The sequence below is a fragment of the Salvelinus fontinalis genome, chromosome 1 (genome assembly GCF_029448725.1).
Source record: "Salvelinus fontinalis isolate EN_2023a chromosome 1, ASM2944872v1, whole genome shotgun sequence".
Classification (NCBI taxonomy): domain Eukaryota; kingdom Metazoa; phylum Chordata; class Actinopteri; order Salmoniformes; family Salmonidae; genus Salvelinus; species Salvelinus fontinalis.
The window spans coordinates 26,879,775-27,168,132 of NC_074665.1; the positions used below are offsets into that span (position 1 = coordinate 26,879,775).

The window sequence follows — 288,358 nt, forward strand, 5'->3', positions numbered from 1 at the left end:
GTAGAATTGCAGTAAATTTGCTTGAAAACTGCTACATTTTCTCTCCAATGCCATGGGCCTTTAAAATGTTTCTTCCCAGGGCCCGAGACTTGGTTCGTCAGGCCATGCACTGCCAAAGTCATAGCAAAACTCCTTGTATGCCATTTTGTTGTGTTCTGATTACGTGGGGTTCCCTGATTAATTTTCTATCACAAAAGGAGTCCCCGGACCCAAAAAGTTTGGGAACCCTTGTTCTACTCAGCTTGCAATATTGTGCCATTATTCATTTCACATGTACATACTTTTGGATTAAAAAGTCCACTGCTAAATTGTAGTTAGCCTCAAGCGCCCTCGCTAATGATCCAACAAGCTGAATATGAAACTAAACACTTCTTATTCAACCACTGTGTGCATTTAGGAGCGAGTGTGTTATTCTAACAGGAGTGTTTGTGGAGAGGCTCTCAACCCCACACAGGGCAAGGTTGTTTTTAGTTGTTGGATGTGTGCGAGGGGGATGGGTAGGGTGAAGGATAGGATAGGTGCACTGGTTGTCTCCGAAATGGCTGGAAAGTAGGGCAGTTGCTACGGCAATTTCAAGGGGAAACTCTCAAAGTAGGCCCTTGAGTTGCTGGTGTGATCCCTCCCACACATTCACACACTCATATATTCTGTCAGGAAAGCAGTGAGATTTGGAGCTGGGAGCTTTACGTGTTTTCATTCCAGCGTGATGTTGCGGTCGATGTTCATGATGCCTGAAGTCTCACAGTTCTTCACACGTTTTCATTTCATTTGGAGCACGTTTGTGCTCTGCTGGGCCGTTCCCCCCTCTGTCAGGTTACCTAGCCATCATTTGATTTTATTAGTATTTGTTTGCTCACCATACACCCTCATCTATGAGATGAGTGTCACTGCATGTTGATGAGAGGTCTGTTTGGGTAACATCCCTCCACACACAAACGTACCGGCACACCATAGGAGACTGCTGAGGAAGGCTCATAATCATGGTGGGAATGGAGTAAATGGAATGATATGAAGACATATGTAAAGCATGTGTTTGATACCATCTCATTAATAATTAATTCCATCAATTCAATTTAGCCAGTCCCCCCCCAATTAAGGTGCCACCAGCCACCTGTGCTTCACACACACATATACACAGGCACATACAAACAAATTGTGTGCATGAGAGGAATGGCACTCCTTACTGGAACATATTCCAACAACAGAATCCAGTGTTGGAAAGAGTCAAGACAGTTTTATTGGACTGGATGGCTGACTGAACATGCGACTGCACGTGTGTATTTTTTGAGTGCGGGTTTTATATAAATAACTGTTAGATATTCTAGTAAAGTCATGGCATGAAATCAGCATGACATCAGACCAGCAACCCTTTGGTTCCTAATGTGGGCACACCAACTTCAGTTTGAGGAGGCCTTACCCACTACGAAGTAGTCTTAGTATGTTTAGGACAGGTACAGCTACACAATTATTCTGGTGAGTTTTTTCCATTTGCCAGGAAACATCCTAATCCCTTTTTTAATCTATGATAATCTAGATAAACCACATCCCAACCATATAAAGGAAATACAAAAACAATCAGGTTTTTGCTAAGCAATGATTTTGAAGATTGGTATTCAAGGTGTCCCACAAAGCCATTATCTAGTCCAACCATTACCTAATTCAAAGTTACCAAAACCTCTCTCTGTCATTCATATAGTAGCATCCTTTTGTATACATATCCAATTATATAACTGCAGACACATTGAAAAATCTGTTCTCTGTCATCTGTCGTGTTTTCCCCTGTTTTAAGTATACCTTGCTAATGCTTGACCTGTGTGTGCTTTGTTAGCTACAAAGCCACCCCCAGAGCCCTGGGAGCACTGATCAAAATGAAACGCTGTCATCCACAAATTCCCTCAGGCAAACAGACATAATTACTGGAATTAGCTAGCTATTTTGTCATTAGCCTCTGCATTCAATGAGCCTATTAAAAAGAAATCGAAAAGATAGACAGTGACGGATGTCTACGGCGGATTTGAAGACACAAGCATTCCCCCCCACCCACCCCTTAGCCACATATTCAATGCTATGTTTAATACCATAATGTAGTCATTCTCGGGGCTGTGGCTCTGCGGATTGTTCTGATTGGTATTGTGTGAATGCTGATGGCTCGACTCTGTTTAGTCACTGCATACAAATGCACTTTGTTAGCGTTCTGATGAAAATGGCAGCTTGCCTTTTAATGCTGTATATTCCCTAGCCGTAATCACAGGGTGGGTATTCAAATAAATGATGCCAAAACAATGAGACCCAATCAGGATTTACTAAGCTGGTGAAAGGCCAGGGACACGTTAATGAGAGCTGTGAAGACACAAGGCCTCTTGGAAATACACGTATGACACATTAGGCAGGCTTTCTGGCTGGCTGCACTTTTTGTCTAAATGGGAAAAGGAGCGACATGATATTAACGTGTAATTTAGTGTAGATTTGTGTTTGCACAAATGCAGCCCCCAGTCTTTCAACATTTAGGCTAATAAAGAGACGCAGAACTGTCTTCCTGTACGCATTATGCGAACACACAATTCAAATCAGGATTTCCCCCCGATTCTGCATATTCTTTCATATGATAACTTATACACCTTTTTTTGCCATTCTTAAGGATTACTTTGTCCTTGAACATGTCGGGATATACGTCTGTCATTTTTCTTCCACTCATGTTGCTGCAATGCTTCATTGTGTAGATGTATTTGACTGCAGCTGCCGTACCCAATTGTAGAAACAATTGAAAAGCACAGGATGTCATGTTGTGCTTCACTCAGGTCCGCATGGTTTAAGGGTCTGAAGCACAATCTCACGCACCATCTCGTTTCCACAGAACAAAAAGCTGCAACAGAGAGAAATGGTGAGCCAGTGGAACACGAATGGACGAATGTTTATCACAGATGACGGTCCTATACTGCCCTCTAGGGTTTTACAGAGCATACATCTTTCAGAGAGCTGCTTTTTTTAATCAAAATTATACCTTGTTATATATTAGGAGGCTACAGTCCATGTTAGCTGGTGTACAATAAATGCATTACAAACAGCGTGTTATTTAATGTGTTCGTCTCGTCGTAGGTTTAGGCTCCAAACCAAATTAACACAAACGTTGGTAAAGAGGCGCATAGGCAGTAAATCCTATCGCAGTGCTAGTTTTGATAGGGCTGAGTCTGAAGCCTCAGGAGCCCGTTTTTGGCACTAGGGTCATACGGCTACCATTGACAGTACGCCCTCGTTTGTCCGGAGGCGCAGACTGCTGCCACACAAGTGGGACTGGCAGGGCAGACGGATTTACAAGTTCCCATCCTCCCCTCGCAGCAGCTCAATCTTGTGGGCGCCAAACTTGGGAAGCATGGGGTTGATGTGGTTGTTGGAGAGGAACTTCACCTGAGTCACTTCGCCAATGTAAGTCATGGATGTAGAGCTCGTAGGTTTTACCAGGACTCAGGAGGCCACTTTAGGAAAGAACAGAAAATGTTAATTCCTTTAGTCCGTTTAGTTTAGGGCAGGATCGGTCAGTTGTCCTGTAAACTGATCTGTGATTCATGTTCAGCCTTCAGAGGTTCAACTGATTTTATGGGCTATGATGTGACACTTCCAAGTAGAACAATGCAACATTTTTAAATGTGTGTGACATTACATGATCTCAACTCATCTATAAACTAGTTTATATCAGAAGTGTACCTGATACTGGCGTGTGTTGCCATGCTCTCCATACAGCGCTATGTTCATTATCCCCGGCAGGGATCTGCTGCCATCGATGGATACATTTGCTTTGTAGCGATACAGTGGAATATGAATACATGGGGGAAAAACAAAAACTTAGTACTGTATATAGTAAATCATTGTTCATGCATTATTTGAGCCACTGAAGCACGTGCTAAATAGTGTAAATAACCATGCCTATTTAATAGAGGTGTGAGAAGGCTTTTTCACAGAGTAAAGCGGAGGGATATCTGATGCCCAAGTAAAGCCAGGGAAAGGCCACTGGCTTTACTTGGGCACAGCGTCTCCAGTGTTCAGGTAGAACTTAATCTTGGATTGGCCACTGGGGACGGGGAATTTGTCGGCATAGTGACCCATAGTGGGACATGCATATTGTCTGCACATGGTAAACACCTCTCATAAAAATAAATACAAATTACAGAATCAGGTGAAAACATTGTTAGACAGTGGATTTGTTAGCGCCGAGGGAACCGAATATAGAATATGACCATATATGGCAAGGTATAGAAACAAGAATGTGTAGATTTTTGTACTGGGAGACATTCAATTGAGGCATTTTAGTTTGAAAGTAAAGATTAAAGCTTAGTATTTATACACAATTGCCATTTTTGGCCATTCACGAAAATGCAAAAGGACAGGCTATAAAAGTATTGGTTAGCTCGTTTTGCACGTTTGATAATGCATTATGAGTCAGTCCACTACAGTTAATATTCTGCCCAAGGTGAAATGTTAAGGGATCTTGCATGTTATGACCCATCGCTTTCCGCCTCTTTACGCCAAAGCAATATGTGAGTACTCATCGTTTCTCACCCATGGCTTTGAGTACCAGAAATAGGGGGAACACACGCAAAGCTCCTCCCAACTTTTAATGCGTCTTAGATCGCCACCCTATAAATATGTAGTTCAGGATGACACCAGTTTATAGTTGTGGGAACAGCAGGGTTTGGCTGTCAACAGGGCAAAGGAACAACACCCGAGGGCTTTTGCGACGTGAACAACGAGGTGTAGGTCAGCATCTCTTGGGACATACTCATACAGTGCCTTCAGAAAGTATTCAGACTCCTTGACTTTTTCCACATTGTTACTTTACAGCCTTATTCGAAAATTGATTAAATTGTCCTCCCCCCATCAATCTGCACACAATACCCCATAATGACAAAGCAAAAACAGGTTTAGAAATGTTTGCACATTTATTAAAACAAAAACCGAAATATCACATTTAAGACCCTATTAAGACCCTTTACTCAGTACTTTGTTGAAACACCTTTGGCAGCGATTACAGCCTCAAGTCTTTTTGGGTATGATGCTTCAAGCTTGGCACACCTGTATTTGGAGAGTTTCTCCCATTCTTCTCTGCAGATCCCTGCAAGCTCTGTCAGGTTGGATGGGGAGCGTCGCTGCACAACTATTTTCAGGTCTCTCCAGAGATGTTCGATCGGGTTCAAGTCCGGGCTCTGGCTGGGCCACTCAAGGAAATTCAGAGACTGGTCCCGAAGCCAATCCCGCGTTGTCTTGGCTGTGTGCTTAGGGTCATTGTCCTGTTGGAAGGTGAACCTTACCCCAGTCTGAGGTCCTGAGCGCTCTGGAGCAGGTTTTTATCAAGGATCTCTGTACATCTTTCCCTCAATCCGGACTGTTCTCCCAGTCCCCGCCTCTGAAAAACATCCCCACAGCATGATGCTGCCACCACGCTTCATTGTAGGGTTGGTGCCAGGTTTCCTCCAGACGTGACGCTTGGCATTCAGGGCAAAGAGTTCAATCTTGGTTTCATCAGACCATAGAATCTTGTTTCTCATAGTCTGTGAGCCCATGAGGGCTGTCATGTGCCTTTTACTGAGGAGTGACTTCCATCTGGGCACTCTACCATAAAAGCCTGATTGGTGAAGTGCTGCAGAGATGGTTGTCCTTCTGAAAGGTTCTCCATCTCCACAGAGGAACTCTGGAGCTCTGTCAGAGTGACCATCAGGTTCTTGGTCACCTCCCTGACCAAGGTCCTTCTCCCCGATTGCTCAGTTTGGCCAGGCGGCCAGCTCTAGGAAGAGTCTTGGTGGTTCCAAACTTCTTCCATTTAAGGATGATGGAGACCACTGCGTTCTTGGGGACCTTCAATGCAGCAGATCTGTGCCTGGACACAATCCTGTCTCGAAGCTCTACGGACAATTCCTTCGACCTCATGGCTTGGTTTTTGCTCTGACATGCTCTGTCAACTGTGGGACCTTATATAGACCGGTGTGTGCCTTTCCAAATCATGTCCAATCAATTGAATTTTCCAAAGTAGGACTCCAATCAAGTTGTAGAAACATCAAGGATGATAGATGGAAACAGGATGCACCTGAGCTCAATTTTGAGTCTCATAGCAAAGGGTCTGAATACTTATGTAAATAAGGTATTTATGTTTTTTATTTTTAATACTTTTGTAAAAATGTCTAAAAACCTGTTTTCGCAATGTCTTTCTGGGGTATTGCGTAGCTTAATGAAAACAAAAATGTTTTTATCCATTTTAAAATTAGGCTGTAACGTAACAAAATGTGGAAAAAGTCAAGAGATCTGAATACTTTCCGAATGTATGAGGTCATGCACCATGCTCCCGGGGCTGTTTGATTGGGATGCGACCCAAAGCAGGGATAAACTGCCATTAACGTGGACAGCTGCATTCCCTCCCATAGAAATCATGGGGGACGCCCGTCTGCTACAGTCTTCGCTGAACCCAATCCCGGCAAATCAACTTCTAAAACCATAGAAACAGTTCACAGCCATATCAATGTCATGTACAACAGGTGCGTGCGTGCCCCCCCAGGACAGTCTTCGCAGCCAGCGATGCGCCTCCCCATCCCATGTGATAGCCTAGAGTAGTTTGTTAATGGAGGACAGCCACCCAGCCTTGGCCCCCTAACAACTCGCAACCCCAGTAAGTTGGGGAAAACTTTCAAACCCAAATAAAGAAAACACTTACGGAGTCAAAACCCGTATCCCGTAAAGCCTTCAGGGTTTACGAGTCTGTCATTGTAGTACTTGTAGGATCAGAGATGGTTGCAGGCAACAACATTGCGCGTGTCTGGCACAATAACAAAGGGGGCAAAGCAGAGAGAGGGATGGGTGAAGGTCATGGGCTATGTTGTAGTCTCCCAGCATAGGGCAAGCACCAGGCGCTTCAAAAGCTGTGGCGCCATCTTCCACTCTTCTCTACAATCAAATTGGCAGATTCAGCTGTGCTGGCCCCCAAGGCAGCAGCACATAACTGAAGGGGCCTGCCACCATTTTAGAAAATATTTGTCCAGACCGGTCCAATTGAAAAAGACTGGTGTTCTTTATGGTTTTACCATTCGTACCACTCCAATATTCCAGGGGATACATTTTCAGATGGCCAGACAAGAAAATGTGTGAGTCATTGTGACATGGAGTGCCTATGATGCTAGTTCTGACCTTACACTACATAGAAAGTTACATTACGTCAACTTGTAACGGCTGGTTAATAGATTGGGGTCTCTTTTCACTGACTGGCTTTGGCCATTCATACATCGATCAAGTGACACCATTCATTCCTATGTGAAGACTCAATAGCGCATTCAAGCCAAATGAAGTCTTAAGATAGTGTCTCATTGAGGAATAACATGTGCATTTTGAGCTAATCCATGAAGTGATGTTGCTGGCTAACTCAGTGCTGCCACCTCCCATTGAGTAGCTCAAGTTGAAGGCCAACGGGTACTGCAGGTTGCCATTAGCAACTCAATTATCCTTATAACTTATTCTGTGTGCAATTTTGAAGTCATCAGTTCAAGGACATACATCTGGTTTATTAGAAGCAATTACTTGTATAATTTTGTTTATTTAAAAAAAGAAAGATTGCCATTTTTCTATTCGCTGTAATGGGGGGATCCTGTTTTCCGCTAACAATGCCTGCAGTACTGCAGTTGGCATTCAACTTCTGTAGCCTCCATGAGAGGTGGCAGTCGTTCTCCCCTGGCTCTATTCAATCCGTATCGCAGAAGTTCAGCATTAGTGTTATTGAAATTTAAAGGCAATGTTCCGGCGTTAGCGGAGACTGCAATCACGTTGCCGCTGCTGCATGTCAGCTCAAATCGGAATATATCACGCAATCGGGAGTTATTTTCCCTTTCGGTTGATCCTCATCTATCTTCACCTTTTAAGCATTTTTCCCCAATTCTACAGGTTTCAAGACACAGTACAAATATGCATCCGTTCTCCCCTTCCCAAAGGCAGTCAATGTCCACAATGGTAGAGACAATGTTCTTGTCACAGTCAGGCATGTGCTCTCCTCCATTAGGGTAGAAGTCAACGTGGCCAACAGCGTGAGATATGCCCTTGCCTGAAATAAAAAGGATGATGTAGTCTTACGCTGTATTCTGCTCATATGAACAGAAATATTTTGTGTAAGCCACGAATGTAAGCCAGGGTATTCGTCACACTCAAAAAGTGTACTTTATTTTGATATTTAAAAACAGCCATTGTGTCCCATAGCAACATAAGGGATGAAGGGCAGCGTGTCAGTGTGAATGACATCTACAAATGTGGCATCGGACTGGTCCAGGCGCACCGTGGCAATGAGGCCCTGGAAGCAGGGCTGTGCTGGGTCCAGCCCTGAGAGAGGAGGACACACACACACAACCTCTAACTCAGAATTTCAGTCAATCACTTTACATCTAGACGTTTTCAACAAGGGTTATATGGCTCAGAATAGGAGTTGGGGGCTTGGGACCTGGGTTTCAACGCATTACGTAGATCCATGACGATGTATACATGTGCTTAGCTAAGATCTGACCTGTGATGCGTCCTAGCATGCTGATCCTGCGGCCCACCTCGCCAGCAGCGTGTGCCCCCAGACTGTCCGATAACGTGGACCATGTAAGCCTTCCTGGGACAGAAAATGTTAAGGCGAGCGTTGGAGAGATAATGGTGTCTTTCAACCTAGAACGCTCTGTTTGCTGTGACAGTTGTGCGTCCATGCTGCCGCAACAGAAATAGATATGTTTTTAGGTTTAAACATTCTTGAGCTGTGAAACAACATATGGCATGTGCACGTGTAGACAGTCGGGGTTAATTCCAATATGATTTCAAATTTAATTAACTTATGAAGTGGAGACAATCTTAAAGTTATAGAATTGGACTACATTAGAATGGTGAAAAATGTCACTTCGGAATTGAAATTCATTATTTTTCCATTTTCCATTTTCCATAATGCAAAGAAATATAAAGGATATAATGCAATTATAGAACATTTACTGCAGGATTTGAACGCCTAAAGTGGATTGACGCAGCCTTGTGTCAATCTAATTAAAATAATTACTTCTCCATCAGAATACACTAGTTTAAGCTAGACATATCCGTTTTGTATGGGCTGTGTCTCATTCCACCGTATCCGCCCATGTCAGCCTTCCACAGCTGCAGTGGAAAGTGGGTTAGCTACAGCGCTGTTTGTCAGACCAGGAGACATCCCGAAAATCGGTCTCTCGTGAAAACGTCTGTGGCATCCCGAAAGGTTTTACCTAAAAACTAATATGACAACCATAGAAACATGACTCACGATGGTGTTCTCAGTTTTGTCACGGTACTCGTCTGAAGTTAACCCGGTACCAAAAAATGTATATAAGTGATTTTGTGCCCCCCACCCTTAAAGGGGTCAAATACATGTCCATTTTTTAAAAATAATTCCTAAGCCTTCTTATTTCTCCTAGATATAGGACAGAGACTTCAAAACATTATGACTTCCTTTGATTGTCTTTTGCCGTTTATGAACGTGTTACTCAATGCCTTTCAATGGGCTATAGCAGCAAAGGCAAATTCTATATTTTATCAAATTGTAAATACACTGCTCAAAAAAATAAAGGGAACACTTAAACAACACAATGTAACTCCAAGTCAATCACACTTCTGTGAAATCAAACTGTCCACTTAAGAAGCAACACTGATTGACAATAAATTTCACATGCTGTTGTGCAAATGGAATAGACAAAAGGTGGAAATTAAAGGCAATTAGCAAGACACCCTCAATAAAGGAGTGATTCTGCAGGTGGTGACCACAGACCACTTCTCAGTTCCTATGCTTCTTGGCTGATGTTTTGGTCACTTTTGAATGCTGGTGGTGCTCTCACTCTAGTGGTAGCATGAGACGGAGTCTACAACCCACACAAGTGGCTCAGGTAGTGCAGCTCATCCAGGATGGCACATCAATGCGAGCTGTGGCAAGAAGGTTTGCTGTGTCTGTCAGCGTAGTGTCCAGACCATGGAGGCGCTGCCAGGAGACAGGCCAGTACATCAGCAGACGTGGAGGAGGCCGTAGGAGGGCAACAACCCACCAGCAGGACCGCTACCTCCGCCTTTGAGCAGGAGGAGCACTGCCAGAGCCTTGCAAAATGACCTCCAGCAGGCCACAAATGTGCATCAGTGTATATTAAAAGAGCAAACAGATTCAGCACAAATGTCTGTCGTTAATAGTACTGGTTACTTATTCATTTCTTACAGAGAGTACGGTAAATACTAATGCTTTTTTTGACAAGGGTGACATATATATCTGATACAATATATATCTACACAAGTGAATTTAAACAGCTAAAATATCCACAGTATATCTTAAAACATATCCATATGTTAGCTTAGTAGAATTTAAATTGAATAAAATGTACAGGGAAAAGGAATTGTGGAATTCACACCAACCCTGTGTATACAGTACCTATGGTCTAGACCAGGGGTGTCAAAGTCAAATGGACGGAGGGCCAAATAAAAAATTTAGCTACAAGCCGAGGGCCGGACTGTTCGAATGTTCATTGAAAAATTTTTAAATGACGCATATAGTCTAGTGAACCTAATTGAACCTACTGAAAACCTAACAAATATATTCCAATATGATCAGATAAATAAAGCAATATTTTCTTATGGCTCTGTCAGTAATCTTTAATTTTCAACAGACACAAAAGACAAATTTCCTTTATATAAAAATCCCCATAACATGAACATTAAATGAAAGAAAACGGTATTCAAGGCACCATCAGTAGCCTATATTTTCTATTTTAGCAAAAGTGGGCTAAATTTACTTCAAAGAAAAAAACAATAATAGCAATTTTCTATCATCCACTCAACTGAAATATTTTTAAAATATAATTGGATTGAAATACAATAAAATAAAGTGCAAAAATCTATTAATCAAAAACAACACTTTGTTTAAGGAGAAGTAACATGCAGTGAAAACAAATATTAAACTTTAACTTTTAAACTTGAACTGAGTAAAAACTCTAAATATGTGATTGCACAGTAATGTTCACTTGTTTGAGGTTGAGGGTGATACTTGGTGGTGTCCCATCTTTTCCACAAGTTCATCAATGTTCGGGGTAAGGCTCTGAGCTGAGGAAATCCTCAGAATTGAGTGGAGGTGTTCAGCAGTAAGTCGACTTCTGTGTGATGTTTTGTTCAGGTTCATCAAAGAAAACAGTTGTTCACACAGGTATGTGCTGCCAAACATAGACAACGTTTGAGCAGCCTGGATGCGCAGCTGGGGCATTGTGTCGGGGAGGAAACGGGCGAACTCCGCAGCACCCACTGCCGCATATTTTGCCCTCAGTGCATCATTGCATTGGAGGTCAATCAACTCCATTTGGAGGTTTGGTGGTGAGCTTTCCACGTCAACAGCAAATGGGTTACCGAGCAGTTCCAACCTGCTTTTTTGTGCTTCAAAGTCAGCAAATCGGCGTCGAAAGTCAGCGGCAAGCATACCTATTTTATCAGCCAACTGTGCGCTCGGGAACGCACTGGTAGAGAGCTTCTCTTTCATGGTCTGGCAGCTGGGAAAGTGGCTCAAATTTTCTTTCCGCATCTGCGTCTCCCACAGAGTCAGTTTGGTTTTAAATGCCTTCACTGTACTGTACATATCAGAGATGACATGATCCCGACCCTGCAGCTGCAAGTTCATTGCATTCAGATGACTCGTAATGTCACACAGAAAAGCCATTTCACACAGAAACATTTCGTCTCGGAGTTGTGTTGTGTCTTTCCCTTTGCTGTCCAAGAACAGACAAATCTCCTCACGAAGCTCGAAACATCTTTGAAGCACCTTTCCCTGGCTTAGCCATCGCACCTCTGTGTGATAAGGCAAATCACCATGCTCCGTTTCTAACTCCGTCAGAAATGCCTTGAACTGGCGGTGATTCAAACCTTTGGCTCTGATAAAGTTAACTGTGCGCGTGATGATGCTCATTACATGCTCCATTTTCAAGGCTTTACCGCACAACGCTTCCTGGTGTATGATACAATGATAAGCTGTCAGCTCACCTGTCGCGTTTTCCTCTTGCATCTTTTCCCGTATCTTCGCCACCAGTCCGCTCCTGTGTCCACACATCGCAGGTGCTCCGTCGGTTGTCAAACCCACAAGTTTTTCCCAAGGCAGCTCCATCTCATTTACACATCTTGACACCTCTTCATACAAATCATGCCCCGTAGTTGTGCCATGCATAGGACGTAAAGCCAAAAACTCCTCTGTCACGCTTAGGCTGGAGTCCACTCCGCGGATGAAAATTGACAACTGGGCAATGTCAGAAATGTCGGTGCTCTCATCCACAGCCAAGGAATATGCAATGAAATCTTTTCCCTTTTTCACAAGCTGCTCTTTTAGATTGATGGACAACTGGTCTACTCTCTCGGCAATGGTGTTTCTGCTCAGACTCACATTTAAAAAGAGTTGCCTTTTTTCTGGGCAAACTTCGTCACAAACTTTAATCATGCAGTTTTTGATGAAATCCCCCTCCGTAAATGGCCGGGCTGATTTAGCGATCTCTTCTGCCAAAATAAAACTGGCCTTGACAGCAGCCTGGCCTTGTGATTTGGCTTTTTTGAACAGAGCCTGTCGAGATTTGAGGCCTCGTTTTAATTCCTCTGCCTTTTGTAGCCTTTGTTCCATGTCCATATTCTTGTTTTTGTCCGCGTGTTTCGTTTCATAATGTCGTCTCAGATTATACTCTTTCAGTACCGCCACACTTTCTCCACACAGAAGACACACAGGTTTTCCAGCTACCTCCGTGAACATATACTCCGACTCCCACCTTGTTTGAAACCCCCGGTTCTCAGTGTCCACCTTCCGTTTTGCCATTTTTGATGGGTATCTGAAAGTTAATTTTACTGTGATGCTGACGACTGCTGTGCCAATAAATATTGAAATGAAGCAGCCTACTGCTCGGTGCGTCACCGTTGCATTGTGGGAAATGTAGTATTGGTGCGTGTAAAAGATCTGCGGGCTGCCGGCTTGCTGCGGTCTGCGGGCCGGTTCTAATAATAAATCAAGATCATCCCAGGGGCCGTAAAAAACCTTCTCGCGGGCCGGATGTGGCCCGCGGGCCTTGACTCTGACATATGTGGTCTAGACAGTACTTACCCAAAAGACGTCAATCATGTGGGCCACCTGGGCGCCAACGACTCAGACGTTATTGGCTGCCTGTGTGCAGAGGGTCAGCCCCCCCTTCTTCCAGTCCACACAGATGCAGTTGACCTCTTCCTCTGTCAGTATCGTCTGAGAACACAAACATGACATCAACCCCACAATGGGCACTGCTGTTCCCGGTGTTAACTATCACTTACTTCCTTGGTGTTATCCAGAGAACCACCCTCTCACCCAAAAATAAAATATCAAACATAGTACACAAGTCCCATTGGGAGGGACTCAACATGTAGTGCACTCAGACTAGAACTGAACACTGCCTACTTTGCACATTTCAATAAGCCAGTTCTCGTCACCCTTGTCAAAAAAAGCATTAGTATTTACCGTACTCTCTGTAAGAAATGAATAAGTAACCAGTACTATTAACGACAGACATTTGTGCTGAATCTGTTTGCTCTTTTAATATACACTGATCTGGGCTACTCTTCTGTGTCTGGGAAACAGGCAGTTGGAGGTGTCAGATGTCACATACTATTGTGTACATACTATAGCATCAGTTCATGTCAAGGCCAAAAGATACATCATCTATATACAGTAGCATTATAACTGATCAGCACAGTACACAACATGAATCATTGTGGAAAAACTGGCATTCACTAACACTTAAAGACTTAAAAAAGCACTAGAAGTTGTTGTTTGTTTCCATCAGTCTCACGAAATCCCACAGTGAAAAAAGCTGAAATTCACGATTTTTCATCCATCTACTTGCGCTGCATTCATATTTAGTCTCACGTTGAAGTGTTTTACCATTGTCTTCTCAGGACAACCAGGGCCGCAAACAGTAAACAAAACAATGACAAACTGCATTCATGTTTTACTGACAAATGTAAATAAAAAAACGGAGAAAAATGTATTTATACGAATCCTGTAAGTACAGAAATTCTTGGCTCAGTGGGAAAATATCCAACTCGTCAGTGACAACTGTGTGGAGTTTGAAGTTTGTGACAGCAACTATGTGAGTTTATTACAGTATTATAGACACTATGTCCTGGGATTTCCTAAGATCTTCTATGTTCAGGGGCGGCAGGGAAGCCTAGTGGTTAGAGCATTGGGCCAGTAACCGAAAGGTTGCTAGATTGAATCCCAGAGCTGACAAGGTAAAAATCTGTCGTTCTGCCCCTGAACAAGGCAGTTAACCCACTGTTCCTAGGCCGTCATTGTAAATAAGAATTTGTTCTTAACTGACTTGCCTACTTAAATAAAGGTCAAATAAAAAATAAATATGTACAAGAACCACTTACCTTCAAACGACTCTGGTATCAGCGGCTGCAGAAGAATTATACGAATCCAACACAACAGCCCAGCAGTCAAAAGGGGTTAACAACGCTTCGATCCCACCGACAGCTTTATTGAACTTTGGTACACCAGAATTACATTCATTTCCAATGAAACGCTGCATTTGCCTTGCAGCATTGCATTGGTAGAGGCAGTTGCAGTGCATTCGGTGTGGTGCATACGTTGGATTTATCGAAGGTATGCGTCAGACTGTATGCGTAGACGGCTTGACAAAAATGCTAGCAGAAGACGAATTATTAACTTTTGTTCCATACATATCCAGATGATGCTGCGTACTATTTTGCGCAAGGATGCTGTCAGTGTGATCGAAGCGTAAGAAGGCCAAAACACACCGGCGTCACTCTAAAAGTTTAATTTATGTTCATAAACAGTATTTCCAGAGCAAATTACAACCATAAAAAGACATCCAATTAAATAGGTCACACCTATTTAAAATGTCAGGCTACCTAATTACCTAGTTGAAATCAGTTGTGTCAATTAAGCCTCCTTCATACCTGGTGCTAACATGTGTCCTGATCTTAACCACATTCTGATCGTGCCAACGTTGTTTGCGGTTGTACCTGTTGTTCTTTTGAACAATCAGATCAGATCTTTGCCAATAAATGGTCTGGTTGTGTAAACGCAGCCATTGTAGCCATTGCATCTACACATGGTAGTAAAATGTGTCTCTTATGCGTCCACTATGTCCACACTGTGACCAAATATTCTGGTCCCTCCCTGGATGCAAATTTTTGACTGATATTCTTTCAAAATAATATGAATTTATTTATTTAAAGACGTATATTTATGCCAAGTCAATGGCGTCACCTGTCAATGATTTTATAGGGTGGGATAATGATGATTTAAACTGTTTCACTGTCCAGATCCATCTACACTTGTAAGATACGGTATATAGCCCCATTTATACCAATGCTAACATGGCTACATTTAACACAGACAGCCTAATTCTGATCGTATTGGTATTTTGACCAATCAGATCTTTTCCTCAGATCTATCCTCAGCCCTTTGTCCTCAGATCTTTTTACACATTCTGATTGCGCCCATATTTTTAGACAGGTGTAGATAATTAAAAGACACATTGCGATCTGATTGTGATCAGATCTTCCAGACCACCTCCTGAGGAAGTCAGGGACTCGTTGTGTCCGGATATCAATCAAGTGTAATCAGATCTGGATGGTCAAACCATTTAAATCATCATTATACTGGCCTCTAAAATCATTGGCATCAGTAATTGTCTTAAAATAAATAAATATTATCTTGAAAGAATATCTGTCAAATAATTTGCTGACAGGGAGGCACCAGCTGATCTGGTCACAATGCAGAAACAGTCGACGGATAAGAGACACATTTTAGTCAAAACAAACCTTAATCAGATAGTGATTGGATCATATTAATCAGATCACAAAATGCACATGTTAGCGCAAGGTGTAAACAACGCTTCTGACTACCTCCAGAAGTGGTCGGGAAGATCTGATCACAATCAGACCACAAGGCGACTTTCAATCGTCTACACCTGTCCAAAGTCTGGGCACAATCAAAATGTGGACAATATCAGAACAAAGTATGCATGTTACAATCAGGTATAAACGGGCTTTAGAAAACAAGAAACAATTCATTGCTGTAGTGTAGCGGTTGAGATTGTGGAAAAGTATGCTAGAAACTTTTCAAGGTTTATAAGTGACTGAATTAATAAGTAAACATACACAAAACACAACTTGCTCAATAAATCACTTTTGAATTACATGTTGAATGAATATGATAAAACTGGAATGTTTACTTCTTCCCAGGCATCTATTTCATGTGTATGTTACAGGTTGTGTCTTCTAGAAATTGGTTAGACCTGGTTCATTCTGACAAGAATATGTTTTTGTCAGTAATGTGTAGCGTTTATAAGTCATACTGTTTGTTATCACCTAACTGATATCACAGCCAGCTCAGACATGTACACTGTGTACGTACAGTATGTGTACACCATATACCATGTTGTACTGTACTGGTGATGGCACTGCTGTTCCTAAGGAGTGTAGGTGTGTATTCATGGGAAGTGGATAGCAGCCGGAAGACCCTAACCTAACCGCAAACTCTCAATGAACCCTAACCTTTAACTGTTACATCACCCAGCTGAATATCCACTTCCTATGTTGTGTTGTTGCACCGATACTGAACAAGAGAGACAGTAAATTGGCTTGTAGGTTTCTTCTTCTTTTTTTACATGTAGATCCATTTTTGTATCATACCAATATACTATGCTTAAAAAGTAAATTATCCAATTGTACATTAAATTAAAACTTTGAATAATTGAACGCTATCAGTACAATTTCAATTACGTGTTTTTCTCATTTCATTTTCTGTCAACTACTGTACATTTCCAAGAGATGGCACTGGAGAGTAAGCAGTGTCAGTTTCTCTTTCGCCTCAATAACTATCCCTTTTATACTGAACAAAAATATAAACGCAACATGCAACAATTTCATATAGTTTACAGTTCATATAAGGAATCAGTCAATTTAAATCAATTTAATTGGCCCTAATCTATGGATTTCACATGACTGGGCAGGTGTGTAGTAATGGGGAGCCAGGCCGACCCACTGGGGAGCCAGGCTCAACCAATCAGAATAATTTTGTCCCCACAAAAGGGCTTTATTACAGACAGAAATACTTCTCTGCACCCCCCTCCCCTGATCCCACAGGTAAAGTAGCCGGATGTGGAGGTCCTGGGCTGTCGTGGTTACATGTGGCCAGCGTTTGTGAGGCCAATTGGATGTAGTGCCAAATTCTCTAAAATGATGTCGGAGGCGGCCTATGGTAGAGAATTAACATTAAATTCTCTGGCAACACCTCTGGTGGACATTCCTGCAGTCAGCATGCCAATTGCACACAAAACTTGAGACATCTGTGACATTGTGTTGTGTGACAAAACTGCACATTCTAGGGGCCTTTTATTGTTCAGGACAAGGTGCACCTTTGAAAATGATCATGCTGTTTAATCAGCTTCTTGATATGCCACACCTGTCAGGTGGATGGATTATCTTGGAGAAGACTAACGGGGATGTAAACAAATTTGTGCACAAAATGTTTGAGAAGTAAGCTTTTAGTGTGTAAGGAACATTTCTGGGATCATTTATTTCAGCTCATTGAACATGGGACCAGCACTTTACATGTTGCATTTATATTTTTGTTAAGTGAATACACTGTGTATACCAAACATTAGGAACACATTCTTAATATTGAGTTGCACACCCTCCCCCCGGTCTAAGGCACTGCATCTCAGTGCAAGAGGCGTCACTACAATCCCTGGTTCAAATCCAGGCTGTATCACATCCGGCCGTGATTTGGAGTCCCATAGGGCGGCGCACAATTGGAACAGCGTTATCCGGTTTTGGCCGGGGTAGGCTGTCATTGTAAATAAGAATTTCTTCTTAACTGACTTGCCTAGTTAAATAAAATGTACATTTAAAAAAGTTAGCTTGATGCCCTTTGCGTGGTGGACCATTCTTGATACACCCAGGAAACTTTTGAGCATGAAAAACCCAGCAGCGGAGCAGTTCTTGACACAAAACGGTGCGCCTGGCATCGACTACCATATCCTGTTCAAAGGCACTTCAATCATTTGTCTTGCCCATTCAACCTCTGAATGGCACACATACACAATCCATGTCTCAATTGACTCAAGGCTTAAAAATCGTTCTTTAACCTGTCTCCACCCCCTTCATCTACACTGATTGACATCAATAAGGGATCATAGCTTTCACCTGGTCAGTCTATGACATAGAAAGAGCAGGTGTTCTGAATGTTTTGCATGCTCAATGTATATCCTAGTAGATATAGGAGATCCACCAATTTTATGTAACCAGGGGTTCGTATGTTTTATGTGAAGTGCAGACAATGTATATTAGCAAGCTTCTTCAATAACTACCAAATTGAGGCTAACAAAACATGAATGACACCGTGCGTATGTCCAAGGAAAATCAAACACTGAAATACAATATACAATTTCAGAATAATTGTTTGGTCATTTACCTATTTATGATATTGCTACCTTGCAATTCTATTATCATCAAAAGGAATATAGCAAACACCTGGCCTATCCAAAGCTCTAGAATTTTCTTTTGCACAGAAATAGTATAGAAATAGAAGAAAACTCGACAACATAATATATGTGAAACAGGGAGGGAGGGGTAATCTTTGCCAGATGATCCTGTCAAAGCATTTAGATGAGATGATCATTGTGGAGTTTCCACCCAGGAGGATAATCCCATGAGAAAACAGTCCTAAGGTGCTCTCTCTCCCCTGGGGCTTCTGGATAAATAATGTGGAATAGGAGGTGTCTGGGATTGGTTTAGTGAAGCACCCCGTGGGTCAAATACAGTATGTGTGTTTATCATTTTGATTATTTCAAGACCAATGTGTGTTTGTGGCTGTGTCGTCTTAGTTTACTTGCTGCATTTGTTTATTTGCTCGATTTGTCTTCGCTTTGGCTATTAGGTTTCCACAAACAAGTGGAGACATAACCAAAATTAAAACACAACAATTAAGAATACAGCAGGAACAAATCAGCCCCAGCTCTAAAGATTTTTTTATAAAATTGCATGCACTCTGACTCGTCAATGTCATTGAATTGTCTTATTCATTTCCACATTTCTACAGTATAACATCTCACCACAAACCTGTCAAAACTAGCCCTACAACACATGTAGGTAACACCGGGAAAAGGAACCAAGGAATATTGTTAGATTCGAGAGATAAACCTTTGATGCACCATTGCACTGTGACACGTGTGTGAGGGGGGGGGGGCAAAGCAAGGCAGCAGAAGGGAAAATACGTGCAAGATGGAGCAGGCTGCAGGGCGGGGGGAAAGAGGACAGAAAAGCCGGCAGGTTCGTCTGCGGGGCTTACCATTGGAATGTTAATCCTGCTAATGTATTACAGTTGGAGAGGAGAACCACAGTCTGGAGGAGGAAGAGGAAGAGGGAGGAATAAGGAGGGAGGAGGAGGAGGAGGGAGGCAGACACAGCAAGGCTCTTATTACTGGAGAACTACACACAGGACCAGGCTGAAGCATCCAGGGGCCGCACCAAACTAACACAGCATGTGGTTTCTGTTGTTTTGTGTGTGTGACTGAGAAAGCAGTTGGTTTAACTGGGGGTATAGTTGGACTAAATCCTTAAAATAGTGTTGAGCGGTACAGTAGGATAAAGTAGCACCCCAAAACCACCCCTTCAAGGCCTCAAGTATATCCCAAGTTTGGCTCGCTGTTTCTGTGGCTTGCTAGTATGTTTGTTCCACAGATTCCCTGCTCCCACAGGGTACAGCTTGTCAGACATAACTCATGTTGTTCCTATTGTGAGTATTCAGATAGAGCCGAGTCTCTCCTATTGAAAAGGAAGGGTTTAATTGGATTAAACACAAACAAGGCATGCTCTACGTCTTGTATACAGTGTCATCCTTCATGAGGTTGGAAGTTGCAGCCGACAAAACATGCAGTCTCTCATGTAGTTGTATAATCAATGTATTGTGATGATTAGTTAAATGACAAAACTATAGCAATTTAAACATTTAAGGGCATGAATTTGGGCAGAACACCATCCCTAGCCATATTATAAAAGGATACACTGAACAAAAATATAAACACAACAAAGTGTTGGTCCCATGTTTCATGAGCTGAAATAACAATCCCAGAAATGTTCCATACGCACAAAAAGCTTTTTTCTCTGAAATTGTGTGCACACATTTGTTTACATCCATGTTAGTGAGCATTTCTCCTTTGCCAAGATAATCCATCCACCTGATAAGTGTGGCACATCAAGAAGCTGAACAGCATGCTCATTACATAGGTGCACCTTGTGCTGAGGACAATAAAAGACCAATCTTAATGTGCAGTTTTGTCACACACCACAGATGTCTCAAGTTTTGAGGGAGTGTGCAGTTGGCATGCTAACTTCAGGAATGTCCACCAGAGCTGTTGCCAGAGAATTGAATGTTAATTTCTCTACCATAAGCCTCCAATGTCGTTTTAGAGAATTTTGAAGTCAGTCCAACCGGCCTCAAAACCGCAAATCATGTTTAACCATTTCAGCCCAGGACCTCCACATCTGACTTCTTCACCTGCAGGATTGTCTGAGACTAGCCTTCCGGACAGCTGATAAAATTGTGGGTTTGCACAACCGAAGAATTTCTGCACAAACTGTCAGAAACTGTGTCAGGGAAGCTCATCTGCGTGCTCTTTGTCCTCACCAGGGTCTTGACCTGACTGCAGTTCGGCGTCATTACCGACTTCAGTGGGCAAATGCTCACCTTCAATGGCCACTGGCACATTGGAGCAGTGTGCTCTTCACAGATGAATCCCGGGTTCAAATGTACTGGGCAGATGCCAGACAGCATGTATGGCATCATGTGGGCAAGCGGGTGGCTGATGTCAACATTGTGGCAGTGGAGTTATGGTGTGGGCAGGCATAAGCTACAGACAATGAAGACAATTGCATTTTAAAGATGGGTCATTTGATGCACAGAGATAACGTGACTAGATCCTGAGGCCCATTGTCGTGCCACTCATCCGCCGTCATCACCTCATGTTTCAGCATGATAATGCACTGCCCCATGTCACAAGGATCTGTACACAATTGCTGGAAGCTGAAAATTTCCCAGATCTTTCATGGCCTGCATACTCACCAGACACGTCACCCATTGAGAATGTTTGGGATGTTCTGGAATGACGTGTATGACAGCGTGTTCCAGTTCACGGGATAACATTCCACAGGCCACAATCAACAGCCTGATCAATAATATGCCATTTAGCATATGCCATTAATCAACTCTATGCGAAGGAGATGTGTCACTCTGCATGAGGCAAATGGTCAGACTGCTTTTCTGATCCAGGCACCTTCCTTTTTTTTAAGTATCTGTGACCAACAGGTGCATATCTGTATTCCCAGTCATGTGAAACCCATACTGATTTCCTTACATGAACTGTAACTCAGTAAAATCGTTGAAATTGTTGCATGATGCTTATATATTTTTGTTCAGTGTGTATATATACATCTTAATTCAAAACCTATTTCCAAAATAAACTCTCCACAATTAACTAACCTAAAACTTATTCAGTGTTGTACAGGTTGAGCAAACAGCTCATAAAGGAGAATCATATTAAATCACCACCGGGAGCTTTCCTCCCATCTTCATCAATTTGTATTGTTAATAAGTTTGAAAAGCCATCTCAGCAGACTTTCATTTCCTTAATCCTCTTTGGGAACATACTGTAAAAAGAACTGCGATTCCTTCCTCATTCTGTTTGTGTTTTTAACACTAATTAGTATGATGGCACTTTCTGCTCAAGTCCAAATTACATTTATGATATTCTCCTTCTTAATTTAGTCACTCTGCCCCATCCCCTTGATTCCCCATATCATAGACAAAGGTGGAATCATGATATGTAATTAAACCATAGTTCCCAATGATGTATGCGATTAACAAATTAGTTAACACAGGGCAACCTGAATGGATCCGTATTTTACATTCTACTAGTCCGAGTATATGAGATGTAAGATTTAATTATTTCTCATTATTGTACTCTAATCACAGAAATGATGTGTGAGTGATGTTAAAAAACAACACCTCTCTATTTCATGAAAAAAATATATATTTTGCAATACTTTTGGATATGTTCCTTAGCGATCTTTGACACAGGCGGTCGGTCATAAGGACTTAAGGACAGATTGGTTACCTAGATCCCTCATTAGAGCTGATCATCATCATAGAATCTGATGATTGATTCTTCATCACTAGAAAATGAAAATATTATTTCATCATCTTTAATATTCTTGCCACTACCACCGTGTTCCGAAAGGTGGCTGGCTGTAGCAGAGAGACTGTAAGGGGTAAAGGGAGATGCGAAGGCTTGTCTTAATGCTAAGCTGTTGTTGACTGTAATTCTAGTGATATTGGTCCCAAGGAAGTTGAAGTGACAGATAAATTATAATCTGCTGATGTTGCTTGACCTTTTGGCGCTGAAATGCATGCCGGAACTAAATTGTTTTCATGATGTGCGGGACCTTCAAACATTTTTTATGAGCCATAGAATACTGTCCGAAAACTAAAACAATTATTCTATTCCTTCCCTCTGTATTCTCAAAGGTAATCGTTAACACTTCTAGAAGTTGTTTGTATTTTTCCAGACAAAGGTTTTGGACCATTTTGAATGCATTCTCCTTGTGCTGGGCAGTGTGAACAAAGTGGAATGGTGGGATGTTTCCCCTCCAGTGGAATATTGATTATATGTGTTATGTGGAGGGGGAAACCAAACACTGTGACTGCTCTACCTCGCTCCACAGACTACTGTGGTCCCATGGACAGGCTCTTTGGACTGCTGGGAGAAGAGACTTCTCTACAGAGTTGTGTTGTTGAAAAAGTAGCATTTAATAAGACCTACGCAATGTTCAAATAATTGTTTCTTTGTCTGCCTTGTTGTTCTAAAATGTGATAACTCAGTTGCTTTATGCCTGCCATTTTGAGAGTGATGTCTCACATTGTAGATGTTAACTAGTATGTAATACACAGAAAGGCAAAAAGAGGCACGTAAAAATGCCATTGTAGTAAAAGGCTGTTCTGTTACGAGCTGGACGGCCCAGACTCAGCTGTCAGTCCGTTTGGTTGTACATGTAAGTCCGTAGGGACACCTACTGAAGGCTTATGTAATGTTGGCACCGGCCTCTGTGGCACAGCCCCAAGAATTCCCCCTGTTACGGGATAGCCTGGAGAGTGCGCTGTGGCTGTCGATTCAAAGAGTGTAGGTCAAACGTATCAGTGACCAGGCAGCAGGAACATCTTTATCTCACCATCTCTCTCCAGTCCCCACGTCCCCCGTTGCATTACGTTGCCATGGATGTTAGACAGCGTTTCCATGGCATTGACGCTTGTTCAAGGGGAACATTGTGTGTAGGACCTGTGTGTTAGTCACTCAGTCTAATGTCATAGAACATAGACGAAGACATGCAGTACCTGTAAGGGAAAAACTGGTGACTTTCTTTCAATGGTACTGACTTTTAGCCCATGGGTTGTTCATAAAAACAGATCATTTTTATTATGGTAATGAGACAAAGCAGGCTACACCAGGAAAAAGCTTGTTTTATAACCACTCTTACATACATTTTTACAGTCATGGACTCCCTTTTTATAACACCACACAAACTTATATATTCAATGGCTTTTTTAGGCTTTTCTTTAAAAAAAATCTGATATTGGTTCTCTGACAGATGTGTAAATTGTTGTTTTGTCTCTGCTCCCGGTTATTTTTACTCTCTGAGGCTACATTCTGCTAGCTCCTCTCTCGTTTCTGATTTGACCTTTGACACCTGACCTTCTGAGGTGAGTGGAATTCATAACAAAGATTAAAATTCCTAAAGGAGGTACTCATAGTACATCAATCTAGGGTCTGCTCTTGAAGAACATGCTTTTCTCATCTCCAAAGTCCTACGTTTCATAGATAGTTTTGTCACATACAAAACAAAACAAAACAAGTCCATTATATACATCCTCTATCCCATATTGCAACCACAGGTCCCTTTCCCGTGATGGTGGCAAGCGTCACAATGATTTCATGTTTGACCACCAGTGCAGTTGGAGCATCCAAGTTTTCTTCATTTCAAATCCACTCTAGTCATGCAGTCCCAAAAAATGATCTCAGATTAAATTTAGAAATCCTTTTTAACAGTTGGTCGGTTCAGCAACAAAGTCTCACCGTATTTGAGAGAGTTCTTTGAAGCGTGGTGGTCCATCAGGGGATTTGTTCCAACTGTTGAAGATTATTCCTGTTGTGTACCATTAGTTAGACAAACAACATTTTCTTAACCAGTCCATGTACACTCTTAGAAAAACATCGAACCTAAAAGGGTTCTTTGGTTCTCCCCATAGTAGAACCATTTGAAGAACCCTTTTTGGTTCCAAGTAGAACCCTATTGGGTCCCATGTAAAACCCTTTCCACAGAGGGTTCTACATGGAACCCAAAAGGGTTCTACCTGGAACAGAAAACGGTTCTCCTATGGGGACAGCCGAAGAACCATTTTGGAACCATTTTTCTAAGAGTGTAATGGTGATGTGTGCAGTTAACTCTGATTTACTGATGGAGCCTGGCAGGGACCAGGAGGAAGATGGGGGTCAGTGGGTCTGAGAGGGGTGGTTGGGGGGTACAGGGCAGGCTGGGTGGGTGTGGGTGTCATTCATACCGGCCGGTCCACTGCGTACTGGCAAGGGCTTAGGTTTGACACGGTGTTTTGCACGGTCGGGTAGGCGAAGTTGGCATGCTGCTTGGCCTTGAGCCGGAGACTGGCCAGGCTGGAGTTGCAGGTGTCTCTGTACATGTAAGGGCTGGCGGTGGTGGCGTAGGGGCAGGTGCTGGCGGTGACTGCGACCGAGTTCAGCGTGGGGCTATTGAGATTGTTGAGGTTGCCCAGGTTGTTGAGGCCCGAGCCGGCCACCCCAGCCACTGCCGAGGGCACCATGGAGGAGGCCATGTTCATGGAGGGGATGGAGCTGGAGGGGGAGAACATGGGCTGGGATGACAGAGGGCTTACATTCATGGAGTTGAAGAAGGGGAAGCTCTTGGCTGACAGTGGGCTGCTGGCCAGACTCTTGGTGGCCCAGTTGTTGTAAGTGTAGCCAGAGTACATGTCGTCATAGGGCTGCATTAATCCATTGAACTGGGCACCAAAGCCGTTTTTACACAGCTCAGCCTGCTGGTTCCTCTCCCTCTTCCTCCACTTGGCACGGCGATTTTTAAACCATACCTGAGAGAGAAGAACAGAGAAGGAGAAAAAGGCAAGATAATATGGGATTTTCTTTTCAACATAATGTGAGGTGCTAAAAATTGGTATGCAATGGCTGAGAATGTATATCTTTCAAAGAGTTTTGGCAAGATTCAGTATGTTGTTGCTCTGTAGACTTTCTGAAAGAAAGAACAATCCAGGCAACTAAGTTTATCATCAAACAGTCATATTAGCCATGGTTTATTAAAACGATCGGTTCACTTATTTGAATTATAAGCTCCCAGTGAAAGAAATGTCAAGCTATAGAGCTGTCTTCACATTTTGTCATTTTAAGGTCCTATTTTTAGAGGGTATCAAATGGATTAACGTTTTCACGGCAAATCTAAAATGAAGATACTTAATTCAGTTCCCGATTGGGGAAGTATTCATTTCTCTCTGAGCGTTCATTTTTGTGCTAGAACTTTCTCTTAATTCTCAAAAACACAAGACTTCAAAACTCCTCATTGTGTGGCAATATACCTATTATAGGAATTCAATACAGAAATGACAGAAATGGACTGTCATGTACAGTTAAAATCTAATTGTATTAATCAAATGCATATTATTCCCATGTAAATTATTCTAATTTAAATGTAAAAAGGCCACTAACACTGCTGGGGCTAACTAATCTCCCTCCCTCCCTTCATCATCTATAACCGCTGTGCCAGGCATACAATATCTCATCCAAACCTCCAATCTGTGGTTCTGCCAGCCAGCAGCCCAGGCATCTGTTGTGATAGTAATAGAATGCTCTGGACTATTAAATGTGTGGGTACAGTGCACATAGCAGTGAGTTTTCCATGGTACCCATTGACAGTAGGGGAAACCCCACTATTGAGGAAGACTTCTTGCCTTTTAACATGACTCTTGGGCTATGTTGTTTAGGTATCATGGAAACATCTGAATGTCAAATGGTTAGTGAATGAGGTGATTGTGGCAAACCTTACCTCACTTTCCTAAAACTGTCAAATGACTGATACAAGACACTCGCTGTGACCTAAAGTACCCACGTCCATTGCTCACGACTCCGTTTCTCTCTGAGCGTTCATTTTGTGCTGGGACCTTCTCTTTATTCTCATATAGACAAGACTTCAAACTCCTCATTAAATTGCATAAATCAAGACGACAGGAGTAGTATTCGGGATATGCAGGGGGGCATCTGCGTCCATGTGGGATTAGCAGGGAACGAGTGAGGCTCAAAAGACCACTGCTAGACATTAGGACCAGGCCGTGTGTGGTCTGTTGTTCTTTCAAAATAACAACCAAGACTGTGTGCTATGTGACCTTTTATCTGGCCAACATGAATTTGATCCATTACTCGTCAGGCAGGCAGTGATTTTATTGTCATCCGTTGGAATGTGAGCCCACCTGCTCCACACTGGGGGACGACCAAACCACTGGGCTTAGGTCATTTTAGGGTCAGGAGCAGAGCACACTTCTGACCTTTGCGTGACACATGAAGCCTAGTTTTAGGTTGTTGTACCTAATCCCTGGCTAGGTACACTCTTTTACATTTGTACCTTCAATTGCCTTTTTACCTTCAGAATTATGTTGAAATAATATGCTTGACTACCACAAACGTTTTGGTGAATGACATAGCTAGAGTAGAAAAGAGCCCATGATTCAAAACAATGACTGTTAGGTAACCCAAGAGGTAAAAGTCAAAATGTTAAATCCTAAAGAAAGTGGGTTTGGATTGCATTCAGACTGATTGGCACCTTTTCCCAATGTTGTATGCAATGGGGAAATAATAACAAAACTCAACCACTGGTTCAGTATTGGCTCAGTAGTGATTGTGTGGGGGACTCACCCTAACCCGTGCCTCTGTGAGGTTGGTCCACACGGCGATCTCCTCCCGTGTGCTCATGTCGGGGTAGCGGTTCCTCTGAAAGGTGGCCTCCAGCTCCTGGAGCTGCTGGCTGGTGAAGTGGGTCCTCTGCCTGCGCTGCTTCTTCTTCAGAGAGCCGTCCTCTGCGTTCGACTCATCTGTTTGGTTCTGGTGGGACTTCTCTGTGTCTGGGAGGCAACAACAGGGATGGAGAGTTACAATCAGTACAAAAAACAAGCCCAATACATTACATTTTCTACTAAGCTAAAATATGGAATTGTTTTAAGATGGCCATACCAAGGATTATTTAGCTATATGATTTTTAATTTTAGGATCCTTTTAGGTGTAAAAAAATATATTAACAAATTATTTAATGAAACATTGAATTTGGCCTTACTGCTATTAGCCCATAGAAACACATTGAATAACAGGTTGATACATGTAGAAAACAGATAGTCAAAAAATATATCAAAAGAAAGTGTCTGACCTATATCTGAGAGATATAAGATCAGGATTTTATTTTTTAAATTATCCATGTCTAAAAAGAAATTGGGGCACTAAACTACTTCCATATATACCTACAGTACAGACAAGTCTTGTGAGGTTTGTGGTCGTCCTAGAGCAAAACATGTATGTGTTCGTGAGAGTCGTGAGAGTCAGAGTCGTATTAGTGTGTAGCCCAAACTGTTCGGACGCTAAAGACAGAAGTTGGCACATAGGCGGTACCAACTTCAGACGAGTCCCGTGGCGCTTGTAGGGGCAGTAGCAAAACGGAAAACACCATCACGTTCGTGAGAGTCTCATCTTTTCATAGAGTGGTCATATTAGTTTTTGTAGGCCAAACCGTTCTTACGCACAGACGTTTTCGAAAGAAGAGCGATTATCGCAATGTCTCATGGTCTGACAAACACCGTGGTGGGGGATTGAGACGCAGCCCATGCAAAACAAAAACAGATACCTCTATCTTAAACAGACTCAGATTCTGATGGGGATTGTTTTATTACACTAATTGTATTTCAGCAGGGGGCATGAACATCGACTGTAGTGGGATAAATGATTAAAGCATGGGAAAAAAGTTGAGAAAGCACGTACGACTTTAACTCAATCTAAATGACAGGCATATTTCAATTCCCATTCAATTGTCAAGTATTTTTGCACAAGAGCAGCAATCATCTCTACAGAGTGAAGTGTCTTTCCATTGAAAAGTGATCACACTTCTCACAGTTTTCTCCAAAGCATATTGGCAATAGTCTGTGACTAATTTAGACCGTCATGTTACCTCTTTTATTTGAAATGAATTAACTTAAAGGACATACTTTCCCATGCTATTTGAAAAAAGTTTTTATTTATATTTTCTTCTAATAATATGCCAAATTGTTAACAGTTTCCACCTCAGACTTTTGCAGTTCTGTTTGCAATATTACAAGATTCATGGACTGCGTTTATGTATCCTCTTTTCAGATTTGTCTAAAATGAATCAATAATTGAAATTGCCCGTGAAACCCGCTTGGCACTAACACCAGAACCAATCAGACATGTTATGTCTGCCCAAGATCCTTTCTCTCTTCATCTGAGTTCCGCAATTGGAGGACCCCACAGAAAGAGTGAAATTAGTTGGCTACCTAATCCCAGGGATCAGGCTTTTGTTACCGGGCAGGTTTCGGACTGTTTGGCAAGGGCTTAGCTCTCTGGGAGCAGTTAGAAATAGTCAGCAGGGTTTAAAAGACTCCACAGGGCCACTGGAAAAACCAATAGGACCAGGCCTTTGCTGTTATCTACTAGTAAACTGACACTGGTTTAGCCATCATTTGGCCAAAAACCATTTCCCTTCCAATGTCACAATACAGAAAAGAGGGCAGACCTTGAAAACCTACTATAAAGCAATCTCAGTGATGAGAGTAAATAAAGTCAATTTATTTTGCTTTTTCTGATTACGGATTACGCTGTTCTTGATCTCCAAGTAGAATATACAGCTTCGTAGAAAAGTGTTACTTTACTCACTGACATAATGCAAATACAATGAATATGAATAGCTGTTTTGTTTTTCACGTGTAATACATTGCCACAGGCATATCAATCAATTGGCTACACTACACACACCTACAGTGCACGGGCTAATATATATTCATGGTGTACAAATGTATAGAAGAAGGCATGTGTCTGGCAAATACTGTATACCTTTGCAGCTTTTTGTAACAGCAACTTATTTGGTCAAACTGCCAGTCAATCAGCCAGCAAACAAACCAACCAACCAAATAATAGTCAGTCCCCACCACCACTTGCACAACTGATGAGATGTCTGAGAGTCAGTTGGAGAAGCAATGTCCTGTATCCACTAACCACTGGAACAACATGTCAGTCGAACACTGACTCAATTTTAAAGCGACCCTAAACATGATGATGAAAACTAATAGAGAGGTTTCGAGCAACAAGATGATAAATGCATGGGTTTAAGGGCTTTACAGTAAATTAGCATTATTGAGGAGCATATATAGAAGCCTCCGTTCCACTCATCACATTTCTTTGAAAGTTGTTTCAGCCTGACAGGCTGAGATATTCTCAGCACTAGAATGTCTGAAGCCCTGTTGGAGGTGGATTTATGAGTGCCAACCACACAGCAGACTTAGTTGTTAGGCAATTCAATCTGAATGTATATGCTTGACCCATTGGACAGGCAGAAAAGCACCAATGTAGCAGCATACTGTGTCTACATATCCAAATGCATGCACACATGCTTTGAAATACATGCATAGATACCCACAAATGCTGATGTATAATATAGCCTCTCTAGGCTGCTCATAATGCACCAAGGACCCTGCAATCTGAAGCATGTTCTAATCACTAGGGGTGTCCTCATTTTGTGAAAGAAATGATACATTCCCAGGTTGTATATTATCAAAAGGGGCTGAATAAAATAAGCCTACTGTAGCCAAACCTCTGTATCCACACAGCATGTGTGCCATTTATTGACATTTCGCTCATTTTGAAACTTCAGAGATGCCATGTGCTATTGCCCATGTGACATTTGTCAGTCAATAAGGCCTAATTCGAAGTATGTATAACATTTCTGGGGTGGCAGGTAGCCTAGTGGTTAGAGCGTTGGGCCAGTAACAGAAGGGTTTCTAGATAGAATCCCTGAGCTGACAAGGTAAAAATCTGTCATTCTGCCCCTGAACAAGGCAGTTAACGCACTGTTCCCCTGTAGGCCATCATTGTAAATAAGACGTTGTTCTTAATCTTAACTGACTTGCCTAAAGGTTAAATAATGAAATTAAGTGGATATAATATTTCAGAGGTGATGCCCAGGTGTCTGTCATCATGGAGATACAGTTTATTTAATAAATATATATACACTGAACAAATAACCATTTAAGTGGACATTGAAAAAAAAAAACGAATTGGTTGACATTTCTAACAATATCCAATAACACACGAATGAACTGCTTGTTTATTTTTCTACATATAATTTCAACTAGCTACAGCTTTTCTAGAATAAACATTCCGTAGTCAGTGAACAAAACAAGTAGGCTACATTGGAAATATTGCCACTTGATATTTTGGCCTCAATGCCTCATTATGTTGATGCCAGGTTATAGTGCGTAATCCATGGTTCACATTTAGGCGTTCTCCTAAATCCCTGCACTCACTCAGGACCGTCCATTTCGGAGTAAGTTTACATTAGTCACACTTTATGGGGTCTGTTGCAGACGCTGGATCCACAGAGATGTCATCTATTAGACCGCACCGGTATCACAAATATTTGCTTTTTCTCTGGCATAATTTGTTATAAAGTGACATGCAGACTGTTGAAATGCAGAGGCAGACATTTAGCTTTCAAGCCTGAGCAATAGTTGCTCAGGATATTCTTGTATGTCTATGACTTTAGGCTTATTTCCGTTCATTATGTGTTTTAGCTTTTAGGTTTTAATTGAGAGTGATTAAAATATCAGTGTGCAAAGAAACGCACAATCCAAAATTCCACAAAGCTGCTCCTCCGCCAACGCGCAAGGGGTTCATGACAGATGTTTACAGTAGCTTCCATTAAAGTCTCGCAGTTAATAACCCTTGCTTTATAAAAGACAAGCGTGAAGAATGAACTTGCAATTTCAGTTCATGAAGGAAAAGGACAAGTATCTAATGTGAATCATATAGGTTTCTATGCGCTGTACAAAATAACACATTTGGATTCGAATAATATTGGCATTCAAGTTAAGAAATTACAAATGTGGCAACAGTAGCCTAAGAAGCAAGCCAATTAATATCATTACATTGATATCCACATATAATTACGCACACTATTGGCTACCATAATAATAGGTATTGCAAGCTATAAACAACTTTAGAAAAGCATCGTGATGTTGTTTTTACGATTATGATTAATCTTATTAATCGTATTATTATTATTATTATTATATTAGGCTATTATTATTAGGCCTATTATTATACAAGTGTTTGATTGGTCGGCCTACATGCATGAACATATAGCCTAAGCCTATTCATCCGCAATTTCAGTCTGAGGACATCGGTCAAACACTCCTTTAATGTATATGCATGGTATACGTGGAAACTAACCGCTGTTGTCTTGGCCTTTGCATCCCTGATCATGTTGTGGGGTCCCGGAGTCCGAGAGCGATAGCGCCGGGCTACGGGCTTCACTGTCCGTCAGAAGGTTAAAATCCATAACCCCGGCCTCCCGGCTCTGCAACAGCAAGGCAATACATTTCAGCATAAATCAATATGGCAACATAATACAAGTATCCTCACCTCAGTGTTGGCCTCCAACCTAATCGGCAATACAAAATAAACAACTAGAAAAATAAACAACTCGAAAGAACAAGAAATGATTACAATAATTATGTTGATAATAATTTTTGTAATAAGCCTGAATTGTAATATAACAAATGCTTGGACAGTTAAAATGTTCTAGGTCTACAGCATGTTTTACATTTCAAGATCAACACAGATTAACTAGGGAATAACTATGAATATCACACTTCCTTTACGTGGTAAAATATTGACAAACTGCTAGTGCTAATCATATAGGCTACAGTATGAGCAGGATTTAGAATATTCTCATATTTTGATAACATTCACGTTGCTGATGGACTTTATTCATGATACAAGACGATCTCTGAAATAGCCTACCTATTCGATTAAGGGTGTGTTCGTAAATTCACTGCCCTCAGAGTGCGCTCTGGGCATTCTTAAATTCAGAGCGATGTCAGATTGTCCGTTCGTAAATTCAGATCGTTTCACTATAGGAGCGTAGAGTTTATCCGAGCGTTCTGGCCTCACAACAGCAGTCAAGCACCCAAGCTAACTGGCTAAAATTGGCTAGCTTGCTAGCTACCTCCAAACACAAATAAGAGAACACCCCACTCTGAGCATTTTACTCGTACTAGCAGAGCTGGTTAGGCTGTTTTAATGTTATCTAGAGCGCTGGTGACTGTAACTGTGCTGCCTGCAACAGTTTAATGGCGTTTTTTTGTCGACGTTTACTGACATGGGTCCGATTCCACGGGTGTTGCCTGTTCGTAAATTGTCAGTTATTCTGCGCTCTCGCACAATCAGATGAGAGTGCTCTGAAATCGGAGTAGATAGCCAGAGTGAATTTACGAACGCACGCTAAATGTCGGCCTATATTGCGTTGTAATGACTACGAATGTGTTCTGTTACTGTTAGTTCTATTTTTGTTCATTTGGAGTTATAGTGGTAAAATATATGACCCGAATAGCATCCTCGCGAGGGAGGCTGATACGCAATGAAGCCTAAAATAACAGGTCGTTTATTTATACAAGCGCAGTTAACACCTTGAAGATATGGGGGACACAATCGCTCCCTCAAAGCTTATTGATATTTATGATGTCGTGTTACGTTTAACGACGGGGGTAGGTTCCAATCCACTTAGCCGCCTCTCAACCCCTTTCCAGGCGTTCTCAAAATGGAGCTAATTGGTCTTTGCCTTGTACAAAAATTATTGTAGTAACACTGCCTCAACCATGTGCCATAAGTGACTGCGTATGTGTGTTTGTGTGTCTGTGTGTGTGTGTGTGTGTGTGTGTGTGTGTGTGTGTGTGTGTATTTGTACTGTGGTTCAGCAAAATGAAGGCAGTTATATACAGTACAATTAAAAACATAAAATTACATTTCACAACAGATTTCACAACACATTAAGTGTGTGCACTCAGGCCACTACTCTACTACCACACATGACAACACAGAGTACATGTGTATCTGTATGTATAGGGCTTATGTCATCTGTGTGTGTGTGTGTCTCATCACAGTTCCCGCTGATACATAAGGTGTATTTTTATCATTTTTTAAAAATCTGATTTGACTGTTTATGTGTGTATGCATGTATTTAAATCAGCCTTCTTCATGCCGGTCTCTGTCACTCTATAAGCCCCTCATTAGCTGTGCACCCTTTGACTCCTCTGGTGTGTCTCTGTGAACTATGATGTGAACGAATCACATGGTGGCCCATAGTGGCATAACATCAAACCTCACTCACTTGAGCTGGATACTCACTGGAGAAACATGCAGTTAAATGTCAAACTTAAAGTGAGCTTCAAGTTCCTTGACGTCCACATCACTAAGGACCTATCATGGTCCAAACACACCAAGACAGTCGTGAAGAGGGCACGACAACGCCTCTTCCCCCTCAGGAGGCTGAAAAGATTTGTCATGGGACCTCAGATCCTCAAAAAGATCTCCAACCTGGAGATCTGGAGCAAAATGCTCCTTAACAGCTTCTACCCCCCAAGCTATAAGACTGCTGAACAATTATTCAAATGGTTACCCAGACTTTTTGCTTTGATCCCCTTATTTTATTCAAATGTATTTTTTATTTTTTGCACTGACTCTCTTGCACAGGCTCGATGTACACTCACTGGGCTATAACCACACACTCACACATACTACACTGACACTCCCAACACACACACACACGGACACACACACAGACACACATACACGGACACAGAGACAAAACACACACGCACATGCATATTGACGCCACACACACACACACACACACACACACACACACACACACACACACACACACACACACACACACACACACACACACACACACACACACACACACACACACACACATTCACATTCCTTCACATACGCTGCTGCTACTCTCTGTTTATTATCTAAGCCTACAGTAGTCATGTTACACCTACCTACATGTACATATTACCACAATTACCTTGACTAACCCCTGCACATTGACTCAATACCGGTACCCCTTGTATATAGCCTTGTTATTGTTATTTTATTTTGTTACTATATTTCCTTTAATTTCCTTTAATAAAATGTTTCCTACCTACTTTTTTCAAACTCTGCACTTTTGGTTAAGGGCTCGTAAGTAAGCATTTCACAGTGCATGTGACAAATAACATTTGATTTGATTTGAACCACATTTCCCAGTCATTTTCATTCAAGTACGGTACTGAGTGGGGGCTCTGATCTGATCAACTAACTTGCTGACCATCAGAATTTGCAGACTAACTTGATGGACAGCTTGTTCTCAGTTTGAATGGTAAACACAATAAATCCTCAAACTGATTAATCACATCAAGCAAATACTAGCTGTATTTCCGTTTCCCTGAATTCTTTCCATTTCTACAGAATATCCCTGACAGCAATCTGCTCCTTTATGCGAGTGTCTGCCCTAGAGGTCTTAGAAGAAGCCCTACACTCAGAAAAACGTGCTATCTAGAACCTAAAAGGGTTCTTCTGCTGTTCCCATAGGAGAACCCTTTGAAGAACCCTTTTTGATTCCACAGAGGACCCTTTCCACAGAGTGTTCTACATGGAACCGAAAAGGGTTCTACGTGAAACCAAAAAGGGTTCTCCCAGGAACCAAAAAGGGTTCTCCTGCGGGGACAGCCGAAGAACCCCTTTGGAACCCTTTTTTCTAAGAGTGTACATGATGAAGCCTCGTGCTGTGTTCTTTATGCACATCTCCATACACGTAAGCCTATCAACATATTTGTATTCCACTTCAAAGAGTTGAAGAACTGCAGGAATAAAACAAGTGTTTATGATATGTCATGTTGGTCGACACTTTAAGATTTGCATTCACCACGACAGAAAAAGCAACAGAAGACAAGAGTCCAACTAAAAATATACACTTATGTTCAAGCATTTTTTAAGTTTCATTGCATCATGTTTTTAGCAGTTATAATTTAGTGTCTCATTATGAAATATAAAACGTTATGCTGTTTGGTACAAGTAGCGAAATGCCAATACATTCTTATGCCAATGTAGTTCTCTCCTCAATGTTTTAGAATCCTTATTGTGTATTACAAATCACAGTACACCTATTGTACCGTCACCCTTAGTTTATGACATGACATAGATCATCCATGACTTATAAATGTAACAATCCGTCAATGCATTTGAAGAGTAAAGACCTTGTAAGCCCATATCCAATCACAACTGCATGGGAGACACAGGGGGCAGTGTTGTGATCATGTGCTTATTGCACTAATACAGGTATATTTTGACATCTGAAAAGAGCCATGCCAAATTGATCCTTCACAAAATATAAAGCATTTTGGAATTATTCTATGGTGTTAGTTTCTTTCGCAAAGGCTTTGTTCTGGCCCATAGGTGAGAAGTGAGATTGCGGATAAGGTCAAATCTCACAGAGAGATTGCTTTACAAAATATACTTATTTTGCGTTGAGGCGATAGTACTAATAAGGTTCTGGTTTTGTGGGTTATAGTTGACTTGCAGGTCAAATGGTATTTCAGTTGATTGTTTCAACACTGATATAACATATTTATCTGAGGTCAATACAAAAGTAACATTGCTTATCATTAAGTACATTTAAGTCATCAAATATAATTACTGCTTCGGATTCTCTATTGTGTAAGCTTGTTAAAAATTCAATGTGAGGTTGTTGAAGTCAAAAATCTGGTATGGGCCATATAGGCTGAAAGACATATCCGTTTGGTCTACAACCAAGACCTAAACTGAGAAAGAACGCATCTAATCTCATTGCAAAGCAACCCACCGAAAAACTCAGAGGCTACTTGCCTGAAAGAGAGCAACAGCTGCTGTCCTTTGTGTATAGGCTACGCCACCAGAGAAGTCCAGTATTTTGGTCAGAAATATGAATATGACACTGTCAGATACATATCCTTTGACAGTGATGTATGGGACCGTGTCATAGCAGTGCTGACAGAGGCTGGGCAGCTTGGCAGAGAGTGCGCGTGACGCACGCCCGCATTTAGTCTAGAACAAGGTATCAGTGCCTCCTTCCGAGGCACGATATGACATATTTTGTATTCCAAATGAAGTCCCTTCGCTAGAATTAGATAAGGCCAACAACCCATCATGGTGATGGGCCTAACAAAGACACATGGATATATATAACTGAAAATAAGCTTTTATGAATTTCAAGAGTATGGGATGTCCCCAGTTCAATAAATAATGGTGTGTTATTTAGTTGCAAGTGTATACATTTTATAAAGGTGCCTTGGTTAATTATACCAATCATTTCCGTTCATATTTGACAACATCTGTCACAATATCAATGAATTACTTCACCTAACGTCTATATAAATATTACAATTTCACCATGGTGGCTCGTTTAATTTATTATAGAAATTTGTATAAATATGTAGGCCTCGAGTTGATGATGACTGATTATTTTGCACTCTATTTCAACTTCATCCATAAGTTACTCGTAATAGAGACAGGCTGTACATAGCCTTGCTCACCCATTGAAATGAGTGATGTCAATCCAGTAGAGTAATATATTACAATTGGAATCCGTACAGCAAATGATGATACTATTCATAGTCAGGTTAGATCATTATTTTGTTGTTGTTCAATGGTCTCCAAATCAAGTACAGTTGTAAAGACATTTGACAATATTTGACATTTATAGGCCTACTATGTTGATAGAGCTGTAACAGATTCTTGATCGTAACCTGCTATGCTGAAATGTTACAGGCAAATTGCTCGTCTGACAAACATAACCCATAGCAATTCACTGAGTGAACTTGAACTTTGTTAGAAGTACTCTGATATGTTCTAAGGGCTTGCGCTCGTGCTCGTGCACCATGCAATGTTCATTTTGGGATCACCACCATTTTTGCATCCAAATTCCATCTCCGTGTTCCTCTGTTTTCTGTCTCAACGATGGCTTTAATACAGCGTAAAACATTGATGTGACCACAGATGGAAGTGTATGTTTACTCATAGTCTTATGAACTGAATGAAGTATACTCGTGTTCAACTGAGCAAATCAACATTAAGTAGGAGTCGATGCGAGATGGGGTGTGTAGTTTGCATAAGTAGAGTGCCTTAAGCAGTACAACACCGGGCTCATTAAAATATATATCTAATAATAAAAAATAATGGAAGCAGAAATCCTCTCATTTTTCAGAAGATTGGTGGGTCCATCTGTTGGTAAGGCAGAGGCTCACTGCTTACATTTCCACGACTTGTGCATGCCTTGGAATTATTCATAAAAACGCGTTGAGAATTAATTCCCTGGATTAAGACTTGATTAAGATGTATGTCACTTTGCTGTCTGAGAATTTATTAAAGGCCTCCTCGAGGAGGCGGCAGATGGAATTTCGGCCCAATGTTTGTAGATGTTAATTTCTCCCCTCCTAACAAACATTTGCATATGACTGGGAGGGTCAAAGCGAAGTTTCTCAACATGCGCATAACAAACTCGGATTTCTCAAACTCCAAGTTAGTCAATGGATAGTAATGCTATCCATGTTAATTCGATGTTATAAAGTCCATATAATAATAATAATAATGATACGTTTTATTATAAGCTACTATTATCATTAATATAAATGTTTTATTACAGATTATTTGCCAATAATTGACAGTTGATTGGGCTGATAGGCCTTTGTGAAAAACGTTATAGCTTTGCCTAGGCATTCATATTCACAATAAAACATTTTCAATTAAGAAACAGAAAGCAATCTGAAAGAGGAGCAAATCAAAATATCAGTTATAGCCTACTATATCTATCGCTCATAGAATCGAATAATAATTATATATATTTTGAATGAAATGTATAGGCCTAATGCAAAATCAGGCCAATTTTTGAAACCATTTTTTAAATACATTTTTATTTCACCTTTATTTAACCAGGTAGGCCAGTTGAGTACAAGTTCTCATTTCCAACTGCGACCTGGCCAAGAGAAAGCAAAGCAGTGCGATCAAGTCAGTTAACAAGTAGTCTACTACGTAGGGACAATTAAACAATTTCAACAATGAATAGGCATATAAGAAACAACTTTTAGGCTAACTGTCACATGGCTGAGGCCCATAGCATGATCACATTTTACAAGTGAAAATTATAAGACCGAGAATAATAGGCTATTTGGAAGGCATGCTTGCACTTGCACCCTAAATTATAGGCCTATCCCTTGTCGCAGTTTAATTCAACAGTATTCCATGCTTTGCCGCTGAATTAACAGAATAGACTACGCCAAAATCTTTCGTTCAAACAGCTCAGTGGTTTTAATTTCCAAACCGGATGATTCCGTAATACAAATATGTTATTTACAATACAGTCAAATGATCTCATCTGATATGCCCTTGATCTTTAACTTCACTTGTGAGGTGGTACATGTCAGACTGAAAACCACAAAATAACATGCAATTCAAAAATTGCACGGCCTAAATAATGCAATCTTGGTGCCATATCACTTGTTAAATAAATTATAATGGTTGGCCATATGACCTTGAGTAAAATCGAATTAATGGAGTGACACTTGTTGCAGATGTGCAAATCAGTTCAACGTTGTAGGCTATTTTTTTCTTATTCCCACTCAACAAATATCTGTATATATATATATTTGTGGTATATATATATATGTATATAGATCTACCATATCTAGGCCAAGATGTTTAAGACACGTTGCTAGCAAAGGCTAAATTAATTTTAATTGTCACGTCAATTTATTCACATTTCTGTATGGCATCTCTCTAAATAATATATTAATTATTGTAAAAATCTATATAGTTAGAATGTAGGCTAAATGTAGGCTAAATAAGTAGGCTAAATAAAGTTGAATTCGTCAGGTATATCCTCTTTGGACATAGGCCTATATGTTTTCCATTTTGTTACGCAGATAGGCAAATAGGCCACACACATGGATAGACCCAACACAGGATTGTTAGCCTATATGAAACAATAGCAGTGCGTTCTTTATAGGCCTGTTTTCTTACTTTAATATAATGTTTCATTTGCTATAAGTTCGTCATAACAAAGGCAATAAACTGAATACGTTTATGTTCAGGGGAGAGTGAGTGCACGCGCGCATGTTTGTACGAAGAGAGTTCCGAGGCCTAGACCGGAGCGGGCAGAGGGTAGAAACTCTGTTTTTCTTTCTTGTGGATCGGGAGCACCTGCCACCTATCAATTTCGGATAGACCCTCAAATATTTTTTGACCTAAGACATATTCTCACAGAGAGCGCTCTCCCCATGTAAGTCAAAACTTAACTATGTGTTTTTACAATGTGGTGATTTAGTGGTTAGACCGTTGGGCCAGTAACCGAAAAGTTGCTGGATCGAATCCCTGAGCTGACAATGTAAAAATATGTCGTTCTACCCCTGAACAAGGCAATTAACCCACTGTTCCCCGATAGGCCGTAATTGTAAATAAGAATACATGAGAATACATTTTTAGCAGAAGCACGTATCAATAATTTACAGTAACACGCACATACATTTTCGAAAGTATTTGTACCAGTCCCTCGTGGGTATCGAAACCCCAACCCTGGCCTGGCATGACCTACCGCCGGAGCCACACCGGAATTTATGCATAGCATTTCGAAAGCACTTATAATTTGGACAAACAATGAGCAAAATGTGTTATATATTCCGATCAATGCTGACATAGGCCTACTAACTCTACCATACAGCATATTTGTTCCAGAAAACTATTTTATTTAGATTTATAAGGATGGAAACTGTGACTTATGTTTTAACTTAATTAAAGCAAAGTAACAATTCACAAGAGGAGCAGATGCACGGTTTAAAAAGTGTATCCCCTAAAATCTACTGAAGACATGAGTCAATGCCAAAATTCCACTCTAATGTTAGATAAATTGTGGTCTACATTTCCAGTTTTATTGTCAAAGTAAACAGCCTAGGCCTAATAGATGTTTGTTTCATTCAGCTAGGACATGCACATTTGGTTATAGTAACATTGAGCACTCTTATCACACAACTTTGCGTTTGTACGTGCTGGACAGATGTGACGTGACAGGTCATCAGCATCTTCATCATCATGAATAATGAGCTGAAGTAAACTGTAAACATGAATCTATTTATTTACCCTGCTCTGCTCAATACGTTTAACCACCTAAATCATGGCAAAGGTGTTAACGAGTAGCCTATTCTTTTAGTCCATCGTATCAGAGTAACTTGCTGGTAAAGTTTGAGTTCGTGAGGTAGCTTGGCTATGTTTAAGACTAGCAACCCACTATGTGATGTAGCTGTAGGCTTCGTTATGGATTTACATGATGGTTCAAACAATGGTGATCTAGTCTAGTCTAATTCGCTTGCCTAATGCACATGCTGACATAACATTCAGTCAGACACAACCATGACGTTTGAAGTTTCCTCGGAGAATGAAACTATCATACGCGCACTTACATGAAATCCTGGTCTGGTCTGGTTAAATTAATCCCCCGAAAAGGCAAGCTTGATGTATAGGTTAATGATTGTCCGAATGAGATGCTGCTGACATGAAGTTCCTCCGGCTGTAAAGTAAAAAAGTGACAGTTTCCTTCTTTCAATGTTGTCAGACATGAAGGCAGTCGAAGAGTGAAAGCCTGAACCCCATACAGCGGGGGAATGACTTTATGCTAAATATCTTGTGCGACAAGTCCACTACAGAAAGGACTGCCCACTTCACTTCACAGCTTTTACTTGTCCCCCACAACCCACACAGTGCACGCTCGTGCGCAAGGAACCCCCACGCACTAAAGCACGCACGCACGCACGCACGCACGCACACACACACACACACACACACACAAACTCTCTCGCGCGCTCTACATCGCTTTATCTTGCAGCCATGCATGTACTCTCACACGAATGCGCCCTCTACCCAACACTTTCCTCTGTAGCCTCGGCTTGCATTGCGTTTCGATTATTCCAGCTGATATCCATCTGAGTCAAAGTAGCCAATTCACACTGGACACAAACGTCAATTCAACGTCTATTCCACGTTGGTTCAACGTAATTTCAGTGTGTCCAGGGTATTTTTTATTTTTTATTTTTTTAATCGTTACAAAAAACGTACTATAATATTTACGTTTTTTGTTTGGATGTGTCATCTTCGGAGCGGCAGGTAGCCTAGTGGTTAGAGCGTAAGGGCAGACACCAAAAGGTTGCTGGGTCGAATCCCCGCTCTGACAAGTCTGTTGTTCTGCCCCTGAACATGGTAGGCAGTCATTGTTAATAAGAACGTGTTCGTAACTGACTTGCGTAGTTAAACAAAAAAAATATATTGATCTAGACTTTTTCCCACATTTTGTGGAATTCTAAAATGGATAAAAATTGATATTTTTTCCTCTACACGAAAACAGGTTTCAGAAATTTTGGCAAATGTATTAAAAATAAGTAACATAAATAGCTTATTTACATAAGTATTCAGACCTTTTCCTATAATACTCGAAATTGAGCTCAGGTGCAACCTGTTTCCATTGATCATCCATGCAATGTTTCTACAACTTGATTGGAGTCCACCTGTGGTAAATTCGATCGATTGGACATGATTTGGAAAGGCACACACCTGTCTATATAAGGTCCCACAGTTGACAGTGCATGTCAGAGCCAAAACCAAGCCATGAGGTCGAAGGAATTGTCCAGAGAGCTCCCAGGCAGGATTGTGTTTAGGCACAGATCTGGGGAAGGGTACCAACAAATGCTACAGCATTGAAGGTCCCCAAGAACACAGAGGCCTCTATCATCCTTAAATGGAAGAAGTTTGGAACCACCAAGACTCTTCCTAGAGCTGGCCACCCCGGCAAACTCAGCAATCGGGGAGAAGGGCATTGGTCAGGGATGTGACCAAGAACTCGATGGTCACTCTGACAGAGCTCCAGAATTCCTCTGTGGAGATGGGAGAACCTTCCAGAAGGACAACCATCTCTGCAGCACTTGAACCCGATCGAACATCCCTGGAGAAACCTGAAAATAGCTGTACCACGATTCCCCAAATACAGGTGTGCCAAACTTGTAGCACCATATTTTAAAGAAGCCTCGAGGCTGTAATCACTGCCAAAGGTACTTAAACAAAGTACGTAGTAAAGGGTCTGAATACTTATGTAAATTTGATCTTTTATTTTTAATAAATGTGCAAACATTTCGAAAAACCTGTTTTTGCTTTGTCATTATGAAGTATTGTCTGTATATTGTGTAGATTCACTTTTAAAATAAGGCTGTAACAAAAAGTGAAGGGGTCTGAATACTTAATGAATGCGCTGTATGTGTATACCATGTAGCCTATAAAGTGACAGTTTTAGGTTTGGCTAATCAAGTATTGAGGGTTGTCAACAGGGCCAGCTTTAGCCTTTTGGGGGCCCTAAGCGACATTTGGTTGTGGCCCATCTCCCCCCTAGCGGACAAAACATTTGAGTGGCCCTCACTCTTGACAGCATAGAGAAATGTACTTTTGAATGCAAATTTTCTGCAATTCTACACATTTTGCCATGACTTACGCCTTGTAAAGGAAATCTGAGGGAGAGTGACTAACAAAATCAATGGGGGCCTCCTGGAGGTTAGGGCCCCTCAGCACGTGCCCTGCGTGACCGGTCAGTATTCGGCCATGATTAACGCAAGTTTGAATAGCTGGCTAGACTAATTTACCAATCTGACATGGCTAATTCAGTCTGTCAGTGACTGACATAACAACAGATCTTGTTGATGCACAACCCAATTTTGAACTTGCACATTGTGTAAATAAACTCAGAAAAAAAAGAAACGTCCTTCTTAAAGGACCCTGTCTTTCAAAGATAATTCGTAAAAATCAAAATAACCTCACAGATCTTCATTGTAAAGGGTTTAAACACTGTTTCCCATTCTTGTGAACCATAAACAATTAATGAACATGCACCTGGGGAATGGTCGTTAAGACACTAACAGTTTACAGATGGTAGGCAATTAAGGTCACAGTTATGAAAACTTAGGACACTAAAGAAGTGTTTCTACTGACTTTAAAAAACACTAAAAGAAAGATGCCCAGGGCCCCTGCTCATCTGCGTGAACGTGCTTTGGTACATCCGAACATCACACCTGCGGGACAGGCACAGGATGGCAACAACAACTGCCCGAGTTACACCAGGAACGCACAATCCCTCCATCAGTGCTCAGACTGTCCACAAGAGGCTGAGAGAGGCTGGACTGAGGGCTTGTAGGCCTGTTGTAAGGCAGGTCCTCACCAGACATCACCGGCAACAACGTCGCCTATGGGCACAAACCAACCGTCGCTGGACCAGACAGGACTGGCAAAAAGTGCTCTTCGCCTACGAGTCACTGTTTTGTTTCACCAGGGGTGATGGTCGGATTCGCGTTATCGTCGAAGGAATGAGCATTACACTGAGGCCTGTACTCTGGAGCGGGATCAATTTGGAGGTGGAGGGTCCGTCGTGGTCTGGGGTGGTGTGTTACAGCATCATCGGACTGAGCTTACTGTCATTGCAATCTCAACGCTGTGCGTTATAGGGAAGACATCCTTCTCCCTCATGTGGTACCCTTCCTGCAGGCTCATTCTGACATGACCCTCAAGCATGACAATGCCACCAGCCATACTGCTCGTTCTGTGTGTGATTTCCTGCAAGACAGGAATGTCAGTGTTCTGCCATGGCCAGCGAAGAGCCCGGATCTCAATCCCATTGAGCATGTCTGGGACCTGTTGGATCGGAAGCTGAGGGCTAGCGCGATTCCCTCCAGAAATGTCCGTGGACTTGCAGGTGCCTTGGTGGAAGAGTGGGGTAACATCTCACAGCAAGATCTGGAAAATCTGGTGCAGTCCATGAGGAGGAGATGCACTGCAGTACTTAATGCAGCTGGTGACCACACCAGATACTGTTACTTTTGATTTTGATCCCCCCTTTGTTCAGGGACATATTATTCCATTTCTGCTAGTCACATGTCTGTGGAACTTGTTCAGTTTATGTCTCAGTTGTTGAATCTTGTTATGATCACACAAATATTTACACTTCTTAAGTTTGCTAAAAATAAACGCAGTTGACAGTGAGAAGATGTTTATTTTTTGTTGAGTTTATATACACTGCTCAAAAAAATAAAGGGAACACTAAAATAACACATCCTAGATCTGAATGAATGAAACATTCTTATTAAATACTTTTTTCTTTACATAGTTGAATGTGCTGACTACAAAATCACACAAAATTATCAATGGAAATCAAATTTATCAACCCATGGAGGTCTGGATTTGGAGTCACACTCAAAATTAAAGTGGAAAACCACACTAAAGGCTGATCCAACTTTGATGTAATGTCCTTAAAACAAGTCAAAATGAGGCTCAGTAGTGTGTGTGGCCTCCACGTGCCTGTATGACCTCCCTACAACGCCTGGGTATGCTCCTGATGAGGTGGCGGATGGTCTCCTGAGGGATCTCCTCCCAGACCTGGACTAAAGCATCCGCCAACTCCTGGACAGTCTGTGGTGCAACGTGGCGTTGGTGGATGGAGCGAGACATGTTGTCCCAGATGTGCTCAATTGGATTCAGGTCTGGGGAACGGGCGGGCCAGTCCATAGCATCAATGCCTTCCTCTTGCAGGAACTGCTGACACACTCCAGCCACATGAGGTCTAGCATTGTCTTGCATTAGAAAGAACCCAGGGCCAACCGCACCAGCATATGGTCTCACAAGGGGTCTGAGGATCTCATCTCGGTACCTAATGGCAGTCAGGCTACCTCTGGCGAGCACATGGAGGGCTGTGCGGCCCCCCAAAGAAATGCCACCCCACACCATGACTGACCCACCGCCAAACCGGTCATGCTGGAGGATGTTGCAGGCAGCAGAACGTTCTCCACGGCGTCTCCAGACTCCCCACCTGTGGACGTCGGGCCCTCATACCACCCTCATGGAGTCTGTTTCTGACCGTTTGAGCAGACACATGCACATTTGTGGCCTGCTGGAGGTCATTTTGCAGGGCTCTGGCAGTGCTCCTCCTAATCCTCCTTGCACAAAGGCGGAGGTAGCGGTCCTGCTGCTGGGTTGTTGCCCTCCTACGGCCTCCTCCACGTCTCCTGATGTACTGGCCTGTCTCCTGGTAGCGCCTCCATGCTCTGGACACTACGCTGACAGACACAGCAAACCTTCTTGCCACAGCTCGCATTGATGTGCCATCCTGGATGAGCTGCACTACCTGAGCCACTTGTGTGGGTTGTAGACTCTGTCTCATGCTACCACTAGAGTGAAAGCACAGCCAGCATTCAAAAGTGACCAAAACATCAGCCAGGAAGCATAGGAACTGAGAAGTGGTCTGTGGTCACCACCTGCATAACCACTCCTTTATTGGCGGGTGTCTTGCTAATTGCCTATAATTTCCACCTTTTGTCTATTCCATTTGCACAACAGCATGTGAAATGTAATGTCAATCAGTGTTGCTTCCTAAGTGGACAGTTTGATTTCACAGAAGTGTGATTGACTTGGAGTTACATTGTGTTGTTTAAGTGTTCCCTTAATTTTTTTGAGCAGTGTATATAAACTGAACAAAATTATAAACGCGACATGTAAAGTGTTGGTCCCATGTTTCATGATCTGAAATATTTCTCTTTGTCAGAGCTGCTAGGAGTACTGGGTGGAGGAGTCAAGCGCAGAGAGCAGGGTTTCAAGAAAGTGGATTTATTTTCCAATTGACAGGGAAAAACGATCATGCCCTAAACACACGGGCGCATCAAAAGACGAGTCCAAAAACTCCGGACTAAACTGTCCCGAGAAAATAATAAAATCCACATCACAATCCAACACCAAATAACAGATAAACAAGCCCGCACAAAAGCCAGCGGGCTACCTGCCCTTAAATAGCCTACCCACCAAACTAAACTCAAAACAGGTGCACCCAATCAGCCCAAACTAACAGAAACAAAAATAAAAGAATCGATGGCAGCTAGTAGGCCGGTGACGACGACCGCCGAGCGCCTCCCGAACAGGAAGAGGCACCATCCTCGGGATTCGTGACACTCTTAAGTTTTGTGCACACATTTGTTAACATCCTTGAGAATGAGCATTTCTCCTTTGCCAAGATAATTCATCCACCTGACAAGTGATGATGGCATGATAATTATACAGGTGCACCTTGTACTGGGGGACAAAAGGCAACACTAAAATGTGCAGTTTTGTCACACAACACTATGCCACAGATGTGTCAAGTTGAGGTTAGCGTGCAATTGCCATGCTGACTGCAGGAATGTCCACCAGAGCTGTTTCCAGATAACTTCATATTAATTTCTCTACCATAAACCGCCTCCAATGTTGTTTTAGAGAATTTGGTAGTACGTCCAACCGGCCTCACAACCGCAGACCAGATGTAACCATGCCAGCTCAGGACCTCCACATCCGTCTTCTTCACCTGCGGGATCGTCTGAGACCAGCCACCCAGACAGCTGATGAAACAGGAGTATTTCTGTGTGTAAGAAAGCCCATTCTGATTGGCTAGGCCTGGCTCCCAAGTGGGTGGGCCTATGCCCTCCCAGGCCAACACATAGCTGCACCCCTGTACCATGATATGAAATCCATAGATTAAGGTTCTAATGAATTTATTTAAATTGACTGATTTCCTTATATGAACTGTAACTCAATATAATCGTTGAAATTGTTGCATGTTGTGTTTATATATTTTTTCAGTAATTATTATTTTTTGGAGGGTTGGGGCCCCTTAGCGACCTGGGGCCCTAAATGACCACTTATGTCACTTATCCCTGGTGCTGGCCCTGGTTGTTAACCTTCACACAGAGGGAGTGTGTATGAGGACGCTGAGTACCAGAGGGAGGGGAGAGAAAATGGACTAAGAGTATTTGGTACCCCTGTGCATTATAGGCCTATCAGAATTAGATGATCACTTTAACAACAACCATGCTCTCCCTGTTGCTAAACAGAATAAAGTTAACATAGGCTAACCCAGATGGGCTTATACATGATGGGGACTGGGGAACAGAAACATCTCGTTGCAGACGACACCCACTTGCGAAACGGCCTCCAACAGGTAGATCGCGAGCTACAGTAACAGTAGTTTGCAGCCCACCTATGAGTAGCTAGCCAAGCAATTCTGAAAGTACATGCATTTATTTAATGTGTTCCATCGCAAACTGTCATAAACATAAAGCTCCCGGCTAATATCCAATCAAAGCCACATTGCATTTATCCCACTCCTGGTTAGCCACTATAGGCAAAAAAGTCAAACGTAACACAATATTTGCCAATTATTGTCAGCAATATTGCCCATCTGTCTGTTTGGTGCACACATTTGTCCATCACTCTGTATGTAGTCAGTTAGTGATGCTAATGATAACCGTCTTGTGGGTACACAGAAAGACTTTCCCCAAAACCTTGTCAATTAAATGTTAACTGCAAAGTAGGCTTACCTGACAAAGATTTCATGATTATTTGTACCAAATGTGTGACTATTGTTTTGCAAACTCTGCCATTACATTTTTACTGGCCCTTACAAAAAACTCCTACTGGAATCCTGCACAAAAAATTCACACAGGAGTTTTGGGGCCACTTTCCTCTAGGACAATTCCTAAAGGAATTCTGCAGATAGTCCACCAATAACATTTCATGTAGGACAATCCACATTCTTACTCAGAAAAAAAGATTCTGCAAACACAACACAGAAAAAAATAACTATGCTACCCTATAACATGTTCATTTGTTGTAGTTTAAGTATGTTTCTCTGACTCCTTACCTGTAAAAAAAAATAATAATAATAATATTAGCAGTACTTAAACTATCTAAACTGTCTTCCAGCCATCCTGTAGGATTTTTATTTGATTTCTGCAGGAATGTACTTGGTCATGCAGGAATTGCCCTATCCTGCAGGAATATCAAAATCCTGCAGGTTTCGGTCCTGCAGGACCAATTTCAGCACAAATCCTGCAGGATTTTGATATTCATCTGGCCACAGTTCTGCAGGTTTCAGTCATGCAGGATTCCTGCAGGAATTGTCATGCTCGTACAGGAATTGCCATATCTTGCAGGGAAATCCTGTAGGAATATCCTGCAGAAATGATCATATTTGTGGAGTATTTTCATAATTTCTGTCAAACTTCTGCAGGTGTCCTGCAGGAGCATCAGGGACATTTTCCTGCAGAAGTTTGTCAATCCTACAGGATTCGTGCACAAAGGTTTGAATTCCTGCAGGATTACTGTATAACTTTTTTGTAAGGAGCAGCAGTAAGCCTAACAGCAAAAACATCGCTAGACCAACACATTCCTCTCTCACTTAATGCACAATTAAAGGGGAATTACACTTAAATATAAATTATTTCATTTTTTTTCCAGAACTCAAAATTGTTCTTTTGATGTGATTTAAGCATGACATGGACTCAGAACATCAATTTCCGTTGTTTCTCTATGAATCATTCTTATATTGAGAGTAAAACACTTAAAAAAACTGAAACCAGCAAAATAAAACAGAGAAAAGCAAATTTTATGGGGCCCCCTGAAAGTTGTTTATTAACTTTTATTTCACTAGGTATATGTACAGAAAACACATCTCTTGTACACCAAGGACCCAGGGAAGAGTTGCAAGGCAGAGGACAAGAGAAGAATGTGTCTATTTGAAATCTAAATTGTAGCTTGCGATATGTTCTTTTTTTTTTTTACCCACAATGCTGAACAATTATTCCTGTGCACTTTACCATTTTTCCAATGACATTCAAAACTATATAGAAGGCCTATGTACCTTTGTACCTATGTACCTATATACCTTTTACATATTGATCATTTTAGGTAAATTTGCCAACATTCACGAATCAATGCATCTCATCATATAGGATTTACCCGCTGCCGAAACCCACTGGGCATAGATTAAATTTCAACGTCTAGTTTTGATTTACATTTGGTTGAGTTGTCAACTAACGTGAAATCAACTTGAAATCAACAAAAAATGTCACTATGTTATTGGATTTAGGTTAAACAAGACCAAATTCCCTTACGTTGATGACTTTTTGCAAAATACAATCAGTTTTCTACGTTGATTCAACGTCATCACATAGATTCTTTGTTGTTGAAATGACGTGGAAACATCGTTGATTCAACCAGTTTTTGCTCAGTGGGAAGCTAATTGATTTGAAGGTCTGTCATCATTTTACTTTCAATTAGTATTTTTTCCAGATGATCAAAAATCCAAATGTGTCTAAAGATTGTAGCAACAAATGCCCTGATAATAGCCTATGCTATCTATCTTATTACAGCACTAATCATAGCCGCGGGAAGTATGGGTGCTGAGGGTGCTGCAGCACCCCCTGAAAAATCTGAATTTAGAAAAATAATCTTCTCACAAAAGTAGTGCACTGGGCCTTTACTAGGCTTGCATTAAGGACATATTTAGCCTTCTGTAGCGCATGCACCCCAAAATAGGTTGCCACTAACTGAAAACTGAAAACTAGCTGTATTTGGCAGAGGTTTGGCGCTCTCTTTCTTATTGGTCTATTAACCAATTTACAGCCTGTTGATGTCACCAGGCAGGCCAAAACTTTTATCCCACCAAAACAGTCTGAAATTTCAGGCAGTCTTTTCAAAAAGCTCATACATTAAAAGGTAATTATCATAATTTTCACAATTTTACAGTATTATTCCAACCACCTAGTGTGGAAATATTTATAAAAGACAGGTATATCACGTTTTTGAATGCACTAGGCCTTTAAACCTGATTTTGTCTAATTTCTTACAACTGCCTGGCAAACTATGTTACTGTATGCAGAACTCCATTAAATGACGCCACAAGCACACCAGTGCCTTGAAATTAAGACTTATAAATGAATTAGATTCAATTGCCTGAGAAATATGACATCAAAGGAATTCTTATAACCAACTCTACAATGGAAAACATCCTAAAGGTTTCAATTGGCAACGGATTCCAAAATCTGGCATCAGTTTTATCAGTCTGTAATAGGGTAACTATGAATAAAAATTACAGTTACTTCACAGATATCTTGAGTAAATATTTTCAGTTTTGATGAAGTCAAATCAAATAAATTAAAAATGTCATCACATAGATTTTCATGTTGTCACAACTTCCGCCAAAGTTGGCGCCTTTCCTTGTTCAGGCGGCGTTCGGCGCTCGTCGTCACCGGCTTTCTAGCTGCCACCGATCCATGTTTCTGTTTTCCATTTGTTATGTCTTGAGTGTACACACCTGGTTCCCATTAAGTTATTATTATTTCCATATTTAACCCTCTGGTTCCCATTATGTGTTGTGCGTGATTGTTCCTGTTATGTGTTAGTCTCGTGTGTTAGGGTTGGTTATCCCTACGTGGATTTGTTTGTACTTTTAATTTTTCTCCCGAGTAAAGTATGTTATTTTTTACTCAGTTCTGTTTCCTGCACTTGACTCCATCCTCACCTATACACCACTAACGCTGACACATGTGCCGAATACAACAGGTGTAGATACTTACTTACAAGCCCTTAACCAACAATGCAGTTCAATAAATAGTTACTTTTTAACTTTAGTAAATATTAACAAAAAAGAACAATAACGAGGCTATATACAAGGGGTACTGGTACTAAGTCAATGTATGTGGGAACAGGTTAGTCGAGGTAATTTGTAGGTAGGGGTAAAGTGACTATACATAGAAAATAAATAGCGCGTAGCAGCAGTGTAAAAACAAAACAGGGGGAGTGTCAATGTAAGTAGTCCATTTGGCCATTTGATTAATTGTTCAGCAGTATTATGGCTTGAGGGTAGAAGCTGTTAAGGAGCCTTTTGTATCTAGACTTGGTGCTCTGGTACCACTTGCTGTGCGGTAGCAGAGAGAACAGTATGACTTTGACAATATTTTGTGCCTTCCTCTGACACCGCCTAGTATATACAGTACCAGTCAAAAGTTTAGAGACATACTCATTCCAGGGTTTTTCTTATTGCTATTTTCACATTCCAGGGTTTGTCTTTATTTTGACTATACTCGGTAAGTCCTGGATGGCAGGAAGGTTGGCCCCAGTGATGTACTGGACTGTACGCACTACCCTCTGTAGCTCGTACGGTTGGATGCCGAGCAGTTGCCATACCAGGTGGTGATGCAACTGATCAGGATGCTTTCGATAGTGCAGCTGTAGAACTTTTTGAGGATCTGGGGACCAATGACAAATCTTTTCAGTTTCCTGAGGGGGAAAAGGTATTGTCGTGCCCTCTTCACGACTGTCTTGGAGTGTTTAGACCATGATAGTTTGGTGATGTGTACACCAAGGAACTTAACTCTCAACTCCCACTACAGCCCGTTGATTTGAATGGGGGCATGATCAGTCCTCCTTTTGACTGTAGTCCACGATCAGTCTTGCTCACGTGGAGGGAGAGTATTGTCCTGGCACCACACTGCCAGGTCTCTGACCTCCTCCCTCTAGGCTGTCTCATCATTGTCGGTGATCAGGCCTACCACTGTTAATGATGGTGTTGGAGTCGTGCTTGACCACGCAGTCGTGGGTGAACAGGGAGTAACAGGAGGGGACTAATCACACACCCCTGAGGGGCCCACGTATTGAGGATCAGCGTGGCAGATGTGTTGTTACCTACCCTTACCACCTAGGGGCGGCCCATCAGGACGTTCAGGATCCAGTTGCAGAGGGAGGTGTTTAGTCCCAGGGTCCTTAGCTTAGTGATGAGCTTTGTGAGCACTATGGTGTTGAATGCTGAGCTGTAGTCAATGAACAGCATTCTCACAGGTGTTCCTTTTGTCCAGGTGGGAAAGGGCAGTGTGGAGTGCGATTGAGATTGTGTTGGGGCGGTATGTGAATTGAGTGGGTCTAGGCTTTCCGGGATGCTGGTGTTGATGTGAGCCATGACCAGGCTTTCAAAGCACTTCATGGCTACTGACATGAGTGCTACAGGGGGGTAGTCATTTAGGCAGGTTAGCTTTGCTTTCTTGGGCATAGGGACTATGGTGGTCTGCTTGAAACATGTAGGTATTACAGACTCGGTCAGGGAGAGATTGAAAATATCAGTGATGACACTTGACAGTTGGTCCGCGCATGCTCTGAGTACACGGCCTTGTGAATGTTAACCTGTTTAAAGGTCTAGCTCACATCGGCTACGGAGAGCGTGGTTCACAGTTGTCCAGAACAGCTGGCGCTCTCATGCATGCTTCAATGTTGCTTGCCTCGAAGCGAGCATAAAAGGCATTTAGCTCATCTGGTAGGCTTGCGTCACAGGGCAGCTCGCAGCTGGGCTTCCCTTCGTAGTCCGTAATAGTTTACATGCTCTGCCACAACGAGCGTCAGAGATGGTGTAGTATGATTCAGTCTTAGTCCTGTATTGACGCTTTGCCTGTTTGATGGTTCGTCGGAGGGCATAGCGTGATTTCTTATAAGCGTTCGGATTAGTGTCCAACTCCTTGACAGTGACAACTCTAGCCTTTAGCTCGGTGCGGATGTTGCCTGTAATGCATGGCGTCTGGTTGTACGTACGGTCACTGTGGGGACAACGTCGTCAATGCACTTATTGATGAAGCCGGTGACTAAGGTGGTATACTCCTCAATGCCATTGGATGAACCCCGTAACATATTCCACTCTGTGTTATCAAAAGAAATCCAGATGTTTCATGTAGTGGAGTAGAAGCCTACTTCTTTCACATCATCGTCTATAATTATGTAATAATGATTGTGCTGTTTGATTAATAAATTAACACATTGTTTCAATGTGCAAACTGTTGAACAATTTTAGTTTTGTAGATTAAATATTATCATCTAGGTTCCAGGTGTTTATTTTTATTATTTTGACAGATGTTCACAACAATTTGTACAAAACATAACCTGTTGGTTGAGCATACCACAAATGTCATGTATGTACAGGTGTATGACTGACATCCATAAAGATATCTGTCTTGTTATTGCCTCAGTGGGGTTGGCGTGTCTATTACGTTTCTTTATTTGCAGATGAAATGTTGTAATTACAAAACCCACAGGTGATCAAACACTTTGCAAATGGGCAAATAAAGGGCTTTGATTGTAAGGAGTCCCCGCTGCATGTTTTAAACACAAAGCAATACAATTGTCATGGAATATATGTTAAATAAATAGCCACTGATATCACACAGAGAGATAAGGGCTTTGATATACTGTACATTCAATTTTGATAAGTTATAGAAAACCCCACACGATCTTTACATGACATGTAGAAACATAAATGCTTTTATTTTCTACAAAAATGAAAGTTTACGCTGCAATATAGGCTACATTTTAAATGAGATATTTCACATGAAGTTTTCCCTCCATATACTTTCAATAGGTCTATCTATTGATTAATCAGCCGTTATGGAAATAACTATTCCATAACTAATAACTATTCCATAATTAATGGTTATAATGCTAAAGAATAGCACAACCATGAATGCATAAGGAAACATTGGCTCCCGAAATAATGTTATTTTTGAATTATGTTTTCATCATACCGGCCCACAAACAGGTCCGGTATTTTGTATGAAACAAAATTAAACGAAAACCTTCATACATGTGTATCAACAGATGAAGCAAGCATGTACTGGAAACATAGGCTACAATGAACAGCTTGTAATGTTGTTAACATCAGGTTGCAGAGATGTGTAGCCTAGTCTGCAGTCAAAGATTTTTAAAACTGACCAGTGCTGCAGTATTTTGCAATGCCATGGATGCTGACCATCATGCTTTCGTTATCACGAACACTCAATCAACCGTGCTGCTTACGTAGTCCTTATGTAGTCCTGCCCATTTTGATTCATTGATTTTAGTTCTGTTGTGACTGGGATTAGCTGAAAAACATTAGTTTATGGATCAAAATAAATTTATGTACCTAATTATGGTAAATGTTTAAAAAAAAACTCCCATATCTTCAAGTGAATCAATATTTTTTTGCTAAAACAATTATATTTAATCGGGATTGATTGGTTTACCGAGCAGTCAAACCCGATTGGCCTAGAGAGCTGTCAAACCATTCCAGTGGCAGTGCAGCATGTTCGGTTGTGAAGACCCAGCTTTTCCACGTAGTGTGTTTACTAAGTACAGGTTGTCGGCCGGTTTATGTGTTTCATTTGTGTATATTAGGAACCATATAGCTACCTTTTGAATTAATAGTTTTTGGTTTGAATGTGTCTCACGTACTGGAATGTCAAAATATAGTAGTTTTCCTATGTCTTGTAATTGATTATTGGTCATCACTGTTGGGCAGTTAGCTTGCTAGCTTATCAATTGAAATTGCACAGGACTCCATCTTGGAACTCCTAACAGGTAGGGTATTTTCGCAGTTCAGTTTGATCCAAAAAGTTGTGTGCAATGTTAGTTTGCTAGCTGATGCTTCAAAAACCCAGTAATGGCTAATTTCACACCGACGCTGTGTGTTGTCAACGATGTAAACTAGGGCATAACTAGCTAGCCGACCTGTCAAATGTATGACTGAGCCTAACTACGTTAGCGTGATAAAGTAGCTAAGTAACTAACGTTAACGTTATCTGTCTCACCAAGAAAGACGAGTTAATGCTAGCTAAATCGTTGGCCATGACAGTTAGCTAGCTATTGAATTCTACAGCAAGCCACTTATGTAGTTAACGTTAGCTGTCTTATGCAGAGAGCTAGCTACTTTAACTAGCTAGCTAGATTGTAACGTCATTGGTGTCAATCCAATTAACGTTACTTTATCTACTTTGCCAACCTGTATGCTTCATCACATGATGGGGTGTTAACTTAATTCACCAGCAGTATTAGGAATATTCTTGGTTGACATTCCGCTGTCTGTTCATGTTGAAAATCAAGTGATAATCCCGACATGCAGGCCTTTATTACTTAGCCAGCTAGTTATGTGGACTATCCTTGCTAATCATCAGATGCCTGTACCTGACTAGCTGAGTAGCTAGCTAGATTGCCATATTGCTGCTAGGTTATCAATTGGGCCATAGATGTGTTAAAGGGATAGGCCACCCAAATTATTAAATGACACATTGGTTTCCTTACCCTGTAATAGTCTTTGAACAAGGTATGATGGCAACTAAGTATGAATTGCCCTGGCATTGTTTCCACATTTTGACGTTAAATTAACACTCACCAAATGCGGGTAGATTTTGGCATTGGCGGGTAAGAATGTCTATTTCACAGGGCTGACCTTTTTTACAAGGAGCACATGTGCGCCTTAATTGAAAAATGTAGGTGCACACAAACAAATTTAGCAACACAATGAAACATTTGAGGTGTTAACCAGAATTGTTAATTTTGTAGGTGCACTGTTGCTCCTAAATAAAAATTCCATGTCGCACAGTAAAACATTTAAGCGCATATGTGAGTAAAATGGTCGCACTGTAGAGCCCTGTTTCACCAGCCACCTTGGCAGGTGGTCAGTCACACAGAGCATTTGGAAAGCCCAAATGTAGAAGTTGGTTGAATTATCCCGAAAGGCTACTAGTGTCGTTCCATGTAATTTCAGCAAGCCATGACACCCACTGTCTCAGATTGCTCTGAAATCTTCTGTACTGAAATGGTTAAGATTGGTGTTCCTGAAACTTTGTTTTGTTGAAATTTAGTTTTATCTCAGAAATTAAGCTAATTGATTGCACTCAAATTGTCCATTTTAAATTATAGGATTTCAGATAATATTCAATAAATATTGTACCCAACATCCGATTTGGAGCAAACGTCTTCCTACTAATGAGTAAGACATGGGGAATCCCCCAAAATTGGCAAAAGCAACCCACGGACCCCCCACAACACATGCCAATCCCACCCTAACGACCAGTATACAGTATCAGTTCTCTTTTAGAAAATGTGTAAGAAGCATTGTTAAAATGCTTAAAAGACAGTGATTGGAATTGTGTTTGGAGAAATAAACATCGACAATAACAAGGTTTCCATGCAACCTTTTTCTGTGAGTAAAGTACATGTTGGATAAAAAAATGTCACAACAGGCCTGATGGAAACAGCACATTTGTTGGTAGACTTTCAACAGAACAAAATACGCTAGACAAATCAAATACATTTTTATTTGTCACATGCGCAAAATACAACAGGTGTAGGTAGACCTTACAGTGAAATGCTTACTTACAAGCTCTTAACCAACAATGCAGTTTAACGAAAATAAAATAGAAATATAACAAATAATTAAGGAGCAACAATAAAATAACAGTATAGCTGTAAGCTATACAAAGCTTAAATTCTTGTTAATCTAATTGCACTGTCCAATTTACAGTAGCTATTACAGGGAAAGAATACTATGCTATTGTTTGAGGAAAGTGCACAATTATGAACTTAAAATGTATTAATAGATCAATTAGGCACATTTGGGCAGTCTTGATACAACATTTTGAACAGAAATGCAATGGTTCATTGGACCAGTCTAAAACTTTACACATACACTGCTGCCATTTAGTGGCCAAAATCTAAATTGTGCCTAAACTGGAATAATAGTGTGGCCTTAATTTTGAATTTCGAAAATGATGAAAAAACAAACTCAAGAAAACACAAAGAAAAATGTGTTATCTTTTACCAGATCTAATGTGTTATATTCTCCTACATTAATTTCACATTTCCACAAACTTCAGTGTTTCCTTTCAAATGGTATCAAGAATATGCATATCCTTGCTTCAGGTCCTGAGCTACAGGCAATTAGATTTGGGTGTCATTTTAGACACAAATTGAAAAAAAGGGTCCGATCCTTATTAAGAAGCCTTTTTGACCTAGACTTAGCACTCCGGTACTGCTTGCTGTGCGGTAGCAGAGAGAACAGTATGACTAGGGTGGTTGGAGTCCTTGGCAAGTTTTTGGGCATTGGCAAGTTTTGGGGCCTTCATCTGACACCGCCTGGTATAGAGGTTCTGGATGGCAGAAAGTTTGGCCCCAGTGATGTACTGGGCCGTACGCACTACCCTCTGCAGTGCCTTGCGGTCAGAGGCTGAGCAGTTGCCATACCGGGCGGCGATGCAACCCGTCAGGATTAGAGGTCGACCTATTATGATTTTTCAATGCCGATACCGATACCGATTATTGGAGGACAAAAAAAGCCGATACCGATTAATCGGCCGATTTATTTAGAGAAAAAAAATATATATATATCATACATACACATTTTTGTAATAATGACAATTGCAACAATACTGAATGAACAATGAACACTTTTATTTTAACTTAATATAATACATAAATACACACACACAGCTCTGAAGTGACAATGATACTGAAGAGTCTGCTTAGGAGACAAATACTCTCAACTGTTTGAATAAAAATAGAATTTAAGTTACCTGTGATGAATGTTGAAAACAAAAACCTTAATTTCTATATGCAGGAAATCCTATTTTAATAATGGGCATGGTAAGAATTGACAACCAAAGTGCGAGTCATAATTCCCATGACACCTAGCAAAATCTGAAAAGCGTTTCCTTCATTTATTGCATAGGATATTTTTAGATTCACTTAAAATAAGGTCTGTGTTTCGTGTAGGCGTACATCACCGTGCCAATTTTATAACTGTGTAGATATCCATAGGACAAGGTAACTCTGATCAATATTGGCTAAATCTAAGCGAAGATAAAAAAATTGTAGAGTGGATTTATGAAAATATGTTGACAAACGTTACCTTATCCTAGTGAGATTTACACGGGTATCAAAACGTCGAGGCGGTTTAAGCCTGCACGAAACACAGACCTTATTTGAAGTAGATCAAGACATTCTCTATGGAAGACATGAACGGTAAAATAACGAAGGAACCCCTTTCAAATTCAGCCGCAAGTTATTACAGGAATTATAACGCGTCGACTATTTCTCTCTAAACCATATACCTTTGACTAATCCGGAAACTATCACCTCGAAAACAAAATGTTTATTCCGTTCCATATTTTGTCTAACGGGTGGCATCCATGAGTCTAAATATTCCTGTTACATTGCACAACCTTCAATGTTGTCATAATTACGTAAAATTCTGGCAAATTAGTTCGCAAAGAGCCAGGCGGCCCAAACTGTTGCATATACCCTGACTCTGCATGCAATGAACGCAAGAGAAATTACACAATTTCACCTGGTTAATATTGCCTGCTAACCTGGATTTCTTTTAGCTAAATATGCAGGTTTAAAAATATATACTTGTGTATTGATTTTAAGAAAGGCATTGATGTTTATGGTTAAGTACACATTGGAGCAATGACAGTCATTGATTGATTGTTTTTTTATAAGATAAGTTTAATGCTAGCTAGCAACTTACCTTAGCTTACTGCATTCGCTAACAGGCAGGCTCCTCGTGGAGTGCAATGTAATCAGGTGTTAGAGCATTGGACTAGTTAACTGTACGGTTGCAAGATTGGATCCCCCGAGCTGACAAGGTTCAAAATATGGCATCTGCCCCGGAACGAGGGGCCGTCGTTGAAAATAAGAATCTGTTATTTTTTTCTTTTTTTAAATCTTTTTTTTTATCCCCTTTTCTCCCCAATATTCGTGGTATCCAATCGCTAGTAATTACTATCTTGTCTCATCGCTACAACTCCCGTACGGGCTCGGGAGAGACGAAGGTCGAAAGCCATGCGTCCTCCGAAGCACAACCCAACCAAGCCGCACTGCTTCTTAACACAGCGCGCCTCCAACCCGGAAGCCAGCTGCACCAATGTGTCAGAGGAAACACCGTGCACCCGACCCCCTCGGTTAGCGTGCACTGCGCCCGGCCCGCCACAGGAGTCGCTGGAGCGCGATGAGACAAGGCGTCGCCCCACGGACCTCCCAGTCGCGGCCGGCTGCGACAGAGCCTGGGCACGAACCCAGAGACTCTGGTGGCGCAGCTAGCACTGCGATGCAGTGCTCTAGACCTCTGCGCCACCCGGGAGGCCCCAAGAATGTGTTCTTAACTGACTTGCCTAGTTAACCTGTTAGGGGTGCAGCCCGACACCGGTACACTTATGACAACATCCAGCTCAAGTGCAGGGCGCGAAATTCAAAAGATATTTTAATTTTTTTTTTAACTTTCACACATTAACAAGTCCAAGACACCAGATGAAAGGTGCACATCTTGTGAATCAAGCCAACATGTCCGATTTTTTAAATGTTTTACAGGGAAGACACAATATGTAAATCTATTAGCTAATCACGTTAGCAAAAGACACCAATATTCTTACTCCATCAGTTTATGACTCCATCAGTAGCTATCACAAATTCGGCCAAATAAAGATAAAAATAGCCACTAACCAAGAAACAACCTCATCAGATGACAGTCTGATAACATATTTATTGTATAGCATATGTTTTTTTCGAAAAAATTGCATATTTCAGGTATAATTCATAGTTTACATTTCAGCTACAATCAGAAATTGCACCGAAAGCAGCCATAATATTTACAGACACCAACGTCAAATACCTAATTTCTCATCATAAAACATTTCTGAAAAATACATAGTGTACAGCAATTGAAAGACAGGCATCTTGTGATTCTAGACAATATTTCCGATTTATTAAATGTTTTACAGCGCAAACAAAATGTAGCGTGAAATTAGCATAGCCACAATAGCCAGAAAAACTTAGGCGCCCACGACCAGTCAACATGCACGACAGATATTAGAAATAGCATCATAAAATGTTTCTTACTTTTGCTGATCTTGTGTGTCCTCTGTCCAGATGAGTCGTTGTTTGGATTCAGAATGGCAAATTTCCCTCTTCACTTAGCATTGGCACTAGCCGAGTGGCACAAATCTCTCCGACGTAAACACAGTCAGAGGACGGAACACGGCAAAACTCCCGAAAAAATTTCAATAATCTGATTAAACTATATTGAAAAAACATACATTACGATGATATGTTCACATGTATCAAAAAAATTCCGAGCCGGGGATAGTTGTCGTCTATTACGGCAGCAAAACAGAAGGCAATGGCACTTTCTTGTTGCGCGTTTCAGAGTACCGGAAGTGGACGGTCACGTCAAAGAAATAGCTTTTATTCCACCCCAGACCAAGATGAACACAACATTTCTTCTCTCACATCCTCTTGAGACCAAGAGGAAGGCGTATGGAGTGTAAGTAGACTCCTAAGTGTCATGACCATATATAGGCATCAAGTTGAACAGAACACATATTTCTGACATTTCACTTCCTGGTCAGGGAAAGTGCTGCCAAATGAATTCTGTTTCACTCAGAGAAATAATTCCAACGGTTTTAGAAACTAGAGAGTGTTTTCTATCCAATATTAATAATAATATCCATATTGTACGAGCAAGAATTGAGTAGGAGGCCGTTTGAAATGGGCACGATTTCACTGGCTACTCAACACTTTCCCTTGCAGCCAGAAGAAGTTTTAAATAAAGATTAAATAAAGGTGTAAAAAAAAAAAAAAATCTGCAATTGGCAACTGTCCATTCCAATTAATCGGTCGACCTCTAGTCAGGATGCTCGCGACGGTGCAGCTGTATAATTCTTTGAGGATCTGGGGGTCATGCCAAATCTTTTCAGTCACCTGGGGGGGAATAGGCGTTGTTGTGCCCTCTTCATGACTGTCTTGGTGTGTTTGGACCATGATAGTTTGTTGGTGATGTGGACACCAAGGAACTTCAAGCTCTCAACCTGCTCCACTACAGCCCCATCGATGAGAATGGGGCGTGCTCGGTCCTCCTTTTTCTGTAGTCCACAATCATCTCCTTTGTCTTGCTCACGTTGAGGGAGAGGTTGTTACCCTGGCACCACACTTCCAGCTCTCTGACCTCACCATAGGCTGTCTCATCGTTGTCAGTGATCAGTTGTGTCGTCGGGAAACATGATGGTGTTGGAGTCGTACTTGGCTATGCAGTCGTGGGTGAACAGGGAGTACAGGAGGAGGCTGGGCATGCACCTGAGGGGCCCCTGTGTTGAGGATCATTACGGTAGATGTTACCTACCCTTACCAACTGGGGGCGGCCCGTCAGGAAGTCCCGTCAGGAAGTCCAGGATCCAGTTGCAGAGGGAGGTGTTTAGCTCCAGGGTCCTTAGCTCAGTAATGAGCTTTGGTGTTGAACGCTGAGCTTACCGTAATTTCCGGACTATAAGCCGCTACTTTTTCCCACGCTTTGAACCTTGCGGCTTATACAATGACGCGGCTAATTTATGGATTTTTCCCGCTTTCACAAGATTCATGCCGCCAAAAAACTGAGCACCGTCACATAATGTGACGTAAATCGAGCGCGCTCAAACTTCCCATAATTCTGATTACGGTAGTCATTTTGTCACCCTCATCATGGCAAAGACACGGAGAAATTGTCACGTTCCTGACCTGTTTTTCCTTTTTCTTGTATTTATTTCGTTGGTCAGGGCGTGAGTTGGGGTGGGTTGTCCATGTGTTATTTTTCTATGTCGGGTTGTTTGTGTTCGGCCGGGTATGATTCTCAATCAGAGGCAGCTGTAAATCGTTGTCCCTGATTGAGAATCATACTTTTTGTATCTCGTGTCTGTATTCGTGCCACACGGGACTGTTTGTCGGGTCGTTTCTCTTTTGTCATTTTGTTTCGTTAGTGTTCCGTTTATTTGGTTAATAAATAATCATGGACACAAACCACTCCGCCTATTGGTCTGATCCTTCTCGCCTTTTCTCCTCGTCCGAGGAGGAGGATTACGCCGACTGTTACAGAAATGCATATGATGCAGCTTTCAATTTGAAGGCGATCGATCTGGCTGTTGGAAAAGGAAATAGAGCTGCTGCACGGGAGCTTGGCCTTAATGAGTCGATGATAAGACGTTGGAAACAGCAGCGTGAGAAACTGACTCAGTACAAAATGACAACGAAAGCCTTCAGAGGAAAGAAAAGCAGATGGGCCGAACTAGAAAATGAGGCTTGGATGACAAGTGGGGAGAAATCCTTCACTAAAACGGGCGGCATGCGAAGAGCAACTTATGGTCAAGTCTGCCAGTGGGTCCTGACAGCGTGGAGCATTGTCAAAAAAAATAAAAAAATCCACTATCATCAACGGGTTTCGAAACGCTAGACTGCTGCGTATTGAAGAGGGCAGCATGAGCTCAGCGGGGAATTTGCCTCCGGATGAAAGTGACGAGAGCGACAATGAAAACGAACCAACATCGGATGAAGCAATTCTGAGGCTATTCAACTCCGACACCAAAGGAGATGACTTCAGCGGTTTCAGTGCACAGGACGAAGATAGTGACCAATGACTTTCTTGGTAGGCTACTGTTTACTGCTATTTTTTAACATTTTTGTTACAAGCCGTGTTTCGTTTAAAGGCCTATTTATTTTTGTTACAAGCCGTGTTTCGTTTAAAAAGACTATGTATTTTTGTTACAAGCCGTGTTTCGTTTAAAGGCCTATTTATTTTTGTTACAAGCCGTGTTTCGTTTAAAAAGCCTATTTATTTTTGTTACAAGCCATTTCCTTTAAAGGCTGTGTAAAGTTAATTTGTTTCAATGTACCGGTAGGCACCTGCGGCTTATAGACATGTGCGGCTTATTTATGTACAAAATACATATATTTTTTTTAATTCAGTGGGTGCGGCTTATATTCAGGTGCGCTTAATAGTCCAGCAATTACGGTTGTCAATGAATAGCATTCTCACGTAGGTGTTCCTTTTGTCCAGGTGGGAAAGGGCAGTGTGGAGTGCAATAAAGATGGGATCATCTGTGGCTCTGTTGGGGTTGTATGCAAATTGGAGTGGGTCTAGGGTTTCTGGGATAAGGGTGTTGTGAGCCTTGACCAGACTTTCAAGCACTAAATGTCTAAGGATGTGATTGCTATGAGTCGGTAGTCATTTAGGCAGGTTACCTTGGTGTTCTTGGGCACAGGGACTATGGTGGTCTGCTTGAAACATGTTGGTATTACAGACTCGGTCAGGGAAAGGTTGTGGAGGTAGCGGTCCTGCTGCTGGGTTGTTGCCCTCCTACGGCCTCCTCCACGTCTCCTGATGTACTGGCCTGTCTCCTGGTAGCGCCTCCATGCTCTGGACACTAAGCTGACAGACACAGCAAACCTTCTTGCCACAGCTCGCATTAATGTGCCATCCTGGATGAGCTGCACTACCTGAGCCACTTGTGTGGGTTGTAGACTCCGTCTCATGCTACCACTAGAGTGAAAGCACCGCCAGCATTCAAAAGTGACCAAAACATCAGCCAGGAAGCATAGGAACTGAGAAGTGGTCTGTGGTCACCACCTGCAGAACCCCTCCTTTATTGGGGGTGTCTTGCTAATTGCCTATAATTTCCACCTTTTGTCTATTCCATTTGCACAACAGCATGTGAAATTTATTGTCAATCAGTGTTGCTTCCTAAGTGGACAGTTGGATTTCACAGAAGTGTGATTGACTTGGAGTTACATTGTGTTGTTTAAGTGTTCCCTTTATTTTTTTGAGCAGTGTATTATCAATTGGGTCCAGCCTGAAGCTCCTTGCTACATTGTACAACATATTATGGGCCCTCAGTTTTCCTTGCCAGTGAGCTCGGGACAGACACAGCTTTAGTCTATTTGCGCATGGGATAAGAAGTAATCAGGTAGGCCTATTTTATTCCACTGGATCAGAGCATTACATTTTTCCTTTTCACGCTAAGTGGTTATCGAAAGGGAAACAGTTGGAAAGATTGACAATAATTCCTCAACGTATTTGAACATTCTCAATGGTTGTAAAAATAGACTTCGTGCTTCAGTTGCACTTCTCCACTCGAATGAAATATCTTTGCCTTCGTCATTAGATCATGAAGATAGCCTCTGACTGATGTGTTTGCTACTTTTCTCTTTTACTTTCCTCGGGTATAGTTTTTCCAAAGTTTTTTCAAAAAATACCTTTCTCATTGTAAGCTAAGTTACTTCAGCCAAATAGTGTTGCTCTTCTGTTATCTGATGAAAACGATTTTCTGACGAATGTTTTGCACTGATGCAGGACTCTCCAACCCTGTTCCTGGAGAGCCCGAATCTATCACACCTGATTCTAATAATTAGCTGTTCATAAGCTGATTCAGGTTAGTTACAACTGGAGTTGGAGCAAAAACCTACAATACAGGATGGTATCTCTCCAAGAGCAGGGCTGGAGAGCCCTGCACTAATGTATTTTGCGTGAAGAAAAATGATAGTTGCACACCCCATATCACACTATTGAAGCAAAAAATGCAGATTATCAATATAAAACGCAGGTGAAATGGTTTAAACTAGGCTTGGGCAGTATACTGTATATACTGTATACTGGGGTATTTGGAAATTGCCACTAGAGGGGTTTTTCATACCGTTGAAACGATTTATTTGAAGTTCTTCAACATATTTTAATATTTGTAGCTACCTTTTTAAGTAAATAGCTTCAGTCAACTTGTGCAATACGTTAGGAGATGAAGCAGATTGTGTTCTTTATTTCACCTATCACATTATTTTACGTTATGAAGCTTACCGTAGTTCCCCAGAACAGTTGAGCTAATCACATGCTTGTTTGTAAAAAGCACAACGGGAGAAAGCGGGAGCAGGTGAGTCCTGCTGTATATTGATGAGGGTCGCGTTTTTATATTGAAAGACAAGCGTTTTTTTGCTTCAATGGAGTGAACAGGGAAGTGTAACTATAGTTTTCCATAACAGAAAATACATTAGTGCAACACATTCGGCAGAAAAGGCTTAATTTTCATCAGATGACAACAGAAGTGCAATGCTATTTGGCTGGCAGCCACACAAGTAAATGCGCTTAATTTTTTGCAAAAACGATGCATGACCATCATATTTCTGTTTATCATAGAAAGAATGTAGCCAAAAATATTTCCTCATGTTTTGCTTAAAGTTAATCTTGCATTTTACCAGAGAAAAGTAGGCTGGCTACACCGAGAAAAGTAGCTACATAGAATGCCTGTTCGAATTCTCATCTGAGTGGAGAAGCGCAATTGAAGCACAAAATTAGTCTGGTGCATTTAACATGTTTACAAAACACAGCAAGATATTTCTTATGCGTTTTATATTTTTTCCTGTGTGAAAAACAAAATTTTGCATTAACGCGACCCCTATGTTTAACTTGCTAGTTAGTGGCTGAAGTAAGTGGCTGAATTAATAAGGTAACAGGGGCGTCATATTGTCAGCTTTTTGCTGTGTTTGTAAATCAAAGCCCTTTAGATAAGTTATTTGTACTGCTGCCACTATCTTGATTTCCTTGCGTTTTTCTTCTCAGTTCTTGGCCCATCTTCTTCTCTGAGCAGAGCAGGCAGGTTCGTTGCCCTAGCGACTCCAGACTCCACACAGACACAGCATGTAGCCACATGCTGCTGCAGAGCCAGTACTGTTCTTCCTTCAGACAAGCATGTGTCAAGACTTTGTTCATTTGTAGAATGTCTCTCTTTCACATTAGCTTATAAATGTCCAAACTCACCAAAAATGACATTTGGTAGCGCTTACCTCTGTATGTATGACTTTATGATCTAAATAGCCTGTAGTTAAAATTGGTTTATTTTTTGTTTGTGCTCGTTAGCATATTTAGCTAGCAACCTGCATTGAAATTCGCTATTACTTGTGCTAATTTCGTTAGGTACTAGACGGCCAATGTTGTTTTTTTATGGCGGTAATACCTTATTTCCCGGTATGAGAGAAGGATGATATGAAAATCTGGTTACTGCCCATCCCCTATTTAAAACACTTTTTTTTTTTTTTCATAGTCTGGGTTTTGAAAATGCATATTTCTGGAAGCTAATGAGACCCCAGGTTGGACTATTCGAGGAGAGTTGGTTTTAATCATTAGGTTGCTATTAGGAAAAATGTAATTGCTTTCATGGAGGACTGGTTTGAATTGTGAGGATGACCACAATTTATTTTCATAATGAGACAAATCTATTAGTTTTCTACCCAATGTTGCAATGGAAGTGTTGTGATCTATTTAATAAACACAAGAGACCAGCTAAATTAATAAGTGCCGGTATAGCAGCAACAGCGGCATCTAATGGTCAAATCCTGGTACTTTCACACTACTTAATGGTAAATATTGCAAGTGACTTCAATGACTAATTTCTCTGAACGGTGAGGTGAAGAACTGACCAGATTCACTAGGAATACATTACGTAGTATGGAGAAGCAGTATTCCAAGCCACAGCTTCATACTACTTGTCAAACATATAGAACTCATACTGTATACTAGTTGTTGGGTGAGATTGGCGTGGGGGGGTCCTTGTGTGACTTGACAATTTTTGTGGGGACTCCTCATGTTTTACTCATTGGTAGTTTGGTCCGAATCGGATGTTGGGTACTATATTTATTGAATATCTGAATCCTATAAATTAAAATGGCTAATTTGGGTTCAAGCAATCAGCTTAATTTCTCAGAGTTAAAATTATATTTCAACAATGTTTCAGGAATGCTAATCCTATCTGTTACGAACTACAGAAATGATTTCAGAACCATCTGAGATGGTGGGTTTTGAAATCCTCTTTTGCTTTTTGAGGTAGAACGACCCACTTAAGTGTGACTTTGTCCTTGTGTTTCTTGGCTAGTTAAATCGTTTTGTTGACATGCTAGGTGGTTTTTCAGTATTAGTTTGAGTTTGTCACAACTTTCTGCTGCTAGCAAGATGCAGAGATTCTCATCTTTGACCGAACAGCCTTAGTGGGGTGGAAACAACCGGATGCATTCAGTTTTCAGTGGAATTCCAAGTCAAACTCGGGCAATCAGCCTATAACGTCACAATTTGACCTAGTTTTTTTTCAGAGTTCCTAGTTGTCTTGAAAGCACCATTTGGCTAGTTGCTTTATGGTTATGCTTGCGCAATTGTTTTCTAGGGCTGGGACGATACCAGTATTGCGATACTCATTAGTATCGTGGCAAGGAAACATAACACTTTAGGAAAACAGCCCTAATGTTGGAAACAAACACGATTATGTTGTCATCCAGAGTCTCACATGTATTTATATTCCAAGCAATAGCACACAATATTTTACAAACAGCAGGTTTTTAAAGGACCAAAGAGTTAGGTCCGCTTCGTGTTTTAATTTTTTCCATGGAAAAATATTGCGGTACTGGTATCGTCACAGCCCTATTGTTTTCCATAAACAATTTACAAGTTGATTATTTAAATATTTTTGTGAGTTAGCCAAATACAGTGCCTTCAGAAAGTATTCATTCCCCTTGACTTTTTCCACATTTTGTTTCAAAGTTGTCAACGATCTACACAATTCTCCAAAGTGCAAGACATTTTTTGAAAATAAAACACTAATCAGGTTTTGATAAGTATTCAACCCCTTCAGTCAATACATGCTAGAATTAAAAAAATTATATATATTTATATATTAGTGCCCATGAATGAGTCTTTGAATGAAGAGATGGAGATTAAACTGTCCAGTTTGCATGTTTGTTGCCGCTTGTTCCAGTCGCTAGCTGCATCAAACTGAAAAGAGGAGTGAGCCAGGGATGTGTGTGCTTTGGGGACCATTAACAGAATGTGACTGGCAGAACGGGTGTTGGATGAGGGCTGCATTAGGTATGTCAGATAGGGGTGATTGAGGCCTAAGAGGGTTTTATAAATAAGCATCAACCAGTGGGTCTTGCGACGGGTATACAGAGATGACCAGTTTACAGAGCAGTATAGAGTGCAGTGATGTGTCCAATAAGAAGCATTGGTGGCAAATCTGATGGCCGAATGGTAAGGACATCTAGCTGCTGGAGAGCACCCTTACTTGCCGATCTATAAATTACGTCTCCGTAATCTAGGATGGTCATCTGAATCAGGGTTAGTTTGGCAGCTTGTGTGAAAGAGGAGCATTTATGATAGAGGAAACCAAGTCTAGGTTTAACCTTAGCCTGCAGATTAGATATGTGCAGAGAGATGGATAGTATACCATCTAGCCATACTCCCAATTACTTGTATGAGGTGACTACTTTAAGCTCTAACCCCTCAGAGGTAGTAATCACACCTGTGGGAAGAGGGGCATTCTTCTTACCAAACCACATAACCTCGACACCTCCAAAACAAAGGTAAAGGGCAGAAAAAGCTTGCTGGACTCAAAGAAGGCTTTGTTGTAGAGCGTTTAACACAAAATCCGGGGAGGGGCCAGCTGAGTATAAGACTGTATCATATGCATATAAATGGATGAGAGAGCTTCCTACTGAGCGTGGGGCCTAGGATCGAGCCTTGGGGTACTCCATTGGTGACTGGCAGTGGCTAAGACAGCAGATATTCTGACTTTATACACTGCACTCTTTGAGAGAGGTAGTTAGCAAACCAGACCAAAGACCCCTCAGAGACACCAATACTCCTTAGCCGGCCCACAAGAATGGGATGGTCTAACATATCAAAAGCTTTGGCCAAGTCTATAAAAATAGCAGCACAACATTGCTTAGAATCAAGGGCAATGGTGACATCATTTAGAACCTTTCAGGTTGCAGTGACACATCTTTGGCAGTGATTACAGCTGAGAAGTCTTTCTGGATAAGTTTCTTAAGAGCTTTGCACACCTGGATTGAACAATATTTGCACATACATTTTTTACAAATTCTTCAACCCCAGTTAAGTTGGTTGTTGATCATCGCTAGTATACCATTTTCAACTCTTGACATAGATTTTCAAGCAGATTTAAGTCAACTGTAATTAGTCCATCAGGGACATTCAATGTGTTATTGGTAATCAACTCCAGTGTATATTTGGCCTTGTGTTTTAGGTGAATTTGTCTCCCAGTGTCTGTTGGAAAACAGACTAAACCAGGTTTTCCTCAAGGTTTTTTGCCTGTGCTTAGCTTTATTCAGTTTATTTTTATCCTGTAACCTTTTACGGGGGCAGCCCGACACCGGTACACTTATGACAACATCCAGCTCAAAGTGCACGGCGCGAAATTCAAAATCTATTTTTTTTTAATATTTAACTTTCACACATTAACAAGTCCAAGACACCAGATGAAAGGTGCACATCTTGTGAATCAAGCCAACATGTCCGATTTTTAAAGTGTTTTACAGGGAAGACAAAATATGTAAATCTATTAGCTAACCACGTTAGCAAAAGACACAACTTTTTCTAACTCCATCAGTTTCTTACTCCATCAGGTGCTATCACAAATTCGACCAAATAAAGATATAAATAGCCACTAACCAAGAAACAAATTCATCAGATGACAGTCTGATAACATATTTATTGTATAGCATATGTTTTGTTAGAAAAATTTGCATATTTCATGTATAAACCATAGTTTACATTTCAGCTACAATCTGAAATTGCACCAAAAGCAGCCATAATATTTACAGACACCAACGTCAAATAGCTAATTACACATTAAAACATTTCTGAAAAATACATAGTCTGCAGCAATTGAAAGACAGGCATCTTGTGATTCCAAACAATATTTCCGATTTATTAAATGTTTTACAGCGCAAACAAAATGTATCGCTATATTAGCGTAGCTACAATAGACAGAAATAATTGGGCGCCCACGGCCAATTCACATGCACGACAGATATATGAAATAACATCATAAAATGGGTCTTACTTTTGCTGATCTTTCATCAGAATGTTGAAGAACGTGTCCTCTGTCCAGATGAGTCGTTGTTTCGATTCAGAATGGCAAATGTCCCTCTGCAATTAGCATTGGCACTAGTGTAGTGGCATAAATTTCTCCAACGTAAACACAGTCAGAGGACGGAACACGGCAAAACTCCCGAATAAAGTTTCAATAATCTGATTAAACTATATTGAAAAAACATACATTACGATGATATGGTCACATGTAGCAAAAAAAATTCGAGCCGGAGACGTTAGCCGTTCGTTACCAAGGCAAAACAGAAGTCCATCCCACTTCCTCCAGAGTACCGGAAGTGGACGGTCAGGACAAAGAAATAGTTTTTTTTCCACCACAGAACAAGATGAGCAGAAAAATTTCTTCTCTGACATCCTCTTTACACCAATAGGAAGGCGTATAGAGTGTCAGCAGACTCCTAAGTGTTAAGACCATGTATAGGCATCAAATTGAAAAGAGCATCGATTTCTGACATTTTACTTCCTGGTCAGGAGAAGTGCTGCAGAATTACTTCTGTTTCACTCAGAGAAGTAATTCCAACTCTTTTAGAAACTAGAAAGTGTTTTCTATCCAAAAAGAATAATAATATTCATTTTGTACGAGCAAGATTTGAGTAGGAGGCCGTTTGAAATGGGCACGATTTCACTGGCAACAACACTTTGCCTTGCAGCCATAAGAAGTTAAAAAACTGCCTAGTCCTTGCCGATGACAAGCATACCCACAACAGCAGCCACCACCAAGCTTGAAAATATAAAGTGGTACTCAGTGATGATGGATTTGCTCCAAACATAAAGTGAATTTCTATGCCACAAATTTTGCTGTTTTACTTTAGTGCCTTATTTGAAGCAGGATGTATGTTTCAGAATATTTGTATTCTGTACAGACTTCCTCCTTTTCACTCTGCCATTTAGGTTAGTATTGTGGAGTAACTACAATGTTGTTGATCAATCCTCAGTTTTCTCACAGCAATTTAACTCTTAACTGTTTTAAAGTCACCAATTTCCTCATGGTGAAATCCCTGAGCGGTTTCCTTCCTCTCCGTCAACTGAGTTGGAAGGGCGCTTGTATCTTTCTAGTGACTAGATGTATTAATAGACCATCCAAAGTGTAATTAGTAACTTCACTATGCTCAGGGATATTCAATGTCTGCTTTTTTTATTTTTACCCAGGTGCCCTTTTTGAGGCATTGGAAAACCTCACTGGTCTTTGTGGTTGAGTCTGTGTTTGAAATTCACTGCTCGACTGAGGGACCTTAAAGGTAGTTGTATGTGTGGGTTACAAATCTGAGGTAGTCATTCAATAATCATGTTAAATGCCATTATTGCACACACTGAGTCCATGCAACTTATTAGGCTTGCGATAACAATTCCATAATACATTTCAGCTTTTCATTTTTAAACATCTCTAAAAACATAATTCCACTTCGACATTATGGGCTATTTTGTGTAGGTCAGTGACACAAAATATCAATTTACATTTTAAAGTCAGGTAGTAACACATCAAAATGTGGAAGAAGTCGGTGTGAATACTTTCTGAAGGCATTGTAGTTCTACAGGTGATGGCCTAAGCCACATATCAATAGCAACTGTACGCTGTATGGTATATTTTACATTTAAATAATCTAGCTAGCTACATTCTTACAACTTCAGGCCCGTATTTGGATTCAAGCAATGGCTCTATGTGTGAAGTCTGAGACCTTGGAGGACCACAGCAAATCTTATGTTCTTCTACTGAGCCACACAATTTGCTATATCCTCACTAAATGTGTTGTGACAGAGAGTTAACACTTTTGAAACAAGTGATAATACACTTCTGTTTGCATTTAAGTCACCCGAGTCTAAGCCTATCAATGCTTGCATTTCAGCACTCCAACCACCCTGTACCATTCATCTCTTATTATTTTGAATCTGCTTATCATGAATTTGAACAGAATTCTGCCTCAGTATGACCTCCTCTCAGTCTCAATAGTCAAATAACATTTCCCTGCAGACACACAATATTATCTTTCTACAGTACCTTTCTCTGGCCTGCTTAACGGTTAATCCAACCATTTTGAGGTACATGGGGAAACTGCTATTCAAATATTACCAATGTCAATCTAATAATGTTCGGCTTGCCCGATTTGTCTGAGGCGGTGTCCAGAGAACAGCTGCTTTATGATGATTTTAGCTGTAGGATAAAATGTTTAAGTTAAGACAATTCCATTGACTATCTGGTCTTTGACTACCAAGCTATTTGACATTCATTACTTTACTTGCTTTAGTAAGAAGTAAGCCTACTGAAAATGTATATACATCTTTTTGTTTGTCTTTTCAGGTATCAGGATGGTGGACAAGAATATATACATTGTCCAAGGGGAGATCTGTACTGTTGTAGGTGCCATCAAGAGGAATTCAAGGTGGAATACCCATGCTCCTTTGGTAAGTTGTTTTGTCTTGGTAAAGACAATTTTTGTAACACAATAGTATCTCCCAATCAAGGCTTAGTTTGATACAAGACAACAGTTTAGTTGAGCTTTTTTAATTGTAGAACTACCTGCTCAAGGAATGAGTGTTTCAGACTTGGTACAAGAGGAAGGAACATTAAAAAGAAGAGATATGCAGAAATAGTTTTCATAGCGCTGCCATGAATGTTTGTTTGTGTAGTGTTAAGGCCTAATCGTCATAAATACTGTAATACCTTAAGTCTACATAGGCAGCTACTCTGAGTAGAAAAAAAAGTCATTGCGTTAAAATTGTAGGCAATGTGTTAATTTGGTCAAATCTACAGCATTTGAATGGAGTAGTTTCACTTTGAGCTTCAATGTCCTCTCATGCTTGAGTTTTTGTTGATGCCAGTACTGTTTGTTTTATTGTTGTACAGGATGAGGAACAAGATCCATTGCTTAACAGTTTCAGCCACCTGAAAGAGATTCTCAACAATATGAAAGGTAATAACCTAATAATGGCAAGTGCAGTACATGGTGCAGTGTATATTTGGCCTTTTTTTCTATAGAACTACAGAATATTAATGGATATCTAAGGTAAGTCCCTATTTCTAAATTGTCATCCCTCAGGCAAATAGATACCTGCAGTATCTATTAGATACCTGCAGTCTCCTTTACTAATTCCTGACTAGCCCTCTTTGCAAATCTTCTCTCTATTATTTCCTCCCCAACAGCATTTCATACTTACATTATTATGCAGATACAGAGGAGATGACAACACATGAAAGTATTTTAAGTTTATAGCAATTGTTCATTATACTAGAACGACTATCATTGTCATTGTCCATGGAAGAAGACCAGCTTAAAATGAAAGCCATATTTTCAATTTTCCCTCCGCCAATACGTTACATGAATAAACCTCAGTCAGTCGGGGACCTTGAGGCTAAACGCATTCAGATTATCACAAAGTGCCTTCTCCTGCCTGAAGAGTAAGAACATATTTAATCAGGTGTGCAGCAGATTTCCACAGAGAAATGGGCTGGCCTTTCAAGTTTGTCAATATTATCTCTACCAATGTCTTACTGCGGGGGACTACTCAGCTTAATCATTTGTAGAAGTCCCATTTGATACGATATCACTGTTTGTTCGTCTTTTATCCAAGTGCCTCATTATGAACAAGACGGCGAAGGTAAATGTTACGCTAAGTTGTGCAAGTGTTCTTCTCTGCTCAAGGAGGGGAAGATGCTCAACACTTCAAGACACCGGTACCTCTGAGTTCTTCTCACAACACGCAATTCAGTAAAAAATGGAATATACTCTGTGTTGGATTTCCTTGAATTTAAGAAGAGCATTCATCCTTTCACATTAGTTATGTTTCCTTGATGGGTTTTGGTTGTGACCATACTTTGTTCTTAATATGTGTTAAGTTCATGTTTTAAGTATCCCTATATTTCTGTTATTACGGGGCGATCACTCAGTCAAGAGTGCGCATGCGCAGGAAGTCGGTTCGTTGTTGGACCTAGCCTGGAGTGTTATGGCTACCTTGTAGTGTGTTCATATAGTATAGTAAACTTTGTTAAACTGGAACCTTGTCGTTGTGTCATTTCAAGTTAACATTGGTAGCAGAGGATGGTTTCTAACTACAACGTGCCACCTCGCTTCGACGAGAAGAGGTCGTACGAAAGTTGGAAAAATGAACTGGGAATCTGAATACGCGTTACTAATCTGGACGCGAAAAAGCAAGCACTTGCGGTGGTATTATCGCTCGAGGGAAGAGCGAGAGATACAGCACTGGAAATATCCGTTGATGATTTGAACAAGGATGACGGTATGGGAACTTTGATCACAGCACTGGATTTCTGTATTTCTCAAAGAAGAGAAAGACCGTGTCTACGAGGCATATTCAAACTTTGACAGTGTTACGAGAGATATTTCGGTTGCAATGGCAGACTACATCATTGATTTCGAACAGAGGTACAATAGCATGCGCAAGTATGACATGGTTCTCCCAGATGCAGTTCTAGCGTTTAACCTGTCTAGGATCAGCGTGGCGCTAGCGGCACACCCCCCCCCCCCCCACTGAAAAACCAGTGCCGCGAAATTCAAAAAAAATATTTTTTTAAAATATTTAACTTTCACACATTAAAGTCCAATACAGCTAATGAAAGACACAGATCTTGTGAATCCAGTCAACATTTCCGATTTTTAAAATGTTTTACAGGGAAGACACAATATGTAAAGATGTACATCTATTACCTAAAAACACATTAGCATAATCCACCATCTTTTATTTGTCCACCAACACCAGTAGCCATCACCAATTCGGCTAAACTAAGATATTTATAGCCCCTAACCAACAAAAAAACTCATTAGATGACAGTCTGATAACATATTTATGGTATGGGATAGGTTTTGTTAGAAAAAAGTGCATATTTCAGGTAGATGGCATAGTTTACAATTGCACCCACCATCACAAATGGACTAGAATAATTACAATGAGCAACGTGTTTACCTAACTACTAATCATCAAACATTTCGTAAAAATACACAGCATACACGAATCGAAAGACACAGATCCTGTGAATACAGACAATATTTCAGATTTTCTAAGTGTCTTACAGCGAAAACACAATAAATCGTTATATTAGCTTAGCACATAGCAATTAGCAGCCCAGCATTGATTCTAGCCAAAGTGAGCGATAAAAGTCAACATCGCCAAAAGATATTAATTTTTTCACTAACCTTCTCAGAATTCTTCCGATGACACTCCTGTAACATCACATTACAACATGCATATACAGTTTGATCGAAAATGTTTATATTTAGCCACCAAAATCATGGTTAGACAATGTGAAATGTAGACAAGCTGGTAAAGAAAAAGTCCTTGCGCCACTTAGACAGTGATCTACTCTTATACATAAATACTCATAAACGTGACTAAAAAATATAGGGTGGACAGGGATTGATAGACAATTTAATTCTTAATACAATTGCGTTATTACATTTTTTAATTTATCCTTACTTTTCAATACAGTTTGCGCCAAGCGAAGCTACGTCAAAAAACATGGCGTCCTAAGCCACTAAAATGTTTCGACAGAAACACGATTTATCATAATAAAAATGTCCTACCTTGAGCTGTTCTTCCATCAGTATCTTGGGCAAAGGATCCTTTCTTGGGAGAAATTGTCTTTTGGTGGAAAGCTGTCCTCTTGCCATGTGGAAATGTCAACTGCGTTCGGGATGAACTGAAAAGCGTGCCCAACTTTTCACATCGTTGCAAAAATAAATGTCCCAAAATCGCACTAAACGGATATAAATTGCTATAAAACGCTTTAAATTAACTACCTTATGATGTTTTTAACTCCTATAACGAGTGAAAAGATGACCGGAGAAATATAACAGGCTAAACTAACGCTTGGAACAGGTGCGCGCCGGTGTCCTCTAGGCTCATGACGCAGCTCCCAAAGAATGACTAGCTTCAGGGTTTTTTCATTTGTAGGGCCTGTGAACGCGCAATCGACCCCGTTGGAATCGTCATCACGTAAAGGCATCCAGGGGAAGACGTAAGAAGTGTCCGTATAGTCATAGCAACGACAGTGCCCTTATAACTGACTTCAGAAGAGTGGCCAACATTTCTCAAATCTGACTCCATGTCAGGGAAATTGCTGTAGAATGGGCTCTGTTCCACTTAGAGACAAAATTTCAACTCCTATAGAAACTATAGACTGTTTTCTATCCAATAATAATAATAATATGCATATTGTACGATCAAGGATTTTGTGGGAAGCCGTTTAAAAAATTAGCCAAATTAGCATAAATAGTCTAAACAGCGCCCCCATCCCCAACAGGTTAAGTTGCTAGACACTGCTTGTCTAGATGGTAGGGAGAAACAGTTGGCTTTGACTGCTTGTACTGTGCTGACTTTTGCATCTATGAAGTCGGCACTAAAAATAATATTTGGTGAGAAGACGTCTGTCGCGCCAATAACAGATGGAATGCTAGTGAGTGACGCAGCATATTACACCGAGCAGCACAGAAAAGGCGCCAACAAGTCACGTTCTCAAGACAACCAGAAGAGGGCGCCATTTCCCGGCACAAATCCACTGGACAAATTTGGAAGGAGATCGAAATGTGCAATTTGTCAAAGCACTTACCATTGGGTTAAAGACTGTCCTCATAAAAATGAACAAGTTAAACTAACAGAGGAAAATGTAAACACAGAGGTAGAGCAGTGTAACATTACACTGTTTTCAAAGGAATCTGATACTGAGATTTTTATAGTTGAATCCTTAGGATCTGCGGTGATTGATACTGCATGCACACGGACAGTGTGTGGTGAAAAATGGCTTGATAGCTATGTCAGTGAACTAAACATGAAGGAAGTACAAAATATGATTGACACACCAAGCAACAGAGCTTTCAAATTTGGAGATGGGAGAATTGTCCATTCTACCAAGAGAGTTAAGATACCAGCAAAAATTGGTCAGACTAAGTGTCACATTGAAACAGAGGTGGTCCCTACAGATATCCCCTTACTATTAAGCAAAGCTTCACTCAAGAAGGCAGGGGCTGTATTAGACATAAAAAATGACAAGGCAGTGATGTTTAAACAACCAGTGACTCTTGAACTTACTACCTCAGGTCACTATTGTGTAAACATTTTGGACAAAGACATGACACAGAGTCCATGCAAAAATGAGATTCTGACTGACACGAAGCACATGGAGATTCTGACAGTCACAGAGAACATGAACACAAAAGACAAACACAAAGTATTGTTAAAGCTTTACAAACAGATTGGACATTCTACAGTTGACAGACTTCAGAAGTTACTCAGGAGTGCAGGGAGTAATAATGATGAGAGTATTTCCATTCTACAGCAGATAGTTAAGAATTGTGAGACATGTCAAAAATACAGCAAACCTAAGCCCAGACCAGCTGTTGGTTTGCCACTGGCTTCCATGTACAATGAAACAGTGGCTGTAGATCTACATGAGTTAGGACCAAGTGTGTGGTACCTTCACATAATCGACCACTTCACACGCTTTAGTGCTGGAACCATTGTGAATACAAAGAAACCCAGTGAAATCGTCAAGCACTTCATTCATTCTTGGATATGTGTGCATGGCCCGCCACAGAAATTGTACAGTGACAATGGAGGAGAATTCAATAATAATGAAATAAGAGAAATGGCAGAGAACTTCAACATGGAAGTAAAGACAACTGCTGCATACAGTCCATGGAGCAATGGACTTCTGGAGAGACACAATCAAACACTCACAGAGATCATGCTGAAAGTGAAGCAAGACAATGGATGTGACTGGAACACAGCCCTAGATTGGGCTTTGATGGCAAAAAACTCAATGCACAATGTTCATGGTTACAGCCCATATCAACTAGTGTTCGGGCAGAACCCTAATCTTCCCTCAGTACTGGTTGACAAGCCACCAGCACTAGAAGGGACCAGTGTGAGTGCATGGGTGGGACAGCACCTTTCAGCACTACATGCAGCGAGAAAAGCATTCACTGAAGCAGAGTGCTCAGAAAGAATTCGCAGGGCTCTGCGGAAACAGCTTCGACCCACCGATGAGAAGTACGAGACTGGAAACAGAGTGTACTACAAACGAGTTGACTGTCAAGAGTGGAAAGGACCGGGAGTAGTCATTGGCCAAGATGGTGTGGTGATATTTGTGAGACACGGAGGCATCTTTGTCAGGGTGCATCACTCAAGATTGCGGAAAGTAAATGATCAACAAGATAGAGGGGCTGTGGCTGAGAATCAGTCTCCTAATGAAAATGACAAAAAGGACACAGTAACAGACACAAACCTACCAGATGTCGCATCCAATGATATGGACACTGAAACTGACACAGGAAATGGAGCAGAGACCTTCAACCATGCCACAGGTAATACTGTTGAGGGTTCAAATGATGAAAACATTTAACAACAGCCACATGTGTTAAGAGAACATGGTTGTTCCAATCTGAAAACTGGACAAACTGTTAAATACATGGACAGAGAAAGTGGTATTCCACACACAGCAACCGTCATTGGACGAGCAGGAAAAGCCAAAGGAAAACACCAGAACTGGTACAACTTGCAGTACTCTGAACCAGCTACACTTTCTGGTACAACAGGGTCAGCTGACCTGTCACTTGTAGATAATCTCAGAATTGAATCAATGGAAAATCGAGAAAAACAGAATGACATTCAAAATGATGATGTACTTGAAACAAAGGACGTGTCATTTGACTCAGCTAAGCTAGATGAGCTCAGTAATTGGAGGAAAATGGAGTGTTTGAGGAAGTCAAAGACATTGGTCAAAAATGTGTCTCAACAAGGTGGGTGTGTACCCTTAAAGAATCCTTAACTGGAATAGTGCCTAAAGCACGTCTAGTGGCTAGAGGTTTTGAGGAGCTGGCTGCTAAAGAACTCCCAAAAGACTCACCGACATGCGCCTCAGAGTCACTCAGATTGCTGATGTCAGTGATCTGCCAGAAAAAATGGAAACTTAATTCCATAGACATCAAATCTGCATTTTTGCAGGGAACAGAGCTGTCAAGGGACATTCACATCCGACCTCCGCCCGAAGCTAAAAGTGAAGGAACACTGTGGAAACTAAAAAAGTGTGTGTATGGACTGGCAGATGCATCACTCTACTGGTACAACAAAGTCAAGGCAACAATGCTGAATACAGGTGGAAAAATGTCACAAGTGGACCCTGCAGTCTTCTATTGGCTTGATCAAGACTGCAATGTGACTGGAGTACTTGCCTGTCATGTTGATGACTTCATCTGGGGTGGCTCACAGACTTTTGCTACAACTGTGATTCCAAACCTCAAAGCTGTTTTCCAGGTCGGCCGTGAAGAGCATGATCATTTTTGTTATGTTGGCATAGAGTTTATTACAGTTGATGGAACAATACTGATGCAACAGGAGAGCTATATCAAGAATCTTCAACCTATCCACATGGATTCTTCAAGAGCTGTACAAAGGAATTCCCCTCTATGTGGAATTGAAGCTGATCAATTGAGGTCGAAGATAGGTCAAATTCTATGGGTTGCTAGACAGAGTAGACCTGATGTGATGTTTGATGTTTGCAACTTGGCATCTAACACAAAACACGCCACTGTACAAACCATTCATGAGGCAAACAAAGTTGTTCGTAAACTGAAATCACAACAAGTGACTTTAAAGTTTCAGCATGTTGGAAAAGATGACTCTTTGAAACTAGTTGTCTTCAGTGATGCTTCACTAGGGAACCTTACAGATGGAGGCACACAAGGTGGACATCTAATCGTGTTAATGGGTGAAGGAGGAAGATTCTCACCTATCTGTTGGCAGTCAAAAAGGATCAGAAGGGTTGTCCGAAGCACACTTGCTGGAGAAACACTTGCTCTTGCGGATGGAATTGACAATGCGATCTTTCTTGCAACTCTGTTCTCAGAGCTTACCACTGGTGAGACAAAACGGCACATTCTACCTGTAGTTTGTGTCACTGACAACTACTCATTAGTTGATGCTGTGAAGTCAACCAAGTCTGTCACAGAGAAAAGACTTTGAGATTAGCAGCATCAAGGAACTTATTCAAGCACAGAGAATCCAGCGGATTCTGTGGTCGACCACAAAGGAACAGCTTGCTGACTGTCTGACTAAAAAAGGAGCATCCAGTCTTGTGCTCCTACAGGCTCTCAGTAATGGAAAGTGGCAGCTTGAGTAATACAAATAAAATCTGTCAAACAACCCATTTGTAATGGGGATCTTGAATAATACTTGGACATTTAATTATGTTGTTGATGTTTTATTTGTCTTTAAAGAAAAGGGGGAGATTGTTAAGTTCATGTTTTAAGTATCCCTATATTTCTGTTATTACGGGGCGATCACTCAGTCAAGAGTGCGCATGCGCAGGAAGTCGGTTCGTTGTTGGACCTAGCCTGGAGTGTTATGGCTACCTTGTAGTGTGTTCATATAGTATAGTAAACTTTGTTAAACTGGAACCTTGTCGTTGTGTCATTTCAAGTTAACAATATGTACTATTACTATCAAATATATTTCCTCCACAGGGCAATTGTCTCCTTGTACTTAGACATAAGAATGTTTTATACTTTTACTCTTAGTCCTCTTTATTCCGATTTGGACATAATGCCGTAACAATCTTCAACTGGAGTCTTATGCCGCAGTTTGTGCCCTGTCCCATGAGTCTCCTCTCTTCCAGCTCAGCCACCATTGTCCAATGTCACGTTCTTTGGGCTGCCTCGCTTGTGCTTTCCCGTAGGTGTTCATCTGAGAGCAACTTTCTTTAGGCATCCTCAGAACGTTTTCGCTCTGTCCGTTCCTGCTCAACTTGATATACTATGCTGGTGGAATAAACCTTGTCCAGAGGTATAGGCCTATGGAGTTTGGCAAACTATCCTTCATGTTGGCAACAAACATTTCATGATGCCATTTTGCTTTGTCGCCAACATGATGCATATGAAAATGTTTAATCTCATACACTTTGCTGAGTAAAGGAGGTTGTTTCACATTACTTGGTTGGTCAGTCTAGTCCACTGCCTATTCCACTACAGTGACATCTGAGGTTTCTTGGCAGAATTAGAGTACATGACCTTAGCCATTTTTTTGGTCAGTCTTTACATTTCACTTTTCTCTTGTCTACTAAGTTATCCTAATGCAAATTCAAGTCTTGGCATCCTGATTCTTAATGGAGCAATGGATTTCTTTTGTATTTTAATTTAAACCCCTGTTTTACCAGGTCAATTGAGTAAGAACATGTTTAGACTTTCAACAGTCTGTTTGTTTACAAATATTTTGAGCGATGGATAAGACACAAAATGTTGTATGAAGTCCCCTGTTCAAGGTGCCCTTCTAGAGGGCCTACATGGTATTGTATCTTCACAGGTGTGTTTGTAATTGAGAGTCTCATGGATAAGGTCAGCAGGTGGCAGCCATGCAAGTCTGTTCATGCGCTGTGAATGGTGTATGCATTGCTTTACTCATCTCTCTTCATTAATTCATAAACTCAGTAAAAAAAGAAGCGTCCCTTTTTCAGTGCCCTGTCTTTCAAAGATAATTCATAAAACCCAATAACTTCACCGATCTTCATTGTAAAGGGTTTTAAACACTGTTTCCCATGCTTGTTCAATGAACCATAAACAATTAATGAACATGCACCTGTGGAATGGTCGTTAAGACACTAACAGCTTAAAGATGGTAGGCAATTAAGGTCACAGTTATGAAAACTTAGGACACTAAAGAAGCTTTTCTACTGACTCTGAAAAACACTAAAAGAATGATGCCCAGGGTCCCTGCTCATCTGCGTGAACGTGCCTTAGGCATGCTGCAAGGAGGCATGAGGACTGCAGATGTGGTCAGGGCAATAAATTGCAATGTCCGTACTGTGAGACGCCTAAGACAGAGCTACAGGGAGATAGGACGGACAGCTGATCGTCCTCGCAGTGGGAGACCACATGTAACAACACCTGCACAGGATCGGTACATCCGAACATCACATCTGCGGGACAAGTACAGGATGGCAACAACAACTGCCCGAGTTACACCAAGAACGCACAATCCCTCCATCAGTGCTCAGACTGTCCGCAATAGGCTGAGAGAGGCTGGACTGAGGGCTTGTAGGCCTGTTGTAAGGCAGGTCCTCACCAGACATCACCGGCAACATCGTCACCTATGGGCACAAACCCACTGTCGCTGGACCAGACAGGACTGACAAAAAGTGCTCTACATTGACGAGTCGCGGTTTTGTCTCACCAGGGGTGATGGTCGGATTCGCGTTTATCGTCGAAGGAATGAGCGTTACACCGAGGCCTGTACTCTGGAGCGGGATTGATTTGGAGGTGGAGGGTCCGCCATGGTCTGGGGCGGTGTGTCACAGCATCATTGGACTGAGCTTGTTATCATTGCAGGCAATCTCAACGCTGTGCGTTACAGGGAAGACATCCTCCTTTCTCATGTGGTACCCTTCCTGCAGGCTCATCCTGACATGACCCTCCAGCAGGACAATGCCACCAGCCACACTGCTCGTTCTGTGCATGATTTCCTGCAAGACAGGAATGTCAGTGTTCTGCCATGGCCAGCGAAGAGCCCGGATCTCAATCCCATTGAGCAAGTCTGGAACCTGTTGGATCGGAGAGTGAGGGCCAGGGCCATTCCCCCCAGAAATGTCCGGGAACTTGCAGATGCCTTAGTGGAAGAGTGGGGTAACATCTCACAGCAAGAACTGGCAAATCTGGTGCAGTCCATGAGGAGGAGATGCACTACAGTACTTAATGCAGCTGGTGGCCACACCAGATACTGACTGTTACTTTTGACCCCCCCATTGTTCAGGGACACATTATTCTATATCTCTTAGTCACATGTCTGTGGAACTTTTTCAGTTTATGTTTTAGTTTTAAAACTTATGTTCATACAAATATTTACACATGTTAAGTTTGCTGAAATAAACGCAGTTGACAGTGTGAGGACGTTTCTTTTTTTGCTGAGTTTAGTTAAAGTCCCATCTTTGGTTATAGTTTTGAAATACTTGACATAGAAAATACTAGTTATCTGGTTATTCTGGCTGTCCTGAGTTCACTTGTCTAGAAGTGATTTAGTTTTCCCTACTCTAATTGACTTTTTAAGGCATGGGATGGCTAGTTGCGTTTAAAGTTATTCAAACATGTAAGTCAGCCAATTGTATCTCTTGTAAACGTTTATGGTATCTCTAGTGCCATATAGGGTTCGCATGCAACAACCCCACTAGAACCCCTGACCTCCATCCCCGTTCCCCCCCGTCCCTCTATCACCGTCTGTAGTGATTGATCATTTGGAGTGGCTCTGTTGTGTGTATTAATGGAGGGGTGCTAGCTGATGGTCGCCGGGTGAGCTAACTCTGCGGTCAAGCCTTTGTGCTGTCATGCTTTTGCAATGGGATTCCTGGCAGCCCCATCCCCAGCCACAGTAGCAGCTAGTGGAGAGATGGAACACATGGACCCTGCAGCCATGGTCTCAGCCCCCTCCAGGCGTAGAGCTTCCTCCAGGGAATGCCACTGCCTCGAGATGGACAGGCACGGCTGCGCCAGGGGCCTGGGAGGAATCTGCCACGCTTTTTCATCCCCCCCAACCTCTCTCAGAACACCAAAGGCCTTGTTAGTAGTCCACAGCATTGGGGAACAAGTGTTATATTATGTTCGTCTGCTTTGATTCTAAAGAGGTAACTGATGTATTCTCTTGGTTGCCAGTTAGTTTACAGAAGAAGTTGCCATTCTGGAATATTAGAAGATGCTTGAATATTATTCTAATGGACTAAATATTTTTTGTTATCCCATGTTGTGACTTCCATTTGAGTTTGAGCAGACTGACTTGATTATACAATTCATTTTTTTTGATACTCATGAGGTTTGATATGAAATTTGCAATGGGCAAACATTAGGGGGGTTAAGCTGTTATTGCCTCCCTTTACCCCCAATCTTGTGCATATTTGGCTCTCTGACATGGCATGTCCATGTCCTGGTGAGCGATGAAAGCCTAAAAAAAGGAGATCACATAACCAGGCCAAAGCCCAACTCTGTATTTGACAGACTGATCAATGTGTTTTTGTTTTGCGGGAACACAAACACAAGCTAAGTCCCCTGCCACCACACCCGCCCAACCAATATTTCTGTACGAATTCTTCCGGGTGGGCTGTAGTGGCCCAGCTGTCTGCTTAATGAAAGCCCAGTAATTCCATTCACACTGTGTATCTTAGCTCCTCTAACAACAAAAGCAACCAGTGAACAAAATGTGGATTAGTACTGAAAGGTTTCTCAGCCACTTTCTCCCCGTTGTTAAAGGTTCTGTTCTCCTAGCGTGATTGACAGGGCCATGTGCCATGGCACAATGCAGCTGGAAGTATATCATCTGCAATTTTAAGTTGGGTAAATATAGCAGGGAGTCTTGTCAAGCAGAGCTATAAATTGTTCTGGGAAAGGAAGTGTTGTCTCTCTTTCTGAAATGTTTTCCCCCTACAACTTCTGGAAGGAGGGGTTCTCTGTATTTCAAACAGAGGACAAAGTTATGGAGCCTGGACCAGTGGTTAAGCATATGCCATGCATATCCCCTCTGCCACCCCACCTTACCACGTCACACTCTTCTCTCTCCCCAGAGGAAGTAGGCCCTGTATCTCCTTGGGAAGGGATGTTTTTGATTGCTAAAAATGCTTAATCTTCCATCACTAAGCTCATTAGACCCATATAATTGAGTGCTTTCTACAGATTTGCAATCTGCATCTACGGCTTTTAGATTTTAACTTCTTGTTTGCAAACAATGAAAGGGTAGACTTTCCCCCTTTTTGTTTAATATATGTCATACAAACATGACTTTTTAAATGTACAGCATGACTTGGAGAGGAATTATTTGTACTTGAGGATCTCAAAGGGTCTATATTTCGCCAACGTCTTTCCAAACTGCCCCTGCTTACTATTCAAAATGTCGTATTCGTTATATACAGTACCAGTCAAAAGTTTGGACACCTACTCGTTCCAGGGTTTTTCTTTATATTTTAAACATTTCTACATTGTAGAATAATAGTGAAGACATCAAAACGATGAAATAACACACATGGAATCATGTAGTAACCAAAAAAGTGATTAACAAATCAAAATATATTTGAAATTTGAGATTCTTCAATGTAGCCACCCTTTGCTTTGATGACAGCTTTGCACACTCTTGGCATTCTCTCAACCAGCTTCATGAGATGGTTACCTGGAATGCATTTCAATTAACAGGTGTGCCTTGTTGAAAGTTCATTTGTATTATTTATTTCCTTATTGCGTTTGAGCCAATCAGTTGTGTTGTGACAAGGTAGGGTTGGCATACAGAAGATAGCCCTATTTTGTAAAAGGGCAAGTCCATATTATGTCAAGAACAGCTCAAATAAGCAAAGAGACATGACATTCCATTACTTTAAGACATGAAGGTCAGCCAATCCGGAAAATTTCAAGAACTTTGAAAGTTTCTTCAAGTGCAGTCGCAAAAACTATTGAGCGCTATGATGAAACTGTCTCTCATGAGGACCACCACAGGAAAGGAAGACCCAGAGTTACCTCTGCTGCAGATGACAAGTTCATTAGAGTTAACTGCACCTCAGATTGCAGCCCAAATAAATGCTTCAGAGTTCAAGTAACAAACATCTCAACATCACAGATGATCTCTGCATGTGTGGTTCCCACCATGAAGCATGGAGGAGATGGTGTGGGGGTGCTTTGCTGGTGATACTCTGTGATTTATTTATAATTCAAGGCACAATTAACCAGCATGGCTACCACAGCATTCTGCAGCGGTATGCCATCCAATCAGGTTTGCGCTTAGTCCCACTATCGTTTGTTTTTCAGGAAAATGACTCAAAACATACCTCCAGGCTGTGTACAGGCTATTTGACCAAGAAGGAGATGGAGTGCTGCATCAGATGACCTGGCCTCCACAATCACCCGACCTCAACCCAATTGAGATGGTTTGGGATGAGTTGATCCGCAGAGTTCCTCTGTCCAATGTCTGTGTTCTTTTGCCCATCTTAATATTTTCTTTTAATCGGCCAGTCTGAGATATGGCTTTTTCTTTGCAACTCTGCCTAGAAGGCCAGCATCCCGGAGTCGCCTCTTCACTGTTGACGTTGAGATGGGTGTTTTGCGGGTACTATTTAATGAAGCTGCCTGTTGAGGACTTGTGAGTCGTCTGTTTCTCAAACTAGACAGTCTAATGTACTTCGCCTCTTGCTCAGTTGTGCACCGGGGCCTCCCATTCTTTCTATTCTGGTTAGATCCAGTTTGCTCTGTTCTGTGACGGGAGTAGTACACAGCGTTGCACAAGATCTTCCGTTTCTTCACAATTTCTCGCATGGAGTAGCCTTCATTTTTCAGAACAACAATAGACTGACGAGTTTCAGAAGAAAGGTCTTTGTTTCTGGCCATTTTGAGCCTGTAATCGAACCCACAAATGCTGATGCTCCAGATACTCAACTAGTCTAAAGAAGGCCAGTTTTCTTGCTTCTTTAATGAGCACAGCAGTTTTCAGCCTTGCTAACATAATTGCAAAAGGGTTTTGCTAATGCTCAATTACCCTTTTAAAATGATCAACTTGGATTAGTTAACACAACGTGCCATTGGAACACAGGAGTGATGGTTGCTGATAATGGGCCTCTGTATGCCTATGTAGATATTCCTTTAAAAAAATCAGCTGTTTCCAGCTACAATAGTCATTTACAACATTAACAATGTCTACGCTGTATTTCTGATCAATTTGTTATTTTAATGGACAAAAACGTGTTTTTCTTTCAAAAACAAGGACTTTTCTAAGTGACCGCAAACTCTTGAACGGTAGTGTATAAAAACACACAAATATTGCAGTTTGTCTACCAAAGGTCATTAGTATTACTGTAACAAAATACAATTTAGTTGGTATTGGCTGTTTTTGGGTATGCCATTTTCTAAGTCTCTTCAGCTGTCATTGTAGATCATATTTACATGTTAAATTTGAATGTTCTATATTCACGCCAAAGCCTGGTTCGAAACCTTGTCTGCCTTATTGCCTCATGGTTTTGTAGTTATGGTTTGCCAGTGCTGTCCACTAGTCATTGAACATCTGGGTAAATAAGTAGACCAGTGATGACAGGGATAACCATGTGGATATGTGTTGGGTAATCCCCTCACTACACTGGAATTACAAACAAGCAACTAATAGCGACAAATCGGCCCTGTGACAAATTTGTTAATGCCTATTACGTTGAGCTGTCCATATCTGCTCATTGAAGCCATAGGCAGTGGATGTTTTACAACATCCAATAATACAAAGCATTGTTTTGATGTGTGAATTTAATCAGAGCTCTCCCCTCACATTTGGCAGGGAAGTGATGTATTCTATAAATGATCTATGTTTAACATCAAACAGAGAAATCTGTCTCAATCCCCTGTTGAATAATTCTGTGGATTTTTATTATCGGTTGTACATTGGTCTGAGAAGTAGGATAGAAGAGAGCAGGGTGAACACAATTCATTCAGATATGTATTTTTTTGGTCTATCTTTTCTACCTTTTGTTATGCACAAGTCAGTCTCAGACTCAGCTTTTTAAATCTTTAAATCTTTTTTTTTTCTTTCTCCCCTTTCCTTTACTGTGAAGGTCAGATTTTTGACAGGTCTGCAGAGAAAGCAGTCAGTCTAAATCCCCTCATTTTTATTCCTACAAATACAGGTTCTGAGATTCCAACACCCACAAGATCTAAAGCCAGAGCGGCCTTTGACTGACAGCTCTTTCTCTTTTTTCCAAACACTAACGAAATTCACAAGCACACCTCTAATTGACTGGAATCACCAGAAAGGCACCAGTGGTTGATATATGGCAGTGAAAGCGTAGAGTGAATGCCGTAGCCATGATTTGATCACTTGCAGACTGACCTTTTCAATAATTACCTCCTTGTCCCCTGAGCAAAGGACAATGCAGAGACAATTTTGGCAGGAGTGGCAAAATTAGGCAAGGGAGCACGTTTGAATCATGTAATTTTTGTCTAAAACACTTCATGTTCATGATGATTTCCTCCCTTTAATGGTAATTGGGAAGTGGATGCTGAAGAAATGACATTTTTGCGACTGAAAAATAATTGTATAAAGTGTCTTAACAAGCTAAAATCAGGGTCTGCTTGTTATTTTCATTTTTTAAATAAAAATGTTGTTCCTAGTTTCTTTATTAAAGGATTGACGTTATTTATGTGTTACTTTATCTATGAAATGCCTACCACCCCATACGTGTACATCATTGTACAGTCTCGTCCATCAATAAGTGGAAACACACACACACTCGTAGTTCAAGGTCAAGTGTGTGTGCCGTCTTGGCCGCACAGCTGTGTTCAGGCAGCTGTGGCCGGGCCTCTGAGGGCCGTAGTCTGTGCACGTGGGAACCGACTGTGCCCTTTAGGCCCCCTGCGCTCCTCTGCCACCTGATATTCGCACATATATCATACCCAATTGAACCGCCAGAATGCAGTCGGCAAATGCCAAGGAAGAGCCATAATTCATACCGCTCAGTCACGTATACAAATATGTTTACTCATGAAGACATTTTACCCTGTGGAATAGCCACTGTGAGAACTTCATTACATGTCCCTGGTGTTTCCCCAGTACGCCGTGGGTTTACCACTGAGATTATGATAAGGGAGGGTTATATTCTCAGTCCCAGTTTTAAAGTCATTTTTATTGCTCATTTCAAAAAGCCAGTAATTACTGAGGATGATTTTGTCAGAGCCATTAATACCTTGGTCATATTCCTGATGCTTGATATAAGGCCTATTTATAACACCAAATCCACTTCTCTTCTTGAGTATAGGTATTTTGAAGACAACCACCATGCCATAATACAATGCGATAAGATTGTGTGCTATTGAAATTCAGGCTGTGAAGTTGCCTGTATATTTGCTTATCCCCATCCCTTTAAAGCATGTGGATTCTCATTCACCACTGTGCTATAACGGGGACTTATAGGTAGGGGGGACTTTTTACTCTTTGACTGTGAATGTCACAGGGAAACATTGTGTGCGCCCAGACCTGAAGGACAGCGAGTGTTTGACCCTGTGAGGAATTTATAACTGCTGTCCCTTAAGGAACAAGACTTATTTTCCATTGCGCCAAAAACCCAAGACCTGGAGGTTTCCGTTAGAGAGATGGTGTCCTGTCCGCTACTTCTCCCAACCTTTCATTTGTTGGGAAAGGTGGAACGCTTAGCACCCTCGTAGTATTAATGCCCCAGTCCGAATGGAGAAAGGGTTAAAACTTTTTTCTAGGAACAGTACTCAAGCTTTCATTATTGGGCGCTTGGGGAAGTTTAACGGTTAACTGTCAAGCCAAAGGAATGGCAAAATGTTGGACAACTTTCACAATATGAAACTTCAGTACAGTACAAAAAGTCATATGGAACATTTTATGTTTGGACACTGTATGCATGCTAACTTTATGACCAGCAGAGCAGTGGGTTTTCGGGATATGGGCCATTGTTGGTGCAGTAAGCCTTTGGTTCGTCGTTGTAAAAGCACTCATCAAATGCGCATGATTAATCGGGGTCCTCTACCAAGACAGGCTGTCACCTAGTGCTGGTTAGTAGCTGTAAATCTGTCCAGTTAACCGGGGACTGACAGGCAGGGCTTAGGCACGGTGAGAAGAGGCGATGCAACTGTTGTCCTGTTTCAGAGCCTCTCAACAATGTGCTGAGTGGATGGAGAGTCCCGGCAGAGGGCCATTAATCATATTGGCCTGGGACTGTGGGGGAAGGTGGCTTGGAGGATCCGGATGTTCTGACAGGAACAGAGGGCAAAACGGGCTCAAAACAGCCCCTGTGAGCCCCAAACGAGAGAGGGGCAGGGGTACACCGTTTGGTTAAGCAAAAGAAGAGGATAGGAGTAGAGCATTGCTTCCTGAAAGTTTGCCTCGGAGCACTTGTCGATGACTTGTCCTGCCAAGTTCTCCGATGGTTCTTCAAAATAAGACACTAGGGATGTGAATAACAAATATTCTAGTCACCGAATAGTCGACATCAATCGATAACTACCAATTTACTGTAGAACCTGTTTGGTGCGACTATTCATATCCTATGTAGGTCATTGAAGGGCAAAGGCAAGGACATGTAGTTTGATGCACAGCTTTTGTTTTGAAAGGTGCAGTGCAGAATATGATAAGCAAACATGGCTGGCTAATTCCTTTTTGTCGTCTGCATTAATGATGGCCTGACGTGCTCCGTCAGGTTAGAAAAACATTTTAAACAAGATATATGATTTTACCCTCTTTGCTGTTTCTAACCACTACAGGCATTATGTTATACGAGGGACAAATAGGATGACATAACAGTCGATGATATTCCGGTAAAGATAGCATTGATACGTTTCGGGGGGGGTATAGGCTACGGACAAAGTCTAAGGAAACCTACAGGGTTTTCTATCCTCCAGGTTTAGCGGTGGCACGCAGAGTCTAGAGTGGATCAGTTGAGTTCATGTCAAGGCCCGCCTAATGTGCGTTGTCAGTTGTGGACCAATGCTGAGGATTTAGTGTTTTCCAGTCTGCTACCTGGATTGTGTTTTAATGTTCTGTTAAGCATAATCTTATGAGGTGGTAATTGGCCCGTTGTGGGGCAGATCTCGAGCAGGACCTCCCCTCTGCCTTTGTTCAGCCTGGAGGTAATAGGCTTTATGTCAATAATGCTTTAAGGACTCCACACTGGGAACTGAGAATATGAATAAAGCAGGGGGTATTAAGCTGGGGTTTGGGACATTTTCAAAACCTGCTTCCTGCGCCCGTCCCCACTGGAGGACTGCTCTAAAAACAACCTGGTGGTGCCACTTTGATGGGGCGAACAATATTTAGCAGATTGACTATGACCCGGTATTGAAAATGGAGGTGCCAAGTATTTGCTTTCAATGTTTATGTGACCGCATCGCTATTTATAGCCTGACACGAGGCTGAAACCGTTTTAGAGGAGGCTCCGAGTTGTGTTTGCGTGGCGGCGGTTTATGTTCTGTGTATTGTTGGCGCCTCACGGGCGGCATTTTTTTCACCTTTTAATTAGTCATTCTGTAGCAGATCACTTTCCAGCGTGATGTGATTTGCATTTCTGTTCTGTGTCTGGAATGTCTTTTTAGTACATCACAGTCCCAGTAGATCTCGGGTGCCTTGGTGAAACATGGGATCAGTGCTCTAGTCTAGTTCACCTACAGTGTTGAGACTGTTTCTGATGTATAGATTCAAATGATATAGGGCTATATAGTACATCTATTCAATCTTCCAGATGAATATTTACCCCCCATGCAAATGCTTTGGATTATATCAGCTAGATCTTTAGCTCATTTGGTTTAGCCTCTAGCTTTCTCCAGCAAAAATAACGTTGGTAGAAGTTGATTATCTCTGTCTGCTTTCTTTTCCTCCAATATAGCCTTAGCTTGATCCACGTCTCTCTACGTTGTGTGCATTGTTAACACGTAGGGAGAACAACAGAAAGGTACCTTGTGGTTATCAGGTCATGCCAAAATGGTTAACCGTCTGAAAAAAACAACATAAGGCTAAAGCATGTTGATGCCAGGGGCTGTAGTTAGGGGCTGGCTGGTCTTTTATCAGGGATTCTGTTATGTGGACATATTTCATAGTCCCTATTAGTGTTTTCCCTCTTCCTTCTGATGGAGTTGGTGTGCTATAGGGCATGCCTGTTTGTAAAACCTTTGTCACAGTCTCAGCATGGACAAATATAGGGGCTCAACCCCGAACACCTTTGACAGACTATAATTTCATGTAGGAAGATATGTTGAGTAGAATGTGTGAAATATTGCATTCAATTGATGATTGGTGGACACCAAAGTTGTATGTTGGAAAGTCAGAAATAAAGCAGTGCACCACTGATTCACTGTCTGTAACATTAGTGGCCAGGATAATCTCCGCAGCAGGGGAGCAAAGCTGGAGAACTCAAACTGCACACCTGACTAGCTGTGGAAGTTGCCCTGCTATTGTGGGGTGGGGGTTGGTGGAATGGGATTATATTTATTTTTGTAAAAAAATAAGGGCCGATATTAGTATTGTGAGGAGGCACTGTCTTGCTTGTGTGGCGCTCACTTCTTAAGCCTTGGGCGTCTCAGTACGAGTACCATACTGCCTTGATGGACTGTGTTAATAAACCTCCCTACAGACCCACACACACCCACCTCACACACACATTCGCACGCGCACACACATGCAGTCTCACAACACACAGCTGCTTGTTATTTCATGCCCCATAAGGGCCCTGTGACCACGAACATTCTAAACACATATCCAATTAGGTAAGCATTGCTGTGTGCATCAACTTCCAACTGTGATTCTCACACACACATTGATACATAGAATTCCCCCCAAAATGTCTACATTTCTTCCCAATCCCTGAATTCTAGTGGAATAATTTAGAAGTACCATTTTCATAAAAACATTTTAGTCTGGGAATACTTGGTTAGTTCCTGTATTGATGCTTTTGGAACACCTAGTACAGTTCCCAGAAGAGACAATTATTTTATGATTCTTTTTGTAATTTTTACCCCCCTTTTTCTCCCCAACTTCATGATTACGATCTTGCCTCATCGCTACAACTCCCCAACGGGCTCGGGAGAGGCGTAGGTCAAGTCATGCGTCCTACGAAATATGACCTGCCAAACCGCGCTTCTTAACACCTGCCCGCTTAATCCGGAAGCCAGCCACACCAATGTGTCGGAGGAAACACTGTTCAACTAGCGACCTGAAGTCACCCTGCAGGCGCCCCTCCCACCACTAGGAGTTGCTAGAGCGCGATGAGCCAAGTAAAGCCCCTTAGACTGCTGCGCCACTCGGGAGGCCCCTGACGACTATTTTTCTGTATCTTGCTGCTGAGTTTTTTTGGCTCAGAACAGGGCAGCACGTCTGGCCCTTAAATGTACATGGAGAGCTAACATGAATAATATGCATGTTAATCTCTCATGGCTCAAAGTGGGGGTGAGATTGACTTCATCACTACTTCTTTTTGTAAGAGGTGTTGACATGCTGAATGCACCGAGGTGTCTGTTTAAACTACTAGCATACAGCTCAGACACCCACGCATACCCCACAAGACATGTCACCAGAGGTCTCTTCGCAATCCCCAAGTCCAGAACAGACTATGGGAGGCGCACAGTACTACATAGAGCCATGGCTACATGGAACTCTTCCACATCAGGTAACTGATGCAAGCAGTAGAATCAGATAAATACACCTTATCGAACAGCGGGGACTGTGAAGAGACCACACACACACACAGGCTCAGATACACGTAAGACAATAACTCTACATACATGTAGACATGGATTTTGTATTGTAGATACAGTACCTTCGTAAGGATTCAGGCCCCTTGACTTGTTCCACATTTTGTTACGTTACAGCCTTATTCTAAAATGGATTTTAAAAATGTCCTCAATCCACACACAATACCCCATAATGACAAAGCAAAAACAGGTTTTTAGAAATTTTTGCTAATTTATTAAAATAAAAAACTGAAGGGTCCTCCTGAGTGGCGGAGCGGTGTAAGACACTGCATCGCAGTGTTTTAGGCATCACTACAGACCTGGGTTCGATCCAAGGCTGTGTCGCAACCGGCCATGACTGAGAGTCCCATAGGGGGGGCGCACAATTGGCCCAGCACTGTTCAGGTTAGGGGAGGATTTGGCTGGGAGAGCTTTACTTGGCTCATTGCATTCTAGTGACTCCTTGTGGTGGGCGGGTGCCTGCAGATGTTTCCTCCGACACGTTGGTGCAGCTGGCTTCCGGGTTAAGCGGGCGGGTGTTAAGAAGAGCGTTTAGGCAGGTCATGTTTCGGAAGACGCATGACTCGACCTTCGCCTCTCCCGAGCCCCCGATTGCTCAGTTTGGCCTTGCGGCAAGCTCTAGGAAGAATCTTGGTGGTTCCAAACTTCTTCCATTTAAGAATAATGGAGGCCACTATGTTCTTGTGGACCTTCAATGCTGCAGAAATGTTTTGGTACCCTTCCCCAAATCTGTTCCTCAACATAATCTTGTCTCAGAGCTCTACAGACAATTACTTGGACCTCATGGCTTGGTTTATGCTCTGACATGCACTGTCAACTGTGGGACCTTATATAGGCAGATGTGTACCTTTCCAAATCATGTCCAGTCAATTGAATTTACCACAGGTGGACTCCAATCAAGTTGTAGAAACATCTCAAGGATGATCAATGGAAACAGGATGTACCTGAGCTCAATTTCGTACTGTAAGCACTGAATACTTACAGTACCAGTGAAAAGTTTGGACACACCTACTCATTTATTTATTTGATCTATTTTACCTTTTTTTAACTAGGCAAGTCAGTTAATATCAAATTCTTATTTACAATGACGGCCTACCCCGGACGATGCTGGGCCAATTGTGCGCCGCCCTCATTCCTGTGTTTATTTCTTAATATTTTCTACGTTGTAGAATAATAGTGAAGACATCAAAACTATGAAATAACACATATGGAATCATGTATTAACCGAAAAAGTGTTAAACAAATCAAAATATATTTTATATTTGAGATTGTTCAAAGTAGCCACCCTTTGCCTTGATGACAGCTTTGCACACTCTTGGCATTCTCTCAAACAGCTTCACCTGGAATGCTTTTCCAACAGTCTTGAAGGAGTTCCCATATATGCTGAGCACTTGCTTGCTGCTTTTCCTTCACATTGCAGTTCAACTCATCCCAAACCATCTCAATTGGGTTGAGGTTGGGGGATTGAGGAGGCCAGGTCATCTGATGCAGCACTCCATCACTCTCCTTCTTGGAAAAAATAGACACAGCCTGGAGGTGTATTTTGGGTCATTGTCCTGTTGATAGTCCCACTAAGTGCAAACCAGATGGAATGGTGTATCGCTGCGGTAGCCATGCTGGTTAAGTGTGTCTTGATTTCCAAATAAATCACAATGTCACCAGCAAAGCACCATCACACCACCTCCTCCATGCTTCATGGTGGGAACCACACATGCAGAGATCATCCGTTCACCTACTCTGCGTCTCACAAAGACGCGGCAGTTGGAACCAAAAATCTCAGATTTGGACTTGTCAGACCAAAGGACAGATTTCCACCGATCTAATGTCCATTACTCGTGTTTCTTGGCCCAAGCAAGTCTTCTTCTTAGTGGTGTCCTTTTAGTGGTGGTTTCTTTGCAGCAATTCGACCATGAAGGCCGGATTCACGCAGTCTCCTCTGAACAGTGGATGTTGAGATGTCTTACTTGAACTCTGTGAGGCATTTATTTGGGCTGCAATCTGAGGTGCAGTTAACTCTATTGAACTTGTCCTCTGTAGCGGAGGTAACTCTGGGTCTTCCTTTCCTATGGTGGTCCTCATTAGAGCCAGTTTCATCATAGCGCTTGATGGTTTTTGTTACTGCACTTGTATAAACTTTTCCGGATTGACTGACCTTCATGTCTTAAAGTAATGGATTGTCGCTTCTCTTTATTTATTTGCGTTGTTCTTGCCATAATATGGACTTGGTCTTTTACCAAATACATCTGTCTTCTGTATACCACCCCTACGTTGTCACAACACATCTATTGGCTTAAATCTATTAAGAAGGAAATAAATTCCACAAATTAACTTTTTACAAGGCACACTTGTTAATTGAAATTAATTCCAGGTGACTACCTCATGAAGCTGGTTGAGAGAATGTGACTATTGTGCAAAGCTGTCAAGGCAAAGGGTGGCTATGTTGATGTCTTCTCTATTATTCCACAATGTAGAACATAGTCAAAATGAAGAATCCCTGGAATGATTAGTGTCAACTTTTGACTGGTACTCTATACTAAGGCATTTGTGAAAATTTGACAGCAATATAGAGTGGGAAAGCGGCTGTGCGTTTTGGACAATTGATAGACACTGCCGTAAATAAAACCTCTGTTTTGTCCAGGACTGGAGTCTACACAGACCATTGCACTATAGCCAATCAGCGCAACAGTAGACCTTTATACAAACAAGCCATTTGACACACAGGCCTCGCATCTTTCACTTTGAACTGGACTGTGTGTTTACAGGCAGTAGCAACAGCGTGACTTTAGATCATTAGAACGCATTTGCCAAAAGCCACGTAAATATACCTGAATGCATTTCTGCTAATATGTAAATACCACGTGAGTCCTCTTACATTCGGGAGCCGTACAGTCCTATTAACCAAACAACCATGAAAAGGTTGGCTCTCTCTCTGTTATGCACATAAACAACAACAAGATCAACAACTAATGCTAGCCAGAGCAAGATGAGCTAAAATCTAATGAAGGAACATTAGATAAACACTCTAACTTTTTCAGCTAGTTTGTTGTTAAAATTGCACTGATAAATGATGGGGAATTGTAGCCGCCTCATCCTTCTGCAGCTTGCCTGCCAATGCATGCTTGTCCCAACCTAGCCAATGCATGCTTGTCCCAACCTAGCACCCAAGCTAACTGGCTAAAGTTGGCTAGCTTGCTAGCTAGCTACCTCCAGACACAAAACTTCACTCTGACAATTTTACTTGCTGTAGCAGAGCTTTTTAGTCTGTTAACATGTCTGTTAACATATACATATATGTATGTATATATTTATTTATATTTGGCCTGGTGAAGCGGTTTAATGCGCTGATTGAGTAGAAGCTTATCATTTATTACATTTTTACTCCGCTGGTCTCGGGAAGAAATTACCAGTCCTCACTGTCCGAGACCGAGTCAAGACCGAGTACCAATGTATCAAAGACCGAGACACTCAATATGTGGTCTCGAGTACCACAACACTGATGAATACAAATACAAACATTTTGACAACGTGTGTGTTTGTGATGGGGAGGTTAAAATCATCACCTTGTTCATTGAACATGCTAAGCAGATACTCGATTACAACTCTCTTTCGTGCATCCATAGTTGTCATCCCCCTTCCTGTTTTGTCACTTGCAAAATACAATACTTTCCTATTGGATGCTCAGAATTTAAAAAAGACAGCCTATTTTGCTGGGTTTTGAGGAGTGTGCGCTGTAAAGGTGACATGGGTCAAGATAGTCTTGTCGTGGGACGACTGGGGGAATGGCTGAGCGGTGGCGGGGAGGGGTGGAACAGGCGGGGGACGATTAAACAACTGCCAGCGTTTCAGGGATCATAAATATTGAATCGAAAAGAGGTGACGTGCGGTGAGCGTTTTTTTAAAAAAACCTGTTGACGCATACTTCTTAAATAGAATGGGGATCAGTGCCTCCGATTACAAAAGCCGTCCTGCAGACGGGAGGGAGCCGGCCGGGCCGAGCGGCCCACACAGCTGACAAGGAGACCCGCTAAGAACCTGGGACAACAAGGAGGTGTTGATTGGTCTGAAAGCAAAATAGACCTGCCGAAATACTGCCAGTCTACCCCTCCCTCTCTCTGGCTCCCTTTTTTATCCACATGGCTCTCCTCTGGCTGACGAATGTGACTGTGACATGGACATAAGGGACGATGTGGTCCTGGTTCTTTCATGTCTTGGACAAAGCCTCACCTTGATGACAGAGGCCCCCCTTCACCGCTCATCCCCTTCATAAATGGCTTTTGAACTGCGGTGAAGTTTGAGACATTTTAAAGTTACCGAAGAGGCGAGTTTTGCTTTGGAAACTGGACTTCCCCGTGGTTGTAAAATGTTTATATCGTTTTGCCTCTTAAAACACTCACGAAGGTGTTGATGCTGTAGTAAAGCGTGAGGTAAATATACCCAGATTTGTCAGTTGTAGTCTAATCCCTGTGTGAGAGGGGTGGGTGGCTCCAGCTCTCTGTAGCCCCTCCTCTTCAGTCAGAGTAGGTCCTCTATGTACAAGGCAGACTTCAGCTATCTCAGCTATGCACATAAGCCAATGTTGGTTTTAAATTGTAAAAATTCCTGCTAAACTGGCGGTAGTGCAGTTGGTTATGAGTGGTGAAATGCCATCCCTGATTAACGACCTGGGAACACTTGCAGAGTAGTATTGTCTTGATTTTTGGGAAGGGGTGTGGGTGAGAAGAGAAAGGGGGGGTTGGTGGTGCTCTGTATCTCAGACAATGAGGTCAGGGGGAACTGAACTTGTGAACCAGTGGGGAGCACTGTTACTGTTGAGTCAAGTATTGGTCAAATGTATCCAGGGCTCAATGCACAGATTCCTCTGAACCCAATATTAGGAAGGTGTTCCTAATGTTTGGTGTACTCAGTGTATATGGTACATATAAGGAGAGATCTTGAAATATAGGGTTTGTTTTCTCAAGGCTCTCGGATCACCCATAAGGTTGTCAGCCCCTCATGTCTTTATATTTCACATTTTCTCTTCATTGCATTGTTTTATATGGTTATATGGTTAAGCGCCTTGGGCAATCAAATAGTAGTTTTACAGATTTTGGGATAAATAGACATTTGTTTGTGATAATGTAATGTGGTTTACTCATCATTCAAACCGTCTTTACTCTGGTGGGGTACTCGAATGCATTTCAAGAACAGTGTTGATGTATTTTCATTGGCGTTATCATCAGCCATTTTTCTATGTCAAACGTTTACTCCATTGTTCATCCTTGAGCACTAATGTACAGCTGCATAGTAGATAATTCAACCGGTTCAGTGGTCTCAATATGCTGGGCCGTTGAAGGGGGATCATCTCTAGGGACATTGAAGTTGTGACCGGCACTTTCATAGTTAGTTTAGATAATTCACTCAGAATTATTCTTAAACAGTCCTTTATCAAGAGAGATGGGAGTGGCTCATGGGGCGAATGTAGTATCAGGCGCTGTCAGGGCAGGAGAGTAGAAATGGACGTAGGGCACGTCTAGCCAATGACCCATTGCAGTTGTGTACACAGAGATGCCCCACCTCTTGTCTACCTGTCAGACCATCTGACACACACGACACACGCAGCCATTTTCTTTAAAGGTGACAAAAGGGATTGCCAATTGTTTTTCTGTTTATCAGAGGTGACATGGCCAATGGCGCAAGGGGGCGAGGAGGCCCTGTGTTGCCATAGCTAAATATACATCCCTGACAGCTCCATAATGGGTTCCAGGAAGTTCAGTCGAAAATAAAAACAAAGCAACATTTCTAGCTGATTGGTTTTGAAAGGCCGTTTTTCCTTGTTGAATGGGAAAAATGTGGACTTCAGCATTCCATGGCGGTGATGCCAGTCTGATCGGATAGGCGCAGCCTTGCGTGTGCAGAACGAGCAGGGCGCAATGGAGACGCAGCGCATTGCAGAAAACGCACTTTATGGGAAAGACAATTTGGCCGCTGTGAAAATAGATGATATTGTTCAACACCAATCTTTTAAAATTGGCTTTATTTTGTCCCAGACTATTTATTCGCCAAATATTGGTCGGGGTTTAAATGCTTTTAACCTGATATAGCCTACTTTGGAAAATGTTGATGTAAAAGAACTCGCAATTTCTCACTTATTTCTACAGTTGGACAAGTGGAAGAGTGTAAAAGTTTGTGGGGAGCTGCATTTAGTGGTTTGGAGCTAATCCCTGTGAAGCCTGTAATGTAAGCAACATTGTCTATGTTTGCACTGTGATCCAAATGATGAGTTAAACTATGTTTCCAACTCAATCTGCAAGAAGATACTCTTAAAAACCAGTTTTTTTCCCTTGCCTAGTAGAAAACAACCAACAATTCTGTTTTTGACTAAAGCATGTTTTCCTGATCAAGGCATTTTGTGGTATAAAACATATGTAGAGAAAAAAAAAAATACTTTAAACTATTTTCATAAACTTGAAGGCTTGGTCGATTCCATTTGACCATGTTGAATGTTTTGATACACTAGGCTCTGACTTGGTCAGTATTTAGAGTATTATGGATGAAAGCAATTGCCTTGTAATGAATTCTAAGGATAGTTAGAATTGAATCCACTCAAGCGGTACTGAGGCTAACAAGGCGGAAGGTAAGCGAGGCGAGAAGAGACCACAAGTCGTATGGATGGAAGTAGTTCTCCGTTAGATCTACATAAAAATATTTGCTCCTCGACTTTCTCATGTGAGAGCAGCCTCAATTGTTTACAAACACCTAGCCCGCCGTCGCTTACAGAGCAGAATTTTGTCATGAATTCATAAAGATAATGCACTAGCTGGATCCCATCCCATTTGCTCAGCTGTTCGACATTAACCCACAGTATCTTGGAGGAGCCACTTAACAAGGCATGGTTTAAAATTACTGCACTCCTGGCAAACGGCCTCAGTATTAAACTCAAACACCACTTTTGTAAGTTGTTTGTATTCCTTTTTTTCCTTTGCCTCTCCGGTTTGGGTAAATGATGTGCTGAGAGATGTTTTATGACAAACAGCAAGCCCCAGGGAAGTGCACTTTATACATCACTAGAAGGGCCTGCCATGTGAACTGCGACAGTGGCTCCGTTTTTTGCTCTACCGCCCCACTGCACAAATGCTGAGGGAAGCTTGAAGGATTGCATTTCCTGGTATCTGTAGAGAAGACTGGAGAGTTAAGTTTCTCTATCGTGCTGACACCCCACCTACAGAGGAAGGAGCATAGATCCTAGAACCATGCCAATAGCCTGGCTGCGGGATGGTGTCCATATAGCATGCCCTCTCGGCCCTTGGCCCAGCCCCTGGCCTCTCCGTTTACCGAAAGCTGATTACAGTGTCGTAGATATGCGGACCCACGGGGGAGTCATTTATGACAGTTGTCGCCTTTAGTCCGCTAAGCCAGCCAGGGCATCTCCAGCCACTGAGCGGAGCATTTCAGAGCCCCAGTGGGGATAAACCCGATAGGCTTTGTTTCCCCCGCTATGGAGCCCATGTGGCATCACCGGACAGAAATGTCCCTCCGCCCCCAAGCCTCTGTTGTCTAAAGTCACCATGCGTTGCCATGGAGAGGACTGCCGCACGTTGAGGCTACGTTACACTTTGGACAGGACGCGATGTACATGTACAAAACAATGTACAAAACTCCTTGTCATATCGTTGGATTATATTAATTAAGTCACACTTTTGGGAGTTTTTTTCCAGCTGTAGTGTTAACTCCACCCTTGGCTAGCAGTAATCTGCACTACTTATTAATGTGCGCCGCAGACTGGCTAAACGGTATACTAGCCGAGTGAGTGTGTATTGGCTAGGCTGCTAACTGCAGAGGGAGAGCGACAGCATATGGAAGCTCTCATTAATGTGCTTTTGCTGTGTTTAGGAGCTGACTGGCTGGGGCGCGGTGGTTCGTTGTCCCCTCGACCCACCCACCCTCCAGCCCAGGGTAAACTAAAAGTGCCAAGATTAGTATTAATCCCTCTTAATGCTGCGGCTCATAATATAGTCACTAGATGACTTGAGACTAATCCGTCCAACCTAACTGCTACGATGTATTAAACACACGGTGGATTTGCTGTCAATGCTGGGCGGATATCAAGAACGCATCATGTCTAAATACAGTGGTATCAGACTATTAATACTGATGAAGCTGGGGCTGATTGGTACATTCAAATGAGGGCCTTGCGCAGAGTAGGAGGCAGGGATGAGAGGATGACTGGCCTTTCCACTGAATAATTTTTTTCCTGACGGTTGTCTATTACTCCTCGATCACACAGCGTTTTGGTACACCAGAACTACAGTCATTTCCAATTGAACGCTGCGTTCAGTATTGCGTTGCAGAGGCTGTTTCAATGAGTCCTGTGTGGTGCATGCGTTGGATTTATCGAACATATGCATCAAATTGTATGTGTAAAATGCTTGATGGGAATGGTAGCTGAAGGTGAACGTTTTTCTGCCCACATATCCAGATGATGCTGCGTAACATTTTGCGCAATGATGCGCTTAGATGCGATCAAGGCAGCTCAAACTGGTCATTGATTTTTAATAGGGGTGAAGCCATTTGAATCTTTGGTCAGACTGGTAGATTTTTCATTGATAAATCAATGCCCACACTAGAGCCGTTTCAAACATTTTCAAAATTCTTTTAAAAAAACGAACAATTTCTCCGTACCGTGTGTATATTTTTCTGGAGAGAGGTGACATCTTTAAACGAACTGAAGTGAATAAGAATCAACAGCACTAGATCCTTTACCTTCTAAAATGATGACCATGTAGCCTAACGGTCATTAGTTTAGACATGACACGCAACACCTCTTGTAGATCGTGTATTTAACTGTGGTCTTTGCAGTGATTTATCCAGCCATTCATTTATGGTTTACCCAACCCTCCATTGTGTGAGCACAGCAGCAGAAGCACAGCTGGTCCTGACAGTAATGTCAAGGTGGCTGAGGAAGCGTCCGTGCTCTGGAGGGAATTCAGCAGTAGCCCTTGGGGGAATTCTATCTGGAGAGCAGCCAGAGCTCTGACTGTGTAATGCACCTTGGCGGGCTCATGCTAGCAGACAGGAGGTTTTGGTGTAATTTCGTGACTCCTGTACAGTGGACTCTTGTGTCCTAAACATCCGACGGACCAGTAGTTCGTTCACTTGGAGTGTTGGATAGATGTATTCCCATGCCCTAAAATCTCTAGTTATGGACCGAGGAGTGAGAGAGAGTAAGATACCTTTATTAGCGGCTGCAATGCTTGTGTTGATCACTGGCCCATTTCCTCGAATCAGTTCATCTTGCTCAGATTTTCTTTAAACAGTTGGTAAATAGTTTCCTCCAGGAGAGCTTTCCATATAAATGTAAGCAATGCATTCTACAAAGAAATAAGTATTTTGAAGACAGACCAAAAAGATTGACACAATGTCTTTCAGGTTTGTGTTCTCATTGATGGTTTTATAATTTTTTAAATGGCTGTTTTTGGCACAGTACAGAATATTTATTAAGATAATCAAACTCTTTGCCGCTGTGAAATGGAAAAGAAACATACAGTACTGATTCTAGAATAGAAGCGTGTTCAAATATCATTTGTAAGAAGCTCTTCAACGGCACTCCTCACATAAAAAGCATTGGTCTCTGTGAGTCCACACCGCTCGGCTTAAACCGGTGTAATCTGATTTTAGTATGCTCCTGTTTGCCAGTGGGTATTGTGTCTTGCTAACACAATAGCTGGGGCCTGTTGTCTATCTACAGTGTGTGGTTGCAGGATTCCTTTAGACCCCAGGGAATGCCATTAGATGGAAGCTGAAGGAATGCAGCAGGTGAAACAAATAGGGGGGAGTCGTCCCCCCGCCCCTTCGCTCTCTGTCTCGCTCTCGCTCTCTGTCTCGCTCTCGCTCCCCCCCCCCACTCATTCTTTCCATGCAGTTGTGGATGGTAGTACTCATGAGGAGGGGTGTGAAATCTAGTCCGATCCGGAGCATGTGTGCCGATTTATCCTGCCGAGCCGACCGCCATCTACAGCTTAACCTCTTACTGTACCAAACAGAGAGCCCCGCTCCTACCCCCGTCCTGACACCCACCCCCATTCCTTCCCCCCCACTTCTTTCCCAAGATGCACACCAGGATCGGCAAGGGTACATGGTCAAAGGATCAGATGGAAATTCTGTATCTTGCGCTCTGTTTATTTTCTGGAAATAGAGGTGATAATACCAGGCCACCTCATCTGAAGGGCAGCGCATGACAGCGAACTTACTTTGAAATAAAATGATGGAATTGGATTAGATAATGGGGGGGCCGTATTTACCGTCAGGTATGTAATTGTGAGAAAAAGGTTTATAGAGCAACTTGGTCGTGAAAACCGCATTTTAAGATCATCCATTTGAAATGTCGTAAGAACTTATTGTTGGAAATAGGAATCATTTAATGTGTTTTGGTGCTTTTTTACACAATGCATTCGCCAAAAGTATGGTAAAATGTTATCTTTAATTGTGCGAACCCCCCTGGTTAGAACAATCACTGTATTCCACTTATACGCTTCTGCATATTTTGGGAGGCATCGAAACAATTAAAGGGATAGTGCGAGATTTTGTCGATTTTAAAAATGGTTTTCTACTTACTGGGAGGCATGCATACCATTTTTGTCTATGTGCAGTTTGAAGGAAGTTGAAGGTAGTTTCGAGAGCGAATGCTGACTAGTGTTACTTGACATAGGAATGCAAACTAGTCACCTTTCATCGAAATTCGCTGTTTTGAATCCAAAATAGGTGACCTAAGTGATTTGTGTAGATCTGATGAGAAAAGTTTGGGGGGTTTGTAAGCGAACGAGTGATGCGCGTTTGGAGCAATACTGGCTGTATCCAAGGCTCAGCCAATCGTTCACATAACAACAGAATGCAGAATGCGACTGAAGAAAGAGTCAACCAGTTAGCTAGTTACAGCATCAGAGGGCACTCTGGAAAGATAGTAGAGAGTGGAAAGGCAGTTTGCCAGTTACAACAGCGCGTCTCCTGAACGATAACAAAGAGGTAGCTGAGAAGCCTGACCACGGAGACTGGGTTGAGGTGATGAAAGCATACTTCATGAGCTGTAACCAAAAAACAACTGGCATGTGGAAAGTTTGAGGTGAGGGAGAAAGTGTGGTGGAACAAGTATTGTTTGCAATTTTCAAATTCTCCATTAGCTAGCCAGAGAAATGTTGAGCAACATTAGCCAACTTAACTGATCAAATAATTGAGTTTATGGTGTGAAAATTAGCTGGCTAATAAAGTCAGACAGCTAACGTTACAACATCAGATGAGCTAACGTTGGTAACCTAACCAATTCGCTATAGTATTAACTGGTATACGACTCCTTGCTGTTCCTCAAGTTATAACACGTTAACGTTAGTTGCTTACTGGACCCTGTCAATCTGTGTGAAATGTTAACCAGCTAACGAACTATCTGTGAACTAATGTTTTCCCTCTACAGTATGTGGTTAATTTTCAGAATGAGAGAATTAGTTGAAAATGGGGTGTAGCTTGTTAAACCTATGGATTCAGGGATCAAGTGTAGCTGGAGCTGGGCCTGGCTTAAGATGGATGCCACTATAGAGGTGAAAGGAACACCACACACTTTCCCTCTTTCTCACTTTGCCAACAAAGGGTATCATGCTCTGCTGGCACATTGTAGAACAGATGTCCACAGGCAGAAAGTGTACAATGTAATATTGTGCAGTGTAGCCCAAAGATATTGCTTTTGTTGTGTTGAACTTGACAGTAACACGTGTGTGTGTGTGTGTGTGTGTGTGTGTGTGTGTGTGTGTGTGTGTGTGTGTGTGTGTGTGGGGGAGATTATATATTTTTTTACTCAATGAATGTTATTTTTGCACACACGTAGCCTTGTGCACTTGATCGATGTCTACTTTAGTGTCCACTATAATAGAGTAAAAATAGAATGCTGGTTTGTTTCATTCTATTCGTACTTTAAGATGTTTTTTCCCCAAGTGAAATATTTAGATATGTGTGGTCACAAGCGGTCTATTATAAAGGCTGTTATGGCTAGCTGCAATATGTGTGTATTGTTTATTCTCAAGACTTGAGTGTCATTTGCAGTAAAGTCTAGGCAACAAATAACATTGGATTGCTTTCTTTAAATGTTTTAGCTGTTAGGTTCACATGAACCACTTTTATTTTACACACAGAGACTGATCATGTAGATCATATTATTTGTTTAATTAGTTAAAACCTGCATTTCCCTCTAGCAGGGATTTCTTTTGCATGTTTCAATTCAGCAACAAAAAATGCACCTTTTTGGGCCCTCGCCAGTTTGCATCCCTGTTGACAACCACAATCCCTTTTAACACACACACACACACACACACACACACACACACACACACACACACACACACACACACACACACACACACACACACACACACACACACACACACACACACACACACACACACACACACACACACACACACACACACACACACACACAGAGAGAGAGAACGGAACTGAACTCCATGTGTTTCACCCCCCTTCCCATCTCGTTCTTTCTCTCTCAAATGTTTTAATTCAGCATGATAAAACATCCGTTATTTATAAGTTGATTGACCGTAAAGTGTGTCCATCCATCATAGTGGCGACTGCAGGCTGTGAAACACATTAACTGGACGCCAGAGCCTGGCCAACCCTCGGCTGGAATAATACGGCTTCTGTGCAAAGTATGCAGCATAGAAAATACATTTTATGTACGGGATAACAGGTGCAAGGCAGCATAGCGCAGCACCGGTTCCCTTGGCCGGGAAGGTTTACTAATGAAGTCATGCTTTTTGAATGCGCTGGTTATGCTTTTTATCAACTTGCTTCCATTTTTATGTTAGGACATCAGAAGAGCTGAGTTTGTCTTTGTAAGAGTATTTTAGCTACAGGTCGTCTGAGAACATGGACATTTTAGTTGTTTAGCCTAGATGAAAGGCAATACAACTATTGATTTGAGTAAAAATATGAGGTTAGGGTTTGAGATAGACAACGGAAGAGTGTGGTTGAATTTGTAGCCCACATTCCTCAAGCCTTTGTCGACTGCCTGGCTATTACCATGGCTGTATGCCCCTCCAATTTTAAACGTTTAGCATGCTCACTCTATCTCGGTCTGTCCGGCTGTCTCGCTTTTTCTTTTTCTCATAAACAGGGGAATTTCTCCCGAGTGAGGTCCTCTCCTGTTTGTAGTCAATATAAGTCCAAAGGGCAGTTTGAACAGAGCCCCCTGGGTCAGAGGTGCTGGCCAGGCTGTGTGTGTTTGTTTGGTCTTTAGCACTGCCTTTTTTAATATCTGGCCCAAGGTGTGGCAAACAAAGCCTTGGTGGCCAGGGGCCTCCGTTTGGTTGACCCGCTGAAAGACTGATGGAGCGATTATGAAGAGAAGGCATGAAAGACTGGATTAGGAGACCAAACAGGCCTCTTGTTTATCTGTGATTTAAAGTTTATGCTGTGCTGTCACTTTCACAGCCCCCTACGCATGCATGGACGTGCACAGTGCACACAAACACACTCACACTGCGTGCCTCCACCTCTGTCCCCAGCCAGCAGTGGGGGGGACAAGTATGCTAGCAGTTACACAAAGCCACCATCAGGCACAAAGGGTTTCCGTTGAGAATAATCGACACGTTTAGTCCTGCTTTGACTTCGGATTAATCATGTTGGTGGTTTAGACCTAGTCAATGTGTTTAAAGATGGGCATCATGAATGAGGGAGTCCTTTGCATCCAAGGGTTTGCAGCAAATACTGCAACAAGCCTCTATTGTTAATATCAGAGAAAAATGTAATGCATATTTTTTTTGAATCAACAGATTTTTCACCTAGTCTGCTCGGGGATTAGAATCAGCGACCTTTCGGTTACTGCCCCAACGTTCTTAACTGCTAGGCTACAATAGAATGGGGTCCAAAATTGACTCCCTGATTAAGATGAGCTAAAATAAATATTTCAAACACAGAGCTATAGTGTATTCTCAAAACATTTGCAAAAAAATATTTTATACTAATAAAATTGTTTAACAAGTGATATTTCTCAAAAAGGTAGGTGTCAAATTGACTCCTCTGTTTTCAATACCTTACGAGGTTAACGCAGAGACTTTTTCTAAAATGTTTTATGAGGTTGGAGAACACATTGGGAGGGATCTTAGACCATGCTTCCATACAGAATTCTTCCAGGCCCTTGATATCCTTTGTCTGCGCTTATGGACAGCCCTCTTCAATTCAAATTGCAGGTTTTCAGTGGGTTTCAAGTCCCGAGACTGAGATGGCCATTGCAAAATGTCGGTTGTGTGGCTAAATAACCATATCTTGTAGATTTTGATGTGTGCTTGGGGTTTTATTGTCTTTCTGTAAGGGCCACTTGCGGCCAAGCTACAGCCTCCTGGCAGAAACAACCAGGTCTTTGGAAAAATTTTACTTTTGAATTGAAGTCCAGACGAAGGATATCAAGGACCTCGAAGGAATCTGTATGGAACCATAGTCTAAGATCCCTCCCAATGTTTTTTCCAACATTTTTGAAAAAGGCTCTACACCATTATCCTCACAAGGTGACTTATTAAAAGATATTGAAAACAGATGTTGGTTAGTTTGACCCCATCTTTTTGAGAGAAAAAAACTAAACTAAACTAAAGTAATTGTAATAGTATAAAATCTGATGTTTTCCCATTTTGTCTAAGCATACAATATAGCTCAGTATTTTAATTATTTTATTCAGAAAATTTTGCTCATCTTTATCAAGGGTGTCAATAGTTTTGGACAACTGTATATACAAATGCAAACTATATGCCATTCCCCATTGGAAAACACTCCTGCGGTAGCCCTGCAAAAGCTACATAGTTACTTCTGAAGCACTTGGAAAAGTTTTAATTTCTCTGGGGCTTTTAAATTGCCTGTTTAGGTTGTGTCGAGGCATTGTTCAAAGCATCTATAAAATACCACTGTGGGTTGGACGAAACGACCATATGGAGTTCCATAACATTGTTACATCCTAATTGCCCCCTTCGACAAGTGCCAATTTCCTTCAAGAGAAGGCGGGAGTGAGGGGAAAAAGAGTAAAGGAGGGGGGGGCTCGTCGAGTTGACATGCATCAAGCTTCTCCCGACAGATGGATAAGACTGTAGTCCAGGACTTGCCAGCGCGAGATGAAAATTCTCCCTGGATTTCATTTTAGGCTTGCTGGCCTTGTTAAAACGTCCCCTTTCCCCCAGCATTAGGAGCCGGCTGCTGGAAGGGCCCCGACTCTAATTCCAGGAGCGGGGCTCCAGATCAATAACCATCAGTATTTGGTTTTGGGCTGCTGCACTGGTCAACCCCCACACCCTCCCCTTACCCCTGCTCCCCATTCATGCACCCAGGGTGAGGGTGTCATTTTGAGGTAATTTTCACTGTGAGCTCATGGACTGTCTGAATTGGAGTCTGTGTGTGTGGTGTAGTAGAGCCTCGTAGATAAAGGGATTTGACAGGTCTGCTGTTGCAAATTTATTTTGTTACTGTGAGGGCACATTAGCATCAGGTTGTGTGCAGTGCATGCACTACAGTGAGTGTGCTCATACTAGGGCTGTCCCTGACAAAAAAAGAGTAGTCTATTCTTTCGACCAATCGATTCGTTTGACATTTTTAAACGTGTATTTTTCCATATTGACTATGTGTTTTAATCAAATGAATTATATTCACTGAGCTTGTATGATGCTTTACACACAGTTTGATTAAATAATTAAGACACACAAATTACTAGAGGGAGTCCGACCAACAATTGATTTGATTGTGCTGGGCCAGGCTCAGACTTGCACCCGTTGTCTTTCTCTCCTCCCTGCTGCATCAGCCCCTTCATGACATCAAAGTGTTTATCGCGCTGTAGGTGTTGTTGAAGCTGCAACATACAGTACCAGTCAAAAGTTTGGACACCTACTCATTCAAGGGTTTTTCTTTATTTTTACTATTTTCTGCATTGTAGAATAATACTGAAGACACCAAAACTATAAAATAACACATATGGAGTCATGTAGTAACCAAAACAGTGTTAAACAAGTCATATAATATTTGAGATTCTTCAAAGTAGCCTCCCTGTGCCTTGATGACAGCTTCGTACACTCTTGGCATTCTCTCAACCAGCTCCTTGAAGGAGTTCCCACATATGCTGAGCCCTTGTTGGCTGCTTTTCCTTCACTCCGGTCCAACTCATCCCAAACCAATTGGGTTGAGGTCGGGTGATTGTGGAGGCCAGGTCATCTGATGCAGCACTCCGTCACTCTCCTTCTTGGTCAAATATCCCTTACACAGCCTGGAGGTGTGTATTGGGTCATTGTCCTGTTGAAAAACAAATGATGGTCCCCTAAGCGCAAACCAGATGGGATGGCGTATCACTGCAGAATGCTGTGGTAGACATGCTGGTTAAGTGTGCCTTGAATTCTAAATAAATCAGACAATGTCACCAGCAAAGCACCACACCACCCCTCCATGCTTCATGGTGGGAATCACACATGCAGAGATCATCTGTTCACCTACTCCGCGTCTCAGAAAGACACCGTGGTTGGATCCAAAAATTTCAAATTTGGACTCATCAGACCAAAGGACAGATTTCCACCAGTCTAATGTCCATTGCTCGTGTTTCTTGGCCCAAGCAAGTCTCTTCTTCTTATTGGTGTCCTTTACTAGTGGTTTCTTCGCAAGAAATTCAACCATGAAGGCCTGATTTAATGCAGTCTCCTCTGAACAGTTGATGTTGAGATGTCTGTTACTTGAGCTCTGTGAAGCGTTGTGTAGGCCGTCATTGTAAATAAGAATTTGTTAACTGACTTGCCTAGTTGAATAAAAATAGATATTTGGGCTGCAATTTATGAGGCTGGTAACTAATGAACTTATCCTCTGCAGCAGAGGTCCTCATGCGAGCCAGTTTTATCATAGCGCTTGATGGTTTTTGCGACTGCACTTGAAGAAACTTTCAAAGTATTTGAAAAATGTCGGATTGACTGAACATGTCTTAAAGTAATGTTGGACTGTCGTTTCTCTTTGCTTATTTGAGCTTTTCTTGCCCTAATATGGACTTGGTCTTTAACCAATTGGGGCTATCTTCTGTATACCAACCCTACCTTGTCACAATACAACTGATTGGCTCAAACGCATTAAGAAGGAAAACATTTCCACAAATTAACTTTTAACAAGGCACACCAATCTGGTTTCCGCTCGAGTTATGGATGTGTCACTGCAACCTTAAAGGTCCTCAATGATGTCACCACTGCCCTTGATTCTAAGCAATATTGTGCTGATATTTTTATTGACTTGTCCAAAGCTTTTGATACGGTGGACGATTCCATTCTTGTGGGCCGGCTAAGGAGTATTGGGGTCTTTGGGCTGGTATGCTAACTACCTCTCTCAAAGAGTGCAGTGCATAAAGTCAGAATCTGCTGTCTCAGCCACTACCTGTCACCAAGGGAGTACCCCAAGGCTCGATCCTAGGCCCCACGCTCTTCTCAATTTACATCAACAACATAGCTCAGGCAGTAGGAAGCTCTCTCATCCATTTATATGCAGATGATAGTCTTATACTCAGTTGGCCCCTCCCCGGATTTTGTGTTAAATGCTCTACAACCTAGCTTTCTTAGTGTCCAACATGCTTTCTTTACCCTGAACCTTGTTTTTAACACCTCCAAAACAAAGGTCATGTGGTTTTATAAGAGAATGCCCCTCTTCCTACAAGGTGTTATTACTACCTCTGAGGGTTTAGAGCTTGAGGTAGTCACCTCATACAAGTACTTGGGAGTATGGCTAGACAGTGCACTGTCCTTCTCTCAGCACATATCAAAGCTACAGGCTAAAGTTAAATCTAGAATTTGTTTCCTCTATCGTAATCCCTCTTTCACACCAGCTGCCAAACTAATCCTGATTCAGATGACTATCCTACCCATGCTAGATTACGGAGACATCATTTATAGATCGGCAGGTAAGGGTGCTCTCAAGCGACTAGATTTTCTTTACCATTCGGCCATCAGATTTGCCACCAATTCTTCTTATCGGACACATCATTGTACTCTATACTGCTCTGTAAACTGGTCATCTATGAGGCTTTTTAGTAGTCCGTCATTGTAAATAAGAATTTGTTCTTAACTGACTTGCCTGGTTAAATAAAGGTTACATAAAAAAATTGAAATGTATTCTAGGTGACTACCTCATGAAGCTGGTAGAGATAATGCTAAGAGTTTGCAAAGCTGTCAAGACAAAGTGTGGCTACTTTGAATTATCTCAAATATAAAATATATTTTGTTACTACATTATTCCATATGTGTTATTTCATAGTTCTGTTACCAAAATACCTAATTTGTTTAGGAAAAACATTCGCAATTCCCTCAATCCTTGCTCTTTTTACGTGACACATGTATGTTTCGCATGCACGTGACCAAAGACCCATTCGCACGGGACTAGTATTACTAGAGAATGTTGGTTATGTAATTTTTACTCCAGAATGTCCATTATTCCAGAGGACAATTCACAATTTCTTTCCAAACTGCCCTGTGTAATTCTTTATTTTTTCCCAATAAATTGACAGTTATGATGCAAGCCTGGAGGCTTTTATTCTAGGTGTGAAGATACAGTATTTCAACATGTCCAGGTGATGGGGCCACACTGATAACTCAACCTTGGTTCCCAAGTTTCTAAACCATACCAAATCATCTTTCCTATAGTGTCGCCATAATATTTTAATTGAGAAAGTGTGATCATAATCATTAGGATTTTGTAGGGATCCGCAGTACCTCCTAAATTTCCCCCCGCCCTTCAGATGTGCGTTAAACAGTGCAATTGCACTTGAGATCCATTTTAAGGCTATGGATGAGAAAGTACATTTAGGTCAGTTGTATGGCTGTTGCTTTGCTATCTATTAACAGTAAGGGTTGCATTAAATAGGCAAAACATTTTTCTGAAGCATTTGGTAATATTCAATTCATACACACATTCACTGTGAAAGTTGATAGGCTACATGTAGGCAATTCAACTATAGCTTATGTGCAGCACTTAGTTAAATTGATCAAATCAGTTACTTGCGCAAACCGCGAGCAACACCTGTCAAACTCAGACTTCAGAATTCTCTCAAAACACAGGAATGTCGATTCGCACTGGACTAGTATTATAAGGGGACCTTGGAGTTTGTCAAGCTTTAGGTTATTCTGGTTGGAGTTGTTACACTCTGGCCATGAAAAGTACTGACATGGCAGATTCAGACGGGACAAAAATTACAGATGTAGTGTTTTGTGCTCATGCACATAATTACATTACCCAACCTCCACAAGTAAAACTAATCCCATCAAAATAGGGCACTAAATGGACCAAAACTCTGTCTGTGGACGTTGAAATCAAGGCCAGTTTGGACCCCATCAAATCTGAACCAAACCTAGACTAGAGGTCGACCGATTATGATTTTTCAATGCCGATACCGATACCTATTATTGGAGGACAAAAAAAAGCCGATACCGATTAATCAAAATACATTTATTTATATATATATATATATATATATATATATATATATATATATATATATATATATATATATATATATATATATATATCATACACACACACACACACACACACACATTTTTGCAATAATGACAATTGCAACAATACTGAATGAACAATGAACACTTTTATTTTGACTTAATATAATACATAAATACACACACAGCTCTGAAGTGACAATGATACTGAAGAGTCTGCTTAGGAGACAAATACTCTCAACTGTTTGAATAAAAATAGAGTTTAAGTTACCTGTGATGAATGTTGAAAACATAAACTTTAATTTCTATATGCAGGAAATCCTATTTTAATAATGGGCATGGTAAGAATTGACAACCAAAGTGCGAGTCATAATTCCCATGACACCTTTTAGCAAAATCTGAAAAGTGGTTCCTTCATTTATTCCATAGGATATTTTTAGATTCACTTAAAATAAGGTCTGTGTTTCGTGTAGGCTTACAGCACCGTGCCAATTTTATAACTGTAGATATCCATAGGACAAGGTAACTCTGATCAATATTGGCTAAATATAAGCGAAGATACATTTTTTTTGTAGAGTGGATTTATGAAAATATGTTGACAAACGTTACCTTATCCTAGTGAGATTTACACGGGTATCAAAACGTTGAGGCGGTTTAAGCCTGCACGAAACACAGACCTTATTTGAAGTAGATCAAGACATTCTCTATGGAAGACATGAACGGTAAAATAACGAAGGAACCCCTTTCAATTTCAGCCTCAAGTTATTACAGGAATTAAAACGCATCAACTATTTCTCTCTAAACCATATACCTTTGACTAATCCGGAAACTATCACCTCGAAAACAAAACGTTTATTCCGTTCCGTATTTTATCTAACGGGTGGCATCCATGAGTCTAAATATTCCTGTTACATTGCACAATCTTCAATGTTGTCATAATTACGTAAAATTCTGGCAAATTAGTTCGCAAAGAGCCAGGCGGCCCAAACTGTTGCATATACCCTGACTCTGCGTGCAATGAACGCAAGAGAAATGACACAATTTGGTTAATATTGCCTGCTAACCTGGATTTCTTTTAGCTAAATATGCAGGTTTAAAAATATATACTTGTGTATTGATTTTAGGAAGGCTTTGATGTTTATGGTTAAGTACACATTGGAGCAATGACAGTCATTGATTGATTGTTTTTTTTAAGATAAGTTTAATGCTAGCTAGCAACTTACCTTAGCTTACTGCGTTCGCTAACAGGCAGGCTCCTCGTGGAGTGCAATGTAATCAGGTGTTAGAGCATTGGACTAGTTAACTGCAAGATTGGGTCCCCCGAGCTGACAAGGTTAAAAATCTGAGGCAGAATGTTCCTAGGCCGCCATTGAAAATAAGAATGTGTTCTTAACTGGCTTGCCTAGTTAAATAAAGATTAAATAAAGGTGTAAAAAAAATCAAATCGGCGCCCAAAAATACCGATTTCCGATTGTTATGAAAACTTGAAATCGGCCCCGCTTAATCGGAATGGCCGATTAATCGGTCGACCTCTAACCTAGACGTCCATGATTGGTTCAGATTTGGTCCGGCCCGGACCAGAAACTGGTTGAAAATTAGCCGGCTGGCTAAAACCGGCACTTTTACTGAAACATTGATTAATGTGCACTGTCCCTGTAAAAGACTAAAAACTCAACTAAACTCAACTCAATAATGTCCGTGGATGGGGAAATGATGGCTGGTCAGGAACTGCAGCAAAAAAAAGACGTCCAAAAGGTGTAGGCGTCGGTGCGTGCTTACTGAGGTGTAGCCTACAGTGTTGCCTGAAATGAAATTTTATGAATGCCCATCTATGTGAGAAGCCTACCGTTTGTAAAATAACAACGAATGATTTCCGGACAGGACCAAAAAAAGACGTTTGCTCGTGCTTACTAGGGTGTAGCCTACCATGGTGGTGTGCAATGGAATTTTTCACTGTTTGTAAAAGGGCCATTGCATTGGCTTTATTAGTCCTTATTCCTGTGGCTAATCAATTTAGCTATATAAGCACTGAATATAAGCTAACTCCTGATACAGTTCGGTATCGCGAGCCTATTTGCAATGTGTTTACACAGCGGGAAATGCAGAAGTATTTTATTTTTTCGCTATGATCAGCCTGTCAAAAAAATGTACGTTGCTTTGTTAACATGACAACTCGTTATTTTTTTGGACTGAGCGCCAATTAGGTTAGGTTATTTGATCGGAGAAACCTGCGATCAAGTAGTGTCCGTCTCATTACATTGTCATACATTTTTATGTCCAGCCTGTAGGCTTCAGAAAAGGCTGCATACTTGTTCTACCATATCCTATATCTGCTTTATGATTTATGTTAGTTCATTTTTTGGACTGAACGTTGGTGGATGCGTCTCTCCAACAGCACCCTGGAGATGCACGCTGGGAATGGACATGCAAAATATTTTGCGGCCCTGCCTTTGACTAAGTGGGCACTACTTATCAAAGGGCGGCATCAGCGCTCACCTAAAAAGCACATATGCCACTGGTTGAGGGAGATTGTCATTGTTTTTGTGAATAATTATGTGAGGTTTTTAGGTGTTGTCGGTGTGTCTTGGTCAGTTTAGCTCAGAAAATGCTGCCCTCGTCAGTCTGTCGCCATAGGTGGCCCCTTAATCCTGCCTAATGAGCGGGCAGGCCGTGCCTATAGCATATCATAATCACGTCAATAAATTGGTTCTAACAAACTCTGAACATGTGACAGAAAAATGGATGCAGAGGACGTGAAACTCGAAACACGTTGCTCAGGAGGTATAGGGAAAGTCAGATGTGTGGAATAAATGTGACTAATTGTGGAAAATACTGGTGAAAAAGGTAAGGAGCAAGCTCTGTGTGCATATTATGATTACAATATAATTACAATATCATTTTTCTGACCGTTTTGAACATTGCGAAGACTAAATAAAGTATAAGCCTACCAGAGAGTCTAAAGTTTTTTTCCTTGCCTTTATTACAGCAAAGATTAAAAACAGTCACATTCCTTCATGAATGCAATTTCCGAAATGTAACGGTTTATATAATGTTATATAATGTTTAAGCTAATTATTCAAGGCTCTTTTTTTTTTTTTTTTTACTGAAATGCTTGATTGCATTTCAAATCATGAATGACTCTATAGTGAAGCCTCTAGCACTGAGATGCAGTGCCTTAGACTGCTGTGCCACTTGGGAGCCTACTAATGATAAAGACATTACTTATTATTATTATAATTATTATAATAGTCATAACAATAAGGAGATCGAGAAAAAATGGTTATTATAAATATAATTTCCCTGACAATTTGGAACAGTGTAAACACTAAATTATAAATACATTGAGGGAAAAAAGTATTTGATCCCCTGCTGATTTTGTACGTTTGCCCACTGACAAAGAAATGATCAGTCTATAATTTTAATGGTAGGTTTATTTGAACAGTGAGAGACAGAATAACAACAACAAAATCCAGAAAAACGCATGTCAAAAATGTGTGTTGGATGGTGTTGTACACCATGATATATAGTTGAAGTCAGAAGTTTACATACACTTAGGTTGTAGTCATTAAAACTCATTTTTCAACCACTCCACAAATTTCTTGTTAACAAACTATAGTTTTGGCAAGTCGGTTAAGACATCTACTTTGTGCATGACAAAAGTCATTTTTCCAACAATGGTTTACAGACAGATTATTTCACTTGTAATTCACTGTATCACAATTCCAGTGTGTCAGAAGTTTACATACACTAAGTTGACTGTGCCTTTGAACAGCTTGGAAAATTCCAGAAAATTATGTCAAGGCTTTAGAAGCTTCTGATAGGCTAATTGACATCATTTGAGTCAATTGGAGGTGTACCTGTGGCTATATTTCAAGGCCTATCTTCAAACTCAGTGCCTCTTTGCTTGACATCATGGGAAAATCAAAAGAAATCAGCCAAGTGGTATACCTTCAAAATGGTATACCTTCATAAGTCTGGTTCATCCTTGGGAGAAATTTCCAAACGCCTGAAGGTACCACGTTCATCTGTATAAACAATAGTACACAAGTATAAACACCATGGGACCACGCAGCCATCATACCGCTCAGGAAGGAGATGTGTTCTGTCTTTTAGATATGAACATACTTTAGTGCGAAAAGTGCAAATCAATCCCAGAACAACAGCAAAGGACCTTGTGAAGATGCTGGAGGAAACCGGTACAAAAGTATCTATATCCACAGTAAAATGAGTCCTATATCGACATAACCTGAAAAGCCGCTCAGCAAGGAAGAAGCCACTGTTCCAAAACCGCCATTAAAAAAAGCCAGACTACGGTTTGCAACTGCACATGGGGACAAAGATTGTACTTTTTGGTGAAACAAAAATATTACTGTTTGGCCACAATGACCATCCTTATGTTTGGAGGAAAAAGGGGTAAGCTTGCAAGCCAAAGAACACCATCCCAACCGTGAAGCATGGGGGTGGCAGCATCATGTTGTGGGGGTGCTTTGCTGCAGGGGGACTGGTGCACTTCACAAAATAGATGGCATCATGAGGAGGGTAAAATTATGTGGATATATTGCAGCAACATCTCAAGACATCATCTGGATGTTAAAGCTTGGTCGCAAATGGGTCTTCCAAATGGACAATGGCCCCAAGTATACAAAGTCAAGGTGTTGGAGTGGCAATCACAAAGCCCGGACCTTAATCCCATAAAAATTTTGTGGGCAGAACTGAAAATGCGGTTGCAAGCAAGGAGACCTACAAACCTGACTCAGTTACACCAGCTCTATCAGGAGGAATGGGCCAAAATTCACCCGACTTATTGTGGGAAGCTTGTGGAAGGCTACCCAAAACGTTTGACCCAACTAAAACAATTTAAAGGCAATGCTACGAAATACTAATTCAGTGTATGTAAACTTCTGACCCACTGGGAACGTGATGAAAGAAATCAAAGCTGAAAGAAATCATTCTCTCTGCTATTCTTCTGACATTTCACATTTTTAAAATAAAGTGGTGTTCCTAGCTGACTTAAGACAGGGGATTTTTACTAGGATTAAATGTCAGGAATTGTGAAAAACGTTGTTTAAATGTATTTGGCTAAGGTGTATGTAAACTTCCGACTTCAACTGTATATGTATATATTTTTCTCTACTGCTGGACTAAAGAAATCTCTGTCGACCAACAGCCTATCAACCAAACAATCAGCCAGTCGACAAAATGGGGTCAGCCCTAGCTCATACACATTCACAACGGTTCTGCTAGCTCATGAAAGGCGTTACGTTAAATTAACATTTTTAGCTGTGGAGACGAGTCTTAAAATGTCAGAACATGGAGGGGAACTGGGAAATCCGGTAGAACAGAACCAGCAGACTCCAGACCTCTAGACTATCTAGACTAGAGAGCCTACCCTTCTTACCCCTTCAAAGTAGGAGGATTCATATGCATGACTGGTCATTGGTCAGAATAATCAGATCAGATTGTGATGTCATGCTGTTGTCCAAAAACTCATCACACCTGAACAGGCTGAAATTTCAGTGTCTTTTTCCCCCCAAAAGATTTTCAGCTAAAAGGGCATTATCATAATTTTCATTATTTCAGTCTTATTTCGACATCGTAGTATATATATATATATTTTTATTTTTATTTTTACAAATCTTGTTCTTGAGTGCACTGCCCCTTTAAATAAATAAAAAATGCTTTTTAATTGTGGAGTTGTCAGTGACTAACAGGGTCTTAATGGGGGAGGTGTAGAGGGACCTGTGTTAGACTGGGCAGAGGGCACCAGGACTGTATGACTGTGTAAAATGTGACACAGCAGTCTGACAAATTAAGTTATTCATCCTTTTGTGATTAAATTAAGCAAATACAAAGGGCCCGCCAGCCCGAGTGCTGAGAGTCAAGCAGTGTTTGTATTTCTGGTGTTGTAATCGTGCTGCTCTGAATAGCTGTCCCCCTGCCCACCCCATCTCCCTCACACACATGCATACACATGCACCGTTTGGAAAATTGGCTTTGTGTTTGTAGAGCGTAATGCATAGTTCTCATGGAATTCAGATTTCTCTCTGTTGGTTCAGTTGAATGCACAACAAGGGGGAAATTTATCACAATTTAATGAAACGGGATATGATGGCCATTGGAGCTCTTAGTTGATGTTTTATACATGGAAGTTGGTCGTTAAAATCACAAAGTTATTCCCAAAGTTTGCTGTGCTGTGTAGGCGTATACTGTGTAAAGCAAATGTTTTATGTTATTTTGTTTTGATTCTGTGGCTAAATCTAACTTTTAGTCTAAGTATGATATATTCGGGCTTGAAGTGACAAAACTGAACTTCCCACTTTGTGCAAATTCGTGCCGATGTCTTTTCCTATAAAATTACTTTAAAATAATTTTTTGTCTAGATTTCGTTTCAGTCCTGAGTTTTATTTATGGAGCGAAATACCTGCCAAAAGGTTGAACGTACATATTGTTAGGATCGTAAGACAATCCATACGTAAATTGTTAGGATTGTAAGGAAAGCCATGTGTGAAACATGAAATGTAAATGTGCAATTTCATCTGTGAACATACAAACACCATGTTACGATTTCAGACTAACATTTTTAGCTTGATCAAATCTTCTTGCAATTCTGACGTACAATATTACCTTTCCGAGTTTTGGCAGTTTCACTTCACCCACGTACACCAAATGGCCTGTGAGGAGTGCTACGAGAACAAGCATAACACAGTATAAAAACCGGAAGTTAGGGAAACCGGGAAGCAGTATCCTGCATGTTTTCAAGTTAAAAGTCTCCGTTCTCTATTACTCCTCAGTTTACTTCACATTTAAGTAGCTAATGTAATGGATTTGTTTGCCAGCTCAAGTCTAGATACCACTAGCTGTATTATGCCTACGACAGCATGGGCATCCCCATGCATGCATCTTATCAACATATGACTAATTCAGTATTGCACCATCAAATTCTCTGTGCTCTGTCTGCAATCATAACCAGTCGTATATACCAGAAATAATGAAACAATAATAGATGTTTGCTAAATCTATGTATTATTTATTACCACCTGAGTGGCCATTCCAAATATTTTGATATTTATTTCATCACTGAAAATCTTGCCAAAGCATATTCTGTAGGAGGTTATAATATAAATGTAAAATAATTAGAAAATATTTATATGAATCTGGTCATGAACATATGGACTTTGAAATGAACAAGGGAGAGGTTAAACGTAGGCTGTCTGGCATAAACTTAATCCCAACACTTTAGAATAACTCTGCAGTGGCCTGAGGTTGTCTCCTTATAGGCTATTCCCGCCATCGCGACACTGTTGCCCAGTTGAAGAGCTTGTGTTCTCCATGCAGCACCACAGCACCATGCGCCTTCGGAAAAGCCCTTCTGGAGGCATGCAGCCATAGTCATTATACCCTAATGTAGGCCTATTTTCCTACTAGCTAAATAAAGTGCAGAGCATGCATGATGCGTGCAACTCCTCATTCCAACATATTTGAACATTTAATTCATCCTTGATTCAGTTCAGTCAGTCAGTGTGTCATCCATTCAGTATTTGCAATAGGAACTATCTCAAAGAGAAAAGAACAGTCGTATCCATTCGTTTATTGAAATCCATGTATGTTCAATATGATCTAAATTCTCAAGTTCTTTTAGCCTATCACTTTAATAATTCAATGTTTTAATTTAGGCCTATTCAAATAACAAATAAGCCTTCAATTTGTAGGCATTGCAATTTAGGCTATCATTTTGGGTGCTGGTGTCTTGTGTAATATTTGTTTTATAACAGTTTTTATTATAGAGCTCCCCTTAAAAAGGAGACCCTAGCTCACAGGACTAAATATAGCCTCTAAATTAATTTTAAACAAAATAGTTGAGGAAGCACGTGGAGTGGCTGATAGGGAAAACAGATCTGTCAATAAGAATAGGATATAGATAGTCTTGGCCATTTGGGACCCCTTGGCTATTTCACTCAGGACAGGTTATAGCCAAGACTTAATCAATATTTTGTTTGGTCTCGTATTGATATGGATACAGCCTCTGCGTGGTGGGGTTGTGCTTCACAAATGGTTATAACAAGCCTATGTAAATAGTGGAATTCACTAATACAACAGTAAAAATGTCTAATATAAGGCCGACAGTCCGTGCTCCCAAATACTGGAAAAAGTGTAATTCATTGCAGCTATAAAAATATATGATATGGCCGTTAAGTAACACACAACAGCATGGCATATTTAGATAGCGGAATCGGCCGCCTAGCCTAAATCATATTTACCTTCTATTTTACAGCTCAGGCGTTTATTCTAGATAAGGCTCTTCTGTGTCATTAGCATTATCTCACAAGTAATTTGCTGAAGGCCCAAGCCTATACTACGCCATCTGTTGGTATAACGTCGTTATTGATTGCAGTTCTTAAACAAGCTCTAGACTTCTTTTTTGGAAATGAAACCGGAAGCTGGAAAGCAACTCTAACATTTGGGTTAGAGTCGCTTGATTGACTAGCTAGCTTCGACTAGCTACATTCGGTTCTTGTCCTTTGCTGATGCTACATTACTGACAAAAGTTTGTATGTATAAGAATATATTTAACTGAGTAAAAGTAATAATTGAACGTGTAAATGTTAATTCATAGTCGTAACAGGGTTTGTATGTTTACAGACCTAATTTAACTTTACTCTTCATGTTTCACGCTTGTTTTTTCTTACGATCCTAACAATACGTATGTTCAACCTTTTGGCAGGTATCTCGGTCCATTTTCATTTGAATGGTACCACCCACCAGCATGGCGCTGTTTATTAATCAGAAACACATGCAAAGTTCGAGTCGCGATAGAGCTGAGCAATACAATAGATAATATTATTTATATATAAGAGTGAGCAAAGCTGTCATGGCAAAGGGTGGCTACTTTGAAGAATCTCAAATATAAATATATTTTGATTTGTTTAACACTTGTTACTACATGATTCCATATGTGTTGTTTAATGGTTTTGATGTGTTCACTATTATTCTACAATGTAGAAAATAGTAACAATTAAGAAAAACGATTGAATGAGTAGGTGTGTTCAATTGTTTGACTGGTACTGTGTGTGTGTATATAGGCCGTTAACCATTGGAAAACATTTATCAGTTCCAGTCTACTTAACGGGATGGGTCTCCCATAGACACCAATGCAATAGCAGCTTGGTCTGATCTACTTACTGTAGTTCATTGATTTCCATTGAAAAAAACAGTGGGGAGTCTCGCGTCCTCTTCAGTCTCTGGCTACAGCTTTTCGCTTTAACCGACACTTGCGTGATACGGTTGAATTTTAGAGCCCCACTTCCTGTCGTCCAAAGATGAATGGTTTCGACCATTAAGGTTTTAGGCAAATTCGTTTTGCATGACCCGGTGCCCCAAGTTTGCTCATTTTCTACCATTCCATTGATTCTTAAAACAAAATCTCCACCCATCCGGGGCGTTGGACCATGCAAAACGAACTCGCCCATTGCTTCAGTAGTTAGGCTATCCATATTACCGGAGCTTATGTTCTTTCTATTTCTATGGTGGATTCGCAGCCGCAATTCAGATAATTAATTAATTTATAGCTAGCTAGCTTGCTGCAACAAGAGAGAACACAAAATATAGCTATTTGATCATGTCCGTGTGCATGTCCAAATAAACTCTGCAAAAAAATAAACGTCCCCTTTTCAGGACCCTGTCTTTCAAAGATAATTAGTAAAAATCCAAATAACTTCACATATCTTCATTGTAAAGGGTTTACTTTCTCTAGGATATGTGGGACGCTACCGTCCCACTTGGCAAATAGCCAGGGAAAATGTAGAGCGCCAAATTCAAAAAAATGATATAAAATCAAACTTTCATTAAATCACACATGTAAGATACCAAATTAAAGCTACAATCGTTGTGAATCCAGCCACCATGTCAGATTTCAAAAATACTTTTCGGCGAAAGCATAAGATGCTATTATCTGATGATAGCACAACAGTAAACAAAGAGAGTGTAGCATATTTCAACACTGCAGGCACGACACAAAACGCAGAAATAAAATATAAATCATGCCTTACCTTTGACGAGATTCTTTTGTTGGCACTCCAATATGTCCCATAAACATCACAAATGGTCCTTTTGTTCGATTAATTCCGTCCATATATATCCAAATTGTCCATTTATTTGGCGCGGTTGATCCAGAAAAAAACAGCTTCCAATTTGCGCAAAGTCACTACAAAATATCTAAAAAATTACCTCTAAACTTTGCCAAAACATTTCAAACTACTTTTGTTATACAACTTAAGGTATTTGTAAACGTTAATAATCGATCAAATTGAAGACGGGTCTATCTGTTTTCAATACAGGAGATCAACAAACTAACGCTACTTTTCTAGTCTTGCGCAACTCTCAAACAGTACACATGACGTTCCACTGTTTCCAGGTGGCCTCACTTCTTCATTGCACAAAGGAATAACCTCAACCTATTTCCAAAGAGTGGTGACATCCAGTGGAAGCGGTAGGAACTGAAAACAGGGTGATTAGAAATCCAGTATTCCAATGAAAAGTCATTGAACAGACAGTGACGTAAAAAAATAATAAAAATTAATGGTTAGTCCTCGGGGTTTTGCCTGCTACATAAGTTCTGTTATACTTACAGACATGATTCAAACAGTTTTAGAAACTTCAGAGTGTTTTCTATCCAAATCTACTAATAATATGCATATCTTATATTCTGGGGATGAGTAGAAGGAAGTTGAAATTGGGCACGCTATTTATCCAATAGTGAATTTGCTGCCCCCTATCCTAGAGAAGTTAAACACTGTTTCTCATGCTTGTTCAATGACCCATAAACAATTAATGAACATGCACCTGTGGAACGGTCATTAAGACACTAACAGCTTACAGAAGGTAGGCAATTAAGGTCACAGTTATGAAAAGTTAGGACACTAAAGAGGCCTTTCTACTGACTGAAAAACACTAAAAGAAAGATGCCCAGGGTCCCTGGTCATCTGCTTGAACGTGCTTTAGGCATGCTGCAAGGAGGCATGAGGACTGCAGATGTGGCCAGGGCAATAAATTGCAATGTCCGTACTGTGAGATGCATAAGACAGGACGGACAGCTGATCGTCCTCGCAGTGGCAGACCACGTGTAACAACACCTGCACAGGATCGGTACATCCAAACACCACACCTGCGGGACACGTACAGGATGGCAACAACAACTGCCCGAGTTACACCAGGAACGCACAATCCCTCCATCAGTACTCAGACTGTCCGCAATAGGCTGAGAGAGGCTGGACTGAGGGCTTGTAGGCCTGTTGTAAGGCAGGTCCTCACCAGACATCACCGGCAACAACGTCGCCTATGGGCACGAACCCACCGTCGCTGGACCAGACATGACTGGCAAAAAGTGCTCTTCACTGACGAGTCGCGCTTTTGTCTCACCAGGGGTGATGGTTGGATTCGTGTTTATCATCGAAGGAATAAGCGTTACACCGAGGCCTGTACTCTGGAGAGGGATCGATTTGGAGGTAGCGGGTCCGTCATGGTCTGGGGCGGTGTGTTACAGTATCATCGAACTGAGCTTGTTGTCATTGCAGGCAATCTCAACGCTGTGTGTTACAGGGAAGACATCCTCCTCCCACATGTGGTACCCTTCCTGCAGGCACATCCTGACATGACCCTCCAGCGTGACAATGCCACCAGCCATACTGCTCGTTCTGTGCGTGATTTCCTGCAAGACAGGAATGTCAGTGTTCTGCCATGGCCAGTGAAGAGCCCGGATCTCAATCTCATTGAGCAAGTCTGGGACCTGTTGGATCGGAGGTTGAGGGCTAAGGCCATTCGCCCCAGATATGTCCTGGAACTTGCAGGTGCCTTGGTGGAAGAGTGGGGTAACATCTTACAGCAAGAACTGGCAAATCTGTCCATGAGATGCACTGCAGTACTTAATGCAGCTGGTGTCCACACCAGATACTGACTGTTACTTTTGATTTTAACCCCCACCCCTTTGTTCAGTGACACATTATTCCATTTCTGTTAGACACATGTCTGTGGGACTTGTTCAGTTTATGTCTCAGTTGTTGAATCTTATGTTCATACAAATATTTACACATGTTAAGTTTGCTGAAAGTTAACACAGTTTATTGAGAGAACAACGTTTCTTTTGTTGCTGACTTTATTAATGACGTCTGGAATATGACACTTTCATTAAAATGATCAAACGGCAAGAGTCAGACAAACACTAGTCCTCAACATGTCAACAGCTGGTATAGGCACTTTTTAGCTGAGACTTTTCTTTTGACATTTACGCTGGTAGTCTTTTTCTGACATTATTATCTCCTGACTTGCAATAGGCCTGTCTTAAATGAAATGGTGCTCGGATAACTTTCATTTGCTAGCTAAGGTTAGCATGCTAGCTAGTTACACTGGCAGCTGTCCGTCAGTGCCTTATTTGTCGTTATTTCTCTGCTACATGTGGAAATCACAACTTTCCCACCCCCAATTCCTGAATATGCATTAGCAGCCTGCGTCATTCTTCCAGGTGGAACCTAAATTCGATTTTTTTTGCTCTAGGACAGGAATTACTCGATGTTAATGCGTCAACTTTCTCTGTGGGATTTTTAACTTACTGTTCTGGAACAAGGATGTAACTAAATGTAGCAGAGCCTGGTGAGAGAACACTGCCACAGACCAGAGCTAGGAGGGTTCTCTGGGTACAAAGGCTCAGCGAGGCAGAGTAAACGGTTTAATCCTTGCTTTATTTCATCATTTTACATGCAGAAATCCTCAAGAATAAAGAACTTAAAGTATAACTTCAGTAACTAAGGTTTCTCTTGAACAATGTACTATCTCCCAACCTGTCTGCTGCCCCCGGTGGCACAACAAGTGACTGCAGTTTAGGTGGCTGCAGTGGTTGTGCTTCTGGCTGCACAGGGGGTATTGGCCAGACTCCATCTGGTTCCCATACCTTACATGAGGACACCTTGGGCCAAGGAGACAGTGGCAGCTGCTTGGAGTCCCCCACAGCATGACAGGGCAGCAGGTAGCCTATTGAAAGTCAATCTCGCAAATGGACCATTTATAATGGTTTGTAGTCTTAACATCTGGCACATAAAAGCACAATTGCTAGAAAATAGCCTTAAATTATAATTTTTGTGATGTTCGTCCAAGTGTTTCTTGCGCAGAGATTTCGAGATACTCTATCCAACTTTCACCACTCAAACTCTCCTGTCGGATTTATCTATAGTTATGCACACGCGTGAAGGGGATTTATTTACAATTATTAACCTGGTTCAAGCCCTGAATGCTGATTGTCTGAAAGATGTATGACAAAAAGTACATTATTAATTACGTTGGTAACCAGTTTATAATACCAATAAGGCATCCCGGAGGTTTGTGGTATATGCCCAATATACCACAGCTAACGGCTGTGTCCAGGCACTCAGTGTTGGGTCATGCTTAAGATCAGTCCTTAGTCGTGGTATATTCGCCATATACCATACCCCCTTGTGCCTTGTTGCTTAATCAAAGCAGTCAAAAGAGTTAAATCAACATCCATTGATGGAAAATGATCTGGTGAGTTTAATAGGGGTGAGTTATCTTTTCTCTTTGTTACATATTCAAATTCCTTTTATACGTAATGTCATAGCTCGCAATAATTCTTATTTTGAGAAAACAATTATTTAGCTTCTAACGTCATTACAAGTTACTACGATATTCCTTAATTGGCTCAATAGCATTATGGAAAAAGGGTTTATTGTATAAATATGATAAATCCTCTTTTGCTGTGAAAAAAATGTGGCCTAAATATACTGAACAAAAATATAAACGCAACATGTAAAGTGTTGGTCCCCTGTTTCATGAGCTGAAATCAAAGAACCCAGAAATTGTCCATATGCACCATAAGCTTATTTCTTTCACATTTTTGGAACTAAGTTTTGCTTACATCCCTGTTAGTGTGCATTTCTCCTTTGCCAAGATAATCCATCCACCCGCCATGTGTGGCATATCAAGAAGCTCATAATTGAATATTCATTTCTCTACCATAAGCCGCCCCCAACGTTGTTTTAGAGAATTTGACAGTACGTCCAACCGGCCTCACCACCGTGTAACCACGCCAGCCCAGGACCTGCACACCTGGCTTCTTCACCTGTGGGATCGTCTGAGACCAGCCACTCGGACAGCCGATGAAACCTTAGAAATAAAGCCCTTTTGACTGTTTTAATATTAAATACAAATAAATACAAAAAAATAGTAAGATACACAAACTAATAAAATAAATAAAATGTTATTTGTCACATAAACATGGTAAGCAGATGTTAATGCGAGTGTAGCGAAATGCTTGTGCTTCTAGTTCCGACAATGCAGTAATAACCAACGAGTAATCTAACCTAACAATTCCACAACTACTACCGTATACACACAAGTGTAAAGAGATAAAGAATATGTACATAAAGATATATGAATGAGTGATGGTACAGAACGGCATAGGCAAGATGCAGTAGATGGTATAGAGTACAGAATATACATATGAGATGAGTAATGTAGGGTATGTAAACATAAAGTGGCATAGTTTAAAGTGGCTAGTGATACATGTATTACATAAAGATGGCAAGATGCAGTAGATGATATAGAGTACAGTATATACATATACATATGAGATGAGTAATGTAGGTTATGTAACATTATATTAAGTGGCATTGTTTAAAGTGGCTAGTGAAACATTTTTACATACGTTTCCATCAATTCCCATTATTAAAAGTGGCTGGAGTTGAGTCATATGTTGGCAGCGGCCACTAAATGTTAGTGGTGGCTGTTTAACAGTCTGATGGCCTTGAGATAGAAGCTGTTTTTCAGTCTCTCGGTCCCTGCTTTGATGCACCTGTACTGACCTCGCCTTCTGGATGATAGCGGGGTGAACAGGCAGTGGCTCGGGTGGTTGTTGTCCTTGTTGATCTTTATGGCCTTCCTGTGACATCGGGTGGTGTAGGTGTCCTGGAGGGCAGGTAGTTTTCCCCCGGTGATGCGTTGTGCAGACCTCACTACCCTCTGGAGAGCCTTACGGTTGTGGGCGTAGCAGTTGCCGTACCAGGCGGTGATACAGCCCGACGGGATGCTCTCGATTGTGCATTTGTAGAAGTTTGTGAGTGCTTTTGGTGACAAGCCGAATTTCTTCAGCCTCCTGAGGTTGAAGAGGCGGTGCTGCGCCTTCTTCACAACGCTGTCTGTGTGGGTGTACCAATTCAGTTTGTCAGTGATGTGTACACCGAGGAACTTAAAACTTACTACCCTCTCCAATACTGTCCCGTCGATGTGGATAGAGGGGTGCTCCCTCTGCTGTTTCCTGTTTCCTAATAGTGTAATTATAGAACGCTTGTGAAAAGCAGCATGTCTTCAACTTTGTTGCATTCATCTGACCATGCAGAGTGAACGTCAAAGTACTTGTGATTCCGTGGTCAAGCAACTGCTCTCTCCTTGAGTGACAGGGGGCAGGGCTTTGTGTGGTTAGCAGCAGAAAGAGGAGGGAAAGAGACTGAAGTAGCAAATTAAGTAAACTATAAAAACTGACAGAGGCACAGTAGTTGCGTATCACATTTAACAAACCAAACATTGAAATACCATTATAGAAGGTAAAGTAAAACTCTCTCCCATCATGCTCAAGAATAAGGAACTTAAAGTATAACTTCAGTTACTAAGGTTTCTTTTAAACTAAATCTTATCTTCCAACCTGTCTGCTGCTGTCTCCAGTCCTTTCTTCCTTGAATGTGAGCAGCAGCAGCAGCCTACTCAACTGTTTGGGCTAATTAAGGATTCTCAGCTAGCCTCTATTAGCCTCCTAACTGGGAAGGTGCTGGAAGGCAACCTAAGGTTTAATGCCAATGTGCTAAAAATGTACATGTTGAGTCTGAAAAGTGTATTGAGTCTGAAAAACACCTAGGATATTGTACTGTGCACCTGTGCGTGTTGTTTTTTGCTGTTCACTTTTGAAGCAGTCCTCTCAGAAAAAATGTTCTGCCTTGATCTCGTACTGATCTCTGCTAATAGCTTTTCTACTTGACTTCAGATTCACCATACATACATCTGCAACAAACAAGAACAATGCTCATTAAAGTAAAAAAACTAATATGAATGTTGATATCAGGACATTCTGAGGGTCTTGTGAATCTCTTCTACTGGTGCCTACAGTGCCAGTTTAGTGGGAGCTCAGCTCCTCGTCCCTCCTAGTATTCCATGTTTTAACCTCTCTAGGGTATGTGGGACGGTAGCGTCTCACCTCGTCAACAGCCAGTGAAACTGCAGGGCGCCAAATTCAAAACAACAGAAATCCCATATTTAGAATTCCTCAAACATACATATATTTTACACCATTTTAAAGATACACTTGTTGTAAATCCAGCCACAGTGTCCGATTTCAAAAAGGCTTTACGACGAAAGCAAACCAAACGATTATGTTTGGTCAGAGACAAGTCACAGAAAAACACAGCCATTTTTTTTTAGATGGCACGGACTGAGGTGCTTTCCTGGGGGCAAAGGATCAGGCTCTCCCCGTCTCTGCTTTGGTTGTTTGCAAAGGTAGGCCACACATGGCTGCTCACACCAAGCAGAACAATGGGCTATGGTTCCAAGATGGCCAAATATCCTCAAACAACCTCAGAAAATTGTTCTAACACACACACACAGACAGACAGTTGGGAGGCAATTTACATGGATGGTGAGTGACTTTCATCCTATTTTTATATAGAGCAATGTCAGCCAGAGGTCAACCTGGTTATGGTGTGATCATCTCACTGTGGTGGTGCTGCGGCCGTCTTTATTTATTTCACTCTACACTCTGGAGATTGAGCTGAACTACAGAGCCATATTTAGCCTTTATTTAAGAAGATTGGGCAGGCCAGCCAGAGACTGTCCGATGGCCTAGCCCCTGCTTACCGATGGCCAGTCGGATCAATACAACACAATTGAGTTCACCAATCTGAGGGTCTTTGAGACGCAGCCGTGGCACTTAAGGGGTGATCGCTTTTGATGAAATCTTTATCAGCCTCTATTGACAGATTCAGTTGAGCAACTTCCTCTCCCGTCCCTTGCTCCTCTCCCAACTGTAAAGTAATGTATACTAAGCCCCCTCCTTTAAAAGTTTCTAAGAGCTGATGGAATGATTGATAGGAACACAACCCCTTTAAGTTTGTTTTTGCTATTTCTGCCTTGATATCTGATGGAGGAAATTACTTTTCAGCGGAGTTCAAGTGACCCCTATGGTTCTTTGAGACCGTTGTTCAGTCCGATACTGCAGCATTGTGGCAAAACGTACACCAAATGGACCTACCCCATCAAAGGAGCATTGAGGGAGAATACAAAGAAAACATCAGCTTCCCCAAAAAATGAAGAAAAAGAAAAAGCAAGCGGGAGGAGATTTACTTTTAGAAGCAAGTCTAAGAGCAACCTGGCGTCCGATGAAGGATTGTGGAAATTTCGAAAATGATTACATATTTGATTTCCAAACAAGCCGCAGGGGTATTGGATATCACAAGCTAATGCGTGGCGGTCACATGTGCACTGTTGGAAATTTGGTCGAGGCTCTTCTCAGCCTTTGAAGTCACAAGTTGTTTTTTCGCGTTTAGAGTAGCTGCTCCAGAGGAAGCCTAATCCATGTGATATTGCTATGGCAAGCAGTATTTCTACACAACACTCCAAACAGTGTTCGTGACTCCACTAATTTGCCGTTGTTGTTTTACCTGCTTTGTATTTTGCAGCCCCTCTACACCCCCATCTCTCTCTCTCTCTTAGTTACCCTCAGAGGGAGCTGTTACCCAAGCCTCTGTGGATTGGCCCGAGGTGGTTTCCCAATCGCGAGAGATGCAAGGCGAACTGGATTTCTGTGAATTGATTAAGAGGAAGATTTGGTTCATGTTCTGCAGCTGTGTTTGGTTGGCTCAATGATGTAACCTGACTTGAATCTTTAATTGATACACCACAATCTGCCTCTTGTGGGTGCTTTAGAATAAGCTTGTTCATTGTTTTTCACTCTGTCAATTGTACACATCTTTTGTCATTGTTTTGGAAAATGTAAACATACAAGCACTGTTGTAGGGCATTATGGGATTTCTTCCAGTCGCTTTGACCCTGCTGCACCACCAGCAACCCCCACCCCCACACCAAGCCCAGTCACTCTCCAGTCAATTTCATTAATGCTAAATCCCACATCCTACACAGCTGCCTTTAAAAAGAGCTTTTGGAAATTGAGTTGTAATAAGATACCGTGCGCTGCCAAGGTGAATAAGAGGCGGTTCTTGAATGCCTCTCTCACTGTGTGTCTCACCCTCTGTCTTTCTCTCTGACACACACACATTTGCTCCATGTTGTTCCCATCTCTTACCGTGCTGTAGCAGCGGGAAAAGGTTACAACCTCCACAGCAGCTAATTCCCCATTGATCTGCCCTGGGGCACCATAGCTGTTTACACAGACCTTTTATAGAGAGCAAAGCATATTAAAGGCAGAGAAAAGTCCGCACACTGCTGTTGACCACGCTGTTCTGTATGTTTGTGCACAACAGCAGAACTGAGGGCTAAGGCCCTACCGAGACTTCCCACACTTGGTTGGGATTTGAAAATCCCACTGCCATAAGGGGAGATATCTGAGAGCATTAAGATATTGGAAAATAATATTGCTCCTTTTTCAGAGTAGAGGCCATGTGATCTCTAATCAAGTCATTTTCTTTTTTGTTTACAGTGCATTAGAAAATTATTCAGATCTTCACTTTTTTCACGTTATGTTACATTAGCCTTATTCTAAAATGTATCATTATTTTTTCCCCCTCAATCTATACACACAATACCCCATAATGACAGTGAAAACAGGTTTGTAGAAATTTTTGCACATTTATTTAAAAAAAGACATACCTTAAATACACTGCTCAAAAAAATTAAGGGAACACTTAAACAACACAATGTAACTCCAAGTCAATCACACTTCTATGAAATCAAACTGTCCACTTAGGAAGCAACACTGATTGACAATAAATTTCACATGCTGTTGTGCAAATGGAATAGACAAAAGGTGGAAATTATTGGCAATTAGCAAGACACCCCCAAAAAAGGAGTGATTCTGCAGGTTGTGACCACAGACCACTTCTCAGTTCCTTTGCTTCCTGGCTGATCTTTTGGTCACTTTTGAATGCTGGCGGTGCTCTCACTCTAGTGGTAGTATGAGACGGAGTCTACAACCCACACAAGTGGCTCAGGTAGTGCAGTTCATCCAGGACGGCACATCAATGCGAGCTGTGGCAAAAAGGTTTGCTGTGTCTGTCAGCGTAGTGTCCAGAGCATGGAGGCGCTACCAGGAGACAGGCCAGTACATCAGGAGACGTGGAGGAGGCCGTAGGAGGGCAACAAACCAGCAGCAGGACCGCTACCTCCGCCTTTGTGCAAGGAGGTGCACTGCCAGAGCCCTGCAAAATAACCTCCAGCAGGCCACAAATGTGCATGTGTCAGTATATGGTCTCACAAGGGGTCTGAGGATCTCATCTCAGTACCTAATTGCAGTCAGGCTACCTCTGGCGAGCACATGGGGGGCTGTGCGGCCCCACAAAGAAATGCCACCACACACCATGACTGACCCACCGCCAAACCGGTCATGCTGGAGGATGTTGCAGGCAGCAGAACGTTCTCCACGGTGTCTCCAGACTCTGTCACGTCTGTCACATGTGCTCATGTGCTCAGTGTGAACCTGCTTTCATCTGTGAAGAGCACGAGCACAGGGCGCCAGTGGCGAATTTGCCAATCTTGGTGTTCTCTGGCAAATGCCAAACGTCCTGCACGGTGCTGGGCTGTAAGCACAACCCCCACCTGTGGACGTCGGGCCCTCATACCACCCTCATGGAGTCTGTTTCTGACCGTTTGAGCAGACACATGCACATTTGTGGCCTGCTGGAGGTCATTTTGCAGGGCTCTGGCAGTGCACCTCCTTGCACAAAGGCGGAGGTAGCAGTCCTGCTGCTGGGTTGTTGCCCTCCTACGGCCTCCTCCACGTCTCCAGATGTACTGGCCTGTCTCCTGGTAGTGCCTCCATGCTCTGGACACTACGCTGACAGACACAGCAAACCTTTTTGCCACAGCTCGCACTGATGTGCCATCCTGGATGAACTGCACTACCTGAGCCACTTGTGTGGGTTGTAGACTCCGTCTCATGCTACCACTAGAGTGAGAGCACCGCCAGCATTCAAAAGTGACCAAAACATCAGCCAGGAAGCATAGGAACTGAGAAGTGGTCTGTGGTCACCACCTGCAGAATCACTCCTTTATTGGGGGTGTCTTGCTAATTGCCTATAATTTCCACCTTTTGTCTATTCCATTTGCACAACAGCATGTGAAATTTATTGTCAATCAGTGTTGCTTCCTAATTGGACAGTTTGATTTAACAGAAGTGTGATTGACTTGGAGTTACATTGTGTTGTTTAAGTGTTCCCTTTATTTTCTTGAGCAGTGTACATAAGTATTCAGACCCTTTGCTATGAGACTCAAAATTGAGTTCAGATGCACCCTGTTTCCATTGATCATCCTTGAGATGTTTCTACAACTTCATTGGAGTCCACCTGTGGTAAAATAAATTGATTGGACATGATTAGGAAAGGCACACACCTGTCCCACAGTTGACAGTGCATGTCAGAGCAAAAACCAAGCCATGAGGTTGAAGGAGTTGTTTGAGGAGCTCCGAGACAGGATTGTCGAGGCACAGAACACACCAAAACATTTCTGCAGCATTGAAAGTCCCCAAGAACACAGTGGCCTCCAATCTTTTTTTGTGTGTTTTTTTGGTACTTTTTTAGCACTTTTTTCAGGACCCCGCCTTTCAAAGATAATTCGAAAAAATCCAAATAACTTCACAGATCTTCCTTCTGAAAGGTTTTAACACTGTTTCCCATGCTTGTTCAATGAACCATAAACAATTAATGAACACGCACCTGTGGAACGGTCGTTAAGACACTAACAGCTTACAGACGGTAGGCAATTAAGGTCACAGTTATGAAAACTTAGGACACTAAAGAGGCCTTTCTTCTGACTCTGAAAAACACAAAAAGAAAGATGCCCAGAGTCCCTGCTCATCTGCGTGAACGTGCCTTAGGCATGCTGCAAGGAGGCATGAGGATTGCAGATGTGGCCAGGGCAATAAATTGCAATGTCCGTACTGTGAGACGCCTAAGACAGCGCTACAGGGAGACAGGACGGACAGCTGATCATCCTCGCAGTGGCAGACCACGTGTAACAACACCTGCACAGGATCCGAACATCACACCTGCGGGACAGGTACAGGATGGCAACAACAACTGCCCGAGTTACACCAGGAACGCACAATCCCTCCATCAGTGCTCAGACTGTCCGCAATATGCTGAGAGAGGCTGGACTGAGGGCTTGTAGGCCTGTTGTAAGGCAGGTCCTCACCAGACATCACCGGCAACAACGTCACCTATGGGCACAAACCCACCGTCGCTGGACCAGACAGGACTGGCAAAAAGTGCTCTTCGCTGACAAGTCGCGCTTTTGTCTCACCAGGGGTGATGGTCGGATTTGCATTAATCATTGAAGGAATGAGCGTTACACCGAGGCCTGTACTCTGGAGCGGGATCGATTTGGAAGTGGAGGATCCGTCATGGTCTGGGGCGGTGTGTTACAGCATCATCGGACTGAGCTTGTTGTCATTGCAGGCAATCTCAATGCTGTGCGTTACAGGGAAGACATCCTTCTCCCTCATGTGGTACTCTTCCTGCAGGCTCATCCTGACATGACCCTCCAGCATGACAATGCCACCAGCCATACTGCTCGTTCTGTGTGTAATTTCCTGCAAGACAGGAATGTCAGTGTTCTGCCATTGCCAGCGAAGAGCCCGGATCTCAATCCCATTGAGCACGTCTGGGACCAGTTGGATCGGAGGCCAGGGCCATTCCCCCCAGAAATGTCTGGGAACTTGCAGGTGCCTTGGTGGAAGATTGGGTAGCATCTCACAGCAAGAACTGGCAAATCTGGTGCAGTCCTTGAGGAGGAGATGCACTGCAGTACTTAATGCAGCTGGTGGCCACACCAGATACTGACTGTTACACATTTGATTTTAACCCCCCCTTTTTTCACGTCTGTGAAACTTGTTCATTTTATGTCTGTTGTTGAATCTTATGTTCATACTAGAGGTCGACCGATTATGATTTTTCAATACCGATACCGATTATTGGAGGACAAAAAAAGCAGATACCGATTAATTGTCAGATTTTTGTATTTATATATTTATTTATTTGTAATAATGACAATTACAACAATACTGAATGAACACTTTTATTTTAACTTAATATAATACATCAATAAAATCTACTTAGCCTCAAATAAATAATGAAACATGTTCAATTTGGGTTAAATAATTCAAAAACAAAGTGTTGGAGAAGAAAGTAAAAGTGCAATATGTGCCATGTAAAAAAGTTAACTTTTACAACATGAGAACATGTGAAAGCTGGTGGTTCCTTTTAACTTCAATATTCCCAGGTAAGAAGTTTTAGGTAGTAGTTATTATAGGACTATTTCTCTCTCTACCATTTGTATTTCATATACCTTTGACTATTGGATGTTCTTATAGGCACTATAGTATTGCCAGTGTAACAGTATAGCTTCCGTCCCTCTCCTCGCCCCTACCTGGGCTCGAACCAGGAACACATCGACAACAGCCACCCTCGAAGCATCGTTACCCATCGCTCCACAAAAGCTGCGGCCCTTGCCGAGCAAGGGGAACAACTACTTCCAGGTCTCAGAGCGAGTGACGTCACCGATTGAAATGCTATTAGCGCGCACCCCGCGAACTAACTAGCCATTTCACACCGGTTACACCAGCCTAATCTCGGGAGTTGATAGGCTTGAAGTCATTAACAGCTCAATGCTTGAAGCATAGTGAAGAACTGCTGGCAAACGCACGAAAGTGCTGTTTGAATGATTGCTTACGAGCATGCTGCTGCCTACCACCACTCAGTCAGACTGCTCTATCAAATCATAGACTTAAATATAACATAATAACACACAGAAATATGAGCCTTAGGTCATTAATATGGTAAAATATTAACTAAATATGCAGGTTTAAAAATATATACTTGTGTATTGATTTTAAAGAAAGGCGTTGATGTTTATGGTTAGGTACACATTGGTGCAACGACAGTGCTGTTTTCGCGAATGCGCTTGTTAAATCATCACCCGTTTGGCGACGTAGCCTGTGATTCGATGAGAAATTAACAGGCACCGCATTGATTATATGCAACGCAAGACAAGCTAGATAAACTAGTAATATCATCAACCATGTGTAAGTTAACTAGTGATTATGTTAAGATTGATTCTTTTTATAAAATAAAGTTTAATGCTAGCTAGCAACTTACCTTGGCTTCTTGCTGCACTCGCGTAACAGGTAGTCAGCCTGCCACGGAGTCTCCTCGTGGAGTGCAATGTAAGTGTCCAAAAAATCTGATTACCGATTTGTTAGGAAAACTTGAAATCGGCCCTAATTAATCGGCCATCCCGATTAATCGGTCGACCTCTAGTTCATACAAATATTTACACATGTTAAGTTTGCTGAAAATAAACGCAGTTGAGAGTGAGAGGACGTTTCTTTTTTTGCTGAGTTTACAATGGGGGAATTTCACTAGACGTGGACTGACAATTTTTGAAAAATAGGCACGGTGTGCTCTCGGTGTTCTTTCCCTCTAAAAACAGAAATATATCATTCTAAATAACAAACTGTTATTTTTGTCTCACCCCATGTTCAAGATTGTTTTTTTCCCCTTTATTCAGATTACAATCTCTCACTTTCGGGTATTTGAAACAAAATCATCTCCAAAATATCGTTATTTTTTAAACAAGCCATAGAAAGTTGGTTGCAATTTCAGTTAGAAAAAGGGGGGGAAAGTAAAGAACTTGTCTGTCGGTCCTGCATTAAAGACCAAAATTGGTTAAAATAAATTGTGAAAAGTAAAAATATATACCAGTTTTATTTAAGGACCATTAAATGGACAGCTGTGCCATATAGATTGCAAAATAGTTGGGAAGAGATTTTCGATGTACCGACTCCATGGCACATGGTTTATGAATAATCATTTTTACCTACTGCAGACCTAAAACCTATGGGTTTAACCTTCTGAATTAATGATTATATTTGAGATAGAAGCTGCCTCTTAATGAGTTCCGAGCGCCGATCTGTTATCCAGCGATTATTAGTAATAATAATGAAGGACAGCATGGGGACTGGTCTTGATGAATCAAGCAAATTTTTATTTGGGCATGTTAGGATTATTTTGCACATCACTTGCAGTCACTTAGTAGCTTAGGCCTACAGTACACTCGACTGGTCCAGTTGTACAGCGCCATATTTTCCTAACTGAAACCCTTAATGAAATCGCTTTAGCTGTGATTTTAAAACGAATCAGCTGATGCATTGGTCTAGAGCCAGGTGGTATTGGCGGACAGTCACCTGTGAGCTCTGGAACTTTTTTCTGATTTATTTACAAAATTGTCATTTTAAATGCCCGGCTACTCTAGGTGTGACAATGCCCCCAAATTGCATTGTATTAAATGTTTATTTCAACTACATTTTAGTTGCACTTGCCCCCCAGCTCCATGACCTTGGATAAAACCTTGCTGAGATGATCAATATATTCGTTGCATTGTTGTATGGTCAGTTTCTCAAGCCAAAACATACTGATGGCCTTCACCAGTTCATCTTTGCTTGTAGGCTTGGCAGAGTTACGGATACATTTTTCAGAATAAAGTAGGCTAATGAAGGCAACAAATTGTTGCTTACTGGAAAACCCAAAGTCATCCAATTGTTATAATAGGATTTGAAGCAATAGTCTACCCTCGTGTGGTCAACTATTTCAGCACCATTTCGCTCTGCTCTGAGACAAGCATGGGGACTGGTCTTGATAAATCAATGAGATTTTTCTCTCCGTTTCGGTGTTGGTTAGCCTACAATTAGACTGTGGAAATGTTAGGATTATTTTGCTCTTACTCCCGACCGGTCACGTTGTACAGCAAAACCCTGAGGTTTTCGTTTTTCAATTTTCTTGGAATAGAAACACTATAATTTTAATAAAATTAATTAAGCTACATTTCTTAAAATCAATCCCATATACTATGTTCTTACAGAAAAAGGTTTTAAATTCTCTATGTACAGTCTCAAAGATACCCTCTGGTGGTCAAATTAGCATTAATGGCAACTATGGCTGACACTTAAATAACTTGCCATAGAATTCTGCGGCAACCCACAAGGTGTGCTGCAGTATGAGACAACTTTTAAAGGAAGAACCACTGTGTATATAGTTTTAAATTATCACTTAAATTGATCCACCAAAACACAAACCTATCAATACATTTAAAGCTGTTTTGTATTCAGTGTTGCTTAATTGTAAGTGTTGACCGACCTCTCCTCTCTGTCTCCGCAGAGCTGTCAGATGTGGAGCCCAACGAATTCCTGCGGCCCTTCCTGGAGGTGGTACGATCTGAAGACACCACCGGACCAATCACAGGCCTGGCCCTCACCTCTGTCAACAAGTTCCTGTCCTACGGCCTCATAGGTGAGCAGCACAGCTGTCCTCATACACACAGACAGACCGGTCAGGTCTGTTGTCTAAGCATTTATGTTATATACAGAGAACACTGTAAGGTGCTCTGTCAGTTATTTAGCCCTGATATTGTAAGTAATGTAGCATTGACAGAGATTTCTGTGTGGGACCACTACGTTGTCGTTAAAGACGGCTTTCCATTTGGAGGGGTGACTTGTTTATATTGTCAATCTGTGAGAACACAGTCATCATGGACTCCCTCTGGCTCCAGGCATGCCAAGAATGGCGAGTTCTGATTTATCGATGCTTAAATGGACGTGTTGTTTACTACAGAAATGGCACAGCTCGTCCTTGCTAGCATCATCATGGAAATATGGCAGGCGTCCGCCAGTTGCCAAAAGTGTGAAGAAAGCATGTATCACCAGATGTTATTCTAAATGGCAGGAGTTGAATAAATGTTACATCTCCGACCGTCAAAACAGCTGCGACGCCTCGCTGAAATAAATAAGCTCCATTGTAACATTGAGTAACACCATTTATCGCATCACTGTCCAGAACATGTTGTTTTTATTGGGCTGTAATTTTATCATTCAGCTGTTATATTGGCCAAATATTTGGTGAATACAACATATGTGGGAAGGGTAGGCTATGTGTAATTTGATTTCAGCTCTACGACCATTGCTTTTGGCATGTGTCCTGGGGTGTACCGTAGTTGTCTTTTTCGAGTCTGATCCCACAAGCCCTTGGAATACCTGGCAAACTGAGTCTAGATGCACGTCCTCACACACCCTCACACACACACACCACTCTCTCACAAACCACAAGCACACACCATCACAGATCAGCCTCTCACAAATCACTCCCAGATCCCCTGTCTGTCACTCCAAACCCAACGTCGGTTTCCTAATCCTATAACCCCCCCCCCCACACACACACACACCTCATCAGTGGAGTTCAAATGGGTGGGAAACCATGGCAACGTGACCCTGCAGCCCTCAAGACAATGGCCCTCCAGCGCAGAATGAAGGATATGACACGCTCAGATATTACCCTCCGTTTGAATTCAACCCGTGTTCCTCAAATGCTGTGAGGTCTTTCCCAGCTTGTTAACACACTGAAGTCAACGGCATCATTTTCCCCTACACCATCTGTCTGCTCACACAGCAAGCGGCTCGTTGGATCACAGTCGTTAGACGTATTGAGGAACTGAGGAAGCACTGGTTGTATTGGACTCTGATCGTACATAAATACATGCATTTTTCAACAGCATATTACTGGACAATAAATGTAGTGTAGTTAAATACTTAAACTTTCTAATAAAATGCTAAATAATGATTGAGAGTTTCAACGGAGATTCTGCATCTATAAAGTATTATGATTTCAATTGTAAAATGAATTCTAGAGATTTTAATTAATTCAACGGATGAATTCTAGGCCTTCCCGAAAAGGTTGTAAAATACTGAAATTGATTTCTAAATGTAATCTGTTTAGACATTAACATCGTTATTCACTAGAATAACGTATTCACTTGAATAACTTATTCACTTCACTACTAGAATATGTACTTACTATAGAGTTGGCCCTGATGTCTTGTTGATTAGCCAGTAAGTAGTGCCAAATTTACAGGGCTTAGTTACCATTTAAATCCAAATAGTTCCTAAGTACTGCCTTAGTAGTATTCTGGTACTTACGACATGGTCATTTAAAGGAAATGCCAGTACCTAGTTATTTAGAATTGACTGCAGAGTCGGAGAGAAACCTCTTACCTTGATAACCAGGTGAACTAGAGACTGTCTGTCTCGTGTTCATAGAGTCATGTGAGACTGAATGAACGATCTTTCAGTGTCGAAGGGCTTTTATACTAATGAGCCTGCTCCAGCCGTTCTGATTAGGCCCTTCTCCAGTGAAAAGTCAACTTAGTATCCCTCCGTTCAGACGTTTATGAGAGCTGGCTGTCTATATTAGCTAACAATATGACATGTAGCCTACATTAGTACTGCACACGTAGTAGGCCTACTCAATCTATGAAAACTTTGGAAAATGCAGTAATTTTGAAATTGCTTTCAAAACCCCAGCCAAAGGAAATGTCTCAAATGAAGTCATTTTTGCTCAATTGTCCACTTGTCACACCGTTGTACAAGCGGAGTAAGAGGTTTAAAATGACTTATGTTGGTGGTGAATGACTGATACTAAGAGACAGGCAAAGGGCTGATCTTGTTGAACACTGCCATCTGCTGGTTGCAGTGTCAATAATGTTCAGATTTAATGGTCATTCACTCGTTTTTGATCATTTTATTTGTCAATTTTGTAATAATTTCTCAAATGTTTCCCATTAGATGTATGGTAAGCCTAACGCTAATTAGAATCTCTCAATAGATTTCTCAACATCGGTCTACATTGATTAGGGATCGATTCACTTTGGCATAGTTTTTCCTCACTATAAAGTTGTCTGTTATGGAAACAATTAACAGTTTTCTTCAAGTATCACAACTGAAAAGTCCAATTGCCAAAACATGTTAATAGCAGCGATGAAGCGGCCACTGGTGGCAGGCTAAATACGTCTCTCTTAGTCTGTCTGCTTTGTTGTATAGATGTAGTGGAGGTTTTTGTCTTTGAATGATTACAGAGCTCTGCTTTCTCCCGTGTCTGTGATGTGGTGGAGAGGGATCTGCAAGTTTGCACACATTCTTAATATCCCTTCTCAAGCCTCCTCTCAGGAGAAACACACCACAGCATGTAACTCAGCCCTGTTGCTTTTACCCTGCGTGTCACTTTGAACATGTTCCCCTTCGTGTCGTCCCTTTGTCCCCCCGTCACCCTTCCTCTGTTTGCAATGGGCCCTGACTTACCCCCTCTGTCGCCCTGGGGGGTCCGGAAAAGATGGAAGGAAGAGACCAAGGGAAATCACACACACACTCCCACTCGTGCACACATTTCATTGAGTGAGGGCTAATTCCCCTCAATCTGTGGCCTGAGGTCTGCTGGCACGGAGGGAGTGCTGGCCTAAGCCCCTCCACTGATGGACATCCTGATCCCCTCCTCTCCGACATCCCTCAGAGCCTAGAGGCACCACCACTCAGCCTGCTGAAAGCAGCCATGACCACACCAGCCTCATAAGGCTCATAGAACAGCTCAACTGAGCATTTGCCTTCATTACCCGCTCAAAAGAGAGGCGCAAAATATCACACAGGTTTTCTAATGAGTTGTTACGTCATATAGGCATTATATAAAACATATTAAAACATGAAGGCCAGTTAAGTCAACTTTTAATGCAGCGAAACTATTATTGCAACATTTGAAGATCGGGTATTTTTACAAAAATGTTACATGGGCCTGTCTGATAATAGTGCTATTCAATCACAATTATTTTATAAAGTTCTTTTTTACGTCAGCAGTTGTCTCAAAGTGCTATTCAGAAGGGGAACAGGTGAGCAAACTTGACTTCACTTACACTAAGGAAAGGTACACACCCTTTTGTTTGGTTTGAGGAGATGTATTGGTCGTCGTACAGTATGTGCCTCTGGGGTTTTTGTGTGTGGCATTCAGAAACCCACTCTCCTCTCTCTCTTACTCGGCAGTCTGACTGTTCTTTTTTTCACGTCATACTACAGAACAGCTGTTCCAGCCACGCACTCCCAGCCAACGGTGTTATCTTAACAATAGTCCTCCCCTTAGGCTAGGGGGATTAGTATTTAATATCACTTCTGACATTCTGCTGGATAGCCCGTGGCTCCAGTTTCTGTGGTGGGATGAGACGTTTTCGGCACAACTCCCGCGGTTGTTGTGACCCTGGCCTCGTTGAGGGACTTTGGCAGTGCACAGTTTCACTCGGCTAACCACGTTTGCGCCGTTTCTCGGCATTCACTCAAGTTATTTCACAGCGTCGACAAACGCTCCAAGACTTTACACACACACACACACTCATTTGCTAAACATCTCACTGATAAGTAACTTCACCCCACTTCATTTGGCTAATGACAGCAACTATCGATTGTCAGTGGGAAGGATGGCACCAGCCTAAACCTTTCCCCCCTCCCCCGCCTAAACCCTTCCTATTTATCCGTCAATAGATAGAATGTTGTGTGGCATCAGACCTCTACCTGGAAAGACTTTCACTTGTTATCCCTCTCCTTCCCCTAGTATGCTCTCTGCTTATTAGGCCAAGTTAATGAAATGCTCCTTTTAAGAGCGATGGGAAAGAAAAACATGCTGGCTCCAGGCCGCTGCCTGGCCTTGTTGGGTTTCAAAACACTAGCTCCTGTTGCCTAGACAGCCAATTGGCCAGCACGACCCACAAAAGGCCACATTTGGTGATTAGATCTCCAGGCTTTGAAGGACCTTCTGGATTGACCATGCTAGATTGTGTGTGTGTGACCATCAGATGTAAGACTTATTGGCTCGACAGTCCAATCATGCAGTGCTATCACTTGTCAGAAAACCTGTCCTCTGCATTATCTGTTTGACAGCAGCTGTCTGTGTATTAAACATGCATTCATGTAATGATGCACTCCTAGATAGCTTTGTTTCCCCTCTTGCCTTAGCATGGGGTCGTTCCATGTCATTTCAACAAGCTATGACACCCCCCATCTCAGATTGTTCTGAAATCATTTTTGTAGCTAGAAACGGGTCAAATTAGCATTCAGCAACATTTAAAAATATATATATAATTTGATCTCTGAGAAATTAAGCTAATTGATTGCACGCAAATTGGCTATTTTAATTTATAGAAATCATATAATATTCAATAAATATTGTACCTAACATCTGATTTGGACCAAACTTTTTTCAAACATTGAGTACATGAGGAATCCTAAGAAATTGTCATTAGCCAACCACGGCTTTTGAAGTTGTTGGACATGAAGTGTGAAAATGCTAATATAGTTACCATTGATTTGCATTTGATTTGTGACACATGCTAAAAAGTTAGCATTTGAAACAGTGGACAACAAAACCAACACGGATTGTTGTCATACCTTGTCAATAGACTGTCAAAATCCTCTTCCTTGTGCTTTTTGAGGTGGAGCGACACTAGGGCTTTTACTTTTCATTTTTGCTATTTTAATTATTCAATAGCTCAGATGACAAAAATGTGTCCTCATTGGTCATATCGGAACAGAATAGTGGTTTAGTTGGTCTGGAAAACAATGTCTGCCACACAGGTATGTTCGTTTTGAGGTTGAAGGCCATCATAAGGATTTCCTTAACATCAAACGTTTCACAGATTGTCTTGTAGCACAGTATTGACATCTGGTAAGAAGATGGCAATATCAATTTGCATTCCATATTTGAACATTGTCGTGTGCCTCACACAGTTCCAAATGGAGCTGTCACTTAAATTCAGCTGAAGTGTTGTGAGTGAAACTTGGCAGACTTGAGGCTTGAATGAGCAGCGTAAGAAATGAGCGGTTTTATAAAATGTCCGCTGATTTCTAAGGAGATGATCACATTGGCCATCTTGTTATCTGTCCTGTGCAGATGCTAACCACGAGGCGGCGGCGGAGGCCATCGAGAACATGGCGGATGCCGTCACACACGCCAGATTCGTAGGGACGGACCCCGCCAGCGATGAAGTAGTGCTCATGAAAATCCTACAGGTAATCTTACAGCTAAAATCTCCCAGCTAGACGTGCACCAGACGATGATCAATCAAACAAGCTCAAGGCCTCCATCTCAAATGTCACCCTTTTCCCAGTTTACAGTAGTGCACATATTAGACGCTGCACTATATGGGGAATGGGTTGTCCTTTGAAACTTTATACAAGTGTATTACATGCATGAATACCCTGGCTGGATTCCCTTTGAGGTTGAACATTTACTGTATGATGACATACCTCGTAAACAGAGGAGGCTGGTGGGAGGAGCTATAGGAGGATGGGGTCATTGTAATGGCTGGAATGGAATAAATGGACGGAGTCAAACGGGGTTTCCATGTGTTTGATTCCAAACCCTCCATTCCAGCCATTACAATGAGCCTGTCCTCCTATAGCTCCTCCCACCAGCCTCCTCTGATCGTAAAAGCCCATGTGGAACTCAGATGGCAACCCTGAATGTTACGCATGCACACACTCGCATGTATACACACTGTCTCTGCCTTGACAGGTCCTGAGGACTTTGCTGCTCACGCCCGTAGGAGCCCACCTGACCAACGAGTCTGTGTGTGAGATCATGCAGTCGTGTTTCCGCATCTGCTTCGAGATGCGCCTCAGCGGTGAGTTCTCCATCTCAGTAATTCTCCCAGTGATTGATGCACCTGGAAGGAACTGCAGCTAGTCCACATGCTTTGCTAGAAAGACACTAAGCTGTATTTTATGAAGCTTTTCCAGGGAAAGAATTCTGTAACTCATGGATATGAACCTGATTCTCACGTTTAGCTTCCATGGCCTCCGGAATCCTCATCACTCCAGCCTAACGTTTTGATGAACTCTACCACTCAACTACAACTCTCACCTCCTCCAGACCTTCAGGCGTTAGTAGTTCATTAACCCCCCCCCCCCCCCCCTTTTACCCCCCAACCCTACCTCAGTCCCTGAGCTGTGCTTTAATAAAATGCCCTCCTTATCCAGGCCAAACATAGACAGACAAGAGGTCCCAGCCTGGCCTCTTTCCTCTTGTCTTCTGGGCTCTAATGGCACCTCCTCTGTTTGTTTTTCCCTCTCCACAGAGCTCCTGAGGAAATCAGCCGAACACACACTGGTGGACATGGTGCAGCTGCTGTTTTCCAGGTAACGGGAAGGGTGGGGAGATATATATGTGTGTGTGTGTGTGTGTGTGTGTGAGACAAGCCCAAGCCTCCAGACCGTACACTGGGACTGGAAAACTTCAGGAAATGAACTTCCAGTTTGTCTATAGAGAACCCTTTCAATTAGGATATTTGATTAGAGTGCCTACCCAGAAAACCACTGGGAGGGAAAGTTGTAGGGTTAGGGCTTACCTCACTGTGCTGTGTGTAAATTACAAGTCTGTTTACTTTTACAAGTTGCTTCATAATCAATGTCTGACTTTTTAGTATGAAGATCATTTGGTGAACTTAAACTCCAACTGAAAATCCCAGTCCTCGTCATCAGACGTGTGAGCCATTGGTTCTGTAAACAACCATGTTAAAGCGCCAATGATAATCATTCAAGCTTTTTTTATGCAAAAGTCAGTTTACCATCTACTGATAATGGTATAATCCCTGTCAAGCCTCAATTGGAATTATCATTAAATACAGTGCCTTCAGAAAGTTTTCATACCCCTTGACTTTTTCCACATTTTGCTGTTACAGCCTGAATTTAAAATGTATTAAATTGAGAGTTTGTCACTGGCCTACACACCATACCCCATAATGTCAAAGTGGAATAATGTTTGTTTTCTTTACATTTTTATGAATTCATAAAAAATGAAAAAATGAATTGTCTTGAGTCGTCTAAGTATTTAACCCCTTTTTTTATGGCAAGCCTAAATACACTACATGACCAAAAGTATGTGGACACCTGCTCGTCGAACATCTCATTCCAAAATCATGGGCATGAAAATGGAGTTGATCCCCCTGTTGCTGCAATAACCGCCTCCACTCTTCTGGGAAGGCTTTCCACTAGATGTTGGAACATTAGTGCAGGGACATCACATTCAGCAACTAGCCTTAGTCAGGTCGTGCACTGATGTTGGGCGATTAGGTGTGGCTCGCAGTCGCCGTTCCAATTCACCCCAAAGGTGTTTGATGGGGTTGAGGTCAGGGCTCTGTGCAGGCTAGTCAAGTTATTCCAGACCGATCTCGACAAACCATTTCTGTTTGGACCTCGCTTTGTGCACGGGTGCATTGTCATGCCGAAACAGGAAAGGGCCTTACCCAAACTTTTGCCCCAAATTTGGAAGCACAGAATTGTCTAGAATGTCATTGTATGCTGTAGCGTTAAAATTTCCATTCAGCGTAACTAAGGGGCTTAGCCCGAACCATGAAAAACAGCTCCAGACCATTATCCCTCCTCCACCAAACTTTACAGTTGGCACTAGGTAGTGTTCTCCTGGCATCCGCCAAACCCAGATTCGTCAGTCGAACTGCCAGAGAACACGTTTCCACTGCTCCAGAGTTCAATGGTGGTGAGCTTTACACCACTCCAGCTGACGGTTGGCATTGCGCATGATGATCTTATGCTTATGTGTGGCTGCTCGGCCATGGAAACCCATTTCATAAATCTCCCGACGAACCGTTCTTGTGCTGTGTTGCAAAACCGAGGACAGGGGATTTTTACGCACTACACACTTCAGCACATGGCGGTCATATTCTGTGAGCTTGTGTGAGCTACCACTTCACGGCTGAGCTGTTGTTACTTCTAGAAGTTTCCACTTCAAAATAACAACACTTAAAGTTGACCGGGGCAGCTCTAGCAGGGCAGAAATGTAACTGATTTGTTAGAAAGGTGGCATCCTATTACGGTGCTATGTTGAAAGTCACGAAGCTCTTCAGTAAGGCCATTCTACTGTCAATGTTTGTCTTTGGAGATTGCATGGCTGTGTGCTCGATTTTATACACCAACGGGTGTTGCTGAAATGGACGAATCCACTAATTTGAAGGGGTGTTCACATACTTTTGTGTATATTGCATTTGGAAAGTATTCAGTCCCCTTGACTTTTTCCACAGCCTTATTTGAAAATGGATTAAATAAAAAAAAATCCTCATCAATCTACAAACAATACCCGATAATGATAAAGCGAAAACAGGTTTTTAGAAATGTTTGCACATTTATTAAAAAATAAAAAACATACCTTATTTACATAATTATTCAGACCCTTTGCTATGAGACTTGAAATTGAGCTCAGGTGCATCCTGTTTCCATTGATCATCCTTGAGATGTTTCTACAACTTGATTGGAGTCCACCTGTGGTAAATGCAATTGATTGGACATGATTTGGAAAGGCACACACCTGTCTATTTAAGGTCCTACAGTTGACAGAGCATGTCAGAGCAAAAAAACAAGCCATGAGGTTGAAGGAATTGTCCGTAGAGCTCCGAGACGACAGGATTGTGTCAAGGCACAGATTTGGGGAAGGGTACCAAAAAATGTCTGCAGCATTGAAGGTCCCCAAGAACACAGTGGCCTCCATCATTCTTAAATGGAAGAAGTTTGGAACCACCAAGACTCTTCCTAGAGCTTCCTCGTCACTCTGACAGAGCTCCAGAGTTCCTCTGTGGAGATAGGAGAACCTTCCAGAAGGACAACCATCTCTGCAGCACTCCACCAATCAGGCCTTTATGGTAGTGGTCAGACGGAAGCCAGTCTTCAGTAAAAGGCAAATGACAGCCCGCTTGGAGTTTGCCAAAAGGACTCTGACCATGAGAAACAAGATTCTCTGGTCTGATGAAACCAAGATTGAACTCTTTGGCCTGAATACCAAGCGTCACGTCTGGAGGAAACCTGGCACCATCCCTATGGTGAAGCATGGTGGTGGCAGCATTATGCTGTGGGGATGTTACTCAGTGGCAGGGACTGGGAGACTAGTCAGGATTGAGGGAAGATGAATGGAGCAAAGTACAGAGAGATCCTTGATGAAAACCTGCTCCAGAGTGCTCAGAACCTCAGACTGGGGCGAAGGTTCACTTTCCAGGACAACGACCCTAAGTACACAGCCAAGACAATGCAGGAGTGGCTTCGGGACAAGTCTCAATGTCCTTGAGTGGCCCAGCCAGAGTCCGGATCTAACATCTCTGGAGAGACCTGAAAATAGCTGTTACAGCGACACTCCCCATCCAACCTGACAGAGGTTGAGAGGATCTGCAGAGAAGAATGGGTGAAACTCCCCAAATACAGGTGTGCCAAGCTTGTAGCGTCATACCCAAGAAGACTCAAGGCTGTTATCGCTGCCGAAGGTGCTTTAACAAAGTACTGAGTAAATTTTTATTTTTTAATTTTTATTTTTTAATTCTCATGTGGTATTGTCTGTAGATTAATTAGGGGGGAAAACTGTTAAATACATTTTAGAGTAAGGCTGTAACGTAACACAATGTGGAAAAAGTAAAGTGGTTTGAACACTTTCCGAATGCACTGCATAGTGTAAGTTCAGGAGTAAGCTTAACAAGTCACATAATAAGTTACATGGACACTCACTGTGTACTATGATAGTGTTAAAAATAATTGTTTTAAATAACTACCTCGCAAACCGTTTTCTGTAAGGTCCCTCAGTTGAACAGTGAATTTCAAACACTGATTCAACCAGAAAGACCAGGGCGGTTTTCCAAATGCCTCGCAAAGAAGAGAACCTATTTGTAGATTAAGAAAAAAAGCAGACATTGAATATCCCTTTGAGCATGGTGAAGTTATTAATTACACTTTGGATGGTGTATTAATACATCCAGTCACTACAAAGATACAGGCGTCCTTCCTAACTCAGTTGCCGAAGAGGAAGAAAACCGCTCAGGGATTTCACCATGAGGCCAATGGTGACTTTAAAACAGTTAGTGTTTAATGGCTGTGACAGGAGAAAACTGAGGTTGGATCAACAGCATCATTACTCCACAATACTAACCTAAATGACAGAGTGAAAAGAAGGAAGCCTGTGCAGAAAACAAATATGCATCCTGTTTTTGTAACAAGGCACTAAAGTAATTCTGCAAAAAATGTGACAAAGAAATTCACTTTTTGTCCTGGAAGTAGTGTTATGTTTGTGTGTTATGACAACCGGGCTGCCCCAAACGTGTTATGTTTGGGGCAAATCCAATACAACACATTACTGAATACCACTCCATATTTTCAACTATGGTGGTGGCTGCATTATGTTATGGGATGCTTGTAATCGTTGACTGGGGAGTTTTTCAGAATAAAAAAATGGAATGGAGCTAAGCACAGGTAAAATCCTAGAAGACAGCCCGGTTGTCTGCTTTCCACCAGACACTGGGAGGTGAATACACCTTTTAGCAGGACAATAACCTAAAACGCAATGCCAAATCTACATTGGAGTTGCTTACTAAGAAGACAGTGAATGTTCCTGAGTGGCCTAGTTACAGTTTTGACTTAAATCTGTTTGAAAATCTTTGGCAAGACCTGAAAATGGTTATCTAGTAAAGCTCAACAACCAATTTGACTTGAAGAATTTTGAAAAGAATAATGGGCAAATGTTGCACAATCCTGTTGTGGAAAGCTCTTAGAGACTTACCCAGAAAGACTCACAGCTGTAATTGCTGCCAAAGGTGATTCTGACATGTATTGACTCAAGGGGTTGAATACTTATCTAATCAAGATATATTAGTGTTTTAGTTTTCATATTTTATTTTTATTTTTTACAAATGTTATTTTTCTTCCACTTTGACATTGCAGAGTATTTTGTGTAGATCGTTAACAGAAAATGACAATGAAATCCATTTTAATCCCACTTTGTAACACAACAAAATGTGTGAATACTTTCTGAAGGCATTGTACATTAACGTATTCAGCAACACTTAGCGTCTTAATTTCCCTCTGCATTCAGAGGTCAACAGGGCGCCGGTCCACTAATGCAATAACATGATTCTCTACCGACTTCAGCATAGTGGAGAAGCATGCCATATCGCTCCGCCCACCCCCTGTCCCAGAGGCCCGTACATTAGACTTCCAGTCACATCGTCTCACAGACGAGTGGATGAGCCTGCAGAGCGCCAGACTGTATGATCTGCATATAGATGAAGAAGAGCGTCTCCCCCATAAACACACACAGAATTAGCATGGCCAGTAATCCTGCCAGAAATGATCATAAAATCAGCTGGAATAGAGTCGTCTCATTCTCTAAATGTATTTCGCCCCGCCCCCCCCTCGCCACCTCAAAAATAAACAGAGCTCAAAACAAAGTCACGGTGTAATTCTTTCTCTTGGAGGCGCATGGATCTCAGACGAGGCTATTTGATGCAGGATTTGTTAAGAAACGTGGTGTCTTTCACAGTAGAGCCCGTTGATATCGCTAAGTCACCATCAGGACGTTCTTTGTGTATTTGTGTCGTCGTTGGGAGTTGTGTGTCATGCACTGCAGCAGCTTGTTATCATATCTCTTACAACACTGTTTACTAGTTGTCGGATATGCAAATAGAAATGAATGACAGCCTTTGGGGCGGCAGGTAGCCTAGTGGTTAGGACTAGTAACTGAAAGTTTGCAAGATCGAGTCCCCGAGCTGACAAGGTAAAAATCAGTCGTTCGGCCCCTGAACAAGTCAGTTAACCCACTGTTCCTAGGCCGTCATTGAAAATAAGAATTTGTTCTTAACTGACTTGCCTAGTTAAATAAAGGTCAAATAAATGGTGAAAAGATGAAGGCCTGTTATTACAACTTTCCTTCCCACAACAACGTGCGAGTACGTTGAGGATGCCTATTACGTAGACTCACTCACCCAGCCCCCCCCCCCCTCTTGTCCGCAGCTCATCCATAATAAAGACGTAAGAGCCTTGGGCAGCCGGGCATAATGAGCAGCGGATCTCATTGAGTGCTCAGGAGGAGGCTTAGATTGCCTACGGAAAGTATTATGAATGTTAATCTGTTGGACTCACAGATCATCCAATAATCGAGCTTGCAAGACAACACTCTATTAACGCAGAGTTAAAGACGAGGGGGGCCCCCGTCTCCCTGTGTGTGTGTGTGTGTGGTAGCCAGTGACATCTCATTCGCCGCAAAGCCCAAGAGTCCACAAAGCACAGGGCTCTCGGACAATGTGTGAGGAGTAGAAACATTACGCTGCACAGCTCATCTCGTCAAGCCACTGAGAAGCTCATCTGGGTTCGGGATGGAAATGCAGGTCCCTCAGACAGATTGCTTCTGTCAGCCTAGTGCCTCATAAGCATCGGTCTCTCTCTGTGTTTATGGTTATTTTCATGGAGCTTTGGTTAGTTTAACAAGCTTTGTTTAGCAGTTGTCAACTTCTACACCAGCTGTTTTGATTTTACTGTCTGCAAGCCTTTGGGGGATTTAATTAAATTTCATCTAAGATGACAAACAATTTTCCGTTCTTTGTCCCTGCTTGGATATTGACATGCATGTGGTTACACAATACAGATTTTATTTTCACTGTGGCGTTAATGACATTGAGTCTCCATGTTAGTCTAAACTGTGATATTCAAGTACTGCCCTTGGTATCATACAGTTTGCAAGGGCTTAAAGCCTTCTGTGCTCTTAATGACCATGTACTCTTATAATTGCCTCCGGGCACAGCCAGAAGAGGACTGGCCACCCCTTAGAGCCTGGTTTCTTCCTGGGTTCCAGTCTTTCTAGGGAGTTTTTTCTAGCCTCTGTGCGTCTGCATTGCTTACTCTCTGGGGTTTTAGGATCAGTTTCTTTATAAGCACTTTGTGACAACTGCTGATGTAAAAAGGGCTTTATAACTACATTTAATTTGATTGATTGCTCTAGCTCTACATATAAAAGTGACTCAACTTCAAATATCCGCTGCAAACGGAAACTGCTTTGTTGGTGTGTGGATATCAGGTTTCCTGTCGCCTCACGGTGGCTGATGAATTGATGGTAGAGTTTGAGAAGGCACAGGAACTCAACGTAGAGGGAGGAGAGGACAGGACAATGTATCACATAGCTACATTAATGAATGTATAAGTCTGATAATTGACATCCACCCCCCCCCTTCTTTTTTTTTTTTAGACTACCCCAGTTTAAAGAGGAGGCCAAAAGTTTTGTGGGCGCCAACATGAAGAAGGTAAAATCAAATTAGGCCTAATGTTGAATGTGCCAGTGCTGTCTGGCTATGACTGATTTTCTTGCATCACCCCCTCCCCTTGTCTCCTCCTGGTTCCTGTCATCCCCATGGTGCTGTGAATAATCATTGTACTCTACAGGGATGTCCACCGCAACAACACCTCTTTTTGCTAGTTCTTTGCTCCCCCACGGCCAAAAAGAAAACGGTCAAAACAATAATATATTGTCTTGACGTGTAGAATTGCAACTGCATACCCATTATGCCTTTCCCTCCCTCTGCTTCCACCTATCGTGGTGGCGTGCTTTTCCCAATATCACCGCCATCTCATCAAATGCTACATTTTTTTTTTTTTTTTTTTTTTGAGGTTCTCTTTACAAAATGCATATTTGCCTGTGTTCCCTCCCACAGATCCCGTCCTGTATCCTGGACACACAGGATCTTATTTGTACAGAGCAGCCTAAAAACACCAATCAGAGGGGCTTAGAGAGGGTACTTGTTAAAGACACCTTTCGATTGGCTCTCGACTAGTGCATTGAAATAGGCCAGAGTAGCATGGCTTTTTGGAGTGAATGCATGAGGGTGCATTTTACGGATATTTTAGCATTTTCTTATAACCTGGGTTTAAAGGAATTTCATATTTCCACATCATCAATTATTAACAACTTAAAAAGACATTTCATTATTTGGTGGTTAGATTTTTTTTTTTTATCCCAATAAACTCAATTCAATTTAATTTAAATGAAAATAAATACAGGTTAATGGTTTCAGGCTGTACGACAAATTACGTTATTTCAGACTGTTCATGTATTCATACCCATTTCTATATATAGTGCATTTGGAAAGAATTCAGACCCCTTCTCTCTATCCACATTTTGTTACGTTGCAGCCTTATTGTAAAATGTGTTAAATGCATTTTTATTTTCCTCGTCAATCTACACACAATACCCCATAATGACAAAGCGAAAACAGGTGCATGCTATGGGGATGTTTTTCAGCGGAAGGGACTGGGAGACTAGTCAGGATAAAGGGAAAGATGAAGAGAGCAAAGTACAGAGAGATCCTTGATGAAAACCTGCTCCAGAGCACTCAGCATCTCAGACTGGGTGAAGGTTTACCTTCCAACAGGACAATGACCCTAAGCACACAGCCAAGACAACGAAGGAGTGACTTCGGAATGTCTTTGAAAATCCTTGAGTGGCCCAGCCAGAACCCGCACTTGAACCCGATTGAACATGTCTGGAGAGACCTGATAATAGCTGTGCAGCAACGCTCCCCATCCAACCTGACAGAGCTTGAGAGGATCTGCAGAGAAGAATGGGAAAAACTCCCCAAATACAGGTGTGCCAAGCTTGTAGCGTCATACCCGAGGAGACTCAAGGCTGTAATCGCTGCCAAAGGTGCTTCAACAAAGTACTGAGTAAAGGGTCTGAATACTTATGTAAATAGGATATTTAAGTTTTTTATTTTTAATAACTTAAAACCAGATTAAAATTAAAACCAGATTTTGCTTTGCCGTTATGGGGTATTGTGTGTAGATTGATGGGGGGAAGAAAACAATTTAATCAATTTTAGAATCAGGCTGTTATGTAACAATGTGGCGAAAAGTAAAGGGGTCTGAATACTTTCCGAATGCACTGTATGCATCGTGTGGCTTGGATTGGACATTTCCCTGTCATTTCTGATTTAGCCTCATACCACAAACAGTAGAGAAGAACACACGTGACACTTTTATTTCACAATCATACCCCATCAAACCTAGACTCCAAGTGTACAAATACTAATATTGATGGGCACCAGAAATGTCAGCTTGGGGCCTCCCGAGTGGTGCAGCGGTCTAAGGCACTGCATCACAGTGCTAGAGGCGTCACTACAGAGCCGGGTTCAATCCCTGGCTGTATCACAACCGGCCGTGATCAGGAGTCCAATAGGGCGGCGCACAATTGGTCCAGCATCGTCCGGGTTAGGGGAGGGTTTGGCCGGGGGGGGGGGCTTTACTTGGCTCATCGCGTTCTAGCGACTCCTTGTGGTGGGCTGGGCACCTGCAGGCTGACACTGGTCATCAGTTGAACAGTGTTTCCTCCGACACATTGGTGCGGCTGGCTTCCGGGTTAAGCGGCCGGGTGTTAAGATGCGCGGTTTGGCGAGTCGTGTTTTTCCGAGGATGCATGACTCGACCTTCGCCTCCCGTTTCCGTTCGGGGGTTGCAGCAATAAGACAAGATAGAAATTGGGGAGAAAAAGGGGGTCAAAAAAATGTCCGCTTGAGCAGTTACAATGTGAAGTTTGCCGTTCTGTCTGATTGCCTGCTCATTCGTGAAAGTCTCCGTATGGAGCCTGCCTGTGTCCCTCCCCCTAACCCGCTACCCTCTTCCCCAAACAAGCCCATCCCGGTGGGGTTTGCATGGTACTCTGTTTGAACCCCCCCCACACCCCATGCATCACTGAGTGAGTTGCTTGTCTGTGTGCTGCTGCTGACATGTCGTCCATCACTAATCACGGGCACCTGCCCCCTTCTCTCCTGAGGCTTACAATATGTTGTGGAAAAACAAACGAGTGCAGGTAAGGAGATGACTGGTGACTCAGTTGGAGAATGACCATCCCTCCTCCTCATCCTCCCTGCCCCTCCTGTCCTCAAATTCTGAACCCACTAACCACCCACTTCTGAAGATTCATACACAATGCTATTTTTTTTTAAACCTAAATACAATTTGCAGATGTTTTTAAAGATGTATTGATGTAGTTAGATTCATTATAAGTGTTGGAGTACACTAACAAAACAAAACCATGCCATGACCTTTTTCATTGTGGCTGATTTAATTTGTTTCTTGTATTTAATCCTGTGTGACTTTTTGTTGAATTTTCTTATTCCACCTTTGTACAGATATTGTATCTTGCCATTGGGGTGACTGCTATGCAATCTCAGCTGTTAGTAAACAGTGTTGTGTTTTCAGACGTCTGTGTATGACTTTCTGTTTTAAGACTGTGTTATACTGGGGCACTGTCCAAATACTGTATGGAAAAGGATCCTATTGCCTTTAAAAGATTAACCTGATACCATCATCTGTACAATATATGATGATATTACAACACCCTCTAGCCAAGAGCACAGCCAGTGGTTTTGTGTATTTGTGTACTGACTGTGTGTGTTCTACCGGTTTTAGCTGAAGATGCGTGCTGGTGGGATGAGTGAGTCGTCAAAGTGGAAGAAGCAGAAGCGCTCGCCCCATCCCCCCCGTCACATGGTGCGAAGTGCCTCGGGCGGGTTGGAGCAGGCCCCTACCACCACCCTCAGCAACAACAACCTCTCTGGTGAGACTCAATCTTGCAAACTCAGCAAAAAAAAGGAACGTCCTGTCAACTGCGTTTATTTTCAGCAAACTTAACATGTGTAAATATTTGTATGAACATAACAAGATTCAACAACTGAGACATAAACTGAACAAGTTCTACAGACATGTGACTAACAGATATGGAATAATGTGTCCCTGAACAAAGGGGGGGTCAAAATCAAAAGTAACAGTCAGTATCTGGTGTGGCCACCAGCTGCATTAGGTACGGCAGTGCATCTCCTCCTCATGGACTGCACCAGATTTGCCAGTTCTTGCTGTGAGATGTTACCCCACTCTTTCACGAAGGCACCTACAAGTTCCTGGACATTTCTGTGAGGAATGGCCCTAGCCCTCACCCTCGGATCCAACAGGTCCCAGACTTGCTCAATGGGATTGAGATCCGGGCTCTTCGCTGGCCATGGCAGAACACTGACGTTCCTGTTTTACAGGAAATCACACACAGAACGAGCAGTATGGCTGGTGGCGTTGTCATGCTGGATGGTCATGTCAGGATGTGACTGCAGGAAGGGTACCACATGTGGGAGGAGGATGTCTTCCCTGTAACGCACAGCGTTGAGATTGCCTGCAATGACAACAAGCTCATTCCGATGATGCTGTGACACACCGCCCCAGACCATGACGGACCCTCCACCTCCAAATCGATCCCACTCCAGAGTATAGTGTAACGCTCATTCCTTCGACGTTAAACGCGAATTCAACCATCACCCCTGGTGAGACAAAACCGCGAATCGTCAGTGAAGAGCACTTTTTGCCAGTCCTGTCTGGTCCAGCGACAGTGGGTTTGCGCCCATAGGCGACGATGTTGCCGGTGATGTCTGGTGAGGACCTGCCTCTCTCAGCGTCTTGCGGACAGTCTGAGCACTGATGAAAGGATTGTGCGTTCCTGGTGTAACTCGGGCAGTTGTTGTTGCCATCCTGTACCTGTCCCGCAGGTGTGATGTTCAGATGTATTGAGCCTTTGCAGGTGTTGTTACACGTGGTCTGCCACTGCGAGGACGATCAGCTGTCCGTCCTGTCTCCCTGTAGCGCTGTCTTAGGCGTGTCACAGTACGGACATTGCGATTTATTTCTCTGGCCACATCTGCAGTCCTCATGCCTCCTTGCAGCATGCCTAAGACATGTTCACGCAGATGAGCAGGGACCCTGGGCATCTTACTTTTGGTGTTTTTCAGAGTCAGTAGAAAGGCCTCTTTAGTGTCCTAAGATTTCATAACTGTGACCTAATTTAACAAGCATGGGAAAAAGTGTTTAAACCCTTTACAATGAAGATCTGTGAAGTTATTTAGATTTTTACGAATTACCTTTGAAAGGCAGGGCCCTGAAAAAGGGACGTTTCTTTTTTTGCTGAGTTTATGAACATTTTCTTTTCACACATTTTATTGTTTTTTCAGACCGCGTTAGAAACAAGATCGGGGGGATAGACATAGAAGGTAAACTAAGGAAGGGCACAGACAGTCGACCGATGCTCGAACCCCTAAGTCGACAGCGTTGTAATAACCGGAAGACAGACAATTGATCAAAAATTATCAATGCATGCCCCGCCACAACATTTTTATTTATTTATTTTTATTTCACCTTTATTTAACCAGGTAGGCAAATTGAGAACACGTTCTCATTTACAATTGCGACCTGGCCAAGATAAAGCAAAGCAGTTCGACACATACAACAACACATAGTTACACATGGAGTAAAACAAACATACAGTCAATAATACAGTGAAAAATAAGTCTATATACAATATGAGCAACATCAATAACAAATGCCTCTTCGGTAAAGAACAGCTTAGAGAATCATATTTGGTCCAAGGGGGCTTCATTGTATGTATCTATTAAACCTCATAGATATATTAACATTTATACTGTCATGCATTTTAAAGCGGAGAGATAAATAGCATGGATAAGTCTAGGCGATCTTCAACAAAAAATGCTGATGTAGCTAACACAGGTCTGTGTGTTTCTACCAGGTGGTGTCCCATTCATCGAGCAGGATAGTTTGTCTGTCTCAGACAGCGTGGCCTCCTCCATGTCCATCCCCACAGACAGCGGCCTGGACACCTGCTCCAAGGCCACCTCCAGAGAGGACCTGACAGACCTGGACCAGAGCAGCTCTGCCGCCACCACCCCATCCACAGAGCCTGGACGCCTGTACACTCAGGTGGGGGGGGGGACACTGGAATCAGCTATGTTATCTGTCACTTTTTGCATATTCCTAGTCTTTGTTCATGCTCATTAATGTTCATACGTGGATTTTTCTGTTTCCCCTGCCAGTCTGAGTGTAGGCAGGTGGATCATGCCCAGTCAACCTCGGTGGAGTCCATCCCTGAGGTCCTGGAGGACGGAGAATCTGTGACGGAGCATTCGGACTCAGCCTCATTACATGACATGGACTATGTCAACCCCCGAGGAGTACGCTTCACACCACAGCAAACACAGAGAGACGGTGAGGATGGTGAGCCATCCCACCTCCGCCAGCATTGTTTGGATTTCACCCTGTTCCACTTCGCATTTCACCTTGTGTGTCTCCTTATGTCTCTCCTCATGTCTCAACACGTCTCAACCCATGTCTCACAACTTGTCTCTGCGTGTCTCCTTTTATATCCCGTGTCTCACCCCAACCTGACGTCTCACCCAAATGATGGCTTTGAATCCTCTCCTAACTGTCATGTTGTCGTTTCCTAACCTCCCAGGTGCGGCTCTCATCCCCTACTCCCTGCCCTGTCTGCGGGAGATCTTCCGCTTCCTCATCTCACTGACCAACCCCCATGACCGCCACAACACGGACGCCATGATGCACATGGGCCTGCAGTTGCTGACCGTGGCTCTGGAGGCGGCTCACATCGCCCCCTACCAGTCACTGCTGGGCCTGGTCAAAGACGATCTCTGCAGACACCTCTTCCAGGTACTGTACGCCACAGGTTTGTTCAGGAGGGGAACCTTCTATTGCATCTGTTCAACACAATACAACGTAACTACCGTGTTGTTTTTTTCTATTTCAGTTGCTAAGTGTGGACCGTATGAACCTGTATGCCGCCTCCATCCGAGCGTGCTTCTTGCTCTTTGAGAGCATGCGAGGACATTTGAAGTTTCAGCTCGAGGTACTTGGGAGTGTTTATTTTGTTCTCATTTGAAATTGTCACACGTGTTCACACACTAATGACTAGTTTTACACAACCACACACAAGCTGAGTCATGGTAAAAACCAGCAGCTGAACAGAGTGACCAACTTAACCACCTTCTCACGGTCTGCAGATGTATCTAAAGAAGCTGATGGACATCATCACGTCAGAGAACATGAAGATGCCCTATGAGATGAAGGAGATGGCCCTGGAGGCCCTGGTGCAGCTCTCGAGGATCCCCAGCTTCGTCACCGAGCTCTACATCAACCACGACTGTGACTTCTACTGCTCAAACCTGTTTGAAGACCTCACCAAGCTGCTCTCCAAGGTTGTAACTGATGATGCCTGTTCTCTGGCCACTCACACTCACTTGATGATCACTCCGGAGAGCTTAGGGTTTTGTTTACTTTCTCAAATCTGCATTAGAAGAGTGTCCACTGTCCCGTTCAGTCAAGGCTTAATACTTCATTTGTTTCCTTTTGATGCACACCGTCACATGCTTTTCTTTTTCAGGGGAACATTGTTCTCTTTTGTTGAACTATGGTGTATTTGTGTCATGTTGTCTTGCAGAATGCCTTCCCTGTGTCCGGACAGCTCTACACAACCCACCTCCTCTCACTAGAGGCCCTACTCACTGTGATTGACAGCACTGAGGCCCACTGCCAGGCCAAGGTGCTCAACAGCACCACTCAGCAGGACCAATCAGCAGAAATGGTGTTGGCAGAAGGGAAGTACTCAGCCAACGACTGTACAGACACAACCACGGGTACGCCGATTGCTCTCATACACTTGGTATACTTTCAGATTTGATGGTCTTATACTATAATGGTCTTTGTCCATCATTTACATTGACAATGGTTATATCAGATGTGTATAGAGGGTTATTCATGAATGTTTTTCTGATGTGGTTGTAGAAGCGAGCAGGCAGGTGAACAGTGCCAACGGTCAGAATGTTCCAGAGGCTGACAGTGTGCCCCTACCACCTACCAGCGGGCACCTGATGGCAGAGAAGATGAGACTGGGCAGACGAGACCAGGAGGAGACAGAACCAGGTAAGTTTGATTTTACTAACCAGTGGCCAGGTCTCCTCAAGCACTGGGTTAGCATTCAGGTTCATAGACATGAATGAAATTGAGTTAAGTGTGAAAATTGTATTTTTATTTTAGCTGAGAAGAAAGAACCAAAAAAGCCACAACGCTTCTCGTCTTGTTTACCTGATTCTCAAGAGCTGTTGGACATCAGAAATAAAAAGAAGGTATGTTTTATGATTTTGTTGTGCATCTGTTTTAAATGACTTATGCGTGGCCGTTAATGATGTTTCCACACGTCCTGTAACTCAGACTTTGACATAAACCATGCATTGACAACAATGGCGTTTGAGTACGCTTGTGGATCTCAAGTTGTGATTCGACCCGCTTTGTGTCGCTAAGATAAAGTGATCATATTTATATTGTACGATTACAGCTGCTGAACAGCGGAACAGAGCAGTTCAACCAGAAGCCTAAGAAGGGCATCCAGTTCCTGCAGGAGAAGGGTCTCCTCAGCAGCCCCATGGACAACAACGAGGTGGCCCAGTGGCTCCGGGAGAACCCCCGCCTCGACAAGAAGCAGATCGGAGAGTTCATCAGTGACCGCAAATACATGGAGCTACTGGACAGCTTCGTCAGGTAGGAGCCCCAGTCTTCTTCTTATTACCGGGCAGCATGATGTGCAACCAGTTGGATCTTCTCCTTCATTGAATTGTACTGAAGCTTGGATCGGGTTACTAGTGCAGCAATGAATAGTGAAGCAGTGACGTTTATTTAGTTGAACCCTAGGAATTGTCTTTAATCGCTAACAATTATAAAATGTAGTAATCAAATGGATATGTATAGCCGAGTAAAAAGACCTGACAGGAAACTGAAGAATATACTTCAGAATATCCATATTAGTGAATTATACTCATTCTCACGTGCAGCACGTTCACCTTCCGAGGGCTGCGTATTGACGAGGCGCTGCGTCTGTATCTGGAGGCCTTCAGACTGCCAGGAGAGGCTCCGGTCATCCATAGACTTTTGGAAACCTTCACAGACACCTGGCATGTAAGTCAGCTGCCTTACCCCCCTTGGAAGTCTCTCTTTTTCCTCACACACATGGACAGGGGCACAGGGAGGGACACACTTCTTCCATTACCGCAAGGCAATCGTTGCCACCAACTGTCCCTATCATCATGTAATTACGTCCAGTGGAACTGTGACCCTGATCTGGATCAAGGACAGGAACATTAGTCACTCAGGTAATTAGGGGAACAGGATAAAGTTGCAACTGCAAGGCTGACATAACAGAGCCGGCCTGTCTATCAAGGGCAGGGGGACAAAACCAGCAGGGCCACTGGCTGCTCCTTAAATAACCGGAGAGGGTCGTCCTCGTGACCTGGAAAATATTTTATTGTAATGTCTTTTCATAGTCTCCCTGTCCATACACAATCGCCTTGAATGAGTTCACAGATATTCTTACTGCACACACACATGTCTCTTTCCCACTATTGAGCAGTTGTGACTGCACTTTAAGCAGGACAAATATAAACTCAGCAAAAAAAGAAACGTCCTCGCACTGTCAACTGCGTTTATTTTCAGCGAACTTAACGTGTAAATATTTGTATGAACATAAGATTCAATAACTGAGACATAAACTGAACAAGTTCCACAGACAGGTGACTAACAGAAATGGAATATTGTGTGCCTGAACAAAGGGGGGGTCAAAATCAAAAGTAACAGTCCGTATCTGGTGTGGCCACCAGCTGCATTAAGTACTGTAGTGCATCTCCTCATGGACTGCACCAGATTTGCCAGTTCTTGCTGTGAGATGTTATCACACACTTCCACCAAGGAACTCACACACAGAACGAGCAGTGGCTGGTGGCATTATCATGCTGGAGGGTCATATCAGGATGAGCCGGCAGGTAGAGTACCACATAAGGGAGGAGGATTTCTTCCCTGTAACGCACAGCATTGAGACTGCCTGCAATGACAACAAGCTCAGTCCGATGCTGTGACACACCGCCCCAGACCATGACGGACCCTCCACCTCAATCCTGCTCCAGAGTACAGGCCTCGGTGTAACACTCATTCCTTCGACGATAAACACGAATCTGACCATCACCCCTGGTGAGACAAAACCGTGACTCGTCAGTGAAGAGCACTTTTTGCCAGTCCTGTCTGGTCCGGCGACGGTGGGTTTGTGCCCATAGGCGACGATGTTGCCGGTGATGTCTGGTGAGGACCTGCCTTACAACAGGCCTACAAGCCCTCAGTCCAGCTTCTCTCAGCCTATTGCGGACAGTCTGAGCACTGATGGAGGGATTGTGCGTTCCTGGTGTAACTCGGGCAGTTGTTGTTACCATCCTGTACCTGTCCCGCAGGTGTGATGTTCGGATGTATTAATCCTTTGCAGGTGTTGTTACACGTGGTCTGCCACTGCGAGGACGATCAGCTGTCCGTCCTGTCTCCGTGTAGCTCTGTCTTAGGCGTCTCACGGTACGGACATTGCGATTTATTTCCCTGGCCACATCTGCAGTTCTCATGCCTCCTTGCAGCATGCCTAAGGCATGTTCACACAGATGAGCAGGGACCCTGGGCATCTTTCTTTTGGTGTTTTTCAGAGTCAGTAGAAAGGCCTCTTTAGTGTCCTAAGTTTTCATAACTGTGACCTTAATTGCCTACCTTCTGTAAGCTGTTAGTGTTTTAACGACCATTCCACAGGTGCATGTTCATTAATTGTTTATGGTTCATTGAACAAGCATGGGAAACCGTGTTTAAACCCTTCACAATGAAGATCTGTGAAGTTATTTAGATTTTTACGATTTGTCTTTGAAAGACAGGGTCCTGAAAAAGGGACGTTTTTTGTTGTTGTTGCTGAGTTTAGATGTTTTGATATGCCAAGGTTGTTATATTGATGTGTGTATCTGGAACTCAGCTGCTGATGTGACAAATAAAATTTGATTTGATTTATACACATGCGCCGCATACAATAGTAGACCTTACCGTAAAATGCTTACTTACAAGCCCTTAACCAACAATGCAGTTTTAACAAAAATTAGCTAAGAAAATATTTACTAAATAAACTTAAGTAAAAAAATAAAATGTTTTTAAAAGTAACACAATAATAACAATAATGAGGCTATATACATGGGGTACCAGTACCGAGTCTGTGTGCGGGGGTACAGGCTAGTTGAGTTTATTGACGTAATATGCACTTGTAGGTCGGGGTAAAGTGACTAGGCATACATAATAAACAGAGCCGGCCTGTCTGTCGAGGGCAGGGGGACAAAACCAGCAGGGCCACTGGCTGCTCCTTAAATAACCGGAGAGGGTTGCCCTCGTGACCTGGAAAGTATTTCTATGGACAGAGGGTTATATTAGTGTGTCTTTCCCTGTGTGTGTAGAAAGTGAACGGCTCTCCCTTCATGACCAACGACGCAGGCTTCGCCCTGGCCTATGCTGTCATCATGCTCAACATGGACCAGCACAACAACAACGTGCGCAAGCAGAACATCCCCATGACCATTGAGGTAAACACACACACACTATTTATTTCCCATGAAAACTCGCTCACTATTTTTATATTTAAAATATATTTTATTGATATAAATGGAGTAAGTTTCTATTCCTACCAATTTAAGTTTTCTACTACTACAAAACAAAATCTTATCCAATCTTATTTTGTCTTAAGTTGAAATGTTCAGAAATGCACCTATAACCCACATATGTTAGATATGATCTGAATCACCTCTTATGAGCGCTTTGTGCCATGCAGCGATGGGTTTCACAAGAGGCCCTGTTAAGACCCTTTTAGACACCCTACATTTAGTATGTTGTGCTGGTTCTTCCGGACCCTCTGATGGTCTGAAGAAAGCCGACCTCCAGTAACAGCTGTGCCCAGTGGTGGTCTATGGGATTAGGTCATCCTGCTTAGTCAGGGGTGGAAGAAGTGAGGAGGGAGAGAGGACGTGACGGGAGGGGTGGGAGAAGTGAGGGGGGTGGGCGAGGATAGCGGGGGAGGACGGGAGGAGGTGTCCTGGCTCCCTCTCTCTGTGTGAGTGACAGCGCCTGAAGACTAAACACAAGTCCCATGGGCTGAGTTCTGAAGAGGCCTATGGTGGGCCATTCTCCCACACAAGACATACCCGATCCTCGGTTGCCATTTGCAATTGTGACCTTCGATAAGAAATTTTAGAGGGCAATGAAATTCCCACTGTTCAGTTTACTTACTCTCAACACAGTATATAACAGCACCGTAATTACGGATGAAAGTTCTTACGATGTGACCTATCCAATTGTCATACAAATGCCATGATACGATATTCTGTGAGGCTCATGGCAATAGTCGAAGATGCTATTGCTCTGAATTATACTCAGCTAGTGCATAGTGCAACATTGTAGCTCTTCAACAAACATGTCGGCGTGGAAACAGCTCTGCTGTCTCTGGCTGTCAGTCCCATGATTACTTGGCAGGCATCACGGCCAGCTGCTTTGTGTCTGTGGAGGCTATTGTTACCGTCGTCTGCTCCACGCCGACCCTGAGCCCTCGCTGTGTTTATTTCTCTGTCTGTCCATCCCGCTGCAAAGCATCTCGAGTTTCCCCTCTGGTTTACCTGCCATTAGCCAAAGCACGCAGCCAACCAGGAGCCTTGATTCGATCAGTCAACACACGGTGGATGTGTTTATTTGCTGTGGCTCTTGGCCTCGATCCTGTTTGACTAACACTACACCTAACCGTATTAAGTGACACATACGTTGGTAAAGCTTGGACCCCTACCCCCTTAATTATTGGATGCTCAATTAGCAAGAGCATTGCATGCCAAAGCATTGGATACCAGAGCCAGGCTAGCTGGCAGAGCTCCACAATGATTGGTGTGATGAGGGTGCCCTGATTCCCATATTATCAGTGTTAACTATCTTTCTTTTTTCCCCCTTCATGTAGCAATTCAAGAAGAATCTGAAGGGTGTGAATGGAAATACAGACTTTGATCAGGATATGCTGGAGGACATCTACAATGCAATCAAGTAAGCCATAGTCTTTTGTAGATCTTATATAGAAATGTTTGTGACGTACACACACACAAGATGAAGAAAATCAATCTTATTTCAAGAGGATGTACTTATTTGTTTCAGCGTTGGCACTTTGACAGTAAGTTATGTCTGGGTTTTTTCCCCATGTCAAACTACCCACCCTAGATGATCAAAGTTGCCTTAGCAATCATGGTATTCTCTGTCGTGTAGGAATGAAGAGATAGTGATGCCAGACGAGCAGTCTGGCCTGGTGAAGGAGAACTATGTATGGAACGTGCTGCTCCACCGGGGGGCCACCTCTGAGGGGGTCTTCCTCCATGTGCCCGCCGGCAGCTACGACCACGACCTGTTCACCATGACCTGGGGGCCCACCATCGCAGCCCTCTCCTACGTCTTCGACAAGAGCCTGGACGACACAATCATCCAGAAGGCCATTGCTGGCTTTAGGTACACTAGGCCTGCTCAGATGTGACCGACCGGCTCGATTCGGTCTTATGTATCAACATTTTAAATTGTGTTTTTTACATTGAATAAAAGTAGAGACTCAGAGATAGAAAATGGTATATCATACATTACAGTTGGGAAAGTACAATGGGAAAGTAATTCTGCTTTAAAAGTTGATAAATTTGTAATCTCACTTTTGAGAAAATTACCCTTTAATATTTTGTTACCTACTGGAAGAGCTCTTCTTTGTCTACACCCATTCAGCGTCGTTCACACCCTTTTAAGCTTTAGCCCCACCCATCTCTTTAAGGATTCACATGTGAGTCTATGTACTAAACAACCAAAGATTTCTAGACTAAAGGCTGGTTTATACTACGGGTGTGTTCGTAAATTTAATCTGGAGTGCCAGAGTGTGCTCTGGGCGTTCATCAATTCAGAGCGTTGCCAGATTGGCCATTTGTAAGTTCAGAGCGTTTCGCTCTCGGAGCTTCAGAGCGCACACCGGACGCTCTGGCCGAAAAGTACGGTTGATCCAAGCTTTCTGACCTGACAGCAGTCAAGCACCCAAGCTAACTTGTTAATGTTGGCTATCTTGCTAGCTGCTTCCTGACACAAATGAGAGAACAGCTCACTCTGACCATTTTACTTGCCCTAGCAGAGCTGGTTAGGCTGTTTTTATGTTATCCAGAGTAGAGGTCGACCGATTAATCGGAATGGCCGATTAATCAGGGACGATTTCAAGTTTGCATAACAATCGGAAATCTGTTTTTTTGGACGCCGATTTTGCCAATTTTTTAAATATTTTTTTACAACTTTATTTAACGAGGCAAGTCAGTTAAGAACACATTCTTATTTTCAATGACGGCCTAGGACCGGTGGGTTAACTGCCTTGTTCAGGGGCAGAACAACAGATTTTTACCTTGTCAGCTTAGGGATTCAATCTTGCAACCTTACGGTTAACTAGTCCAACGCTCTAAACACCTGCCTCACGAGGAGCCTGCCTAGTACGTGAATGCAGTAAGAAGCCAAGGTAAGTTGCTAGCTAGCATTAAACTTATCTTATAAAAACAATCAATCAATCATAATCACTAGTTATAACTACACATGGTTGATGATATTACTAGTTTATCTAGCGTGTCCTGCGTTGCATATAATCGATGCGGTGCGCATTCGCGAAAAAGGACTGTCGTTGCTCCAACGTGTACCTAACCATAAACATCAATGCCTTTCTTAAAATCAATACACAGAAGTATATATTTTTAAACCTGCATATTTAGCAAAAAGAAAGGTTAGCAGGCAATATTAACCAGGTGAAATTGTGTCACTTCTCTTGCGTTCATTGCACGCAGAGTCAGGGTATATGCAACAGTTTGGGCCGCCTGGCTCATTGCGAACTAATTTGCCAGAATTTTATGTAATTATGACATAACATTGAAGGGTGTGCAATGTAACAGCATTATTTAGACTTAGGGATGCCATCCGTTAGATAAAATACGGAACGGTTCCGTATTTCACTGAAAGAATAAACGTTTTGTTTTCGAAATGATAGTTTCCGGATTCGACCATATTAATGACCGAAGGCTCGTATTTCTGTGTGTTATTATGTTATAATTAAGTCTATGATTTGATAGAGCAGTCTGACTGAGCGATAGTAGGCACCAGCAGGCTCGTAAGCATTCATTCAAACAGCAGCAGCTCTTCCATTGCGCTATTTATGACTTCAAGCCTATCAACTCCCGAGATTAGGCTGGTGTAACCAATGTGAAATGGTTAGCTGGGTGCGCGCTAATAGCGTTTCCAACGTCACTCGCTCTGAGACTTGGAGTAGTTGTTCCCCTTGCTCTGCATGGGTAACGCTGTTTTGAGGATGGCTGTTGTCGATGTGTTCCTGGTTCGAGCCCAGGTAGCGGCGAGGAGAGAGATGGAAGCTATACTGTTACACTGGCAATACTAAAGTGCCTATAAGAACATCCAATAGTCAAAGGTATATGAAATACAAATCGTATAGAGAGAAATAGTCCTATAATTCCTATAATAACTTCAACCTAAAACTTCTTGCCTGGGAATATTGAAGACTCATGTTAAAAGGAACCACCAGCTTTCATATGTTCTCATGTTCTGAGCAAGGAACGTAAACGTTAGCTTTCTTACATGGCACATACTGCACTTTTACTTTCTTCTCCAACACTTTGTTTTTGCATTATTTAAACCAAATTGAACATGTTTGATTATTTATTTGAGGCTAAATAGATTTTATTGATGTATTATATTAAGTTAAAATAAAAGTGTTCATTCAGTATTGTTGTAATTGTCATTATTACAAATACATTTTAAAAATCAGCCGATTAATCGGCATTGGCTTTTTTTGGTCCTCCAATAATCGGTATCGGTATCGGCGTTGAAAATCATAATCGGTCGACGTCTAATCCAGAGTAGAGGTCGACCGATAATGATTTTTCAACACCAATACCGATTATTGGAGGACCAAGAAAAGCTGATACCGATGAATCGGCCGATTTTTATATTTATATATATATTTGTAATAATGACAATTACAACAATACTGAATGAACACTTTTATTTTAACTTAATGTAATACGTAAATAAAATCAATTTAGTCTCAAATAAATAGCTAGCCAACAGTACACTTTAACTTGAAATGAAAACGATTTTCTGACAAAATTAGAAACGTGTAATATCTGAAAATGTAGCTAGCTAGACTCTCTTACCCGTATACATGGATGGACGCTTCTCCCTCTGTCACGGACGCAATGGTTGCCCTTAGTTTGAAGATGTAACAGCCTTCCCTTTTCGACTCCGTCTGCATATTTGCAATCAAATGGCAACATTTTCTCCATCTCGTTAGCGATCATACTCTATTTCTACTGATTTCAAAACTTTTCTGTGGCTAAACCAACTAGGCTCGTAATTTAACAATTTTATTCGTATTTACAGATGGCCTACAAGTTTGTTATTAAGGCAAATGAAAGTTCACATGTTTCAGAAGGCATTTCTGCCAAAAAACTCATTTTGATTTAAAAAAAGTTTATGTTCAAATGGCTCTCCTGTGAAGTAGTGACGCACGACATACACCTAGTTTCCTGAAACGAGTCACAGATGGTTCTGGGCCCAGCGATGTGGCTTTGAGGAGATGCTGAAGAAGGGTCCCTTGGGGAAAGCAACGAATGAGAGCGAGGCTTGATGATCTGTTTCTCTCTCTCCTTTTAGGAAATGTGCCATGATATCAGCTCATTATGGATTCAGTGACGTTTTTGATAATTTGATCATCTCCCTCTGCAAGTTTACAACACTCAGCAGTGAGGTAAGTGCTTAATTTCAAATGTGGGAACCTTCGCATTTCAACTAGTGCACTAGAGTATTCTAACGTTTTCCACTGGATGGTTTCAATACAGTCGGTGGAGAACCTGCCCACAGTGTTTGGGAGTAACGGGAAGGCACAGATAGCGGCGAAAACAATGTTCCACCTGGCCCACCGGCACGGTGACATCCTGAGGGAGGGCTGGAAGAACATCATGGACTCCATGCTGCAGCTGTTCAGAGCCGAGCTGCTGCCCAAGGCCATGCTGGAGGTCAGAACTGTTTCGTTATTACTGACAATGGTCAGGGACAGGAGATTTACCTGACCTTGTTGTGACGTAACCAGAAAGGGTGAGCATTTTTTTTCCTGGTCAGGTTACATGGTCAGAAAAAACGAATGGCCTCAATCATGTTTATGTACCTTTGGAACATTCAAACCTTCCATTCATTTTGCTGGATGAAATGGTTCTCTGTTTGAATTTGGAAGACTGCGGACTCTTCTGTAAGACATTATGAATGTTCTACTGCCACCTACTGATATTAAACTAGACATGACTTCCTTCTTGAATGTCTGTGGCGTTTGTGTGCTTATGTCCATTCAGGTGGAGGATTTTGTGGAGCCAAATGGAACGATTTCCCTTCAAAGAGAAGAGACACCGTCAAATCGGTAAAAGTCACCTTAGAATCATGTCACATCATCTGTTTCGCTCAAATACCAGGCTGAGCTCTTTCACTTAAAAAAAACCTAGAGCTTTTCTGACATTTAAATCCAGTTCCATGTTGTAAAATGGGTGGCTATCATTAAACATGACATGTTTTTTTAACGTGTTTGACATCTCTATGTCTTCCTCCCTTTCTCCCAGGGGTGAGTCTGCGGTGCTGAGCTTTGTGAACTGGCTGACACTGAGTGGAGCGGAGCAGTCTGGTCAACGTGGGCCCTCTACTGAGAACCAGGAGGCCAAGCAGGCAGCCATGCTCTGTATCAAGGTACCAGAACTACAACACCCATCACCCCTTAGCCCACTGCTTTCTCTCTATCACACTCATCCAAATTGCCTCTGTTGATAAGTTCATATAGTGCATTACATTTTTTTATGAATAAAACATTTTGGGGTGGTTGTCACTCCCCCTCCAGCAATGTGACCCAGAGAAGCTGATCACAGAGAGTAAATTCCTGCAGCTGGAGTCTCTACAGGAGCTGATGAAGGTAATCATAACATTACAGGCAAATATTGTCTATGCATTGTCTGAATATTAATTCCTAAAATGCAGGGAGTATAAAACGGTCAAGTATTGTTTTCTAAGAACTGTTTCTTGTGGACAGGCCCTGATCTCAGTCACACCTGATGAGGAGACGTATGATGAGGAGGATGCTGCGTTCTGCCTGGAGATGCTGCTACGCATAGTCATGGAGAACAGGTACAGCCAGAGGGAAGAAAGGGTAGATTGTTTGCTTTGAGTCAGGGCCAGTGTGTTTTGTCCCACATCTGTCCATTAGGAATGACATCAGTCAAATCAGCTGTTTCAACATCAGGCTTTGTTATGCTATCGAGTCCTTATCATTTGTGTGTTTTTCTCTCTGCGTGTGTGTGTGTGTGTGCGTGTGCGTGTGTGTGTGTGTGTGTTTAGGGACCGTGTGTCGTGTGTATGGCAGACGGTGCGGGATCACCTGTGCCACCTGTGTGTCCAGGCTACAGAGAGCTGCTTCCTGGTGGAGAGGGCCGTGGTGGGCCTCATCAGACTGGCCATCCGCCTGCTGCGCAGAGAGGACATCAGCTCCCAGGTACACGCACACGAAAGGGGAAACCAAACTATCTAGGAGTGCATCGTTGCATTAACACAGAAATGATGCAGTGATAGCACTGAGTGATTGGATGATTGGACTGTTGATCCAATGAGTCTTACATCTGATGGACACACACACACAGCTTTGTTAGGTCAATGTCCTTTAACCATTGCAATTGGTCTTATCTGGCCTAGTCTTTAAAGCAATTAAAAAGGAGGCTTCAATTTGTTGTATAACAAGTCACAAAGGATGTTTCCTGTGATAGTTGTTTGCTGGTGTCAGATGTTTCTCTCAATTGTTGTATTTGCTCGGGCATCAAGGCACACAATGAACTACCTTACAGTCTGTGTTGATCAGTGGGACAATTTGATTATCCAGGTTTTAACTGGTCTAATCTTTTTTTCCAAGAGGGACTTGATGCCCTGGCCTGTAACCTCAATAGTGTTTATTATGTGACATTCCTATTGACCTTAAACTGCTATATCATTACAGCTTCTCTTGATTGCTTGAATACTTTTCTCAGCAATATAAAAAAAGAAAAATGGAATGTGGTCTACTTTACAACCCATGGAAAACCAAATAACTCACCAGAAAACACTTTCATGTCTAGTTATGGACTAATTATGCAAAGGTAGTTTACAGGTTGGTGGTACAAATATAATATTATGTGAGTTATTGTTATTTAACGTAAAAAAAAGACAACACGATTCAAAAATTTTGTTACTTGCTTCGTAAACGACAGGTGTAGACTAACTGTGAAATGCTTACCTATGGGCCCTTCCCAACAATGCAGAAAACAATGAAATAAATAAATAATAATAGGGGGGAGAGAAAAAATAGTAACACAAGGAATAAATACACAATGAGCAATGATAGCATGGCTATATACAGTACGAGTCAAAAGTTGGACACCTACTCATTCAAGGGTTTTTGTTTATTTGTACTATTTTCTACATTGTAGAATAATAGTGAAGACATCACAACTATGAAATAACACATATGGAATAATGTAGTTTTAAACACTTCAAAGTAGCCACCCTTTGCCTTGATGACAGCTTTGCACACTTTTGGCATTCTCTCAACCACCTTCATGAGTTAGTCACCTGGAATGCTTTTCAATTAACAGTTGTGCCTTGTTAAAAGTTAATTTGTGGAATTTCTTTCCTTAATGCGTTTGAGCCAATCAGTTGTGTTGTGACAAGACAGGTTTGGTATACAGAAGATAGCCCTATTTGTTAAAATACCAAGTCCATATTATGGCAAGAACAGCTCATATTAGCAAAGAGAAACGACAGTCCATCATGACTTTAAGACATGAAGGTCAGTCAATCTGAAAATTGTCAAGAACTTTGGAAGTTTCTTCAAGTGCAGTTGCAAAAAACATCAATCGCTATGATGAAACTGGCTCTTATGTGGACTAACACAGGAAAGGAAAACCCAGAGTTCTCTCTCTGCTGCAGAGGATAAGTTCCTTAGAGTTAACTGCACCTCAGAAATTGCAATCCAAATAAATGCTTCACAGAGTTCAGGTAACAGACACATCACAACATCAACTGTTCAGAGGAGACTGTGTGAATCAGGCCTTCATGGTCGAATTGCTGCAAAGAAACCACTACTAAATGACACCAATAATAAGAAGAGACTTGCTTGGGCCAAGAAACATGAGCAATGGACATTAGACCGGTGGAAATCTATCCTTTGGTCTGATGTGTCCAAATTTGAGATTTTTGGTTCCAACCGCTGTGTCTTTGTGAGACGCAGAGTAGTTGAACGGATGATCTCTGCATGTGTGGTTCCCACAGTGAAGCATGGAGGAGGAGGTGTGATGGTGCTTTGCTGGTGACACTGTCTGTGACTTATTTAGAATTCAAGGCACACTTAATCAGCATGGCTACCACAGTATTCTGCGGCGATATGCCATCTGTTTTGCTCTTAGTGGGACTATCATTTGTTTTTCAACATACAATGACCCAACACCTCCAGGCTGTTTAAGGACTATTTGACCAAGAAGGAAAGTGATGGAGTGCTGCATCAGATGACCTGGCCTCCACAATCACCCGACCTCAACCCAATTGAGATGGTTTGGAATGAGTTGGACGGCAGAGTGAAGGAAAAGCAGCCAACAAGTGCTCAGCATATGTGAGAACTCCTTCAAGACTGTTGGAAAAGCATTGCAGGTAAAGCTGGTTCAGAGAATGCCAAGAGTGTGCAAAGCTATCATCAAGGCAAAGGGTGGCTACTTTGAAGAATCAAGCATTTTGATTTGACACTTTTTTTTGGTTACTACATGATTCCATATGTGTTATTTCATTGTTTTGATATCTTCACTATTATTCTACAATGCAGAAAATAGTAAAAATAAAGAAAAACTTTTGACTGGTACTATACATGGGGTACCAGTAGTGAGTCGATGTGCAGGGGTAAGAGGAAATTGAGGTAGATACACTGAACAAAACCATAAATACAACATGTAAGGTGTTGGTCCCATGTTTCATGAGCTGAAATAAAATATCCCAGAAATGTTCCAAAAAGCTTATTTCTATCAAATTGTGTGCACAAATTTGTTTACATCCCTGTTAGTGAGCATTTATCCTTTGTCAAGATAATCCATCGACCTGACAGGTGTGGCATATCAAGAAATTGATTAAACAGCATGATCATTACACATGTGGACCTTGTGCTTGGGACAATAAAAGGCCACTCTAAAATGTGCAGTTTGTTCACACAACACAATGCCACAGATGTCTGAAGTTTTGAGGGAGCGTGCAATTGGCATGCTGTCTGCGGGAATGTCCAACAGAGCTGTTGCCAGAGAATTTAATGTTCATTTCTCAACCATAAGCCGTATCCAACGTCATTTTAGAGAATTTGGCAGGACGTCCAACCGGCCTCACAACCAAAGACCACGTGTAACCACGCTAGCCCAGGACCTTCACATACAGCTTCTTCACCTGCAGGATCGATCGCCTGAGACCAGCCACCCAGACAGCTGATGAAACTCTAGGTTTGCACAACCGAAGAATTTCTGCACAAACTGTCAGAAACCGTTTCCGGTTAGCTCATCTGCGTGCTTGTCATCCTCACCAGGGTTTTGACCTGACTGCAGTTCGGCATCGTAACCGACATCAGTGGGCAAATGCTCACCTTTGATGGCCGCTGGAAAAGTGTGCTCTTCATGGATGAATCCTGGTTTTAACATTACCGGGAAGATGACATATGCAAGGCATGGAGTGGGCGAGCGGTTTGCTGATGTCAACGTTGTGAACAGAGTTCGAACACAATTGCATTTTATCAATGGCAATTTGAAGGCCAATTGTGGTGCCATTCATCTGCCTCCATCATCTCATGTTTCAGCATGATACTGCACAGTCCCATGTCGCAAGGATCTGTACACCATTCCTGGAAACTGAAAATGTCCCAGTTCTTCCATGACCTGCATACTCACCAGATGCTCTGGATCGACGTGTACAACAGCGTGTTCCAGTTCGCACAGCCATTGAAGTGGAGTGGGACAATTAACTTTTTGTCCTGAATACAAAATGTTATGTTTGGGGCAAATTCAATACAACTCATTACTGAGTACCACTCTCCAAATGTTCAAGCATAGTGGTGGCAGCATTGTGTTATGAGTATGCTTGTAATCGTTAAGGACTGGGGGAGTTTTTCAGGATAAACAAATAAACTAGATAAGCACAAGCAATATCCTAGAGGAAAACCTGGTCTCCCAGACACTTGGAGATGAATTCACCTTTCAGCAGGACAATAACCTAAAACACAAGGCCAAATGTACACTGGAGTTGCTTACCAAGAAGACGGTGAATGTTCCTGAAAATCTATGGCAAGACCTGAATGTTTTTCTAGCAGTGATTAACAACCCATTTTGAAAGAGCTTGAAGAATTTTGTAAAGAGTACTGGCCAAATGTTGCACAATCCAGGTGTGGAAAGCACTTAGAGACTTACCCAGAAAGACTCACAGCTGTAATCGCTGCTAAAGGTGCTTCTACAAAGTATTGAGTCAGGGGTGTGAATACTTATGTAAATTAGATATTTCTGTATATAATTTTAAATACATTTGCAAAAATGTCTAAACATGTTTTCACTTTCATTATGGGGGTATTGTGTGTAGATGACTGAGATTTTTTTTTATGTAATCCTTTTTGAATTGAGGATGTAACACAACCAAATGTGGAATAAGTCAAGGAGTATGAATACTTTTTGAAGGCACTGTACTGTATTTGTGGGTAGAGTCCAGTGTGTGGGTGTGCATAGTCAAGAAGTGTTAGTACAAAAATGGTCAATGCAGATAGTATACCAACTAGTTATCCAGACTATTTAGTAGTCTTATGGCTTGTGGGTAGAAGTTGTTCAGGAGCCTTTTGGTCCCAGATTTAGTGCTCCGGTACCGTTTGCGGTGCGGTAGCAGAGAGAACAGTCTGACTTGGGTGTCTGGAGTCTGACCATTTTTAGGGCCTTCCTCTGACACCACCTGGTATAGAGGTCCAATTGATTTGTGTCTTATGTAGAGCGTTGTCTACGGTTTAGCAAAAAGTGTCTTGTGATTCAGAGTTGCGTCTGTTTAGCAAAAGAAGTGTCCCGCATTTGCATTTAGTGTGAAAAGGATGAGAAATTACTAACTGTTGTGCAAAAGAGGTTATTGTTTTGGCCATGTGGATCCCAGTTTTCCAGTGTTCAAGCAATCGAGAAACTGTAAATGGAGCACTATCTTTTGCTCCCCTTTCTCAATCTTATCTCTAACCCAGATGGACATTGTTACGGTAAACTAATAGTGTATTCTTCTTCCTTTTGCTTCCCCACAATGTATTTGTCACAAATCCTACATTTGTTCGTCTAATCTTGTTGTCCCTTCAAACGTGCAGTGAGACCTAGCAGAACTGTGAGACCTAAAACTGTCATTATATAAATTGAACTTTGTTTGTAAGGAACATACTTCACTTCCTTAATCGGTGAGATTGAGGTCGCAGCCAGTTCAAGCAGTTGGTCTTTTAAAGTGACCGCGTCCCCTTAACCCCTCTGCCCCCCCATCTCTAGGTGCTGCTGTCCCTGCGTCTCCTGCTGATGATGAAACCACACGTCCTGGCCCGGGTTAGCCGGGAGGTGGCCTATGGCCTCCATGAGCTGCTTAAGACCAACGCTGCCAACATCCACTGCACAGACGACTGGTTCACCCTTTTCTCCCTAATCGAGTGCATCGGGGCCGGGATCAAACCCCCCGCCTCCTTCAGGGTCACCTCCACTACCCCAGACATCGACACAGGTCAGCCTTTTACTTACTTACACACACCATCACGTGGAATGGTAGGCTACATTGTTGTCCTTAGCTGCTGAGAAAAAAAATCTACAAGTTTATGGTCAATTGTATTGACTTTATACAAACAGTTGAGCTGTTGTATTACAGGGCACACATCCACATTTTTAAGTGGTGCGTTTTTATGTCTGCTAAACTGTTGTTTTCATGTCCCGTTTCCACCTTTGTTCCAGGTGCCCAGTCGGACAGTGAGCTGTCGTTCCACCACCCCAGTGAGGTGAGTCTGGACCGGGGGTACACCTCTGACTCTGAGGTCTACACGGAGCACGGAAAGTCCAGGATGCACCGCTCTGTCACTGACGTGGACGTGACCAGCAGCGGATGGCTGGTGGTATGAGCCCCCACCTACACACACTTCCACGTCACGGGCACACGCTTTTCTTTTAAGTGCTCAGACGATCAATTCCAGAGATCGTCATAGCATTGATACTATTTTACGCTGCTTATTGTGGAAGGCCCGAGAGTAATAGTGAAACTCGTGTGTTATTTTGTCATATCAATGTCAGTCAATACTCTCAATGCCTCAACATACGGCACATCTCACACAGTGTGTTTATATTGGCAGGTTGGGAAAGACGACCTGGACATCAGCAAGGTAGCGGCTTCTGGCTCCAAGACCCTGCTAAACCCTCTAGTGAACCAGTACAGCCTGACCCTGGGTCAAGACATGGGTTTCCACGACACCAAGTCTCTCATCAAGTGTGTGGAGTCCCTCTCCTTCATAGTACGCGACGCTGCACACGTCACCCCCGAGAACTTTGAGCTGTGTGTCAAGGCCATCCGGGTGTTTGTGGAGGCCAGCCTAAACGGAGGTATGGCTTTCTGTTGACTGACATAAATACTTGTTTGAGGTTCATTTTGTATTCTGTCTTTCCAAAGTGTTTTTAGTTTTTTCATAACAACTAGAAATCTTCCAACAATGAATTCGGCATTGTATTTGCCTTTCTTTCCATCAATGCTGTTTTCCAAGCTAACACATGTCATCAAACTATGCTTGAGTAATTTAAGCTTTGACAGTTTGCTATTTTTGGTGGTTAGTCTCAAAACCCTTTGGAAAGGGATCCAAAGGCATGCCTATAGAGTGACTAACCTGCTTCCTCCACACCAACCCTCTAATTGAGGACTGTATCACTTCCCTTCTCCCCAGCAACAGCAGTCTGTTAGTGATCTAGATTGATTTGATTTGATCTAGAAACGACTAAAGTAAAGCCGGGATTACAGTGGAAGGTGGTGCTGGTGCACTCTGCAGGCATGGCACCACTGATAGCCTTTTCATTTCTCCCAGTGCTCCAGGCCCTTAGATACTTGCTGTCAACACGGCTTTACACACTTAATAATAAAGTTTGGTCGATCAAGGACCTCAGTTAAGCACAGCGCTTATCTATATGGAAGCTAATGGAAACCACACAGCCCTGAAACCTGCTATTACTCAAAGTTGATATAGCCTTTTGTTGCCTGGTTTAACATAAAAGGAATGCATTTTTCCCCAAGCGCTAAGTCATACCCGTCAAAATATGACATCTGTAGAAATATAAATTAAGATAATTATTCAGGATATATCTGTAACAATGGCTACAACTGTCTCTCCATCTCCACTGACCTACAGGCTACAGGACCTATAAGAAGAAGAAGAACCACAAGTACGACTCCCAGAAGTCCCGTGTGAGGAGGAAGCCCCGGGACAAAGAGGGGGCATCCCGCCGCGCCAAGGCCTCCAACCAGAGGCTTTCCCGTTCCCATAGCGACGACGAGGAGGACGAGGGGGTCCCTGCCAGCTACCACACGGTGTCATTACAGGTTAGTCAGGACGTAAGTACCACAGCCCTCTTTCCCTTCTACCTTGATCTCAGAGCTCAGGGGCTCCTTTCGGTTGGATGAAATGTTCAGAACTATACAACAGACGTGATTGTCTGTTCTACACAATATAATTATCTCTCTGAACGTTCTGTAACGTTGTGCCCTCCTGAATAAGCCCCAGGTTTGCTCTCAGGTGTGTGGGGTGGAGGTGGGGTTGCGGGGAAAGGTGGGAATTTTGGGAGATTTCAGCTGTCTTTTCTCTCTCTGCATACTCAATTGAGACTGAGGGCTGAGTGACAGACTATGGTTGTCATGGCAATTAAGCAATGTTCTGGCGGTGTTTAATCCTATTCGGTGACGATACCACTATCGCAATATTTTTCCCTTGGCAAAAAATTCAAACACAAAGCAGACCAAACTCTTTGGTCTGTTAAAAACCGGCTGTATGTAAAATATTGTAAATGTGACTCTGGATGACAACATAATGATGTTTGTTTCCAGCATTAAATCTGCTTTGCGTTTTGTTTCCTTGCCACGGCACTAACAAGTATCGCGATACTGGTATCATCCCGGCCCTATATGAGTGAGTCAAAGTTACGTGATCTGTCAGCAATAACTGCCATCTCTTTTCAGAACTCATTTGGCACGAATCAGGTATTCACGCTCAGACGACTGACACTAATATTAAGCTGCATTTAGACAGGCAGCACAATTCTGATCTTTTTTCCCACTAATTGGTATTTTGACCAATCACCTCAGATCTTTTCACATTATATCGTTTTCAGATCTGATTGGTCAAAGACCAATTGGTGGGAAAAAAGATCATAATTGGGCTGCCAGTCTAAACGCAGCCATAGATATGTAAATATACTGTAGTATGTGTCTTGGAGCCAGCAAGACAATACAGACATTAAGTCATACAATCGTGTTTTAGAATCAAGCTGTAATTAGATTAGCAATGACCACATTGACATGGAGTTCCGTGTTTCCCCCTGGTTCAGCTGTTAGATCTGATGCACACGCTGCATACGAGGGCCTCCGGCATCTACAGCTCCTGGGCAGAGGAGCAGCGCCGCCTGGAGCCTGTAGGGAAGAAGATTGAGGCCGACTCCCAGACACTGTGGACCAGCTGCTGGTGCCCACTGCTCCAAGGTCAGAGACTTTATCCCCATTGCTATCATTATAACCTATTTAAATAAAGGCACCTCTAAACTTTAATAAACACAATTTATCATTGTTTCGTAGTCATTGGAGGAATGTTTTAAGTGTCAATGTGTGTTATTTTGTGAAGCCAAATGCTCATTTCCTGTTTTCGTGGACAAGGTTTTCACATGTTAATATTTTTTTTGCTAATATTGGAACTGATAACTAATATTTGGAGATTCATCTAAATATAAGCTTGAATGTAAAAAATAACTCCCTAGGTCCCCTTAATTCACTGATGACCCCTGAGAGAATGGACTTAGTGGACTCAGTGATCTTGTTCTCGTTCCACTATAGCCAGTCTTAGCTCAAGTGTCCATACATTGTGTGAACCCTATAGGGATAGCCTGGCTGTGCTGCGACGCCAGGAGGCTGGTGCGAATGCAGGCCCTGACCTACCTCCAGAGGGCACTGTTGGTCCATGACCTGCAGACACTAGATGCTGTGGAGTGGGAGTCCTGCTTCAACAAGGTGAGAGGAGGATGCTGAACATAATTTTCCACATTCTAGGAGGACCACTGGAAATTGGTGTGCGTATGGGGAATAGTGGGTCACAAGAATGGCTGCTGAATGGTTCCTCTGAAAATAGACGATTCATTAAAAGAGTAGGCACTTGAGGCCAAATCCTAGCTTCTATGGCAAATAAGTATTATGGAAAAATCTCACGTTCTAAAATAAGTGGGAAATACAGTGCCTTCGGAAAGTATTCAAACCCCTTGACTTTGACCCCCCAAAAATTACGTTACAACCTTATTCTAGAATTGATTAAATAAAAAATGTTCCTCAGCAATATACACATAATGCCTCATTAAAGACAAAGCGAAAACAGGTTGTTAGACATTTTTGCAAATGTATATAAATAAAAAAACAAAAAAAGATTATCTGGTCTGATGAAATCAAGATTGAACTCTTTGGCCCGTATTCCAAGCATCACGTCTGGAGGAAACCTGGCACCATCCCTATGGTGAAGCACGGTGATGGCAGCATCATGCTTTGGGGATGTTTTTCAGCGGCAGGTACTTGGAGACTAGTCTGGATCGAGGCAAAGATGAACGGAGCAAAGTACAGATCCTTGATGAAAACCTGCTCCAAAGCGCTCAGGACCTCAGACTGGGGAGAGGGTTCAAATTCCAACAGGACAACGATCCTAAGCACACAGCCAAGACAACGCAGGAGTGGCTTCGGGACAAGTCTCTGAATGTCCTTGAGTGTCCCAGCCAGAGCCTGGACTTGAACCCGATTTGAACATCTCTGGAGAGACCTGAATATAGCTGTGCAGCGAATCTCCCCATCCAACTTGACAGAGCTTGAAAGGATCTGCAGAGAAGAATGTGAGAAACTCCCCAAATAAAGGTGTGCCAACCTTGTAGCGTCATATCCAAGAAAACTCAAGGCTGTAATCGCTGCCAAAGGTGCTTCAACAAAGTACTGAGTAAAGGGTCTGTATACCTAAGTAAATGTCATATTTCAGTTTTTTATCTTTAATACATGTGCAAAAAAATTCTACAACCAGTTTTTGCTTTGTCATTATGGAGTATTGTGTGTAGATTGATGAGGGGGGAAAAACTATTAAAACAATTTTAGAATATGGCTGTAACGTAACAAAATGTGGAAAAGTAAAGTGGTCTGACTGTCTAATCTGAGCGTTGTCAGTGTTAACTGTGTTTTAAGTACTGTGTACTGTGTGCTCCCAGGTGCTGTTCCCCCTGCTGACCAAGCTTCTGGACAATATTAGCCCTGCAGACGTGTGTGGCATGGAGGAGACCAGGATGAGGGCTTGCACCCTGCTGTCAAAGGTCAGAGTTCAGTCAACACACAACAGGCATCCATTTCAAAGTGTGAAATCTGATATTTTGTCAGACTGTGTTCAGACCACAGGTTTAGACTCTCCTACAACTGTCTGTTGCCTTTGGGGTGTTATTTTTTGTTGTTGTTGAGAAGTTGCCATAATTTGCTAAATCCTTCTACTGTCTAGCACTTCTCATCTGCCTGAACAGCGATAGTATAATATGCTGTGTGCCTGTCTACCCATGCCATCTCTGCATATCTCACTGTTGCTCTCCATTGCTCTGCTCTCCCCTAGGTGTTCCTGCAGCACCTCTCTCCTCTGTTGTCTCTGTCCACCTTCGCTGCCCTGTGGCTCACCATCCTGGACTTTATGGACAAGTACATGCACGCTGGCTCCAGTGACCTGCTGGTAAGGATGTCTGCTGTTACACAGTAGCGCGTGTCGATTTCAACTCCTATTAACGCAGGTGCTTCTAATCTGAGTGGTAAACTCAAAGGAGGGCACACAAAAAGAAAGAAAAACAAATACTGGTCTTTAAGTAATAATTCATGTTTATTCCTATACAGCTCATTTCAAGCAGTGTTTTTTCCACATCTATGTGTGTGATTGCATGGCTAATTGGCTGGTTGTTATCACCCCCTCCCCCCAGCTGGAGGCCATCCCAGAGTCTCTGAAGAACATGCTGCTGGTGATGGACACAGCAGGAATCTTCCACAGCGCTGACTCTCGTACGGGATACTCTGACCTGTGGGAGATCACTTGGGAACGCATCGACTGCTTCCTGCCTAACCTCCGGGAGGAGCTCTTCAAACAGACAGTCATACCACAACCAGGTACTGGACCGCAAACCTGCTTCTATTAAGGCCCTGTTTTCTCAGAATAATACTCTGCTTTGAGTGTTAACAAGGTAGGTTATCTGGATCTGTATTGGCAGTACAGCATTTACTGCGATGCGGCCTCTGCAGTAGTCAGGGCCTCCATACTTCTTGCGCTTCGCGGAGCATAGCTGTTGTGAAGGAAGTTGTCAAGGAAGTGAGTTGTTTATACAGGACATACCGCCCCCACCTACCGTCAACCAATCATGTCAATGGGGAGCTATATGGAAACCTTACAAAATGTGGGATGCACATGGCGATGCAATACGGAGCTTGATTTGGCCTCTGCAGGCCTACGGAGGCTCCGCGTTTGCATCACACCCTCCGTACGGAGCCTATGGACCGCATTTTCCCGGATCAAGCATAAATCGGATTTTCGAAAACACAGCTTACATGTTTTTCATGATTTATACTTAGTCTTGTTTCAGTGTTCTGCTATATACATCAATGCTAGATCTCTGAAATGTAATGGCTGTATGTGCTCTGTGTCCATAGATCCTCCTCCTAGTCCCCCAGTGGAGCTTGTCCAGCTGGCTGCCCCCTGCCCCCCAGCCTCGCCACCCCCAGCTCAGGCCCCATCTCCTGTGCCAGTGCCTGCTGCCCCCACAGAGCCAAAGACCTCCAGCAGACCAGTGTCGCCCCAAGGTCCCCCACCACCTAGTACCAACGGTAACCATGTTAACGTGGCCAGTCAAAGAAGACATCTGGCCAACGCCAACGATCAATTTAGTCAATGTCAGTTTCATAGCCAGCAATCAGTGAATTAATCAATGTCCTCTCTTCTCTTCCAGGAACAGACAGATCATCTCCAGTGCCCCCGTCGACTCCCCCCATGCCCACCCCAGTGAAGATGTCTCCCCAGATCTCTAGCCCACTGATCCAGTCCCCCACAAGTCAGTCCCCCCTCATCCTGCAGCCCCTGGCCTCCCATCTGCAGGTGGGGGGCGTGCCCCCTATGTCCCTCCCCATTATCCTCAACCCCGCCCTCATTGAGGCCAGTTGCCCTGTCCCCCTGCTCCCCGCCCCCCACCCCACTGACCATAGTGACACCCTGCAGGTCAAATAGAGCCACCATAGCCCTATGCCTACTCTTACGGGGGGCACTCCATCCCCCACCTGTCCCCTAAACAACATAGCTTTCTCCTTAGGCTCTGCCCCCCTTCACACAGGGGAATAAACTGTCTGTGACACGCAGAGAGAGACCCTGGACATCCATGGTCACCTCTCAGACGACACTAAACAACAGACACATCTAGCTTTGAAGTCTTATCTAACATCCTGGGGCCTGCTGTCCTTCAATATTCACTTATTCGGCAGACATTTTTTGGAACTCCGTCGGGGTCTCAAATTACTTTTGAGAGTTAGATTAGTAGAATACACAAGGTGCAAGTTTGAAAATTGGTTGTGCATTAGCAGTTTTTCTCTTGTTTTGTCAGTCACTCCAATTAGCCATGTCGTCTAACAATTTTTTGATTGGTAAATTAGTCTAGCCAGTTATCTAAACTTGTAGTAATCATGGCCAAATACTGACAGGGCACTTGCCCAGGGGCCCTGACTTCTAGGGGGCCCACAATTTTTTTGATTTTGTTAGTCACTCTCACTCAGATATCATTAACATGGCAAAATGTGTAGAATTGCAGGAAATTGGCTTTAAAACTGCTAAAATGTCTCTCCATCCCATGGAAAAATGGGAAACAATTGCAAGGAAATAAGCTTTAAAACAGCAAAGTCAGTAGAATTGCATGAAATGTATGGCAAAAATGTCTATTCCCCATGGCAAAATGTATAGAACTGCAGTAAACTTGCTTTAAAAATGCTAACATTTTTCTCTACACCCCATGGCAAAATGTTTTCCAGGAAATTACTTTAAAATATATTTTTCTCCACCCTCAGGGGGTGGGGCACAAAAAAAATGGCCCGCTTGGTGGGGGGGCCCCCCAACCAAATCTCGCTTAGGGCCCCCAATAGCTAAAGTTTTGCCTGAGTATGCCTGTGCTTAACATTAATCTAGAGGTTCTGCCAGGAACAAAATCATAGTGAATAACTTATTTGGGTTTTAGGTACTGCATGTTGTTTACTGAATAGGATGTAAACAGATTAATTTACTCCAGTCAAAGTGTCAGGGCACTGTCTTAAAACAGAAACAGACTTATATCATAACTATTTTATTGGAGGGTCGAAATGTAAGTGTACAGTAATATAAAGCATACATAGTTTCTATATTTCCAGTATAAAATTGTGTCAGAGGTTAGAAATTAGCCTACAAGTTGTCACAATCTTGTTTGCAAATTTTTATTACAATGGCCCTAAAACACAAAAGAACAAAGATATGTTTTAAAACGACACTTTATGTACTTTAAATAATGTAATACCCAAGCGGGACAAAGGTGTGCATGGTTTGGCTTGGAAAGATGGATTTGAGATGCTGCCATTGCTAACAAGGGCAGCACCTAGAACATTCCGAATGTGACAACTGGTCTGGCCTGGGTGTGGTTGGTTCGCTGTGTTCTGTGATGGTGGAACTCTGTACGTGTCAGCTTTTGTCGATCAGGTTAGGAGAGTTTAATAGTAAGGTCTTAATGAGATTATTTAATGGAGTACAATATTGCCTTTTGTCATTTGTATCCGGGTGTGTTTGTCACGTTTGTGTAATAAATGTTTTGTCACATACACCGGATAGGTGCAGTGAAATGTGTTATTTTACAGAGTCCACCATAGTAGTACGGTGCCCCTGGAGCAAATTAGGGTTAAGTGCCTTGCTCAAGGGCATATCGACAGATTTCTCCCCTTGTCAGCTCGGGTATTCGAACCAGCGACCTTTCGGTTACTGGTCCAACACTCTAAGCAACATGATGCATACAGCAATTGTGTCCACTTAAGACTTGAGTAAACAGATTGAGCATAGACCGCAATCAGTAAATCTGAGACAAGCAGATCTTAAATTCAGTTTTCATTTTCAAGAGATGAGATGATTTGGTCCAGATCATCTGCGCAAGTTTCATGCGAGACTACAATTACCCCACTTGACTCAGTGAAAGTATATTTGCATTTCACCGTCTGTACCGTAAGCTATGGATTGCAGAGGAGTTGGAGCATTGGCATGTTGAAGTTAGAGCCTTGATCATCTTATCAAACGATACTCGTACCAGACTTCTCACTGCATGTGATGACGGAAGAACAAACAATGGTTTTCAAAAGCCTCAACCACTTAGAACACATCAGGTGTCTATTTTGAAAACCCAACCTTGTGATCGGAGTCAACTTGAGTGCAGCTTATTTCTTGGCCGTTACCCCTATCAGTCTATAGTATTTATATAGCTATGAATGGGGTATTGGGGAATTAATACTCTCATCGAAGCACAGTTGGGAGCAACTACTTCCATGTCAGGTTACATTAGTCTCCGAATCCTCTGCCTTATGTCAGAAATCGCATTAGTCTGTGCACAAACAACACAATGAAGTGGAAGCCCCTCTGTCAGGGGTGTCTTTTTGTAAGTTGTTATGTTCATTTCTTGTACTGCATTGTTAGGTATACCAGGAGCTAATTCTTGAGTGAACAAGAAATTACATGAATGTAATGTATATATGAAGAATAGGTCATGTACTTTTTACAATGTGATAAATGTAATGAAACTGGATTGTTGTCTTATTCATGGGTGTTAGTAAATTATGCATTAATCAAATCACAGCTGGATCTGTGGTGTAAAACATCTGGATTTTTATTTCAAAGCAGAATGTGAAACACTTTTTTTTTCTTAGTAAACTAACTGTATCAGAAACTACAGAGTGATTCTGGCAGAAAAACAACCGTTAAAATTGTCTTTGTACATGGAATGTAAAAACAATATCAGTAAATAAGGGATACGAATGACAAGCCATGGGGATTATTAATTTAATCTAGTCTAAAAATAATGCAATCCCGTAAAAGGAAGACGGTAACATAAATGCATACAGTACTTCACTCACAAAAAAATATGTTTTAACACCTTCCGAGGGCTACCCGATGTCGTCAAAAACACCTACTTACAGCATCTTCCATCACACTATACCAGCTGCAAAAACAAAGATCCATCTGAAATACAACTGCAACCATTAAAAAACACCCCCAAATCGAGCATCTCTTTATCTCATCTTCACTTGGCATCCAGCTTGGCCATTTCCTGAAGGTATATTCCGATGCTCTCGCTGTCAAACAGTACAAAGTAAATGTTTTTCAGGGAAGAGGTCGTTGCGGAGACAAAATGGTTGGAGATTGCCTTGAGGATCAGCTGGGCGGCTGTTTGCTTTGGGAATCCATTCCTAGAACCAGGAGAGATGCACAGATGTGGTCTTAATTTCAATTAGTCTTTCTGCGATTCCTATCTCCTTGCTGCATCCTGAACCTTTTTTGAGTATAAGGTTCAATGTCCCTCCCTGGACCTTTTTCTCAAATGTGTTTTTTAAATAAAAATGTATAATACATTTTACACCCTTTTCTCCCCAATTGTTTGTGGTATCCAATCGCTAGTAATTACTATCTTGTCTCATCGCTACAACTCCTGTACAGGCTCGGAAGAGACGAAGGTCGAAAGCCATGCGTCCTCCGAAGCACAACCCAACCAAGCCGCACTGCTTCTTAACACAGCGCGCATCCAACGCGGAAGCCAGCCGCACCAATGTGTCGGAGGAAACACCGTGCACCTGGCCCCCTCGGTTAGCGCGCACTGCGCCCGGCCCGCCACAGGAGTCGCTGGAGCGCGATGAGACAAGGATATCCCTACTGGCCAAACCCTCCCTAACCCGGACGACGCGAGGCCAATTGTGCGTCGCCCCACGGACCTCCCGGTCGCGGCCGGCTGCGACAGAGCCTGGGCGCGAACCCAGAGACTCTGGTGGCGCAGCTAGCGCTGCGATGCAGTACCCTAGACCACTGCGCCACCCGGGAGGCCCAATCAAATGTGTTTTAAGAAGGAATCGAGGAAAGATAAATTGAGAGCCCTAGTTCAGACCGCTGAGGCCCCTCTTTTTATTACTGGAATCCAAACTTATGAATTGTACCTTTAAAATAACATTGTTATTGTTACTCAGCAGGTTACCATCCAACCATTTTTATGAGTCAAGTGCCTGTCTTATAAACTCACTACAGGCCTGATGGAAACGGTCAAATTGTCTGTAAATTTCCTAACTGTCGACAAAACAAAATACGCTACACAAAGGTGGATATTTTGGGGGGCTGTGATACGATTATGCAACAAATTCCGGTGGAAACAATTTATTGTGCAATATTTAGAATAACCACGTCGAGGTAAATTTGCAGTCACGTGATATGTTGTGTGGTTCTCCCACTTCAACTTGAAAAAGCATGCCGATTAGGCTTCAGATTAAATAAATTATGATAAACTTCACAGGTTGGTGAAAGTGCATGATAAGCTTAATGCTAGTTTTCAATAGATATCAAGGGTTCTTATTTTATGCTGGTGACATGATTGGTGCTTGCCTGCCAGCCAATCAACAAATAAATACAATCTCTCTCTTATCCATAATTTCATCATGTAGGCATACCCTCTGCACTGTATCGGCGAGCTGTTGGCTAGAGCACATGCCGAGACCAGAGTGGGCACATTTGCTGTTTAAAGCAGACTTTGTGCCCAAACCATCGACCTTAAAAACAAATAGAATTTCAGTTTTTTTATTCCGTAAATAAAAAAGTTACGCGTGTTCACAAGAAGCCAGTTTGATAGAAAAGCACCGCTGCTGGTAATACATATGTTAGATCTTCATAGGCTACAGCAGGCTATATGTAGGGTATAGCTGCATTTCAGATACACTTGTGTGTCATAGTGGAGACCAACATCTAGCTTGTTACTAAGCTATACAAAACGACGGTTGTTGATGTGTACGGCTGCATTTTTAAACATTTTGAATGTTGCCGTACTAGGACATTTATTCTGTCTGGTGGTTTAGCGTTTGAGCAAGCAAGAAAGATCTGCGGGTTTTCAGTCAATGTATGTAAATCACGAGGCTCATTTGAATTTGACAGTGATCAAATCAAGATATGGCATCTGTATGGGCATATTCTTTTGTGTGAATTAGAATATTCGCTTGAATACCGTTCGACAAATTGATAGAAACCTAGCTACTGGTATAGATTTAAACAACATACTGGCAGTATTTCTGTATTTTGAATGTCATATCTAACAACAATGGACTAATGAAACAAATACCAAAAGATAGTTTTTGGGTGGAATTTTCCTTTTAAAGCTGTAGTTGAGCAGTCTCACCGGCCAGCAGGAAGTGAGGGGAAGGCCACAGACTTCAGTTTCTTCTCCTCTGCAGCAGAGAGGCAGGCCTTGACAGTCTTCTCCAGCTGGTCCTCACACTTCTCCGAGCCCCACTGAGGGATGTTACAGTGGATGACGAAACGAGCTGGCATCCCACTGGCCTGACTCACCGCAACTACAGGAGGAAAACGCACACACACACTGACGTTTCACTCTTCACGTGTAGGTTTAAATGTAGCATTGACAGTGTACTGTTGGTTGGTTTTGAAGTGAGGTGAGACGATGTGTTTCAATCAACTGGATTATGCTACATTTGGGTATTTGGATAAGCACATTCAGTAATTGCATCCTTTTAACCATACAAAAGCAAACCCTTTCATCCAGCAGATTTGACATTAGTTTGGGTGTCCGTGTCTCCATACCTGATGCTACCTCCAGAGGTCCCTGTGCTTTCCTCAGTTCTTTCACTGCCTCCAAGAAGTCCCGCCCACCTGCCTTCTCCAGGGCATTGCCTGCAGACCACAGCACACAACAGGTAAGAAAGAGTCAAAAGTATAATGGGCTGTGAAGCTTTCGCGATTCTAAGATGAAAAGACGAGCAGGTCTGGCATCCTCACCCACTCCCTCTTTGAGGTCCATCTCGGCATTTGTGGGGTTGATGATTCCCTCCACCTTGATCGTTCCAATCTTGCTAATTTCACTCTCTGTTAGTGAAAGCTGTTTAAGGGGGTATAGAGTTGAAGTTATGACAAAGTTACTAAGAAACTTAATGCATACGTGTCATGACCAAGGTGTATTTGGACACCTGCTCATCAAACATCGCATTCCAAAATCATCGGCATCAATATGGATTTGGTCCCCCCTTTGCTGCTATAACAGCCTCCACTCTTCTGGGAAGGCTTTCCACTAGATATTGGAACATTGCTGCAGTGACTTGCTTCCATTGAGCCACAAGAGCATTAATGAGGCCTGGCTCGCAGTCGTGTTCCAATTCATCCCAAAGGTGTTCGATGGGGTTGAGGCTCTGTGCAGGCCACTCAAATTCTTCCACACCGATCTCGACAAACCATTTCTGTATGGACCTTGCTATTATGTAGCGTTAAGATTTCCCTTCACTGAAACTAAGGGGCCTAGCCCAACCCATAAAAAACGCCCCCAGAACATTATTCCACCTGCACCAAACTTTACAGTTGGCACTATGCATTCGTGCAGGTAGCGTTCCCCCGGCATCCGCCAAAACCAGATTCGTCCTTCGGACTGCCAGATGGTGAAGTGTGATTGATTCATTACATTACTCCAAAGAACACGTTTCCACTGCTCCAGAGTCCAATGGCGGCAAGCTTTACAACACTCCAGCTGACGCTTGACATTGCGCATGGTGATTTTAGGCTTGTGTGAAGCTGTTCAGCCATGGAAACCCATTTCATGAAGCTCCCGACGAACAGTTCTTGTGCTGACGTTGCTTCCAGAGGCAGTTTGGAACTCTGTAGTGAGTGTTGCAACCGAGGACAGACGATTTGGCCTACCACTTCGTGGCTGAGCCATTGTTGCCCCTAGACGTTTCCACTTCACAATAACAGCACTTACAGTTGACCGGGGCAGCTCTAGCAGGGCAGACATTTGATGAACTGACTTGTTGGAAAGGTAGCATCCTATGACAGTGCCATGTTGAAAGTCACTGAGCTCTTCAGTACGGGCCATTCTACTGTCAATGTTTGTCTATGGAGATTGCATGGCGGTGTGCTCGATTTTATACACCTGTCAGCAATGGATGTGGATGAAATATCAGAATCCACTAATTTAAAGGGGTGTCCACATTATATATACAAAAGTATCTTTACAATAGGTGTCACAGAATGACAGTTTTGTCATAACTGACATGACATGATACCTTTTGTCCAAGGAACAGGCTTTTCGCTGAGAGGATAGTGAATCCATCACCTGGTCCATCTTCCACTGTTGAGTTGGCTACGACAGCTTCTTTGTCGTTTTCTGTGCTCTTCTTATCATGGAATCAATGAAAAACAGAACACATTCATGCTTCTTATAACACCATAACAAACACATTGACAAATATTGAGATGTTTGCCATCATTCACAAAGCCCATTCATGTGTACTGACCCTTGGCTTGCGGCCTGGTTTGCCTTTGCCTTTTTTGGTGGTGGGTTTCTTGATGCTCTTGACGCGTTCCGCCCTCTTCTCTGGCACGGTCACCTGAGTGTCCACTTTCACTCGGCTGCCCCTTTTCTTGGACAATAGTTCCGGGTGGATACGAGGCAGGACCCCTCCGTTTGATATGGTCACCCCTCGGAGAAGCTGAGAGGCCAAAGAACAGGTGAATTAGTTTACTTTTCAATAGGTATTCAGTCTATCATTGGTCAATTTCTTTGCTCTGAACCAATACTTTACTAGTCAAGTGGTAAAAAAATCCTGCCGAAATGATAAAGAACATTGTCTATTAAGTGGAATTAGTTTAAGTCCAAACCTAAACCCCAATTGAGATTTTGTGGCAGGACTTGAAGAGAGCAGTTCATGCTTGAAAACCCACAAATGTCACCAAGTTAAAGCAGTTCTGCATGCAAGAGTGAGTCAAAATTCCTCTACAGTGACGTGAGACTGATCAACAACTACAGGAAGCATTTGGTTGCAGTCATTGCAGCTAAAGGTGGCACAACCAGTTATTGATTGTTGGATGTTTATTAAATAAATAAAATAAGTATACATTTTTCCGGTTATTTGTAAACTAAGGTTCCCTTGATCTAATAATATTAGGTTTTGGTTGAAGATCTGATAACAGTCAGTATCAAGAATTTGCAAAAAATTTAGAAAATCAGAAAGGGGGCAAATACTTTTTCACAGCACTGTATGTCTTGTCAGGATATCGGGCCTCAATAAAATATTTTTCCACTTGGGGTTAACCACGAAGCGGTGGCAGTTCATGCCTGATGCCATATGGCGTCATCTGTACCTTCCTGAACCCTTAAGACAAAGGGACACCCTTCATCGGTTTCATGGATCCCTATTGGGAAATATACTGCAATATTATATAGTGTAACGATGATGCAATGAAGTGGAGCGACAAACACTGACATGTCCTAAATGTTTGTCTATTTTAATGGGAATAATACTGTACCTGGTTGAGCTCCTCGTCGTTGGCTACAGCCAGTTTAATGTGCCGAGGAGTTATTCTGCCTTTTTTGTTGTCCCTTGCTGCATTTCCTGCCAACTCCAAAATCTCAGCTAAACAAATAAATGAATGTCATTAGAAAATCTTCAGACACAAATTATAAAGTATCAGTTATATACTGAACAAAAATACAGTGCATTCAGAAAGTATTCAGACCCCTTGACTTTTTCCACATTTTGTTACGTTACAGCCTTATTCTAAAATGGATTCAATTGTTGTTTTCTCATCAAGGCGCACCTGTGTAATGATCATGCTGTTTAATTAGCTTCTTGATATGCCACACCTGTCAGGTGGATGAATGATCTTGGCTAAAGGAGAAATGCTCACTAACAGGGATGTAAACAAATTTATGAACAAAATTTGAGAGAAATAAGCTTTTTGTGCATATGGGAAATTTCTGGGATGTTTTATTTCAGCTCATGAAACATGGGACCAACACTTTACATGTTGCATTTATATTTTTATTCAGTATATCTTTTAGATACTATTTTTCCTGTTATATTGGACACACAACTGAATTGAAGAAAGATGTGTGTGTGTTTTCACTCAGGTGAGACAACAACCTGCCAGGTACTCTATGACGGCTGCCATGTAGACGGGTGCCCCCATGCCGATGCGGTACTTGTGGGTCCCTGTGCGTAGATACCTCATCATCCTCCCCACAGGAAAGATGACCCCTGCTCTGGCAGAGCGGGACAGTTTGGTGCTCTTCTTCTTCCCTCCTCGGGCTGACATCTTGCCTCAGCTACGTCTACCATGGAGGACAACAGTCCATTTACCATGGTTAGTGTTAAGGATGGAGATTGAAACTATGTTAAATGGGTCACTTGTACTGTACAGGCAACGATGAACCAATTGAAGTACACTACAGCAATGTGCAAAACTGTTTTTATAATTAGCACCTGTTTTTTTTGCGCAAAGGAATTTTATAACGACTCAATTTACGCCTCCAAAAGCTTGCAATGTGCCACGTTGAAGCTTCCATACATTGACTAGATGCTGGTGTGTACATGTAGCATAACTAAGTCTGAGCGTGAAATGTTGGAATTTGTCAGCAGGCTATTTGACCACTCATTATTTAAACTGATAACACATGCATTAACAAATCTGTGCAGATCTGTAAACTTGAGAAACAAAGATTGAGATTCCAGGTTGAGAAGGTGCCTTTCAGGAGCATCATATCGTCCTCATGTAGGCCTACAGTTTGCAAAGCTGATAAGATCAGAGACTGACTAAAACTAGCAAAGCACACTAACAGATATCATTGGAAGACAATTCCAAAATACGATGGAATAAGAGGCCTACAATATTTAAGAAATAAATTGCGCGCCATATAGGATTATTTGATTAACGTATTTTTATTTATCATTTGTAAATACTTAATATTTGTATAGTATTTAGTCTGCTTTTCAAGGTAAAGATAGTAAGGGTAGCCAACGTACTTTCCCAAAGGTAACTATGTAAACAAACTCAATAATACCGTACAGAAAACGGCCGCGGTGGCCTAGACTCGAGTTTTGGAAATGGCATTTGCAATCTGAGACCAGACATATATTCTTTCGAATGCATTGATTTGTGCATCTTGAATGCGTTTTGGATTCTGGATTGCTCACATGCACATGAAAAATATAAGAACAAAAGATCATGCCACCTAGTATAATAGCTTACAATAGGCTACTCGACGAACAGTAATTTAATTAATGCTTTTTTTGTCAAATATGACGTCTTAAATGTAACTACAGATCCTAAACGACATAGCAATTTTAAATGTACAAAAATTCATGAATATGACAAATGTTTATACATATACGCCCCATTATGCAGGAATAAAAATAACCCCTTGAAACGTTTTTCTTCTGACCGGCTCCTCCTATCGCAACAGGATTATGCACACCTAACTAACTATCTATCTAATCAATGGCCTTGCTTTAAGTTGGTTGCCTATCCACTAGACATCCGCGGCTGTTGTTCTCAAATAGAAATGTCTGGGACATCGGGCCATAACCTTTCTTGTAATTATGTTCCTCCCATGCTACAGCGCAACCCCCATTTTGTTTTCAATCCATTGGATGTGTAATCTCATCAGACATGGTCGGAAAGGAACGTTCTTTCGAAGACGCAGCTCGCCACAAAACGCAATAAACCGGATATGCGCGAGAGTGAAATTATCCAAGTTTGATACCTGTTTGTCCTCCTTTACACGAATCGATGCCTGATCTTCTCTTTCACAAGTCTCAGAAGAATGGCTGTATTCGCTGTCCTTATGCGGATCCTGTTAATAAAACTACAACCACCGTACGTACATAGGCTACATAGGGGGCTGGCTCTACTACTACTGATGCTGCAAAGGGGAAAAATTCAGTCCGGGGAAAATAGAATGAAAACGCCCCCCTTAACATGGCTTGAAGGGGAGAAGAATGTTGGTTGAATATATACGACTGAATTTGGCCTTGTATGCCTATAGAGCAGTTTGGAAAATGTGTAAATGATAAATTCTGAATACATATACACACTCAGTGGCCAGTTTATTAAGTACACCAATCTAGTACCAGGCCTCCAGAACAGCCTGAATTTTTCAGATATGGATTCTGCAAGGTATGGTGTTCAAACGTTGTTCAATTGGTATCAAGGGACCTAATGAGTGCCAGGGAAACATTCCCCATATCATTACACCACCAGCAGCTTGTACCTTTGACACCAGCAGGATGGGGCCATGGACTAATGCAGCTTACGCCAAATCCTGATTCTGCCATTGGCATGAAGCAACAGGACCAGGATTTCTTACGACCAGGTGATGTTTTTACACTCCTCAATTGTCCAGTGTTGGTGATCACGTGCCCACTGGAGCCGCTTCTTCTTATTTTTAGATGATATGAGTGGAACCCGGTGTAGTCGTCTGCTGCAATAGCCCATCCATGACAAGATGCCGTTCTGCACACCACTATTGTACTGCGCCATTATATGCCTGTTTGTGTCCTGAATGTTAATTTGCACGATTCTTGCCATTCTTCTTCGACCTCTCTCATTTGGCTCCCGAGTGGCACAGTGGTCTAAGTCACTGCATCTCAGTGCAAGAGGCGTCCCTGCAGTACCTGGTTCAAATCCAGGCTGCATCACATCCGACCGTGATTGGGAGTCCCATAGGGTGGCGCACAATTGGCCCAGCATCGTCAGGGTTTGGCCGTCATTGTAAATAAGAATGTGTTCTTAACTGACTTGCCTAGTTAAATAAAGGTTAAAGAAATGTTTTAAAGTTTAATAAAAAAAACAAGCTGTTTTTGCCCACAGGACCTCTGCTGACTGTTTTTTTTTGTTTGTTGCACCATTCTCTGTAAACCATCGACACTGTCGTGGGTGAAAGCCCAATATATTACAAATAAAAAAACAGAAATGCCTTATTTACATAAGTATTCAGACCCTTTGCTATGAGACTCGAAATTGAGCTCAGGTGCATCCTGTTTCCATTGATCATCCTTGATGTTTCTACAACTTGATTGGAGTCCACCTGTGGTAAATTCAATTGATTGGACATGATTTGGAAAGTCACACACCTGTCTATATAAGGTCCCACAATTGACAGTGCATGTCAGAGCAAAACCCAAGCCATGAAGTCGAAAGAGTTGTCCGTAGAATTCCGAGACAGGATTGTGTCGAGGCACAGATCTGGGGAAGGGTACCAAAAAAATTCTGCAGCATTGAAGGTCCCGAAGAACACAGTGGCCTCCATCATTCTTAAATAGAATAAGTTTGGAACCACCAAGACTTTTCCAAGAGCTGTCCGCCCGACCAAACTGAGCAATCGGGGGAGAAGGGTCTTGGTCAGGGAGGTGACCAAGAATCCGATGGTCACTCTGACAGAGCTCTGTGGAGATGGGAGAAACTTCCAGAAGGAAAACCATCTCTGCAGCACTCCACCAATCGGGCCTTTATGGTAGAGTGACCAGAGGGAAGTCACTCCTCAGTAAAAGGCACATGACAGCCCGCTTGGAGTTTGCCAAAAGGCACCTGAAGACTCTCAGACCATGAGAAACAAGATTATCTGGCCTGAATGCCAAGCGTCACGTCTGGAGGAAACCTGGCACCATCCCTACGGTGAAGCATAGTGGTGGCAGCATCATGCTGTGGGGATGTTTTTCAGCATCAAGGACTGGGAGACTAGTCAGGATCGAGGGAAAGATGAATGGAGCAAAGTACAGAGAGATTCTTGATGAAAACCTGCTCCAGAGCGCTCAGGACCTCAGACTGGGGCGAAAGTTCACCTTACAACAGGACAGCCAAGACAATGCAGAAGTGGCCTCGGGACAAGTCTCTAAAAAAGATTGCGCCAAAGACCATGGCTGACGTTTTACATTCTCCCAACCAATTGTGCATTTTTTAAATATTTTTGTTTTGTTTTGTGTAACTTATTTTTTTTACTTATTGTGTACAAAATGTTGCTGCTACCGTCTCTTATGACCAGAAAATAACTTCTGGACATTAGAAAAGCGATTACTCACCGCGGACTAGAAGAAACTTTTTTTTTTAACGAGTCCGACGAGAAGGATATCATGCTTTCACTGGAACAGGCCCAGATCCATGCCTTTTGCGTGAAGAAAAGACGCTGGAAAAGGGGACGCAGATCGGGGATCCTTCTGAGAATCCGGAGGCGAGCGAGTAAACTCCCAATGCCTTCACGTCTTCTTGCTAAGGTGCAATCGTTAGAAAATAAAATTGATGCCCTAATACTAAGATTATCCTACCAACGGGACATTAAAATCTGCAACATCTTATGTTTCACCGAGACGTGGCTGAACGAAGAAACTGACAATATAGAGCTGGCGGGATTTTCCATGCACCGACAGAACAGAGACGCTACCTCTGGTAAGACGAGGGGTGGGGGTGTGTGTCTTTTTGTCAATAACAGCTGGTGCGCGATGTCTAATATTTAAAGTCTTGAGGTATTGCTTGCCTGAGGTAGAGTACCTTATGATAAGCTGTAGACCACACTATCTACGAAGAGAGTTCTCATCTGTATTATTCATAGCCGTCTATTTACCACCACAAAGTGAAGCTGGCACTAAGACCGCTCTCAACCAACTATAAGGCCATAAGCAAAGAAGAAAATGCTCTCCCAGAAGCGGCTCTCCTAGTGCCCGGGGACTTTAATGCAGGCAAATTTAAATCAGTTTTACCAGCATGTCACATGTGCAACCAGGGGGGAAAAATCCTAGACCACCTTTACTCCACACACAGAGATGCATATGAAGGTCTCCCCCACCGTCCATTTGGCAAATCTGACCATAATTCTATCCTCCTGGTTCCTGCTTACAAGCTACAACTAAAGCAGGAAGTACCAGTGACTCGCTCAATACGAAAGTGGTCAGATGACGCGGATGCTACACTACAGGACTGTTTTGCTAGCACAGACTGGAATATATTCCGGAATTCATCCAATGGCATTGAGGAATACACCACCTCAGTCATCGGCTTCATCAATAAATGCATCGATGATGTCGTCCCCACAGTGACTGTACGTACATATCCCAACCAGAAGCCATGGATTACAGGCAACATCCGTATCGAGCCAAAGGCTAGAGCTGCCGATTTCAAGGAGCGGGAGACTAATCCGTAAGCTAATAAGAAATCTTGCTATGCCATCAGACGAACCATCAAACAAGCAAAGCGTCAATACAGGATAAAGATTGAATCCTACTACAATGCTTGTCGGATGTGGCAGGGCTTGAAAACTATTACGGACTACAAAGGGAAACCCAGACGTGAGCTGCCCAGTGAGCTGAATGCCTTTTATGCTCGCTTCGAGGCAAGCAACACTGAAGCGTGCACGAGAGCACCAGCTTTTCTGGATGACTGTGTGATAATGCTCTCGGTAGTCGACGTGAACAAAACCTTTAAACAGGTCATCATTCACAAAGCCCCTGGGCCAGACGGATTACCAGGACGTGTACTCAAAACATGCGCTAACCAACTGTCAAGTGTCTTCACTGCCATTTTCAACCTCTCCCTGACCGAGTCTGTAATACCTACATGTTTCAAGCAGACCACCATAGTCCCTGTGCCCAAGGAAGTGAAGGTAAACTGCCTAAATGATTACCGCCCTGTGGCACTCACGTTGGTAGCCATGAAGTGCTTTGAAAGGCTGGTCATGGCTCACATCAACAGCATCCTCCCGGACACCCTATACCCACTCCAATTTGCATACCGCCCCAACAGATCCACAGATGACGCAATCTCAATCACACTCCACACTTGCCTTTCTCACCTGGACAAAAGGAACACCTATGTAAGAATGTTGTTCATTGACTACTGAGACTACACACCTCCCTCTGCAACTGGATCCTGGACTTCCTGACGGGCCGCCCCCCAGGTGATAAGAGTAGGCAACAACACGTCTGCCACACTGATCCTTAACACTGGGGCCCCTCAGGGGTGTGTCCTTAGTCCCCTCCTGTATTCGCTGTTCACCCACCACTGCGTGGCTAAACACGACTCCAATACCATCATTAAGTTTGCTGATGACACAACAGTGGTAGGCCTGATCACCGACTACGATGAGACAGCCTATAGGGAGGAGGTCAGAGAACTGGCAGTGTGGTGCCAAGACAACCTCTCACTCAATGTGAGCAAGACAAAGGAGCTGATCATGGAAACTACAGGAAAAGGCGGGCCGAACAGGCCCCCATTAACATCGACTGGGCTGTAGTGGAGCAGGTCGAGAGTTTTAAGTTCTTTGGTGTCCACATCACCAACGAACTATCATGGTCCAAATATACCAAGACAGTCGTGAAGAGGGCACGACAAAACCTTTTCCCCCTCAGGAGAGTGAAAAGATTTGGCATGGGTCCCCAGATCCTCAAAAGGTTCTACAGCTGCACCATCGAGAGCATCCTGACCGGTTGCATCACCGCCTGGTATGGCAACTGCTCGGCATCTGACCGTAAGGCGCTACAGAGGGTAGTCCGAATGGCCCAGTACATCACTGGGGCCAAGCTTCCTGCCATCCAGGACCTATATAATAGGCGGTGTCAGAGGAAAGCCCAGCAGCTTCTGCCCCCAAGCCATTAGACTGCTGAACAATTCATAAATATCGGCACCGGACAATTTACATTGACCCCCCTCGTACACTGCTGCTACTCGCTGTTTGTTTGTTACCTATGCATAGTCACTTCGCCCCCACCTACATGTACAGATTACCTCAACTTGCCTGTACCCCCACACACTGACTCGGTACCGGTGCCCCCTGTATTTAACCTCGTTATTCTTATTGTGTTACTTTTTATTTTAGCCTACTTGGTAAATATTTTCTTCTTCTTGAACTGCACTGTTGGTTAAGGGCTTGTAAGAAAGCATTTCACAGTAAAGTCTACACTTGTTGTATTCGGCGCATGTGGCAAATAAAGGTTGATTTGATTTGAATGTCCTTGAGGCCCAGCCAGAGCTCAGACTTGAACCCGATCGAACATCTCTGGGGAGACCTGAAAATAGCTGTGCAGCAACGTTCCCCATCCAACCTGACAAAGCTTGAGAGGATCTGCAGAGAAGAATGGGAGAAACTCCCCAAATACAGGTGTGCTAAGCTTGTAGCATCATACCCAAGAAGACTCGAGGCTGTAGTCGCTGCCAAAGGTGCTTCAACAAAGTACTGAGTAAAGGGTCTGAATACTTATGTAACTGAGATTTCTGTTTTTTGTTTTTTAATAAATTAGCAAGAATTTATAAAAACGTGTTTTTGCTTTGTCATGATGGGGTTTTGTGTGTAGATTTCCATTTTTTAAATCAATTTTAGAATAAGGCTGTAACCTAACAATGTGTGAAAAAGTCAAGGGGTCTGAATACTTTCCCGAAGGCACTGTACATACAGTGGGGCAAGAAAGTATTTAGTCAGCCACCAATTGTGCAAGTTCTCCCACTTAAAAAGATGAGAGAGGCCTGTAATTTTCATCATAGGTACACTTCAACTATGACAGACAAAATGAGAAAAAAAATCCAGAAAATCACATTGTAGGATTTTTTAATGAATTTATTTGCAAATTATGGTGGAAAATAAGTATTTGGACCGCCGCGCCACCTTCCTGTTCAAGTCAGCACAGCACAAGGTGAGTCCAAAAATGTCTTTATGCTGCTACATAAATTATGTAATGTGCCAGGGAGATATGTACACTGTAGCTAAGAAAGTAATACTAATTGTATGTTGTGTAGTAAGCTATTAGTAGCCCATATGCCTCACCCTAATAATTTGGTCCCTTTCCCCCTCATAATTTAGACTAATCAAATCAAATGTATTTATATAGCATACATATTACCCAGCCTAAAATCCCAAACAGCAAGCAATGCAGGTGTAGAAGCACAGTGGCTAGGAAAAACTCCCTAGAAAGGCCAAAACATAGGAAGAAACCTAGAGAGGAACCAGGCTATGAGGGGTGGCCAGTCCTCTTCTGGCTGTTCCAGGTGGAGATTATAACAGAACATGGCCAAGATGTTCAAATGTTCATAAATGACCAGCATGGTCAAATAATAATAATCACAGTAGTTGTCGAGGGTGCAACAAGTCACCACCTCAGGAGTAAATGTCAGTTGGCTTTTCATAGCCGATCATTAAGAGTATCTCTACTGCTCCTGCTGTCTCTAGAGAGTTGAAAACAGCAGGTCTGGGACAGGTAGCACGTCCGGTGAACAGATCAGGGTTCCATAGCCGCAGGCAGAACAGTTGAAACTGGAGCAGCAGCACGGCCAGGTGGACTAGGGACAGCAAGGAGTCATCATGCAAAGTAGTCCTGAGGCATGGTCCTAGGGCTCAGGTCCTCCGAGAGAGAGAATTAGAGAGAGCATACTTAAATTCACACAGGACACCGGATAAAACAGGAGAAGTACTCCAGATATAACAGACTGACCCTAGCCCCCCGACACATAAACTAGTGCAGCAAAAAAATACTGGAGGCTGAGACAGGACGGGTCAGGAGACACTGTGGCCCCATCCGATGATACCCCCGGACAGGGCCAAACAGGCAGGATATAACCACACCCACTTTGCCAAAGCACAGCTCCCACACCACTAGATGGATATCTTCAACCACCAACTTACCATCCTGAGACAAGGCCGAGTACAGCCCACAAAGATCTCCGCCACGGCACAACCCAAGGGGGGCGCCAACACAGACAGGAAGATCACGTCAGTGACTCAACCCACTCAAGTGACGCACCCCTTCTAGGGACGGCATGGAAGAGCACCAGTAAGCCAGTGACTCAGCCCCTGTAATAGGGTTAGAGGCAGAGAATCCCAGTGGAGAGAGGGGAACCGGCCAGGCAGAGACAGCAAGGGCGCTTCGTTGCTCCAGAGCCTTTCCGTTCACCTTCACACTCCTGGGCCAGACTACACTCAATCATTAGACCTACTGAAGATATGAGTCTTCAGTAAAGACTTAAAGGTTGAGACCGAGTCTGCGTCTCTCACATGGGTAGGCAGACCATTCCATGGATTTCTATAGGAGAAAGCCCTGCCTCCAGCTGTTTGCTTGGAAATTCTAGGGACAATTAGGAGGCCTGCATCTTGTTTGTGTAATTTGTCTAAGCCAATTTCTTATATCCATTGTGGCAGTGGCAGATTAGCTGGTTCGAGCTAGCAAAATAGGCTAAGGCTAATAACAACTTAGAGCTTTTTACAGCTAGCTAAGAAGATAAGTAAACTCTGTAGTGGTGGGGCGTGAGGCAGGGTTGAGTGAAGCAGCTTCAATGGTAAACTTGACCCTGCCCGTATAAATCAAAATCAAATATTACCGTGTATCACGTTATTCACTTAGCCTACCACCAATGATAAGTGTTTTTTTCCCACTTTTTATGGAAACCTAAAGGAGTCATAGCTAACCGCCCAAGTGGCTTTTCATACCCACCCCACACATACCGCTGTGTGCTCTGTCCATTGTGCTGAGACATTTTCACCAACCTGTCACAATTATTTATTTTTTGTGCTATTTTTATATAGGGATATAAAACTAAAACTAAGGGGGCACAAGTTTCAACTGAGGGGTCTTGCCCCCTTGTGGATCCAGGCCGGTGGCACCAGGTCAGAAAACAGTGACGAACATAACACGCCACCCCCTTTAAGGGACTAGTGGGGGAGGGTTCTTGAAATGTTACATCCAATCAAAATCCCAGTGGAGGATTCAAACCGTTTTTACAACATAACTTTCTCCAGACCTCTTAAGGACCCTACATGTGTGACAACGTGATTTTGTAGGTATGACAATGCAAGATTAGGTGGAATTTAACAGGGTGGAAATTTGGAGCCTTAAATTAGCCAAAGTTCTGTGTGAGCAAGATTGAGTTGGTATAATGGTGAACACTTGAACAGGGTTTTACATTTACATTTACATTTAAGTCATTTAGCAGACGCTCTTATCCAGTTTTACCTTCTCTATTAAACATTTTAATATGTTGTTAATTTTCTCTATAATTTAGCCTAACAGGTTGTAAATTTATGAGTGGGACATATAGACTAACAACATAGAAAAATAAATTGTTTGTTTATTTAGCTTTGCACCATTGTTTTCCCACCAAAGAAACGTTGACACTTCCTGAACGTGGTGTCATTGTGGGGAAGGGGTTTTTAAATTGAGATTTACAACTAACAGGGTGGAAAGTGGTATCAGGGACACAAAGATAATCTTAAATAAAATAATAAATACCATAATCATGAAAAAAACATTATTGGTGAGAATTTACCTAGGACTGTAAAATAATGAAAATATATTTTTTAAAGTTTTGTTTATTTCTCGCGGTAGTTGATGAATAACATCCAGGGGCATTGCAAAAATGCCTACATCCACTGAAAAGGTGTTCAAAAGGCATAACATTACCTTATTTTTTGTGTTGTTAAAGTAAAGGGAACCTGACCTTATATTTAAAGCCTTGGAATTCACATTTGAAACTAAATAAGACGTGATATTTCCTGCATAGCTGGTTACCAAGCCAATATAAGGTCATAGTGACCGCTAAAGCACATTTATTGTATTGATTTTCATCGGAAATGTACAACTACGGCATTAGCGTCTAACGTAACATACAATAAAATAAAAATACAATTAGTCTGGAAAAAAAGCGGAATGATTCTGAACTCTCAAGTCCCAACTTCGGAAGACCAGTTTCAAATTCTCACTGAAGTTTCTAGCGACAAACGTACATTAGCTAGCTGAGAAGAGCTCATCAGAACGACTGACTGAACAGAATCTGTTCTTCTTCCTGGGAAGGGCTGATCATGACGACTGACTGAACCGAATCCATTCGTCTCAACACTCGACTCTCAGCTGCGTGACATACGTCATCTATTTGGGCACCAGGCGTGCCTGTATCAGGCCTCCAGTGTCCGGTCTGGAGCGTGAAGTCACGAGCTCTGCTGGTCTGCTACTGCATAGCAACCTAGCGGTGCCAAAAGCCCTTGTCTGACATAGTTTAAAGAAAATGTTTGTATATATTTCTATTTATTTTTTAGAGAGTACTAACGTTTGTCCCCAATACAACAAAAACATACTTAAATCCATGTAATTTCGTCCTTGAAACATTTAATTGAAATACTGTAGAATTCCATTCATTCCTATGGCATACTGCTCCAACTGGGGAGTGCCAGGATGGCCGACCGGTGGCTTCAAAGACTCTCAATGGCCAATACATAGCGCCAGTAATCCAGGGTTTATATACATAATTGGTTTACTCTCTCAGGCAGGATGAAAATGACTACATCGACCATGATCCTTTGGTAGTTATGCCACTTTCACCATGATCCTTAGCGATTTTTTGTTGTCGCTATTCAGCAATAGATAGCAATAGTAATGTCGTTTTTTTGTAGGCAATGACTCCGCCATGGTTCGTTGGACAAAGACTATGGGGAAAATTGAACAAAGTTTGTAGGGTTTTTGGATAAACACAGAAAACAAGATCTGTGGTAAACCCAGGCTTAGAAGATCTTATACATTTTGTTTTATGAAATAATCTTCATCAGCTAACATTGTTTGTGTGAATTTGAAGCATTTATGTAATAAAAAAAGCACATAAAACTTCAGAATTCTTAATGGTCATGTTAACTGACTGATAACTGACTGATATCATCTCATAGAACACAACATATCAGATCTCTTAAGCCTGTGTTAACATCAGACCGTATTTTTGGCATTTATCCCAAAACCCTATTCTTTACCCCTTCATTTGTCCCATAGGAATGGCTGAACAAACCAGAGGTAACCTCATTTCCGTTTTTAGGACTCCATGCTGGCAAGCTCTGTAGCCTCTCTTATTTTGCCCATCATTCCTAGTTCTATGCTATAAAACAGTTGAGGAAGAGATGGTCTTGTGTACAGCTTTATGTAAAAAATTATCTCTCAGGTAGTGTAAAGTGATGATATTGTGAATAAGAGCTTGCTAGTAATTCACATCCAGGTGGACAGAGTGGTTTGGGCTCTCATCTTGCCCTGCCCTGTTGTATCTCGCTTGCTACCCAGTAGAGGTCAGCATCCGCATGTCTACTGTGATTCCTTCAATGTAATTGTCTCAGGCATTAAGCTACAGCAGACTAGTTAAACACTCGAATGAATCTAATGATTACCTGAGATTGTGTTGTAGGTATTGATCTGGTAGGCACACTGCACAGGCTTTATTCATATATTTAAATGTTACATGTCTTACACACAGATAAATACATGGGTTTATAACACATACATGTACAATATTTTGCCATTGTACCTCGCTAGTTGTGTTACTTTGAAAACACACATGAGAGTCAACATAATAGAATACTTAAGTGATATGATTTGTTTATTTCCACAACAAAAAATGCACTATTATTTTTCAGGGGTGACCAACAGCATTTTCACTCCCAAAACAACCAAGCCCACACAGCTGCAGGCTTATTTTGAAAACATTCTGAATAAGCATGAAATATAGTCCAGATTGGCCTTGACTGACACAAGCACACCACGCCCATCAAACTGAGAAATATTGTGTCATGCCATAAAACGTCATGCCATAAAATGTGTGAATTACTCAGTGTATCTGCTGACAACCCAAGATCAGTTAATGATAAAGAAGATGATCCTTTTTATCCAGAGTTGTGAAATAAAGCAGAACCAGATGGCACTTATATAGATAGAACCAGAGAGGATGCAGACCCTTCTAACCTTGGCCTTATTTTTTTAATGACCTAACCTATACTGTAGCCTGCTCACAGGATGGTCCTGTCTGTAATGGCCATAGGGTGCCAGATGCCTGCTTCATCCTCAGGAGGAATAGAAGAGATGGTTTCCCCAGGCCTGTCTGTGTGGGGAAGCATCGGGGGGGGGGGGGGGGGGAGGTGGGGGGGGGGGGGGGGAGGTGGGGGGGGCGTACATTCTGGAGTACATGATCTCATGGATGACAGACTGTATGTGTTTCCAGCTTTAAATACGCCATAAAGGTGAACAGGAAGCTCTGAGTTTGTGTATCATGATTCAAGACCCTCACCCTGGGAATGTGACCCTCTGTACCAGGGGGGGGGGGAGGTGGGGGGGGCGTACATTCTGGAGTACATGATCTCATGGATGACAGACTGTATGTGTTTCCAGCTTTAAATACGCCATAAAGGTGAACAGGAAGCTCTGAGTTTGTGTATCATGATTCAAGACCCTCACCCTGGGAATGTGACCCTCTGTACCAAGGTGTGGTTTCCCCATCCCTTCCCCTCGCTGTCACCTCACACCCACCCCACTCATACGACAAAGAGAAACCCTTTGTTACCTCAGTACACTCTTCATCTGTCAGTTAAGGGCTGCGGGAGATGTTTACTCCAGTGGCTTTTTTTTCTTCATATGACCTGCTCTACGGTGCAGGAAGAGTGGGATGGAGAGTTTGTCAGTTCCTACTTCTGCTTCCTACTTCTGCTGATGTCAGACTGCTTCAGAGACTATTTGTAAATGGATAACTCGGATGGTTTTATCAACAACAGAAAGCTCAGGGCTTGATTAGAGGAGTGAGTTATGAATTATGATAGCTTGACATTTGTAGCTTCCTATTGTGGTTGCTGCTGCTGCTCCTTTCCTCCTCTAGGTGCTTGTTTCCCCTTCTGCTGACCTCCTCAAGGCTCTGCTTAGTTTGACCCCTTAGTGGTGGAAAGAGAGGCGTACATATCGTTCGTTGTCAGATACTCAGTGTTCCTTATTACTTAACTGGCCTATAACTTCTTATTCACTGAATCTGACCACAATCAAAGGAGCCCAAACACTGTCTGCTGTCTGACAAAACCATGGAATACTATCCTGGATCAGTTAACGGGGGGGGGGGGGGGGGGGGGGGGCACGACTTATAATTCCCAGTACAGTCTGATGGTCTGGTACCATACGAAGAGAGAAAAGTACATCTCCTATTGTTGTTCCTGCGTTACGCGACAGGTTCTGTTATCCCTTGGATAAGTAGCCAGTAGATACATATGGTAATACAATGGTTTCATGTTTAGTCTTTCTAACATTGTGGGGTTTTGATATGTTTTGCGATTTATGAAAATCATATGGAGCCCATTTTTCTAATCTATAATCAAGTGATTCAGACCTGTCACAAACACATCAACAGCACATGGATGGACCGGCTTCTAGTCATTTCCCAGCAACCCACCTAAAAGAGCCTCCAAACCCCAAAACGCACTCAGGTGGCACCGTAAAGAGCCAGCTGGAAAAGTAGTCTACATGTGTTTACGCTATGGCTGTTTTGGCTGCTTTCCCCATGCATTTATGGCTCATATTGTAATTTATGTAATAATGACCCTTGAAATAGGATTCATTTGAGGGGATATTTAGTTGGTACTTTTATGCCTGTTCGGTCATGACCATCTGTGGGAAGTTGTCAAATCTGCTTTTGGCTCTGAAATAGAGATAGTTAGTGATGTCTTTCTACAATGGTAAAGTGAATGTGTGGCCAATGCTTTACTAATACTGTGAGATGTCTCACCTAGTAAAATAAACGGTCTTCTTCTCTGTCAGTTTAGGCCATGTAAAAAGATGACTGAAGCGCTGCCCTTCTAAAGCAGTCCAAATGTGATAACGTTCACCTTTCTCGTGGTCGGGAAATGACATACAAATTGGACCTACCGTGAATGCCATTGGTGGGCTCAGTCATGAGGAGACCCGAATAGCAGACCCTTCTTCTGCTGAGACTGTTAAAGGTGTCAGTGACTGCCAGTTCCATCTATACATTCAAATCCATCCTCATAGGGCTCACAATGGTCCTGATGGCATAACGGTAGGAGATACAGTATGCAGGTATCATTACTGGGATGAAAAATATACTGTGCATTCGGAAAGTCTTCAGACCCCTTGACTTTTCAGAATGTTGTTACGTTACAGCCTTGTTCTAAAATTGATTAGATTGTTTGTTTTTTCCACTCATCAATCTACACACAATACCCCATAATGACAACGCAAAAACAGGTTTTTAGAAATGTTTGCAAATGTATTAAACATAAAAAACTCATACCATTTACATAAGTTTTCAGACCCTTTACTCAGTACTTGAAGCACCTTTGGCAGCGATTACAGCCTCAAATCTTCTTGAGTATGACGCTACAAACTTGTCATATCTGTATTTGGGGAGTTTCTCCCATTCTCTGCAGATCCTCTAAAGCTCTGTCAGGTTGGATGGGGAGCGTCGCTGCACAACTATTTATAGGTCTCTCCAGAGATGTTCGATCGGGTTCAAGTCCGGATTCTGGCTGGGTCACTCAAGGACATTCAGGGGCTTGTTCCGAAGAACTCCTGCGTTGTCTTGGCTGTGTGCTTAGGGTTGTGTTCCTGTTAGACTGGGGCGAAGGTTCACCTTCCAAGGTCCTGAGCAATCTGGTGCAGGTTTTCATCAATGATCTCTCTCTACTTTGCTCCGTTCATCTTTCCCTCGATCCTGACTAGTCTTTCAGTCCCTGCTGCTGAAAAACATCCCCACAACATGATGCTGCCACCACCATGCTTCATCGTAGGGATGGTCCTAGGTTTCCTCCAGACATGACACTTGGCATTCAGGCCAAAGAGTGCAATCTTGGTTTCATCAGACCAGAGAATCTTGTTTCTCATGGTCAGAGTCCTTTATTTGCCTTTTGGGAAACTCCAAACAGGCTGTCATGTGCATTTTACTGAGGAATGGCTTCCGTCTGCCCACTCTACCACAAAGGCCTGATTGGTGGTGTGCTGCAGAGATGGTTGTCCTTCTGGAAGGTTCTCCCATCTCCACAGAGGAACTCTGGAGCTCTGTCAGAGGGACCATCGGGTTCTTGTGTCGGGTTCTTGCCTCGTCACAATCCTGTCTCGGCGCTCTACGGACAATTCCTTCAACCTCATGGCTTGGTTTTTGGGCTGACATGCACTGTCAACTGTGGGACCTTATATAGACAGGTGTGTGCCTTTCCAAATCATGTCCAATAAATTTAATTTACCACAGGTGGACTCCAAGTTGTAGAAACATCTCAAGGATTATCAATGGAAACAGGATGCACCTGAGCTCAATTTCGAGTCTCATAGCAAAGGGTCTGAAAATGTATGTAAATAAGGTATTTCTGTTTAATGTATATATATATAGTGTGATAGGAAGCAGGGCGGGGTGAGGAAGTTCTAACCTAGAACAGGCTGTCCCACCAGAAAGGGGTCACATAATAGACCTATCATGCCGTATCAGCGTGGGCACCTATGGCAGGGATTTATAGGATCCAGACAAGTGAGCGATAGATCCTCTCCAGAAAATCTGGGGCCCTCAAGACAGGCAAATAGTACAGGGGCCCTGGGGAATGGCACCCACAAATCCTCCCTCATCTGCTCTTGGAACCCAGCAAGTCGTCCCAAAAAGAGTCTCAGAACAGAAATAACGCTTTAAAGTGAAGGAGCTGAACAGAGGAGCAGGTTTCGGGTTTCGCTCAGACGGCGCTGTCGTGTCAAAATAGGCCCTCGGAGTGGCGACAAGGCCCGGGCCACTCAGTTGACTCCACTGCCAAGCCCCGCATTCCACACGGGTATTTTTAGAGGTGGCATTTAAACTTGGCAGAGTGTCATTTCCCAGGAAATCTGCAGTATTTCCTGTTCCTGTGAAAGATGGAGGTCTGAGGACACACACAACCACCCAGGCAGCCCACGTCTAAAAAAAATATATAAGCTTGTCGTCTGCCTTACTTCAAATTAATGTATTCTTTAATGCTTTTCAACCCCAAAAAGGTTTTCCATACTGGTGGTTTGACACTCGTACGAGGCCCGTTATTTACGTGCTACACATACATGGACACCCAAATGAACAGACATCACGATATGTCAGCCATTTCATAAATGTAATCTGACACTGAGTTCCAAACGAAGAGTAGACAAAATAGTGCCTTGTCCAGTAGCCCCACCCTTCAGGAAGGTACACGGATCTTGAAGGGAGACCTGTGGGAAAACCTGTGGGTATCAATCTCTATTTGATACCTAGGTATGGTGGCAAGCCTTTGTTTCTGTGGTTCTTTCACTTTTTTGCCTGTGTAGTCCAAAACAAGATGAAGATGAGTGGAGGGAGGACAGGGACAGACAGCTGAGTGGATGTAATCCAGTGTGCTCTGTCTTAAAAGCAATTCATAAATCACAACATAACTGTGGAGCTACTGAATTATAGCATGAGAAGATTGCGTCTGTCATCAGCGTTTTGTCCTCAACACATCTGCTGCGAACGTCTTTATTTGCTAAGGACTGAGAAATGGTTTATGAACTGTTTCTGTGCTGTAGGCTCTGTGTGCTCATTTTACTCTGGTGCTCGAATATGAGGACAAACATGTAGTTCTCCTTCCAGGCTTATCATGGACAGAAAACAAATGTGTTGAAGTTGCATTAGACGCCAAATGGCCACACTGGCTAATGGTCACATTATTTATAATGATCTTCAGGACAGAAAAAAGATCTGTGTAGAAATGTTGTACAGTAGCTTCTAATGGCCGTCTGGTTTCAGCCCTTTTCTTTCAACAGTATGTGAACCATGGAGTCCCAGCTGGGGACTGTTGGAGTTTCTGTTTCCATTCCAGGCCTCCTCAACAGGGAGCGCTGAGCAGTGGATAAATTCTGTCTACACTATCTGGTTGCTTGTCACTTGTCACTCACATTAATGTTGGTGCCGCTGTATTAAAAGCACTCCCTTGACTCTGAAAGATCAGCGGTGCCGGACAGCATGAACGGCTTGAAATGTGTAAAACGCATAAGAATGTTTCCACACTAACAAGGGAGAGTGTCACTGAGGCCGTCTCCAAAATGTCACAGATTCTTGAATAGGTGCAGGCTGTGGAGTGTGCGGAGGTGTTGATTGGTTTTCCTAAAGACACCGTTTTCCAACGAAAGCCCGAACAGGGGTTGCCACAAGCAGATCTCATTTTATGGCCCCTGGCTCGATCCAGAGAGCTTTCTATATTTCCGCCATAAAAATAGTATTATGATCCTCGTTTAAACCCCCATTATGAAGCCAGGATGTAAAATGGAGGTTTGAGTTGAAAGTAAAGGTGGATTTTCCATTGCTTAATACCTGAAAACAAGTGGAAATGCAAATGTGAACTTTGCCTCTTGTATAGCAAAGAACGTTCTCAATCCACAAGGAAAAGTCACCATGCTGCTTTGTCGAGCAGCACATGGGGTGAATTACTGTTGACTATTTACTACTGTTCCATTGGTGGGAGACATGGTTTATGGTCATCTTTTAATCCTCTCTATTACTGTATTTATGCTTGCTGAAACATCTGCTAATTATGAGAGATTGCATAAAACACCTACCTACTGTCTAAACCCTGTACACTAGCAAGGAGGTAAACCTGCAGGCAATTTTCCTCTGCGGAATACACTCTTGACCAACACTTGATACCTGAGTGACTCAGTAAGTGTGTGTGTGTGTGTGTGTGTGTGGAAGTGTGTGTATTCAGCATCTCATACAGCTAAGGCTGGGCTGAACCTACAGTAATTGTGCGTCCATCTGGAAAAGGAGTCAAGCTCGTAAATCACAAAATCCAGCGCCGCGGGTTGGCAAAGGACTCTCTACCATAAATGTGTCTATTGTAAAAAAAAAAAAAAAAAAAGAAGAAAAGAAAATGCTAATTTACTGTTCAACGACATATAGAATTGCCCTCTTACAAATACAGATGTTTCTCAAAGTACAGGAGCGCCTTTCCCAGCAGTGTTAGTGCCACCTGTAGAAACGCTTACCTTGCCTACTATATCCAGGTCAATGGCATTAACCTGTTTGTAGGAGGGCCTGCAAATGAAAAATGGATTATAGGACTTAACAAGATGTTCCTAAATGAATTATGTGTTGTAAAATTTGATAGCCACAATCCTAGTATGCAGTTAAATGTAAAAATCAGTTTATCAGTCCAACCTGACTATGGTTTCCCCAACACAGTGCACCCACAGACACATGCATGCATAGGCTACACACACACACACACACTTACACACAATATTCATCACAACCTGCTTAACAAAATTCACAGAAGTAACTCCAACCACACAGCCAGTATAATATTCCGTATAATATATTATATTCAATAGCAGGTGCCTCATGAGTTAGTAGACATTGCTTAAAACATGTAATTGATATAACCAATCTCATTTATGTCATATGTTTATATGGGTGGGAGTGCGAACACATTTAAAAATGTTCACTAACTATCCCTTGACATCTCCGCATTACCCTATTTGGGGCTCCTGTTTATAGGCCCATCACTTTGATGGAGAGTCACCCCAACAACATCACATAACAGTGTTGGATTTCAAAGGCCCGCTGGCACGCAAACCTCTCGTGTGCATCCCTTTGAAGCTCATGTCTGTGGTCGGATACAAAACAATACCTGGTAAATATAGAGGCCACAAGATCAGGTATTAGGCTGCAACCGGAGAAGGAATTACCACAGCTTCTCTTTACATACAGAGAGTTTCAAACCTATACATAAGTTATTACTATATGCTTTAAAGAGGCACTCTTCAGTTGCTTCATCAATGTTTGTACTTCTGAATTAATCAAATGTACCCATTGATTCTCGGAGAATGTAATTTATAAATGCCTCATCAAATTGTGTTTGTCACATGCTTCGTAAACAACAGGTGTAGACTAACAGTGAAATGCTTGCTTACTTTTCCAACAATGCAGAGTTAAAGATAAGATTTAAAAAAATGGAAATAGTGACGCAAGGAATAAATACACAGCAAATAATAATAACGAGTCAAAATAACATGGCTATATACCGGGAGTACCAGGACCTAGTTGATGTGCAGAGGTACGAAGTAATTGAGGTAGTCATTTACATACAGGTAGGGGTAAAGTAACTAGGCAACAGGGTAGATAATACAGTAGCAGCAGTGTATGTGAAAGTGTGTGAGTGTGTTTGTGGCGTCAGTTTACATGTGTGCGCATGTTGTGTGTGTGTGGGGGGGTGGGGGCATATGTAGTGTGTGGGTAGAGTCCAGTGTGTGTGAATAGTCAGTGCAAGAGAGTTAGTGAAAAAAGTGTCAATGCAGGTAGTCCTGGTTGCCATTTGATGAGCTATTTAACAGTCTTGTTTAGCAGTTTTATGGCTTGGGGGTAAAAGCAGTTCAGGGTCCTGTTGGTTCCAGACTTGGTGCATTGGTACCGCTTGTCATTCGGTAGCCGAGAGAACAGTCTATGGCTTGGGTGGCTGGAGTCTTAGACAATTTTTCGGGGCCTTCCTCTGACACCGCCTGGTCTAGAGATCCTGGATGGCAGGGAGCTTGAAGCTCTTGACCCACTCCACTACAGCCCCGTCGATGTGGATGGGGGCATGCTCGCCCCTCTGTTTCCTGTAGTCCACAATCAGCTCCTTTTGTCTTGCTGATGTTGAGGGAGAGGTTGTTGTCCTGGCTCCACACTGCCAGCTACACAGTCGTGGGTGAACAAGGGAGTACAGGAGGGGACTAAGCACACATCCCTGAGGGGTGCCCGTGTTGATGGTCAGCGTGTTGCATGTGTGGTTGCCTACCCTCACCACCTGGGGGCGGACCATCAGGAAGTCCAGGATCCAGTTGCAGAGGTCAATTGTCGTACCCAATCAGAACCCAAAATATAAGCTTGTTATACTCTAATGTTTGTAAACAAAGTAAATGTAAACAAACACTATGTCGCCTCAAAACATGGTTAAAACTAGACTTTCTGATCTCATGGATGTTCAGTCCTTCCACCCATAGCTCTACCTATGAATTTGAGAGTGGTTACATTTCTCCAGCCCTATCACTCAGCTTTTTACCAAAACAGGGCTGGGGAGTATGCTTTATTGTTTCAACTGCTGATGGCAGCTTTAATTAGAAGTTACCAAGTAAAACCTATGCAGTCCAATAACATGCGTGAAAATATTTACAGTTTGATATATTCACTGAATTTAGAAATGAAATAAGCTATGAAGTTATGATAATGGATTGCATTTGTTTAGTACTTTTTACTGGTCTCAAATTATTTTACATTTAATAGGTGTTAAGTCACCCAATCCACAAATTTTAATTAATTATTGGAAAATATTAATTATTTACGACATTAGAATATGGGTTGATACACATTTTCCAAAGGTCACAATGTTTCCAAGATAAATAAGTATGAGTGTATGTGTCAGCTATTGTCTCTGGGCCAGTAGGTGGCATTCTTCCATCTGCATAGAGCCACTGTGACTGTATCCTGGTCCATGTGGCAAAAGCCACAAACGGATCTCTCTCTGTCTCTCACTCACTCTCTGCCTTTCACTTACGCTATACGCTCTCTTGTCTCCCCATATGAAGATACTCTCTCTTTCCCATATGTCTCTCTCATGCTCCACCTCTCTCTCCCCTCAATCTCTTTCTCTCTCTGTTCTTTCTCTCTTTCTCCCTCCCTTCCTGTCATTCCCTTTCTCTGTTTCTGAGTGTGTCCACTGTCTCTTTAGGCCTCTTTTGAGGCCTACTAGGAGCCTATGTAGTCACCATGGTACAGAGGCAGTGTAATATGAGCAGAGTCCTTGACCAGGGGGGTAGAGGGTAGAGTTGATATACGCGTCAGGGTCGTCACTTCAACAGCCACTCCAGACACCAGTTTAGGCATCAGGTGTGTGTCACCTCTCAAGTTTAAAGGCCTGCCTGGAGGCAATGAAAGGACTTCTGCTGGGTCCTTCTCATTTAGCTCACAAAACTCTATCCATATCCAATGGAAACAGAATATTTTCAGACCACTACAACGGCAATCAATCAAATGTATTTAGAAATCCCTTCTTACATCAGCTGATGTCACAAAGTGCTGTACAGAAACCCACGGTGCTGCACGGTGTAGAAGTACCACATACTGCTGGTTCAGCTCAAATGTTATCAGCCAACACTACTTTGCCTTTGAAACTCCCTGATATCATCACTACGTTTGGTAAGGAATGAGTACCGTATAGACTGAAACAGAAAAGGGTTGATCTAATCTAGGCTGCTGCCTGCCCAAAATATACTGTAGGCCTAATGTCCTCATCCCTATCATGTTTATCAGTGCTCCACTGTCATGATCGAGAGGCTTGTTTTGTTGTTTTGCATGTCATGGTGCAACACGTCATAAGCTCCCATGACCTCTAAGCCCTGGCCCTAAAACATTCCCCCTGTAGTGTTGCGGCCTCTGACTGCTGGGCCTTTAGCACCACTGATTTATGGATACGACTGTGGATTAGCGATAAAGACACCTGTCCTGCCCTCCATCATCAGCTATTCCCACGCTAAGGAGCTCTGTGCTAACCTCAGCTGGAATGTCATCTCGCCAACCCCCGGTGGGTCAAAGGGACCATGTCCTATTGACAGTCCTCCTCACTACGGCCTTGTTACCCCAAGCCTGCTCCCCTGAACAAAGTGCCAATGTTGACAAACCTACAGCAACAACTTTTACTGAGGAATGGCAACCGTGAGGAGCATATTTGTGATTGGATTCGGACTTGTTGTTTAACAGTATGGAGGAGATGCAGAGATGGGTACTGAGTCAAAGATGTCAAATTGTCCATTGGTTTACTAGGCCTAAAAAAAAATATGAGTAATATGATTATTGTGGCAGATGTTTGTGTATATAGCACATTTTCTGTTTAGGTTTTCAATATATCACAAACTGTTTCTGCATAAACGCAACATGCAACAATTTCAAAGATTTTACCGAGTTACAGTCCATATAAGGAAATCTGTCAATTTAAATTAATTAATTAGACTCTAATCTATGGATTTCACATGACTGGGAATACAAACAGATATGTGTCTGTTGATCACAGATAGCTTAAAAAAAAGGTAGGGGCATGGATCAGAAAACCAGTCAGAATCTGGTGTGACTACCATTTGCCTTATGCAGCACGACACATCTCAATCGCAGTTGATCAGGCTGTTGATTGTGGTCCCACTCCTCTTCAATGGCTGTGCGAATATGCTGGATATTGGCGGGAACTCGAACACGCTGTCGTACACATCGATCCAGACTATCCCAAACATGCTCAATGGGTGACATGTCTGGTGAGTATGCAGACCATGGAAGAACTGGGACATTTTCAGCTTCCAGGAATTGTGTACAGATCATTGCTGCATGAGGCTGTGCATTGTCATGCTGAAACGTGAGCTGATGGCAGCGGATGAATGGCACCACAATGGGCCTCGGGATCTCGTCACGGTATCTCTGTGCATTCAAATTGCCATTGATAAAATGCATTGTGTTCATTTTCCGTAGCTTATGCCTGTCCTTACCATAATCCTAAGCAAACCGCTCGCCCACACAATGCCATACACGTGGTCTGTGGTTGTGAGGCTGGCTGGACGTACTGACAAATTCTCTAAAATGACGTTGGAGGCAGCTTATGGTAGAGAAATTAACATTACATTTTCTGGCAACAGCTCTGGTGGACATTCCTGTAATCAGCATGCCAATTGCACACTCTCTCAAAACCCGGTGGCAGTGTGTTGTGACAAAACTGCCCATTTTAGAGTGACATTTTATTGTCCCCAGCACAAACTGCACCTGTGTAATGGTCATGCTGTTTAATCAGCTTCCGGATATGCCACACCTGTCCGGTGGATGGATTATCTTGGCAAAGGAGAAATTCTCACTAACATGGATTTGAAAACATCTGTTTACAAAATTTGAGAGAAATAAGCTTTTTATGCATATGGAACATTTCTGGGATCTTTTATTTCAGCTCATGAAACATGGGACCAACACTTTACATGTTGTGTTAATTTTCCTGTTCAGTATATATTAAACCATGTTGGATTAGGGTAAGTACCAACAGCCCCACAGAAGTTGAACTCCAACCCCTGTGGCACACACGTTGTTGATGTGACTGATTTGTGGTTCTTCCAGGTTGGTAGGGTTATGGTCCTCTGCCACCGTGGAAGAGCAGCTTGTGGCGTTGGCCTTCTAAAAGAGTGAGAAGCACTGGCATACCTTCTGACCATGACATGACACCACACCACCCTGGTCAGTACCACAGCTATTTCACTGCAGATCTTTATGTCACTGCAAGGACATCTTTGTTTTTAAACACTTACTGGAAGGATCATCAGTCTAAAATAAACCAGCAAGATGTGCTGCTGAACTCACAAGAAGCACAAAGTGACCTTTGACTGGGACATGCAAGGGTAACAAAGAATGGCATTGTGAAAACCGTATGGTTTGGTGCACAGAAGCTACAGTTTTTTATGGAAGAAGTATAATACAGTGATATAAGAGTGCATTACAGTCAAAAGGTAAATTAATCTACTATTGATTATTACAAATGGATCAATGTAGGATTTTTTTACAACACCATAAAGCCTTGGCTGAATAAAACAGAATGACCTTTTTCTTGCTATTGCGCTGTAGTTGCAAACCACTGAATGACATTTGTAATAAATCACAAGAGCACACGTGAACTAAGCTTCTTCCCATTGGGGATGGGGGAAAGATCGAACAAAGTAAGAGGGCCATGGAATGGTTGGGTTCTTTCCATAATCACATCCTTGTCATTCTTGGACCTGCCTGGCTCTCTGAAGTCTTTGTGTTGCTAACCCCCCATAGAGGAGCATCAATGAGAGATAGACAGTGGTCTGACAGCCTTGGGTAGCACACTGTGTAGCCTCGCCCTGTTGGACTTCACTGTGGTAAATCTATTGCGCTTGGGCAGCCTGTTCACATAGTGTGTCCCTCTTTGCTTCTGCAGGCATTGGGACCGCAGCTCAACATTATCTAATGGAACAGAATTCATTAGACCGATTGAACAGATCACCATTTAACAGAAGGAGCAGTTTGTGGGGAACCTGCTATGATACCGATCTGGTTTCCATCTACTGTAGTTATACTCCGCTTGGGATGTTCGTATGCTCTCCGTCAAATAGCTAAACCGTTTCAGAGATCCGTTTTTAATAAAGCAAGCCATCTGTCTGACTTACATGGATAGAATGTATCTACATTCTTTACAACTGAACGAATAAAAAAAGATAGAATTTGAGATTGTGGTCCAATGCCAGTGATGCCTTAGCTATACAGAACCAAATTGATTGTACGGTGTAGTGCGAGGCATAACAAGGGTATGATTACTCGCACCTCGTTCACTGACCTGGTTTCCATGACTACCGTCTTCTATTGCACACTGGTATTGTCGACAGAGTGAATTTGTCAAAAATAATGCTGAAGATAGCATATTTTCTCTGCAATTAATTATTTTTTGGGAGAAAGAGCTCTGTGGGATTCAACTGTTTTTCACATATGGCTGCACTGACTGATCAATCTGGTTTACATTAAGTTTATTTGTAACGGTCGTCATAGTCGTTCTCCTCCTCAGACGAGGAGGAGCATGGATCGGACCAACACGCAGAGTGGGTAGTGCTCATGATCATTTATTAAAACGAAACTGAACACTAACACGAAACAAAATAACCAAAATGAGTACAACCGACAACAGTCCCGTGTGGCACGAATACAAACACGGAAACAAACACCCACAAAACACACGTGAAACCCCGGCTGCCTTAGTATGATTCTCAATCAGGGACAACGATTGACAGCTGCCTCTGATTGAGAATCATACCAGGCCGAACACAAAATCCCAACATAGACAAACCCACCCAACTCACGCCCTGACCAACTAAATAAATACAAGATAAAAGAAAACAGGTCACGAACGTGACATTATTTGTTTCAATTTGTGTGTCCCTCCCCATTCTGAGATGACTCCTCCAGACACCGGGGCTTTGAAAACCATGCATCGTATGAAAAAAACAGTATGCTGGTCACAGATGTTTAAAAGGTTCCTGATTCAAGCCTGCGGATGACTAATTTGAGCCACTGTTTTGAAATAAGTTTGGACTGACAGTATTGAAACTTCCTGCAGCCGTGCTTATTGCTTTTTGTCATATCGCACAACTATAATACACCTATAACCTTTACAGAAGCTTCTGCCATGGACAGATGATATCCTATGCTAAATCTACGCATAAATAAATGGTCATTAGATCATTCAACTTAGATTTTCATATATTACCCCTCAAACTCCCCTGTATGGAAAAGTATGCTTGAGACTAGACCTGCCATGAAGAACGTACCCGCCATATCCCCCTTTCCCAGCTGTTGTGCATTTTCCAAATCTCTGCTGATGCTCCCCAGAGCTCTGAACATCCCAACCACCACAGTGACCCACTGCACAACTCAAGCAGCCCATCTTCTCCACACTGTAATTATGGCTGGGTAATGTATCAAGGGACGTACTCGCTTAAAAGCTTTGACTGTTCTTTTTGAAATGGTATATGGCCTGTCTTGTGGGTGGGAGATGAAAGGTGGAAGCCAAGACTGGGCTTCTTGTCAGGGGGGAGACCTGGCTGGAGAGGCTACGTGTCGCTGTGACGTCATTCCGGGCTTTTGACCAACATGGATAGGAGATACATCTACCTGGCTGAAACCATTGGCTGTGAGGATGTTTGAAACTGGTCTAGAAAATTATATTTTGTTTTGCCACACTGTCAAATGTTATCGGTCTACCTGACCGGTGTTTACCCAAAATTATAGTTAGTAAACATGTGTGTAGGTTACTGATGTTTCAAAGGACACACATCTGGAGGTGTGTGCGTGTAGTGTGGTCTCGTTAGTTTTTTATCAACAGATGAAATCCATAATACCCCCATTAGTGTATATTGAAAAGGACAAAATGATGTGTTCAGAGAACAGGTGGCATGCCCTGCTGCTTTTATGGGTGCAGATGTGTAAGCTAACCCAGAAGGGTAGGAGCCAGTGACTCGCAGTGCCCCTGCAAAACGATGGTCCACAGAGGTAGGGCCGGACATTTGGCTCCACCTAGCCACTTTGAGGACCGTGCTTGTCTCGCTTGCCTCACATTGAAGACCTTGGAGTCCTTGGAAGAAATGAGAAAAGGAGCCTGGTCTGTCCAGCTCTGACTCCTTTTCTGTATAGAGTTACGTGCTATAGGGTTGGTTCATTACAATAGGTTCTGATGGTGAGAACCAGCTTCTATGCAGGGCTGCTGCAGGCACATTTTTATTGATATACACTACTGTGATCCCCTGTGACATTCCTGAAACTGATTAGGTTAGGTGACTTCTTGGCACTGTCTCTGCAGAAGATAAATGGGTGGCAAGCAACACAGGCAGAACATTTATGATGAAGTATGTTCTTGTAATTGTTGGTCAGGCTTGTGCTTCATGGCAATTTGTTCCTAAAAAGGCCTGAAGACTCTATTTGAAAGAAAGTGACCTTACGTGAACACAAACTTACTATAAGTGTGTTCTGTCATTGCTTTGTAAAGGTAACCAATGGCAAAGCAAAGGGTTGGTCTTGGTTAATAAAAATAATCCAAAATGCGGTCAACTTTTATTCCACCCGATATAACATCAATGTATCGTTAATGTAGTCTTTTTAGTACCCTCCAGTAAAGGTATTACAATTATGTTTTCCCTTCCCCAGCTGACCAGTGACCACAAAGATGCTTCTCCATGTTTAGGTTGAATCTCCATGAAATGAAAAGGTATATTACAAGGATGGGCTGCCATTTGTTTTTAGGAGTTACCCCTACAATCCTTATAACAGAATGAGTAATGTTATCTTGCCAACAGGTTCCCCTTTACTCACTCTGAAGGAAACGTGCAGTACAGCCATACTTTAAATGATGAAAATGGACTGAAACATGCTACCTTGACATCTAAAATCTTAAACATCCCTTTGCACTAACGATTAACTTCTACCAGTATCCGATATACTCTTTGAGGAGTTCTGCGGTTTTGAAAAATGTATTAAAATAATTTTGAAGTATTTTAATCCCTAGTAATGGAAGTTCATTAGTTGAACTTGGCCAGTCATTGGAAGGTGAGCAAGCTTCTGGGAACTGAGGTAAAAATGCATGATAAGTAACGTGGCAGATGTCCTTTAAACACTTCTTCGACGGGAGCAGGTACTGTTAGGGCAGATGGTTTCTTAGCCAGTTTCCATGAATACTGTACATGCTTATATCAAAGGATATAGATACCTACACATTTTGTAACATAATATTGTTACATGCATACATTGAATAGTGTTTTAATTTTACTTTGTCTCTGAGTACACTTCGAATATAGTTCATTTTTTACAATAATTTTGGATAAGTAATCCCTCTGTGTAGCATGGGATTTCTCTTTTTGCTATATACAGGAAAACAAGACAGGTTTCCTTGGCAAAGGCATATATCTTTAAAAAAAATCGAAATGTATCTGTCTTTTCTCTGTGATATGTACAGTAAACTTTGAAGAAAATGTATTCCAATAAAAATGTGTCTGACTCCAGAAGCCATTTTACATTATACCTGTGCTGTTAAATTGAGAAAACATATTCCATGAGACACTGGCTCAAATATGATACCCAAAACAGAAATAAATCATACTCTAAAATTATATGCATGTAAATGCTGAAATTCCATGACATGTTTTGTAAAGCAAAAAATATAAACGGTTAAAAATCACAGACATCTTGCATTTGAAAGAGAAAAGAATCGTGGAGGAATGTCCGTTGGGCTGAGGAGGCTTTGCGGTATCAGGACTGTGCTCTAGCCGTTTTGTTCTATCTGGGTGGCAGGGATGTCTATCTGGAGAGAGCCATGAGAATGGATTTCCCATTGGATGTCCTTGAGCAGAATTATTCCTTTGCTATGTAATTGTGCTTGAACTAAAGGAAATTGAGGTTGATGGTAGGACTTGGCTCCAGGGACAATGAATTACCCTAAACATAACAGCCTGATTAATTCTGTACAGCAACCTGTCACTGACGACTAGAATTGTGTAATTGGGTTGAGTAAACACCACTACATTTATTGACTCTGAAGTTCCCCACTATAATGTTTTTCCCCACTGTAATGCTTTAACATTGATTGATCATTATGCATGGAGGTATTGTACCTTGGATAATTCAACAACTGTTTGAACACTTAAATGCTTGCTGTAAAGTAATTATGGTTCTTGTATTTCATGAAAGAGCAATGGCGATAAATGTTAATCTTACATGGCATACATTTGGGCCCAAGTCTTTCTTCAGATGAGGATGATTCAGTTTAAAACATCATACTGCCTGTCTGGGGGGGCACACTTTTTTGTCATAATTTTCAAATAAACATAATTTATGTTAATACCTGCACCTACACAACTGAGGGCAGTGATCCATACACACTATAAAACACGTATTTCTCGTATTTCTCAACTTTACTTTTGCCTATACTCCATGAACAAGCTTGTATAATGGTAACTAGTGAGAGAGTGCATCATCAATTGCACAAACATTTATTTAGCACCTTCCATCAAATTGCATCTTGCCTAATCTATATATGGACCCCTTAACTCACATCCAGCACATCAGCCTCCCTCCAACACCATCCTCCATGCTCCACCATCTTTCTTCCACACAGACAGTGTGTGTCCTCTCTGAAGGCCACCTCAGCCTGGCCTAGTGCTGCAGGATGGCTGCTAAAGCCATCAACCTGCCCTGGCCAGGGCCAGATAAATCACCTAGTAATAACAGACGTCAGCAGATAAGGGGGGCCGAGCTACCTGCATTAAATCTCTTCTCCTGCTGTCCTCTCAACGTCCACTTTGGTGTGGGGAGCAGCGTGTAATCTCTGGAGTTGCCCCCCACCCTCGCACCACACCACCACCCCAACCCCCTGATTTAGGGCTGTGAGAATTTTTGAGGGGTCTCTTCCCATTGCACCTCCTCTTTCCTTTCTTAAGGAGGCTGTTTGTTTAGGGTGTTCTGGTTTGTCACTATTGTTTATGTCACTAGTGCTATTGTACCTGAGACACTGTTCTCACAAAACCCCCATATGCCTACTATTTTTGTGAACTCGTACATTCCGTTGGCTTCTTGCTAAAACATTAGAGCTATAAAAAAATATATATTTCTAACCCACTGGGGAAAAACGTCAGATGACTTCAACAAAAGGACAGCGAATACATGTAATCATTTGCTATCCCTATTTATAATTAGAAATTAAATGTGCCTCGTCAGGGAGGAAATGGAAGACAACCAGTGGTTTACAGAAGCTGTGATGTCATCTCCAAGATGGCCTCTTTTTTTTTTCTTCTAGTAGCATGACGAATCGGAAGTAAAACTAGCCCCTAATAATTCTTCAGACAATAGATAGGCCTGTCTTGAAATGTATTTCCTGCCTCAGAAAACGTAACGTTATGACTAACTACTGTTCCCTGAAGGAGGGAAATGAGGTACAACATACTACGGGGAGTCGCACTCTCGTTGAAGGATCTAAAATCATGCCTGACAAGGCCAATGAAATATGCGCCTCGCTGGAAGCTCTGCCTTCCACAGGTGATAAGCGTGAGGCTCGGGTTCATTCCTTCAATTGAATACTGCTCTTCACCGATACCAGGAATGGGCAGTGTGGGGCCAAACAGGTGTTGTACCTAGTTTCCCTCCTTCATGGATCAGTAGTGAAAGTCATAACGTTACGTTCCCTTTCAGTCAGTCCACTTCGGTACAACATACTATGGGGAAATAGAATCACCCCCCCAGCCGACCCCAACGAATGATAAATTAAACGGTCCCGCCAGGTGTAGCAGTCTGGGTAATGTGCACATGGCACACTGCCTGGTGACTTTCCTTTGTCCCCGCCATGAGCACACTGTGGGCTAGACTGGGAGTAGTGACATCCAAGCGATAAAACCAAAAGTGTTTGGTGTTGCCCAACTCGCAGCAGCACAAATATTTCTCCCTTTAAATCTCCCTTTAAACAATTCCCAAGACACTGCCAGGCCCCTGGTGGAGTGGACACGTACACCGCTAGGTAACCCTTGCCCCTTGCTGTTATATGGCAGGTAGCCTCTGAAGTACAGTGGGAGAGACTGCCCTACCACAAGCTGGATTAGCAAAACAGACAAAAAGCTGGTCACATAACTGGTTATCCCATGTCCGTTCAATGTATGTGCGTAAAGATCGCTCACAGGGAATGTAACTTCTGTTGCTCTTCAAAAGGTGGAGGTGAAAGGGGAAATAGCTCAAAGCTAAGGACCTGTAGGACATAGCCATGACTTTCTGGCCAAAGGCTGCATTTGGACAAAACGTCACCTTAGAGTTGCCAGGGGCGAACTTAGTACAGGAAGGATGTACAGATAACGCGAGGAGGTCCCCAACACGTTTAGCCAAAGCCATGAGCAGGGAGGTTTTTGTAGGAGAGGATCTTCAGATCCACCGACTCCAGATGCTCAAAGGGGGCCGAACACAGTGCCTCCAAAACCATCGCCCAGTCCCATGTGGGCGCAATAGGTTTAGAGACCGTCTGAGACACAACATACACCTTTCAGGAACTACACAACCAGGGGGTGGGCTTCTGGTGAGGCTCCGTCAATTCACACATGACACGCTGAGATAATGGCCATGTAAACTTTTAAAGTGGAGAATGCTCGAAAAGCTCCTGTAGGAAGACAAGGATGTCCCTCAGAGAGCACTGAAACCAGCCCTTTATCTTGGCACCAGAGCTCAAACGCTTGCCACTTATACGAACACAGCCCTCTCGTGGAGGGCGCCCTTGCGGACTGAATGGTAGCAATAACTTTGGAGGTAAACCTCTAGCCATTAGATTGGCCTTCTCAGAGGCCAGGCCCATTGGAACCTTATCTCCAGACATACCTGTGCGCCTGGGACAACAGGTCCCTGCGCAACGGGAGTTGTTGTGGGTCCCTGCTTAAAAGTAGAATGATCTCCACAAACCAAGGCTGACTGGGCCAACGGGGAGTCAAAATATCAATGATAAGCCTTCCTGGCGCACGCTCTCCAACGTGGGCTGAATCAGAACCACTGGCGGAAATGCATAAAGGAGCATCCGAAGCCACTGGTGCGCCAGAGCGTCCATTCCCAACGGGGCTCTTGGGTCCCTTGTCGAGAGAAATTGACGACACTGCATGTTTTCTTGGGATGGGTAAAGATGTACGTCGGCCCTGCCAAACCTCTCCCATATCTGGGCAACCACCCAGGGGTGTAGTCTCCACTCTCTCAGGAAAAGCCCCCCCCCCCCCCCCCGGGATAGCAGACCCTACCCCAGTTTAGGAAACTGGGAGCATGCATCGCCTCAAGTGAGAGAAAATGCTCACTGCACCATAGCAACAGGGAGTGAGCCAAAGCGAGGAGGGCAAGGGACCATATGTCCCCCTGCCTGTTGATATGCCACTGTCGTCATGTTCTTGGATCTAACCAGCACATGCCAGCCTGACAAACGTGTGAGGAGGCACCTGAGCACCAAGTACATCGTCAGAAGTTCCAGGTAAATGATATGCTGGGCACTCTGTGACACTGTCCTTACTCCCTGAATTGAGTGGGGTGCTGCGTCTGTCGTGACCACATTTAAGAACAACACTTGGCCATGAGAACCCCTTGCGACAGTAGCCGGGGATCGGGAACACCTAAATCGACTGGTTTAGGTGGCGAGATGCATCCAAGCGGGTGACTAGCACCCAGCGCTGGAACAGCCGCATCAATAATAGTCCCAGGGGAAAGACCACTATCATAGAAGCCATCATCACAGTAGGCACAGGAACTAGTGAAAATGTTGGGCCAAGCAGAGCTGGAACCCGGACACCCTCTCCAGGGATAGAAAAGTGTGATTTACGCATGAGTCTAACTTTAACCCCATTCCTGGGTCTCGACTGTTCTTTTTCTGGTTTACAATGCAACCTACAGTATAGACCGAAAATGAATGTGTGTAACACTGCTTGTTCCCTTGAACAAGTAATCTTATCAGCCAACTGTCCAGATAGGTCAACACCATCAACCCCTGGACCCTGAAACGATGTGAGGCGAGGGTGACTAGTAAGCTTAATTTGCCAGAAGTTATTCCTGCTAGCCGACATTAGCCATGATGGGTCTTCTATTCTAAGCTAGGCTAGCTAGCCTCTTTGACCTCAGCACGGTCCTTTTTGAACAGCGGCCACCAACCTTTTCTGAGCCAAGATCCCTTTCTTAGTCAAAATGCAGGCCAAGATCTACCATTCAGAATGTTTTGAAAACAGGACCTACAAAACGCAAGCCTAAGCCACATTAAACTATTAACGACCCAGTGCAGTCAAAAGTGATATTCCTGTGTTTTATATATATTTCCACCCTATGAGGTTGGAATAGTACTGTGAAAATGATAAGAGCTGTAAGAGCTGTTTGAAAAGACCATTTAAAATGTCAGTTTTCCTGTCCCCACTCAGACCAGTCCCAGACAGTCCAAGCAAAATTCTTTCTTGAGAAATTGCGCTTTTCTAAGAAGCTATTTTTGATTGTTTTACATTAAAATGGTCAAAAGTAATCAGAGTAAGGTTTGTTAATCGTTACCCAGAAATGATTTATTGAGATAAAAAAACGGCTGCATTGGACCAATAAAAATCATTCTGTAGCAATGAGGTTTGTGTAGTAGGCATTATCTTTTATTTAGCTAGGCAAGTCAGTTAAGAACAAATTCTTATTTATAATGACAGCCTACTGGGGAACATTGGGTTAACTGCCTTGTTCAGGGGCAGAATGACAGATTTTCACCTTCTCAGCTCGGGGTTTCGATCCAGCCACCTTTCGGTTACTGGCCCAACGCTCTAACCACAAGGCTACCTGCTGCCTAATGGTTATACTGCGTGTTTGATATATTGGCTATTCTTGAATTGCCATGCCAAAGTTTGTTCTTCTCAGACTATTTTAAAATTGTATTTCAAAACGTTAGGTATATGATCACTTGTATATGATCACTTGTGCATTACTTGTGAGGCATCAATAAAAGTAATTTGCTTTTATTTACATTTTTTGACTGGACTTCTCAGCAGATGGAGGGACAGAGAGTGAGAGAGAGCAGCAGTGAAGCTGCGTCTACCATCCCATCTGCTCCTCCTCCCTCCGCTGACTGACAAAGGGGTCACCGTCTTCCAACCGATGGCAAAACTCACACTTCATTATTTTTGACTCATGCACCAAATCATGTTGTTACTCATATGACCAGAGAACGTGAAATACTTATTGATATTAGAAAGACACAAGCCGCTAATAACTCAGTCTATCAATACATTTTGTAGCATGAATGTATAGGGAGAGGGCATTTTATGGCTTTTAAAAGTGTTGAATAAAGTGTTAACAGTGATTAATAAAATCACTTCTAAAAACAGCAGCTTGTTGAGTCTTTCTCTAGTCATGGTTTTTAATGTTTTGAAATCTCACACTGTAGAGTCGACTATCAACTGCTGTGGGCTTGTGGAAACTGCAGAGGGCATATGTGGTGATCTGAGCTACACTAATCTCAGCAAAAAAAGAAACGTCCCTTTTTCAGGGCCCTGTCTTTCAGATAATTCGTAAAAATCCAAATTACTTCATAGATCTTCATTGTAAAGGGTTTAAACACTGGTTCCCATGCTTGTTCAATGAACCATAAACAATTAATGAACATGCACCTGTGGAACGGTCGTTAAGACACTAACAGCTTACAGATGGCAGGCAATTAGGGTCACAGTTATGAAAACTTAGGACACTAAAGAGGCCTTTCTACTGACTCTGAAAAACACCAAAAGAAAGATGCCCAGGGTCTCTGCTCATCTGCTTGAACGTGCTTTAGGCATGCTGCAAAGAGGCATGATGACTGCAGATGTGGCCAGGGCAATAAATTGCAATGTCCGTACTGTAAGACGCCTAAGACAGCGCTACAGGGAGACAGGACGGACAGCTGATCATCCTCGCAGTGGCAGACCACGTGTAACAACACCTGCACAGGATCGGTACATTCGAACGTCACACCTGCGGGACAGGTACAGGATGGCAACAACAACTGCCCGAGTTACACCAGGAACGCACAATCCCTCCATCAGTGCTCAGACTGTCCGCAATAGGCTGAGAGAGGCTGGACTGAGGGCTTGTAGGCCTGTTGTAAGGCAGGTCCTCACCAGACATCACAAACCCACCTTCGCTGGACCAGACAGGACTGGCAAAAGGGCTCTTCACTGACGAGTCGCGGTTTTGTCTCACCAGGGGTGATGGTCGGATTCCCATTTATCGTCGAAGGAATGAGCGTTACACCGAGGCCTGTACTCTGGAGCGGGATCGATTTGGAGGTGGAGGGTCCGTCATGGTCTGGGAAAGTGTGCCACAGCATCATCGGACTGAGCTTGTTGTCATCGCAGGCAATCTCAAAGCTGTGCGTTACAGGGAAGACATCCTCCCTCATGTGGTACCCTTCCTGCAGGCACGTCCTGACATGACCCTCCAGCATGACAATGCCACCAGCCATACTGCTCGTTCTGTGCGTGATTTCCTGCAAGACAGTAATGTCAGTGTTCTGCCATGGCCAGCGAAGAGCCCGGATCTCAATCCCATTGAGCATGTCTGGGACCTGTTGGATCGGAAGCTGAGGGCTGGGGCCATTCCCCCCAGAAATGTCCGGGGACTTGCAGGTGCCTTGGTGGAAGAGTGGGGTAACATCTCACAGCAAAAACTGGAAAATCTGGTGCAGTCCATAAGGAGGAGATGCACTGCAGTACTTAATGCAGCTGGTGGCCACACCAGATACTGACTGTTACTTTTGATTTTGACCACCCCTTTGTTCAGGGACACATTATTCCATTTCTGTTAGTCACATGTCTGTGGAACTTGTTCAGTTTATGTCTGTTGTTGAATCTTGTTATGTTCATACAAATATTTACACTTGTTAAGTTTGCTGAAAATAAACGCAGTTGACAGTGAGAGGGCGTTTCTTTTTTTGCTGAGTTTATATATACAAAAGTATGTGGACACCCCTTCAAATGAGTGGATTCGGCTATTTCAGCCACACCCGTTGCTGACAGGTGTATATATTCGAGCAGACAGCCATGCAATCTCCATAGACAAACATTTGCAGTGGAATGGCTTTACTGAAGAGCTCAGTGACTTTCAACCTAGCACCATCATAGGATGCCACCTTTCCAACAAATCAGTTCCTAAAATTTCTGCCCTGCTAGATCTGCCCCAGTCAACTGTAACTGCTGTTATTGTGAAGTGGAAACGTCTAGGAGCAGCAACAGCTCAGCCACGAAGCTGTAGGCCACACAAGCTCACAGAATGGGACTGCCGAGTGCTGAAGAATCGTCTGTCCTCGGTTGCAACAAACTGCCTCTGGAAGCAACGTCAGCACAAGAACTGTCCGTTGGGAGCTTCATGAAATGGGTTTCCATGGCCAAGCAGCCCCACACAAGCCTAAGACCATGCGCAATACCAAGCGTCGCCTGGAGTTGTATAAAGCTCGCCGCCATTGGATTCTGGAGCAGTGGAAATGCATTCTCTGGAGTGATTAATCACACTTCACCACGCTTGACCATCGGACAAATCTGGATTTGGCTGATGCCAGGGGAACACTACCTGCCCGAATGCATAGTGCCAACTGTAAAGTTTTGTGGAGGAGGAATAATGGTCTGGGGCTGTTTTTCATGGTTCGGGTTAGGCCCCTTAATTCCAGTGAAGGGTAATCAAAACGCTACAGCATACGACATTCTAGAAGATTCTGTGCTTCCAACTTTGTGGCAATAGTTTGGGAAGGCCCTTTCCTTTTTCAGCATGACAATGCTCCTGTGCAGGAAGCGAGGTCCATACAGAAATGGTTTGTCGAGATCGGTGTGGAAGAACTTGACTGACCTGCACAGAGCCCTGACCTCAAACCCATCGAACACCTTTGGAATGAATTGGAACACCGACTGAGAGCCAGGCGTAATCGCCCAACATTAGTGCCCGACCTCACTAATGCTTTTGTGGGTGAATGGAAGCAAGTAGCCGCAGCAATGTTCCAACATCTAGTGGAAAGCCTTCCCAGGAGAGTGGAGGCTGTTATAGCAGCAAAGGGGGGACCAACTCCATATTAATGCCCATGATTTTGGAATAAGATGTTCGAAACAAATTGTAAAAAAATAAAAGGAATGCAAGGATTTATTGTTGGGCTTTTTACAGGAATGTTTGGTTATCGACCAGGAAAGCCTTGGCAATCGACCAGACCGTTTGATGACCACTGGTTTAGAATAACCAAGCGACTTAACGCTAGCTACGTACAGTGCATTCAGAAAGTATTCAGACCCCTTGACTTTTTCCACATTTGTTACTTTACAGCCTTATACTAAAATCGATTTTTTTTAAACTCATCAATCTACACACAATACCCCATAATGACAAATTGAAAACAGGTTTTTAGAAATGTTAGCAATTGTATTACAAATAAAAAACAGACCTTATTTACATAAACATTCAGACCCTTTGCTATGAGACACGAAATTGAGCTCAGGTGCATCCTGTTTATATTGATCATCCTTGAGATGTTTCTACAACTGTATTGGAGTCCACCTGTGGTTAATTCAATTGATTGGACATGGTTTGGAAAGCCACACACCTGTCTAAATAAGGTCCCACAGTTGATAGTGTACAGTCGTGGCCAAAAGTTTTGAGAATGACACAAATATTAATTTTCACAAAGTCTGCTGCCTCAGTTTGTATGATGGCAATTTGCATATACTCCAGAATGTTATGAATAGTGATCAGATGAATTGCAATTAATTGCAAAGTCCCTCTTTGCCATGCAAATTAACTGAATCCCCCAAAAACATTTCCACTGCATTTCAGCCCTGCCACAAAAGGACCAGCTGACATCATGTCAGTGATTCTCTCGTTAACACAGGTGTAAGTGTTGACGAGGACAAGGATGGAGATCACTCTGTCATGCTGATTGAGTTTGAATAACAGACTGGAAGCTTCAAAAGGAGGGTGGTGCTTGGAATCATTGTTCTTCCTCTGTCAATCATGGTTACCTGCAAGGAAACACGTGCCGCCATCATTGCTTTGCACAAAAGGGGCTTCACAGGCAAGGATATTGCAGCCAGTAAGATTGCACCTAAATCAACCATTTATCGGATCATCAAGAACTTCAAGGAGAGCGGTTCAATTGTTGTGAAGAAGGCTTCAGGGCGCCCAAGAAAGTCCAGCAAGCGCCAGGTCTCCTAAAGTTGATTCAGCTGCGGGATCGGGGCACCACCAGTACAGAGCTTGCTCAGGAATGGTGCAGGCAGGTGTGAGTGCATCTGCACGCACAGTGAGGCGAAGACTTTTGGAGGATGGCCTGGTGTCAAGAAGGGCAGCAAAGAAGCCACTTCTCTCCAGGAAAAACATCAGGGACAGACTGATATTCTGCAAAATGTACATGGATTGGACTGCTGAGGACTGGGGTAAAGTAATTTTCTCTGATGAATCCCCTTTCCGATTGTTTGGCGCATCCGGAAGAAAGCTTGTCCGGAGAAGACAAGGTGAGCGCTACCATCAGTCCTGTGTCATGTCTACAGTAAAGCATCCTGAGACCATTCATGTGTGGGGTTGCTTCTCAGCCAAGGGTGTGGGCTCACTCACAATTTTGCCTAAGAACACAGCCATGAATAAAGAATGGTACCAACACATCCTCCGAGAGCAACTTCTCCCAACCATCCAGGAACAGTTTGGTGACAAACAATGCCTTTTCCATTATGATGGAGCACCTTGCCATAAGGCAAAAGTGATAACTAAGTGGCTCAGGGAACAAAACATCGATATTTTGGGTCCATGGCCAGGAAACTCCCCAGACCTTAATCCCATTGAGGACTTGTGGTCAATCCTCAAGAAGCGGGTGGACAAACAAAAACGCACAAATTCTGACAAACTTCAAGCATTGATTATGCAAGAATGGGCTGCCATCAGTCAGGATGTGGACCAGAAGTTAATTGACAGCTTGCCAGGGCAGATTGCAGAGGTCTTGAAAAAGAAGGGTCAACACTGCAAATTTTGACTCTTTGCATCAACTTCATGTAATTGTCAATTAAAGCCTTTGACACTTATGAAATGCTTGTAATTATACTTCAGTATTCCATAGTAACATCTGACAAAAATATCTAAAGACACTGAGGCAGCAGACTTTGTGAAAATTAATATTTGTGTCATTCTTAAACCTTTTGGCCACGACTGTATGTCAGAGCAAAAACCAAGCCACGAGGTCGAAGGAATTGTCCGGAGAGCTCCGAGACAGGATTGTGTCGAGGCACAGATCTGGTGAAGGGTACCAAAACATTTATGCAGCTTTGAAGGCCCCCAAGAACACAGTGGCATCCATCATTCTTAAATGGAAGAAGTTTGTGACCACCAAGACTCTTCCTAGAGCTGGCCGCCAAGCCAAACTGAGCAATCGAGGGAGAAGGGCCTTGGTCCAAGAACCCGATGTTCACTCTGACCGAGCTCCAGAGTTCCTCTGTGGGGATGGGAGGAGCTTCCAGAAGGACAACCATCTCTGCAGCACTCCTCCAATCAGGCCTTTATGGTAGAGTGGCCAGACGGAAGCCACTGCTCAGTAAAAGGCACATGACAGCCCGCTTGGCACCTAAAGGACTCTCAGACCATGAGAAACAAGATTCTCTGGTCTGTTGAAACCAAGCTTGAACTCTTTGGCCTGAATGCCAAGCGTCACGTCTGGAGGAAACCTGGCACCACCCCTACGATGAATCGTGGTGGCAGCATCATGCTGTGGGGATGTTTTTTCAGGGACTAGGTGACTAGTCAGGATCGAGGGAAAGATGAACGGAGCAAAGTACAGAGAGATCCTTGAGGATCCAGAGCTCTTTTGGCCCTCAGACAGGGGCGAAGGTTCACCTTCCAACAGGACAACAACCCTAAGCACACAGCCAAGACAGCTCAGGCTTGGCTTCGGGACAAGTCTCTGAATGTCCTTGAAGTCCAGCCAGAGCCTGGACTTGAACCCGATTTGAACATCTCTGGAGAGACCTGAATATAGCTGTGCAGCGAAACTCCCCATCCAACTTGACAGAGCTTGAAAGGATCTGCAGAGAAGAATGTGAGAAACTCCCCAAATACAGGTGTGCAAAACTTGTAGCGTCATATCCAAGAGTACTAGAGGCTGTAATCGCTGCCAAAGGTGCTTCAACAAAGTACTGAGTAAAGGGTCTGAATACTTATGTAAATGTGATATTTCAGTTTTTATTTTTATTTTATTCATTTGCAAAATGTTTTTTCTTTCTCATTATGGGGTATTGTGTGTAGATTCAATTTAATCAATTTTAAAATAAGGTTGAAACGTTACAAAATTTTGAAAAGGTCAAGGTGTCCGAATTCTTTCCAAATGCGCTGTATACTAAACTGGAGAGCTACTCAAGCAGTTCCAGTGTTAGGAAGCCGGAATAGCTAGCAGTAGCTAGCTCGCCTCAGCAAGTTAACTAACCTGTCAAGCCCGTTATGCAGTGCTCGTTAGCTAGCCTGGTCTCGAAAGTCTACGTAGGTCTAAATCCCTGAGGTGGGACCCAGACCCTTCTGGGAAGAGTGGTGTGGTGTGGTGGTGGCAAGTGGTGCTTAATAACGAAGGCAGACACAGGCGGTGGGGGGATACCCACATAACCTGGTCGCCCTATCTCTTTGATTAGCCTCCCGTAACCGGCAACAGAGCACACAGAAGCCGGGAGACAACTCAGACTCAGCCAAGGTACGGACACCCGGGAGAGGAAGTCACTATCGGAAACACCAATCCCCCTAAAGAATGCTACATGATTGTCAAGAGAACCTGCGCTGCGGACTAGTAGGGGAACACTGCCAGCCATCTCCTAGTCTCGCACACAAACTGATTTGAGCGAGGGCAGCCTGAGCATGCACCGAGCAGAGACACCATACATACTTCAGGACACAATGTCAAGGGGGTGAGCAACATAAGACAGTGTTGTGTTCCAATTGTTTGTTTTAGTAGAGTGAGTATTGTTCCTATTCACACCGAGGTGAAGAGCGGAATAATTTAAGGCACATATACAAGGCTCACGCTTATCACCTGTGGAAGGCGGGTCTTCAAGTAAGGCGCAGATTTCATCTCCCCATAGTGTTTTTTATACCGAAGTTGACTGACTGAAATGGAACTATAGTTCATATTATATCCACATTCTTAGTGATCAATCACAATGCAAGGAAACTTGAAATGTATCAACTTCCATCCAAACATTGATGGGAGATTTGTCAGTACTGTCCTCTGGTGCTCTCTCTGAAGCAGCTACCACGACCACCGTTGACACAACCAGACGATTCCATGCAGGAGTGTTTGAAGTCCCAGCTGCTCCCATTTCCTCTGTCCACAGGTGCTGGCAACACCAAAGCACTGGTTGGCCAAATAAGGTTAGGAGCTTACGGCATTGTCTCATAAAACACAGCTTTAGTACAAAGATTCTATATCTCCTATAAAAAAAGAACATGTTGGATTCCAACATCTGTCCAACAGCTGGAAGATGTGTTAACCCATAAACAAAGTAACATTAGAGTCTAATGCAGGTGTAAAATGCGGGGTCTCTTCAATGGCAAAGGTTGGAAGACTGCGTGTGCGTAATGTCCTCCTTGATTGATACACCATATTTCTTTGGGGGTGTTGAATCACGCATGAGTTTGATAATGTGGGCTTGAGTGCTTCTTGTCGTGAGAGAGCCATATGCAGCGCTGTTAATATTAGATTGAGCTTTAATTGGCTGTCCATGCTTTGAATGAGGCTATATCATAAAAGATGATTATTACATTGTGAAAAGGAAACGTGTTTATTGGGGGAGAGTCGCAGATAGTAAACTGCAAGTTATTATTATTCTTTTTTTTGTGTTACATTTCACTTTGTTCAGTCACCTCTGAAATAGTGTTTATCTGCTTTATTGAATTTAGGTCAAAGTTGACATCAGGGTTGCCTAGGGCTGCAAAGTGAGGGTATATTACTGGAAACTTAAGTTTACCAGCAAACTACCAGAATTTTGATAACTTTCAAGGAATTTATGGAATTTTATCAGATGACATCTAGTGGCCTTTTTGCATACTTCAGGTTATTACAGGTGTCTGTAGTTATCTCTGGCCCTCTGTGTGGCCTTGTACATGGCCACATGTACAATATATGTAAGATGATTTTAAAATAAAAAATAGAATGACAAAGCTGTAAAACATTATCTTAAATATAAACCATCAATTTAGTGAATACCATTGGTGTTAAATATGAGGGTTGTAGCATGTCTTTTTTTGTAAATGTTTTGAGGCCAAACTGGTGGCAGTTTGACCATTCTCCTCAGTGAATTTCATAAAATGTTTAATTGTAAAACATTTAAAGTTTTCCTTTTTAGATAAAACTATCCTAAATATAATCACGCCACCAAATAACGGATTAATACACACAATTGTGCAACGGTCTACAGTAACCTCAACAGCACTCTGTAGGGTAGCACTATTGTGTAGCCGGAGGACAGCTAGCTTCCGAGCTACAAAACCTAGGAGGCTCATTGTTCTCACCCTCTTCTATAGACTTGCACAGTAATGATGTCAACTTCCAGAGGACGTCCTCCAACCTATCAAAGCTCTTGCAGCATGAACTGACATGTTGTCCACCCAATCAAAGGATCAGAAAATAAATCTAGTACTGAAAACATAAGCTACAGCTAGCTAGCACTGCAGTGTATAAAATCTGGTGAGTAGTTGACTCAAAGAGAGAAAGACAATAGTTGAACAGTTTTGAAAAAATGTATTTATTCCAAAATTAAGGAGAAGCAAGAGAGCAATAGAGAGAGAGAGATTTTTTATTTATTTTTAAACTTAAAGTTTCACTTACTTAGCTAGCAAATGCAGCTAGCTAGATTTAGTCTACTGAAACACCCTGCTCAAACAGAGGGATGCTATGTTAGCTAGCTGGCTATGACTTTCCAACACAACACTGGAACTCTTCCAAGGGAAGGTAAGCTTCAGGTATTACTAATTTATTGCCACCGGGGCCCGTCGGTGTAATTGCTTTTAAACCGTACACCGTAATGGTTACTGCATGATTGTACAGGGTTTACTAACGCGTTAGTTCTATTAGCTATGTTGACTATGATGTTACTTTAGCTAATATGTAGGCTGTTTTTAGAGGTTTGGCTTGGAAATGTTTTTTTCGCCTGGTCACATACAGCTGATGTGTTGTGCATTGAAGTTCACAAGCGAAGGGAAGATAAGGAATACAGCGTGGCTGTTATGAGAGTGAACTCTGTTTACGTGTGGGCAGGGGTTTATTCATTCCGCCGATTCTGTTGAAAAATGTTTCTTAAATGGAAGCAAACGGAACAAAACAGGGATAAACATACCTGAATTTGTTGAATGGAAACTCTCGTTTGCAACTGTTGGATTAATAATTTCACCCTATATCAGCTAGATGCAGGCAAGAGTGTACGGTATTGAATGTCACTGTCTGTCACCTCAAATTTGTCTCTTGACCTGTGTGCACCTTTATTGTAAACGTTCATTCAGAGGTTAGGTTGTAGCAACCTCATTATGGGTATACGGAAAATTTGAGTATCATGTAGTAGCCTAAACCTATCGCTGTTACAATGAACTAAGTGAATACAATATGAATGAGAGTCATCCAATATGCTATACTAAAAATAAGGCCATGCTCATGATTTTTTTGTGTCTCTTCCCTCATCTTAAACAGCACTGACCTGGCTGGGAATTATATAGAAGAAACCGACATACAGTGTCAATAGTCTGGAGTGGACTAACACACTATCTTAGGCTAGGATCTAGGATAAATGTTTTGGTAGATACAGTGGGGTCCGGAATTATTGGATCCCTTGATAAAGATGCGCAAAAAGAGACTGTATAGAATAAATAATACAAATACTGAGCTATATTGTATGCAAAACAAAATGAAATGATTTTATACTAATACAATTGCTCAGAGAAAGAGATTTTGTAGTAAAACGTTTAAAAAATCAAAAAAAGATAGGTGTCAAAATTATTGGATCCCATGTTTTCAATACTCCAGCACCCTCCCCTTGCGAGGATCATTATGCACAGTATTAGGGTGTAGTCGTTTGAATCATTATCTTAATCTGTTACTCCAGCAAGTAAAGATTCCTAATTTGTAAGGTCAAAGTGTTGCCTGGAAAAAGGACTGACCTGTTTGTACAACAGAGTGAGAACAAATTTATTCCATGAGCTTTTGAGCGGCAGCGCCTCAGGCATCTCTTTTCATCTACTATAACTCTGTTGACATCCACCACGCTTGCAAGCTGTTTTCACTTTCCCTTAAAAGGACTTTCCCAAGTCCCCCAACAGGCCTCGTTGTGAGTTACAATAGTATTTGGGCATGAAGGGCCTCAGCAGTACACCAATGTGTTGCACAGCTGATACCAATCATAGCAACACAGGGCCAGCAGCAGTCTAACGTTTACCTCAGGATAGGTGATGAGGTGCCTCAGCCCCTTCAAACAGACTGTTCTCCATCAAGCACAATGTTTCCCATGAATTAGCATTCAGGGCAACCCTGATAAATAGCCACCATGCAGCCAGCATTATTGCCCACACAAGGAATATATTGGCTTGGATTGCATTTAGAAACAGAGATCAGACTAGCACCACTACATATGTAAGCATGAAATGCTTGTACGGAAGGTAAGGATATGAATGCTTGGAAGTCCAGAGAAGTGTCTGTTGCAGACATGAGTTTACATTGGTGAAATGTAATGTTAAACAAAGACTCCTGGTCCTCCCGAGTGGCACTGCATCGCAGTGCTAGCTGTGCCACTAGAGTATCTGGGTTCGAGTCCAGGCTCTGTCGCGAACAGGAGACCCATGGGGCGGTGCACAATTGGCCCAGCGTTGTACGGGTTAGGGGAGGGCCGGCAGGGATGTCCTTGTCCCATCACGCACTAGCGACTCCTGTGGCAGGCCCGGAGGCGCAGTGCGCGCTGACACGGTCGCCAGGTGCACGGCGTTTCCTCCGACACATTGGTGCGGCTTGCTTCCGGGTTATTTGGACATTCTGTCAAGAAGCAGTGCGGCTTGTTTGGGTTATGTTTCGGAGGACGCATGGCTCTCGACCTTCTCCTCTCCCGAGTCCGTACGGGAGTTGTAGTGATGAGACAAGACTGTAACTACCAATTAGATTCCACGAAATTGGGGAGAAAAAGGGGTATAAGTAAGAAGGGAAAAAAGACTCCTGATTAGGGCCAGAGTGTTTACAATGACTGGTCAGCCCAGGTCAGGAAGTACATATGATTTTGATCATACCTGCATCTGTTCAGACCAGATTTGAGAACATTGGACTTTTGTTTCTAATATATGTGACTCACCACCTGGATTCAGTCTTATGTAGCAAAATTTTTAATTGTGTTTTTAACATTGGATAAAAGTAGAGACTCAGAGCTAGAAAATGGTATATCACACACTACAGTCGAGGAACAATTGGGAAGTATTTCTGCTTTGAAAGTTGATAAACTCGTATCCTGACTTTTGAGAAAATGGCCTTTGAATGTTTTGGTATCTAGTGAAAAGCTCTTCTTTGTCTACACCCATTCAGCATTGTTCACACCCTCTTAAGCTTTAGTCCCACCCATCTCGTTTCGCTCTCTGAGTGCACACTTGACGCTCTGGCCGATGATTAGATAACATGATAACAGCCTAACCAGCTCTGCTGGCAACAATTTCTTTACGCTTTTTTGCAGACGTTTACTGACACCGGCCATATTCAACGGGTGTTGTACACACATCACGTAACGTTAGCTAACGAGCCAGCCAGCTAACATGAGCTAGTTAAACAACAATGAACAGTGCCAACAATGCCACAGGGCTGGGAGCTAACCAACCAGGTTCAATGTTAGCTAGCTTTGAAATCAGTGGAATTAGATCACACATGTAACGTTAGCTAACGAGCCTGCCAGCTAACGTTAGCTAGTTAAACAACAATGAACACAGTGCCAAATCATGCCGTTACTACCCTGCATGAATACGGCTAGCCAGCTAGATAGCTAACAGTACACTTTAGCTTGAAATGAAACCACTTTCTGTAAAAATTTGAAAAGTGTAATATCTGAAAACATCATCATGCATGATGGACATGTCTCCCTGTCAGGAATGCCATACCACGGTTGCCCTTAGTTTGAAGATGTAATCCGGAGACAGGTGTTTTCTCCATCTCTTTAGCTATCATACTCTAATTCCACTGATTTCATAACTTGATCCTCCAGAAAGTGGAGAGCAACACATAAGCAGCTCCACCTCACAATACATTAAACAATCCGCGTTCGACAGGACTACCAACACATACTGATGAGCTCAAATAGACAGAAGCCTGCTATATGGCAAACCAATCATAACTCATCTTTCTGCATTTCCAGCCCACTCATTATCTCAACTAATCATGGCTAGTGGTAAGGTTGTTGCCTGTTTCTGTGGCTTAACCAACAAGGCTCATAATTTAACAATTTTATTCATATTTACAGATGGCATACAAGTTTGTTATTAAGGCACATGAAAGTTCACATGCTCGAGAAGGCATTTCTGCCCCAAAACAAATGTTTATTAAAAAAGGTTTTTATGTTCAAATGGCTCTCTGGTGAAGTTGTGACTTGCGACATACGCCTAGTTTCCTGAATCGGGTCACATATTGTTTCAGTGTATCTCAACAGTATTTTAGTCTGTGATTCCAATTGGCTCATTCCATCCCTCTCCTCTCCCCTGCCAATCTTTTCCAGGTCATTGCTGTGAAAGTGTTCTCAGTCAACTTATCCTGTGAAGTAAGGGTTAAATAAATACATACATTTTGGAGACAGAGCCGTCTAGGAGCAGACAGCTGTGAAACGCGTCAGTTTCTCTGTGTGGGTCATTCTTACTGAGAGGCCCTTAACCCAATCAGTGTGCAGGGGTCAACTTTGCCTTGCAAAATACTGAGTAGGGTTGTGACAGACAAGCTTGGCAGTAACGTTTAACAGCCATTTCTGCTCTTGAAAGTTCTGTTCTCATTTCACAACCGCAGTAAGACTTTAAACCTGTGACTGACAACGTAGGCCTTCACTCATTTATTGTGAACAGACTTGTTGGTTGAGGTCAAAGGGGAACTGGGGAGACGTAGTCTTCATATTAGGGGGGGGCCTAATTTTTTTAAATTCCTCTTGTCTCTCAAAAGAATACCAGAAGGATAGGGTATTACTTCCCATTCATTGGCAGGTGGGTGGAGAGGGACACTCATTCAACGTTAGTTTGTAATATAGGCAGGAAGTCCATTCTTAAGAAACCACAGCACAGGGAGACAATATACCTTACCAGGCCTTTTTGAAGACAGCAGCTTGTGTCTAAAGATTATGTTCTCCCTCTCCTGTGCAGCTGTCTCTCCTTTGTTTAGGTAGATTATTTTCAGCGGTGGGAGCTTCAGGCTGAAGAATGCGGGATGTTCTCTCCCCTCTGGTCCTGATGGACTATGCAGGTTTGGGAATCAGGAGAGAAATTGGTGGCTGAAAGAGAGGGACGCTGCGACTGGGAAAGTTATCAGGACACTCGATAGGAAATGTAATGGAACTGTCTTTTCTTCCTTTTCAGGTAGTGCACCACTCCCTCCAGTGCCGGCTCTCGCCTTATGGGGGCCCTGAAGCGAGATTCGGTTGGGGGGGCCCCCACCTTGCGGCAAAATATTTTAGTGGTCCCCCTCTTGGTGGAGGGCACATTTTTATTTTAAAGCTAATTCTATTTTAAAGCAAATTTTATTTTAAAGCTAAATTCTACACATTTTGCAATGACTTAAGCCATGTTAATGATATCTGAGTGAGAATGACTAACAAAATCAAATGGCAGCCTCCTGGAGGTCAGAGTCCCTGGGCATGTGCCCCTTGCGTGCCTGGTCAGTATTGCATGCCCGGTCAGTTACTACAAGTTTGGATGGCTGCTAGACGAACTACCAATCAAAAACATTTTAGTTGACATGGCTAATTGAGTGACTGTCCTATCAGCGACCTAACAGCTTATGCAACTGCTGATGCACAACCAAATTTTGAAATTGCACCTTGTGTATTCTACTATTCTTACTCTCATTACTGCCCGGGGGTCCTAAGCGACCACTTGTGTCTCTTATACCTGGAACCGGCCCTGTCTCCCTCTTTCTTTCTTTGTCTCTCTCTCTCTCTCATCTTAATACTTTCCTGCTCTGTCCCTCTGCCTCTGTGTCACCCAGTCTCAGTACAAAGGCCCTGGTATGAGATGGGAGATGTGAGGTGGGCGGCCAGTGTGGATTGCCGTCTCTGGGCGGCCAGTGTGGATTGCTGTCTCCCTTTACCGGAGGAAGTGGATCTGCGTGTCCGATCCCAACGTGCATAAAGCTGTCAAACACCAATTGATGGTGATGAACAACCTCTGGTGATCAGGGAGAGTGATGACTGGTTTAAAGATATATGGGATGAATGATGATTGAGCCGTCCAGGTGTAATATCCTTCATTCAAAGACAGTGATATAGACTCAAACTGCCATTATGCACAGCTAAATGTTCACTCTTTCCACTGCCATTTGCCTTCGAAATAAATATGTAAGGCACAGTACAGAAATAAGCAATAAGAAATAAGGCAAAAACATTATAAATCTATAGATACATCATTTACATGGTTTATTAATTGGATGTTGACATGTTTGTGGCAGCTAGTCCTCACAAACATAATCAGAATGAGTCATAGGGGACTTAAAAAGGAGTAAACCCTGCCTAAATGTCAAAGCCCTCCAGCTCTGAATGTAACGTACTGTTGTAATAATGTTTATTTATGAAGCCCGGCCATGATCAAGGCTCAGTTCGGGTTGTTTATTTCACTTTCAGAATCTTTTTGTCTCTGTAATGGCTCATGGCTCATTACGGCCATATGTTGTTCCTAAACCCGAAGTTCTAGAGCATTCTTCCTTATTTTGTTTTGCGCACATTGCACCCATTATCTGTTTCCACTAATTCCTGTCGAGAGCAATGCCTTTTTGCCTTGCTCATGCTCTCAAGACAAAGGTAAGTGTGGGTGGAGGGGGTTGTTGAATGAAGGCCTTTACTCGTCCCCCTCATGAGGGTGAAGGCGGACCCCTGGGGGCAGGAGTCCCACTACCCCTTTTAAGTGCTTCTCGAGCTTCCTGCTCCGGCCAGCCTTTGTTCTGCTGTTGTGAGAACAGGGGCTGCACACAGAGCCTGGGCGCTCAAAGCATGTGTTCTTCTAATTTGCCTTGATAACTGCCAGATGATGAGGCCAGGGCCAAGCAGCACACAGGGGGCCCCTACCGGCTCTTCTACAGCTGCTGTGCTGGTGGTTGTGGTGGAGGGGACAGGAAGGGGTCCGTCTGCTAGAGTGGGACAGGGAGAAGCCGGGGCTTCTAGAGAGCAGTTCCTGGCAAGACAACTCCACTTCCTGTGTCATGGGAGCTATCTGAGTCACCTACTCCTCTACATCTCAGTCCTCCATCGGTCTTAATCATGGGGTGCCCGCAATAGGCCTCTTTGTCAAGCGGCAACCATGGACACACCATATTCCTCACACAGCACACCCGCCCTTCTCTCGACCGGCGACATTACAGCAACCAGTCGGAGGCAAGGCGCTTTTTCCAGCGTCAAGCCAGTGGCATGCCTACTCCCTGTCACCACTTATTTTTATATATTTATGTATTTTTATTATTTAAGAAAAAGTTTTGTGGAAAAGTACTGTAAATGATTGTGTGCAAAATATATCAGCTAACGAGAGGCAGTGCTGCATTTTTTTGTCCTCATGCTAGCTAGCAGTAGCCACCGCAGTCATTTTGGAATGGCAGTGTCAGCCAATCAGCTCCTTTCTTGTTCAACGCAACATGCCATTCCATAATGGCTGCTGTGACTACTGCTAGCTAGCATGAGGACAAAAATTGCAATTTTCCAGGAAAATTGGAGTACAGTGGCATATCCCATGCCTGCATTGAAGTACGTTTCTGACCCATATCTCATGCTGGCTCCACGGTGTGTTAATGTAACCATGATTGTGTTCAGACCCCAATGCAGCTCAGTGTAAACAAGCATAACGATAGGGTTGTAATCTTCTGGCAAGTTTCTAGCTAGCTAGCTAATATTAGCAAGACATCTAACGTCAGCAAGCTAGCCAAGTAACGTTAACTATCTAGGCTAGCTAGCTAGCTTGTGTTATTGTCCTCGTTGACATTACCGTAACACAAGTAAAACTACACAAAAATGAAGGAAAGCAGTAATGTTACTTACTTGAACAAACAAACTTTGCATTCTAATCTGGTACATAAACAACTAAAAACAATAAAATAAAAAAACAAGGTCTATTGTCAACGGCAAATGATTCCACTCTCTCTATGCAAGATTCAAATCTAGGCTACCGAATTGGTGCTTGTGAATGGGTGCTCCATCTCCATCTATATTGACTGAATGGGTGCCTCTAGTGTATTATTGTTCGGTATTTCAAGGAGGTAATAAATACAAACAATTAAACTGTTCTTTAGTTCCAAAAGCCTGTGGAGTTTTTTTCGAAAGCTACTGGCTACTATCAAGTATGAAAGACCGGTTTGAAAGCTCAATGGAGGATGGTAACAAAGATAACTTCCTGTTGAAGGCTTTTCGGCTTCTTCTGTGGGATTTGAGGTGCCGCGACCTACTGTACGTTGTGTTGCCACGAAAAAAAACTATTATTCAATCTACTTAATCTGTAAATTATTAGCTGTGTCACTTTTTGTGTCACCCTGAATGATTTTAAATGCATTATGTCCACGTGTGGTTGTATTGTGTTTTTTAATTGGCAATTTAATCAAATCAAAATCGCAACAAATGTAAGGTATTTCTACAAACAACATAAACAGCTTGCAGCTTCTGGTTGGCTGTGGTTAGCTGGAAGGTGACAGGCTGAATTTGAGATTTTGAGAAATTTCTTGCTATTGTCTTTAAAATTAACTCATGGCTAGATGGCTTGCCTAGGGATTATAGCTGTCCTCTAAGTGGAGGCTAAAAGCCAGAGATGGAAAACTGGCCTGCCAAGGTCTGATGATTGCGGGCTACTCGCCAGAGATGCAAATCACGTCTTGAGCGGCAAACTCCGCTTGCCTGCTGGCGGTAGAAATGTATACCCATTTTAGTCTATTTGATGAATGTAACCTAATTAAATACAATTTCAGGCAAATTACCTCAGCCGTAGTTAAGCAGCACACTTGCCCATAAGTCCAAAATTTGCCCACAGATATTGAAGTATAGTGAAAACGGCTTCCTTTAATTTGGCTACTAATATTTACTAGTCATTTTGATAGTGTATGTGCCTTCTATGTCAAAGCCTTTGTCGTTTTTATTTCCTCTTGGTTAAGTCGACACTCAGTTTCTGTCTGCAATGATCTGTAATGATCCATTCAAAGAGAATCACCTTATTGAAATCCAGGATGCCGGCTATCTGTCAAGGCCCATCTGCCGTCTAATGAGCTTTCAAGTAGCCTACGTGTCACGATCGTAGTGGTAATTATACTCGGACCAAGGCGCAGCGTACGTAGAGTTCCACATGTTTATTAATTGAAACTCACAAAAACAATAAAGAGCAACGAAATGTGATGTTCTGTAGCGCTCACAGGCATCAACACGAAAACAAGATCCCACAAAAACCAGTGGGGAAATGGCTGCCTAAATATGATCCCCAATCAGAGACAACGATAAACAGCTGCCTCTGATTGGGAACCATACCAGGCCAACACAGAAATAAATGCACTAGATCAACCACCCTAGTCACACCCCGACCTAACCAAAATAGAGAATAAAAAGGCTCTCTATGGTCAGGGCGTGACACTACGCTACTGGTATTGAGCACGCTGTAATGTCAACATGCGCTTGGTAATTTGGCCTATCCTTTACGCTCTATGGCTATTAAATCTGTTTATGTTAGATCAGCCCACAGTCTGATGCAGTCTTAATTTATATTCCTGCTCGTTAGACGTCATAGCAGAGCTCTGTGTGTGATGGAGGGGCTGTGAGTGTACATTAGTCATGAAGGTGCCGGGTCTTACCATGTATGTCCTCCAGCTGGACAGACAATTAGACGCCTCTCCTCTCTGTCTGAGATGCATGGAGCAGAAGACGCAGCACGGCCATTTTGTAATCAGCAATGGGCCTCTGTTGTGTTATTTAGCGCTAATGACGATTTCAGGGCTTTGTGACTGACGTGCACTCACTGAGCATCAAATGACCAGACATGGACATAGATTCAGTTAGCAGTCAATATGTGTGAGTTGTTGTAATCCAAAAAAATCTATTCCTTTATATAGTACCTTTTATTTCACTTGAATGAGAACACATTCTCACGTACTGCAATTACCTCTAGAATTGTTCCATTGAAACACAGTCCAGGTACAGACAATGTACAGACAATGGACCAGCCGGTATGTCCGATAAACTATTTGTGGCCTATACCAGATTTGAGCATCTGACTAAAAAACTTGAACATCATTACCCCAAAGTGACTGTGTCTTGGTTAAAGAGCATGAAGTTATAAACACATATGATTTTCCACATGAATGACCCACATGCAGCTTCCACCCACTGTCTGTATGATTATGTGAAAGCATGACCAGGAAGCAATTAGTTAGGGCTGGGAAGTCTGAAGAAGACGAGAGGTCTGTAGGTCAACACAGCAGCTATTTCCACTTACCCCTCTGTCAGGGGTGAAGGCCAGTGTGTTTCGTGCAATGAAGTTTCCTTTGTCTTCTTGAAACAGGAGAGAGGGAGACACTATATTTAACCGCCCCATTGAAATGCACAGGCTGTATAGACAGGTATGAGGAGTTAAATGTTTCTGAGCCGTGAAAGTCAAAGGCTCTGGTATTTCCCCATGAAAATTCACCGTCCATGAATTCATTGTGGCTAAAAGTATCACAGATGCACTCATGGATTAAGGTAACATATGTTATTACACATTTATGCAATCGTAATAACAGTGTTTTCTTAATTTGCTAATAAACTCATAACCCCACCAAACGTTCTCAGCGACACATGGAGGAAGACGCTGCTCTTGTCTACAGAGTGAATTTAGCTGTCAACACTCGGTGAGAAAAATGTTTGATGTTTCCATCCTGCTTTCACCTCCGCAGGGAGATTTTCTCCACTGACCCAGTTGTCCGCCGTCAGGACGAGAACGCTGCGTGGAGCAAGGCCATGTTACACCGGGGGCGGACACTGAAAGCCCGGACCATTAAATGCTGTATCAAAAACGTTTTACTGCACCTTGTAGGGGAAACATTGCAAGACGAACAGCCGTAATAATGACAAACCTCTCTATTGCAGAGGATATGGAATAATATTTGAAGAGCCTGTTACAGATGGTTAAAAGTACGGCTTTGGGATCTTCAGTCTGGAAATGCTCAAGATACCCAAGAAGATGTACAATGGAAAAGCTGATTTAATCAGAATCGTCCTGCTTTAATATTTTTGAATGACTGTGTTTCGATATTTAAGTCATAGTTTTATTGTTATAATAAACTGAAATGCATCTCGAAAAAATTTTGTTTATCATACAACAGAAAATATGGCCAGTGGTTGGATTTCATTGGTCTCAGTCCAGTGAAACCTCAGTCTGGAACTCCAAGGTTCAGAGAAGCTGTCGCTCTCTAGAACCCCCCCCCCCCCCCCCCCCCCCAAAAAAACCCAACAACATTAGAGACCTCGTATTTGTACCTCTTGTCTGTCTTAGTCTAATCTATTTTGTCTTTCAGACTTGGACTGTCCTTGGAAACTGCAGGCATATTCCAGTCCTCACAGCTCTTAACAGTATTGTCGAACCTGAGATGTTTGGCCTTCTCCTTAAAGGCTAGATGTCATCGAATGATAATTGACCATTTCGTGACAGGTGATCGTAGTGTTGAATGACATTTCCTTCCATTACTGGAGAGAAAGTATGGGCTGTCTGTGAATACAGTACATGTAAGCCCACCATTCACAACCAGCAGCTCTCCAGAGTCAACCACGCCCGTGGTTAGGGGGAACAGCTCCAAACACACAGGTGAATGAGCAGCAGCACTACAGTATTCGAGTTAAGGACCTAGATTTATGACCCCTGGGTTACACTGTAGGCCCAAATGCCCAGTAGGGACACCATTACATTTCCCTTGCTGTAACCACCACGGCCTCATTATTCACTCTCTTTGACATTGTCTTGTCAAGTGGAGTCTGCTGATATAAATGTAGTCCACAGGGTCAATACTCAAGAATCACGTTGAGTCTGTAAGGGAGGGGTAAAATACCCATTGTCCATTCGTGTTTCTAATCATGACTTGAAGCCAGACGAGTAATCATGTACACCACAAATCTCTGTACCTCACATCCGTTATATTGAAAGCTGATGAAAGGTGCCTGACCACTGGGCACACATTGGTTAAATCAAACATGGAATAGACGTTGAATTGACATCTGTGCCCAGTGGCTATTTACATCGTTGAAGGATTATGGCTCAGACACTTTATGATTAACTGTGCGCATCTTGGATGGGAGACCTGTTCTCGAGCAGATCGATGCTGAGGTCAAAGGTCACAATAGAAGAGCCAGACAATGTGAACTCATTAGAGAACACGGGTACCTTCAGTTTGATGTCCCACCCTAAAACTGAAACCACCAATGATTAAACAGGAAGCTAGGAAGACTTGGACCTAAAACACAGGAGACTTACAAGAGCAGGAACACAGGCCTATGTAGTCATTAAAGAGTGCATTAGGAGTAATGTTTTCCCCATGTGCTTGGGCTAACTGTAAGATACATGGAAAACAATTAAGAATCATACAGTCATACAGGCAGGATGGCGGGTTTAATCCAATCATTAAATTATAAGATTAAGAACATATGCCTACAGTATGCAAGCTGCTGTTAAAATGAAATGACTAAAAAAGTTTTTTTCAAAAATAATATTTCTGAAAAACAAAAAGCCCAGACACAAAAGTAGATCTGAGAGTGACCCAATTCTGTGAAAATGAAACAAAGAGTGTGCAGCTCAATTACACTTACAATTTCCAATTGTTCTGCTAATTTTTCAAAAGCGGTAAAAGGATTATCCATCGGTTGCTGTTGTAAATTTACTACAACTGGTCACATGGCCCCTTGGAAGACGCAGTGCAACTTTGCCAGAAGTCAAGCGAGCGTATTTTGGAAACGAGGCCACAACTTCAAAAGAGACAATTAGCCATCCTACGGTGGGCCACTCCTTAGGAGACAGTGAAACCAGCTGCTACACATTTGAGAACGACTGTGCTACTCCCACACTGTTTCCCCTTTTAAATCCACTCGTGGTTTTTGTGGCATATCGATCAGAAATCAAAGTGGTATTTTATGGATATATACTGTGGCTATAAGTGCATAAATAATAACTATACGCCTAAATATATTGCTGCCTTCAAGTGCTGTTGGAAAGGTGAACATACAAGTTTCCGACTTAAATGATGCTCAAAGTCAGAATTACTAATAGTTAAAGAGGGACCGAACTGGCTGATTTTGCCTAGGTTTTCCTCTACTTCATTAAGAGTTCTTTGATGGGGGTTTCTATTGTGTGTCGTCACATGTGGGATTCAATCTGGCAACACAGTAACACAGTTACAGTCACTCATCCAACACAGTCTAACGAGCTCTGCTAGGGTGAGTAAAATGGTAATCGTGAACCAACTTTAGCTTTATTAGCTTCGGTGCTTGACTGAGACGTCACAGATACCCCTAATCCCAGACTTTCCTGTTTTAGAAAATACTTTAGGTACAAAATTATAATTTTTACAAATGTTATTCCATTTTGGGACTATAATCAAATCAAATTTTGTAACACACATCGAATACAATGGGTGTAGTAGACCTTACCGTGAAATGCTTACTTACAAGCCCTTAACCAACAATGCAGTTTTAAGAAAATAGAGTTAAGAAAATATTTACTATTTTAAAAAAGTAACACAATAAAATAGCAATAATGAGGCTATATATAGGGGGTAACGAGTCAATGTGCAGGGGTACAGGTTAGTCAAGGTAATTTCTACATGTAGGTAGGGGTGAGGTGACTATGCATATATGATAAACAGTGAGGCAGCAGCAGTGTAAAAACAAAAAGGGGGGGGGGGGGGGGGGGGGGGTTAAATGCAAATAGTCCGGGTGGCCATTTGATTAATTGTTGAGCAGTCTTATGGCTTGGGGGTAGAAGCTGTTAAGGAGCCTTTTGGACCTAGACTTGGCACTCCGGTACCACTTGCCGTGCAGTAGCAGAGAGAACAGTCTATGACTTGGGTAACTGGAGTCTTTTACTATTTTTTGGGCCTTTCTCTGACACCGCCTAGTATATAGGACCTGGATGGCAGGAAGCTTGGCCCCAGTGATGTACTGGGCCGTACGCATTACTCTCTGTAGAGTATACAAAAAGTATACATTTTTTCCCCACAGTTCCTCTTCAACCAAAATATTATAAAACAAAGGCGTTTTTAACGTCCTCAAACTTTGACAATGTGGATAATGTTGCTAGTTTGACAATGTTTGCAAGCTGGCTAACTTTAATATTAGCAATGTTAGCTAGCTCATCTGGCTAGCTAAACTCTCAATGGCTGATGAATTGTTACCTGAGTTGAAAAGCACTTGAATGCAATAATGTCTATTTTACAACTTCACCAACTGCGAAATCCGAATTCCAAGAACTATTTGAAGGCAGCATTTAACTTTATAATTAGGAAATGGTAAAAAATAGAAAAGGTCAAGGGTGTATGTACAGTACCAGTCAAAAGTTTGGACACACCTACTCATTCAAGGGTTTTTCTTTATTTTTACTATTTTGTAGAATAATAGTGAAGACATAAAAACTATGAAATAACACATATGAAATCATGTCGTAACCAAAAAGCAAAGAGAAACGACAGTCCATTACTTTAAGACATGAAGGTCAGTCAATCCGGTCTTTGAAAGTTTCTTCAAGTGCAGTCGCAAAAATCATCACGCGCTATGATGAAACTAGCTCTCATGAGGACCGCCACAGGAAAGGAAGACCCATAGTTACCTCTGCTGCAGATATGTTCATAAGAGTTACCAGCCTCAGAAATGGCAGCCCAAATAAATGCTTCACAGAGTTCAAGTAACAGACACATCTCAACATCAACTGTTCAGAGGAGACTGTGTCAATCAGGCCTTCGTGGTCAAATTGCTGCAAAGAAACCACTACTAAAGGACACCAATAATAAGAAGAGACTGCTTGGGCCAAGAAACACGAGCAATGGACATTAGACCGGTGGAAATCTGTCTTTTGGTCTGATCAGTCCAAATTTGACATTTTTAATTCCAACCGCTGTCCTTGTGAGATGCAGAGTAGGTGAACGGATGATCTCTGCATGTGTGATTCCCACCATGAAGCATGGAGGAGGAGGTGGGATGGTGTGGGGGTTCTTTGCTGGTGACACTGTCAGTGAATTATTTCGAATTCAAGGCACACTTAACCAGCATGGCTACCACAGCATTCTGCAGCGATATTCCATCCCAACTGGTTTGCGCTTTGTGGGACTATCATTTGTTTTTCAACAGGACAATGACCCAAAACACTTCCAGGCTATTTGACCAAGAAGGTGAGTGGTGGAGTGCTGCATCAGATGACCTGGCCTCCACAATCACCTGACCTCAACCCAATTGATATTGTTTGGGATGAGTTGGACCGCGGGATGAGAAGAAAAAGCAGCCAACAAGTGCTCAGCATATGTGGGAACTCCTTCAAGACTGTTGGAAAAACATTCCAGGTGAAGCTGGTTGAGAGAATGCAAAGGGTGCCTACTTTGAAGAATCTCAATTATAAAATATATTTTGATTTGTTTAACACTTCTGTTTTGTTACTACATGATTCCACATGTTATTTCATAGTTTTGATGTCTTCACTATTATTGTAGAATGTAGAAAATAGTCAAACTAAAGAAAAACCTTTGAATGAGTAGGTGTGTCTAAACTTTTGACTGGTATTGTACGTTAGAGATGTTGACTGTGGTTTGATCTGGGCGGTTAATAGAGGTTTTACAACCCATTGCTAGATACAGACCACACAAAAACTGTGATCATAAATACAAGATGATACGGTTCTTCTTTCAAACAGTTTGAAGCAACTATATCTTCAGGATTTCCTCGTTATCAACACGTACTACAGAAATCGATATTGTTGCAATTAACCAACATCAAGCACTTTTTTCAAGGACAAAAGGCAGTAACCACTTTTATATTTCAGGACAATAAGTCTGCGTTTAGACCAATTCTGATATTTTTTTCACTAATTTGTCTTTTGAACAATCAGATCTGCTCTGAAAAAGATCTGATGTGAAAATATCTGAATTGGGCTGCCTGTCTAAACACAGTTTAAGATTATTACTTGCATGGTTATTCCAAGGACCCAATTGGAGGCTACTTCCTAATGGATAAAAATACACCCCCCCTTCCCAACCTGTGTGTGCGTGTATGTGTGTATGTCTGTGCCTGTGTGTTGTGTGTGTGTCTACCTTGTAGCCTATACATTAAACTAGAGCAAAGAAATCACCCTAAATCTCCTTACATTTATCTACTTTCCTGAGGCTACACCTCTTTGAAGAGAAACAAAACATACTTTGAACGTAACCTGATGAACTTAATAGATGTTTGTTTGGACTACCCTTTCATCTATTTAATGGAAACACGGTATGAAACTTGTAGCTGTCAGAACTTTAGCAATTATGGACATTGCTGTTTACCTGACCTCAATTCTACACACTTACCCCTCTGATATTACCAGTGACTCAATGCCTCAATTTAGAAAAGCATCATGGCGACTTTCTTTAACTGTGAACTGTGAACTGTCATTTGTTGTTAGTCTCTGTTGAAAATGTATAAATCATCCTAACTTTGACAAAAGTTGCTTAGGATCCCTTGAAGTTGTGGTGAATGGCCCTATGGTTCCCAGTGAAAAGGGAGACTGGAAAGTATCGAGAAAAAATACAAAAACACTATACCTCAAATAAAAATACCTAGAAGTAAAATATACACTTTCTTCATAAACTAAGCTGTTACAGTGCCTTCGGAAAGTTTTCAGACCCCTGGACTTTTTCCACATTTTGTTACCTTACAGCCTTTGTTACCTTACAGAAACTAAGAGATCTTCTGTTGAATCTGACAATTAATCTTGATGGTTGTACAGTCGTCTCAAATAAAACTGTGAAGGACCTCGACGTTACTCTGGACCCTGATCTCTCTTTTGACGAACAAATCAAAACGGTTTCAAGGACAGCTTTTTTCCATCTATGTAACATTGCAAAAATCAGAAACGTTCTTTCCATAAATGACGCAGAAAAATTAATCCATGCTTTTGTCACTTCTAGGTTAGACTACAGCAATGCTCTACTTTCCACCTACCCAGATAAAGCACTAAATAGACTTCAGTTAGTGCAAAACACGGCTGCTAGAATCTTGACTAGAACCCCAAAATTTGATCATATTACTCCAGTGCAAGCCTCTCTACACTGGCTTCCTGTTAAGGCAAGGGCTGATTTCAAGGCTTAACTGCTAACCTACAAAGTATTACATGGGCTTACTCCTACCTAACTTTCCGATTTGGTCCTGCCATACATATCTACACGTACGCTACTGTCACAAGACGCAGGCCTCCTAACTGTCCCTAGAATTTCTAAGCAAACAGCTGGAGGCAGGGCTTTCTCCTATAGAGCTCTATTTTTATGGAATGGTCTGCCTATCCATGTGAGAGACGCAGACTCGGTCTCAACTTTTAAGTCTTTACTGAAGACTCATCTCTTCAGTAGGTCCTATGATTAAGTGTAGTCTGGCCCAGGAGTGTGAAGGTGAACGGAAAGGCACTGGAGCAACGAACCGCCCTTGCTGTCTCTGCCTGGCCGGTTCCCCTCTCTTCACTGGGATTCTCTGCCTCTAACCCTATTACAGGGGCTGAGTCACTGGCTTACTGGTGCTCTTCCATGCCGTCCCTAGGAGGGGTGCGTCACTTGAGTGGGTTGAGTCACTGACGTGATCTTCCTGTCTGGGTTGGCGCCCCCCTTGGGTTGTGCCGTGGCGGAGATCTTTATGGGCTATACTCGGCCTTGTCTCAGGATGGTAAGTTGGTGGTTGAAGATATCCCTCTAGTGGTGTGGGGGCTGTGCTTTGGCAAAGTGGGTGTGGTTATATCCTGCCTGTTTGGCCCTGTCCGGGGGTATCGTCGGACGAGGCCACAGTGTCTCCCGACCCCTCCTGTCTCAGCCTCCAATATTTATGCTGCAGTAGTTTGCGTGACGGGGGGCTAGGGTCAGTCTGTTATATCTGGAGTATTTCTCCTGTCTTATCCGGTGTCCTGTGTGAATTTAAGTATGCTCTCTCTAATTCTTTCCTTCTCTCTCTCGGAGGACCTGAGCCCTAGGACCATGCCTCAGGACTACCTGGCATGATGTTGCCTTGCTGTCCACCTGGCCGTGCTGCTGCTCCAGTTTCATCTGTTCTGCCTGTGGCTATGGAACCCTGACCTGTTCACCGGACGTGCTACCTGTCCCAGACCTGCTGTTTTCAACTCTCTAGAGACAACATGAGTGGTAGAGATATTCTGAGTGATCGGCTATGAAAAGCCAACTGACATTTACTCCTAAGGTGCTGACCTGTTGCACCCTCGACAACCACTGTAATTATTATTATTTGACCCTGCTTATCGTCTATGAACATTTGAACATCTTGGCCATGTTCTGTTATAATCTCCACCCGACACAGCCAGAAGAGGACCGGCCACCCCTCATAGCTGGTTCCTCTCTAGGTTTCTTCCTAGGTTGTGGCCTTTGTAGGGAGTTTTTCCTAGCCACCGTGCTTCTACACCTGCATTGCTTGCTGTTTGGGGTTTTAGGCTGGGATTCTGTACAGCACTTTGAGATATCAGCTGATGTAAGAAGGGATTTATAAATAAATTAAAATGAATAAAATACAATTAAATCCTTTGCAATCTACACACAATACCCCATAATGACAAAGTGAAAACAGGTTTTAAGTTGTAACGATCGTCCTGGGAAGAAGGTGACCAAAACGCAGCGTGGGAAGTGTTCATGTTATAAATTTAATTAAAACTGAACACTAAACAAAATAACAACGAGGAAGAACGAAAACGAAACAGTTCTGTCAGGTAAAATACACAAAACAGAAAACAACTACCCACAAACACAGGTGGGAAAAGGCTACCTAAGTATGGTTCTCAATCAGAGATAACAATAGACAGCTGCCTCTGATTGAGAACCACACCCGGCCAAACACGTAGAACTAGACAGCATAGAACACAACATAGAATGCCCACCCCAACTCACGCCCTGACCAACCAAAATAGAGACATAAAAAGGATCTCTAAGGGGCGTGATATAAGTAAGTAAAAAAAATGTTTACATAAGTATTCAGACTCTTTGCTATGAGACTGGAAATTGAACTCAGGTGCATCCTGTTTCCATTGATCATCCTTGAGTTGTTTCTTCAATTTGATTGGAGTCCACCTGTGGTAAATTCCTTTGATTGGACATGATTTGGAAAGGCACAAACCTGTCTATATAAGGTCCCACAGTTGACAGTGCATGTCAGAGCAAAAAACAAGCCATGAGGTCGAAGAAAATTGTCCGTAGAGCTCCAAGACAGGATTGTGTCAAGGCACAGATCTGGGGAAGGGTATGAAAACGTTTCTGCAGCATTGAAGGTCCCCCAAAACACAGTGGCCTCCATCATTCTTAAATGAAAGAAGTTTGGAACCACCAAGACTCTTTCTAGAGATGGCTGCCCGGCCACTTGAGCAATCAGGGAAGAAGGGCCTTGGTCAGAGAGGTGACCAAGAACCCGATGGTCACTGACAGAGCTCCAGAGGTCCTCTGTGGAGATCAAATCAAATGTTATTGGTCACATACACATGGTTAGCAGATGTTAATGTGAGTATAGCAAAATGCTTATGCTTCTAGTTAAGACAGTGCAGTAATATCTAACACGTAATCTAACAATTCCACAACACCTACCTAATACACACACATCTAAAGGGATGTAATACAAATATGTACATATAAATATATGGATGAACAATGACAGACCAGCATAGGCAAGGTGCAATAGATGGTATAAAATACAGTATATACATGAGTAACGTAATATATGTAAACATTATTAAAGTGGCATTATTAAAGTGACTAGTGATCCATTTGTAAATGTGGCCAATTATTTTGAGTCTGTACGTAGGCAGCAGCCTCTCTGTGTTTAGTGATGGCTGTTTAACAGTCTGATGGCCTTGAGATAGAAGCTGTTTTTCAATCTCTCGGTCCCAGCTTTGATGCACCTGCACTGACCTTGCCTTCTGGACTGTAGCGGGTTGAACAGGCAGTGACTCGGATGGTTGTTGTCCTTGATGGTCTTTTTGGCCTTCCTGTGACATCGGGTGCTGTAGGTGTCCTGGAGGGTAAGTAGTTTGCCCCCAGTGATGCGTTGTGCAGATCGCACCACCCTCTGGAGAGCCTTGCGGTTGTAGGCAGTGCAGGTGCTGTACCAGCCCAACAGGATCCTCTCAATTGTGTATCTGTAAAACTTTGTGAGGGTTTTAGTTGACAATCCAAATTTCTTCTGCCTCCTGAGATTGAAGAGGTGCTGTCACCATAATGTCTGTGTGGGTGCACCATTTCAGTTTGTCCGTGATGTGTACACCGAGGAACTTAATACTTTCCACCTTCTCCACTGCTGTTCCGTCGATGTGGATAGGGGGGTGCTCCCTCTGCTGTTTCCTGAAGTCCACAATCATCTCCTTTGTTTTGTTGATGTTAAGTGAGAGGTTGTTTTCCTGACATAACTCTCCGAGTGCCTTCACCTCCTCCCTATAGGCTGTCTCGTCGTTGTTGGTAATCAAGCCCACTACTGTTGTGTCGTCTGCAAACTTGATGATTGAATTGGAGGCGTGCATGGCCCCGCAGTCATGGGTGAACGGGGAGTACAGGAGGTGGCTGAGCACGCACCCTTGTGGGGCCCCAGTGTTGAGGATCAGCGAATTGGAGATGTTGTTTCCTACCTTCAGATGGGAGAACCTTCCAGAAGGACAACCAACTCCACCAATCAGGCCTTTATGGTAGAGTGGCCAGACAGAAGCCACTCCTCAGTGAAAGGCACATGACAGCCTGCTTGGAGTTTGCCAAAAGGCACCTAAAGACTCTCAGACCATGAGAAACAAGATTCTCTGATCCAAAGTAACCAAGATTGAACTGTTTGGCCTGAATGCCAAGCGTCACGTCTGGAGGAAAACTGGCACCATCCCTACGGTGAAGCATGTTGGTGGCAGCATCGTGCTGTGGGGGATGTTTTTCAGTGTCAGGGAGACTATTCACGATCAGTGGTGGAAAAAGTACTCAATTGTCATACTTGAGTAACTGTAAAGAAAATGTAATAGAAAGTAATAGAGTAAAAAGTAAAAGTAATAGAAAATGACTCAAGTAAAAGTGAAAGTCACCCAGTAAAATACTACTTAGGTAAAAGTCTAAAAGTTTTAAATATACGTATCAAAAGTAAACGGAATTGCTCAAATGTACTTAAGTATCAAAAGTACTCGTAGTAACCATTTCAAATTCCTTATATTAAGCAAACCAGACGGCACAATAAAAAAAATTCAATTTATTTGCGGATAGTCAGGGGCACACTCCAACACTCAGACATAATTTACTCACTTTTGCATGTCAAGGAAAATGTATGGACTAAAAGTACATTATTTTCTTTTGGAATGTAGTGAAGTAAAAGTAAAAGTTGGCAAAAATATAAATGGTAAAGTACAGATACCCCAAAAAACAACTAATACTAAAGTATTTCTACTTAAGTACTTTAGACCACTGGTCAGGATCGAGGCAAAGATGAATGGAGCAAAGTGCAGAGCGATCCTTAATGAAAACCTGCTCCAGAGTCCTCAGGACCTCAGATTGGGACGAAGTTTCACCTTCCAACAGCCCAATGACCCTAAGCACAGAGCCAAGACAACGCAGGAGTAGCTTCGGGACAAGTCTCTGAATGTCCTTGAGTGGCCCAGCCAGAGCCCGGACTTGAACCCGATCGAACATCTCTGAAGAGACCTGAAAATATCTGTGCAGCAACGCTCCCCATCCAACCTGACAAAGCTTGAGAGGATCTGCAGAGAAGAATGGGAGAAACTCCCCAAATACAGGTGTGCCAAGCTTGTAGCGTCATACCCAAGAAGACTCAAGGCTGTAATCACTGCCAAAGGTGCTTGAACAAGGGTCTGAATACTTATTTAAATGTAATATTTCAAACACCTGCTTTTGCTTTGTCATTATGGGATATTGTGTGTAGATTAATGAGGGATTAAAAAACATTTCTTTAAAAAAATAAGGCTGTAACCAAATGTGGAAAAAGTCAAGGGGTCTGAATACTTTCTGAAGGCACTGTACATGTATCTGTCATTATTTTTTAAAGCAATGCAGTGTCCCTCTGCTCCTTTTACTGTAATGTACCCCAGATTTGTTGACGTGATATTATGTTGCATATTTTTTTCAAGCTTCTTGGCTCTTATGCACAACTTTCCTGTGGTATTTTCTGGGAGACAGACGGACAGCCGTTGCTGGAAATATCATGTGTTGGGTCGTCAACAAGACACCATCAAATTTTAAGAGTTGCTTGCAGTAACAAAGAAAAACAACACAATGGAACTGATTGCGTTGAACTCACTTAAAAGACCCGTAGGTGCTTTGCCCTAGGAATTGCTCCCTATGCACCCCTCCACCAGAAGGTATGTCCAATTTCTCAGGGCTTCTGAACTAACTCTGGTTGGGAAGAGGGGGGACCAATAATAAGGACCAATCTAAACCTATCTAATTAACATGATTACCATGCAATTTGTAGAAGTATTCAAAATCAGTGAACTGCAACTGATGAAACCCGGGATTGATTCAATTGACTTACCTTAAAAATTGACAAAATCAATGTACGAAGCATTTAGGCTGTCATTCTTCAAGTGCTCTGGACAAAATTACCACCCACTAACTTCTGCGATGGTCATTAATGGGACGTCCGGCACATGAGTCAACAGAGCAAGTCACTGGCATAATGAGAGGGGTTTAGTCCATTCAGTTTCTAGTCAACTGTGACATGGCTGCAAGTACCTGTCATTGACCTTCATCTAACTCCCTCAAACTCAACTCTGGACATCTAAGCCAGTTCCACTGCTTTTTTTCATTGTTCCCCACCAATCATGGACTGATTTAGACCTGGGACACCAGGTGGGTGCAATTCATTATTCATTATAATCAGGTAGAACAGAAAACCAGCAGACTCCGGACCTCGTAGGGTAAGAGTTGAATACCCCTGATCTAACAGAACTAAACAGTCCTCTCCCCTCAGAGCAGTTGGGAATGTCTGTCTCTCCAGCCACAATAACTGCAAACTTCAGCGTATGTGATCCATTAGTACAGAAGGATTGCACAGGCCAAGACCAGTGCTTATGTTATTCAGAGCTTCTGTTGGCAGGTCTTGAAGGGGTACTAATAGCCAGTGTTTTATAGGTGGCTAATGTCATACTGTACAGTTCCAAGACTTGCACAAAGGTCATCAAAAAGAAAGGAGGACCAACGGACTCTTCATATAATTAATTAAAATGCTTTTATTAGTATGGCATGTTCAATAGACACAAAGTTTTTTAAATCCATAGCGTCCCCACCATATAATCCGGTCAAAGAAATGGTTATTAGAAGGATCCAAAACTAAGTCATTTTCCCAAGTACAAACCAGGGTAGGAAGGGCTGTAGCAAGCTCCCATGGCACATCCTTTGACCTGTTTAAAAATACGGTCCTGAAAGATAAAGATGTTATGATTTAAAGTCCATTCAGTCAGTGAGACAATGAATTCTGTAGGAGGCACCTCAGTTTCAGGTCAGGTACTCAAGAAATGGTGCATAGCTGCCAAACCTTGTTGATGCTCAATGGTGGTGTATAAAGACTCCACATCCATGGTGACTAAAAAGGAAGCTGTACCTATATTGTTCAATTCCTTAATTTTGTTCAACACATCTGTGGTATCTTGAAGATAGGCTGGAAGTGACGTCAGAAAAGGGTTAATAAAGTAATCAATGTACTTAGAGATGGGTTCTGTCAGACTTTCATTACCACTAATGACCGGTCTGCCTGGGGGATTTTCAAGATTTTTGTGGACTTCTGGAAGAAGGTAAAAAGAAGCCATACGCGGACTGCCATTGAAAAGAAATTTGAACTCATTGTCTGAAATGTCTCCTTAGCTCCTGTGAGGATCCCTTTCAATTCAGTTTTTAGGTTTTGTTTTTGAGGGAACAGAAACTGCCTGACCTGAGACACTGGCGTCTGTACTTGGAGAGATGTTTTGTTGTACCAGGCCTTCAGCTGTAGATTCCTGTAGAAACGAAATAGGTCAATCTTTGTATTAAATTCATTAGTTGTATATGTGGGGGCAAAGGACAGTCCTTTAGACAATACCCTTATGCAATCATCAGATAGGGGTTCTCCAGAAATGTTGATCACAGCCTTGTTCTGGTCCTGCTCCGTGTGGTTGGATAGTCTTGATTTCTTCCTCCACCGCCGTGTTGGCCTCTTCCGCGTCCTCTCCCTCTCTTGTTGAGGAACCTGCGTGACTCCTCTTCCTGATCTAAAAAATCTTGGGAGGAGCTGGCCTCTGAGCGTCTGGGGTGATCCTCATCCTCACTGCTTGTAAAGTTGAAAGAAATAGATCTAGGCTTCCTTCTCTGCGGATGTGATTCTGAATTCTTGCGTGTTGGTTTTCTCCGGGCAAAGACCTTGCCATCTCTATAGTCTACTTCATCTCTTCTAAATGTTCTTAGCTTGTCTTGCTTCAATGTCAGAGTGAATGTGTCTACTTTCTCTTTCAAGATCTCATCACATTGTGCTTCGTTAGAATTGTCACTGTGTTCTGTGATTTTCCTTTTTACTTCTTCAATTTCTGTTTGGACTACTTGTCTGTCCTTTTTAGATTATTCTATTGGAAGTAGCATTAGGTCAAAAGAACACTTGTTGAGAATAGCCTCCCATTTATCTCTAAATTCAGTTTTACCTTGTGCAAAGGTGTCAAGCTAGGAGGCTCATTATTTGAAGTGCTTTGTGTGTATTACGTGTCATATAACATGTCAACCTGAAATCTATATAGATCTTTTGGAGACAGGCTATACTGTATTTACAGTATATCTGTAGCTCAACATATTTATATGATGGCTTCATATTTAGGCTGTAGTATATTATTCACACTGTAATACAATATTTATGCCAGGGCTATACGATGTTGTTCAGGACATCCCCTGTATCAATAGAGCATATCTACAAGCTATCAATTTCCAACCAGAGCTGCTCTCCGCCTCACAACACAGTTTGACACACATTGTTTTGAAATACCCAAAAAGCTTTGACGCGTGGCCATCTAGCAATGCTGGCCAACAGTGACTCATATTCTGCCATTGTATAGGGGATCACCAGGCTTTAACCGCTGACATGGCTCATCCCCTCCCCCTGCCCCCATACCCACCCATCCCCTCCACTGTGCACTCAGTGGAGTGATTGAGGTCCGTGCCAGAGGCGATAACAACAGAGCCCCATCCTGGATGAAAGGGTACATTATCAGTTTATTGCCTTGAAAACACTTAACCATCGTGCTGACTCAGAGAGGATGAAGCCCTTGTGCCGTCACGTCCCGTCCACACAGACGTGATCCCCTGCACCCCCGCCCATACAGTGGAGCTGGGCTGTGGTTCAGTGACCTGACAAGTTCTTAAGGAGGGCACCCCAGAGCCTCCATCATCTCAGGGATGTGTCAGTCATCCCAGACCATCTCGACCTGAATGTACTGTAGAAAGATGTAACTCAAAAGCCGAGACATCTTGTTCCCAGCCATGTGTTTTTCTGGAGTCTCCATATGAAAGCTTGGTTCACTCTCAGTTTTTTAAAATTGTTCTCTTGTTTTTATCTTAATTCTGTTATCTCACTGGAAACATGGTATTCTTGGAATCACTGCTCTTGGATTCAAAATGTGTAAGATTTAGGTTCTAGGAAACCACAGGGTTGAGAGAGAGAGAGAGGTGCAGTATGTTGATGTCAAGGCTGATGTCTCTTAAGTGTAATACTAGTGTTGTTAGCTGTTAATTACATACAATTGTTTATAATGCTTATGATGATAGGCTTACTACATTAAAGCATTGTGTGCGTTTGGAATTGCAGTGTTGAACTATTAATCCAAAGTGTTACAATAGGCATCAAGCAAGCAGTGAGAACAATTTGACATGTGTGCCATGTGTCAAAGAGACGTGGACCAGTAATCTCAAAGTATTTCATGACGTAATGTTCTGATTGGTTTAATCATATGTAAATGTAAACAAGGGGTACAGTGGGGGCGGGGAATAGGGTTTGAGTGTGACTGACAGTAACCAGTGGTAGGAACCTGGAACATCTGCAGTCACCGTGGCAATGAGATGACAGACAGGGCTTGGGAATTATCACGCAGATTACTGGTGCAGACTTTACTGCTATTCAGCCACCCTGCGTTTTATGTCAGCGTGTCTCCAAATGCACCGGCGTGGGGACTGTTGAGGGCATAAGAGCTGCTAGAACCATAAAACACACAAGTCAGTTGGGATTCGCTGGAAATGTACAACACCACTCTCTTGTTTTTCCCCAACACTAAATATAAACATGGACAGCTGAGGTGGGCATGATCAAATGCTTCCTGGGGTTAGAGTTCTGATTTATGCCAAAGAAACACCAACAACGCCTTTAATTGGGGCCGGTTCTGCCAGCACAAATTTATAGAACAGTTGCTTGGAGACTGACTCTTGGAGCCTGACGATGTCCCAGCTGTGCAACACGTAAAATGTTATTTCTGCAACCTGCATCCTTCATTTACTTAGTTATTGTGATCTTGCGTAGGAAATAAAAAGTGGCACTTGGCACACTCCCTTTGGTTAGAAAAATACAGAACTTTTTAAACTACCAGGCCTTCGGTTTTTTGGAATGCACGTGTGCTTACAGATCAATATTCCTGCTGTTGGAAGGACAGAGGAGTAATGGAGTGTGTTTGGGATGGAAAGTGTGTATGAAGTGGTGGAGAGGATGGCTCCACTAAGACCAAGGGGAGCTTGGGGCTGGTATTTCAGTGATCCCTGCCAGTCTAATTGGTTTGTGCAGGCGTCTGATTAGCCCCTGAATTGCAGCAATTACCAGAGGTGCTCTCATGTTTTCTCAGCTGACAGCTGAGCCAATCTAGCTGCAGGCCAGCAATTAGGCCTGTTTGCTTCTAATAGACAAAGTATAGACTGGCATCACACAGACAGAGTTACATGCATTACTGGGTTCCAGGAAAGAGTATGATTACCCACTGTCCTGAGATGATATCTGGTAATCGAGGCAACAAATACTAGTGTGTCTAGGACATTGGTTAACTATGACTGACTGAAATAGTTGTCACTGGAACCTTCCTTTTTATGCTCTTATGTTATTCCCAATTTGCTTCTCCCCATTTCATCAGGTTGAAGGTTTTAGTCAACCCCCAACAAGCAGCTGACAGTAGTCATAACAGGCTGTCACTGGGAACAAAGGCAGAGAGGGAGCAGGGATTTTAAAGCCTACTGAGAACAAATGTCACTGCTTTGCACTGATACAAAAGATGAGGAAAGTGGACATGAGAGTTGTATTTTCACAGCAGAAGGAGAAATCCCATTTCATCTAAAACATCCCAAAGCAGTCCTATAGTCTCTCAGCGTTATTAAAGGCTCAGACAGGTACTGTATGTATGTTCCACTTGTCTTTCAGGAACCTTCTCCAACTGTATATTTGTCTAAGGATACACCAAGGAGAGGACAAAAATCTAAAGTATGACATTTCATTGGAACCAAAATGTATAATCCACTCTGTTTGTTTTGTTAAGCTGGCTATAGTTGGATGACCATTATGTGCATGTTCATCTGCACCATCGGAACCATTTCACATAACATAACTTGTTGTCTTGCAATGCACATTGGGGTGGCAGCGTAGCCTAGTGGTTAGAGCGTTGGACTAGGAACTGAAAGGTTGTTCAAATCCCCGAGCTGACAAGGTACAAATCTGTCGTTCTGCCCTTGAACAAGGCCGTTAACCCACTGTTCCTAGGCCGTCATTGAAAACAAGAATTTGTTCTTAACTGACTTGCCTAGTTAAATAAAATAAAAATAAACATTGCTACTGGGCTTAGTATTGTCTTATTTAAAAAAATGTAACCTTTATTTAACCAGGCAAAACAGTCAAGAACCAATTCTTATGTTACAATGACGGCATACCCCGGCCAAAGCCTCCCCTAACCCGGAGAAGGCTGGGCCAAACCCTCCCCTAACCCGGAGAACGCTGGGGCAAACCCTCCCCTAACCCGGAGAATGCTGGGCCAAACCCTCCCCTAACCCGGAGAACGCTGGGCCAAACCCTCCCCTAACCCGGAGAACGCTGGGCCAAACCCTCCCCTAACCCGGAGATAGCTGGGCCAAACCCTCCCCTAACCCGGAGAACGCTGGGCCAAACCCTCCCCTAACCCGGAGAACGCTGGGCCAAACCCTCCCCTAACCCGGAGAACGCTGGGCCAAACCCTCCCCTAACCCGGAGATAGCTGGGCCAAACCCTCCCCTAACCCGGAGAATGCTGGGCCAAACCCTCCCCTAACCCGGAGAACGCTGGGCCAAAGCCTCCCCTAACCCGGAGAACGCTGGGCCAAAGCCTATGGGAGATATTGTATCAATTCAATCATTCTTTTTAAAAATCTTGCAAAGTCCTATCAAGTCATTCACTCTGGAAACAATGCCATGTTCAACTAACTACCATGACCCTGGAATCCGTCGAGCAGATGCAGTCTCCTCCTGCTCCATATTGCACCTCTAGCTGCCCTGAGGGTCACTTTAGAGTCGATAGGCCTTTCATAAGACCCGTGTCAGGAGTAATGCCACGTTCAAAACAACTGGGAACTTGGAACTCAGAAATCTCCGACTTCGGTGCATTTAAAACAACTGGGAGCTTGGAACTCAGAAATCTCCGACTTCAGTGCATTTAAAACAACTGGGAGCTTGGAACTCAGAAATCTCCGACTTCAGTGCATTTAAAACAACTGGGAATTCAGAAGAAAAAAACTAGCTCCAACTGGGAAAAAATCTATTTGAACTGTCTTCCAAATCGGAATCCCAACTCGGGAACTCGGGCCTCTTTCTAGAGCTCTGACTTTCCGACCTGAAGATCACTGACGTGATGATTTGACAGAATTCAGTTCCCAGTTGTTTTGAATGCAGCATTAGGTTGAGAGAGAGTGATGGGGTGGAAACCACCCAGAGGGGCATCAAAGCACTTCCTTCCTTTTTTCCTTGAGGTTGCTGCACTTGTGGACCCGAGGGAGGTAACCATCACGCCACAGAACCCTGACAGTTCCTGCTCAGTCCTTCCAGCTCCTGAGTGATGACTTGGGTGGAACATCGATTGCCATGCTCCACAACTTAGCCCAGACCCTCACGCTGGCAGACATGGCCTCGACTGCTCTAGGGAATGATCATATAACTTTGTCAGAGACGGGATCTTCCTGAATAGTACTGATGCTACAATTCAAGTTTGGGGTAACAGGGTTACTCTGCACCTTGTAAGTATGCTTATGGATCCAATATGAATAAGACTGGCTTTCTCTCACAGCACACAAAGGCTAAATGAAGGTGGACATCAACAACATGAAAGAGCATTTGATTAATAGCTTGAGGGAAAGCCATATAAACTTTCAGGAAATCTGGGTTAAGATACCTACCATATATTTCCAAGTAAAATTCTGTCCACAACCTACTGTGTACAGTACACGTATCACTAATGTAATCTCGTAAACATTGTTTTCCAGTTTTCATGAACAAAAAACATGGCTGTGTTGGGGAGGCATTTGTTCCACTCAGATTACTGTCTCATCCTCTCTCACATGATGCTAAACTCTACTGGATGTCTGGTCCAAACTTGGATGTTCAGGAGCTTTAATGTAAACGAATCCCACCAAAAGGCCTCTTTGTAATCGTCATACTGTCCTGCCAAATAGCTGCTATTACTATGCCGGCAAGTTGTCTGTCCAGTACTCTTCCCCTAATGACACAACACTTAGGAGTGTTCTTCCCAGCCTTATCAGTCACTTATGGTGTTTTAATGTTGCTTTAATGGCGCTAAGGAACCAAAGTCTCATTGACTTGGCAAAAGTTAACATATTTGTCCCTTCATTTCTGCAAATTTGCCAACTTGGAATTGTGAACATGCAATTCGATTCCAATTCCTTTGGCTGCTTCTTCGTAGGAACTCAATGGCCCGCACTTAAATGATTAGAGATCCATAAAAAATATACCTGGATTCAGTGATTGATCTACAACGTTTTTAGGAACCAGAAATTAAACACAAACTTGGAAAAACCCGGAGGAGATGCATTGCATCATACCCAAAATGACTTTCACAGCTTGCACTGGGGCTAAGCCTACATCCAGACAGTGAGAGAAAAACACCAGAAAGAGCAGATTCCATTTGGGAGCATCTATATCCTCTCTGTGAACTACCGAGCTGCATGCTTGGCAAGACGCAGGAGATAAGGAGCCTGCTTGGATTTTCTCCTGTGGTGAGGCAGTGGTACCTCTAAGAAATCAGACTGTTTAGGACTACTGGCTGGTTTAGGGGCAGATGCTACAGGACCATTGCCCTGGGCTTCTCTGGTTTATGTATTTTGGCTGCACCTCAAGGAGGCATGGTGTTCCTCTCCTCTCGTATTCCCAGACAGTCTGAACTGCCTTAAGCTTACTGTTGTGACGTGCCGGCTAACCTGCAAGTATTTCTGGCTGCCTGGACCCACTGAGGGAGACCATAGACTGTCTCACAGTCACACCTATTGTAGCAGGTCTGTGTGACCGTGCTAACCATTTGAGCCAAAGGCCAGGTCGATAAAGAAGATACTTAATCAGTTGCACAACTGAATGCATTCAACCGAAATGTGTCTTCTCTGAGTAAGAGATGTGCGGGGGCTGCCTTAATCGACATCCACAGCACATTTGTTGTTGGGGGGTTAACTTTCTTGCTCAAGTGCAACAGCAGATTTTTTCCACCTTGGACGGCTCGGAGATTCGAACCAGCGACTTTTCGGTTGCTGGCCCAACGCTCTTAAGCGCTAGGCTACCTTCTCCTAAGTTCAGCTTCCTCCTCTGTTTAATTGGTATTGCCTGGCCAAAGGCACATAGCGTGGGGTGGGAGGGGAGGAGACGGGGAGGGGGCTGCTGGTGTCATGGATGTTTAGTGTCAGAAGTGCCGGATGCTTCTATTCCTCCCACCTGTTTTGCCTGCCTTGACTGAACCTCAGAATCAATTAGAGCTCCGTCAGGCTGATTGGGAACAGCGCGCAAACACACACACACACACAAACACAAACACACACACACTGCTGTGCACAGTGAGAGATAGTAGCCAACAGGCTGATTTACTAGAGGCAGAGGTTCTCAGACTGCTCTGTTTATCAGCTCTTTTACTCTATAATGTTTCAGCTCCTTCAGGCTGATATTTTTTTCACCTGGCCTTTACCATCTGTTAAGGGAGAGATGACCTGCTCATAGACAACTCTTTCATTGTCGGATGAGACTCATTCACAGACTTAATGAAATGATGAAGCAGACAGCAGAAAAAAAGACATTTGCACTTATCATGCACCATTATGGTGTAATTACATGTAACTAAACGGTAAATATGTGAGTAAGTAATTTGAACAGAACATGGCAACTTTCCTTTCATTTCCATTTACCATGTACAACTGTGTAATTACATTCTAGTTGTCTGCTAACTATAAGGCATAAGGGTACAATGTTAAGTGCAACCAGAAACTTGTACCGGTAAACATCAACTCTTGCAGATGGCTTTAATTTAGAGAGGCATATCTTAACCACACACAGTGTGGTGAGGCCCGGTCCATCTCTTGCTCTTGGTTACGACTCAGGATCCAAGCGGCCAAACCAAAATCTAAATGAGTTAACTGGGGTCTGGGCACACAGTGCAGTCTGTAGCCAAAGGGCATGACCAAACAAAAGTGGGCCCAAACCAAGAGACCAGGACTTGGTGCTGAAGCAGCACTTCTCATCTGAATGCGGCACTCAAAATAAACCTCTTCCAATGACTTCACTCACCGTGGGGTTAGTGTAATTAAATCATGTAGCTCTGTTCTTTAGATATCATTTCTTCTTTTTGTGGGAGTCCAGAAATATCATCTGACTTCTCATTAATGATGGTAATAATAAATTATAAGCTGGTGGGTATGGTTTCCTTTCATTTTCCCTCATGGCTCGTTTCATAAATCTTGATTGGCTGGGTTAGATTATTAAAGCCTGGTTTGCCTCTGGGAATGCTAGAAATGACTTAAATAGCTACAGTATCTTTAGACAATTGTTCAAACTGATTACAATGTACAGTGGGGTCTGGAATTTTTGACACCCTTGATAAAGATGAGCAATTATGACTGTATAAAATAAATAATTCAGATACTGACCTATATTGTTAGCACATTTTTTTCAAATTATTTTATACTAATACAAATGTTCAGAAAAATATATATTTTTTAATTCTCTAAAAAGGTAGGGGATAAAATGATTGACACCCCTAAATGATTACTATAATCCTGAATGAATCGTGAATAATGATAAGTGAGAAAGTTACAGAGGTTCAAAGAGTAAACCCCCAAGACATGCTAACCTCCCCGTTATTGATAATGGTGAGAGGGTCTTGGCGTATAATCTTGGACCCTCTGTACCTTTCTCACTCGTCATTATTCACAATTCATTCAGGATTATCCATAATCATGGTAGCATCCACTTTAACGTAGAAGTGTATAGAAACATATTATATTCTTATTTATAATAAAAGTGACTCCAAAATGACACAAATGATTTACCACAAAATAATCTAAAACAAAACCAAAATGAACTGCAAATGCATCCAACAAGTTTGTAGAGTCACAAACTTGATGTAGTAATTCTGTGGTAGGAATATGGAACCAAATATTACACTTTTGACTACTTTATTTATGAGAATTTTGACCCCTACTGTTTTGAGAAAAAAGGTATTACTTGTTAAACAAAATCTTTCTCTGAGCAATTGTATAAAATAATATATACACTGAACAGAAACAGAAACACAACATGTAAAGTGTTGGTCCCATGTTTTATGAGCTGAAATAAAAGATCCCAGAAATGTTCCATATGCACAAAAATATTATTTATCCCAAATGTTGTGCACAAATTTGTTTACATCCCTGTTAGTGAGCATTTCTCCTTTGCCAAGATAATTCATCCACCTGACAGGTGTGGCATATCAAGAAGCTGATTAAACAGCATGATCATTACACAGGCGCACCTTGTGCTGGAGACAGTTTTGAGGGAGCGTGCAATTGGCATGCTGACTACAGTAATGTCCACCAGAGCTGTTGCCATAGAATTGAATGTTAATTTCTCTACCATAAGCCAATGTCGTTTTGGAGAATTTGGCAGCACGTCCAACCGGCCTCACAACCGCAGACCACGTATATGGCGTCATGTGGGTGAGCTGTTTGCTGATGTCAACATTGTGAACAGGCCATTTGAATACACAGAAATACTGTAACGAGATCCTGAGGCCTATTGTGAGGCTAATTTTAAATATCTATGACCAACTTGTTACACTCGATGAGGATAAAGGTAAGGAGTCAGGCGCAGAGAGCAAAGGTAACGGGGAAAATCACTTTTTAATGTCCAACCAGAAATACAACTGGTAACGTCAAAAACATTGGCGATAAACTCCAACTTGAATAAAGTCCAAAACTGGAAAGTAAATCCAGTCTGTGCAAAAACCCCAATGAAAATAGCAACCTCAGAATACAAACAGAGAAACAAGCCCGCACAAACATAAACGGGCTAAACGAACTTAAATAACACCACCCTAACAACCAAACAATAAACAGGTGAAAACAATTAGACAAAACCAAACGAAAAGGAAAAAAGGATCGGTGGCAGCTAGTAGACCGGCGACGACGACCGCCGAGCGCCACTCGAACAGGAAGGAAGGCCACCTTCGGTAATACTCGTTACAGTACCCCCCTCCTGACGCGCAGCTCCCGCAGCGCGCCGACGCCGGCCTCGAGGACGACCCGGGGGCCGAGGCGCAGGGCGATCCGGATGGAGGCGATGGAACTCTCTCAGCATAGATGGATCCAATATATCCCCCACCGGGACCCAGCACCTCTCCTCCGGACCGTACCCCTCCCAGTCCACGAGGTACTGCAGGCCCCTCACCCGACGTCTGGAATCCAGAATAGACTTTATCCTGTACGCCGGGGACCCCTCTATATCCAGAGGGGGTGGAGGGACCTCCGGCACCTCACCTTCCTGCATGGGACCAGCTACCACCGGCCTGAGGAGAGACACATGAAATGAGGGGTTAATACGATAATAAGAAGGAAGTAACAATCGGTAACACACCTCATTTATTCTCCTCAGGACTTTAAAGGGCCCTACACACTGCGGACCCAGCTTCCGGCAGGGCAAGCGGAGGGGCAGGTTTCGGGTCGAGAGCCAGACCCTATCCCCCGGTGCAAACACGGGGGCCTCACTGCGGTGACGGTCAGCGCTCTTCTTCTGCCGTCTACTCGCCTGACGCAGAGACTCCTGGACGGCTCTCCAAGTCTCCTTAGAGCGCTGTACCCACTCCTCCACCGCAGGAGCCTCGGTCTGACTCTGATGCCATGGTGCCAGAACCGGCTGATACCCCAACACACACTCAAATGGTGACATGTTGGTAGAGGAGTGGCTTAGTGAGTTCTGAGCAATTTCTGCCCAAGGGATGTATCTTGACCACTCCCCTGGCCGGTCCAGGCAATACGACCGCAGAAACCTACCCACCTCCTGGTTCACTCTCTCCACCTGCCCATTACTCTCCGGGTGATACCCCGATGTAAGGCTGACCGAGACCCCCAAATGCTCCATAAACGCCTTCCATACTCTGGAAGTGAACTGGGGACCCCGATCAGAAACAATATCCTCGGGCACCCCGTAGTGCCGGAAGACATGGGTAAATAATGCCTCCGCAGTCTGCAGGGCCGTAGGGAGACCGGGCAACGGGATAAGACGGCAGGACTTAGAGAACCGATCCACAACGACCAGGATTGTAGTGTTCCCCTGAGATGGAGGTAAGTCAGTCAGAAAATCTACCGAAAGATGGGACCACGGCCGTTGTGGAACGGGGAGGGGTTGTAACTTCCCTCGAGGCAGGTGCCTAGGAGCCTTACTCTGAGCGCACACCGAACAGGAAGAGACATAGAATCGCACATCCCTCTCCAAGGTGGGCCACCAGTACTTCCCCCTAAGACCTCGCACTGTCCTCGAAATACCCGGGTGACCCGACGAGAGTATACCATGAGCCCATCGAATCAATTGATCACGAACAGCGAGCGGTACATACCTACGCCCCTCCGGGCACTGTGGAGGCGCAGGTTCCTCCCTTAACGCCCGCTCGATGTCCGCGTCCACCTCCCATACTATCGGTGCCACCAACTTGGCCGCCGGAATGATGGGAGTAGGATCGATGGACCGCTCCTCTGAGTCATAGAGGCGGGACAGCGCGTCGGCCTTAGTATTAAGGGAACCTGGTCGATACGAGATAGTAAAACGAAATCTGGTGAAATACATGGCCCACCTTGCCTGACGCGGATTCAGTCTCTTAGCTGATCGGATATACTCCAGGTTACGGTGGTCAGTCCAGATGAGGAAAGGGTGCTTAGCCCCCTCAAGCCAGTGTCTCCACACCTTCAAGGCCTTAACCATAGCCAACAACTCCCTATCCCCCACATCATAATTCCGCTCCGCTGGCCCAAGTTTTTTCGAAAAAAAAGCACAAGGGCGGAGTTTTGGTGGCACACCCAAGCGCTGTGAGAGCACCGCTCCAACCCCAGCCTCGGATGCGTCCACCTCTACTATAAACGCCAAAGAAGGGTCCGGATGCGCCAACACTGGAGCCTCGGTAAACAGCACCTTCAACCTACAGAAGGCCCTGTCTGCCTCTGCCGACCACTGCAAACGCACCGGCCCCCCCTTCAGGAGTGAGGTAATAGGGGCTGCTACCTGACCAAAACCCCGGATAAACCTCCGGTAGTAATTGGCAAACCCTAAGAACCGCTGCACCTCTTTTACCGTGGTCGGAGTCGGCCAATTACGCACGGCTTTTACGCGGTCACCACCTATATCCACCCCCGAGCTGGAAATGCGGTAACCCAGGAAGGAAACGGCTTGTTTAGAAAACTCACATTTCTCCGCCTTCACGTACAAGTCATGCTCCAGCAATCGCCCAAGAACCTTGCGCACCAGAGACACATGCGCGGCGCGTGTAGCGGAGTAGATCAAAATATCGTCAATATACACCACCACACCCTGTCCGTGCAGGTCTCTGAGAATCTCGTCAACAAAGGATTGAAAGACAGCTGGAGCATTCTTTAACCCGTACGGCATGACGAGGTACTCATAATGACCCGATGTAGTACTAAACGCGGTTTTCCACTCATCTCCCTCCCGAATACGCACCAGATTATACGCGCTCCTAAGATCCAGTTTCGTGAAGAACCGTGCTCCGTGGAATGATTCCATCGCCGTAGCGATGAGAGGTAGTGGGTAACTAAAACCCACCGTGATGGAATTTAGACCTCGATAATCAATACACGGACGCAACCCACCATCCTTTTTCTTCACAAAAAAGAAACTCGAGGAGACGGGTGACATGGAGGGCCGAATGAATCCCTGTCCCAGAGCTTCCGTAACATATGTCTCCATAGCCAACGTCTCCTCCTGGGACAAAGGATACACATGACTCCTGGGAAGTGCAGCGTTTACCTGGAGGTTTATCACGCAATCCCCCTGTCGATGGGGAGGTAATTGGGTCGCCTTCTTTTTACTGAAAGCGATAGCCAAATCGGCATACTCAGCGGGAATGCGCACGGTGGAAACCTGGTCTGGACTCTCCACCGTGGTCGCACCGATGGAAACTCCTACACACCTGCCTGAACACTCCTCAGACCACCCCTGTAGAGCTCCCTGTTTCCACGAAATCGTCGGATTGTGAATAGCCAGCCAAGGAATCCCCAGCACCACCGGAAACGCAGGTGAATCGATAAGAAACAAACTAATCCATTCCTTATGATTCCCCTGCGTAATCATCTCCAAAGGAATTGTGGACTCCCTGACCAGCCCTGACCCTAACGGTCGACTATCTAAAGAGTGCACAGGAAAAGGGGGGTCTACCTTAACTAACGGAATCCTCAACCTCTGAGCGAGTCCGCGATCTATAAAATTCCCAGCTGCGCCTGAATCGACTAGCGCCTTATGCTGGAGAGAGGGAAAAAATTTAAGGAAACATATTAACAAAAACATGTGACCAACAGGAAGCTCTGGGAGAGTGTGGTGCTGACTCCCCCGAGGTGACCGAGGAGTGTTCTGCCTGCCCTCTCGATTCCCAGATGAACTCCTCCAGCACCGACCGGAAGTGTGCCCTCTTCGGCCACAACTGGTACAGGAGGAGCCTCCTCCGATCTCCCTAGATGCTGCCCCTCCTAGCTCCATCGGGATGGGAGCAGGAGGGTCAGGAGATGGAACGGACAGGACCCTTTCAGAACGTCCGCGAGCAGCTAGCAGATAGTCTAACCGGATAGACATGTCTATTAGTTCATCCAAACTTAGCGTAGTGTCCCGACAAGCCAGCTCTCTGCGGACGTCCTCTCTCAGGCTACACCTGTAATGGTCTATCAGGGCCCTGTCGTTCCACCCTGCTCCAGCAGCCAAGGTCCGGAAATCCAGCGCGAAGTCCTGCGCGCTCCTCGTCCCCTGTCGTAGATAGAACAATCTCTCACCCGCCGCTCGGCCATCTGGAGGGTGATCGAACACGGCCCGAAAACGGCGGGTGAACTCCGGGTAGTGGCCCCTCGCTGAGTCGGCCCCGTTCCAGACCGCATTGGCCCACTCTAGGGCTCTACCCGTCAGGCAGGAGACGAGGACACTCACGCTCTCTTCATCCGAGGGGGCTGGTCGGACGGTGGCCAGGTACAGGTCTAATTGTAGCAGGAATCCCTGGCACCCCGCCGCCGCTCCATCGTACGGGCTTGGAGGCATAATACGCAACGCGCTGGTACCGGGTCCCGCTGGAGGAGATGGTATAGTTGCTGGAGGGAGGGTAGGTGGGTTAGTAGGGAGACCACTCCTCTCCCAACGATCCATCCTCTCCATCATAAGATCCATAGCTGATCCGATGCGATGAAGGATGGACGTATGATGAAGGACTCTCTCCTCCATCGTGGGGAGAGGGGTGGTCGCTGCTCCTGCTGGCTCCATTGGAGGGTGCGGGCTTCTGTTACACTCGATGAGGATAAAGGTAAGGAGTCAGGCGCAGAGAGCAAAGGTAACGGGGAAAATCACTTTTTAATGTCCAACCAGAAATACAACTGGTAACGTCAAAAACATTGGCGATAAACTCCAACTTGAATAAAGTCCAAAACTGGAAAGTAAATCCAGTCTGTGCAAAAACCCCAATGAAAATAGCAACCTCAGAATACAAACAGAGAAACAAGCCCGCACAAACATAAACGGGCTAAACGAACTTAAATAACACCACCCTAACAACCAAACAATAAACAGGTGAAAACAATTAGACAAAACCAAACGAAAAGGAAAAAAGGATCGGTGGCAGCTAGTAGACCGGCGACGACGACCGCCGAGCGCCACTCGAACAGGAAGGAAGGCCACCTTCGGTAATACTCGTTACACAACTAATGCATATCTGTATTCCCAGTCATGTGAAATCTATAGATTAGGGCCTAAATAATACATTTCATTTGATTTCCTCATTGACTGATTTCCTCATGTAACTCAGTAAAATCTTTGAAATTGTTACATGTTCCATTTATATTTTTGTTCAGTATAATTTCCCAATTTTTGTTGAGCATACAATATTGCTCAATATTTAAATTATTTATTTTATACAGTCTTTATTGCTCATCTTTATCAAGGGTTTCAACAATTTCGGACCCCACTGTACAATCCTACAATAATAACATGGAACTTAGAGTTGTCCATCACTAAATGAGGCTAGATGAAGCCTATATACAGTGATTTTCAGAAAGTATTCAGGACTCACTTTTTCAACATTTTGTTACGTTACAGCCTTATTCTAAAATGGATTAAATAAAAAAAATCTTTATCAATCTAGACACAATATCCCATCATGACAAAGCAAAAACAGGTTTTTAGCAATTTTTGCAAATTTATAAAATGTTTTAAACTGGATAGACTTCTGGCAACGATGTGGCGAGGGGAAGCACCTAACTAAAGAGGCTGTGTAGCTCCAACTATAGTTTAACTAATTATTCAATGCCTAGTTACACATTTTGTTAACTAATTGTCCAAGATATTGGTTACATGGAAAAACGACTTTTTCTCCTACCTATCTTTCCGAGTTGGTCCTGCCGTACATACCTACACGTACGCTACGGTCACAAGACGCAGGCCTCCTAATTGTCCCTAAAATTTCTAAGCAAACAGCTGGAGGCAGGGCTTTCTCCTATAGATCTCCATTTTTATGGAACAGTCTGCCTACCCATGTGAGAGACGCAGACTCGGTCTCAACCTTTAAGTCTTTACTGAAGACTTATCTCTTCAGTGGGTCATATGATTGAGTGTAGTCTGGCCCAGGAGTGTGAAGGTGAACGGAAAGGCTCTGGAGCAACGAACCGCCCTTGCTGTCTCTCCAGGGCCGGTTCCCCTCTCTCCACTGGGATTCTCTGCCTCTAACCCTGTTACTGGGGCTGAGTCACTGGCTTGCTGGTGCTCTTTCATGCCGTCCCTAGGAGGGGTGCGTCACTTGAGTGGGTTGAGTTACTGACGTGAACTTCCTGTCTGGGTTGGCGCCCCCCCTTGGTTGTGCTGTAGTGGAGACCTTTGTGGGCTATACTCGGCCTTGTCTCAGGATTGTAAGTTGGTGGTTGAGGATTTCCCTCTAGTGGTGTGGGGGCTGTGCTTTGGCAGAGTGGGTGGGGTTATATCCTTCCTGTTTGGCCCTGTCCGGGGTTTTCTTCGGATGGGGCCACAGTGTCTCCTGACCGCTCCTGTCTCAGCCTCCAGTATTTATGCTGCAGTAGTTTATGTGTCGGGGGGCTAGGGTCAGTTGGTTATACCTGGAGTACTTCTCCTGTCTTATCCAGTGTCCTGTGTGAACTTAAGTATGCTCTCTCTAATTCTCTCGTTCTCTCTTTCTCTCTGAGAACCTGAGCCCTAGGACCATACGTCAGGACTACCGGGCATGCTGACACCTTGCTGTCCCCAGTCCGCCCGGCCTTGCTGCTATTCCAGTTTCAACTGTTTCTGCCTGCGGTTACGAAACCCCTACCTGTCCCAGACCTGCTGTTTTCAACTCTTAATGATCGGCTATGAAAAGCCAACTGAGATTTATTCCTGATTATTATTTGACCATGCTTGTCATTTATGAACATTTTGAAAATCTTGGCTCTCTCTAATTTTCTCCTTCTCTCTTTCTTTCTCTCGGAGGACCTGGGCCCTAGGACCATGCGTCGGGATTGCCGCCCGTGGTGACTCCTTGCTGTCCCCAGTCCGCCTGGCCTTGCTGCTATTCCAGTTTCAGCTGTTCTGCCTGCGGTTATGGAACCGCCACCTGTCCCAGACCTGTTGTTTTTCAACTCTTAATGATCAGCTATGAAAAGCCAACTGAAAATTATTCATGATTATTATTTGACCATGCTTGTCACTTATGAACATTTTTGAACATCTTGGCATAGTTCTGTTATAATCTCCACCCGGCACAGCCAGAAGAGGACTGGCCACCCCTCATAGCCTGGTTCCTCTCTAGGTTTCTTCCTAGGTTTTGGCCTTTCTAGGGAGTTTTTCCTAGCCACCGTGCTTCTACACCTGCATTCTAGCTGTTTGGGGTTTTAGGCTGGGTTTCTGTACAGCACTTCGAGATATTATCTGATGTACGAAGGGCTATATAAAATAAATTGATTGATTGAATTGATTGAATACCAGGAAAATTACAGTCAAGAAACACACTTCGGATCAGAGGGGTTCCCGAAATCCACATAAATATGGAGGATTGTGTAAAATATATTTTATGTAACCTATTTGATAACACACCAGAGGATGTTAACAACATGACCATCGAGAGAACACATCGGACACTGACGACACTGCGCCCAGGACCAGCCCCACGCTTAACAACATGACCATCGAGAGAACACATCGGACACTGACGACACTGCGCCCAGGACCAGCCCCACGCAACCCCCGGCCTATCTTGGTGAAATTCTTACGATACACCGACGGGGAGAAAGTCCGGCTCAGAGCAAAAAGAGCTTAGGACTTTTCACTTGAAAGGGACAAAGGTGGAGTTTCTTCCTGACTTTTCAAGGAGGTTCAGGACAAGAGAAATACATTCACAGAGGTGAGACACATGTGCATGAAACGGGGACTGAAATACTTTGCCATGATCTGGGTTACTGTGTGAGGATCACTACGTCGTTTCACAGACCTAAAGGAAACAAAGAAGTGTGTTGCGGACGTCAGTGAGGCCGAACAAATTGAGTAGCGTGGTAGGCTATGGAAGATCCGCATGGTTGACGGTGGTTCATCATGGATGGACTACCATTTTTCTCTAGGTGATAGAGCTTCCTATATTGTGAGTAACAGTCTCATTGAGTGTTTATGCTGCGAATGCTGCCTATAATTTATCTTTCTGGTTTACAGTTGATATCATTGTAGACTAGATTAAGCAGGATTATAGTCCAAGCATATTATTTTGTTTCATGGTTATAGTGTGTCACGCCCTGACCTTAGTTCCTTTTTTATGTCTCTATTTTGGTTTGGTCAGGGCGTGAGTTGGGGTGGGCATTCTATGTTTTGCATTCTATGTGTTGTATTTCTTTGTTGTTTGGCCGGGTGTGGTTCTCAATCAGAGGCAGCTGTCTATCGTTGTCTCTGATTGAGAACCATACTTAGGTAGCCTTTTACCACCTGTGTTTTGTGGGTAGTTGTTTTCTGTTTTGTGTTGCTGCACCTTACAGGACTGTTTCGTTCACTCTCTTTGTTGTTTTTGTTATTTCGGTGTTCAGTTTATTTATTAAATTAACATGAACACTTACCACGCTGCGTTTTGGTCTCCTCCCTTAGACGATCGTGACATAGTGGCGATAAACATATTATTTTAAGTTTTCACTCTTATAACAGCATGTTGAGTGCCCTTCTCTATAAGCATGCTGAAAGTCTGTTGGTAATTTATTTACAGAGAAATAGCATTGTATTTGGTCAAACACAATTTTTCCTAACAGTTTGCTAAGAGCTGGCAGCAAGCTTATAGGTCTGCTGTTAGAACCAGTAAAGGCCACTTTACCACTCTTGGGTAGTGGAATTACTTTGGCTCACCTGCAGGACTAAGAACAAAGACTTTCCTCTAGGCTCAGATTAAAAATATGACAGATTGGAGTGGTTGTAGAGTCAGCTACCATCCTCAGTAGCTTTCCATCTAAGTTGTCAATGCCAGGAGGTTTGTCATTATTGATCGATAATAATTTTCCCACCTCTCCCACACTAACTTTACAAAATTCAAACTTGCAAGGATTTTCTTTCGTTATTAGTTTTTTTATGCATGAATACAATTGCTCACTGTTTGTTGTTGGCGTTTCCTGCCTAAATTTGCCCACTTTACCAATTAAATAACTATTAAAATAATTGGCAACATCAAATGGTTTTGTGATGAATAAGCCATCTGAATATGATGAAAAGTTGAGTTGAATTTGTCTTTCTGACTATAATTTCATTCAAAGTACTCAAGTTTTTTTTCCATCATTCTTTATGTCATTGATTTTGGCTTCATAATACAGTTTCTTCTTTTTGTTGAGTATAGTCACATAATTTCTCAATTTGCAGTAAGTAAGCCAGTCAGATGTGCAGCCAGACTTATTAGCCACTCCTTTTGCCCCATCTCTTTCAACCAAACAGTTTATCAATTCCTCATCAATCCATGGAGCCTTAACAGTTCTAACAGTCAGTTTCTTAACAGGTGCATGTTTATCAATAATTGGAAGAAACAATTTCATAAATTCATCAAGTGCAGCGTCTGGATGCTCCTCATTAATCACATCAGACCAACAAATATTTTCAACATCATCCACGTAAGAGTCACAGCAAAATCTTTTGTATGATCTCTTATACATTATTTTAGGCCCAGCTGTTGGAACTTGGGCTTTCCTGGATATAGCCACTATATTGTGATCACTGCATGCACTGGGTATGGATACTATCAGGTATGAAGGTAAGACCCAGATGCAGACAACGTCAAATTAACAATGGTTTAATAATCCAAAAGAGCAAGGCAATAGACCGGTCAAGGCAGGCAGGGGTCAGTAAACTAGAGGTGGGGCAACGGTACCGGACGGCAGGCAGGCTAAGGGTCAGGATAGGCAGAGGTCAATAATCCAGAGGTGGAGCAAAGGTACAGGTTGGCAGGCAGGCTCAGGGGCAGGCAGAGTGGTCAGGCAGGCGGATTCAGAGTCAGGACAGGCAAGGGTCAAAACCAGGAGGGCGAGAAAAAGGAGAGACTGGGAAAAGCAGGAGCTGAGACACAAAAACACTGGTTGACTCGACAAACAAGACGAACCAGGGGATAATGGGGAAGATGGGCGACACCTGGAGAAGGGTGGAGACAATCATAAAGACAGATGTGTGACAGATACAGCTTTAGAACAAAGTTCTACAATATTAGTAAAAATGTGATCGATACATGTGGATGATCTTGTTCCTGTAGTGTTTGTAAACACTCTGGTAGGTTGATTAATAACCTGAACCAGATTACAGGCACTGGTTACAGTAAGAAGCTTCCTCTTGAGCGGACAGCTTGATGAAAACCAGTCAATATGCAGGTCCCCAAGAAAGTAGACCTCTCTGTTTACATCACATACACTATCAAGCATTTCACACATATTATTTAGGTACTGACTGTTAGCACTTGGTTGTCTATAGCAACACCCCAAAAGAAAAGGCTTTAGATGTGCCAAGTGAATCTGCAACCACAACACTTCAAATACACTTCACATAAGATGTTCTCTAAGCATTAAAGGGATATGGCTCTGAATGTATACAGCAACACCTCCCCCATAAGCATTTCTGTCTCTTCCATAGATGTGAAGAGATAGCGTAGCCTAGTGGTTAGAGCGGTGGACTAGTAACCGGAAGGTTGCAAGTTCAAATCCCCGAGCTGACAAGGTACAAATCTGTCGTTCTGCCCCTGAACAGGCAGTTAACCCACTGTTCCTAGGCCGTCATTGAAAATAAGAATTTGTTCTTAACTGACTTGCCTAGTTAAATATAAAATAAATAAATGTATTGCTACTGATGTATCATCAAATGAATTATCTAAGTGAGTCTCAGAAATGGCTAATATATGAAGGATATCTGATGTTAGCAAGTTATTGATTTCATGAACCTTATTTCTAAGTCTACATATATTATTTGGGCTATTATCAGCCCTTTCCTGGGTAGCTTATCAGAGATAGACATAATACTGAAAAGAGCCAACAAAGCTAAATAAAAAATATACATTCAGCAGTCCATTAATTCATTGTTGTGTGTGTGTGTGTGCGCTGCAGGGTTGAAGCTACGAACCCATAGGCTAGGCTCTCTCATCCCTCCCAGGCTTCTGGGAGACAATGAGCCTGTCCTAGCGGACGTAAGCAATGTCCCCACGTGCTCTGGCGTGGTGGGCACTACCAGTCATTCGTTTAGTGTTCTAGGTGGTGGGCACTACCAGTCATTAGTTTAGTGTTCTAGGTGGTGCGCACTACCAGTCATTAGTTTAGTGTTCTAGATGGTGGGCACTACCAGTCATTAGTTTAGTGTTCTAGGTGGTGGGCACTACCAGTCATTAGTTTAGTGTTCTAGATGGTTGGCACTACCAATCATTAGTTTAGTGTTCTAGATGGTGGGCACTACCAGTCATTAGTTTAGTGTTCTAGATGGTGGGCACTACCAGTCATTAGTTTAGTGTTCTAGATGGTGGGCACTACCAATCATTAGTTTAGTGTTCTAGATGGTGGGGCACTACCAGTCATTAGTTTAGTGTTCTAGGTGGTGCACACTACCAGTCATTAGTTTAGTGTTCTAGGTGGTGCGCACTACCAGTCATTAGTTTAGTGTTCTAGGTGGTGGGCACTACCAGTCATTAGTTTAGTGTTCTAGATGGTGGGCACTACCAGTCATTAGTTTAGTGTTCTAGGTGGTGGGCACTACCAGTCATTAGTTTAGTGTTCTAGATGGTGGGCACTACCAGTCATTAGTTTAGTGTTCTAGGTGGTGGGCACTACCAGTCATTAGTTTAGTGTTCTAGGTGGTGCGCACTACAAGTCATTAGTTTAGTGTTCTAGATGGTGGGCACTACCAGTCATTAGTTCAGTGTTCTAGATGGTGGGCTCTACCAGTCATTAGTTCAGTGTTCTAGATGGTGGGCTCTACCAGTCATTAGTTTAGTGTTCTAGATGGTGGGCACTACCAGTCATTAGTTTTGTGTTCTAGGTGGTGGGCACTACCAGTCATTAGTTTAGTGTTCTAGGTGGTGCGCACTACCAGTCATTAGTTTAGTGTTCTAGATGGTGGGCTCTACCAGTCGTTCACTTTCTTTGATTTGCTAAGCAGTGGCTATCAGAAACGCATTGATTTAAAATATTCTAACACTTGTCATGTTTTGGTAATAATATATTTACAACCTTTCAGATATGATGGCCAAGGTGATTCAAGTTACGTCGTGGAATGTGAACGGATTAGGTTAATATTTTAAAAAAACGAAAGGTATTGAATTATCTTGAACAAAAACACTCAGACGTGATTATGCTCCAAGAGACCCACCTGCTGGAAAAGGATGTTTCTCGGGTGGGAGACAGATGGGTGGGCAGTGCTTACCATAATAAATTCAACCAAATGAAAGAGGTGTCTCTATTCTATTTTCCAAAATGATAGATGTTCAAGTGGAAAAAGGGTTTAAGGACAAAGAGGGACTAATCTTGATTTTACTTGTAAAGATTTCAGGACAAAATATAATATTGGGAAATATTTATGCTCCGAATATGGAGGACCCAGACTTCTTCCTTCAGCTTAACAAGATAATACCGGATATCGGTGATTTTCCTCTGGTACTAGGGGGGGATTATAATCAGGTCCCTGACGCCTTTTTAGACAAATCCAAAACTGTTCTAACCAGGACTTCAAAAACTCAAGAAGCAATTAAAACACTGTGTAAAGATGTTGGTCTTTATGATATATGGAGATTGATCAATCCAACAGCTCGTGATTACACATTCTTTTCCAATAGGCACACTGTTTATTCACACATCGACTACTTCCTGATCTCACTCTCGCTCATAGATAAAGCGTGTGTGTTTGCAGTATGGGCACGATAGCTGTGACAGATCATGCACCCATTGATCTGACTGTTGGAATAGGGGAAGAAGGAGACACATTTAAATGTTGTTGCGAATGAACACAGGCCTCTTACAGGACAAGGTGGTTTGTGAATTCCTTAAAACACACATTACGACGTTATTTGAAACAAACAACAATAGTGCGAAACAGGTATATGCCTGGGAAGCTTTTAGAGCGTACATCCGCAGAGTAATGATACAACGATCAGCTACTATTAAGAAATTCGATAAACAGAAAATTGATCAACTTGAAACAGAGCTCAAAACTCTGGAGAGGGAATATTGGTCCAATCCTAACAACATTTCTCTGGTAAATCTGATGAAAACCAAATATGAGCTAAATACCTTATTCAGTAAAAAAAAAAGCTGAATATTTCATGTACAGGCTGAAGCAGAGATGGTACGAATCAGGTGAAAAGGCAGGAAAACTGTTGGCCAGTCCATTAAAATCTAGAGAAACCGATCAGCAAGTACAGTGGGTGGAATCAGAAATAAGACAGGCAAGCTGATTACCAGTCATAAAGAAAAAAACATAATATTTCGAGACTTCTATCAGGAACTTAAGACGGACCTTTAGATATGCAGAAAACAGAGGCGTTCTCTCAGAATTTGAACCTTCCTAAACTAAGAGGAAGACCGGAATTGGCTCGACCGCCCTATTAATTTGGAGGAATTGACCGAAACTACAAGACAAGTGTAACGGTTGTGAAATGGCTAGCTAGTTAGCGGTGGTGCGCGCTAATAGCCTTTCAATCGGTGACGTCACTTGCTCTGAGACCTTGAAGTGGTGGTTCCCCTTGCTCTGCAAGGGCTGCGGCTTTTGTGGAGCGATGGGTAACGATGCTTCGTGGGTGACTGTTGTTGATGTGTGCGAGAGGGTCCCTGGTTCGCGCACGGGTCGGGGCGAGGGGACGGACGTAAAGTTAAACTGTTGCATTGATGCTGTTGACCCGGATCACTGGTTGCTGCGGAAAAGGAGGACGTCGAAAGGGGGGTGAGTGTAACGGATGTGAAATGGCTAGCTAGTTAGCGGTGGTGCGCACTAATAGCCTTTCAATCGGTTAAGTCACTTGCTCTGAGACCTTGAAGTAGTGGTTCCCCTTGCTCTGCAAGGGCCGTGGCTTTTGTGGAGCGATGGGTAACGATGCTTCGTGGGTGACTTTTGTTGATGTGTGCAGAGGGTCCCTGGTTCACGCCCGGGTCGGGGCGAGGGGACGGACTAAAGTTAAAACTGTTACACAAGCACCCAGTGTTAAAACTCCAGGGTTGGATGGGATACCCAGTGATTTCGATAAAATGTTTGCAGAGTAATATTGAAAACATTTACCACATCGATTGACACAGGTGAGCTCCAGCCTTCTATGAGTGATGCAGTAATTACCCTAATCCTCAAAAAGGGAAAGGATTCCTATGAGGCTGGGAGCTACTGTCCAATTTCTTTGATAAATTGTGATGGAAAATTGTTTACAGAACTTCTGGCTATGAGGGGGAAACATATCATTAAGAAAATCCTCAATCCAGACCAGGTGGGATTTGTGAAAGGCAGAACTTCATCTGATAATCTTAGACACCTATTCCATGTCATCTGGAAGCCAAAATATTTTGATTCTTTAGTGGCAGCCTTATCCCTAGATGCATAGAAAGCCTTTGATAAGGTGGGCTGGGACTACCTGCATTATATAATAAATTAATTTGGATTCGGACAGGGCTTTCAGAATATTATTAAACTTATGTACAACAACCCCAAATCCATAGTATTCACTAACGGATTACGATCATCTCCAATTTCAGTAGGACAAGGCACGTGTCTCTCGCCTAACCTATTTATTATAGCATTAGAACCATTAGCTGAAGTCATTAGGCTGCATCAGTCAATCAAAGGGGTTAATATGAGAGGTACTTGGGGATCGCTTTAAATCCTGGTCTAGAGAACATGATTTCTGAAAACCTTGACCCACTATTGAACAAAATTGAACTACATTTTAAGAGCTGGAATAAGCTACAAATCTCATTATGGGGTAGGATACAAGTTATAAAGATGGTCATAGCTCCTAAACTGAATTACGTCGTCAACATGTTACCACTATCCATACCTGTCTATACTTTTAAATCCAAAGACAAAATGATTACTGAGTTTATTTCGGCCGGTAAAAGGGCCAGGATGAAACTAGCGAGATTACAGGCAAAGACTGAAAAGGGAGGATTAAAGCTCCCTAACGTGCAATTATATCAAGAAGCCTTTGTAGCTGCCCAAAAAAGGCTCTCTCTTTATTGAGAACTCGACTAGGCCAATTTGGGTGGACATGGAAGAGGAACTTAATGCCCCATATGGAGCATCAGATTATTTGAGTCAACAAAAGGTGGACTGCAGAATCCAATAGAGTCCCATTCAAAAAATATATGGAGTCAGATTCATAAGAGAGAGAGATCTGCACCTTTCTTGACAAGCTCTGCTTCGTTATGGAGCAACCCTAAATTGAAAATAAGGGGACACTGGAAAATAGGGGGACAATAGGGTTTTCTGGAAAGATTGGTATAGTAAGGGGATAAAGAACATTGGTTGTCTATATCAAGAAAACACGTTTACCTCTTTTGAAGATCTAAGGTCCAAGTATAATTTACAGAAACAATACTTTTGGAGATTTCTCCAGCTTAGAGATTATATGTTTAAGGTAGGACAGAAAAACAACAAATTCCCAGTACAGTCTGATATAAGTGTTAAGATAGAAATCCTTTGCAAATGACCACATACTGCAGGGCTTATACACTGCTCAAAAAAATAAAGGGAACACTTAAACAACACAATGTAACTCCAAGTCAATCACACTTCTGTGAAATCAAACTGTCCACTTAGGAAGCAACACTGATTGACAATAAATTTCACATGCTGTTGTGCAAATGGAATAGACAAAAGGTGGAAATTATAGGCAATTAGCAAGACACCCCCCAAAACAGGAGTGATTCTGCAGGTGGTGACCACAGACCACTTCTCAGTTCCTATGCTTCCTGGCTGATGTTTTGGTCACTTTTGAATGCTGGCGGTGCTCTCACTCTAGTGGTAGCATGAGACGGAGTCTACAACCCACACAAGTGGCTCAGGTAGTGCAGTTCATCCAGGATGGCACATCAATGCGAACTGTGGCAAAAAGGTTTGCTGTGTCTGTCAGCGTAGTGTCCAGAGCATGCAGGCGCTACCAGGAGACAGGCCAGTACATCAGGAGACGTGGAGGAGGCCGTAGGAGGGCAACAACCCAGCAGCAGGACCGCTACCTCCGCCTTTGTGCAAGGAGGTACACTACCAGCGCCCTGCAAAATGACCTCCAGCAGGCCACAAATGTGCATGTGTCAGCATATGGTCTCACAAGGGGTCTGAGGATCTCATCTCGGTACCTAATGGCAGTCAGGCTACCTCTGGCGAGCACATGGAGGGCTGTGCGGCCCCACAAAGAAATGCCACCCCACACCATGACTGACCTATCGCCAAACCGGTCATGCTGGAGGATGTTGCAGGCAGCAGAACGTTCTCCACGGCGTCTCCAGACTCTGTCACGTCTGTCACATGTGCTCATGTGCTCAGTGTGAACCTGCTTTCATCTGTGAAGAGCACAGGGCGCCAGTGGCGAATTTGCCAATCTTGGTGTTCTCTGGCAAATGCCAAATGTCCTGCACGGTGTTAGGCTATAAGCACAACCCCCACCTGTGGACGTCGGGCCCTCATACCACCCTCATGGAGTCTGTTTCTGACCGTTTGAGCAGACACATGCACATTTGTGGCCTGCTGGAGGTCATTTTGCAGGGCGCTGGTAGTGTACCTCCTTGCACAAAGGCGGAGGTAGCGGTCCTGCTGCTGGGTTGTTGCCCTCCTACGGTCTCCTCCACGTCTCCTGATGTACTTGCCTGTCTCCTGGTAGCGCCTGCATGCTCTGGACACTACGCTGACAGACACAGCAAACCTTTTTGCCACAGTTCGCATTGATGTGCCATCCTGGATGAACTGCACTACCTGAGCCACTTGTGTGGGTTGTAGACTCCGTCTCATGCTACCACTAGAGTGAGAGCACCGCCAGCATTCAAAAGTGACCAAAACATCAGCCAGGAAGCATAGGAACTGAGAAGTGGTCTGTGGTCACCACCTGCAGAATCACTCCTGTTTTGGGGGGTGTCTTGCTAATTGCCTATAATTTCCACATTTTGTCTATTCCATTTGCACAACAGCATGTGAAATTTATTGTCAATCAGTGTTGCTTCCTAAGTGGACAGTTTGATTTCACAGAAGTGTGATTGACTTGGAGTTACATTGTGTTGTTTAAGTGTTCCCTTTATTTTTTTGAGCAGTGTATATAGCCACATTATAGGTCGATTTAATGGAACTTGTAAGGGCCTGAAGTCCGTATGGGAAAAAGACTTGGAGGTAACATTTGGTGAGGAGGAATGGAATATAATAGTACAACAGATGCTCCTCCCTATGAGAGATGCCCGGTCCAAGTGTTCGATAGGATTTATTGGACTCCTCTGAGGATGAACAGAATAGGTTTGAATGAATCCAACCTATGCTGGAGATGTCAGTCAAGTACAGGTGACATAATCCATATGTTCTGTAACTGTCCAAGCTTGCATACCTTTTGGCAGAAGGTAATGGAAAAGATTGGGGATATTCTGGGTACCACAATACTTGCAAATCCTGCTTTATTATTACTGAATATCACTAAGGATATTGATAGACTTAGAAGCTCATGTTTAAACTGGCTAAAAGTCGCTCTAACCACAGCCAAAAGAGTCATATTGAGACACTTGAGGGAGAAGAACCCTCCCTCATATAAGGAATGGTATATAGCCTTGGGAGAAACAGCTTCATATGAAAGATTGATTTATAAAATGAATGGTAAACTTGATAACTTTTCTGACATCCGGGGGCATTTTCTCTCAGAGATAGAAAGAGAAAATCAGGCCTTTATGGTAGAATGGCCAGACGGAAGCCAATCCTCAGTAAAAGGCACATCACAGCCCACTTGGAGTTTGCCAAAAGGCACTTAAAGGATTCTCTGGTCTAATGATACCAAGATTGAACTCTTTGGCCTGAATACCAAGTGTCATGTCTGGAGGAAACCAGGCACCATCACTACGGTGAAGCATGGTGGTGGCAGCAGCATCATACTGTGGGGATGTTTTTTTGGCAGAAGGGACTGGGAGACTAGTCAGGATCGATGGAAAGATTAATGGAGCAAAGTACGGAGAGATCCTTGATGAAAACCTGCTCCAGTGCGCTTAGCTCCAGTCTGAGGTCCTAAGGTTCACCTTCCAACAGGACAACAACCCTAAGGACACAGCCAAGACAACGCAGGAGTGGCTACGGAACAAGTCTTTGAATATCCTTGAGTGGCCCAGCCAGAGCCCGGACTTGAACCCGATCGAACATCTCTGGAGAGACCTGAAATAGCTGTGCTGCGACGCTCCCATCCAACCTGACAGAGCTTGAGAGGATATGCAGAGAAGAATGGGAGAAATTCCCCAAATACAGGTGTGCCAAGCTTGTAGTGTCATACCCAAGAAGACTCGAGGCTGTAATCGCTCCCAAATGTGCTTCAACAAAGTACTGAGTAAAGGGTCTGAATAATTATGTAAATGTGATATTTCCGGGGCGTTTTTTTATCAGAAATTTGCAAAAATAAATAAAACCTGTTATTGCTTTGTCATTATAGGGTATTTTGTGTAGATTGATGAGGGGAAAAAACTATTTAATCAATTTTAGAATAAGGCTGTAACGTAACAAAATGTGGAAAAAGTCGAGGGGTCAAAATACTTTTCGAATGCACTGTATTCAGTACATCAGTTTTTTACCTTTTTTCAGTGAAACTGTGAGAATCCCATAAAACCCAGAAAGAGAAATTATACCTAACCACTTCCCCTAATTTTCTAAATATCTGTATCTTTCTAAACTTAAAATCACAGCTTTTTAAAGTGTTTTTGTGGTGAACTATTTGGCAAATTGACTTTTAATGCTCAGCAATGGGACCTAGGAGAAGCTAAGGTGAGAGCCATGGGTTCAATTATGTGGTGGACACTGAGACACGTTAAGACGAGAAAACTAGGACGAAAAAAATAGCTGTGGAAATCGGTAATGTACTGTATCAAATGCAACTAAGCAAATAAGCTGTGTAATTCAATGGCACACTTTGAAAGAAAGTAAATGATAAGCAGAGAGTTCAATTTAAGTGCTCTGCACAATCCAAACGATTTTCCTCCACCGACTCCCTTGTTTTTCTTTCTTCATTAAAGAGACTGTCGCTCCACATCTGTGCTGGAACGACTCACTGCCTTCGAAAACATCAATGTAGCCATTTCTAATTTGTCATTCCTTACACGTTTTTCAAAACTTCACCAGCAGGCTCAAAGAGAATAGGGGGTAAGGAGGGTGGATTGGGCAAGGGATGGAGGATGACCCAAGGCAGTAATAAGCATCCAGTGCATGTCTTCATACTTGTTGGACTCCTCAGTAAGAAGGTTGCAGAGAGTCATGTCCAGATGTTTATTGGCTTATCCCTCTGCTCACTGCTATGCCTTTTCAGACACAAACAAGTGGTCTTATTGCATATGTTAGTGTTTGAATTCATCTATATTAGTCAAACAATGGGGCATGTGGCAATTGAATAACATCAAATGTAACATGTTTGTTAAATGTTTAGGTTGACGCTAATCACTTGCTGCTTCCCCCAAACGTGAAGTCCTAACACACACATGTGAAGTCCTAACACACACATGTGAAGTCCTAACACACACATGTGAAGTCCTAACACACACATGTGAAGGCTACAAACAGTAATCTAAAATCTGACATGCCCCGTTCCATTACCGGTGCAACTCAAGCCCTTGCCCATTGGCAATGTAAATAAAGTACATATAGGTGATGAAAATCCATACCCAGTCTTAGCGGTGAGCTGTGTAGAGTCAGTGCAGACATGTGCCTGGGTTTAAAGTTCCTGACCTGGCTGAGATACCCAGGGTCTGGCAGGTGCCTTTCCTCATCCCTCAGAGGATGTCGAGCTGGAAGGGGGCAAGCACTCGCTCTCCCAAAACTAAACGACCTGACCATAAGTGTACCAAGGGCCTATAATTTATTTGACATGGATGTCAGCAATACTTTATTATCCAAAAAGAAAATAACATTGAGGGTGGAGTGCTGGACTAATTCTAGAAGTGTGAGAAAACCGCATGCACCGCCAGAAGGCTTGACGCGCGAGCTACATTCACCAGACACAGAAATCTACCTCACCTTGTGTTTTGTTAAATGTAACTTCAAAATGTAGATTGACGCCTAAATAGACATACCCAAAAGTCATTATTTATCATGAGCGGGCCATAGACATTATATAATACCTATTAATGCTTATACAGTATTTCCACATTTCTGGTACAAGTAGTTATAAATTGCTGAGGTGTTGTTACTTTTGGGGACACAAGCTCAAGTACACAGTGCAAATATGTGACCGACCAACTTGATTCGGTCTTATGTAGCAAAATTTGAAATTGTGTTTTTTTACATTGGATAAAAGATACTCAGAGCTATAAAATGGTATATCATACACTACAGCTGAAGAACAATGGGAAAGTATTTCAGCTTTGAAAGTTGATAAACTCATACCCTCACTTTTGAGAAAATGGCCTTTGGATGTTTTGGTACCTACTGGAGAGCTCTTCTTTGTCTACACTCATTCAGCATCGTTCACACTCTCTTAAGCTTTATCCCCACCCATCTCTTTAAGGGTTGATCTGAGCGTTCTGTCCGAACAACACCAGCTTGCTAGCTACTTCTAGACACAAATGAGAGAGCAGCTCACTGACCATTTTACTAGCTCTAGCAGAGCTTGTTAGGCTGTTTTGATGTTATCCAGAGCGTTGGTGACTGCAACTGTGCTGCTGGCAACAATTTACGCTTTTTTGCCAACGTTTACTGACCCCGGCCATATTCAACGGGTGTTGAGCATTCGTAAATTCGTCAGTTATTCTGCGACGTTTACTAACGTTTACCAACGTTAGCTATCTAGCTTACAGTACACTTTAACTTGAAATGAAAAGGACTTTCTGTCAAAATTTGAAATATGTAATATCTGAAAATGTAGTTAGCTAGACTATCTTACCTGTATACATGGAATTGACACTTCTCCCTGTCACGGATGCCATGGTTGCCCTTACTTAGTTTGAAGATGTAATCCGGAGACAGGTGTTTTCTCCATCTCTTTAGCTATCATACAGTAATTCCATTGATTTCAAAACTCGGTCCTCCAGAAAGTGGAGAGCAACACTTATGCAGTTCTACTACGCAATATATATATATTTTAAACGCGTTAGACAGGATTACCTACACATACTGAGCAGCTCAAATAGACAGAAGCGAGCTACATGGCAGACCAATCTGAACTCATCTCTCAGCATGTCCAGCCCACTCATTATCTCAGCCAATCAAATGTCTCTCCTGTGATGTAGTGACACAGAACATACGCTTAGTTTCCTGAAACGAGTCACATATGATATAAGTATGAAAATATGAAATATTGTATATGTATTTCCTATTCAACAAAACTGTATGAATAAGGCTTGACATGACATACGCTTTCTAAATATAGTACAATTACATTATAAAATGACTAACTATAAGATTTCACCTTCCTTATAACTTAAAAAAATACATTTTTGTATCTTTAGTGTTAGAGAAAATGTGCACATCTTCTAACGGTCTCTCTTTTTATTAAAAGTTCTGCCCCCACCCTTCTGAACATCGGACAGGGCTTTAGCTTGGCTTCAGCGGTTTCATGCCCATAGGGGCACAAAGGCACGTGCTACCTCAAATTTGTTGTGTTTTTATTCCGTAGATGTTCAATGAAGTACAAAAAAAAATGTAAGCCCATGTTTTATCATAATTATTTAAAAAAAGATCTGTCAGCGGTATTTTGAGGAGGTGGCACACTGACTGAACCAGGGAAATGGTACCCCCCCCCCCCTGTTCTCCCCAGTAAGTGGTTCCTTCCAAGAGCAAAGATATGCCTAGGCAGGACCCTACATACTCTAGTGAGTGAGGTAACGTCAGTGGAGGAGGGGAGTGAGTGTAGAGTGACACACACAGCGTTTGATTTTAATTTTAGCAGTCGGTGATGGGCAGGAGGTATGTTTGTAAATTAATTTGATCAAGCTATGTAGCCTATTGATTCCTTCTTGATAAATAAAGAAAACAAAATGTTTAGTTTTTTCTCTGTAATACTAGTCAACTACAGTAGCAATTTTATGAAGTTGGAAATTCAAAGACCGTAACCAGGTTTCCATCCAACCTTTTTATGCAAATAAAGTACGTTGGATAAAAAATGTCATGACAGGCCTGATGTAAATTTGTCGTTAAACTTTCCAAATGTCGTCAGAACAAAATACGCTAGACAATGTGGGATCTTTTTGTGTCTGGAAAATTAAGGATGCGAGAAATGGCGGT

General features: G+C 42.7%; 3 protein-coding genes and 1 pseudogene across 10 annotated transcripts; 1 reads left to right on the top strand and 3 right to left on the bottom strand.

The window, feature by feature from the left end:
• Positions 1-2,790: 2,790 nt before the first annotated feature.
• Positions 2,791-23,377, bottom strand: LOC129856033 (pancreatic lipase-related protein 2-like; annotated as a pseudogene).
• Positions 23,378-23,557: 180 nt separating this feature from the next.
• Positions 23,558-41,052, bottom strand: LOC129851473 (pituitary homeobox 3). The gene is made up of 4 exons (XM_055918042.1): positions 40,763-41,052; positions 31,677-31,803; positions 27,087-27,292; positions 23,558-25,258 (listed from the first exon to the last, which is right to left on the bottom strand). The coding sequence occupies exons 2-4, from the start codon at positions 31,783-31,785 to the stop codon at positions 24,692-24,694; spliced, it is 882 nt and encodes a 293-aa protein (XP_055774017.1). The 5' UTR covers positions 31,786-31,803; positions 40,763-41,052; the 3' UTR covers positions 23,558-24,691.
• A 13,229-nt stretch (positions 41,053-54,281) lies between these two features.
• Positions 54,282-183,320, top strand: LOC129851477 (Golgi-specific brefeldin A-resistance guanine nucleotide exchange factor 1-like). Of its 6 annotated transcripts, XM_055918099.1 has the most exons (41): positions 54,282-54,563; positions 72,023-72,126; positions 72,569-72,635; positions 137,836-137,967; positions 143,431-143,549; positions 144,055-144,163; positions 144,617-144,677; positions 151,543-151,597; positions 152,006-152,086; positions 154,758-154,905; positions 156,910-157,100; positions 157,214-157,385; positions 157,633-157,844; positions 157,942-158,040; positions 158,195-158,389; positions 158,632-158,827; positions 158,976-159,113; positions 159,228-159,316; positions 159,526-159,728; positions 160,019-160,142; positions 162,485-162,610; positions 164,023-164,105; positions 164,322-164,558; positions 167,784-167,877; positions 167,969-168,145; positions 168,476-168,540; positions 168,737-168,860; positions 169,009-169,080; positions 169,198-169,292; positions 169,503-169,656; positions 174,710-174,935; positions 175,160-175,317; positions 175,552-175,798; positions 176,593-176,795; positions 177,785-177,935; positions 178,327-178,457; positions 179,681-179,782; positions 180,070-180,183; positions 180,425-180,608; positions 181,146-181,319; positions 181,442-183,320. In XM_055918099.1, the coding sequence occupies exons 2-41, from the start codon at positions 72,031-72,033 to the stop codon at positions 181,714-181,716; spliced, it is 5,679 nt and encodes a 1,892-aa protein (XP_055774074.1). In that variant the 5' UTR covers positions 54,282-54,563; positions 72,023-72,030; the 3' UTR covers positions 181,717-183,320. The 6 variants fall into 6 exon arrangements, with proteins under 6 accessions (XP_055774074.1, XP_055774031.1, XP_055774046.1 ...); XM_055918056.1 differs by lacking the exon at positions 152,006-152,086 and having other exon boundaries at positions 157,214-157,394; XM_055918071.1 differs by lacking the exon at positions 152,006-152,086 and having other exon boundaries at positions 157,214-157,394; positions 176,593-176,783.
• A 1,026-nt stretch (positions 183,321-184,346) lies between these two features.
• LOC129851507 (core histone macro-H2A.2-like) lies at positions 184,347-192,440 on the bottom strand. 3 transcript variants are annotated; one of them, XM_055918132.1, is made up of 9 exons: positions 192,281-192,440; positions 190,662-190,849; positions 190,045-190,151; positions 189,033-189,227; positions 188,802-188,909; positions 187,528-187,627; positions 187,333-187,422; positions 186,911-187,085; positions 184,347-184,949 (listed from the first exon to the last, which is right to left on the bottom strand). In XM_055918132.1, exons 2-9 carry the CDS (start codon positions 190,831-190,833, stop codon positions 184,784-184,786), a joined length of 1,113 nt encoding a protein of 370 aa, XP_055774107.1. In that variant the 5' UTR covers positions 190,834-190,849; positions 192,281-192,440; the 3' UTR covers positions 184,347-184,783. The 3 variants fall into 3 exon arrangements, with proteins under 3 accessions (XP_055774107.1, XP_055774088.1, XP_055774098.1); XM_055918113.1 differs by having other exon boundaries at positions 188,802-188,912; positions 192,281-192,439; XM_055918123.1 differs by having other exon boundaries at positions 188,802-188,912; positions 190,662-190,850; positions 192,278-192,439.
• Between the last annotated feature and the right edge of the window lie 95,918 nt (positions 192,441-288,358).

Bases quoted from the DNA above. Each gene is read 5' to 3' on its own strand.
- LOC129851507 (XM_055918113.1), bottom strand. From the start codon at position 190,833: ATGTCAGCCCGAGGAGGGAAGAAGAAGAGCACCAAACTGTCCCGCTCT. The intron at 188,913-189,032 runs GTCAGTACACAT...TTCCATGATAAG, and splicing joins AACCAGGCCGCAAGCCAAGG to AAGAGCACAGAAAACGACAA. The intron at 187,423-187,527 runs GTGAGGATGCCA...TGTGGTCTGCAG, and splicing joins GGACCTCAAAGAGGGAGTGG to GCAATGCCCTGGAGAAGGCA.
- LOC129851473 (XM_055918042.1), bottom strand. From the start codon at position 31,785: ATGGATTTTAACCTTCTGACGGACAGTGAAGCCCGTAGCCCGGCGCTA. The intron at 27,293-31,676 runs GTTAGTTTCCAC...GTTGCCTCCCAG, and splicing joins CAAAGGCCAAGACAACAGCG to ACACAGAGAAGTCCCACCAG. The intron at 25,259-27,086 runs GTGAGTCCCCCA...CTTCTCTCTCAG, and splicing joins TCACAGAGGCACGGGTTAGG to GTATGGTTTAAAAATCGCCG.
- LOC129851477 (XM_055918099.1), top strand. From the start codon at position 72,031: ATGGTGGACAAGAATATATACATTGTCCAAGGGGAGATCTGTACTGTT. The intron at 137,968-143,430 runs GTGAGCAGCACA...TGTCCTGTGCAG, and splicing joins CCTGTCCTACGGCCTCATAG to ATGCTAACCACGAGGCGGCG. The intron at 162,611-164,022 runs GTAAACACACAC...CCCTTCATGTAG, and splicing joins ACATCCCCATGACCATTGAG to CAATTCAAGAAGAATCTGAA.